Here is a 286,621-nt window from a genome sequence, read left to right as displayed (position 1 = left end):
GCCCCAAGAATTCATACAGATATTTTCACGGTGGGACTACAAACAAGCTATTACATCCATGGTTATCTACTCCCTCCATCCCCAAGAGAAACAACTACCTGACATTCAGAAAACATCTGAAGGCAGCCCTGTTCAGGGAAGTTTTTAATATGTGACATTTTAGTGTATTTTACATCTCTGTTGGAAGCCGCCCAGAGTGGCTGGGGAAACCCAGCCAGATGGGCGGGGTACAAATAATAAATTATTATTATTATTATTATTATTATTATTATTATTATATGGTTCATATGCAAATCCTGATACCACTGTTATTTCTTCTTCTTCAGGGGTTGTCTGCTTACTTCTGAAGGTCAAGTTATAACTCTGCCTGAGGAGAAGAAAGGTTACCATTCTTGATATATCGTAGTAACTCAGCAGTTGTACCAGTTTGTGGGCACATTCCCTTGCAGGAGTTACTATCAGCAATGTGATGACCTCACTGCTATCACACAGTTTATCATCAATGCCCAAGATGATTCCTCAATTTTCTCCTTCAGAGTAAGTGGGAAAATATTTTTTAAAAGTCAGATAGTCAGGAAGAGGATTAAGGAGACTGATGAGCTTATCATGAACAAGTTTAAAATACAACTTGACAAGGCATAAGAAGCCCTTTGAACAAGCTCTTCAGTGGAACAGAGGAAGGCATTTTAAGGACCAAGAGCCCAAAGATAAAGCTGGAAAGGTACAAATTAGAAACCAAGGCATCGTTTCTTGCAAATGAGAGGACAGGAAGTAAAGGGCAGGAATGGATTCCGAATCATTTCTGCTCTTAGATCAAGATTCGCTATTCTGAAAAACAACAGCTCTCTTTTAGCTGATTAATATTCTAGAGCCTTTTAAATGTTTCTGTGGGAAGTGGGGATTATTGTTTTGCTGCTTTGTTTTACTTATTTACTTGTTTTTATCCTGTATTTTATTCTGTGAGCCATCCTCAGATCTTATGATGAAGGGTGGCTTAAACACATAAATCTTAATAATTAAATAAAATAAACAACCACCTGACTTTTAGAAGATATCTGACAGCAACCCTGTATCGGGGAAATTTTTAATGTCTAATGTTTTACAATTTTTTTATGTGTTGTAAGCCACCCAGAGTGGCTGGGGAAACCCAGCCAGATGGGCAGGGTATAAATAATAAAATTAGTATCATCATCATTATCATCATCACTATTACAGTGGTGCCCCGCAAGACGAATGCCTCGCAAGACGGAAAACCCACTAGACGAAAGGGTTTTCCGTTTTGGAGGCACTTCGCAAAACGAATTTCCCTATGGGCTTGCTTCGCAAGACGAAATGTCCTGCGAGTTCCTGCGGGTTTTTCCCCCTTTTTCCCTTTTCCTAAGCCGCTAAGCCGCTTATCAGCTGTTCCGCTGATAAGCCGCTTAACAGCTGATCGTTAAAAGCCGCTAAACCGCTAATAGCACTAATCCGCTAAGCTGTCAATGGGCTTGCTTCGCAAGACGAAAAAACCGCTATACGAAGAGCCTAACGGAACGGATTAATTTCGTCTTGCGAGGCACCACTGTATTTTAACAACAACAACAGTTTTTTAAAACTTTGGCACCATCTGCACTATACCTTTAAAGCTGCATCTTGCCACTTTAAACAATCATAGCTTCCTCAAGGATTTCTGGGGACTGTTGCTTGCTAAGGGTAATGAAAGATACTAATTTAAATATATAATGCAGATGGGGCCTTACTGTAATAATGCAAGTAATTACCTTCTTTTTGTCTTCCAGGAACAGGATGTCAACCAGCATGGTTGCAGTGAACATGTAACAGAGATCAATGGAAGGGCCACAGCCAGCGTTAGAAACTGAGATATGAAAGCAAGGAGCTAAATGGCACCTTAAACCTAGGTTATGGGCTCTGCAATGGAGTATCTAGGTGTGCTTTTTTTATAACAAGAATACAAAGCTGAAAATGAATGAACTGCAGCTAAAATCTTATGTTCATTTTTCACATGGTCTAGTCCTCATCTGAAGACTGCAAAAAACAAAGCCACACTTCACCTATCCCGCCCCCCTAATATTCTTATGAGGGTCCCTTCTCCAGTCTTCAGAGAGTGGCTGGAAGTGGGGTGGCAGGAAAAGGTCCTCCTTCCTGCTGGAAGCAGCAGTGGCAATTTTAATCTGAAATCTTAGACTCAGTAGTGCGCCCAGAGCTCAGAAACTTCTTGCGTTAATGAAATTCCCTGTTGCAAAACGTGCCCAGAACAATGGGAGTTTCAATCGCTGGCCACAGCTCACTGACAGACCACATGCTTTACATGAAAAAGGCCCCAGTCTCAATCCATGGGATCTTCAGGTATGGCTGGGAAATAGAAAGCCCTGGAGAGCCACTGCTAGTCACTTGACCTTGCTGAGCTAGACAGCGGCCTGACTTGCGATAAGAGTTAAACATTAGCAAGTGTCAAAGAAGAGTGAGCCAACGTTCCAAGTTAACTCTTTGTCAGCAAACACACAAGTTTCAGAGACTTGGCAGAGTGTCGGGCCTAATAAGCACAGCAACTCAACCCCCCTTAGGTCTTTCCCCATGAAACAGTTGCTGAGAGTGAAAGTCCCCACCTTCCCACAGGTATATAAGCCCCCTCTTCTCCAGGGCTTTTCCCAACCAATCGGGGACTGCGCCTGCATCTCCCTCTTGGTATCTCTTCTGGTCCTGGGAAACCATGGGGAAGGGAGCTTGTCTGAGCAGAAGGGAGAGACATCCCGGCTTCTTCACCAGCCTAACTCGTCTCTGCCTTTTGGCACCCCCCCCCCCCCCCCCCCGCTTGCTTCAGTTTCTGATTCCAGACCTCTTTCTGCCACTGACTCTCTCAGCTCACTAAGCCCTTTTACCTCTTCATCTTCAGACACCTCATTCTAGTCTTCTCCCTCTTCTCCCTGTGACCACTCATCATTGTCCCACCACCACTCCCCAGGCACTGAGTCTTCTTCCCTTGGTAGTTCCTCAGCTGGTTCCTCCCATCATTCCTCTGCGTCCAAACAATCCATGACAGCAAGTGCACGTACAACAAAATAAGCAACACCCTCCTTTAAGCCACCTAGCAGAATGGAAGTTAACACTTGTTTAACATTCTTCATGCTGGTATCCTGTAAATCAAGCTGTTGGCCTTGTGACATTTAATCCTGTTGTTGAACATGAACCATTCCTCAATATAAACCCCCACCCCTACAAGGCTGCAACAGGATCTAGTTCTGTACTGTGTGCTGTAGCAAGGCAGGAAAACTGCAACATACCAAGTCAGACTATTGATCCATCTAAGTACTGATGCCCTAGACTGGCTGGGGTTTCAGAGATACAAAAATTGAAGCTGGGACCTTCTGCTTGCAAAGCAAATGCTCTACCCCTTTCATACATATATATGTGTGAAAACTGCAAAGACGATGTCCTGTCTTGACACGCTGGACTGGTGGGAAGAAGAAGAAGAGGAGGAGGAGGAGGAGGAGGAGTTTGGATTTGATATCCCGCTTTATCACTACCCGAAGAAGTCTCAAAGTGGCTAACATTTTCCTTTCCCTTCCTCCCCCACAACAAACACTCTGTGAGGTGAGCGAGGCCGAGAGACTTCAGAGAAGTGTGACTGGCCCAAGGTCACCCAGCAGCTGCAGGTGGAGGAGCAGAGACGCAAACCCGGTTCACCAGATTAGGAGTCTACCGCTCTTAACCACCCCACTGGTGGGGCGGATGTTAGCAAGATTAAGGCATATAAACAAAACACAACTTATCTTCATTGTACAGAATTGAAGCCGGGGGGAGGGGTGAAAAAAATTGATATGCCGTCAACCAAGCAGAATCTCTGCAGAATCCTAAAGATGTGACCATCAGTGTCTTATATTTTCTTTTAAAAATTACCAAAATGTTAGGCCCTGATTTTCATCTTCTCTGGGATGGGACTGGTAGCGTCCCTCTATGGACAAGTTTTTGCTTTATATTAATTATAGTGCAGCAGAGAGACTTCATTAGCTTCATAATTCAAAGTGAAATAAAAGGTTTCAGAGGCAAAGAAAATATAGCTCAGTTAGTAGAACATGAGACTCTTAATCTCTGGGTCACAGGCTCAAGCCCAAAGTTGGGCAAAAGATTCCTGCAATGCAGGGGGTTGGACTAGATGACCCTCATAGTCCCTTTCAACTCTACAATTCTGTGATTCTCTAAATACTTCCTGAACCTTCCATTCATGAAATTGATTTGCCTCTATTATCCTCATTTTGGGACTTAACTGAGTTTCAGGACTGGCTCCAAACTACAGTTCTCATCAATTTATGACGCACACAAGGTAGCAAAGGCTAAAACAAACTGCAAGAAGAAACAAGTCATATGGTATTGTAAATATACTGAAGGATCCATCTTCCAAAATATGTTATTTTCTTCCCTCTACCCATGCAGAGGACAAGAAGGAGAACAAGGGAAGGGAATGTCTCCTACACCAAATGCCACCGTGGGATCACCTCCCAAAGTCCAGCTGGGAAGTGACCTGTAATTTACAAAGTGTTTGTACAACCCCCATGACATCCTAGCCAAGGTCTTTAGGCAACTAATGCAATACAGACACACTTAAAGAAATAATAATAATAAATCCTGCCAAACAATCATAACAGTGTTGTGGGTGGGGAGGGCACTGCTGGGCTGGGAAGTGAGGTATACTGGATTCAGTTGAGGCCTGGACCCCAAGACAAATCAGGCCTATTTGGGGGGATTCAGACCTTGGTTGAGTCAGGTTGAGACATACCCAGATTGCTACAGATCAGGCTGAGCAGGCCAGATCTACCCAGGGTGGAAGGAAGGAAGGAAGGAAGGAAGGAAGGAAGGAAGGAGAGGCAGGGATGAGTGAGAACAAGGAAAAAATGCAAAAATGGGGCAAACTAATGGGCAGCTTCCTCTTTGCAAGAGAAAGGGGGGATTTCCTTTCCCTCTAGGCCACACTTACTTATCACCCTCAGAAGTGAGAAGCAGGATAAGATCCTGTCAAGCAGGAGGATCTGATCCTGCGCAGCGCTGCACCTTCACAAGCAACTTCCCTTGCACAGAGGGAAGCTGCTACCATAGGAGAACCACCACACAGGATCATATCCTCCTGTTTAACCTGTTAAGTAAAAAGATCCAATCCTGCACAGTGCCAGTTGCTGCACCTTTGCAAATGGCTTCCATTGCATTCCCTTAATTGGGAGAATTCTGATTTTATTTTTAAACCCTTTGTTACAGATATGTTAAAATAGGGTTGTTAAAAACCCTTAGCCCTGCCCTTGAATTGCTTCAGGAACAGATCAGGGACAGCACATGGTAAATTAGCACGATTCAAGGGTCACAGTTCAGGACCACAGGAAAGACTGGGTGGAGAAGGGATCCATATACAAGCCTAATGGGAAACTAGTCCCCGCATGATAAAGTCTTGAGTGAAGGGAGCTGGTGTAAAAGGAACCATGGGCATAGCCAAGGTGGGCAGCTGCCCCCCCCCCCCCGTCATCAAAATCAATAAACATAAATACAAATCTGAGGTTTTACTTCTCCTAACAAAAGCCTGCCCCCACCCCAACAAAAATGTTGCCAGTTTGATGCCCATGACAGGGACCCATCCTTAAAGTCCCTTCCCCCCAAATCTTCACCGCACAGCAGGGAGAAGAAGAGAGAACTGGTAGAGAATTGTTGTGTCCAAATAGTCATATTTCCTCAATATAAAAGGATGTGAAGTCTTAACTATGAATCTGTCCTACTAGTCTGATTGGATGTCAAAAACATCTAAGAGAGCAAAAGCCCTATGCAAAAAGCTCCCAGAGGCCTCTCATACTCTCCTACATTTCACATTTTGTGGCAGCCCATCCCTTTACCCAGGCGCAGCCAACGAGAGGATCATTCTTATGCAGCAGCTGAAGCAAGAATGAGGCATTTCAGATGCAAGGACTGGTGCCTGGGATAAAACCAAGGAGCCAAAAGACTCAGTAAACAGACCCACAGTGTATAAAAGCCAAGAGTCACCCAAACTGAAAAAGTCCTGCAATAGAGAGGAAGGAGAAATTATTGTGTGTCCCAGGAGTTGCTACACAAAGCCAAGGTTTGTTGTTGCTGCTGGCGCAGATCATGTCCCATCAGCTACACAAATTGCATAATAAAACTAAGCAGGTCCATCCAGACCAGTTCCACTTGTGCTGAGGAGGAACAGCTAACAGAATGACATTGCAAGGCAACAGCACTCAGCAGGTATGATTTCTTTTTTAATCTTAAAACTCCCTAAAAGGTAAAGGTAAAAGGACCCCTGACCATTAGGTCCAGTTGCAAATGACTCTGGGGTTGCGGCGCTCATTTCACTTTATTGGCCAAGGGAGCCAGCGTACAGCTTCCAGGTCATGTGGCCAGCATGACTAAGCCACTTCTGGCGAATCAGAGCAGCGCACGGAAACACCGTTTACCTTCCCGCTGGAGGGGTACCTATTTATCTACTTACACTTTGACGTGCTTTCGAACTGTTGGTTGGCAGGAGCAACGACCGAGCAACGGGAGCTCACCCTGTCGCGGGGATTCAAACCGCCGACCTTCTGGTCGGCAAGCCCTTAGGCTCTGTGGTTTAGACCACAGCGCCACCCGTGTCCCTAAAACTACCTACCTTGACTATAATGGATTGACACAAATCAATTTACTATGAAGAATTGTACTACTTCTAGGCATTGGCCAAACATTGCTGGCCACGTACTCTGGAGCAAATTGCCACTTGGGCTGAACACTTTGCACAGCTTTGTTCAAGGCAAACAGATGTCTGCTCCTGCTTTGTACCAAACACCGCAGAACCAACCTTGAAGGCAGGCCATGCTTATGTGCCTCGGTCTGAAGCAAGGGCATGTTGTTCTGGAAGACTAAGAGGTACATGTACTCCCTTGCACAAGGGCCTTTTGGAAAATTTCCACCACTACCCACATTTGCTTCCTAAGCAGTGGTGGGACTGTTCATTTGCACTCCTGTCATATATGCCATGATGCCCAAAGAGCGCCCTCACTTTACATCTTCTATTATCAAGAACAGCAACTATTTTGCTCCTTTGTGGAAACACAAGCAGGTAATTCAAGTAGAAGATACTCCATCTACAGCCACCTAAATCAAATCAAATCAAATACCTTTATTGGCATCACAGTATAAAACAGATTTAAAATCACTGGGATAATTAAAAGGACAAGGGTGAAGCTGTTGAAAGTCATAAGGTCACACTGTGATCGTGTGCACTTATATATTCTGCTTCGCCCTGTCTGTTCCCCGTAGGGATGGTTCGTTAAGAACCCTTTTGGGTAAAATTGTGCAGCCACCTATATCTAATGTTGCCAGTTTGATGTTATCAGGATGGATACTATCATTTCCTTTCTCCCTCTAACCTTATTACCAACCTGTGGGCCATGGCTATTCCTCTCCTACAAGCAAGAAATCCAAGTCAAGAGAGACAACCTGTGTATGATGACTCAGAGAAACCATGACCAAGGAATAGAGCCAACCACAAGTCGCCATTCAATTCTCCATCCACTGGAGCATAAAAGGCAGGACTTGTAAGCTAAAGCAGTTTCCCAGTTTTCTAAATCCACTAGTCACTTGGGCACATGTAAGCTATGCCAAAGCAACAACCACAAAGCAACTTCATGGTTCTTTAAAGTGCTTGTGACAGCACACGCACGTCCTTCAAAGCAAGGTGGAAAACTGCCTTTGGTTTCACATGGGTCATGGAGAATCATACCAAAGCCGCACAAAGGCAGAGTTAGCTGCCACAGTGAGGAACAGAAACCAGCAAAATCCCCTTAATAGCTCTGCCACTGCAACCTCAACCTTGCCTCCTTTATCAGATAAGTGTGAAGTTATTCTTCAGGAATTTATTTAAAATGAACCAGCAGTATCTCTTGTAACTCAAATGAGCTCTGGAAGCAAAGCTGGAAGAAGCATTGAACATATTTAAACAACAGCAGCAACAGTGACCAATAAACCCCTAGCCAAGACATCTTGTGTGGTTTTCCTCTAAATAAACGCAACCTGCAAAAATTAAATAAATAAAACATGCTGGAATTTTTGCAAATTCTGGCCTTGCTAAATCTTCTACTCTGCCACACAGGCGGGGGGAGAAGGGACTCTAGGACTCAGAACAACTCTCCCATTTACAAACTAAATAAACCCAGACACAGCCTTTTCAAAAACTCAGCTACTGTGCTCCAGCACCACTGGCTTTTGGCAGCAGCAAAGCAGGAAAGCAAGGAAGCAGTAGGCATTTCTGATGAATAAAGCTCTCACACAGCGGTGTCTTGCATCCAGAGCAGGAGGATGAAGGCGACCAACAAAGCACTCTCTCGCTTGCTGGGGAAAAAACAAACCAGGAAATGCCTCTAAGGCCTGTCACTTGCAGCTTCATTTCTGAGCACAGGGACAGCCAAACTCAATGGGACAGTCAAACTACCCCTGTTAACCAACTGCAGGGCAAGGAACCTCCTTCCTTTCCGGACACCCTTCCAAGGGCCAGATGTTGGTGGCAGGTGAGGGCAGGGACAAATGTGAGGAGAGCCACAAATGTGACCTTCACCTTTGTATAGCAGGCTAGTTTCTACACAACTCCTACCCATCCTCTATCCAGGCAAGCAAGAAGCACTGCCAGAGTTCTAGGACACATTGCAGCCATGGGGAAACACCCAAGGAGGCTGCAAAGCAGGCCTAGTGAGATGTGTCACCTGAGGAAACGGTATACTCCTGGGGATAGTCTCAAGGTAGAGAGGCCCAGACATCCTATTTTTTGCCCACAGGCCTGAGTTTCCCCATCCCTAAGCTGGTTGTTGCACCTGCTATATAAGAGTTTGCAGTTCAAAGCATCCCTTATAGCAGGAACATTTTAACTCACAATATCTAGGAAGTTCAACTCCAAGGATAAACCTGGAAATGCAGATAGGAAGGCAGGAAGGGCTCTCCCATTCCAAGGCAGTTGTGCAAATAGAAGAAGCTACGCAAAACTGGATCTGTTGATGTCAGTACCACAACTCCTCAACATCAGTAAATGACAAACAGTAAAGTCAATAGCCCCGACTCTTCCCCCCACCCACCCACATGTCCCCAAAGAGCACACAGAACATCAGGCTTATACAGAGAACATCAGGCTTGCGGGTAATCTGTGATGGAAGTGGGAGACAGGAAAAACAGAGACGAGAGAGAGAGACAGAAAGAGAACACAATGTGGCAGTCATTCTGCTCTGCTGACCGTGACTGGCCATCCGTGCAAAATGTTTTTTTCCTACCAAAAGACTGGTCCTTGAGTCGGTTCCAAGCGTTCAGGTCTCTCCCTTTGGGCGGTGTAGGTCTAGGCTGCAGCACCCACTCCGCACGCGGGGAATTGGGAGGTTTTGCTTTGAAGGAGTCTTCTACTAAAGAAATAATAGGGTCACTTTTTCTTGTTGTGTTTTTCTTTCCTCCCCAACTCCCTTTACAAGCACCCCCCCTTCATTTAGAAAGCTTAGACTGGAATGTATATATATTCACAAATCTGCAATCTGTCAGGCATTCTGAGTGTGTTAAATATTGAAGTTATACAGAGAGTGCTATGAAAATCAGGCAGAAAGTGCACCAGGGTCAAATGATCTCTTAACAGGACAAAACTTCCTGTTTCCCATATTCCCTGCAAGCACTGGCTTGCACACAGTTTTGCCTCCACAGCCATTTCCCGTTTGCTAAAGTGGTCCATTGATCTCAGCACCCTTCAGTTTTTATTTTACTGGGGATATGAAGGCGTATTACAGGGGGTGGGGAGGAAGCAGCAGCTGTACTCTCATAACTTTCAAGCTTCACTAAGGTCAAGCAATTGTTTCCAGCTATCAGAGATCAAAACCATCAGGGATAAATAGACATTTCACTTATTTTGGAGATACAATATGTTTATGTGCCACATCAAATAGTATCTAGGGTAAACATATGCAAAGGAGAATAAGATTCCTGTACATTTCCCAGATGTATAGTAGAAGAGCAAATTGCAGAAGGCACAGCTTTTCTCATCCCTGGAGAACAAGCTGCACTTATTAAAAAAAACCTATTCTGTAAAACTATCAGAAATGCAGGAACCCTGTCCTTCAAGCTTCTGATAATCGTACACATGAAAGGGCTTCAAGCTTGGCCTACCACCTCTCTTCAAATCTCACGGCCATCAGGGAAAGTTGTTTGCAGCCTACAATGTCTGCTGCTCACCATCACCCCAAAGACAGTTCAGCAGCCCACAGGACACTCTTGATTGCCAAGCCATACTCTGGTGATCAGAAATCTGAATCCACATCACATTCAGGACTAAAAGGCTATTCTAGCCCAGTGCTTTGAATAATTAAGAGTTCTAGTCAAATTTAAAAACTATTTTTGAATGGATTGGGGTGGAGAGGCAGTCAACTAAATGACCTCATACTGAAAATGCCTGGTCCTCAAATGTGTCAAGAGCTTCTCTAAAAAGGCACGCAGGCATACTGACATAGCTCTCCTCAGCCTAGATTGTATCTGTCTTGACTAGGCCATCAGGAAACAAAGCAGTCCATTTTATTAGACAATTGTCAAGGAGGCCACTTAGATTTTCCACCCTCATGAGCCCATGTGGCTGTTACCTCTCAGGCTTGCTCTACACATGCAGGGGGTATATTCTGGCTTTACTCAGAATCAGTGCTTTATTTCTTGGGGAAAGGGTCTGGTAGGCACTGCGCCTGCTGCTGCTTGCCTGCTTACACCCCCACCCATCCCGCCCACTCGCTTGCTCCCACCTCGCAGCTTTGCCTGGCGCTGCCTCCTCACCGCTTCCCAGGACGGCAGGCACAGCCTCCCAGAGGTGCTTTGGCACAACCCTTTGACTACTGGCAAAGAGCCCTCCAGGATCTTGCCTGGCGATCATAAACAATCTCTCCTAGAAAAGGAGGGGATTGAGCATGTAATCACTGTCCCTTACACCCCACAACATTCAGCAGCAATCTGAAGGCAGGCTTTAGTTGCAGTTACAGGTACATTTGAAGATTAAATTGAACCTGGGCCTACATCCTTTGTTAAGGATGAACCATATGCAGGTGAAAAGCAGGCGAAGAGCCAAGAGAGTGAGAGAGACAGATGGCTGAGCGCCCAGCCCTTTTATTTGGGTCATGCCCATCTACCTGGTCGCACTCAGAGGGAGGTGGCTCCCACAGGTTTGACTGTTTGAAGCCACATCCTCTGTGTGCACATTCTAGCAAACAGGCAATGTTGGACTCGACTGCTCTATCTTTATATCCCACACTTTGGTGCAACCCTTTGACTACTGGCAAAGAACCCTCCAAGAACTTGCCTGACTATCATAAAAGGGTCATGCCAAAGTGCCTCTGCTCTGGCACAACCTTTTTATAATCAACAGGCACCTTCCTGGAAGGCACTCTGGTGATCGTAAAAGGGTCGTGTGAATTTGTGATGCGGGAGGGGAGGTGGCAGTATGGCATACTGGTTCAGAATAGAGCTACTGAAATTAATAGGGCTAGCTTACAGACTGAATGTGAGGGGATAACATTTTTTAATATCTCAACAAAAAAGCTCAATGGAAGAAGAAAACTAGAATGTTAGGGAGAGGTGTCAGGTGCAACCTCTCTTATTCCTGCTCCCTCAAAAAAACCTGCTTGTATACAGTATGTCTTAAGGAATATATCTTAAGGAAAGATTGAGAACAGCTCCTACTCTCTCTTTGATGTGCTAATTTATCACAAGCAGGGAGATTTACACATACTCAGAATATTCACAACCTCTGTGACCAGAAATGGTACAGTCCACAATTCTACCACGGCCCTGGTTTACCAGGACACAGATCACAGAAGCATTGAATTGTAGAGCTGGAATGAACCTGAGGACCATCTAACCCGACCCCCTGCAATGCAGAAATCTCAGCTAGATCATACATGACAGATGGCCACTCAACCTTTCTGCCACTAGCTGATCCATGTACTGTATTCACTTTGTCTCCAGTAACACTGGAAAGGATCAAAACTTGGCTCACTAGGGCAAAGTTTGAAAACCTCTGATCTAGTTGCTGGCTCCTGCTGCACTGAAGCTAGATTAGCCATAACTTAATCATCCCAAGCAGGTATTTCTCCAGCTTCTCTTTAAACTCTTCAATTGTTAAAGCTTTTAAAACCAACCTTGAGAACATGCTCCCCAGCATAATCTCATAGTCAGAAAGACTTTCCCTAATACTTAGCTTCAATCTTCCTTCCTGTAGCTTAAGCCCATTTGAAAACTACTATTTCTCCTCCTCAGGTCTGAACATGCCCATTCGCCCCCCCCCCCCGGCTTTCCTCTTCATTCAAGGCTCTCACATTTCAACCTTTTTATTACCTTTGTTGCTTTCCAGTCACACCTCCTCTCCAACAATCTATCTCTACAGTCTTTAAATGGACAAGGCCCAAAACTGAACAGAGGGAGGTATTCAGCTAAGATTTACTCAGACTAGACACACTGAAATGAATGAACTTGACTAAGTCAGGTCCACTAATTTCAATAGGTCTGCTGTGAGTAAAACTTCCATTGAATACCACACCAGAGTTCTCCAGATGAAGCCTAACCAGGACCAAGCAGAATGACCAATTTACCTATCTATCCTGGGGAACTTCCTTCCCAAGATCAAGAAAAATAACTTTGACAATCACAGCCACCAAGCCTCTCTCGCAAAGCAAAACCCAATGAGCCCCTTTTCAAATGTCGGTGAGCCTCTGGTTTGATTTAAACAGTAAAGAGTCGTAGAGGTGAGGTGTGCAGAGCCGCCTGCCGCCTAGCAGTTTACCTCCCAAAATATATTTTTTTCCTATCCACTTCTAGTACAATATTGGAGCCAACCTGGGTTTCTGGTCTGCTCTCCTGTCCTTAAACCGTTAAGCCTTAGCCCTGCATCCATAAGAAAATATGCATTGTATGAAAATGTTCACTAAATTCAACTACTGAGGTGATCAGCTGATCCAAAAATGAACAGAAGAATCAGACCTGAAACACTAAGTTTAAAAACAGGAGCAAATCAACCACATTTCCCCTACACAAGAATTTCATACCTGTGAGAAGGGAAATAAACTTCTGTTTTGTTCAACAACAACAACAACAACACTTTAGCAACCATTTGAAAAAGAGAAATAATTATTTGGCACCATGAAATGTCCCATCTGTTTATAACTAGTAAAAATGATTAAAGAGAGATCTGGTACAGTTATGTCTGGTCTGGAACACAGAAGTCAGACATTACCCTATAGTTCTTGGCATTCACACCAGCACTGTTCGGCTATGAGACCAATTACCTGCTTGTCTAAAAACAGAATCGCCTGGCTGGAGAAAACTAGGCCTAGTTTAGGGTTTAAGGCAGCATTTGTTTTTTTTTAGTAAGTATTTATCTTCCATCTCAAACATGATGATGATGATGATGATGATGATACATGCACACAGAGACAAAATACATCAATCACAAAGTTTAATGTGTGAGGAAGGAATCATAATGATCTGATGAAATCACTTCCATTGAATATAAAAATCTTAAAAATGTCTTTAGTGTAACAGATGACAACTTAAGGAAAAAGAGAGACTACTCTGCTAATTTATGCACTGCAGCACAAATGTGCCTGAATACAGAGAATTTCCCGAAGCAATGCACATAATGTGTCCCTTATAGAGGGTGAACTACAATTAAGATGGGTATGTAATGTAGCAGAGCCATAATGGATGGCCACTGCGTAGCACAGATACCACAAGTAGCATTAGAAACAGTTATTAATGACATGCCTGGACTGGAGCAGGACAGCTTGCACACTATGTTTTCAGGAACAGGCCATGGCTCAGTGACAAGGCCCCAGGTTCAATCCCTCCCATCTCCAGGTAAGACTGCAAAGTCTTCTCTCCCAAATCCTGGAAAGCTGCTGCCAGCCTATACAGAATATAACACTAAGCTAGGTGGACCAATGATCTGAGTTGGCACAAGGCAGCTTAATGTGTTCAAGAAATACACTGACCCAGAGATGAAAAATTCATCCCACAAGCAGAAAAATACATAGGGTTGGCCAAAACCAAGTAGTCTACCAAGGTTAGACTAGACATGACACACACACAAATAAAAAATAGGATATTTACAGGATATTTACAATTTAAAACAGCCATGGAGTTGGTTGGGGGTGGGGAGCAGGCAAGAAAGACAAAGAGAGGCTTAAAAACAACAACTTGTCCCTGCCATTTGAACCCCATACACCCCAAGTGTATTCATTTATATGTCATTGTGGTTTTGAGATGATTAGATTGATAGAAAAGTTTGCTACTTTTAAAAGCTGCTATACTAGGGAAGTTTTTAATGTTTAATGCTGTATGGTGTTTTTAACATTCGGTTGTGAGCTGCCCAGAGTAGCTGGGGAAACCCTGCCAAATGGGCGGGGTAAAATAAATAAATAAATAAACAAATAAATAAATAAATAAATAAATAATATTTGAGCTCAACACAGTTCAGAAAGCAGAATACAAATATTGAATCAAAAGTTAGTATTTGCCCTATGGGCAACATATCAAGTTTGAGTTTGGATCATTTAGATACTAAAAAAAAAGTCAACGACATTTATTTCAACTCTACAATTCTACAATTATAGAAGACCCACTCACATGTATATACACTTCTAAGGCACAATGTATAAGAAATGCAAAAAGGCGTCTTACTCAAGTCCATGTAGTATGGAAGCACTGGCTACCATGGAATTAGTTGATCAAAGTAATAAAGTACTGGAGGGATATTCAACTAAGGTTTACCCAGAGTAGACCATTAAAATTAATGGACCTAAGTCATGCTAATTCATTTCAGCGAGCGTACTCTGAGTAAAACTTAGTTAAATATCACCCATAGTTATTATACTCTGATGCTTGAGGAAGTTTGGGAGCTAGAACAAAGTAAGGGGCTTGCCTCCAAAGGCAAAGATATTCACCCTTTTCACATCCTGTAGCAGGAGCACAGAGCCTTTGGGACAGGAAGCAATTTAAAATGGAGTGCTTCCTTTTCTAAACAATAAAAAAGTAAAGTGAAAACAAAAGTAAAGTGAAACAAAAGAAAATGAGTTTGGAGGATACTAGGAACCTCTGGACATGAGTCCTGAGACAGGATTTATGCCCCAAAAGGATAAGGAAAATTAAAGTAGGCGGGAGAAGGATGGTACTTCAAACGGACAAGAGCTCAAAATCAACCTGCCTTTAGCTCTTCCCGGGAGCCCTAAGTTACACTCGTTTTTTCCAGGAGTCCAAAGTTACACCCACATACTTTTTGTGGGCAGAGCACAAAAAGTAGAAATAAGCTGCTATTTCTACTGCAAGGTGGAAGAGTAAGCATCTTGTTTTCATATTTGTCACTCCACAACAGGGTTTCAAGTCTCCTTTCCTCCCCACCCATCACCCACTAGCAAAATTTATTCTTAAAGATTTATTTATTCTTAAACATTTTTGAAAAATCCACCATTCGATTGCAAGTCCCCACTCCCCTCAAAAGAAAAATTGAGAGAAATTAACTGGCTGTGCTGGAACTGAGGAGATTCCTCTATCGCAGGTGTGGGGATCCTGCGGCAACTCCCATAATTCCTGGTCCTGCCGCCAGGGCTGCTGGGAGTGGTAGTTCAGCAACATCTGGAGGGCCAAAGGTTCCTCACGCCGATTGTTTTTTGCTACTTAGCATGGCCACCCTTGTCCCGTTGAGGGGAGACAAAGATACATTCCCTTGTTATTGCAAGAACTTTTGATCACTGAGACTAAACAGACTGCCAGGAAAGCAGTAGGAAAACCTTGGGAAATGCACTTCTATTTTCAGGGCTTTAAACATTCCTGTTGCTTCAAGTAATTCAATCCAAAAACCTAAAGCCTGCCTGCAGATGTCAGGTGGCATAGCAGAGGCTTCTGCATTGAGCAAACAATCCTGATAAGGGCCTTAAAAGGGGGGTCCCAATTCACTCCACTTATCTTTTCATTGTGCCCTTCAACTTTTTTAGGCAGTTCAAAAAAGCTGCCTCTTAAGCCTTACAATATAGGCCCAATATGGCTTCTCAAAAGGCCTAGACCAGCCCTTTCCTCAAGGAGCCCATGACTGTATTCAGATGTGGAATTTATTGTGTTAGGTTGTTGTTGTTGTTGTTGTTGTTGTTGTTGTTGTTGTTGTTGTTGTTGTTATAATGCTAGCACTTCTGTCCTGATTTCTAACATGTGTTATGGAACTGTGGCTTTCTGATCGATAGACTGCCATATCATGCTAAATTTCAAAAGGCAGGAAAGAACTGTACACTGGGATGCCGCCCTAAATTTCATTACATGAAAAATTACAGTGCAAAATTCCCATGTTTTCCCAAGTAAACTGGGTTGCAAATGAATTTTTTTTCCTGGAAGCAATTAGCATGGAAATGAGCACAAATTTCCACTAGGTTTCCAGCAGTAAAATTATATTGTGTGAAAGATCACATAAAAGGCAGGAATTATTAGTCAGGAAAACGGAAAAAGCCTTTGCATGTCATCCAAGCTTGGATAGCTGAAGCTTCTCAACTGGGCAAAAAGCTCTCTCACACTTCCATTTCATCCCTTCCTCACAGTAACCCTGAATCTGTGGGGTGTCTGTCTGTCTGTTTGTTTGTTGGACAATCACAGAACCAGGCACTTTCCCCCCAAAGCACTAAGAAACTGCCTTCTCTGGAAGTCTAATACATTTTACAGCCTCAATGCTGTAAAATGCCTGAGAACCTAAACTAAAACAAAATGGGCCATGGGGTGTGGTAAGGGAAGATAAATCCTGGCTTTGATTTATTCATCATTATAATCAGCACAGCTTCATTAGGCACCAGTAACCCTAAGAGGGATTTGTTAACAGGTAGAACGCTACAACTGTTCTTGGCACAAGCCCACTTGCCACCAAATGAAAAGAGGCAAAAAGATACACTTGTTTGACTGTTCCACCAGACACAATAAGCTGCTGTTCAAATCCATTATCCAAACTCGTTATTCACTAAGCCAATCTCAGATGTCTAAAACAGCGCTCAGGGAACAAAGCCCTGCATGGAATTAAGTAAATGGACTAGATTGATGGGCTTCAAAGAGCTATTCGACACGTTAAAACAACAATTTTCCTAGCAGGCCATAATAAAACAAGGGAGCTGGAGTCAAGCACAGAGCAGCAAAACTGGGCTGCTACTATCCAGCATTTTCTACAGAAGCTTCCATCTACAGCTTCCGAAAAGGAAACTGTGACTTCTCAAGTCAGTCCTTTTGACTGAAGTTGACTTCTCCACTTGCTGGAATTGCCAGACTTGTTTTGATCTGGGGTTGTATACAAAAAAAGGGGGGTATTGCTAATTGTGCTCATCTGCTTGGCACACCGAAGAATGGGTCTGGCTCAATCTGCAAAATATGCACAGCTCCTCAGGGAGGGCCAGAGGTTCCCCACACCTGCTCTAGAGAACATTCAAGCCAGTTCTCCCCCTTCCCCCCCCCCCCAAAGAAGCAAAAACACCAGCTTTGCATGACAAGAACCATTTTGAACACTGCAGCATCAACCTACATAATTCTCAGGAATATTAAAGAATAGCTTATCACAGCCTCAGTACTTTCACAGTGAGCAATCCCACATACATACTTAATAGTCAACACTGAGCTGAGTGTTTCAATGTCTTTTACTGGTTACTGTTATAATTAGGACCCGTCAATGGCTGTGGATCAGCAGTAGAGCATCCACTTTGCATGCAGATGGTCTCAGGTTCTTTCCATGGCATCTCCACGTAGAGCCAGGAATATCTCCTGTCTGAAACCCTGGAGAACTACTGACAGTCAGTACAGACCAGCCTTTCTCAACAATTCCCAACCCAGATTTTGTTGAACTACAAGTCCCATCATTCCTAGACAGCAAGGGTAGAGGTCAGGGATGGTGGGAATTGTAGTTCAAAAGTACCTGGGAACCCAAGGATGATAAAGGCTGGCACAGTGGTACCTCTGGTTACTAATGCCTTGGGTTAAATTTTTTTGGGTTATCAACAGTTTTAACCCGGAAGTGAGTGTTCCAAGCTCTTGGAGGCGTCGCTGCTGGCCAGAGCCAAGCCCGGACATCCATGGGGCCTGTGGAGGCTCTGCAACTGGGCTCCAACCGCAAGAGCTCTCCAAGGCTTCACAACTGCCTGGAGCCAGGCCCCGACATCCGCAGGATGCCCAGCAGGTCGCATCCCAGCCCCAAAGCTATGTAAGGAACACTTCCTTAACAAAGACCAAGAGCAGTGAAGCTGTTAAGAAAACAAAGGTGAGCCTGGGCTGACAAGCCCTTGACCAACCCTTGCCCTATCCCCAGCTGTAGCAAGATGGGTGGCACCTAGCCAGGTAAGCCCACCTACCCTGTGGGAGGGGGGGAGTGTAAAATTTTGGGATTCTGCAAGGGATTTGGGGATTTGTTTATGTGTGTCTGCCCTGTGCCTTTGCCTCTGCTTTGCTCCTTCATTTGGGGGACTTCTGGGGGACTCTGCCTTCTGACATTGTTTTAGGGATTGTGTGGGGTTTGGGGTTCAGCTATTGGTTGACTGTGTGACTGCAAAAATGGGTAAAAGCCCCCCATCCAAACAATCATCAGTGCATGTAAGAAAAAAATAAAAGTTATTTTTTTCATCTACAGTACTGTCTTATTTATTTTATAGTACAGTATATTGATTATTGCCTTCATTTTATGGATCAATGTTCTTATTAGACAGTTAAATTCATGTTGAATTGCTGTTTTAGGGGGTGTTTTTCATCGTCTGGAACAGATCAATCCACTTTTCCATTACTTTCAATGGGAAAGTGCGCTTCTGGTTAAGAACGCTTCAGGTTAAGAACGGACTTCCTGAACCAATTAAGTACTTAACCTGAGGTACCACTGTATAGACAATACAGTTAGACCAATGGTCTGACTCAGTATAAGACAGCTTCCTATGGTCCTAATTATTCTGTCATTTATCAGTGAATGTGCTTTCTGATTTTAAATTGGCTCCATCTTAAATATTGTTCTAGATTGTTGAAAGTTACCTTGGAAGGGCTCTGTCCTAAGAGGTGATCTATAAACAATAAAAAATAAACAATACAATGGTTCTGTTGTTTCACTATGGCATTCAAGAAAAATGTATGGTCAACGTGGTCAGTCCTTTAGCATTCATAGAACAGTTGATCACTGACCAGATTGGCTGAGGCTGATGGGAGTTGAAATCCAATAACAAATGGAAGGCCATGGATTCCCCATCTCAGATCCAGGGGACACCTACACCTAGGGATAGTTGTTATCTGACACCTATTTACACAAGAAAGTTGTATTTTAAGTTAATAGTCACCATACCATAATATGTATGTGAGAACTGTAACAATTCTCATCCGATAGCATCAACAATAATTAGGTTTAGAACTTGTCACTTTTGTTTAATTTTGGCATAGTGACATCATTTAGCTGCATTAATTGATTTGTCTGGAAAAGTCAAGTTTAAACTCAATTAACTTCCCCTTTCGATGTGAAGTGATGCACACATCCCTGAACCAAATTAAAGCTCTGCTTTCTGCTTTCTATGTTAGAAAGTCTTAGCCCTGCAACCTATAGACACTTATCTAGGGGCAAGCCCCATTGTACTCAGTGAGACTTGTTTCTAAGTAGAAAGCCACAGGATTGTACTCTTAAGCAGTTTTTAAGGTTGTGAGTAACACTACTGATTTGAAGTTAGGAAAGGATTCAAGAGTTTGCAAGACTGCAACTTGTCTGTTACTATTGTTAACTTCTTTGGCAAAAAAAATAAGTAAAATTCTATTCTATTCAATTCTATATTGAGCATTTATGGCAGCCAGGAACACTGGAAAATAGTTCCTTATGCACTGAAGCAAGACTCAGCAGAACAGCTCTAGAAAGCAGTTTCATCCTGCCCCACTTTTCTTTAAAGGCAAACAGGACAAAAACAAGAATTTTTAGCTTAGCTGTAATGCAGAAAGTATTTGCTGTTGCACAGTGTGCTCTGCCAAAGTGGTATTAGGTGTAAGTAGCTGAAAAAGGCAAATCAACAGGAAAAACAAGAACCATAAACTTGGTCTGTAAATAATTATGTATTCAGCTTTTACCAAATTGTAGGGGGTGGGAATTAAACTCCTCTCCCAACAAAGCAGCCAAATTATGGCAAGCAGAATTTTTAGAGGAGGATGGAGGGTTGCTGCTGGTGTTAAAAATAATAAACGGCAGAATGCACAAAGTTAAATGCCTTGCAAAGGTACAACTCTGATGCAAGCAGTAGGAGATTGCAAGGGGGAGGGGAACTATTTAGCAACAGAACTCTCAAAACAGATGCCCACTCAAAAAATGAGATTGCTGTGAGATTTGATACATAAAGTCAAGAGGGAGCAAAACTCCACCATAGGACCAGTTAAGAATGACTGTTTGGAACTGAAGAGGAGACACGGTACAAGAAAAGAAAGAATGAGGACTGTGATCATCTAGCTGAGGATGCAAAAAAATCCCACCTCTTAAAAATCCCACCTAGCTAAAACAGAATCAAACTAAGAATTTGACCAGGCAATTGTAAGAGCCAGGAATCTTTCAGACTCCAGTCTGCTGACAATGCCCCTGCCAAATCCAAACATCCCCAGCTTGGAAAGGGAGGCAGAACCCACAGAAACAGTGCGGCCTGGGAAGTGATCCTCCATTCACCACGTTTCCTCCAGCTGCAGGAATATGGAGGCCTGATAAAGTGCCGGTAACCACTGGAACTGACCTACAGACTGCCTGACAATCATCCCCAGACTAAAGAAATCTTAATTTCCTTCTTCCCTGGATTTCTTTCCCCCTATTTCCCATCAGGGCTTGGACAGCCGTTTTAGACGGCAGGAATGGAAAAAGCCTAAGTAGAAGAGGGCAAATAAACAGCTTCATCCTGGCATGCCTTTCATGTTTAGCAGCATATGTGCAATTTATGCTGTCTCTGCAGACTGAAGGGTATGTCAAGCACCCTACAGCAGCTCACACATATTGCAGAGGACAGAGATTTAAATACACCCATGTTTTCTGTGAAACAGCAAATGAAAGAAATATGGTTTTACTGCTGCTGTCTCTCTGGAACCTTTGAGATCAGACAGAAATACTACTCCCCCCAAAATATATATATGTCTGTTGAAATAAATGCTTCTTTCACCCAAGAGAAAGGAGTGTATTCTCAGAGCAGCAAGAAAGCAGATTCCAGGTCCAGGCTCCACATCACAAGGAGCAGTATGCTACAAGAAAGTGGAATGACAGGATTCCACTATGATACTAGAGTGTGGCTATAAAACAAGGGCCATATGCATAGGCGCCGACTCCATGGGGCCTGAGGGGGCCCGAGCCCCCTCAAAAATTCATTTGGGGGGGGCTCCGCCCCCCCCAATAATTTAAGAAAAACAAAGCCACTCCCGATCTAGAGAGGGGGTGGGGTTGTGGGCTCTCGACCCATCAACAATCTCGCGGGGCTGGCGTCAGCCCCGCGAGAAGCGGGGATTCCCCCTAGCTCATTAATATTCACCGCCCATGGCTGCAGCCAATCTGCTGCCGCAAAGGGCGGGCCCTCACAGGTTCACTTAAGGTCGGGGCAGCCCGGGGCTCGCCCCTTTCGTTCCCCCAGCAGCAGCGGTTTGGAGGTCTTGGGCCCCCCCAATATTTTTTATAAGTCGGCGCCCCTGGCCATATGACACCAGAGAAGAACAGCACGGCTGAAACAAAAAACCCTAGAAGGCACAAGAGGACTTGGCCAGGTGCAGAGGTTGCTCATTTGGCTTGTTAATTCAAATCATTTTAAAAATTGAAAATTTATATACTCAGCATTATATCCCTTTTTTAAAAAGTGGTGAGACACAAGACACTGGGTTGTATCCAAAGTAGACTCACAAGTCTCAAAGTAGTCTCATTTAAATTAATGTAATGATTAATGGAAATCACTAATTTGAAAAGCTCTGCTCTGAGTAAGACATAAGTTGTATGCAGCCCAAAGCAAGGCAGATGTTGGGCTATTGCCAGGAGACATAGGACTCTGCTATACAGCTGAAAATAAAACGTTTTAAGTGTGTTTTAAGTGCAATATACAATGTGACACTAGATAGCGATGATGAGCCCATGGAAGATTCAATGTATTTTTAAAAACGCTTTTTAAAAAAGCATTTTCAGAACGTTTTTTGTATGTGTGTAGAATGCTCAACTCTCTTCTGGCCCACATCGCGTAGGAGAGAGTCTTCTTCCAAGAGCCAGCCCCTTTCCTTCTCTCAGCCAATGAGAAGCGAGTGGAATAAAGCACACTCCTCCTTCCCGATCACAGCAGATACTCTTGCTTATTATGTGGACGTGTCATGGGGTGGGAGAGAATCTCCTCTCGCCTGAGTGATGGTGACACCGCTTTCCCTTGCTGCCCTGTGTTTTGATACTGACTATAGCACTGGACCCACAAGTACAGAAGGGTTAAATCAAAAACAGAATGCTACCATTTAACAAAAGACATGCAAGTGATTTAAAATAATAGTCACTACTGAACATGAGATCTTGTTAGTAATTCCAACTCTAGAAGCATAGCTCTTACTTTTCCAGAGTTGTTGAAGATGATCTGCCTTCTTCTATGTCTCTTCATATTATCATTATCATGTTGCCACCCTCCAGACTTCTCAGGGAGGAGGCACATCCACCCCACAATGTTGTCCCACTGCTTTGGGTTGTTTGATGAACATAACAACAGAATACCCAGATGCCTTTGGAAAACCCTTGAGCAGGACCCAAGCATGAGAGCACTCTCCCCACCTGTGACTGCAGGGCCTAGAATAGGTGTTATAAGCCTTTGGCCCTTCAGGTGTCACTGAACTACAATTCACGTCATCTTTGGCCCATGCTTGCTGGGGCTGATGGAAGTTAGAGTTCAGCAAAAAAAGGAGGACCAAAGGTTCCCCATGCCCAGCCTAGGAGGAGACCAAGCACAGAAAAGATGTTAGACAAGACAGAAACAGCATAATTCATACCAGTCAAAAACAAAAAAGTATCTCTCTCTCTCTCATGCTCTACAAGGACACCAAAGTGCTTTCTTCTGGTGCAAGCAAAGCAGGCTGAACCACACAGAGCCTGCATGGCAGGAACATGATATTGCAGAAAGTCTCAGAATGGACCGAGAAAACCTTTTCTCAGCACCATCCAAGGCATGATGACTTCTGCAGCCACTGAATGTTGAGAATCCAGCAGAATTAGGGCCCAGCCTGGAGCTTGTCCAAAACATGACAGCTGTGAAATCACCCCTTAGGGTGTACGCCCATACTGAAGAAGGAAGTCAGCATAACCATCATGACTACCCAGACAGGGATTTCAGTGATTAAAATACTTTTCTTTAAAAAACTCTATGGTTCCTGGAATTCTTTGGAAATTAAAAATGATGCTTTAAAATTGAAACTGCTTTAAATTTGCATGAATATGTCACTACTACCACCACATTATCAGTACTTTGGTTATAGCAATAACGGAGGTGGAACTGATTATCTGAACCTACTGTTTGAAGGATAAGTTTTGAAGCTGGACTGTTTGGTGGTAGCCTCCATAGCATGGAAGCGGGGGGGGGGGGACTAATTGAGGGGAAAATTGCACACCACAGGTTAGCCATCCCTGTTAAAAAATACAGAGATGGCCATTCCAAGCCCAGAATGCCTACTAGGTATTGTCGGCACAGTTCCTATGTTGTTTCAACAGTCTTTGGGTTACAGTAGCCAAGTGTTCTTATGTCTTCTAAACGAAGACACAATAGGGCATTCAGCAGTGAAAACTGTAAAATAATTATTTATTTCCATCATTCAGGCATACAATCCAACCCAGGAAGGGGCTACTATGAACAACCAGATGGTTCTTCCACAGGGCACGTGACTGAGAATGGCAACCATTCACCCATGTCCCAAGACAAGAGTGCCTGGTTGGGTGGTCTGAGGAAAGAGTGTGACAATTGACAAGATAAACCCTGGGAGAGTAAACAACAGGCATCCATCACATTTTAGACTGATAGACTGTAAAGGATCAAAGCCAGCCTTTCTCAAACTTGCATCCCTAGATGTGGATAGACTACAACTCACATCATTCCTAGCCAACCTGGCTAGTGGTCAAGGATAATGGGAGTTGTAGTGCAAGAACACATAGGGACCCAAGGTTGAGGGATGGCCAATAGGCACCCCACACACCAGATTTGGCTCCAGGAGCAATTTTAGCTGTGGTAGGGGTATCTGCTCCCCACCTGCCTGAGAAAGGGTAGGATGTGCCAGGGACTGGTTGGATGCAGAGGAATGATGGGAAGAACCAGCTGGGGAGGATGGCTCACAGCCCTGAGAGTGGTTGTGGAACAACAATAAGTGATCAGAGGGAGAGGAAAAGGAAGAGGAGGTGTCAGAAGCTGAAGAGGTAACCGGGCTTAGTGAGCTGGGAGAGTGTGTGGCAGAGAGAAGTCCAGAATCAGAGGCAGAAGCTGAGGCAGGCGAGTGGAGGAGGGAGAGGGAGAGTCACAGGCATCTCCCCCTCCAGCTGCGACAAGCTCTCCTCCCCATCTCCCGGAACCAGAAGAGGCATGAAAAGGGTAAAGAAGAGGTTGGCTTCATGCAGGCTCCGCTTGCTTGGGGAAAACCCAGGAGCTTAGCTAGGGGGGGGGGGGTGGCTTTCAGTTTTGGCAATGATGCATGGGGCAAAACCTACCAGGGATGAGCTGCTGTGCTCATTAGGCCTGACACTCTGCAGATCATGTTCTTGCTAATAAAAAGTTAACTCCTGCTTGCACGGTGTGATTTACTGCTAGCTCACTCATATCAGGATGATTTCAAATTTTAATAGGCCAAGATACTCTACACCAGGCATGCTAAACCCTTGACTCTCCAGATGTTGCTGGATGCCAACTCCCATCTGCCCCAGCCAGTCTAGCCAGTGGTTAGGGATGATGGGAATATGAGCCAACAACATCTGGAAGGCCACAGATTCCCCATCCAATGTTAGTGTAATCTAAAAATCAATTTGAAATGATCATTGCATGGTTTTGCCCTTAGCAACATGTTTTCTCCCAGCAACAAGGTCTCCTTAGCAACCGACTTCTTTATTAGACGTGCTCTGAAGGAGAGAAGAGCGGCTGAAGAACAGAGAGGATGAATAACTATCAGTACATAGTTTTACTTTATTTTCCTTAAGACAGTAGTTGTATAATCTGTAATGTTAATTCTTCAATAAATATTTTAAGCAGAACTGGAATGGTGAGGTATTTACTCCTACATGGAAATTCACCAACAGATGAGCCAAACCAAGAAAGAAGATTCTGGAAGACTTTCTAGGTGACTCTGTTGACTGAAAAAGAAACTTCAAATGGTTAATAGAATGCCCTGACAATCCCTGATCTATATTTTGTTGCCATCTCCCTTTGGCTGCACTGTGTGTTGGTGAAGGTTTTCCATTTCAGCGGAGGATCCAGCTCCAAGTCTACTCTCCAGAGAATGGAGTGGCTCCACATTCTATAGCAGTTGGCCATTCCTGCTTTAAACCACAGATGCTACTCACAGGGAATTGTCAACTAAAGCTTAAGGCAAAAATGTGCATGTTGGGGAGGCATCAGTAATTTGAATCTGTTTTAATCATCACCCTGGGCAATGCTTATCTGATGTATGGCCTGATCCCTAAAGCAGAAAACCCCCTCAAAAAACTGTTAAGATACTGCTTGGTCACTCGTGTATGATGTAAACCTCCTGGAAGGAATGAGTGTACAGTGATACGCACACAGGGATAAGCACACACATAGGGAAACTTCAGACTGCCCAGTCCAGTGACCAGATGACATCTACAGCAGGTCCACGTGACAAGCTGAGGGGGAATGGGAAAGTAGGGTGACCGTGCGTAGCTGTTTTTTACTTTGGCACAGACTAGGTAACAATGACCACGAACTCTAGCAACCAAAATGCTACTACAGTGGTACCTCGGGTTAAGTACTTAATTCGTTCCGGAGGTCCGTTCTTAACCTGAAACTGTTCTTAACCTGAAGCACCACTTTAGCTAATGGGGCCTCCCACTGCCGCCGCGCCACCGGAGCACAATTTCTGTTCTCATCCTGAAGCAAAGTTCTTAACCCAAGGTCCTATTTCTGGGTTAGCAGAGTCTGTAACCTAAAGTGTATGTAACCTGAAGCGTATGTAACCCGAGGTACCACTGTACTGTCCTTGCAAATCAGGGCAGGCTGTGAGACAAGCAAAAAGGTCAGGATAGCTAAATGAGAGAAGAAGAAGAAAGAGATATCCCTCATCACAGGAAAACACTTCATAAAAAAGAGAGAGCTGGGAAGGGAAGAACATGTGGAGAGACAAGCCAAAATCGCATTCCTGTTAGGGTGGAGCTCTGTTTTTGCACAGCTGGTAACATGTATTGGCTTATGACAGGGCACCAAGGCTCAAGCTTTGAAGGCTGGAAAATAGTGCTCGATTTTATTTTTTTAGAAAAATGATGGGGCGGGGTGGAGAATGTTTCACCCAACTCTGACTCCAGTGGAAGTGCTTCTGGAGAAAACTGAAGCAAAATGAGGCTAAGAAGACATGCCTCTCTCTGGTTACTCGAAGGGAACGCAATGAAGATCACATTAATGTTAACCAGGATTTGGGGAGTAGGTAGAAATGAAAAAAGTTTGTCCATTCTCAATTCCTTCCTTCCTTCCTGAAAAGAGTTTTATATTCAGGGTGAGGGGTATGAATTGTCAATTATTCTCTTCACTCTGTATGCGTGTCCTGGTAGAACTGGTTAGAAAAGTTTCCACATCAAGAATTTGGAAAGAGACATATCTCAGGCAGGCAGAAGGTCTTGCGTTCAATCACCAATATCTCTAGGTAGCCCTGGGAAAGACTTCTGTCTGAAGTCCTAGAGTCAGTGTAGACAATGCTGCACACACTGCTTCCTATGTTCCTAAAACAAATGCTTTAATTCCTCATTTTAGCACCCACATGAGCAGACGCATGCCACACACTCTGGCTGCAAATGCAATTTGTGGATTTGCTTCCAGATGCAATTCCCAATTAGCCAAAAAAGATTCCTCACTTCCCCATCCCTGTTATTTTGGTGTGTTGTCTTTCCACTCCATACGTCTTATTTTTCACCAAAACTGTAAGGTTACCATTTTTGCAAAACATTTTTAAAAAGAGAAATAGAGACAGCTTGCTCATTTCATATGTAAGGTTATTCACATACATAAGCCAGCCATGATTTAACGCCAATGCTAAATCCAATTGAGGAGAAGAGTGGAGTTGATTTAAAAGTCTTCAAGGCTCTTAAGGTCCATTAAAGCAGGGATAGGCAGACTTACAGCTTGCTGGACCTACTATGGGTTTCTGCTAGAAGCCCAAGATCCATTACTGATAGAGTAAAGAATTAAAGAATTCTGTGCACAGGACTTTGTTCTGGCTACCAGAACTGAAAGGAGCTCACAAGCATTCCACACACAAGAAAATGCATTCCTGATCAGCATAAGCTTTCTAAATTTTAGCAGTATATTTCGTAGGGTGGGGGGTTACTTTTGTCGCTACTATAGCTGATCAACTGGGAATATGACATTCTTGCTGATCTACTGCAAAACAACCAGAGTTCTGCTGGATATCCAGATCTACATTCTGCCCACTTCTGCTTTAAAGAAAGTCAGTTAAATTGGGCTTGTAATTAGTTACTTGCCTGCAGCAAGTTAAGAACTGCCTCTAAGCAACCAGAAAGGGAAATCTTGTTACTAAAACTTAATTTATATTCATACTTTTTATATTGTTGGCAAGCCATTCAACAAACGATTAATATAAATATTTATAAGTACACAGGCTAGGTTCTTATAGGCATATATTAATTTGTGAAAAAGCAACTGACAGGGGAAGAATCACATTTTCCCAAAAACCAAATATTGCATTTTGAGCACGGGGGAAATACAGTATCTCTGCCACAGCAGTCATTTCTTGACTCATTCAGTTCAGATTCTTCACACCTACTGGGAAAAAGTGGGAAAAGCCCTGACACACATCTCACTCAAGTTGCTCCTGTGATGTGTGATACACCCTGTAATTTAGAAGCTAATCGTTTAGCAATGGCCTGGAACAGAAAAGTAACATCAAAATCCAGTGTCATGTGGTATAGAAATGAAAATAAATAAATAAATAAATAAATAAATAAATAAATAAATAAATAAATAAAAAAGAAAGAAAGAAAGAAAGGTGGCCCTTTAGCATTTTATTTTGCAACTAAAAGTAAAAAGGGGAAGACTTGCAAAGGAAAACCAATTTTTTAAATTTCCATGCACTCTTCAAATTCCTTGTTTCATTTCCCACTCCCCTTCTTACCCCCAAAGCGCTGAACTCTTTTGAGACTCCAGGATCCCACAGGAAATATTAAGATAAACAGGATGTCATTTGAACCAGTGAGCAGCAGAAGGATAGTGGACAGATTGATCTCTCATATTGTTGTAAGAAAGTGACTTTTCAGAGACTCTCCTTCCCACATGGGAGATACAGAAGGAAGCTATTTATTAGCATAGCTACTTCCCTTGTGCTCATCAATACAGGACTGTTTTCCTGTCAGCAGCATCTTGTCTCCCCTAATTTTAGTGCATTTATTTTTGCCCAGAAACATTTATCTCCACCAAAGGCTATTTGTGGGTTATCAAAACTTTAGGACAGAGGTTTGTGGTTCCTCCTTCCCCCAAAAAACTATAAAAATCTACTGAACTACAGTAATTCCATATCTGCTTAAAACCTAGCCACAAAACACAAGCTCAGATGGAAAGGTCTTAAGACTACTTCTGTTGCTTAAATTTAAGGACACTTGCCATGTTACTAGCGAAAGAACACCCATCCAAAGATCCAAGGAAATTTGTATCTAACAATGCACGGCTGTTTCAAAGAAATCCTGCTTCCAGATTCTTTCATGACACTAACCCACCAACAACCAGCCTACCAACTCACTTGCCTGCATGCCTGCCTGGATCAATGTGTAATAAGATAGTTTACATGGCACCCTTGGGGCCTTGCCATGGTGCCCACAAAGCCTCCCACTTCCACAATCCCTGCCCACTTGAGGTGGTGATGATGGCTGCCTTTCGTTCCTTGAAAGGTACACAGAACTGAAGAAGGAAATTTGAAAAGTGATGCTGCTGCTCACTCCCTCTTTCATCTCTATGTACTAATCAAACCTCAAATTATTTTACTCAGAATCCTTAGAAAAGCAAAGTGTGTGTGCTTGCTCACACACCCTTAGATGGAGGGCCTCATCTAAGGGAGAAGGGACACAGCAGCAGCAGCCATAGCACTCACTCAAAAATCTCAATCTCAATCCAAGGGCCTTCTGGCAGTTCCCTCACGGTGAGAAGTGAGGTTACAGGGAACCAGGCAAAGGGCCTTCTCGGTAGGGGCACCCGTCCTGTGGAACACCCTGCCTCCAGATGTCAAGGAAACAAACAACTATCTAACTTTTAGAAGACATCTGAAGGCAGCCCTGTTTGGGGAAGTTTTTAATGTTTGGTGTTTTATCGTGTTTTTAATATTCTGTTGGAAACCATCCAGAGTAGTTGGGGGAACCCAGCCAGATGGGTGGGGTATAAATAATATTTTTATTATTATTATTATTAATGTGCCTAGGGTTGCCATACTTCAAATGGTAAATTTCCTGACACCCATAAAGTTGTTGAGCCCACAAAGTTGTTCTTAGGAAGACCCCAAATTTGTTGAGCCCAAAAATAGTGATTTAAAGCTCTTTGGAGCTGTTTCTGCTGCTTTTTCCATTGCGTTGCCATACATCCGGGTTTTTCCTGACATTTTGCCAATTTGACAAAATTCCTCCGACACCATTTTTACACCCAAAAATCAGGACATGTCAGGAATTTTCCTGACATATGGGAAGCCTAAATGTGCCTTAAAAGTTTGGCTCCCCTGACTTGCACACTTCTATTCAGCATTAGTAGTTCATCAACCAGGTGGAAGGAAACAAACTTTGGTAACAATCATAATTTTCTGGTGAGTGAGTGGGATGCTGTGGTCTGCCTTTCTGTTGTTGTTAACTGTATATTACTTGCTTCAGGGTATGTGAAGGTGTGTTGCTGTGAAGGGTGGTAATCACCAATTTTTCTTTCTGTGAAATGGTCTCTTAAACCAGCCTCTTAAATTTCACCAGTCTCTTAAACTTCCATATGTGCTCTCTGATTAGGAAAAGTTGGGGACCGCCTGCCATAATCAATCTCTTAGCCTCCTTTGATTTCACTACTCTACTGGGGCCCAACTGAGATTAGGGGACCATGTTTCTGCGCAAGAGGGAAACCCTGCTCCAAGTATTCTGGTGATAAAAAGTTGGAATGGATGATACCATTGCAAAGGGCTTCTACTGGACCTCCAAAAAGACAATGGGGCAGGAGGTCTGATTGTGTGAGGACTGAGTCACACAAGATCACCTCAGTATACAGCCAGCATTTCACCAAAAAATGTCCTTCCCCCTTGCAATATAACAATTGAAATACTTTCCTAATGTTTAGGAATCTTTATCTCCATCTGGTAAACACGCAAATGGCAAGCAATTCAGACGATTTTGCAAACCCCTCCTGTGATGAAAATGCTATTACTCAAATGTCAGGGGGGAAATGGTGAAATTTCAAGTGTGCAAAAGAGGACAGGGATGAGGAAGAACTCAGTTTTTACAACCATTTGCTCATGAGAGTCTTTTTCTTTTTTTCTTGGACAAGTTGTTCTGTTCCTTTGACAGTGCACAATGCAATTAGGTTGGGACAGGCATCTCAATTGGCAGGATGAACGTAGTGATTGTTGAGGCAATGGATGGCTGATTCAGGAGATGATGGGTTCAAGTCCAGGATGGACTTCTACCAACATAGTTCTCCAGAGCTCCTGAACAAAGTAGACACCACAATAAGCCTGTCTGGGCTGTAACAAGCTAGACTGCAAAAGTGTGTGCAGCATATGATGGAATTTTTACTCCAGACACACACAAACCGAGAGCAAGAGAGTGAGAGAGAGAACAGCCATCTTAGGGAGAAAGCAGGGCTCTTCTTGTGTTCTCAAGGCAATTTGATTTTTGTTATATGAGAAAAGAGGCCTTTGTTCCATGAGAGAGAAATCTCTCTGCTTGCCTACTGGATCTACCCCAGCTCACCCTACTTCAAGAGAATCTAAGGCAGCACAGGAATCCAGCAGCCTTTTGCAATGAGGGAAAAGAAGGCCAGCTTTCAATTAGTGAAAGATTTCATTGGGGGGGGGGGTGCACTGAAGCAAGCAAGAGCAGAGCAATAACATGCATCAGGAGCTCTTACAGACTGAACTACAAACTTAAAACTGGTTCTTCCCAGGGAACCCCATAAATTGATGGTGCTACAGAGGGCATCAAAAATGAAACCAGGACTTCTCAAGAGTGGCTTCCCAAATGTGGAATGCTCTCCCCAGAGAGATGAGCCTATTGACATCACTATAAACTTTCAGGGACAGGGTGAAGACATTCCTATTCATCCAGGCACTTTGCTCCCAATTTGTGTTTATCTTTTAGTTGGAAGGGGTAGGATGTGCCCTTTTTATGTTCTTGCAGGATGAGCACTTTAAGTTATTAATGCTTTTTTAAATTTGATACTTGTATGCAGTTTTTTAAAAAATGTAAGTCGTTTTGAGATGTTTTTTGTAGTAAGCAGCATACACAATATTATTGTTACTGTTATTATTTAGGGAGGAAGGTCGATTATATAGAATATTCAGCATCTTCACCCAACCAGCAATCTTCTGGATTACCTGGAGGAAGCAGTGGGGATTAGAATGACATAAGGTTGATATATATGTTTACAGTGCAAATATTCCCCAAGGCTAGGGAAGCATTAGAGTTCAGCAGATTACACCAAAGCCTAGGAGCCTTCCAGGATTTCCAAGAGCAGAGCGAAGCAGGGCATGTTACTACCACCCTTTTTAATTATTTGCCTGGTTTCTTTCCTGTGTCAACATTCTGCAGTTATATACAGTCACACTAACTTTCACTCTTGCGGGATTGTCACACAATGAACATATCGTTGCATTCAAACTGTATTCCACAACATGCGAAAAAAATGTAGAGTGTTGTTTCTGCAGAGAATTACAGAGGACTTATGTTTGCACTATCAAAAGACATTTTACCTTGCCAAAGCATCACAGAGAAAATAGATGGCATATTGGTGCCCTGGACATATTCAGATGTACATTTCCCCATGCAACTATGCAAGGCCACATCCCCATGGATATTCCAGGGTCTTCTTTGATTCCCCCCCCCTATCTTTATTATTACGATTTAAAGAGATCATGTACAGGTACACCCTACAACTAGGCAGTGTGAGGTAATCAGCCTGGAGAGGCAGACTTGGGGGTACCACTAGAAGGCAGGTGGGTATATTGTAGCCTGGAGAAGATTAAAAAGAATGATAGCAGGCTTCAAATATCTGAAGACTTGTTCCTCTGTTGCTCCAGAAGACAAAACTAGAATAATGGGTAGAAAATCCAAGTGGGAGGTTTTGGCTAGATATTAGAACAGTATTGGCCAACCTGGTGCTGTCTAGCTGTTTTGGACTAAAATACATGTAGTCCAAAACAGTTGGAAGTCACCAAATTGGCGAATGCTGGATTAGGAGACACCTCCAAGTGGTAATAGCAGTTTTCACAGAGGAACAGACTGCGGGGGGGGGGGGGGGGAGCTGGGGGGGGGGGGAGAACTCCCTTTTGCTGGAGGTACTTAAGCAAAGGTATCTGTCAGGGAAGCTGCAGTTGAAAGATTCCTGTCATTGAGCAAGGGATTGAATCAGATGATTTCCAAGGTTCCTTCCAACTCTATGATTCTATGAAGTGATCAGTTGTTTGGTTTCTTATTAAATATTTCCCTCCGAAGGGTACAACATTTGCAGTCTGGGTCTCTCTCACGAAAATATCTTTTTCAGATATAGGATAGGAAAAGGACAATAGGCAGGCACTTCTCCAGAAAGAATACGACTGTTTCTGATCTCTAGTATTCTTCCTGTCTCTCTTCCTACCTTCTGTACAGGTATAAACATCTACTATAGTTCGACTATAGTTGTCAAAATCTTGGAATTGGTAGCTCACATGGATAAACACTAAATATTTTTCCCCAGTGGGTGTATTCTGTCAACAACTCTTATTAATTAATGATACACTTCAGAAATAACAATATAAAACACAGGGTGGGTGGGTGTTTTAAGGCATTCAGTCCATAATAGCATTCTACAAGCTAGACAAGTTATCCTTTAAAGAGGTGTTGTGAATTTGCATCAACATTTATACCTCTTCCCATCCAAGTAAAGCTTGCTGAAGTCTGAATGCTAAAATTATGGGAGTCACACAACAACTAATCTAGCCTGGCAGATATATTTCACATGGCAACTGTATTTAGCTGGATCAGGCCAATGGCCCATCTAGTTCAACATCCTGTTCTCACAGTGGCTGACCAAATGATGGCAGGATATCCACAAGCAGGGCATGAGCACAACATCACTCTGCCCCCCCCCCCCCAGATTACCATCTCTGGTATTCAGAGGTATAATGGATGCATCACAAGAGTCTGCCCATCTAACATTGTTTTATTTGCAAGCCTGTTACAGTTATTCCCAAAACAGGATTGGGAGAAAATGTCAAGTTTCAAGGTTTCATGACCTGGACCATGGGAAGCAGACTGAGAGTATATGGGTAAAAAATGTAGGAAAGAGAAAAACAGAGACCTTACTGTGGGGGTCTGCTAAAGACTGCCAAGCCAGGCTGAAGACTTGGGTGATGCTTTCCTAGAGCAGATTGCCAAACATTCAAAAAGGAGAGCTATAGTAGTCATGGGAGACTTCAATTTCTCCAATATCTGTTGGAACTCAAACTCTGCCAAGAATGTAAGGTCCGACAAATTCCTCTGTTGCCTCACTGACACTTTCTTCTCCCAGAAGGTGGAAGAAGCTGCAAGGGGATCGTCATTGCTCAATGACCCACCCTTGCATCGTGGTGTTCCCCTTCTGTTGTTAGATGTATTGTTTTTTTATGCTTCTGTGCTTTTATGTTTGTACATATTTTATGGGCTAATAGCTGTAATAATAATAAATTATATACAAGGGGATCGTCTATCTTGGATCTGGTCCTCACCATCAGGGAAGAACTGATCAACAAGTACTCAGAAAATTGGGAGGGGATTATCATGTCCTCCTGGGTTAAGAAGGGCATGTATAAGAAATGGGAGAAAGGGAAAATTTGACCTGAGCTAGGCCTAGGAAGCTTGGCTCCACTCACAGACTCACTCTTGCAGGAGCTGTGACACAGGCAAATGGCCCTTTACTCTTTTCCCCACCACCACAACCTGCAACTGAAGCTCTATCTCCCACAGCCACCAACCGTTTATCTTATTTATATCATGCTTGAAAGTAGAAAAACGAAAAACTTCAAACGCGTCATGCATGTGAGTGAGTAAATACTGGGCAGCAAGAGAGTATTTGTGTTGGACAATAACTAGGGAGATCAGAATTCAGATCCTCACTCAGCCATGAAGCTCACTGTGACAGACACCTCCCTCTCTGCCTCTCAGCCTGGATAACCTCACAGGGTTGTTGAGAGTACCAATGGAGGAAACAATGTAAGTTGCCCTGAATTCCTTGGTGGAAGGGTGAGATACAATTTTATTAAATAAATTCTGACAGTCTAGTCCAGGGGTTGTCAACCTGGTCCCTCCCGCCCACCAGTGGGCGTTTCAGGATTCTGGGTGGGTGGGAGGGGGTTCTATGGCACAAGCTGAATCCTCCTTCCATCAAGCACTGGGGGGCGGTAAGGAAATTTTACCATCAAGAAAGAGGCATTAGTGGGTGGTAGGTATAAAAAGGCTGACTACCCCTGGACTAGAGCATATCTTGTAGATACAACAATGAAGAGTGAGATACCCAGATTACATTACTGTTCCCAGATTACATTACTGATTGTGGTGGAAACAGCATGTTTGAACACAAAAGAAAGAAAGAAAGAAAGAACACCTACCACACACGTTAAAAGTGAGGCAAGAGGCCTCTGGTCTGAAATCTGATTTCTATGTGCAAGAAGTGTGTTTGTTTGAATATGTGGAATATTAAGTCATTGAACTCCCCCACTTGTGGTCTCAAGTGGTACAGGACAGGAACAAATGTATCACCGCATCTGCTATCTGTGTAAACCAGACTACTGTGGTGCCTAAAAAGCACACGAGAGTGGCAGGGGGAGAGGGGTGTCCTGGGGAACAAGACCTCTGCTAGGGCCCAGATAGAAAGACTTTGGGGCCTAGCTTGAATCTCCAGGCTGCTAGTTGCCTGCCACTATATATGTTAAAATGCCCCTGCATACAACCAACCAGGGTGAGAGCTTTGGTTCACTAGGCCCACCTCCCAGTGTCCCTTCAGCCAAGGCTACAGCATCATACAACATAGAGACAGGGCCACAGAAGACTTACAAGTACTAACATGCAGCACTCCATAACATCACTCAGCTCACATATATAATAATCCACCACACACACACACACACACACACACCTACCCACCCATGTTATATAAGAGTTTGGGCGGCAGCCGTTGCAGTCAGCAGCCAGACTAGTTTACAATGCTTCAGCTGAAGAACAAGAGAGCAGGAGAAAGTAAAGCAGACCAGAATGCTCTCAGAAGGCCCGTTCCCTACTGGCGTCCACTCAAGGGCAATTCCATTCTTGAGCCTGTAGCGATAAAGACCACAGAGCAGAAAACAAGGTCTTGCAATCCATAGTTCAACAAATAAATCAGCCTGCAAACAAAGACTCAAGGGTTCAATGCAAAATAAAACCCATGTGAGGATAATTACCCCAGAAAAAGACTCAAGATCAGATACTCTTGTAAGGCCACTTCACATAATAATTGCACAGAGGCGAATGAGGGTTCAACACTAATTGTACACTCAGGAGCCAACCACAGCCCCATCACAGGTCCCTGACAAGTGTACCAAGTCAAACCATTGGTCCATCCGACTGACAGCAGCTTTCCAGAGCCCTCACATCACCTGGCACCTAACTGGAGATGGTAGGGATCAACCCTAGGACCACCTGAGCATGTCAAGCAGATGCTCTACCACTGAGCTATGGTCACTCCCATGTTGGGATTGTAACTCACATGCAACTGATACACTTAGGGTTATACCTAAACAATAATGTGCCAAAATTCTAAGAGCACCGACTCAGAAGTAAATCCCACTGAACTAAATGGGCTAAGGATTAGTCTTACAGATTTCGAAGGCTTGGTGAAAAGGCAGAATTGTGAAATTCTGACATTCACAACTGAATTGTGACTATCTCAAACTGCATTTTTAAAAAAAGGTTTCTACAACAAACGTCTGAAGAAATGGTGGAGGCATGAAACCGCTTTTGCTAATTGCTCCAGTGGTGCCAGCATAATGCCTGAGTGACAATAGCACAATGTTGTGTCTTGTGACACAGTGCTTGCACAACTGGTGGTAGATCTATCCTAAGCATTTGTATGCTGGCAGAGCATAACTTAGGAATGGGCTACAAGGCAATTATAAAAGCTGAGCCAGAAAGGGAGAAATGAAAGCTATTAGCTGCTCGCTTTCAAGATTCTACAAGCCAATGGAAAGCACCAACCTATTTTCAAAGGGGATAACATGTGGGGAGGAGGGCAAGAGCTCAGAAGTAGAGCACGTGCTTTGCATACATGAAATCCCCGGTTCAGTCCCTGTTAAAGGGTCTCAAGTATCAGAATGGGGAAAGACCTCAGACTGAGAGCTGGACAGCTGCTGTCTACTAGGGTAGGCAACATCAGACAGGATGAACAGCTGATCTGAGAAAGTGCAAGGTATCTCCTTACAACGTGCCACATTTTTTAAAAAATCCACAAACAAAAAAAGCAGTAATGGTTTTTCGAATCAGCTGAAGGGAAAGCAAATTAGCTGCCCCTACAAAGGTATTCCTCTCTCGCACGTTGTCTAATCTTTTTCCTCCTATATAAACTACACAGAAACAAAAGGGCTTGGAGCATTCCCACACTGGTTTCAACACATGAGGAGTTCCTCGTGAACTATACTCCTTATCCGTAGCACCACATGGGTGGAGCTTTCCAACGGCGCAGCCACTGAAACTTCAGCCTGAACTTTTGTTGTGAGGTTGGTTGCCATACTTTGCAAAGTAGGTTCTAGTTCCACCAAACGTCTCCTAGCCAAACCTCTCTGAAAAGTTTTGGTTGCCCACCCATATTTTGTTTTTCATATATACTACCACCGACTAAAACTCTGCACCAATAAAAGCTGATCTTTATAGAGAGTGTGCGCCACAGGTTGAATCCAAAGAATGAAATGGTGCTACTCTGGTGTACCCTACAGAACATATGCAGCTGGCCAATCTGTGCCTTGGGGTGGTGCTACATTTAGTATTGTTGCTGTTGTTGGCATCTGTCTGTCTTGGGAGACAATGGAGGCGTGTGCCTTTGGGGATCTGGAAAGAAGGCAGCAGCTGCACAGAATGAGAAAGGTAAGTCAGGGTACAGGGTACAACTTTTATGCTGTAACCAGGTCTATAGGCCAGGGCAAGACAGGTTATTGGTCCACCTTACCCAGTAGTGTCATCTGCTTTGGCTGCCAATGACTCCACTGGGTTGCCTGTGGTGACGGGTCTTTAGCAATGCCTGCTACCCGACTCCTTTTAACTGGAGACACCAGCAACTAAACTTGAGAGCTTCTGAATGTTAAGCATGTTCTCTGCAACTGAGGGCTCAGTTTCGCACACTGCTTTCCAGGTACTGGTCTGCACTTTAAAGCTCCGTGTCTGAGTTTTCATTTTTGTCCTGGCACTTTCCCTGGGAAAAACCATGTTTTACCACTGAATCGGAGCAAATGGCAATCCGTGGAAAACCAGATTGCCAGGGGCTCCAATTGAGTGGTAAAATGAAGGTTTCCCCGGGGTAAGTGCCAGGATAAAAACAAAATCCACTCAGACATGGAGCTTTAAAGCCCAGGTCTGTGGCTAGAAATGCAGCACAAAAGGATGAGCCCTCAGTCAGTTTGACCCTGAATACTTCGTGTATATCACATCTGCAGGCTCTTCTGCTCCTATCCAGGCATGTTCTAACACTGCTCCCCACCCCCAGCTTCCTATCGCACCTGTGACACACAGTGGCTGCCCATTATACTCCAGACCATCTCAATTAAGGTTCACCCTCTATAATTGGACATATTTTGTGTCTGGCTACAGGAAGCTCTGCTTTATTCTGATACAGATGTTCCATGTGCATTAAGAGAACCAGCAATTCTATATCCAGCATTGCACAGCCACAGAAATAAACTGCACCGAAGGTGATACCCAATGTTGGTCTGAGTAGATCCACCAAAATACATTGTTAGAAACTCAGATATACAAGCTAATCACCAAAAGGCACCTTGAACCTGGGTTACGTTCACCACAACAGAATGTCTAGACGCCTTTTTATTTTATTTTTTTGCGAGGAGCTTTATTCATCATCATCATCATCATCATCATTTCAATACCGCTTTATATTTTGAAGAAAAAATCTCAAAGCAGTTTACAACACATTAAAACATCAAAAAAAATAATCCAGGATAAAACAAATTCAAGCTTCAAAGAAAATATTTCAAAGCCTTCTCTAAGTGACATTTTGCTTTCCCCTTATTTATTTGCCTACTAAATTTATATAGCTGTTCCATAGCAGACGTACTCTAGGAAGTCAGGGTGGTGTAGTGGTTAAGAGTGTTGGACTATGACCTGGAAGGCCAGGGTTCAAATCCCCACTCAGTCATGAAGCTCACTTGGTGACCTTGGGCCAGTCACAGACTCTTAAAGTACCTCACATGGTCGTTGTAAGGATTAACTGAGGAGGGAGGTGAACCATGTACTCCTTGGAGGAAAAGGTGGGATATAAATGCAATAAATATGCTCTTCTCCTTACCTGCTGAAGAAAGCTGGAGGGGCCAGCCAGATGGAGATGTCATTCGCCAACCTGGCATCCAGAGATCTCCACATGGTTGCACCTGGACCAGCACCAGTTGCAAAACACGCCTGGGGTATTTTGTGCACTGTCAAAATCCACAGACTTGAGTAACTTAAACCCACTGATCTCAATGGGACCACTGAGAGTATGACTTAGCCTACTTATCCCAGCTTCTAAACAGCCAAGCAAACAGACAACTGAAAAATGGTACACCAGTAAAGTACTGGACCCCCCAGTGACTAAAGGGAGACACAAAGTCTGGAAAACTAAAGAGAGTCATGATGGGTCAGATATGTAAGTGACTGCAACGCAAATGTCTACACTGGAGGTGAGTTAGGACTGGACTAAAAAGGCCTGAAGGCATGTAGAATCAGAAGTACAAAAGAGATGCTAGCTGACCAAACAAATAAAGAGGCATGCTCAGGATTGGGGAAGGCAGGTTCTAATGTGGAAGTTACATTATTTGAAAAGCCGTCCTGCAAAAGGGGAGGGGGGTGTTAGGTTAATGCAGTGCTTACTCAAAAAAACTCAAGCATGTACAGAATCCTACTCCTAGCAGGTATTTCTCAGAATCCCTCTGTATCAGGGATACATAACTCAGAGGGAACTAGCACACTCTGCACATGCTCAAAGGAGCACTTATTACTTTGCATGTTGCAGGCCTGCACCAGAGTGGCGAGGGAGGGGAGGCTAGTTCCAGGGCTAAGCTGCTTTTCATTAGCCCTGGTTCAAAATCAAGCCCAGAAAGTGGATGCCATCCAGAGAGACTTGTCAAAATGGAGAACTGCAAAGGAGAAACTGCTTAGTTCTGAATCTACGCAGTAATGACAGATTGCTCAATTATGGCTCAGTCACAAGATGCACTGAAGTTTGTCATTAGTTGTGCCAACGGTTGTGTCTAACCACTGGTCCACAGTGCCTACACATTACAGAAGTCACTAATTCCTCTTCAGTGAAGAGATAGCCATGAATAACATCTAGGGAGCCTAAACCACAAAATGACTTCAAAATGTTACATGTAAACAGTACAGAGAAGACCACCAGCATGGCACACACATTTTAAATGTAGCAGCCGAAGGGCCCCAAAATGGAACTCTCAACCCCCCCCCAAAAAAAAACCCAGAGCCCCAAAGACCCAAAGTTATGACTTGCACAACAGAACTTAGTGAGAAATCCCAGAAAACAAGTCTATTTTGAAGGAAGGCTTAAAAAAAAGAAACTAATGTCATGCCAAGCCCTTCAAGAATGACAATCTCTCTCTCTCTCTCTCTCTCTCTCTCACACACACACACACACACATGCATGAATAATATGTGAAAAATGTGATGCAGAGGGTTTGGGGTTGGCAAAGCTAAGTTAATTCGTTATCTGTCATCATTTTTTGCTGGGGGGGGGGGGAGATGAAGCCACAGAAACCTCCAGTTTGCAGCTACCACTTCAGCTAAAAGCATGGCAGGCAGCCTCTTTGCCTCTTCTCTGTCCCATCATGCTTAAATTCCCCATGTCAGCAGAGTAAATAAGCACATTCCTAAGCCACATTGGTGATCCACAGCTTTTTCTTTTTTTGCAACTGACTAGCCACTCCCCAAGCACCACCTTTCTGTGTTCCTGCCCTGATCCCCCAGGGGAAAGCACCCCGTCCTTGTATTTTTGTTCTTCCAAACTGGCTTGAGAACATGGTACCGCTCTCAACTCTACCTTGCTGTCTTCAGTATCTGCTATGTCATGCACTCAGGGCGCAGTGCAGCCTCTCCTCCTTTTGGCTTTGGAGGGGAATCGAGGGGAGTGGGGGTGGCAGGGAAGACTGATTTAGCAGATGCTTTTTACAGCCAAGATTCCATCACATTTAAATTGCCTGGATGTCTCCAGTTTAACCGACTGTATCAGAGGGCATTCAGCTACATCTTCAGGACAGTCAATTAAATATGAATACTTGACCGATTTGTCATTTACACACACAGCACAGTGTCATCTCACAGATGGATTTTCAACTCCCCATTTTATAGCTCTCTTGCCAGCAGAGGTAGGATCTTTAAGCGAAAATATCCTAAGATGACAATGGAGCAGAAGAGGCTGAAGGAAATGCAGAGGCACTGCAAACCTCAGAACAAATGATTTATTTACTGAAACAGGAAAGGAAATGGAAGAAGACTTCAATATGAAGCAACTACTTCCACTACTTGGCATTCCCTGGTCTGGATGTGCCAGTAAAACTAGGAGGTGCAGTTTTTGAAAAAGACAACTAGTGAATGTGAGGATCTGGAGAAAACATGACTCTATTCAGCACAGCTTTGCTCCAGTTGTGTTTTAAAGCTGCACACTGGCTGTGTGTGTGTGTGTGTGTGTGGTGACATTCCTGTGTTACCTCCATTCAACACTGTGAAGTGAATTCATTAAGAAATATATCTCACAGAAGCGGGTCTTAATTTTATAGCCTTGTCTCACCACAACCCCCTTAAAAATAATACAAAACTCCAATCCCTGTATATTCATGCACAGACATCCATTGTCTCCTGAAAAGTAATACATACAACAGGCAGAATTTTGCAGGCACTGAGGGTGGGGGGCAGGCTAGGCTAGTGATGAATGCCAAATATGCAACACCCCCTTCCACACAGCCCCTGCTTTTTAAAAGATGTAGCTTTGTTCTAAACTGCAAACAATATGCTGATTTCTTACGAGCAACGATCTCCCCCACCCAGCCACCCACCCCTTGCCGTTTTGGGAAGAGCTACCCTTACTGCAAAAAGGGGGGAGGGTGTTATTGTTTATACTGAGGAAGATAACTGCAAGCAGACAACGTAATAAGGACTGGCATTCATTCATTTAAACAGAACTCAAGAGAAGACAGAAGGCATGGGAGAGAGGAAAAGGAGGGAGAAAAGGTTTTAAACTCACCTTCAAGGGCAAAAATAGGGGCGAAACCTACGAGTATGTGCAAAAATCCTAGCAAAAGCAGCAAGGGCCCCATCATCACTTCTAGCCTGTGGGCCAGCATGCTTGTGCAAAAATATATTAAAAAATAAGATCAGCGCTCTAGACAGTCCACAGAAGACTCGCAGCTATAACCGCTTTCTTTTCTTCTTGGGTCTCCTTCTTCACCCTGTCTTTCCAGGGGTCTTCAATTCTTTCCACATCCACCGAAGGAAGAGCGGGGGGGGGGGGGTCGCAAGGAAAAGCCCCTCTCCCTCCTCCTCTCTCCCTCCCAGCCCAGGAGATGAGAGAGCTCAGCAGCGGCAAAGGCTGGGGAGGGGAGAGAGGAGGGGGTTCAGCCCTCCTTGGCGAGAAAGGGAGGTTGCATGCAGGAAAAAGGAGGAGGAGGAGGAGGAGGGGGCAATCGGCAACCCACCGCCCCCGGTGCACTAGATGCGAGGCAAGGTAATGGCAACGACCATCGGAGGCGCCCAGGAATGATGCATGGAGGGAAAGAAGCAGGAATGAGCGGGGCGGGCGAGAAGAAAGGAGGGGAAAAGAGGGGTCCTTCTGGATCCAGAGGCAAACGGAGAGCGGCAGCTCCTTCCCCGCTTGCGGTGCGGGAGGGAGGATGCACACACTGAAGCCCGGGCCGCCCCGCTTGCGCTTTATGCACGAGCTGCTCCAGCGCCTACTGCCGCCGCCGCCGCCTGCCCGCTGCCCGCTGCCCGCCGCCCGCCCGCCTGGCGCACCAGGAGCCTCCGCCGCCTGATGGAGCTCGCGCCGCCTTCGGCCCGCCTGACGTCATGGGCTCCCATGGAAAGGCGGGCGGGCGGGGGGGGCGGCAAGCGGGGACGACGCGGCAGCGGCCCGGAGGCGCATGCGCTTCCCAGTGCTTGCTCCTGGAACGGGAGAAACGGGGGTTGCCGACTCTCCGGCTTCCTTTCCTAATCCTCCGAGCAGCCATCGTCCTATGGCGAGGGGCAGCGGAAGCAGAAGGGCTTGGAGGATGCACGTGGGGACGAAGCCTTCGCCCTCCGCGTAGCGGCAGTTTCTGGCAGAGGATGCCCCAAGGGCGGCCTCGGATTTACGGGAAGGAGCAAAGGTGCTCCGGGCGGCAGGAGCACAAAGGGGGGCATGCATCGCAGTCCGCCAGGGTCTTTTTGCAATGACTGGCTGCCCGCTGGCGGCCTTGCGCGGGGATGCAGCCCCTCCTCCCGCCCCCTCGCACGTTTCAAAGCAGGATACCTGCCTGCGGGTCTCGGGGTGAGGAAGATACGCTTTCTAGCCCAATCCCGCCCCATCGCAGCCTCCCTGACAAAAAGGGACGGACGAATGCAAAAGTCCTCGTGGCAGGAGGCCACTTCTGGCAACGAAGGCACGTGCATGCAATTTCAATTCTCAGCCAAACCCTTGAAGCAAATGTGGCCAAAGGACTGCAGAGGAAGAGACCACCTGTGAGGCATCCGAGGTGCCCATTTCTGAGACGGTGGGAGGTTGCTTCGGTAAATAAACAGTGCCGGTACTCTGTTGTCTCTGTCTCTCAAAAGGCGTTCCTTTGTAAGAGCGCCCTCCTCATGGGTAGCTCCTTTTGAAAGTGCCAGAGCTCCATTCTAAACAGCTACACACCATGCACCTGGAAGCTGTAATTTGTTACGGTGCTGGGAATTGTAGCTTTATGAGAGGTAAACTACACTTCCCAGGATTTGTTTTACTGTGCTGTGAAGGAATGACTAAATTACAGTGCAGCCAATTTATCTTCCTCCAGTGAAAGAATGTGACACATTTTAACCACTTCCAAATAATGTATGTTTTGTTCGTTTGTTTCTTAAAAGGTCTGTAATCATACATCAAAGACCAATCATGTCCAGAATAGCCTACCTACCTAATTTCATAGAATCTTAGAGTTGGAAGGGACCCAGGGGTCATCTAGTCCACCCCCTGCAATGCAGGAATCTCAGCTCAAGCATCCATGACAGGTGGCCATCCAACCTCTGCTTAAAAATCTCCAAGGAAGGAGAGTCCACCACCTCTCATGGGAGACTGTTCCACTGTTGGAACAGCTCTTACTGCCAGAAAGTTCTTCCGTATGTTTAGTCAGAATCTCCTTTCTTGTAACTTGAAGCCATTGGTTCGAGTCCTACTCTTCAGAGCAGGAGAAAACAAGCTTGTTCCCTCTTCCATGTGACAATCCATGATATATTTGAAGATGGCTCCCATATCTCCTCTCAGTCTCCTCTTTTCCAGGCTAAACGTACCCAGTTCCTTCAACCACTCTTCATAAGGCTTGGTTTCCAGACCTTTGAATATCTTGTTTGCCCTCCTCTGCACACATTCCAGCTTGTCAACATCCTTCTTAAATTGTGGTGCCCAGAATTGAACACAGTATTCCAGGTGTGGTCTGACCAAGGCAGAATAGATCTGGATACTATACTTCTGTTGACGAAGCCTAGAATAGCATTAGCTTTCTCTCTCTCTCTCTCTCTCTCTCTCTCTTTTGCTGCTGCAGCACTCTGTTGACTCATGTTTAACTTGTCTATTAAGAACCCTAGATCCTTTTCTAGCTCCTGTGCCTTCAGACCAGACACTAGGTTCAGTATGCCCCTCTTCACATGACCCCTAGATCCTTTTCACATGTATTGCTAGTAAGCCTGGTGTCCCCCATCTTATATATGTGCTTCTGGTTCTTCATTTGTCTTAACTGAAATTCATTTTGTTAGCTGGGACCCAGGTCTCCATTCTGTTAAGGTCATTTTTAATTCTGATTTTGTCTTCTGCAGCATTAGCTACTCCCCATTCCCTGTTTGGTGTCATCTGCAAATTGGATGAGCATCCCCTCAATTCCTTCATCCAAGACGTTGAACAACAATGGGCCAAGGCAGAATCCTGCAGCACCCCACTTGTCACTTTTTTCCAGGATGATGAGGAACCATTAAGGAGTACTCTTTGGGTTTGGTCAGTCAACCAGCTGGAAATCCACCTAATAGTTACCCCCTTCAACCCACTTTTTACCAGCTTCCTCACAAGAATATAATGGGGGGCTTTGTCAAAAGCAGGGGTTGGCAAGGTTTACCTCGCCTGGGCCAGTCTACTTCAGCGAAGATTCCTCTGTGGGCTGGACAGTGTGCGCACATGAGCGCGTGCGCCCATGATTTCCGGCTTCTTCGTCTGCACAGACCCAATTTCTGGCGCATGTGTCTGCACAGGCATGATTTCCAGCACAGCAGAAGTGAGTCCCCACGCCATGCTGTTCCAGTTTAGCGCAGCGCACGGGGACTCACCAAGTGGATGGCTCAGTTCGGGGGTGGCTCGCGGGCCGCATAAATGACCCCTGTGGGCCGCTTGTGGCCCATGGGCCTACCTCTGGTCAAAAGCCTTACTGAAATCAAGGTACACTATGTCTACAGCATTCCCCTGATCCACCAAGCTGGTAACTCCATCAAAATTCATCTGATATTACTTGTTTTTTGAGAAACCCATGCTGGGTCTTAGTAATCACAACATCCTTTTCCAAGTGCTCACTGACTGACTGTTGAATTATCTGTTCCAGGACCTTTCCTGGTATCAACGTCAAGCTCCCCGATTGGTAGTTACCTGTGTCTTCTTTTTTCCTCCTTTTGAAGATGAGGACAACATTTGCCCACCTCCAGTCTGCGGGGACCTCACTCATTCTCCAATCATTCTCAAAGATCATAGACAAAGGCTCTGAGATTACATCTACAAGCTCCTTTTGTACCCTTTCCAAACCGAGCCACAGCTCCTCCTCAGGGTGCAGCCTCAGTTTTTTTGGCCCTCATCCGGCCTATTACTGTGCAGACAATGGTCGTCAGGCACCTGCACAGCCTCACTTGATACAGATGACAAGGATGACTTGTGACAGATGTCAACCACAATTGGTGACACCCTAATATAGACTTCTCAGGCCTTCTCATTTGCAATTAACACACATTTTTTGTATTTTTAAACTCTTGCACCAGTTTTGTTTCCCTGGTTGATTTCATGTAGATTTTAAACTAAACATATCTGGTTATTGCTGGTTGTGTATGTTATAGGGACCCTCATTGGATATTGTACTCTGCATTATATAAAATGAGACCATTTGTTCATCTAGCTCAGTATTGGCTTTTTCTTTTTGAATGATCAGGAAATGGAGAAGAGGGGTGTCAAGCCTCAGAGACACAACCATGGCTAAATACAATTCTGTGCTGTTTCTCCCCACAGAAACATGCATCAGATGACAGGAACATCCAGTTAAGTATGGGAAGTGAGGACTGAGGCTGAAGGCAAAGACCTGCCATCTTCCTTTTGACCAGTATGGTCAATTCTTTGCTGTCTCTGCTCATTCACCTGACTGCTCTGAGCGTCCACAAGAGAGAGAAGAGGAAGCAGTATCTCGCTCTCCCTGGATGGAGAGGGCAAATGGGAATTGGTGGTTGTGGTGAGGCCACGGTGGAGCAACTCAGAGGCAGGGGTCTACAGGTCTCATCTTGTCAAGTGCGTACCCCCACATCTGCCAACCTGGAACAAGCAATGGAATCAGCACCAAATGTCTCTAGGCCAGCCTTGGCCAACAAGGTGTTTTCAAATGCAATTCCCATCAGACTCAGCCAGCACTCTAAGGCTGGTGGGAATTGTAGTTCGAAACAACTGGAGGGCACCCGGTTGGTCAAGGCTGGCCTAAGGGATGAGCTATAGGCATCTGGATTTCCTTATGTAAATGGAGTCAGTTTTTTGTTTCTTTGCCAAGCTACACAGCTCAGCCTCTGAAGGAGTCGATATGCCAAGAACAGAGAGATCCATGTATTGTCAAAATCTCCCCAAGTCAAGCTAAATTTGAACCTTTTATAGAGTTGGTCACGACTGGACCTAATGGTCAGGGGTCCCTTTACCTTTACAGCAAGATGAAAACAGATCCCTTGCTGAAAAACAACAGTGGGAAAACAGCGCCTAGCAATCCCATGAGCCCTTATAATGACTGTTGATGCCTGCGGAGAATTGGAGTTTGAGAAAGGTTTGGAGGGAGCACTTGTGGTAGAGTTCGCCACCTTTCCTGCTGGCCTGGTAAGTGCTGCTGGCTTTTTCAAGGTTTTCCAAAGGTTTAGAGGGTGTTTGCTGGGCTTTTCAATGGTGTTTCAAATATACACAGTTTCACTGACACATGCGGTGCCTCAGAATGTAATCCCCACATAGGTTGGGAGTTGCCTGTAATCATCAGTATGTAAATAAATAACGGGGGGTTTTAAGACTAGATAAATGAGATGATTTGGACATGTACAGGTTCACATTTGTTGGTTTCCTCACATGTTTCCAGTTTATTTTCCTTAATTATGCCTCTCAAATCTAATACCCTGTCCCTATGAACTGATGGCAGCTTTCATGTTTAAAGCAGAATGGTTTAAACATTAAGTTCTTGGTTCCTCAAGAACTGCCCATGAACTCCATAGCAGCTTTCTAGAAGCTTTCCACGATACCCTTTGAAAATTTCCTCCAGTGAATTATAAATATAATAAATGTAATAAATAAAAAACCAACAAACTCCCTGACCCTACTAGAAGTTATAAATGCAATGCGAAGGAGGAGGAAAGCCGAGGTTTCTGTGTCTTTCTTAAGAGAGTGCCTCACTTCGTTCCAGACTATTAGAACCCCATTTAATTCAATGGATGCTTTCGCCGCCACCCCTACAATAACTGTTACTTCATTTTTGCTTTAATTCAGACATTTGTAAGAGATGGAGAGAGATGTGTGTCTGGTGTTAGATAACAAGGGAGGGAGAGATGTTTCTATTAACCCAGTGATATGGATTCTGCTATGAGGTAAGAATGCAATATTTTTCTGTCCAAAATCTTAGAACACTTCACCCCCTCCATTGCCTTTGGGGGGGGGGTAACTAGATAGATCTATTTGCTCCACCCACATGTCACCTCTTCTGATTACAGGCATTTTGTTTCATAAAGAAGGACCAGGCCTGCAAACTGATCTGAGAATCCAATTCACAGCCATTGCCAGAGGCAAGTATGTAGGCAAATGCAGGCTCCAACCTCCCTATACTCATCAGTAGGTGGACTGTTGCGTTCTGCTTCTGAAACAGTTTGAGAAAAAGCAGTCCTATAGAGAGTGAAGTCTTGCCCTCTTTTCAGCTGCTCTGAAGACCTCAGCACTTGTGTACTCTGGAAAGATTGATCAACCAGGCAGGAAAGGATGACAGACCCTCCAAGTGTCCCTTTTCCCAGGGACATCCCTGATTTAGAGAAGCCATCCCAGTTTCTGATTTGATCCTGGAAAGTCCCACTTTTCCTTAGGATGTCCCTTTTTCATTGGAGAAATGTTGGAGGATATGGAGTTATCTGACTCTCGAGCTGTCTGAAGGCATAGGGAAGTTTTTTTAAATGTTTAATGCTCTTGGAAGCTGCCCAGTGTGGCTGGGTCAACCCAGTAGGATGTGTGGGGTATAAATAGTCAAACTATCACTATGAAACGGGATGTCCCTATTTTCATCAGCGAAATCTTGGAGGGTATGGGATGACAACCAAGTCAGCCGTAGTCCTCAGCCTTGCTGAATGTGTGATGCCTTCCAGACATCGCTAGACTCCAACTCCCACTGCCAACATGGCTGATGGTCAGGGATGGTGGCAGTTTCAGTCCAACAACATCTTGAGGACACCACATTGACTTCCTCTGTTCCAGGCCAAAACTAGTATGAATGGGTAAATTCTCCAGAAAATTCTGGACACACTTTGAGTCCATATATTAAAAACAGACCATCGTAACTGCCCTGACACCCCTGCATAGGCATTGAGTCACATCAGTCTGTGCTGTGCTCCTAGAAAACTATGCAGAATATCCCTTGCCACCCTGCAGATGTGAATCTGACTCGTAGGATCAGCAGATATATAAGTAGTAACTCTTTTCCTTTCAGCAGTTACTGTGTTGAACATCAAAAGAACTGAAAGCCTAATATGGCAGTTTAAAGCAAGCTTTAAAAAGCTTGTTGGCTCTTCTTTAAAATGCCAGATTGGCTACCAATTAATTGTCAAACTAAATTCAAGGTGCTGTTTTTGGTGTTATAAAGCCCTGTGCAGGTAAGGTCCAGGATACTTGAAAGATAATCTCACCCCTTATATACGCAGTAACAGCACTCTGCAGGTGAGGGCCTCCTGCAGATACCATTTCATCAGGAGCTCCATTCTGCACAATACAGGAATCAGGCTTTTAGTGTTGTGGCGCCTGCCCTATGAGATGCCCTCCCCTTGAATATGAGACAGGCGCCATCTCTACTGTCTTTTTGGCACCTGATAAATACCTTCCTCTTCCAACCAGCCTTTTAAGCTGAGATCTTTTTCTGTCTGCATTAGTACTGGAATAGTTTTTATTGAATTATCACTGGTTCTTCGCCATCCTGGGCACCTTTGGGAGGAAGGGAGGGATAGGAATATAATAAAATAAATAATAAAGAGTAGGAGATGCAAGCATCACAATGAGACAGGAAATTAAGTGCATCAGGACAATTCTGTTCTAATTAAGCATTCAATTTAAGAATTGAATTTAAAAGCAGCTAAAGTGTTCTCCTTTAGCCCAAGATTGTCTTATAGAGAGACATTCCAATTGCTATTAGTTGTTTGAGATATGTTTTGGATCAGGCAACTATTTTAAATGTGCACAAATGCATAGGAAACTGAATAAATAAGAGCTGGGGATTATTTACAGGCATACATACATTTGAAACATTCAGGCACACGAAGCCACTGTGTTCACTGCAGATATTGAAAGAATGGCATGTCATTTTCTACAGCACCAACTTGTGATGGTGGTTATGGGCTCGATGACATCACAGCTTCTCCTAGGCAAAAAGGAAATCCCGGAGCAGAAGGGAGGCTGCGGAAGAAGGCAAATTGTGAATAAGAGGCTGATTAACTCTGAGATGCAAACAGCATCAAGGGGTGATTACTTCTCTGGGGATTATAATATGCCAGATGTTTGAAATCGAGGCCAGATGTTCATTCTAGGTATGCGCTAGCATCAACAAGAGGAAAGAGAGCCACATGCTCAGAAATACCACAGAGAGCACAAATAGCTAACGGCTTGGAAGGGCTCTCGTTGTCTAGAAGCATATTGCACAGGATGACTCACAAGCCAGAGCTGCCTCCCTACGCTGAGAGGAGAGTGGGATGTAGGTAACCATAGTACAATGCCAGGCAATGCTTCTCGGCATGAGAGAGAGCCTAACTAGAACACAATAGAATCTGGATTTATTAAGATACCTTCCCTACTGTGAACAGTGGGGGCTGCAGAGCTGTACAGTTGGCAAAGCTGCAGGTTGTTGCTGTTGTTTTAAAAAGCATCTTTTACTTTCCATTACCCCCTGCTCATCTGCCTACACAGCTTGAGGCCAACCAGGAACTTATACACCTTGAGCATAATAGCCAAGATCTTTAGCTACATAAGCCACAAAAGTTTGAATGGGGGGTGGGAGGGGTGGGAGGGAAATGCTGAAAGGGATTGATCCTCTTTGGACTTTGACTAGTTGTTTTTGCTGTATTTTTTTTTTAATGGCAAAGACCAAAGAAGACGAAGAAGGGGCAGAAGAAGGAGACAGGTCCTCAGGTGAAGCCTGACCTCAGGCACTTGGTGGCCTCAACTGCCACCTGCAGTATGGGGAGAATATTGACCTGCATTATAGAGTTGTCCTAAGATTTACTGCACAACTGTATGCAAAGCTCTTTGAGCACTCGCAGACATGATTTAACTAACATTATTATTCATATTTCCAGCACTGGCATCATCCATACTGAAAACAATTTTCCCCCCCCGGAGGGGTAGCAATCTTTGTCTCTTGCAGCAAAGGCAACCAAGACTCTTAAAGACTAACACACTTTATTACGCCAAAGCCTTTGTGAACTACAGTCCGTGCCATGAGATGCACAAAGTGCTGCATGTGTGTGAGAAGGCTCTAAAATGCAGAGAAGTACAAACACTATTAGTGCTGCCATACATCCGGATTTTCCCAGACATTGTCATGATTTCGAAGGTGGAACTGACATCTGGAGGGAATTTCTCTAAGGCGGGGCTTTGTCCTGGATCTTAAGCAAGTCAATCAAAAAATCTTGTTTTTCTGGCATTTTTCTAAAAAAAAAAATCTCAACAACTTTTAGGGTGTCCTGGTTTTTATTTTTTGAGAGTAAAAAATAGGCAACCCTATTTAACAGTGGCCATTCACAAAAACAAAAACTAGTTCCATTGATAACACAGGCATCCTGGAACTGCTAAGCCAATTACGACATATGGTATGATTTTTTAAAAAAATGGTGCCGATTCAATCCACAAGTGATAGCACCAAATCTCTTGATGAATTGTTAGTTATGTGGAGCGGCTGAGCTATCTCCCTTTGAACTTCCTTTATCCCAGTATGAAGGTCGGTTACAGAGTGTCCTAGGAAGCTGTAATGTTTGTCCACAGACTTTGGCATATTGCCATATCTGATGTTAGATTTACATTCTCTTGCGCAGAGGCTGCCTGTTTGCCCCATGTAGAACTGCAGAAGGGCACTGCTCACAGACATCACGTTGGTAGGTGAATGAACCCCTACGGTTGTCTTTGGCATCATTAGGTCCTGTAATAGGGCTGCCAGAGTAGACATGGAGACAGAGTTGACAAATCCCCACTTCCCAAAGGAGAAAACTTCATAGAATCCTAGAATCCTAGAGTTGGAAGAGACCCCAAGGGCCATCGAGTCCAACCCCCTGCCAAGCAGGAAACGCCATCAGAGCACTCCTGACATATGGTTGTCAAGCCTCTGCTTAAAGATCTCCAAAGAAGGAGACTCCACCACACTCCTTGGCAGCAAATGCCACTGTCAAACAGCTCTTACTTCTCTGCAAGCCAAATATAGTCCATGATGTTAATATTCACCACACGTCCCCTCAGGCACCTTGGCTGTAGAAGAGCTGTCCCCTCTAGCTGAAGAATTCTCTCAGCACTCAAGCAATAGCAGGCCAGAAGCCTCTGTGATAGTGCAGTAGCCTCTGGGACATACTCACCTTTAGCAGTGAAAGGAATGCTAGGTGGCCATTCCTATTACAGAGGAGGATCCTTCTTTAGGCCAGGCAGTCTGATTTGAAAGAGATGCCAGTTCATTTCTGACTGATCCTTTTTGGTAACCATCTTACCCTGTCCTCTTTACTCATGATTCACTTGGAAACTTATCTCAATTTTTACATTTCCAGCTTCTATAATGTGAGCATAAAATCAGCAATGACTAGAATGCACCTTGGCTTTTATTTAGATAGTTGTAAATTGCAGTTTCATAAAGAAACACACACTCAAAACAAGGCAGTGTTAGCCATACAAAAGCTACAATTATAATAAAAACATCAGTAAAAACATCATTCAAGACATCCATAATTACTGGCCTGTTAAAATAAAATTCACATTTCAAAAGCCAGTTTCTCTTCTGCTTTTTATCCCAAGGTTACAAAATTCTGACATGACACCAAAAGTACAAAAAGCGTCCCCTACAAATCTCCATAAGGCTGGCGTTTAGAAGAAGCTGATATAGAGGGGGTGTAGCTGTTCTGATATTTGCAAATGAGAGAGATCCCTGGCAAGGGAGTCCCCTTTAATAGGACAATTTCTGATGGTGAAAATGTCGGCAGGAGAGAGAGAGGCAGCTCTGCCCCGCCCTACATTTTAACTCTGCTATGATAGAAGATCAGGTTACTTCCAAATGGAAGCAAACAATAATAAATTGTGCTCATTCACTCACAGTGTTTAATGGGACATTGCTCCCAGGTAAATGTGCAGAAAATTGCAGTTGTGATGTAGGCAGCCCAGTCACAAGCCATTCAAAATGCAAAGGACATACACATACCAATCATATGGGATGTGTTATTATGCCTGACACAATGCAGCAAATGTACCCATGGTAACAAAAAGGATTTAAACCAAGGAGCCCTTTAGATCTCAAAATTAACTAGCACAAATTTTTATCAGGGTCAAGAGCTGTTTGCCACCTGAGGATAAGCTTTCCCCTTCAACTAGAGCCATTCAGTTTCAGGGTTCCTGTCAGTACCAAAATCCAGACAAACATATTTAAAAATTCTGCTAGTATAAGGCATCAAACCATAGTTACAGAACATGCTATCAGAATCTTACATCTCCCTCTTCCTTCAAGGAGCTCAGTGAACCCTGGATTATGGAGAGAATGGCAAGGAAACCTTAATAAATCCCCAAATCCTCACCTCCCATAATTTTAGTGCCCCCTACAAAACACCTTTTGTACTAGTCCCACTTGTTAAGGGGACCCACCCTTGGCGCCAGTCCCAGCATAGATCAGAGTGAAGTGGCTGCCTCAAGCAGTAGCTGTTTGGATGGGGGGGGGGGGCTCTCAGGTATAGTGGAGGGCACTGCCTGGTCGCCTCTTTGAATCAAGATTCAACTGCTACTCTCAAAAGGGTGAGGGATGCCAACTTGTCTTTTGCCTCAGGCAGCAAAATATTTGGGGTCACAGCCCTGCACAGCCCCCTAGGATCTACCCTGTATTTTGAGCTCACAGAGGGTAACATTTCAGCCCCACAGCAACTTTGCAAGTTATGTTGAGAGAGACAGAGTGATTTCCCAATTTTGCAAATTTAGTTTGCACAATTAAAGCTGATTGCTCCATGATATTTGCTTCCCCAGCCCCAGCCCCCAAATCAGACTTTTTCTGATAAGAGAAGTGATGAGGAAATGCTCAGGAAATGAGTAAACTAACATTTGCCTCATGCAGCATTGTCTAACTCCCCACATACCAATCAGAATGAAAGCTCAATGAACAGGTCAGCTGGAAGTGACCTCAGAGGAATTAAAGGCATTCCCAGGGGGTTCCAAAATGCATTTCCAGGTAGTGTTGGGATTATGTTCAGTTCTATGATGAATGTTCACTGTATGGTTTATTTTTTATGTAAACTGCTTAGAAATGTTAATGATTAAGCAGCATATAAATGCCTTAAATCAGAGGTGGGGAAGGTTTTGCCCTTTGCCCTTTGCCCATACTCCCCTTTTAAGCTACACACACACACACACACTGTGCCTGATCTCAGAGGCTTAGAGTGGAGTGGGAGGAGACACACAAAGCTCTTTTAAAGTTTCCCCATGCTTTTTAAGCCACCAACATTGTGGACTTAAAAGGGAGGAAACATGCAAAAGGCTTTAAGACAGCCTCCACACTCCCTTGGGCAGCTCAAGTGGAAGTACAGGAGTTGTCTTAAAGCCTTTGCAAAAGACTCTTTAAAGTAGCTTGCATGCACACCCTGCTTCAAAGGGCACTTTTGGGCAGGGCTTCGATCCCCACTCAGCTGAGGAGCAGAGATTAAATCCTGCTACCTTGGCTGGCCGATCCTGTTCAGACAAGCAGGCTATTGCAATGCAGGGATGGGCAGCAGGTACATCAGGATTTGTAGCTAGAAGATCTCTGTTTTGCAGTAGATCAGCAAGAGTTTTTGACGACAAACAGCATCAAAACAATTTGGCCCACTTGAATTAGGCTCCCAAAATTAAGACAGCTAAGCAGGATTTATACAGAAGGCTAGGGTGTAAAAAGTTGTGTTTCATCCCAATATACACGAGGGGTGCTGTGGTCTAAACCACTGAGCCTCTTGGATTTGCTGGTCAGAAGGTTGGCAGTTCGAATCCCCGCAACGGAGTGAGCTCTTGTTGCTCTGTCCCAGCTTCTGCCAACCTAGCAGTTCGAAAGCACGCCAAAGCGCAAGTAGATAAATAGGTACCGCTGCGATGGGAAGGTAAACAGCGTTTCCGTATGCTCTGGCACTCGTCACGGTGTCCCGTTGCACCAGCAGTGGTTTAGTAATGCTGGCCACATGACCCGGAAAGCTATCTGTGGACAAACCCCAGCTCCCTTGGCCTGAAAAGCAAGATGAGTGCCAACATCCTGTAGTCGCCTTTGACTGGACTTAACCATCCAGGGGTCCTTTACCTTTTTTATATATTCATTACTCTTGGATATTGCATTTGGTATTTATAAACCGCTTTGAGTTTTGTTTTTTACAATCCAGCGGTATATGGGTTTTATTAAATAAATAAAATAACAAAGCACAAATGGATCCATGCTTTTTCCTTTGGTAGGTCTTTACATAAATAAAGTCATCCTGCTTTCCTTTCACATTGGCTCCTGAGGCAGATGCAACTCATCCCCCCAGGGGCACTATAGGGGTGGGACGAAGCCTCCCTTTGTTTGAACCCTATCCATGTCTACTCAGGGATATCCCACTGAATTCAATGGAGCTTACTCCTAGATATGCCTTTGCACATATAGTCTCACAGTTTGGCACAGTGAATAACTACTGTCTGATCAATGTATGTAGAACAAGTAGCCTTACAGCACAATCTTAACAATGCCTACTCAGAGGCAGGTCCTACTGAATAAATGGGGCTTACTCCCAAGTAAGTAAGTTTAGAAATACAGCCTTAGCACGTGCATGTTTATTAAAAATAAACGTGATTTGGGCAGCACAACATCCTTGAAGTCCTACACACAATATAGAAAGCAGCAGGTATCGGCTCTAATGTTTTTAAGATGTTTATTGTTTCATCTAATAAATAAATAAGTAAACAATGTGATATAACTGCCGGTATGTTACTCTGAGGTGTTTTGAGAAGGGTGGAATACAATGGTGATAGTTTTCTCAGAGGACATCAGAGGCACGTTGGCTGAGTAAGTGTGCCAGTTTGCTTCAGGGAGAAAGACCTTGTGGGCTTTCTCCTTGTCTTATGCTTTCTCAGTTCCAGTGTTTATCTTTCATTCCAGTTTATTCTCCCACTAAATGTCCTTTGTTCCCTTGAAGTAATTGTGAATATTTATTTCATCTTTCTGCTAAATATTATTTGCTATCTTGTTGTCCTTCCTTTAGGTTTGCAGAATTCCTAGTATATGGTTACCAGACGTCCCCATTTCCTGGGGACAGTCCCCGGATTTACAAATCTGTCCCTGGACAAAATCTGTCTCCAGAATGTCCCCGGATTTCATTTAATGTCCCCAGATTTATATTTTAAGTGTTGTAGATTTATAAGTAGGGAATGATTGTTGCGTTATTGGTTCAACGGCACAACACACATCATACGGGGACTTCTGGCAAGGCAAAATGGCGGGTGCCACGGCAGCGAGCAGCTCCTGAAGCCAGCCAGAGCCAATTGCACTACCAGGCTGGCTCCAGGCTGCTAGACTGCCGTTGCCGCCACCACTGCCGAGGGGGAACCAGGGACGCCCGGCGCATCAACTGGGGAAACCACACACACACACACCCTGCGACCCAAATTGAGCCAAGCGTGAGAGTGCCCAGCCAATTGCCTAGCAGCACTCCAGGGCCAGGAAAACCCTGGAGCTGAGGCAGAGAGAAGGAGGAGAGGAGGAGAAGGAAGGAAGAGAAAGAGGAAGGAGAAAAAAGAGGGGAGCCCCGACCTTGCCGCGCTGCTGCCGCCACTCAGGAAAAGAGGTAGGAGAGCACCAGGTGGGCAAGGATGTGTGGCTGGCTAGTGCTCCAAGAGAGCAGGCCGATGCCCAGAAGAAGGCCACGTGACAGAGGAGACCACAGAAGAGAAGATATTACTTCTTAATTTTTTAAATAACTTTTAAAAAATATATTCCCCCCCTTTTTTCAATTTAAAAAATATCCCTGGATTCTTTGAAAAAAAAATCTGGTAACCTTATCCTAGTAGTCTTCTTCTTCATAGAGGAGGGATACGAGTGTTTATTTTGGCAAGATAGTCCCAACATGAGAGACATTGCACACTTTTGTAAATCAACAAAATCTTTAATAAATAAATAAAGAAATAAATACTAGTCATAAAAAAAGAGATCCATGCGTGTATGGGTTTGAATTAGTTGTGTCCTTTAGTTTTTGCTTTTTATCTGGATAATACCTAATTAGGGGTAAGGATTGGTTTGGTTTCTTTCTGTTCTGGTTTTTATTAAGTATGTTGTGTTGTTGTTGTTGTTGTTGTTGTTGTTGTTCCACAAATTGCACATCAGGATTCGTTACATAGTAAGTTTCCCCCACCCTTTTCTATTATCAGCTTCCCATCCCATTTCCTAGGATGTTTTTTTTTTCTTTTCCACCCTTAGCTGCAACTTATTTCCCCTCTTTTGTATCAGAACTCTAATGCTCTATTAGAATTAAAAGAGGGGGAAACCCAGCCAGATGGGCGGGGTTTAACTAAATTATTATTGTTGTCTTATTTATTTATTTGTGTTTTTATCTTGTATAAAAAATTAAACCCCCCAAAACCCACAGTTGAAGCAAGAAGGCATCTTCAAATATTAAATAAACGCAAGCAGTGAATTGCCAGGACTTGGAAGCCCCCTGGTGATGAATTCACTCTTTCCACCCACCCCCCTTTCAAAAATGTGCATGGAATGAATGAGCTGGCATTCAAATCTATTATTTTAAAAGCATATTTTCTATTATTATTGGGTCCATTCTGACAAATATTGGGCCCATTCTCTCACTTTTGACCCTTCCTGATTCCCTCATTTCTGGGGGGTGGACTAGATGACCCATGGGGTCCCTTCCAACTCTACGATTCTCTCACCTGCAATTCCGTCACCCGCTTCAGGTTGTACCAATCATACCAGCAGATAAACCGCATTTTCTCCAGTTGATGGTATTTTTTTAGGGGGTAGAAAGAGTGTGGCTTTGTTTTGGAGGTTTTTGTTAGGAAATCCTGACATCCAGTGGATGGGGAACGCTTGACAGCTGACGTTACACGCCCAACATCCACTTAAAAGCCATATGGTACCTTGAAACGCTTCCCCCAAAAGGATTCTGGCACCTGTAGTACTGAGAGCCATTTGGAGACCCCCTATTCCCCTCCCAGAACTACCATTCCCAGAGTTCCCTGGGAAGTTGTGGGCATCTCTTTCGAGAGGCAATGGAGTGCGCCTCTGGGGGTGAAATCAAAGCTTTTCAGCAGCTGCTAGAAGGAAAAATGAAGGAGACGCCTGCGAGAAGCCAAGTTACAGGGAACCAGGCAGAGACCTTCTCGGTGGTGGCACTTTCTTCATGGTGATCCACTACTGTTTTAAGGGACGTCTTGGAATAAGTAGATTTGTTGCTGATCCAAAACACCCACCCACCACACTCACACATGAAAACAAAGACCACAAAGGAATAAGCACACCCTAGGCCAACCCCAACCTCTCTCACCACCAAAGGAACACAAGCAAACAGAAAAGAACCTGCACAAACAACGCTGACACCAAACCCTACATATAGGAAGTAAAATAGAAAAATCGCCACCCAACCCCACCCCCACTCATCTTCCCCCCCTCCACCTCTTTCCCCTTTTCTTCCTAATGTCTCGTCAAATGAAAATGATTTGTAAAAATGTAACATGGGGGGGGGGGACATGAGAGAGAGACATTGCACACTTTTGTAAACCAACAAAATCATAAATAAATAAATAAATAAATAAATAAATAAATAAATAAATAAATACTAGTCATAAAAAAGAGGCCTCCTCACCTGAAGGACATCAAAGCTCACCTGAAGTCCCAAAACAAAACTATCAGATCCTGATCCACACAGATCCATGCATGTATGGAGCGATCTGCGTGGATCTGGATCTGATAGTTTAGTCTTTACGGTTGAAGAGAATCACATGTATAATCGTATGTTTGGGGACATCAGGTGGGCTTTGATGTCCTTCAGGTGAGCTTTGGGGCGTATGGCTGTGGCGTTTGCCTTCCAGGATGGATCATAAGGAAAGGGTTAAAATGGGTGTGATGTGATTGGCCAGTGAGAATGCCAGAGGGGAGTAAAAGTTAGAGTGGGAGGTTTTGAAAGTCAGTTGAGGTTTGGGAGTTGGAGAAGGAAGAGGGGGGAATAGGCAGTGGGTTGGTCAAGTTGTATTGTGAGAGAGTGAGAGGAATTGTTAGGTGGAGTCAGATAGATAGTTGGAATAATCAGTTTAGAGTTGTTAGGAACTAAGATTAAGAAACTGACAAGAGAAAAATAAACTGAAACCATACACTTGTTTCTGCATTTAATAATAAACTTGATTATTTGTTAATGTTAACAACTGTCTGGACTCCTGCTTGGCAGGGGGTTGGACTCGATGGCCCTTGTGGTCTCTTCCAACTCTAGGATTCTATGACTCCGTGTGTCCCCGTGAGAAGCGGGGTGGTGGCAGCAAAGAAAGCAATCACAGTGGTGGCCACATGTGGTGGGAGTGAAAAGATGAAAACATTTTGGGACTTAATATATAATGAACTGAAGAAACTTTTTAAGTATACATTCCCGAAAAAACCGGAGGCTTTTTTATTAGGGATAATAGGGGAGGAAGTAAAAAAGGAGGATCATAAATTATTCCAATATGCTACAGTAGCAGCTAGGATCCTTGTAGCTCAAAAGTAGAAGTCACAGGAGACCCCAACGGTTATGGAATGGCAGGCTAATTTTTTTGAATACACAGAATTAGCTAAAAAGACATATAAAATCCTGGACCAAAAAGGGACAAAGTTTGAAAAAGAATGGGGTAAATTTGTGGCATACATAAGAATTAACTGTAGAAGTTTAAAAGCTACAGCAGGGTAAACATAAATCCTGTGATGTGTATAGAAGTGAATAAGAATCTGTAAGAGAAGATATATATTAAGAAAACCAAGATGAGCTGCAAAGCCAAGATCACAAAGAGAAAGAGAGCTCAAAGTCTGCTCTGGTAGAGGGTTTCGGCTCGTGGTCAGAGGAAGTAGAGCTTGAAGGCTTAGAGAGAACCCATAGCAGAACTTTGGGGCCAGAGTCTTGAGAGAAGCCTAGCCAGAAGGAAGAGTACCGAGAGGAAATTTATTTATTTTGTTAATTTATTGATAATTCTCACTCACACAATATGCCACCCAAAAAGATAAGAAACCCTGTGAGGGAAACAACTTATGAAAGCTCTGAAGGAGAGGAGAATGGAAATCCTCAGAGGGAAGAGCAGAGTTTAGAAAATATAACTAGTATTCAACCTGAGGCAGGAGGTCCAAAATTCTCTGAAGAATTTGAAAAAGTGGAAGCTAGAACAAGAATATAGATTGGAATTGGAAAAGATTAAATCTGCACAGGAGTTAGAAAGAATGCAATTTCAGTTGGAGATGAGGAAACTGGAATTAGCAGCTATGGAGAATCAAAATAATAGTAATAACACCAGTAGTCCAACTCAAGTGAAGGTAGATTTATACACCAGCATTGGGATTACCTCAGAACAACTGAGAAAGAAATTCAGAAGTGTGACTAAAGTGAGGGAGGAGACATCCGCTCAGCTTGGGGCAAAAATCTCAAACTACCTCACAAAATGGTTACAACAGGAGAGGGCAGACTCCAAAAATCAAGAAGTGTTTGCTCTGGAACAATTTTATGAAACAATAAACGGCCAATTAAAATATCTTATAAAGGAAAGACACCCTCAATCACTTCAAGAAGCCGCTAACTTAGCTGACCAAATAAATGAAATAAGGGACCATAGGTTTGATGAACCAAGTTTTGGCGGGAAAGTGTGGGGGACTAACAGAAATAAATTCCAACAAGCAAAGGGAAGCCCCTCTTCAGGGAAACAGGCCATTGTCAAAAGGGCAAAATGACAAGGCCCAAGCCAACACCAGTCTCACTGAGGAGAAAGGGTGGAAAACAAATTATACAAATCCCAAAGAACTGAAATGCTAGGGATGTGGAAAATTTGGTCACAAAAGTTTTAATTGTAGAGCTGGAGGAGAAAAGTCTGGTAATATGAGCCCTCAGAAAAAAAACGTACAGTGGTGCCCCGCAAGACGAATGCCTCGCAAGACGGAAAACTCGCTAGACGAAAGAGTTTTCCGTTTTGGAGGTGCTTCGCAAAACGAATTTCCTATGGGCTTGCTTCGCAAGATGAAAATGTCTTGCGAGTTCCTGCGGTTTTTTTTTCCTTCCCCCCCCCCCTTTTTCTAAGCCGCTAAAAGCCGCTAATAGCGCTAATCCGCTAATCCGTCAATGGGCTTGCTTCGCAAGACGAAAAAACTGCTAGACGAAGAAAATCGCGGAATGGATTCTTTTCGTCTTGTGAGGCACCACTGTATTGCATCAAAGCTGAGGAGAGTCAAGCTAGTCAGGATAGGCCGAAGCCTGCTGAAGTAGTGGAGGCGAAAGTGGCACATTGCTATGCTAGAAAACAAGACAATCTTCTTGTGAAAAATGCTGGGGAAGATATTTGGATTGAAGGGAGAAGATTTCTAGGGTTAAAAGACACCGGTTCATAAGTCACTATTGCCCACCCAGAGATCATCTGTCCCACCAAAATAATTCCAGGGAAAGTTAAGAAATTAAAAGGAATTTCAAAACACCCTGAGGTATTACCAGTTGCAGAAATCCATGTTAAGTTTCAAGATTGGTCAGGAACGTGGCAGGTTGCTATTTCTGAGGGGATTCCCGACTGCTGTGCTGATCGGATGGGATCTCTTAGAGCATGTACAGAGTTCTTTTGTTGTTACTCGCTCCAAGGGGGATCAACAGTTTGTACAGGGCAAATGATATTAATCCTAGGGCCGCTGAATTCATAATGGAAGCTAAGGCCATTAAGTCCTGAGCAATAAAAATGTCCCTCGGGAGGGTTGGATATTGCTCATTGAGATCTTCACAATGCCAAAGAAGGGTCTTTCCAAAAGCAGACATGCCAGATTCCAATCCAGATGTTTCCAGAGCCGATTGATTTCCACACGCCACACTCTCCAGTTGACACTGACTGTTGAGGCAATGCACATCAGCAAGGCCAAAATATCCATCAGGAATGCAGATAACTGGAGGCAGGAAACTAAGCCATCTGACCACCAGGGAGCCTTCTTTCACCCGCAGGGGGGTTTGGAGAGGAGGGGAGCAGGGGAGACATTGGCAGACATCCTGGAAACAAGAGAAGACAAGATGCAGTGAGATAGGGAATAACAAGCATGTCTAGTCATTGAAGGACCTCTTCCCTCCTGCATTCTTCCTTCCATGCCATATGGTGTGATATGACATAAAATTGCTTGGCTTCTAGTGTGAAGGCCGCTCCCAACAAGGCCCTTTCCACATGGCCTAGGGGGCGAGGCCCACACTTACCAGCCCTACTGAAGAAGCTCTTCATGAGGCTGGAGGAACATGGCCTGGTTGTGGGGCATGAAGGCAGCTTCCCGCAAGGCCTTTTTCACCTGGCCTAGGCCCAGATTCACCAGACCCACTGAAGGGGCTCCTCCTGAGACTGGAGGAACATTGCCCGGCTGTGGGGCATGATTCGAAACTTGTGTGGTACTGTATTAGGCTTGTGGTATTAAACGGGAAGCAGCAAATGCAGTATTCCGAAAGGCAGTGAGGTTTTGCGGCACATGCTCTATACTGCTACATGAATTGTGCAAATAGGCAGCAGAGCAGGGTGCCAGGTCCCCCCCTCTGCCACAGGCCCTTCATCTGCTGTATTTTTCTTTGGGTAATATTCCAAATCTCCTGGCTCCTCCTTCTCTGCAGAACCTAAGGGAGCAGCACCAAGTTCACCCTCCAAGATCTCCACCCTTTTAGTTCTTGGGAATCCTGGCTTTGTGATTAGAAAATTTCCCTAAGAACAAAAACAGTTACAGTGGCCTCAGATGCTCCCTGGAAGCAGTAATTTGGAAGATCCTAACATCTCTGCATGTCAGTCTAGGCAGCTGTAGGCATGAAGGTGGTTTCTGCACCAGAATTGTCCACAGAGTGTACAATTGGAGAAGTGCCTTTGTAACTCTGAGTTTTCAGGATGCCAGGAACGATTTGCATAGTTAACCAAAAAGATGAGCTAGAGATGCATTTGCAATATCAAAACAAAGGTTTGCCCTGGAATATCAGTTCTGGGAGGGGGGAAGAGCTAAGTGTCTTCATGCCCTGCCTGGAAGCTTCCTTGAATCATCCGTCTGGTTTTTGTGGACATCAGTGCATTGGACTAGAATGGCCTATCGGTCTGTTTGCATGGCCCTAAGTAATTGTGAGGTTGGGTAACTTGCGATCTGAACAGCAGTGCCATATCCTAGAAAGGCAAACATCTTTTCTGTTTCTGTGGAATTAAGCTTTACTTAGAATAAGATACATTCTCCCCAAATCGCAGTCTCCCTCTGTCCTCATCTGCCACCGTCCACAAAAGTCTGGGCGTCTTTTTCTGTCGACCTTTTGCTTTCCAAACAACTGGCCTCCTCCCAAACTGTAGTGCTTATATACTGGGATGGATCTCGTACATGGAAACCACAAGAAGAATTCATTTCCGCAGCAACTATTAACAGCCCCCCCAAAAAAAATCTCTGAGAATTCCAAAGAGCTCAATATGGTTTCCAGAACCCTGAGAAAGCTGCAGTTCCCAGCACCTTTAACAAACTACAGTTCCCAGGATTCTTGGTGGGGGCGCCTTAAATGTACGATGCGGCTACCAGGCTTGCAAAGCCAAGTTCACAGTCCTAAAAAGAAAGCTGGTTTAAGCAGGAATATAGGTCCCCAATTAAGGGCTGCTTCAACACTCAAGTCCCTTCCAAGCAAACCTACACTTTCAATATTTAAAAAAATATAAAAACCAAGGGTTTTGTAATTTCATTTCTGTGCACAAGAGTGTAGTCCTCATGATAAACCTTCTTTTGGGTTGCGGAATTGCGTTTAAAGCAAACGCGTGCATATGCACATCCCGGGAGCTACAGTTCCCAGCTCCCTTGGCACACTGCGCTTTCCAGAGCCCCGAAGAAACTACAGTTCCCGACACCCTTAACAAACTGTAGAGATCTGTGTGGATCTGGATTTGATAGTTTACTCTTTACGGTTGGAGGGAATCACATGGAGGCCTCTTTTATGTGTTCTCTAGCATTTGTGTCCTTGTTCCCTTTAGCTTGTTCCTCTTCTGGATTTCTTTCCTATGTGTACAAAGACCACCACAGCCAACCACAAATGAACAGCCACACCCTGGGCCAACCCCAACCTCTCTCACCACCAAAGGAACACAAGCAAACAGCAAAGAACCCGCTGACACCAAACCCTATATATAGGAAGTAAAATAGAAAAATCGCCACCCGACCCCAACCCCACCCATTCTGAGTTTCTATTTATTTCTAAATTTGCCTTCAGACACATAGAATATCTTCCACACTGTATTTTGTTTGCACTTGTGTCAGGGACTCAGCGGGAGCGCAGGGAGGAGAGGAGATGGAGAGCAAGGGGGAGCAATCCGAGGGCAGCGTAGGAGAAGATGACAGCAGCCCGATAGATTCCATGAGCCTCTCCAGCGAATCGGAAGATTCACAGAAGGGGGCGCCGATGGGCAGGGCAAGGGGGGACCCAAGGGGGACACCCCAGAAGCAAGGGGCCAGCGGGGACTCCCAGAGCAGCAGTTGGAAATCACGACCAGCTTCCCCACCAGAGCGTAGTGGGGGGGAGGAGTCCCAGGTATCAGAGCCCACATATGTACCACCAGCGAGAGAAGATGAGTCAGGGTTGGCCACGCCTCCATCGGAGAGCGAGGGAACGGTCAAGAGGAAAGTTGCAGGCTGGGCGCGCGCGCCAAGTTCAAATGTACAGGCGAGCGGCACAGAAGGTAGCCCGGATAGGGAACCAGGTCCTAAAGCCCGCCGGAAGGAGGGGGAAGAATCATCAGGGTCAGCGTCAGAGGAGTCCAGAAAGGATGAAACCCTAGCGGGCAGGAGGGCCCAGAGGAGAAAGGAACTTAGGAAGAGGTGGAGCAAGGCAAGAGTCTTAAACTGGTGTGGAAGGGGCGGAGACTCAGACGGGACTTCGCCGGTCTAAGGTCGAGACGTAGAGCTGCGCGCTGCGGCTTTAAAATGGAAACTGAACCTCAATAAAGACTTTTGTACATAACTACAGCCTAGCGTTGGTCCTCTGTGAGCTGGGACCTGGAGGCAGCTCTGACAGTAAGTCCCGTCTCTTTCAAAGAACCTCGCAACGTGAGAGGACGCAGCGAGGGGCGAAGATTGGGGCTTCGCGAGCTCACAAAAGCAGCACAAGATGACTACCGAAGAAAGACTGGCAGCTTTGCAAGACGCCGTGGCACAACTTAACGCAGAAATACTAGCGGCAAGGAGGAGAGAAGAGGAATCAGATGCTGTCTGCAAGGATCTGCAAACCAGGTTGGAAATGTTGACTAAACAGGGGCCACCGGGAGCCAAATCAGAGGGGATTGGGCTCGGGAAGAGAGGGGGGAGCCTTGTGTCGCATTTCGATGGGAGTCTGCAGCAATATCCTAACTTCAGAGCAGACGTAGTTTTTGCGCTAAAGTTGCTGGAGAAGGACTTTAGAGATGAGCAGGAGAAAGTAGGCTTCATACTAACGCATCTCCATGGAGAAGCTAAAGCGTGGTTGCGCAATCTGTGGAGAGATAATGATCCAGCCCTCCAAAACGCAAAAGCCTTCATTAAGGCAATGGACGATTGTTTTTTATCGGAGATAGATGTGGATGTCGCTAGGAAAGAGATTCACGGTTTGAAACAAGGCAGAGCCACTGTAAGACAATATCACTCCTGCTTTTTTGCATTGGTCAACGCGCTGGGATGGGAAAAAGACTCAGCGTCCGTCAGGGACCTGTTCTGGGAGAGGCTGAACGGGGCTGTGAAAGACGAAATCGCAAGGGGGGAGAGACCACGGAGCACTCAAGAAGTGGTCCAGAAGGCACTGACGATTGGTGTGCGGCTAGAAGAACGTCCCTGGAGCAAAGATGAAGGGCGTTGGGGACACACGCCAGCAAGGGCACCTCCTTTCTTTCCCAGAGACTCAGCGCGCGCTCAATCCACACCTCCACTGGGAGGGGGAGAGGAGCCGATGGAGATAGGTGATGCCAAGGCTCAGTCAGCAACCAGAGCCCCAACACCGGGAGCAGCCAAAGTGAAGCCTCCTAGAGGGAACAGGAAGTGTTACATCTGTGACAGTGCTCAGCATATGGCAAAAGAGTGCCCCCAGAGGCTCCACAAGCACAATGCAGCCTCAGCAAAAGTAACAGAAGCAGTTCAGCAGAGAGAACCACAGCAGGGAAACGACGAAGTCTGGCTGGAAGCAGAGCCACTGGGGCCCAGCCAGACGAGTCAGTGAAGCAGTCCCCAGGAATCTTACAGCCCACAGACCCCTTCCCGCCCAAACCAGTGGTGCAGCTCACCGCAACACTCCAGCTTCCCAATGGGCTCACCATGGAAGTCCCTATTACCATTGACTCTGGTAGCAATGCAGACTTTATAGGAGTGGATTTCATCAAGCAACATAGCATAGCGCTTCTGCCTGCCACGATGCCCCTGAAAGTAGTGACAGTCGATGGAAGAGAATTGCTGGGGGGACAGGTGGTACAGCAAACGCCGCCAATGGTGATGCGAATTGGAAATCACCGCGAAGTCATCAGCTTCAATGTCACCCAACTGTCAGACACGCCCATAGTGTTGGGCATGAGCTGGTTGGACAGGCACAGCCCGGCATTGGCATGGTACCAGCGTAAATTGACCTTCTGCTCCTCCTACTGCGCAGAACATTGCATCATGACTAACCAGGAGGACGAGGGGCAAGAGGATGACCCACAGCTACAACTGGGCATGCTGCAAGCGGTACCCGACAAGTACAAGGCGTTTTTGGAGGTCTTCTGCGAGAAGGAAGCGGACAAGCTGCCTCCCCACAGACCCTACGACTGCAAGATTGACCTCCTGCCGGGGGCAACGCTGCCGACCGGAAAACTGTACTCCATGTCTGAAGACGAACTGCAAGAGCTCAGGGAGTTCATAGATCACAATTTGAAGCGGGGATTCATCCGAGAATCCAAAGCAGTGGGGGGCAGTCCTGTGTTCTTTGTGAAGAAAAAAGACACGCCCCAAAAGAGGCTGGTAGTTGATTCCAGAATCTTAAACTCGAAAACCAAGCCCACGGCTTTCCCGATGCCCAAGATCGACGACTTGCTCGCGACGGTGAGGAAGGGACGCATCTTCACCAAGTTGGATCTACGAGGGGCGTACAATCTTATACGCATGCGGGAGGGCGACGAGTGGAAGACGGCCATGTTCACGCCCTTGGGCACCTATGAGTATAGGGTTATGCCCTTCGGTTTACAAAATGGCTCCCACTGCTTCCAAGCCTTCATGCATCACGTGTTAGCGGGGCTCCTCTACAAGAAGTGCGTCTGCTTCCTGGACGACATTCTGATCTTCTCGGAATCGCAGGAGGCTCACGAGAGAGATGTCAAGGAAGTCCTGCAAAGACTACGGGAGCACAGGCTTTACGCCAAACTGGAGAAGTGCCAGTTCGACATGAAGGAGGTGGATTTCCTGGGCTACAAGCTGTCCGACAAGGGAATCGCCATGGACAGCGCCAAGGTACGATCAGTACTGGACTGGAAAAGCCCGCGCAATCGGAAGGAGGTCCAGAGGTTTGTCGGCTTTGCTAACTTTTATCGCAAGTTCATCAAGGGTTTCGCTATGCAGACGGCGGCCATCACGGACACCCTCAGCTCCAAGAAGAAGAAGTTCATCTGGACGGAGCAGGCGGAGCAGTCCTTTCAGAAACTCAAGCGTCTTTTCGCTTCCGAGGAACAACTGCTGCATGTGAACCCCAGCAGACCCATGAGGGTGGAGACGGATGCCTCCGACAGAGCCGTGGGGGCAATCCTATTGCAGCAAGACCCGCAAGGGGATTGGAGGCCGTGTGCTTTCTACTCCAGGAAACTCAGCAAGTCGGAGCAGAACTACACCATCTGGGACAGAGAGTTGCTGGCCATTCATGCAGCCTTCAAGGCGTGGCGGCACTTCCTCATCGGAGCCAAACACACGGTGCAAGTTCGCACGGACCATAAGAACCTGGAGTACTGGCGCATGGCGCGGTTCCTGAACCAGAGACACATCTGCTGGGCGGAGTTCTTTGCGGATTTCGACTTCAGGATAGAATATATCCCCGGAGACAACAACATCATGGCTGATGCGCTATCCAGGAAGCCGCAGTATCTGGAGGAAGCAGCACCGGTAGCGGCCAAACACATTTTTGCACCCAAGGCGTGGGCATGCGCTTCGGCCACCGTAGACCTGGAAGCAATACGGCGCGAGCTGCGAACAGATTCCTTCGCACGATCCAAGATGGAGGAGGTGCGCAGCGGCACGGCGAAGAACGACGAGTTCCAGATACGCGACGGACTGCTCCTCCGCAAGGGGGCCATCTACGTGCCGGGAGATGAACTCCGCGCGACAGTACTGCAACAGCTACACGACGCACCCAGCGCCGGACATTTCGGCAAGGACAAGACGGTGGAATTAGTAGCCAGAGACTTTTGGTGGCCTAAGATGCGGGGAGAAGTCGCGGATTACGTCACGAGGTGCGACACATGCCAAAGGGCCAAGCCAGTACACAGACCGCCGGCGGGACTGTTAGAACCGCTACAGACCCCGTCCGAACCGTGGGAGAGGGTGGCCTTGGACTTTGTCACTGACCTGCCCAGCTCGAGGGGCAAAACAGCAGTACTCGTGGTAGTCGACATGTTCACCAAGATGGCGCACTTCATTCCTTGCGCGAAGGTGGCCACAGCGGAACAGACAGCCAGGCTGTTCATAGACCACGTGTTCAAGGTGCATGGCCTGCCACGGTCTATCCTGTCCGACCGGGGGCGCCAGTTCATCTCGAGTTTCTGGCAGAAGCTGATGGGGATCCTGAACGTCAAGGTCAACCTAGCGTCGGCAAGACACCCGCAGACCAACGGACAAGCGGAGAGGGTCACCGCCATCATGCAGCAGTACCTGAGATGCTACGCCAACCAGCAGCCCTCGACCTGGGTGGACTACCTGCCCCTGGCCGAGTTTGCCTACAACAACACACAACACGTGTCCACGGGGGTGACACCGTTTTTCGCCAACCACGGGCGACATCCCAGAACCTTTCCGAGCTTAGAGAAAGAGGGGGAGGGGGAGCCGCAGGGAGCAGAGGCATTGGCAGAGGAGTTACAGGAGGTCCATGAACAGCTCCGTAGGCAGTTAGACCTAGCAAAACACGTATACAAGATGCAAGCAGACAAACACAGAAGAGTGGGGGAGGACATACGGGTAGGGGACTGGGTCTGGTTAGCGGCCCAGGCAGTGCCGGCCAGATCCTTAGCTAAGAAGAAGCTAGGACACAAGCAGCTAGGCCCTTACCTAGTCGAGGCACAGATCAACCCAGTGGCCTTCCGTTTGACACTATCGGAGGGTTCCAGAATGCACCCGGTCTTTCATAGATCGGTGCTAACGCCCTACAAGGCACCTCACAGGTTTCAGGAGCCAGGGACAGCTCCCAGTCCGCTTAGAGACGCACCCATGACAGGGGGGTCGCCGAGGGCGGAGCCACTCAATGAGGTAACGGAGATTTTGGACTCAAGATGGGGGGAAGAGGGGGTCGAATATCTCATCGCAAGGGAAGGTGCCCCGGCCAGCGCCAACAGCTGGGTGCCGTACTATGCGGTGGAGGAGCACTACCTCAAAGACGAGTTCCACGCACTCTTCCCACACAGGCCCATGCCGGAGGATTATTTTGACGAATATCTTTTCACCCCCACACTCTCAGCCAGTACGTTTCAGGGGTTCTCCTCGGCTGAGGAGACGGCTCCAGAGACTACCTCGCCGGAGGGGTCGATCTCAGACTTGGGTGCGGAACGCTCTTATTGGTGGGACACTCAACCCGAGGAGGAGTGGCGCAGGAGACTGCTCAGAGGGCCCTGGCACGCAGACTCCCCAGAGGAAATGGGGAAATTTATAGACACGATTCCAATGGTATTATAAGCAAAAACTACCCCACGAAATATGTGTTACCTTTTGCCAGAGGCTGACATTTTGTGACATAGAGGGTCTCTTTGCATAGACTGCTGCAACAATTTGTGTAAAACAGCTTTCAGATATAGCTATAAAGTGTTTTGGTGATTCCCCTGACTCCCCGATGGTTTCATTATCATTTATTTTATTTCTTACATTGCCATGGTGATGCCCTGGCTTGATCTGATTATTATTTATTTATTAGCTTTTCTTATCCTTTGTTTTGTTTCTTGTTTTTAACCTTAATTCTGGCTTTCATTTACTGTGTTTTATATACATAACATTTTCTGTATTTGTATTTGGCAGCATACCTTTTTGTGTATAATACATATTTTTTAGCTTGTTTGGCTTTTTGCAATGACCTTTGGTGATAAGTACAATGAAGGTATAACTTACATTTACATTAGCATGTGCAAATTTGATGCAGATCTGTGTCCTTTTGTGGGGAGAAATTCCTCCCATTTGGTGGCACAAGTGGCCACTCCAGAGTAGCAACCAAGAACAAGTATATTACCTTTTTGCTTTTTAAATAATTTGTGTGGTGAAAGGACTGGACAGCAAGACAAAGAAGCTCTAAAACAGAGGTGGCTTCTTTATGGTCCTCCAGGGCAGGGCTTTTTTCAGCCACAGAAACGGCTGCCATTGCCCTTCTAAGAGAATAAGGGAGGTGCGCACGATGGTTTCTGGCACCTCTTTTCCTAGAAAAATAGCACTGCTCCAGGGGTTGGTGGTCCAGCTCCCATCAGCCTCAAGCAGCAGAGCCAATGATCAGGGATAATGAGAGCTGAAGAGCCTCTGCCACAGGTCCCCCCCCCCCCCAGCTGCAGAGCAGGATGGTTCAGCTGCAGTCATGAAAGGGTTTCTGTGCAGAACTTAGTGGCTGGTGAAATGTTATCCTTTCCAAATGACATGCCAGCCGTTCACGTGAAAGCAAATCTCTCCTAGAACATCTACTTCATCAGTTTAAGTTAATATGTTATGAGACTCGTCCTCCTATTCAAAATAAAATAAAACTAACAGAGAGATTAATCCTGGCATACCCTTTCACCTGACACCAAGGTTCCCGTTAACCCTGCTTTTTTCTGTGGCCAATATTTACTCATGCATGCATCTGTTCCTGGTTAAGACAAATTTGACTTCCACATAGCAGCAGTTTTGTAAGAAGAATAGGCCCCTAAGAAGAACTTGCTCATTTTACCTAGAATACAACTGGGCTTCTGTTACACCCTCTATAGCGGGTATATTCAGGTCAGCTATGGATAGGGGAGGAAAAGGAGCAGGAAGAGCAACATTTCATTCCTGGAGGAATAAAGGCTAGAAATAGTGTAGAACTGGCACCCTCTGGTGGTCATCATATATAGTGAAGCAGGGGCTGAAGTTAATTTTACAGTCTGGTACAGCCATTAATTGTATTTAAGACAATTTACCACACAAATGATTATCACTGCCTTTTTGGACTCTGTTGAAGTGTTGCTGCATTTTCATGTCACTGAATATGCATTTTGCAGTTTGGAAAATGGACTTTTAACTCCTTCCTGTTACCACTCCTCCACTGCTATGATTTCAGTTTCAGGTGGGTTTTTTGTTTTCATTAGATTGCTGTCCTGTGCCTTTAACAGTATTTTTTCTTCACCTGTAAGAGTGAACTGTTATAAACTGAAGGCATGATGATCCATCACCCTCCGTTCATTATGGCCGAGTGGGGGTGGAATGCTGCAACACAACGCTGCAGTGTAGAGTAGTCCTATTCAGGGCCCCCCAGCTAATTAATCATCTCCGGCTCAGCTAAAAAAGTGTCAAAGTGAGTTAAACTGCCAAGCAAGTTCAGCAGCAGGGCCACCATGCCTCTCCTCTGCTGGATGTAAGCAAAAGCCTAGCAGTTAAAAAAGAAATCTGTTATGCAGGTAGAAACTCGGCAGCACTGCCTCTCACATGTATGACTATTTGCTTGTTGGCCAGAAGTTGTGGGTGTGTCTTTGGTGCAGTGAGCTCCTACTCTAAAGGAGCAAGTTCGTTTCCTTGAGGCCAAAGTGGCAGAGCTGAGAAAGCTGAGACACGCAGAGAGGTTTGTGGAGGAGGCCTTCGAGGATGCTGTGCCTCACTCCCAGGAAGAGAACTCCCCTCATGTCAAGAACAGTAAGGGATCTGGGGAAGGAAGGTATCACTCTGAGGAGGAGGAGGAAAGCAATGCCATGGAAAGGACCTGTGCTGGTCCCGGGGGAAAGGTACCGTGATCGTAGTCAGAAATCATGAGATGAGAGGCGAGGTCCGAAACAGGGAGCTGGGCGGGGAACAGGAACGCTGGGAGGTCAGAAGCAGAAGGCTGGGCAGGGAACAGGAACGCTGGAAGGTCAGGAACAGGAGGCCGAGCAGGGAACAGGAACACTGGAAGGTCTGAAGCCAACAACGACGTTGCTCCCGCAACCTGGGACCGGGCTGACTGACCTTTATCTTCTTCTAAGGCCAGGGGCGGTCCCGGCCCCCAGGAGCCCCGCCTCCTCTGGCCTTAAGGCGAGCACTCCTCCTGGGAGCAACCAGTTCCCTTCGCCTCTCTGCCCTAAGCCTCTGTAGTTCAGGAGAGGCCGAAGGGTTACTGGGCCCCGGAGGAGGCTCACCTGTAGCCATTGAGTCCTCAAGCACCTCTGGGGCCAGAAGGGTTTCACCTGGTGCCTGCTCCTGAGGATCTGACACAGGTGCAGGCTCCTCAGAATCTAGGCCTTGCCCCAGTTCAGCCGGCCCTGGAGGCGGGGACTCCTGTGCAGGCTGGGATTCCTCTGGTTCAGCCTCTGAATCGGAATCCCAGGCCATCACAGGACCTGTTCAATGGAGGATGAACTTGTGGGATGAGAAACACAGAGCAGTCAAGTACAACATCCCTAGAGTGGACATAAAAAGGGGGTGTCTGGACCAGCCAGTTGGAATTTCCTGTTTCCTCCTAGGCTGGGACAGACTTCCTCTACATGTGACCAGAGGTGTGCGTGGCCTCACCTGTGCAGGTAACAAAAACATAGGACTGGCTGCCATCTCTCGCTCTCTCTCTCTCTGACTACATTCGTTGAAGAAACAACATCTGCTTAGCCTAAGGTGCTCTCTGTCTCCTTATGGGATAATTTCCAGGTATATTACTTTTGTAACTTAAGTCTGCCTTCTGGGATCCATCTGTGAACAGAATGTGAGTGAGTAAACTGTTTTTATACTTTTATAGAAGACTGTGTCATGTCTATCTTTTTATGAGGGACTATAGGGGAAATTAGAGGGACTTGGGTGGTGCTGTGGGTTAAACCACAGAGCCTAGGACTTGCCGATCAGAAGGTTGGCGGTTCAATTCCCTGCGACGGGGTGAGCTCCTGTTGCTCGGTCCCTGCTCCTGCCAACCTAGCAGTTCGAAAGCACGTCAAAGTGCAAGTAGATAAATAGGTACTGCTCCGGTGGGAAGGCAAACGGCGTTTCTGTGCGCTGCTCTGGTTCGCCAGAAGCAGCTTAATAATGCTGGCCACATGATCCGGAAGCTGTACGCCAGCTCCCTTGGCCAATAAAGCGAGATGAGTGCTGCAACCCCAGAGTCAGTCATGATTGGACCTAATGGTCAGGGGCCCCTTTACCTTTTATAGTGGAAATTACCAAGGAAACTTATTTAAGAGGCTTTAGCGAGCCTGAGCAAATGCATCCACTGTGCAAGTTTAAAAGGGGGAATGTTACTCTTCTAAATTGTAGAACTTGTTAACACAAGTTGGAAAGGATATAATCAAACAATATATCCTCTCTGCATCCCTGAAAGTTCCCACAGAAGTGCTATTCTTGTGTGCTGCATATACTTCTCAGGTGGGGTGGAGAGATCCTTGCAGACAGACACTGTATATAAGTGCTTATACTCTAATGCTAGAAGCCTCCAAAGCAAGATGTGCAGACTGGAGTTCTTGGTCTTAGAGGACAGCATAGATATAGTAGCCATAAAATAATTTAATTAAAATAATTTAATTTGGTTAAAAAAAATTATTTAATAATTAAATAAAATAATTTAGTACTGGGGACATGCTATCCTCCTGCAAGGATAAATCCTGTTTCACCAACCCCTTAAAGAAGTATCAACAAGTATATAAATAAAAGTGATCCAGCTGGCTTTCAAAAAGCTTTAAACAAAATACCTCATTAAGTAAGCTTAGCAGTCATGGAATAAAAAGTGAGGTCCTCATGTGGATCAGGAACTAATTAAGCAACAGGAAGGAAGAGAAGGCATAAATGGTCAGTTCTTCTGATGGAGGGATGCAGAAAGTGGAGTCCCCCAAGGACTGGGGGACCTGGGCTTTTTGTCTTGTTCATAAATGATCTAGAGTTAAGAGTGAGCAGTGATGTGGCCATGTTTGCTGATGTTGCTATACTTTCCAAGGTTGTTAAAACAAAAATGGATTGTGAGCAGCTCCAAAAGGACCATTCCAAACTAAGCGGATAAGTGGTCAGATGAGAAATGCAATTCAATGTAAAGTGATGGATATCAGGCAGCACCCCCCCCCCCCTAATTTCACACAAACATTTATGGGGTCTGAACTGGCAGTGACTGACCAAGATCAATACATTGGAGTCATTGGCTCAGTGTGCAGCAGCTGTGAGAGCGGCAAATTTCATGCTAGGGATCATTAGGAAGGGAATTGAAAATAAAACATCATAATGCAGTTATACAAGTCTATGCTGTGACCACGTTTGGAGTACTGCGCTCAGTTCTTACTTCATACAATATATTGCAGAGCTGGAAGAGGTTCAGAAAAGGGGAACCAAAATGACTGAGCAGATGAAGAAGTTCCCCTTTGAGGAAATGTTTGGTATAAGTTGTTTATTTTAAAGTTATTGTGACTTTTTATATTGGATCAGGTTGTTACTATTAATGTTTGATGTTTATTAAGTTTTTATTTATTTTTAAAATAATTTTTATTAAATTTTCAAATTTTACATTGTAAATTAAGCATCTTTTATTATACCATACATTGATTGACTTCCCTCCCTAGGTTCTTTCCCACCATTCATGCATACAGTCATACCTTGGTTTTCAAACAGCTTTGTTCATGAACAACTCGGAACTTGAACATCGCAAACCCAGAAGTAGGTGTTCCGGTTTGCGAACTTTGCCTTGGAAGCCAAATGGCCGTTGCTGCTTCTGATTGTCTGCAGGACGCTCCTGCAGCCAATCGGCAGCCGTGCCTTGGTTTCCAAATGTTTCAGAAGTCAAACGGACTTCTGGAACGCATTCTGATTGAAAACCACGGTACGGTTGTATTTTGATACATCCATCTATTTCTGTTTTCCTATCTTACATCACTTCAGTATTTATTATACTGTTGAATTTTCTTTAATACTGCCAGCGTTTTCAAATGTACACAATTATTTTCAATATACTTGACAAAAAAATTCCACTCCTCCTTAAATACTCGTTCTTCTTGTTCTCTACTTGTTAGACCCGCTAACTCTGCATATTCTGACATCTTAAGTTACCAATCCTCCTTGCTGGGGAAACACCTCACTTTCCATTTCTGGGCTAGCAAGATCCAAGCTGCTGTTCTTGCATACATAAATATTTTTTTCTGACTCCTTGGTACCTCTGCCTGACTAATTCCTAACAAAAAACTATCTTTTTTGGGGGGGTGTTGTTTTGAACATTTTCATCTCATTATATATCATTTCCCAATATTCTTTTACATTTTTGCATGTCCACCACATATAAAAAAAGTTCCTTCTACTTCTTTACATTTCCAACACAAATCCGATTCCACACTTTACTTTTTAGCCAATCTACTTGGAGTTAAATACCATCTATGAATCCTTTTAATATAGTTCTCTTTCAGTGTGTTTTTATATTTGTTGGAAGGTTTTTATATTTGTTGGAAGCTGCCCAGAGTGGCTAGGGCAACCCAGTTAGATGGGCAGGAGATGATAGATAGATAGATAGAAAGATAGATAGATAGATAGATAGATAGATAGATATACAGTCATACCTCTGGTTGCGAACATGATCCATGCAGGAGGCACATTTGCGATTCGGCGCTTCTGCGCATGCACGTAATGTCATTTTGTGTTTCTGCGCATGCGCAAGTGCCAAAACCCAGAAGTAACCTGTTCCAGTACTTCCGGGTTTGGCACAGTCCACAACCCAAAAACGTGCAACCCAAGGTATGACTGTATATACTATAAATGTTACATATTTTGAGGTTTTTTAGTTTAGAGAAGGCAAGTAAGCGGCAACATAATAGAATTGTAAAAAAACAGTGCCTGGCATGGAGAAAGCAGATAGAGAAAAGTTTTTCTCCCTAACATTAGAACTTGTTGAAGCTGGATTTTGGAATATTCTGGAAAGACAAAAAGAAAGTACTTATTCACACAGCAGATAGTTACTGTGCAACGTGCTCTGCAGGAGACACTGGGGACCAGCAACTTGGATGGCTTTAAGAGGGGGTTAGAAAAATCCATGGAGGTGAAGGTTATCATTAGCTACTAGCTAGGATGGTTATGTTCTGCCTCCAAAGGCATCCGGTGAAACTGGAAGATTGAGGACAGACAAAAGAAAGGACTCCACAGAGTGTGTAGTTAAAATTCAATACTGATATTCATTACATCACCACAAGGTGGTGGTATAGACTTATCCTGTGATATTGCTTGCATTTCCAGGCGAAATGAAAATCTGCATTTTGCATTCTCCCCAAACACAAGCAGATCATGAGTGTCAGAAGATTGCACCAGTACCTAGAAACTGAGTGATAACACATGGTGAGATACATTTGAATTGGTGTGGAACAGTTGAAATTTAACTACAGGTATTTTAATTTTATTTAAAAAAGAAATGTCCCTGTTGTGCGCCAATTATCCCAGTGCCTTTGCAGATGTCAGACACAACACTGGAAGGAAAGATCAGTGAACACTTGGGTGGATGAGTCCGGCCTGCACAGCTTTCCTTATGTCTCCATAAGTGAATGGGACTCAATTATTTAAAAATCGAAAACTGAAAATTCAAGGAAGGGGTTTGGAATCTCTCTGCGGGGGGTGAGCCCACCCAGGCTCCCCACGTGACTCCAGCCCTGACTGCAGAACTCTTTGCTTGAGGAGGATTGAGTACCCACCAAATTCTCTATCTTTTGTAGAGGCCGGTAGTTTAAATATACAAGACCTGACACAATTCTGGAAAGGAAAACACAGCTTCAAAAGGACCACAGCCGCAAAATCCAGGCATACTGCCAGAAATACTGAAGTAATTTTTCTGGGTGGTTGCATACAAATATAGGAAACCGGCCTATTCTGTGACATTGAATTTGTTTTCCCAAATGATGACCAGATCTTTCTCACATGACATTCTTGCATAAAGTTGCTAAAGTTGATATTTGTATCCTCATATGAATTGATTGATACAATACGTTTTGCACACTTATTTGTCTATCCCGCTTCAGTGCTCCATCTTCTTACTCTTTGAATGTTTGTTTTAAGCTGCTTTTGGCCCAGTCCCTGTGGAAAGGCAGCATATATATATAAACTCAATCACAGTCTAGCTTGGTCCTCTCTGTTAAAGGCTGCAAGACTCTTGGTTATTTTTGCTTACAACAAACTAACTTGGACATCCTTCTTCAGTTTACAAGCTTTTACTGTGTCTGTACTCTGTGTGTGTGTGTGTGTGTGTGTGTGTGTGTGTGTGTGTGTGTGTGCGTGCACGCATGTGCGCACCCTCCAACATTCCTTAAGTGAATGTTCTCACTCCCTGCAAACTGACCTTCCTCGACCTCCACAATGTTTGTCATTACCCCACAGAGCATTTCCTATCAGAAGAAGGGCAAGTGCCACCACCATCACACCTATGGAACATAGCACACACGTCCAGGCCCATCTTGCCCATAGAGGCTAGTGGCGCAGGGCACCACGGTGCCAAGTTCTGGAGGGCCCCAGGTGAGAGTCCGAGGAACACTGAACGAGCGCGCTGAGTGAGCGAGGGTGCGTGTGCTGCGCCCGCCAAGTGTTGGCTCGGTTTTTTCCCTTTTACCCTGCAGGAGCCGAATTCTGCGGGGCGCCAGAAAGCTAAAAGGCAAAAACCTGAGCCGACGCTCAGCAGGAGCGGTGCACACGCCCTCACTCGCTTGGCGCAGGCCCGCTCACTCAGGGTGTGCCTGCCGTGCCACCGTGGCCACCGCAGCACAAAGCGGCCAGCTGAGCCGGGAGGCGCTGCGTCCAGCCTCCGCCTCTTCCCCGCCTCCTCCAGCCCTAAAAAAGGTCAAAAACTATGGGAAGGGGGGGGCGCCGGAGGGATATTTGCACCACGGAGCTGGATATGCTTAAGACGGCCCTGCACATCCTCCACCATCCTGAGAAAACCCCTTAATCCCAATTTTATTTTATTTTATTTTATTCTTTGTTACACTTACAAAAGGTAAGGGGTAAGATTAGACATGGATGCACAAAGCATATTTTTAAAAAATCAAGGCTCCTTTCACTCCACTCCGCTCCCCCTGCCTTCCCACCCAGGGCAGCCCTGCCCTTTGTCTCCACTCGGAGCCAGCGCATCACTCAGGGCCTCAGCAGCCGCAGCCCCACCAACCCCGCTCTCCAGCAGCCACTATGAGCTGCCCAAGGGAGGAGGATGGCAGCCGCAATCATAGGGCAACAATGGCATGCTCCCTTGGAGCTTCCGCAGCCACAGCCTCCATCGCTCAGGACAAGCGCCAGCTCTTGTTCCTCCTCAAGCTTGGCAGCAGCAGGTGAGATAGGGATATTCTGGGATCATATCAGAAGCAGGGATGACTGTCCCTGGAAAATCAGGGCACATGGAGGTGTTATATTCCAAGTGTCCAAGGTAAGGTGAGAGACAGACGGCATCAGTTTGGCATCACACAGGGTGCCACTGAAATTTGAAATGCCAAGGTCTGCCACTGGAGGGGGAAGGAAGCACATTGTGGATTGTTTGTGGTAGTCTACCAATTGCAGGACCATGCCCACCAAGCCACTGCTGGAGGCAATATGCCTCTGAATATGAGTTCCTGAAGGGGAAGAGCCCTGATGAGCTCCAGTCCTGCTTGCGGTCTTCCGATAGACGTCTGGTTGGCTACGGCAAGAGCTGGATGGTGGACTGGACAGGTCTTCCATTCAGATCCAGAGGGCGGATCATGCCCCTGTGGCTCAGCTGCAGCAGCTAATCTCTTTTGCAAAGGAAGGAAGTAAACAAATCCAAGTTGTCTGGCAGCTGCAGGATATGCTCCATGTCACACCTAGGCAAGTCCAAATATGAGATCGTGAAGACTGGTCTAAGTAACTCCTGCAATTGTCAGGCAACTGCAAATTGTTTATTTCCTGCCTTCTGTAAGAGCAGGCCACGTGCTAAAGCAGTACAGAAAAGGGAAAGAAAGCATTTGTAATGGAAATGAGCATTCTGACCCCAGGAAGTTTGCTTTAGCAGCAATGGGCTACATCCAATGTTGTCTGTCCACAAGCACAAGGTGGGTTTTAATATTATGCAACAGAGGAATCCATTGCAACCGTTGCCGTAGCGCAAACTTGTTTGCAATAATAATAATAATAATAATAATAATAATAATAATAATAATAAATTTTATTTATATCCTGCCCTCCCCAGCCAAAGCCGGGCTCAGGGCGGCTAACAACAATAAAACAGTACAACATTCTAAAATCATTCATTATAAAATTAATTCAAATCAAATTGATGGCAACCATTGGGCTAGAGATTCTGTGAAGATTGCCAAAGGAGGGAGTCAGGCCGTTCCCTGACCAAAGGCCTGGTGGAACAGCTCTGTCTTGCAGGCCCTGCGGAAAGATGTCAAGTCCCGCAGGGCCCTAGTCTCTTGTGACAGAGTGTTCCACCAGATCGGAGCCACAGCCGAAAAAGCCCTGGCTCTAGTTGAGGCCAGCCTAACCTCTCTGAGGCCTGGGACCTTCAAGATGTTTTTATTTGAAGACCGTAAGTTCCTCTGTGGGACATACCAGGAGAGGCGGTCCCTGCAAGAGATTGTGCAGTGTATAGTATAGCAAAGTTACCAGCAATATGACAAAACACTTTTGCCAGTGAACAAATTTAGCGCTAAGTTACCGGTATTTTAACTTAATGCTACCCATGGGAAGCAACCTTATGTCTGGCCATTGATCCATCTAGCTCCATATTGTCTACACTGGCTGGCAGTGGCTCTCCAGGGTTCTAGGCAGAGACCACTGGTGGGCCCTGGGGTCTAAAATTTCAGCGGCTTGCTGTGCGATACTGTAGCACCCTGCTTGTGTTTAACGCTTAGCTGGAATGAAATATTCAACGCAGCAATAGAGAAATTAAAATAATAATTTATTTGTCAGACAAATAAATATGAGGCACAGTGGTATATGGTTACCAAGCTCTGGCCTGGCCTCCTGCCATTCTGGCCAGCACTTATATTTCCTTAATCCAGCCCCCTTGCTCCTCCTATGGCTGCCTCTGTCCAATCAGCCTGGTTGAAATTCCTATTGGCTGTTTGCTAGAACCAATCACAAAAGATACACCCATTTCCTTTTGCCCTTTTATGGGAAATAAAAGCCATATTTATAATTGGCAAACAAGTAGCCATTAACCTCTACAAGGCACCTTAATTACCAAATCACCTTTGCCCCCTTAATTCTAAAATAGAGCAGATGGCTAAAACAGATGGTGGCTAATTCTATTTTAAACAGGTATCAAAGATCTTTTGTACGCATCATCAATGAAAGATCTCCTTCATTGGAGGTTCCTTTAAACAAAAACCTGACAACCATCTGTCTAGAGTGCTCTGATGGTGTTTTCCTGGTTGGCAAAGGGGGGGCTAGGCTAGTGGCTGATAGCCCCTGTGATCTCTTCCAACTATATGAAATAGGAATCTAGCATAAGGATTTAACATTTCTTAGCTTCTAATTCCTTTGCATAATTACATTTAAGCCAATATATTTTTAATACATAATATATAATTTTTTTATAAGCAAAGACGTTTTCAAAGTAAGAAAAAACTTAAAAACACTTTCTTTCCCTATTTCCATTAGCTCTTGCCCTTAGGAAAATGTGGCTCAAGTCTCTAATGGGAGGCACAATAATTCTTACTATTTACCAACTTAATTGTAGCTTAATTGTACTCTGCAACATGCAAGGTCAGTGACCTCTGCTCAGCCTTTTATGACCGCAATAAACCAGAGGGCCTCTCTGGCGGAAGAGGATGAACATCTGCCAATATCTTAGCCAGCCTAGTTTCTGCCTGGCATGAATCATTTGTGAATTTGAACTCATTTTTAAGATACAACCTTGATCAAAAAATATAAGCTTGATAAAAATGCAGGCTTATGATTAGATGCCTCAATACCAAAATTCGGTGCCCCTTCCTTTCGCCCTCCATTCTAAGTAAATTCTAAATAAAAGTTATGGCATCCCTGCAACTGAACCGGTGACCCTCCCCTAAACCCACCTCTGCAGGGAGTCTCTCTCTCAGGCCGACCCGGAGGTGTCTGGGATTGTACACTGGAAGCTCTTGCTCTACCATTACAAAGCAAGTGAAGTGACATAATCACCATTCTTGACTAAGTTAGTTTTATGCTGTTTTTATTGAGTTTGTTTTTCTCTTGCTGACCTCTTTTTATTGATTGTATTTTGTGTGTGTTTGGAAAGCTGTTTTCAAACGGGAGGTATTCTTTTGAAGGATATAATTTTTTCTTCTGTTCTGGGCATATGTCCGGTTGGGGGGTGGGTGGGGAATCCCTGGAAGATGTCAAGTGCAAATGTCACCGCAGGCAACTTGAGCAGGTGGCCCCATGCACAACCTAAGACTACAAAGGTAAAGGTAAAGAAACCCCGGACAGTTAAGTCCAGTCACGGACGACTCTGGGGTTGCGGCACTCATCTTGCTTTATTGGCCAAGAGAACCGACATTTGTCCGGGTCTCTATTTTTAAGGAAATGACTGGATTTTTCATAATAGAGCAAGGTTACCATCCATGCACTCCTTATATATTTGCATTCATCTTTTTAGAAATCCACTGAAACAGTACAACATTTTGACATCAGAACTTTCTGGAAAGCACTCCCATCACATATCAAGACAAACATCTAGGTTTCTGCATTGGGTCATATCAGGTTTTCTGCGTGTTGAGCAATAGATGACTTGCCCATGGAGAAGGAATCTTGGATTGCTAGAAACAGCATTCAAGCCTGGAGCTGTAGCCATGATTGATTAGAACAGCAGATGCTAATTTGCAAGATTGAAAAGATATATGATGCGTGGGATTTAGCATTATTAACACATGTACTATAAAAGAGATATTGAAGGATGTGCAGCAGCCAAATTCATTGATTTTTTTTGTTAATAATTGGAACGTGAATGAATGAATGAATGAATGAATTTACTTTATTACGGTCACAGATCAGCATAAGCAAAACATCTAAATAAATTACATAACAGTATCTCTAAGCAGATAATTATTAAATTAATTGGGAGCAAGAACCAAATGTAGATTAAAACACATACATATGCTTGATTAAGCAGAGATAATGGATGAATAAAAACCGATAAGGAAAATTTAAAGGAGATCAGTTAAAAAAGAACAGCTGTATGGGGTGGGGCTTCAGAAGTGTGGATCTAACAATTTGGGCCTTCTATTTAGGACTGATTTGTAGCATAGACCATCCTTCAACAAATATCTATCATGGCAGCACAAAATCTGGCGACTAAATATGTGACTTCTGGGCTTTTGTCCTGTAGTAATAGGGAGATGTGGGACGCAGGTGGCGCTGTGGGTTAAAGCCTCAGCGCCTAGGACTTGCCGATCGAAAGGTCGGCGGTTCGAATCCCTGCGGCGGGGTGCGCTCCCGCTGCTCGGTCCCAGCGCCTGCCAACCTAGCAGTTCGAAAGCACCTCCGGGTGCAAGTAGATAAATAGGGACCGCTTACCAGCGGGAAGGTAAACGGCGTTTCCGTGTGCGGCTCTGGCTCGCCAGAGCAGCGATGTCACGCTGGCCACGTGACCCGGAAGTGTCTCCGGACAGCGCTGGCCCCTGGCCTCTTAAGTGAGATGGGCGCACAACCCCAGAGTCTGTCAAGACTGGCCCGTATGGGCAGGGGTACCTTTACCTTTTTAATAGGGAGATGTAGTGTTGTTCTGAACTCCCAGGGAACTTATATAGGATGGGCTGGATAAACCAGCTCGAATGTCTATGTAATAGTGGCAGTGAAGAAGGGCACGCTCTGTTGTTTCCTGCTGCCCAGAGCCACACGGGCATTTCCTCTCCTTGTATGGTATCTTCCTATAGCGGTCTTCCTGAATCGCTGAAGGGAGGGCCTGACAACATGAAAGCCCTTCGTTGTTTTGGTATTTCAAAATTAGCTATGTATGGCATTTGGAAAGTCGAGTATCTTCTAGTTTCGCTAATTAAATTTTTGGGGTACCTGGCTAGGTCTGCCTGTCATTCTATGTCTACCACACACTGTTTAATAATGTTTTCTTTGCTTGTTCATTCCCCATGCTAAGTAAGAACTGTGGATTGAATCCTAGTTGTTATTATATTATCCACTGCTCGTATCCATATCAATTGGAAATCGTCTTTGATAGTCAAGGAAGCAAGGCTGCTCGGAAGGGAGGCTAGTCTCAGCCAATAATTAAGAGTGACGAGTCGCACTCTGGCCTTGATTCTTATGAATCCAGTTTCGAGGTGTATTGTAGCATTGGAGACATATTTAGGTACTTGAAGAACAGATCTTATAAGGGACGCAGGTGGCACTGTGGTCTAAACCACAGAGCCTAGGGCTTGCCGATCAGAAGGTCGGTGGTTCGAATCCCCGTGACAAGGTGAGCTCCCGTTGCTTGGTCCCTGCTCCTGCCAACCTAGCAGTTCGAAAGCACGTCAAAGTGCAAGTAGATAAATAGGTAAACGGTGTTTCCATGCGCTGCTCTGGTTTGCCAGAAGTGGCTTAGTCATGCTGGCCACATGACCTGGAAGCTGTACGCTGGCTCCCTTAGCCAGTAAAGCGAGATGAGCGCCGCAACCCCAAAGTCATCCGCGACTGGACTTAACAGTCAGGGGTCCTTTTACCTTTAGGACAGATCATAATAGTTTGAATTGCACCAATTCTAATGGAGCGCAGTTGGCGAAGGTGCCTAATTGGGCACCATATAACAGTTGTGCAATCGATTTGGCCTCAAGCAATTTGAGGCCGCTGGTATGTAGTGTCCACCTCTGAGGTACCTAAGGATAGTGTTAGCGCTTCTCTGAGCATTCCCTGCAATGTAGTCATCATGGGTTTTTCTACTTCCCGAAGAGCGAAGGGCTATACCCAAGTATTTAAAGCAGGTAACCTGCTCGATCTTATGACTGTCAATGTACCATACCCGTAATTTAGGTCTCTTGGCAAAGACCATGATTTTGGTTTTCTGATAGTTGAGGTTCAGTTGGCTCTCTTCACAGTATGCAGCTAGCGTTTTCATGGCTCTTTTAAGGCCTATCAGTGTTCTAGACAGGATTGCAGCAGCATCTGTATATAGCAGCACCGAATTATGAAATTTATATTGCGAAGATAAGGAATCATATCATTTATATAACAATTGAACAAGGATGGAGTCAGTATGCATCCTTGTTTGACTCCTTTCTCGGTTTCTCTTACATTGGTTAAGTGGCCCTGAGAAGTACAACACACTTTTAATGAGGTCCCTTCATATAACCTGCGTATTAGGTATAGCAAGCATCTATCTATTGTGGAGGTCTCCAATTTTTCCCATAACTTTGTTCTGGAGATAGAGTCAAAGGCTGCTCTGAAGTCAATGAAGGCCACATAGAGAGAAGCAATATTGCTAGATGAGTACTTCTCTATTAGATGTTGAAGAACTAAACATTGGTTGATGGCCGAACAGCCTTCTCGAAATCCCGCTTGCTCATCTGCAAGGAGGAACATAAATTTTCAAGTCAGAGCCCAACCCTATATATTAGCATACATGATTTTATATAATCTCACATTTAGCTCATAAACGTAAAAGTAATGGAAGTATACATAAATATACCTAATAACTGATAATGCTGTTTGTTATATGTTTGTTATATGTGTATGAAATTAGGTTTTATACATACCATTTTTAAAAATATCTTATTTCCTGCAAGTAAAAAACATGCAGATTTGAAAATAAGGCAAATTCAACATTTGCCTTCAAAAAATGTAGAGGGAATGGATCAATAACTTTTGCCAGAGGACAGGAGTCAGGAGACACAGGAGGGGAGGCAGAAACAGAAGCAGAACAGAACAGACACATAGCTCTAAGGTGTGTCATTGTAGGGGGTGAAATTTAATTTTTGAAATTTTCTTCAGTCAGGGTCTTAGAAATATGTTTTTGGGTGTGAGAAATTCAAATCTACTATTTTTATTACAGGACAACGTTTAGCTTGGTAAATCTATGGAAAACCACATAATTTTAATTTTACCTTCTGAAAATGTCAGATAATCATAATACTATTTTTTTAAAATAGTTTCTCTATGTAAAACATATCCTACTAAGAATACATTGCCTTGTAATCATAAAACAACATTAGACAATCATTACATCAGTTAATAAGAAATTGAAACAAGAAGTTTCATCAAGTATTGTTTTGATTCGTTATTGGACAGCAGCCAGTGATTTGCTTCTTGTACTCTGAAGTAGCCCTCACATTTCTCGTGTGTCTACTCCCAGCCTTCTGCCTATGTGACTTTTCGCACATCTCGCTATAGACTGAGCAGGGCAGGGCAGCTGTGGAACTTGCATGGGCTCATCAGTGAACTTCTTTACTTCCATTGTAGTATGCTTACATGTCAAAGGAACTGGGTGCCAACTTCAATAAAATATTGCTGGGGGGGGGGAGGTAAGCCCACTCTGCATAACTGATCACATGACAAAGCACACACACACCATTTGAATGGCAATGCCCATTAACGGGGAGGGGGGGAGGCCCCTCAAATATTTTATTGGGGGAGGGCGAAGATCCTCGGCCCCAGGAGCTGACTCCTATACAAAGGAGGTTCACATCAGACCAGACCACATCAGCTAAAACAAGATATGGCATAGGCCTTCCACCCAAGAGTGTTTTATTTTGATGTTAAATCAACAGGGTAGTAGACACAAATGCTGAATTACACTCTCAGTCTTAAATGGTTGAGGGTTTTGCCTTTGCCATGCTTTGAAATCAGTGAACAGATCCTCTATGACACAGTCACTCAGTGAACTAAGAAGTTCTCCAATTGAGAATCTGGTGAATGAAAGTTCAATTTCAAGTTCTGTAGCAGTGTCTTGCATCTTGCCAATGCTACCTGTCCACTTGCTGTTAGACATATATTTTTTTTTTAAATGCTGTGAAGATCCTTTTTTAAAAAAAGGTTTTGAAAAATATATTGAATTTACCATAGCTCACCATCGCCATCTAGTGTCACATTTGCATATTGCACTTTACAACACATTTGAAACATTTATTTGCAGCAGGTCATGCCCTTCTTCATGAAAGCTACAGTATTACAATATTAGCAATAACTGGTTTTTCAGTGTTTTTTGGAATAAAGTGGTAGAGATATCTTCCACCTATTTTACTTCACAGGAATGATGCTATTCTGTGATGATACTGGGAAACTGGTGATCTGAATTGTCAACTTTCAGCATAACTTTAGTTGGATCTTCAAGGCCATCAAAGTAGACACTGACTACATCACCCTTCTGACAGAGATCATCAAATGTTCTACAGGTGGTATTTAACACCAGTCAAATTAGCAAAAATCTATAAACTGAAACCCAACCTTTGTTGGAAATGCAACAAGGAAGCAGGAACAACAATGCATATGTGGTGGAGCTGCACTCTGATTAAGTACTTCTGGGGAGAAATACATGAGGAGTTGAAAAAAATGCTTAAAATCCCATTAATGAAAAAACCAGAGGCTTACCTACTGGGCTTATTAGGAAAATAAATACTGAAATAAAAAAAAAAGAATTTTCTTATATGCGACCACCACAGCTAGGATAGTAATAGCATCTAAATAGAAACCTAAAGAACTACCTACCAAGGAGGAATGGATTCTCAAATTAAACAAATATTTAAAATTGGCTAAATTAACAGCATCCATTACTGCTCTAAAAAAGACACACTAATATGCATAGACTAAGAATGTAAATGCATCAAAACAAATAATTTATCAATGACATATATATGTATATAGAGAAAGTAAAAACAATCAGAATGCAATGATAAGGGTAAAATTGATTCTCGCGAAGACGAGTAGCAGTGGAGGAAAGTTAAATAGGGTGGTGGGTTTATCTTATTTTGTTTATGGTGGGGTTTTTTGGATATTGTATAATGACTTAATGTATAACGATTTAATGCTTCTTTTCTGTTATGTATTATTTCTCTTTTTCTTTTAAACTGTATGACGGAAAATCTAAATTAATTTTTAAAAAAATCATCAAATTTCTGATCCAGGGATTTTATGGCTTTTTCTTCAACCCTCTTGACTTCATTGTGAGCATGTCTCTTGTCTTCTTCAGTGATGAAGCCAGCATCCCTGAAGGCAGCAGTGGTGCTGGGCAACACTATGTCTTTCTAATTTGTTGTAGTTGTCTTTTTATTAGAAGTGGAATGCATACTTTGTTCTTCTAATACCAGTTCATAACTTCCATCAGGTCCATCTTAGGCATCAGCTATTTGTTATTCATTTTCACCAGCAGAGAAATTATTTCATTGAAGCATTCTGCTCACTTCTCTACTTATATTCAGCAAGCCTTGTCTGCTTGCTGTTTCTGCTTCTTGATTTATCTGTTATACTCATATATAATATAATTGCAAGTACTTGGCAATCATTTGTCATGATTTTTATGCAACTTAACACACATTTTCAAAATTTTTAAAAATAAGTTTAAAATTAATGAAATTTCCACAAAATGTAAAATGTCAATATTTTTATGCATTTATTTAACAAGCAAAACTAAATTATACTAGTAAACCAAAATATCTTTTGAATTCCTGTCATGCTACATTTTTTAACACCCTTTATTTTTGGAATTCAAAAGTTTAAAAATTCAGCATACTGTAACACAGCAGTATATTCTCCAGGATCCTAGTGAATGGAATACATCTAATTCATAACTCAAATGGACCTTTGGTTTGGATGCCCAAGAAGCATTGGATCATTTACAGTAGGAATTTCTATGCCAGATATTGGAAAAAATAGAGGTTATATAATGGTGTGGTGACCAGCAGTAGAAAAAAGGCAGAGGAGGAGAATGCGGTTAGCAAATCATGCAGCTTCAGTGAATTAGACTGAAGTAATCACTTGCAAATACTGGCTAGATTCCCTTGTGTGGTTTAAACTAGCACATGCATTAACTAGAAGTTCGGGAAAAGGAAATGTACTTGCTTATCACCAACAAATATGTCTCTGGTGAAGCGTAACAAATCTTCTTAACTGCCGCTTATCCAGAGCAATTGTGAAAGGGGCACCCCAGTAGGTACATCAAGCAAAAACGTTATTCTGCACACAAAGGAAGTAGCATTCCCAATTTAGGTTAAAGGAAAGGTTAACTCATACCAATTCTTGCTGTCCCAGACAGCTGCTGCATGCAGTTAGGGGAACTTTTGGTCTACTCCAGGGGCCCCAGAAACTCCGGTGCCATTTGTAAACTGGTGCCACACAGGCAATAGCAGCCTTAAGTGGGGTGTGGCTGGCTGTGTGCAAATTGTGTTCTGCTAAATTGCACTTCAACATTATTTTTTGTTAGCTTCCTGCAAGTTTGTACATGCAGATGTTGCTCAGGGGATGGGTTTTGTGGCCAAACATTCTTCTTATGCTCTTATGCAAGGAAGGTCTACTCTTTCTCCCAGATTAAAAGGTAAAAGCTCAGGAACCAGCTGCACATTGATGTAAGCAGTAAAGGTAAAGGAACCCCTGATCATTAGGTCCAGTCGTGGACGACTCTGAGGTTGCGGCGCTCATTTCGCTTTGTTGGCCGAGGGAGCCGGCATACAGCTTCCGGGTCATGTGGCCAGCAGGACTAAGCCACTTCTGATGAACCAGAGCAGCGCACGGAAATGCTGTTTACCTTCCCGCCGGAGCGGTACCTATTTATCTACTTGCACTCTGACGTGCTTTCAAACTGTAAGCAGTAGTGTGTACATTAGTATGTGGCCGATCCTTTTAAAAAAAAATTAAAATTTATCTGAACATTAACTTATGGAATACATTTTTAAATGCACACCCACCACAAAGTACAAAGTACACACACACACACACAGAGAGAGAGAGAGAGAGAGAGAGAGAGCTTTAAAATAAATATTGGCTTTCTAGGAGGCAAATCCAAAATCATTGCCAGACAAAAAACAAAACAAACAATGTTTTAATAATAATATTAGAATAATAATTTTTATTTATACCCCGCCCTCCCCAGCCAAGGCCAGGCTCAGGGCGGCTAACAACCAATAATAAAAATGAGTTGAATTAATACAACTTAAAAACAAGAATAAAATACATTAAAACATTAAAACAATTAAAATGCAGCCTCATCACAGGGGGAGAAAGGAAAAAGAAAGAGGGGGAGGGAATCAAATTGACTCCAAGCCAAAGGCCTTGTGAAGATTAGTCCGGCCCACTTTTAAAATCTATATAATCCCCACACCCAGGTTTACCTTTCTTAAAATGGCACATTTCATTTAGGGTAACAAGAAGTAGTACATGCTCAGGGAGTTGTCATGAGATAATTTCAGGTATCCGCATAATCCCTATGCCATGCTGTTCATGGTGCATACAACTAAATATATCACTTATTTACATAAATGCCATTGTAAGAAACAACTAGGGCTGCAGGCATCTCCAGGTGACTACAACATGACATCTGCAACTCTTTTCTTTGGTTAGGCAATGTTGTAGTAGTAGTAGTAGTAATAATAATAATAATAATTAATAATAATTTATTATTTATACCTGGGTTTTCCCCAGCCACTCTGGGCGGCTCCCAACAAAGATAAAAAATACAATAAAACATCAGACATTAAAAACTTCCCTAAACAGGGCTGCCTTCAGATGTCTTCTAAATGTCAGGTAGTTGTTTATTTCCTTGACATTTGATGGGAGGGCGTTCCACAGGGCGGGTGCCACCACCGAGAAGGCCCTCTTCCTGGTTCCCTGTAACTTGGCTTCTTGCGGTGAGGGAACCGCCAGAAGGCCCTTGGCGCAGGATCTCAGTGCTGTACATGGTGGTGTGTTACTAAGGGCTCAACCAGACTTCCTTTTGCATCACATTTCAATGTACATGCCCAAGCCCTGCTTTTTTATTTGTCCCAGTGCTTTCACCATGGAATCCCACCCTTTAATGTTGAATCGGTGCAAACGGCATATGGCGAGAAAGCTGAATTGGCCTTTTTCCCAATTCAGCTTTAAAGAGCAGGTTTTCCTGGAAATGGCAACAAGACCCAAAAAAAACAACAACACTCGGAGACAGAGCTTTAAAGCACAGAACTGTGCCTAAAAAGTGTGGGGCAAAATATAAGCATGGGTGAGCCCTATGTGGTGCTGCGAATATACAGCTTTGACAGCACTTACTGTACTGGAAGGCTTATGATGCCCCTCCTCGCCAAAAAGGCATCAACCCTCGATACCTGGGTGCCTCTATTAAATATGCCATCTGTGAAGTGCATGTCTTGCGCATCACCATCTTCTTTTCCTCTACCTACTTGGGCCGGAAAAGGGATATGTTGGACTTGGAAAAGAAAGTCACTCAAAAAAGTGATATCGGTACAGAAAGTGGTATGTGCAGCACTCTTACTGCTGCAGCAGACCTTGCTTCAAAAGTCTACACAAATGCATTTGAGAACACAGTCAGAATTGTGGTGATTAGGTTTGTTAAATGAATTTGTGCTGCAGCCAGTTATTTGTGTACATTCACCGTGACACATCAGTTCTGTGCATCAGCAGATGAGGCATTTCATGGTGCAATTAATGACGTAGGCCTTTAGATGAGAAAGAAACTAGCATTCACTCACCTGCCCCCTCCGCTTCTGCTTACTGATGTGGCTGAGTTTCTTCCGCCTCCTCAAATGTGTCTCCAAGCACTTCCCACCCAATGCCAGCTCCTCAGTTGATGCGTCAGATGAGGTTCTATGTGGGAGAAATATTTAAATTTAGTATGACCACATTTACAGAGAATTAAGAAAGCATACTACGTCACTGATGACGAGTGGGAAGTTGTATCCCTAAGATGACAGATTGCATGAATGAGTCCACACGTTCATGCTCATAAATAATAGCAGAACAATAAAAATCCAGCTTTGTACTACATTCATGATGTGATTTCTCAGATATATTGAAAAAACAGAGAAGCTGTTAACTTTTTTTCCTCTAGTGCCATGCTGCTAAATATTGGAGCATATATTGATAGTGAGGTTCAGAAACAAGCTTTCATATAGAAGCCATGTCAAATATATTGATGGGCATCTATGAAAGTTGCAGTCTCCACAGTAACTCGGAGCTGCTCATCCGTCAGAAATATGAAACATATTCATCCTTAAGAGTTCAGTTTTCTGTGCTTTAAGGAAGGTTAATGGGAGGGCTTCAGCAGTGACTGTTTCCTGATGTTCTTCAGTTGATTGTGGCGTGAGAATATTCACTTTTGTGCTGGCCGCTGATCAGGTCAGCAGGGACTCCTCCCTCCCTCCCTCCCTCCCTCCCTCCCTTCCTTCCAGCATAGGCGGCAGAGCCTGTTGAAGTACCACAGACAGTTCCTCCACATAACACGCTCTTTATTCCCCTTCATGACCCCAAAGCAGGGCCAGTGCTATCAACTAGGCAGCCATCTAGGGCACAGACCTCGGAGGGACACAGGGCTGACCTTTGAGGGGCACAGTTGTATATAGATTGTTTTTGTTATATCTTATAAATTTCTGATAATATTGCACTTTTGAAGTATTTTGAAGTATTTTATAATTATTGAAGTAAGTTATACATAAGATATATAACAAATCTTATGTATGAATTCAATAATATAATATATTCTATATTCTATATTCTATTCTATTATATATTACTTCAATAATTTAATATTTATTATATCATATCATATCATATCATATCATATTATATTATATATTCGGGGTCACGAAGAGTCGGACACGACTAAACGACAACAACACACACACACACATATATATAATAGACTGACTGTAGAGTGGAGGTTATATTACACACACACACACACACAATGCATTTAATTTTAAATTTTACAGTCACAATCTTATTTAAAAAATGCATTCATTTTCTACTGAGTTATGGTTGTGGTACCGGAGCTCAGTGCCATAAGCAGAACACAGGAAAAGCTAAGGAGCACATAAAGCAAGAGGGGTTCTTCCTGAAATACCTTTGTACACCCAACACATTGAAGAACAAGAAGAGAGTTGAAACTGGCACCAAGGGAGCTGGATGTGGTGCTCCTACTGCAAAGGACATAGTAAGCTCCAAGATAGAAGTTTCACAAACACAGAGAGGGAAAAAGAGGTGGTCAGGGAAAGTGAGAGAAGATGGTATTGTGTCTGACTTAAATTACAGTAACCCTTCTAACTGGACTATTGCAGTGATAATTTGCAACAACATGGATCACAGCAGGATGTATCACATGATTTCTCCAAAGACTCAAGTAACTGAGTGTTTTCTCCTCTACATTATAAGAGAAGACCAGTAAGTGGTGGAAAATGTGCCATCCGTGGTTAATATATTCAACCTCAAAAGAGGTGAGTTTTTATTTTTGCTGTTGGAAGGTTACAGCACCTGCTGTGGCTGTAAACACCAATACCAGACCCTTCAAATATCCCTATTTTCCAGGGACATTCCCAGATTTAAAGAAGCCATCCTAGTTTCTGATTTGATCCCTTAGGAAGTCCCTGTTTTCATCAGAGAAATGTTGGAGGGTATGGCAATCCTGCCTAGGGAAGTTTTTTAATGTTTAATGCTCTGTTATGTTTTTTTTAATGTTGGAAGCAGCCCAGGTTCGCTGGGTCAACCCAGTAAGATGTGTGGGGTATAAATGGTAAAACTATCACTATGGAATGGGACGTCCCTATTTTCATCAGCGAAATCTTGGAGGGTATGGGATGACTGTTATTCTAAAGCAGCAATGCTGCAGCAAGCAAAGGCTCTAGCAGCTCAGTCAGCTGCTTGTGGCTGCAAAGCCAGACAGGATGTATGTGACTGTTGCCATGGAAACAAAGGGGCAGTCCATTCTCTTTATTGAGCACAGGATGTGAGCTCAGTGTGTGTCATATGACCTGTACAGGATGTACATGGGTGGAGTTTGGAGTTTCTCTCTGTTTGTTGAAGAGAGCAGACATCTTTTACTGTATGACTGCTGAAGACAGGAATAAAGACATGTAGATACATTTCTGTCTGAGTCTGATTCCCCTCCCTGGGGATATGCAGGGAGCAGGGAGGAGCAGAAGCAGTTGGTGTGTTTTTCTCACAGCCTGAGGAAAATCGCCGGAACGGACCTCGTGTGTTTTTCCTGCCGGGAGTCGCCGGAGGGAGGTCAAAAGAATTCAGCCGGTGCCTCGACAGATAGGCACATACCTCTGACCGAGCCTGAATTCCAACAGTGGTAGCAGAGGATGGTTGCTACGATCCATGGAAGTCTGCGGCAATAGGAGCAGAGCTGCTATTTTCATCCCTCTCCATGGAAGCCTGAGATGGAGGCTGATTCTCTGCAGCCAGGAGCTCGCCAGAAGAAGCTGAAAGCCAAGCTACGGAGCCCAGGTATGAGATTTTCGGGCTTAGAAGTGTGAATGCAGATGGATTAATTCTCTGCTTCATGGGAGCAACGTTTGGGAAGAACAGCTCCGAGAGAGAAGAGTCTGCATTCCAGACATTCTTGTGGTTTTTCCTGTCCAAGGAAAGGAATGTGGTTGCTTAGCAACGCAGGCCAGTTTCAAGATAAGGGCTGGAAGTCAGGCTGTGCCCAGAGAGGCAAAAACAGCTCGTGTTTAGACTAGGTCCTTACAGAGGAACTGTTGAAAGGGGACTTTCCAAGCGGCCAGTGTTAGAGCTGCCAGGTGCACAGAGTGTAAACAAGCCAGCTATTGGATTTTAGAGGCTTGTGTTTGAGAGTCAATGCAAGGACTCAAAATGGATGCCAAGAAAGGGGGAGGCCTGCCTTCTCCACCCCTCTTGACCAGTGACAATTATGCATCTTGGTCTATTAAGATGAAGGCCTTGCTGCAGAATCAGAGACTGTTTGGGGTGATTGAGAACCCCATCCCTGCAGCACCAACGCGTGCTTGGGAGTCACAGGATGTGAAGGCCAGAACTGCTATAATTCTGTGCGTGTCAGACTCTCAGCTTATTCATATACAAGGTTTAGAGCACGCGAAAGATGTTTGGGACACGCTGAGAAGGACACATCAGAGAGATGCAGGTTCTTCAGCGTTGCTGTATTTTGAAAAGCTGACTAACCTGAGGCTTGCGCCTGATGGAGATGTTCAAGCGCACCTGACGGAAATGAAATTTCTGCGTCAGCAGATGGTGGAACGCAATTTCCGTCTGCAGGAGGAAGTGTTTTGCTTCATGGTGATCAACAGCCTGAATCGGACTTACAAAACGGTTGCCAGTCAGCTGGGGTCTCTCCCAGCAGCTGATCTAAAGTCGGACAGGGTCTTTGCCGTCGTGCTGAACGAACATGACAGACTTGCCGCCCTGGAAGTGAAGGACAGGGGGAGACAAGAATGGAGTTCAGACACCCCCACTGCTGTAGCTACTGGAGAAGACGCTGTAGCTTTAAACGTTGTCCGATGTTTCAATTGTGGGCAGACTGGGCATCTTCAGCGGTACTGCAAGAAGCCACGTCAGAACAAAGGAGCCAAGGGAAGCTCCACGAAGTCTGAGGCGTCAGGCAGAAGTCATGCCAAGTCACAGGCGAAGCCTGCAAAGGCTTTGATGTCGAAAGGAACCAAGCCAGATGTGGAGAACGCTTTTGTCATTGACACTGGCTGCACATTTCACATGACCCATCGTAGGGATTTGTTTTTGTCGTTTGAGAAGCAAAGCTTCGTTGTACAACAAGCCAACGGTCGAGAGCTGGAAGCCACCGGAATTGGGACTGTGTATCTTAAAAGTCTGAACTTGACTATAAACGATGTTTATTTGGTTCCAGAGTTGAAGTACAATCTGCTCAGCGTTTCGCAGATTGCCAAGAAGGGACTAAAACTGTCCTATGATGATCAACACTGCGAGATCTACAAAGATGGAGAGTTGTATCTTTCTGCCAAAGAGAAAGATGGACTGTATTTGTTGACTTTTGATCAAAGTGATTACATGGAATGTAATTCTTGTGATTCTAACATGATTTCTTTTGCAGGTGTAGCCAAGAAGAACACCAAGCAGGTCACCTCGAGGGTTGACAAGGCATTTCAGCGGGTGTATGCTGATGTGATTGGTCCTTTAGCACCATCTAGAGGCAATGCAAAGTATTACCTAATATGTGTTGATTCTTTCACAGGTTTTGTCTGGATTTATCTTTTGGAGAGACCGAAAGAAGCCTTAGAAAGGTTTGAAGAGTTTTGTGACAAGGTTAAAAATATGCATGATGCTGACATAGATTGTCTTTGCACAGATAAGAAGCCAATTTTTCTCTTACAGGATTTCCAGAGGTTCCTGAAGAAGAAAGGGATAAGACACAAAATTGCAGCTTCCGAAGAAGCTTGGAAGAGATGTGTCTGTGTTAGGGTGAACAAAGAATTGCAAAAGGGAATGCATGCGCAATTGCTTAGTTCACATCTGCCACATGAGTACTGGGCTGAGTCGCTAATGTCATATTGTTACACGTGGTTGAGAAAGGTTTCAAATGAATTGGGAAGTTCTCCTTTTGAGAAACTGTTCCACAGAAAACCTTCTGTTGCCCATTTCAAGGTTTTTGGGTCTCATGTGAGGACAGAAGCTCCAGGTGGAGTAAAGAATGCCAGAGGCATTTTTGTGGGTTATGAAAAGGGTCTCTACAGAGTAATTTTGTCTGAATCTGGTAAGGTGATTCTCACAAAGTTTCTAGAGAGTGCTCCTGAACAGGAGAGAGTGATTGTTCACACATTTCCCACAGGTGATGATGATGATTCTGATGATGATGATGTTGATTTTATTGAGTTCAGTAGTACTGATGATGACAGCGATAGCTCAGACAGCTCAGTTGTCACAGTCATTGAGAGGAAATCTCACGTAATGACTAGACCCTCAGAAGAGGAGGATGAACCACTGATTAAGCTTAGTACTGGTTCTCCAGAGAGTTCAGAGGCTGAACCAGAAAGCAGAGAAGAGCAGCACCTCTTACGTAGGTCTGAGAGAGCAACGAAGGGTGTACCACCCAAGAGGTATTCAAAAGAGTTTGCCAACCAAGCTATTGCATGTGTTGCCAAGGTCAAATTGAAGCTGTGTCTGAGTCAGAGACAAAGGCACAACAGAGAGTTGCTAACCAAGGTAATACAGATGCACTCATTCCTTGGAAGTCACACAACCAGAGAGGTACATTGGTAAAACCAGTGGCGTGTAGTTCCAAGGGTGGAACTGAAACAACAGGGGAGTGTTATAAGTATAACAACTGTTTGTTTTCTTCTCTGGATGACGCTTTGCTCGCAGCACGCATTGATGCTTTAGGGGGAGTATGTTATTCTAAAGCAGCAATGCTGCAGCAAGCAAAGGCTCTAGCAGCTCAGTCAGCTGCTTGTGGCTGCAAAGCCAGACAGGATGTATGTGACTGTTGCCATGGAAACAAAGGGGCAGTCCATTCTCTTTATTGAGCACAGGATGTGAGCTCAGTGTGTGTCATATGACCTGTACAGGATGTACATGGGTGGAGTTTGGAGTTTCTCTCTGTTTGTTGAAGAGAGCAGACATCTTTTACTGTATGACTGCTGAAGACAGGAATAAAGACATGTAGATACATTTCTGTCTGAGTCTGATTCCCCTCCCTGGGGATATGCAGGGAGCAGGGAGGAGCAGAAGCAGTTGGTGTGTTTTTCTCACAGCCTGAGGAAAATCGCCGGAACGGACCTTGTGTGTTTTTCCTGCCGGGAGTCGCCGGAGGGAGGTCAAAAGAATTCAGCCGGTGCCTCGACAGATAGGCACATACCTCTGACTGAGCCTGAATTCCAACAATGACAACCAAGTTGCCCCTGAGCCAAGGAGATATGTAACTATACAACCTTTAGAAGTCATTGTGTATAGCAAATTTTTTTAATGTTTAATGTTTTGTTAGGTTTTTATACATGTTGGAAGCAGCCCAGAGTGACTGGGGCAACCCAGTCAGATAGGCAGGGTATAAATAACGTTGTTGTTGTTGAATAGGATGTCCCTATTTTCATTTAAGAAATGTTGGAGGGTATGCAGTTGGGGACATACATGTTTTGTTGCATCAGAAGAACAATACTGATGACAAATCTTGGAACACTTGATTGTTTTGGCCAGAGTTTTTGGCGTGCAAAACTTGGCATTCCATAGTACAATGGAAGATGTTGTACAGTGCTAGCAATGAACTTTTTCTGAAGTTTGTAGAATATCTAGCCAGCGAGCTGCTACAAAATGGTTCAGATTTAAATTCAGCTACAAGCCAATTGCAAGTCACCTAGAATTGCCATATGGGCTGCAGGTGAGATGAACACACTCAAGTTTTGATCCATTCTTCTGAGAAATAATACTAGGATTGGAATACTGCAGCCGCAAACAGTGTCCAGGCGGAAATTGGCTAAATGTCCAGACATATGGCAGCCCATGTCGGCAGTGCCATTTTTGCCAATTTTCCTCAGAAAAAGCTCAAAAATGTCCTAATTCCTTGTGATTTTGCCAAAAAAGCTCAACAAGTTTGCAAAAAGTTTCACTTTCACTTTTCGAAATATGGCAACCCAAAATAATACCAAACTCTGAGATAGGACAAGTTAGAAAAAGGAGAAAGAAACAGCAATTTGAGTATGAGGTTGAAGAGGCACCACAAGATCCAAAGTAAGATTCAAAGATCTTGATTGATTGTTGCATGCACTCTTAACTCCTTGAGGTAATTTGGGTCAAAACTCACCCCAGGTCGCCAATCCCATGCCTTCTGAAATCTTCACATCTCAAGAAAGAGAGTATCTGTGATTGGGAGAGAGTGCTGAAATGAACGCATGGAGTAAGCATTCCTGTCTCCTAAGCATTTGCGTGAGTTCTGGCTGAAGCATTCAGCATTCAAACAGGGCTTCTTTTGATATGGTTTGATCACCTGACTTTCTGTTACTTTTGGCTTTGTCATAGTTCCCAGAAAGTCTTATCAGTGATTTGTTTACTTCAGTCAGCGCTCAGGGAAGACAAATTTATTTTTTGTTCATAACTATGGGAAACTGGGTTAGAATTACACTCCAGAAAGGTGTGGAAATAAATTTTTGGTAACAAACACACTTAAAACAGGACCTCTCCTGAATTTTACTGGCTATTGCTCATTAAACTTCACCTATTGTTCAGTCCCTTGTTGAAGTAAGAGTAGTGAAAATGCAGAAAAGCAGCTTAAATCATATATATGTGTGACACCCTTCTTTGGAAATTAAACCAATGTCCAGACTTTAACATTCAAAAATTTTACTCGCAGAAACTTATAAATTAAAATATAATATTTTCAGTCAGCTTTGTCCCTTGAATCTCATCTTTGTTTCAATTTTTTTTTAACTGCATATTTAGACCTGTTTTATAAAACTTTGTAAGCTGCCTTGGAGGCCAGCATTGGTATGTGGGAGTGGCTCTGCGGCTATGTACACACCAGATTGCTAATGCACCTGTGGGTCACACAGACCTAGTTTTTCCATGTGTGCTGTTGTGTATTTTCATACACACATGAAAAGAGTGCCTTCAATTAAATACTGTTCCTCATCCACATTAGTGGGCGGGGCTTGATGGGATGTAATGTGTGTTGTTGTCCCCTCACCTAAGTCAAGAATTCCACACTCTCCCCAACTCCCAGAAACATGAGATCCATTGTGGGCTGGGCATGCACACAGGTATCTGTTTACTGTGAGTGCAGACAAATTATGCCCCTCAGAAGGACTTTCATGCACCCAAGCCCTGTCTTTTTTGCTAACTCCTCCCCATCACTTTTTTCCTTGTCTACTCTTGAACATACAGCTTTTGGATTTTTGAGACCTATGTTTCTTCTTCTTCTTCTTCTTCTTCTTCTTCTTCTTCTTCTTCTTCTTCTTTTGTAAAGAAAAACCTGTCTGATTTATATTTTAGATAGGGGAAAAGACCTTTCAGAAATAAATAGAATGCTGTAATTAAAAAATAAATGGTTTGGGCAGAAGATCTGGTGCATTCCTTTGCTACTCCTTTATCTCATCCTCACCCAAACTTCATACAGTTTCAGCTCTGTCACTGCAGCTTAACAGCAGATGGAGATCTCTGACTACAGAACTTGATGATCAGCAATACCCACTTCACACCATCACTCATTGTGCAGCGGTATGTGTGGATGCCGGTGTTCCCAAGCTTAGCAACAAAACACTGAATGAGGAATTCAGAAAGGTGGCCTTAGTGGATGTGCCCTTGAGTCGTTCCTTCTCCTGACCAGAATTCATTGCCTGGGACCGGCAGCCCTGCATGTTATGAACTATGAATCTTATGCAAAATTATTACCTGTACCAGCTGCCCTTCCAGTTTCAGTGGGGATGGTAAACAAATATGTGAAAAGAATGGCATGTGCAGCTAAATGAAGAGGTGGTATCTGCAGCAGAGTCAGGTGTAAAATGTGCATCAGACCCACGTTATTGAAAACCCACAGTGACAGGCACAGTGAGGGCTTGTTTTTCTTTCTCTAGATTTTGCAATGAGAATGTGAGTTTGCAGTTTTCGCATTGCAGGGCTCTTCTCGCTCCCCTGCCCTGCCCCTGCTACTTTCTCTTACTCCACACTCACACTTCATCCCCCTCCATTCCTGCACATCCCCACACAAAGCCACAATGAGCTTGAGCAATCACCTCGAGTGCTATTTTTCCATTTTTCCTTTAACATAAGGGGTTTCCTGGAAACTGTGCTGAAGGGAGAGGATTACTGGAAACCGGAAACCTCGCCTAGGCAATGTTAGTGACTTCCAAGCAGGACACATGCCAACTGAATAGTGTTAACACAAAGCTAAAATCAGCACAGAAGAATATACTGTACATTTGATCTACAGATGCAGAAAACATCAAAAGAATGAAAGTGGTTAAAAAACAATAGTTGGTGACTGCTAACATCTGTCATCTCAGAACTATAATAGGAAGGATAGCCAGATACAACACAATTCTCAGCTCCACTTCTACAGCCATGGGAGTGCAGTGAAGTCTATCTGCAACTCACCCTCTAGCTGATGGAAATAATAATAATAATAATAATAATAATAATAATAATAATGCCTTGAAAGAAAATATTATGAAAATGATTTATAGGTGGTACATGACACCAGTCAAGCTTGCAAAGATATACCATTTGCCCGATAATAAATGTTGGAAATGTAAGGAAACTGAGGGAACATTCTTTCACCTCTGGTGGACATGCCCAAGGGTAAAGGCATTCTGGGAAATGATATATAATGAGTTGAAAAAGGTATTTAGGTATACCTTCTTGAAGAAACCAGAGGCCTTCCTTCTGGGCACTGTCGATCAGAAGTTGTTAAAGAAGGATAGAACCTTTTTTATGTACGCAACAACAGCAGCAAGAATACTCATCGCAAAGTATTGGAAGACACAAGATTTGCCCACTCTGGAAGAATGGCAGATGCAATTGATGGACTATATGGACCTAGCAGAAATGACTGGCAGAATCCGAGATACAGAAGAACAAATAGAAGAAGAATGGAAGAAATTCAAAGATTATCTGCAAAAACATTGTAAACTATATGAATGTTAATATGATGCAGGATATTGAGACAATGTGGCATTAGTGACAAAGCTGAAGGAATGTGCAAAGATGTTTCATTAGTAACAAATAAGAGAATCACAGTTTAGTTAACCTAAGGATGGAAGATAAAAAGATGGGATAGCAGCAGGAATGGTTAACTTTAAAAGAAATTAAGACATATTAATTTGGTTAAAATAGGGAAAAAATCTGCTGAAACTAAATTGGAAATGTGAAAACAGAAAAGGGAGATGTGTGGAAGTCCGGAAAGAAAGCTACATGAAACCAAGAATTGAATCTTTTAATTTTGTTTGATTTTTGTTTTGTATTGTTTGTTTGTATTGTTGTTGTGATGTTTTGCTTTTTGTGTTATAAAATTTGTTGAAACTTTAATAAAAATTTATATAATAATAATAATAATAATAATAATAATAATAATAATAATAATAATAAATAATAATAATGTCATAAAACAGTATAATTTCCATTTTCTTTAGAGTCTATGACCTACCTAAACCAAAAAGGCCTGTGTCTGCCCACCTTTTACAGTACAGAACTAGCTGTTTTTAGGTAGTGAATGATCGTTCTGGAACTCTGAAAAGGATAATCTCTTAGAATCTTTGGTGGCCATTGTATGCATGAAATGAGAATTGGCTAAGCATGGCAATTGTGATTGATCTTGAATTGTTTTGTAGACAGATAAAAGAGGATATTGGAAAACATGTAATGAATAGGAAAATTAGCAGGGGCGTAGCAAGGGGTGGTGAATAGAAATCACGTGTCATCTGGAAGTGTATAAAACACATCGCTTTCGATGTGGTTCTTTGCAGCCTCCTCCTTATGTTTGAGACTGATTTATATGTATCATGCAGGTTGAGCCTGCGTGCCTTATGCCTCTGGGATCATCTGCTTTCCCCAGGGAAAATCACTTTTTAGCACTCAGTCGGAGCACAGCAATTCCCCCCCCCCCCGAGTAACATTTGCTCCCATTTAGCACCAAAGTTCGGGTTTCCCCTGGGAAAGGAGCAGGACAGGGGAAACTGCATAGACTCAGACCTATGCTTTCTAGGCACAGGACAAGGGGAAGTGTGGACGAGTTCTATGGCCATTGGCGGACCATGATGGGATCTCACATTTCATCAGCGCTCTGTGTGATGCCAAAATTTGGTGCCCCTCTGTCTCTTGCCTTCCAGTCTACCTCACAGCTGTGGGGCCTCTGTGGCGCCTCCGAGGCTCTGCACCCAGGGCAACCAAACCGGCTGCGCCTCCCTAAATCTGCCTCTGCTCCAGCTCTGTGATGCTCTGAAGTGTAGGAGGTCTGAGTTGTGTCTTCCCTCTTCCAGATCTGTTTGTTTGGCTCAAACCTAATTTTCCCAGTGTGCACTTGAATCACTCCCACAAAATACTGACAGTCCTATGATGCCCGAAGATAAACTGCTCTAAATCATAAGTTATCGGGACTTCCGGTTGGCGCCGGCGCTAATGGCGGCTCGCTCTCCGTTCTCCGGAGAGAGAGCTGCTCCGCGAGTTCGGGTCTGACCGCTACGGCGAAGCGGGGACCCCTAAAATCACAGGCGCGGAAGCCTGTGAGCAAGGAGACTCGGTGGGCATCGTTTGCGCCCCCTTTTACTGCGAAAGAGCCTTTTTAAAGGCTCCGGAGGAGCATCGGGGGAGCGCAGAGCTGAGAGTCGCTACCCAGCTCGTGGAGTGAAGCCGCATCGCCATTAGCGGAGAGCGCCGACTTCTTCCTGTTATTTGGACTGAAAGAGATTCCCGTGAGTAGGATTGGCAACCCTTTCGGGACTTTAAATTTAACTTCTTCAAAATTTGGCCGAAAGTGGGGATGGTAAACAAAGGAAGTCTGCCTTCCCCAGATTGCATGACTGCTAAAGCAACGGACTTGGTAAGCTGCAATTGACATCTTTTAAGGGAAATTTTTAAAAAAGGATTAACCCCAGCATTGACTTAAGTCCTCCCCCCTAGGGAGCAGGAACGGGGGGGGGGTGAAAAAGAAAGGAAACCTGCAGGGAAACTTTTTAAGGGACAATCTACCGCAGACTCTGTCTCTGGGAACGGACTGCCTGAGTGATACACTTTGACAGGGAGCTGTCAAAGACATTGCAAAGAGGAGACTTTATTTGATACAATTTATTGAGACTTTGTAAAAATTATACGGTTGCAACTAAAAAGACTGAGAGAAGTTTTTAGTAACTTTTCCCTCTGAGGGCTTTTGGATTCATTGTTTCTTTGCTATACTGAAGATCTCAGCTCCCTCTAGAGGGCTGGAAGTAACAGTTGCAACACGATTGTTAGTCACTGGTTTTTTCCATTCAAACCTGTTCCTGTGAGAACGACCTTGGGACATGAGCGGCCCTGGAGATGAGATAGCAACAAGATCCAAGTCCAAGGCAGCACATAAGAAAAGGGGCTCCTTATCAGGACTATTGCCAACAGGCCCAGGTGGACAGGAAAAGGGAATAAGTGCATTCATGGAGTCAGTGACGCAGGCATTATTGAAGATAAATGAATCTTTAGAAAGATTGAACAAACAGAGTACAGAAAATACTAAGCAACTGGCAGATCTAACGGCAAAATTGGATTTAAACACGAAGAGCGTAACGTCTAATACACAGATTATACAACAGTTGGTAGAGGAGAACGCCACAATAAGGAAAATTGCAGAAGAGGCTAAATCTACTGCGGAATCCACACAGGAAAATTTAGTTCCTGTTTGTAGGAGGCTTGACCAGCATGAGGCGACCCTTTCTTTATGGGACATGCAGCGTAAGGAGAAGAATTTAAGACTTAGGTTGGTTCCTGAGAGTGAGGGGGACAACCTAGTGGACTTTCTCACAAAAGAAATTTCAGACTTCTGGCAGGAAAACCTAGAGGGAACAGAATTTGAGATTACAACCGCCTTCAGATTGGGTAGAAGGCAAGGCAGGAAGATTCCAAGGGACTGCCTGATTACATTGAGGTCGAAAGAGGAGAGAGACAAGATACTTAGTTTGCATTACCAGAAAACGCTCCAGATTCAAAACGTCTCTGTGCAAATCTACAGGGATATCCCAAAATATATTTTGGAGGTGAGAACTCAGTTTAAGACTTTGGTGGACCTGCTGAAGAAGAACAACATACCTTTCAGGTGGGAGTTTCCACAGGGTTTGTCTTTCAACTTCAGAGGAAAGAAAGTCAAGATAAAAACTGCACAAGATAAAGAACAGTTCCTACATAAACACGGAGAAGACCTGGTGAAAGGGGTCCTCAACTCAACTGCAGACACAGACTTGGGGAATTTGACATTTGGACTCAAATCACCAACGGACGAAGAACAGCTGCAGGGTGCAGTTGGAGGTAACTAACTAACAATGTCTCTGAGAATTTTAACTTGGAACTGTAATGGACTGAACCTTCCCAGAAAAAGGCGTGAGGTTTTTCACATTTTGAAGAAAGAACAATTGGATCTGATTTGTCTACAAGAAACCCACGTGACAAGAGCACACAGAAGATTACTTATAAATAAAAGATTGGGACAAGAATTTATCTCATCAGATAAAGTTAAGAAAAGAGGAGTGGTGATATACGCAAAAGAAAAATTGGCTCCAAGACAGATTTTCAAAGATGAACAGGGCAGAATCTTGGCAATTGAGATACAGATTCAAGGAGAAAAAATTTTGATATTTGGAATTTATGCACCAAATGAAGGGAAGGCAGAATTTTATAAGAAATTACATGAGACATTAACAAATTATCTGGATTACAAGGTGATTTTATTAGGCGATATGAACGGGGTTGTCTCTACAAATATGGACAAAGCACAAAGACAGGTGATCTCCAAGGACGGGAGACTACCTAAGACTTTTTTTGAAATGACTGACAACTTGGACCTGATCGACATTTGGAGAATAAGAAACCCCCTCGAGAGGGAGGGAACATTCTTTTCAGAATCACAGATGACCTGGACAAGAATAGATCAAATATGGATTACTAGTGGGATGGCTCCTAAGATAAAGAAAGTGGAAATCTGCCCAAAGACATGCTCCGACCACAATGCAGTAAAGATGGAAATGAAAATAACAACAGCTGGCTCTTTTAGATGGAGAATGAATGACACCCTATTTAAAGATCCAGAGGTGTACCAAAAGGCCCAAAAGACTTTGAAGGACTATTTTGAGATAAATCTAAGGACAGAAGTGGAGAAACGAGTGATCTGGGACGCAAGCAAGGCCGTGATGAGGGGTTTCTTGATACAGCAGAATTCCTTGAAAAGGAGGAAACAACAGGAGAAGAAAGATAAAATATTGGAAAAGATAAAAGACAGTGAAAAGAAACTGAGATCCAACCCAAAGTCACATGAGATCTTGAGACAAATCAAATTGTATCAGAAGCAATATATGGAATTGATGAACCAGGAGATTGAATGGAAAATTAAACGAATGAGACAAAAGACATTTGAATCGGCAGACAAATGTGGGAAACTCCTGTCATGGCAATTGAAGAAGAGACTGAAATTGAACACAGTTACAAGTTTGGAGGTAGATGGAAAGAATATTTCGAAACCAAATGAGATCAGCAACTGCTTTCAGAGCTATTTCAGAAGATTGTATGCACAAGGGCCGGAAAACGAAAGAGACATTGAAGAATTTCTTAAGAAATATGGATTACAAAAAATTTCGCAACAAAGTATAGCGTTTTTAAATGAGAAAATAACTGAACAAGAAATTGAGGGTGCCATTCAAAACATGCAACTGGGGAAATCTCCAGGGCCAGATGGACTAACCTCCAGATATTACAAAGCCTTGAAAGACTGGATAATTCAGCCACTTAAGGAGGTTTGCAACGAGATATTAGAGGGGAAAAGGGCACCTGAGACGTGGAAAGAAGCCTTCATCACACTTATACCAAAGACTGAGGTTGATAAAAAACAGATCAAGAACTACCGCCCTATATCACTACTTAATGTGGATTACAAAATTTTTGCAGACATTTTGGCAAAAAGACTAAAGAAGGTGCTGGTGGAGGAGATTCATAAAGACCAGGCAGGCTTTCTCCTGGGTAGGCATATATCTACTAATGTAAGGAATATAATTGACATTATAGAAATGCTGACAGTGAACATTAATACGAAGGCAGTTCTAATTTTTGTGGACGCGGAGAAAGCCTTTGACAATATATCTTGGAAATTTATGAAAAAGAATCTCCATGGGATGGGGGTAGGCCAAAGGTTTGAAAATGGTATAAGTGCAATTTATTCTGAGCAAAAGGCGAAGTTAATTGTAAATAACGTGGTTATGGATGAACTACCTATAGAAAAAGGGACACGTCAGGGGTGCCCAATATCCCCATTACTTTTTATATCGGTCCTGGAGGTCCTGTTAAATATGATTAGGGGAGATCAGCTGGTAAAAGGGATTCAGGTCGGAGCCAGACATTACAAATTAAAGGCTTTTGCAGATGACTTAGTACTGACCTTGCAAGAGCCAGACACTAGTACCAAAAGAGCTTTGGAATTAATTCAAGTATTTGGCCAGGTCGCAGGATTTAAGCTGAATAAACAAAAAACTAAGGTATTGGAAAAGAACTTAACAAATGTTGAAAGGGAAAGATTCCAAGAGGAAACTGGGTTAGTGGTGGCAAAGAGTGTAAAATACCTGGGGATTAACATGACATCTAAGAATGTGAACTTATTTAAGGACAATTATGACAAGTGCTGGACTGAGATAAAGAAAGATTTAGAAATATGGTCAAACCTGAAGCTTTCCTTGTTAGGTCGAATTGCTGTGATCAAAATGAATGTATTGCCTAGAATGTTATTTTTGTTTCAGACGTTACAAATTGTTGATAAACTGGACTGTTTCAAGAAGTGGCAGAAAGACATATCTAAATTTGTCTGGCAGGGCAAAAAGCCCAGAATTAAGTTTAAGATACTTACCGACTCTAAAGAAAGAGGGGGGTTTGCCCTGCCGGACTTAAGACTTTACTATGAATCGGCAGCTTTCTGCTGGTTAAAAGATTGGCTACTTCTTGAAAATGCAGACATTCTAGATTTGGAAGGATTTGACAATAATTTTGGTTGGCATGCATATATCTGGTATGACAAGGTTAAAGTGTATAAGGGTTTCAAAAATCATATTGTCAGGAAAGCACTATATAATGTATGGATACGGTATAAAGATTTACTGGAAAACAGAACTCCCAGGTGGCTTTCACCTATGGAGGCTAAGGAAGTAAAGAAACTTAATATGACAACCAATTGGCCGAAATACTCTGAGATTTTAGAACAAGAAGGTGGTGAATTTAAATTACAAAGTTATGAGAAAATAAAGTCCAAGGTACGAGATTGGCTCCATTATTTTCAAATAATGGAGGCTTTCAAACAAGACAGGAAAATTGGCTTCCAGGTGGAGAAATCGAAATTGGAAACAGAATTGTTAGAACCCAATACTAAGAATTTATCAAGAATGTACAACTTGCTGTTGAAGTGGAATACAATAGATGAGACAGTGAAGTCTGCTATGGTTAAATGGGCACAGGACATAGGTCATGACATTATGTTTGCTGACTGGGAGCAGTTATGGACCACAGGTATTAAATTTACGGCATGCAATGCCTTACGAGAAAACATTATGAAAATGATTTATAGGTGGTACATGACCCCAGTCAAGCTTGCGAAGATTTATCATTTGCCCAATAATAAATGCTGGAAATGTAAAGAGACTGAGGGTACCTTTTTCCACCTCTGGTGGACCTGCCCAAAGATTAAGGCCTTCTGGGAAATGATTTATAATGAAATTAAGAAAGTGCTTAAGTGCACCTTTAACAAGAAACCAGAGGCATTTCTCTTGGGTATGGTCGGCCAGTTGGTGCCGAAGAAGGATAAGAATTTCTTTTTGTACGCTACTACGGCAGCAAGGATCCTTCTAGCAAAGTATTGGAAGACACAAGAGCTACCCACGCTGGAGGAATGGCAGGCGAAAGTGATTGACTTTATGGGACTGGCAGAAATGACCGGCAGAATCCGCGATCAAGAGAAAGAGACTGTGGAAGAAGATTGGAAGAAATTTAAAATGTATCTTAAGAATTATTATAAAACTGAGGAGTGTTAAAATGCTGAGGGAAAAGAAGACGTAGAATTGCAGCGATAATTGGGTTTAAAATTAAGGGTGGAATAGAGAAAGAGGATAAATTTATATTTAATTGGGCAAGATAGGTTGCTGAATAATGGTACTAAACCAAGGATGCAAAAAGGGAAAGGTATGGGGAAGTCCGGGAAAAGAGGGTTATGAAAATAAGGTTATGAAAATATGAGTTTTTTGTTTGTCTGTTTCTTTTGTTGTTTTTTGTTTCTGTTAAAAAATTGGAAATTAATAAAAATCTTTATAAAAAAAAATAAATAAATCATAAGTTATCTATGTGAATGTGACTCCAGTGCAACAGTGCCAAATAAAATCAGCACTCCATTTCGTGCAAAGAAATCCTGCCTTTGCTGAGATGCAAAGGTGAACCTAGAAACCTTACAGGCAGTGTATTTACCCCAATTCATCAACAAATAACCAATTTTCTCCTCACTGCTTAAAAGGAAACTATCTGGGGAATTCCTAAGAGAAATCTACCCCAGGAGAATTATACAAGAAAATAATGAAGTGGACAATATATTCCACCTCTCCCTGGCCACAGATACACAAACAATGACTCACAGGCATTCTGACAGCTCTCCTGTCCAGATAGGTGTAGTACCATAGCCCATCATCCCAGCCTGTGTAGCCAATGGCCAGTAAAGATGGGATGGGAGTTGTAGTCTAGCCTTATGAGAAGACCCACCCCTGATCGTTAGCATCCTAAGACGCAGTCCTTGCATTGAACATCCTGAGGGTATAGGCGTGAGGCACTGAGGATTACAGAGATGTCTATAGGCTGAATTCTACTGCTTGCCAGCAAGTGTGCAACTGTTCAAAAAGCAGATTGAACAAAAAGTGATGAACTCAGGGACCTTAATTGTCCTTAACTGAACTTAATTGTCAGCTCCAGCAATCCCAGACAGCAGTTGTTGAGCAAGAAGAAAAGCTTTTATAGCCCATGTTGCATCACACAGGGATCATGATCATCCATCCTTTGCATTAATTAATTAATTTGCTGGTTACATGTAAACACATATATAGAATCCTGACAGGCATTCTGAATACGTTTTGAGGGGGAGTGATTTGGAGAAGGATGGTGGCATACTCTCCAACATTTCTCTGATGAAAATAGGGACGTCCCATTCCATAATGGTAATTTTACTATTTATACCCCACACATCTCACTGGGTTGCCCCAACCACTCTGGGCAGCTTCCAACATATATAAAAACATAATAAAACATTAAAAAACTGACAGATTAATGTTTTTACTTGTTTTTTTTACATTGTACTTTAGACTCCCCTTATCTTCTCTATGAGATGAGGAGGGGATTGTTTTGTTCTATTAAAATTGTATTGATAATGCCTGCCGGGAATGATGCCTCAATTTCTTGTACAGTGCCTGCCGGGAATGATTCCTCAATTTCTTGTACAGTGTTGTGGGTTTAAGGAATGTTTGGCAGTTACACAAGTGTTCTCTGGTCCATGATCTGAAGAAAAACAGGAAATATATATATATATATTTCTTTCATTTGTTTGAGTGCAGTTGCAGTATTTGATCTTGTTGACTTTGGAGGTGGTTATTTTTCAACATGTATATTGTGCTTCTGTTTTTTTCTTGATTCTGATCATTTACATTAATAAATTATATTTTAAAAGGCAACTTTGAGTCTGCCTTGGTGAGCAGCTTCAGCCCCACGACATGCCCAGTAAAAAGGCTCAGGGAGCAAACAAGAGAAAGTACTTCTGTCTTGGATCTGGAGAGTCACTGTCACTCGGACTGGATCAGGGATAGGGATGGGGTAGAAATTTGATTCAGTCTGCATTTAAAGGCAAGCTTACCTAATTAACAGTTTGCAAAACCATTTGCAAATCAAATCCAACCATTTGTACTTCTCGAATTTTGCAATTTTGTAACTTTCAGCTTCTTTTACATATAGTATCGAGAATAGCACAGAAGGGTCTCTATTTAACTTTTGGCTGTTTTGCATCAAGTTTTCACCACCCATCCCTGCCTCACTCCTTCCCAATGTACACATAAGCCTCCTTAAATACAAAATTGGGGCCCCAAATGATAGCATGGAAGCGAGTAAATATGTTATGAATTTGAAACCGGATGAGTAGTTGTGAAATACGACAAGAAATTTCCCTCTGCTTAGTGCAACTTCAAGGCAACATTGTGGTGTAGGTTATTGGGCGATGTTGCAGTTTTTGCAGGTTTGCTTGGGGTTTTTTGGTTTATATAACAATGTTTTTTCTTTACAAATGGAGGCCTCAACTCCCCCCACCCCGCAAAAGAGTTTTAACAATGTTTTCAGGGAAGTTCTGTGCTTCATTAATTACTGGGGTTTTGTGCTTTTTTAAAATACACAAAGTTTATAACAGTCAAAATTTGCAATAATAAGAAACAATTACACTTCATTGTACACAATTACAGTGGTACCTCTGGTTACGAACTTAATTCGTTCCGGAGGTCCGTTCTTAACCTGAGGTACCACTTTAGCTAATGGGGCCTCCCGCTGCTGCCACGGCGCAATTTCTGTTCTCATCCTGAGGTAAAGTTCTTAACCCGAGGTACTACTTCCGGGTTAGCGGAGTCTGTAACCCAAAGTGTTTGTATTCCGAGGTGTTTGTAACCCAAGGTACCACTGTAATTAGCAGCAACAAAAAAGAAAAGAAAAAAGGAGGCAATTTAAACAACAGTAACAGTAACAGTGACACCATCCATTAAAGGGCTGTTAGAATAATGGTTAAATGGACCCTCATTGCCACATTGATCTCCCTTGGAACGCCCTCCCATCAGATGTCAAGGCAATAAGCAACTATCTTATTTTTAAAAGAGATCTGAAGGCAGCCCTGTTTAGGGAAGTTTTGGATGTTTAATGCTGTATTATGTTTTTATATTCGTTTGGGAGCCGCCCAGAGTGGCTGGGAAGCCCAGCCAGATGGGTGGGGTACAAATAAATCATAATAATTCGGAGCAGGAATTCCTCCGTTGTGGTGCTACCATTAAAAAGTTCAGTCCCTGCTACCTGCGCGTCTAGGGCAGGGGGCTCCAGCTCCGGTCCGTGTGCCAGACCAGGCCCGCCTGGCAAGTGCAGAACCCACCGCATTCCCCCCCTTTTCCTTGGAGCGCACAAAAAGGGAAGTGGCAACAAGGAGCAACAATTCTGTCCCCAGCATTCCAGAAGGTTCCTCGCCATTCCGAAAGGCTTTTAAAATGTTTCAATGATATTGTTCTCCGTGTGTTGGCCTCCTGGGCTCCTTTGGCAGGAAGGGGCTAGCAGGGCTGGCCTCTCCTGAGGCAGGCAAGGTGAGGTGACCTCATGAGAGGACAAGTCATCTAAAGGACAAGTCATCTAATAATAATAATAATAATAATAATAATAATAATAATAATAATATTCCCCAGCCACTCTGGGCGGCTCCCAATCAAGTGTTAAAAACAGTACAGTGTTAAATGTACAATACAGTGTTAAATATTAAAAACTTCCCTGAACAGGGAAGAAATATTTTTAAGAGAAATATTTTCCATCTGTTAACAGTAATTCCCAAGTTTAGCCACCATCTTTTGCCACGAGGGTCTGGAGGCGACTTTAAGTAGCGCAGCAGAAATATGCCAAAGCCCCACGCCCCGTCAACTTCAGCCCGACCCCGGCGCGCGAGCCAAAGGGATTTGGGAAGCGCTCGTCCGGCGGGCTTCCCGGCGTTTGCCAGGAAAGGGGGCCCCGCCGCCGCCGCCGCCGCCGCCGCCCCGGCCCGCCCTTCTTCCTGGATCGCGGGGCGCTGCTCTCCCTTCTCCCTCGCTCGCTCTCCTTTCGCTTTGCGATTCCGGGCTCTGACGCCCGCCAGATCGCGCCCCGCCCCAAAGCGCCGCGTCCGAAGTAGGAAATCCACCCGCAGCTTCTGGGATCGGCGGCGTCGCCTCCCTTCGAAGATCGAAAGTTGGGATTAAAAGCAGGTGGATTTAAAAAACTCGAGGGCTCGAGGGAGGCGACTCTTTGGAGGCGGGCGAGGAGCGCAGCGAGCGAGCGAGCGAGCGAAGGGACCCCGGTGGCTTCAAGCAGGTTGGCACGACTTGGAGGCGCCGCGGGGCGGGGGGCGGGCGGGCGGCTTGGCGCGGCCGGGTCCGGGGCGAGGCGAGGGGCCGAGGAGACGCGCGCAGGTGCGCCCAGGTGGCTTCCGAGCGGGCGGGAGGCCGGCCAAGAGGCTGCGGGGAGTCCGTCCGCGTCAAAAGGCGCCTTGGAAACGAGGGGCGATCCTGCGCACGCTTCCGAGCACATGCTGGGTTCAGCGGGTCTTAGTCCAAGTAAATAAGTTTGGGAGCTGCCAGTGCCAGGCTCGCTTGGGTCTCCTTCCAGATTTGTAATTCGCCGCCCTGCCTTTTTGACAAAGGGCCACTGCTATTAACAAATAAACTACAGTTGACACGTGGACAGATCAAGAAGGGTGACTTTGCTCCGGTGTTGTTTAATTTCGTAACATATTGCCAGTATTCCAGAAAACGAGCAGCCCATCCCCACCAGCATTTGGCTCAATCTGGTTGGTCTAAATTTAAATTCAAGCAGAAAATATTTTCTTCTCTTTGTACGCTCCCCCTCCCGTTTATCAATATGCCAATACTTTATATTATTTCATTGGTAAAGTAAAAGAAAAACGACATTATTCACACATAATCTAAGCACAACCACAAGAGCTCCTGATTAGGCATTTAGCTATGTGATGTTGAATGTTATCTGTTAACTGTTCTATCCTGTTCCCCCCATTGTTTTTGTTTAAACCATTTCAGAAACCAAGAACTTAGACATTGACCACTAATGATGTTGTAGATATTGCTGCACATTTATTATGCTATTTTTGTGATTTACAAATCACACGAGAAGACTTGGTCTATTTATTTATTTGTATCATTTATTATTCCTATGATCTTTGTTTATAAAACCCAATAAAACATTATTCCTAAAAAGGTCACTGCTAATAGATTCAAATCCCCGCTCACAAACGTGCTTTGACAGTGTGTCCTGGTGCATGTGCTCGCAGGGTATGTGCAAATTTATGTTGGGGAATTCCAGAAAACTTGTTAGCAGGATGTTGCACCGAGAAGCCACACACACACAGCGAGAGAGAGCGTGGTGTTGCCTCACAGACTTAAAATATATCTCTGTGGCCTGTGCCTCTGGCCTAGGGAGCGTTCCATTTTCTTTCATTTTACAAGAATTATATACTATTGGTTTGTAACGTACAAAACATCTCAGAGGTTTACACAAAATAAAACAAACTTTAGAATTGCCCATAAAAGACTGTTAAAAGCAGGAATTTTAAAAATGCAAAGTGTAATTCATCAGATGTATTCATGAAGCAGGGGCCACCTAAATGGAGTATACATACAAAATCTATCTCATTTCTCCCCCTGAGTTCAGTTTTGATTTGTTTTTGTAGAAGGCAAGTCAACACAAGAGATACAGATACCACAGTGATAAGCTGAGCACAGAATTCAACCCGATGAATACAGGACCCAGTCTGTGTGGTGTGACGCCTCCTGGTTAGGAACCACTACATTCACAGTAGTCTTGCTCCTGACAATGTTTCATAGCAATAAGGTTTATTACAGGAACAAATAATTGACCAAACTCCTAGAATAGTCAAGTTTAGTAATTAATACAATAATGCTCAATTCTAACAACAGTTCATTTTGGTGCAGCATAATGGCAGCATAAAGCTCTCAATTCATGTATCCAAACTAGCAAGAAATATTTTAGCATAAAATGCCCATCTGGCATATTGCCTAATTACAGGTTTATCTCCTGTAAAACGGCTTTGTAAAGTTGCAGAAAGCACCAAAGAAAGGGTTAATCCCCACCACCTCGCTTCCAAAGCATCAGGGCCCTAACCTGAATCTGAGATTAGGGTCTGTGTGCATGCCCACTGTGACTGCTTTTCCCAAACATTTAAAGCAGGGGTTGGGAACCTTAGGCCCAGGAACCAAATGCAACCCTGCAGACCTCTCCTATCTGACCATTGCAACTCTCCCTAAGCCACATTCCTGCACTGGCCCTGCTTTACACCCCAAAGATTTTTACATGACCGGAACATGTCCTTGAAATCAGATTTTGCCTCTTGCTTGTCTGGATGAAGAACAGAGAAAGGGGTGCAGATATGTGTAGAAACTGGACAGCTGTACAAAGATACTATTTATATTTGTTTCTCCACCCACTTTTGCCATTGTCCCACCCACTACCTCTGAGAAGGGAAGGCAATGTGACCCTTTCCCACTCCTGATTCCGGAGATCTGATTATGAATCTTTATTGTTGTCTCATCGCTTTTATCTCAGGCTCCACTCCTCCGCATGCAATACCAGAATCATGGCAAGATAATGCACATGTGTTAAGTATTATTATTACTTAACATCTTGGGCTGGAGGGTGGTTGAAGGACAGCCAGCCTATTTATGTCCTTCTCCATGTGCTAAGGATAGATCTTAACACCTTTCTCCCTAGAGAGGTCTGCCTGTACCTACTTTAATGTCCTTTTGGGGCCAAGCAAAGGCTTTGTTGTATCTTCTCAAACTTTTCAGACACAGTTTTAATCCTGCTGTTTTTATACAGCTTATGATTTTGAGACTTTTGGTAAATTTAGGCGTTTGTACTTGCATAATAATAGTATTATCCTTGTAGTGAAGCACTATGGGAATCTGGTTGAAGGGTGGTATAAAAACCAGAAATCATGATCATAATCTTGCCCAACGAGGCCTCCTGTCAAACTGTACTAAGGTCTAAGGGGCAGTGGGGACTCTAATAAAGGGGAAGTGTTTTAAATACGTTATTCACTTGGTTTCCTTGGGGAGGATTGCCTAACCAGCAAAATGTGTACAGCCTGCAGCTTTGGGGACAGTGGGTGGTGGTTGCTCAGAAGATGAGTAAGACCTGTGTCAAGTCGTGTGGTGTAATACAGTGGAAGCAGAATATCGGTGGGTATATTGTGCAAATGGTAAGATACAGCATATTGTGTTTGCCCAAATCATAAGGAAGTCCAGGAAAAGTCTGAGAAAATGCTGCCAGGATTGTGGTTTACTTCTTTCAAAGAAGCTTGGATTTTTAGGACAATAAATCCCACAGTTTAAGGCTGTACCTTACAACTCACAGGGCTACTGTTCCCAGCACCCTTCATAAACAACAGTTCCCAGGATTCTTTGGGGGAGGGAGCCATATGCTTCAAATGTGTGTTGAATGTGCTTCAAATGTACAGTGTGGATAGCACCTAAGTGTTGGAAGATTGAGGGTAGACAAAATGAAGTAGCTCTTCACACTGTGCAGAGTTAAACTATGGAATGTGCTTGCACAGTAAGTAGTAATAGCTTTACTGCCTATGAATGGGCCGTCGATGGCTACTAGCCGTGGTGGCTGCCTTCTATTTCCACGGTTGGAGGCGGTATATCTCTGAATGCCAATTTCTGGGAATTGCAAGTGGGCAAAGCGCTGTTGCAGCGCTGGATCTGGCAGGGGGAATTAAAGAGGCACATGGCCCAGGTGGCAAGTTCAGAGTGCTGCAGAATTACTGGTTTCAACATTCCCCCTTCCCCAAATGTGGAAAGAAGGGAGGAGGCAAAAGGTCTGGCCTTGGTCTGCACAGACCCTCCCCTGCTCACTGGAAATGCCCAGGGCAGTGTCCGCAGCTGCACCAGGATCAGGCACCTCCTTTGTCCTCCTACTCCCACCCAGGTCTTCAACCTTCTTCAAATTCTGGTCTACCACAAGAGAAGGGTCCAGAGAAGTCTTTGCCTCATTCTCTTGCTGGCTACCTCCTTCCTAGGACCCACTGTGCCAGACAGGGCAGGCACAGTGTTAGGAATTCTGTCAGCTGTGTACATCCAAGGAGCAAGGAGAGAGTGAGTTGGTCTTACGTAATCTGCCTTGATTTCCTTCCTTTCCTGGTCTTGGGTTATCATTGCCAAAATCCTGCAATACAATTTCCTGACTACTAAACTATAAAGTGATTTTATTTTTTTGCCTTTAATTGAAGTTTTAATCTGACGAGTCAGTATAAAGAAAATGGACAATTCCTTAATTCATTTTCAAAGCCACCTTTTCTTACTTTCACACACTATCCTATTTGAAGCCTTTTTTTCCTTTTAATGTTAGTTTAAGGAAATGCCTAAGAAATAGTTAAGCAGGAAGAATGTTATAATGTTATTTGGCAGAATGTGTTTTAGTTTCTGTAAAGAAAGAAAAAGTCAATGTTGGAAGGAATGTAGGGTACCATTTGTTTAAAAGTTGCTTGGGATGTCACAATCATGGAGAAAAAGTTTTATTAAACTGAACTGAGAGAACGTAGAATTCAAACAGATGTTTTTCAGATGAAGTGGAGCCTATTTAACATTTCCTTTCAAAGTTCTGAATTCAGTGCAGAAAGAACGCTTGGGCTACTTGGTGGTTGGGTTCTTGGTTTATATATCATGCACTTTGCATGGTGTAATTTGTATTTTAATTGATTTAACTGTTTCTTTTAAAATAATAATATAGGAATTGTTTAATAAAATTATAAAATTAATTAAACAGTTAAATACAATCAAACCTCAGTTGTCGAACATAATCTGTTCTGGAAGCCTGTTCAGCTTCCAAAACGTTTGACAACTGAGGTGCGGCTTCCGATTGGTTGCAAGAGCTTCCTGCAGTTGAGCAGAAGCTGTGTCGGATGTTCAGTTTTCAATAAACATTCAAAAACTGGAGCATTTACTTCCGGGTTTTCGGTGTTTGGGAGCTGAAACGTTTCAAAATGGAGGCATTTGGGAACTGAGGTTTGACTGTAGTCAATTCAACAATTTTTAAAAATATCCAAACATCCTGGGCTTAGCTTCTGTGTATAGGAGCACTGCAATGAAGCTACCATGAAACAGGAGGATCATGGCGTGGTGTGGATGTGATCCACCTGCTTCATGGTTGATTTATTGCATGGCTGTACACACAGGAGACAGTTGCAGTTGCCTGTGAAGTGGTACCGGTGGGGCACCTTTGCTCTCCCAGCTGCCCAACGCAGTGCTTGCTGGCTCTGACTGGAAGGGGCGAGAGGCAGGGGTCTTGGCCCAGTGTGGCCTGTGATGGCAGGGCCAAACTGCTCTTTCTGCTGCTACACACCACACCAGGTCAAACATGTCTCTTCCCGCCCCACCTCCACTTGGTAAATGCCCGCAGCTCACAGTGTTGGGAGACATGGGAGCAACGGTGCGCCACCCATGCTGCCTGCATCACTGGTAGGAGCTGCTGGTAGGAGCCAAGCCTAGCATTTCTAGGTTGAAACTGAAAATCAGTTATGATTAGCAATTATGGTCAAAGGAAATGCAAAATCAAAACATGTTGGGATTTGTGACTAGAGGATGTGGAGAATGTGGCATCTGATAGCAGCAGGAGGGTGTTCTAAAACCAAGGTGATCAGAGAGCCTGTGGTCCTTTAATAGAGGCTCAGTGCCTGCAGTAGGTTGCATTTGGTCAGAAGGTGTTTGGGGATCTCTGGCAGGGCAGCAACATACAGTGGAAATGGAGTAAATCTACTGGAGAGAAAGAGAGAGAGGAAGCATGTGCTGCTGTTCTTGGGTCAAAGTCGGTTCATATTTATGTGTCAGTTTACAGTGGTACCTCGGGTTAAGTACTTAATTCGTTCGGAGGTTTGTTCTTAACTTGAAACTGTTCTTAACCTGAAGCACCACTTTAGCTAATGGGGCCTCCCGCTGCCGCCGTGCCGCTGCTGCGCAATTTCTGTTCTCATCCTGAAGCAAAGTTCTTAACCCGAGGTACTATTTCTGGGTTAGCGGAGTCTGTAACCTGAAGCGTATGTAACCTGAAGCGTATGTAATAGTTTTTCAGAGAGCTGAAAGTGGTTTGAAAGAACAACATTACAGATGGACTACCTCCCCGCCCCCCATTCAGTGAACATGGGAGGGGAAAGTTGGAATATCCCTGCTAGCCACACCCCCTGACAACCAATCCGGTTTCCTGCTTGTGTAGAAGGAGTCTAGTGTGTGTATTTCTACATGATTTGGCCCCCTTCGACGTAAATGCCACTATACAGTGCCAAGGGGGTGTAGCCAGGTGAGCTCCCTTTGCTCAGTCCCAGTTTCTGCCAACCTAACAGTTCAAAAGCACACCAGTGCGAGTAGATAAATAGGTACTGCTGTGGCGGGAAGGTAAATGGTGTTTCCATGCGCTCTGGTTTCCGTCATGGTGTTCCATGTGCCAGAAGCGGTTTAGTCCTGCTGGCCACATGACCCGGAAAGCTGTCTGTGGACAAACGCTGGCTTTCTTGGCCAGAAAGCGAGATGAGCGCGGCAACCCCAGAGTCACCTTTGACTGGACTTAAGCGTCCAGGGGTCTTTTGCCTTTATCTTCACATTGATGCTGAGGGTTTGGCTATCCAGCACTGTCCTTCTCTAGCTTTGTGTGTTCACTGAACAGATATTTCATAGATCCCACGTTTGCTTTTGAGCATACAGGCTTCTGTGGCCTTTTTAAACAATAACAAAACCTGCAAAATCTGTTTACCTGAAGCGGGATGAATTTACAGATCCTGAGCAGGGATCCTTTCTCAAACCACTGAATGAATTCTGAAGAATAACAGAAGCAGTGACACAACCATCTTGCACTTCAAATAAATTGAAAGAAGGATGTTTGAGTCAGGATGAACTCGCTGTGACATACTCAGTGAAATACCACTACTCAGACCTAGTGGTGGGAGGAAAAAATCCTTAAATAAGAGACACGGGGGAATGATTAATGGACTTCAATGTCTGTACACTAATGCGCAAAGCATGGGTAATAAACAAGATGAGCTTGAGCTCTTGGTACAGCAAACTAAATATGACATAATAGGCATCACTGAAACCTGGTGGGATAAGTCCCACGACTGGAATGTAATAATGGAGGGTTACAATCTATTTCAGAGAAACAGACCAGACAAGAAAGGAGGAGGAGTGGCGTTATATGTCAGGGATGTGTATACCTGTGAAGAGATCCAAGATTTAGAACCTCAAAGCCAAAGTGAGAGCATTTGGGTCAAAATTAAGGGAGAGATGAATAACAGGGACCTCATTGTGGGAGTTTACTATAGATCCCCAAGCCAAACGGAGGACATAGATGATGCCTTCCTGGAACAGATGGCCAAGCATGCAAAAGGAAGGGAGATAGTAGTAATGGGGGACTTCAATTACCCGGATATTTGCTGGATGTCAAACTCAGCCAAGAGCATAAGGTCAAACAGATTCCTCACTGGCCTTGCAGACAACTTCATTGTCCAGAAAGTGGGAGAAGCAACAAGAGGAACAGCCATTTTAGATCTGGTCCTAACCAATGTTGATGACCTGGTTAGTGGGGTAGAAGTGGAAGGATCATTAGGCGCGAGTGATCATGCTCTTCTGAAGTTTACTATACAGCGGAAAGGAGCAGCCAAGCATACTAGGACTCAATTTCTTGACTTTAAGAAAGCCGACTTCATAAAACTTAGGGAAGTGCTCGGTGAGATCCAATGGACAGTAATACTAAAAGGAAAGGGAGTTCATGATGGCTGGGAGTTTGTTAAGAGGGAGATAGTAAAAGCACAACTTCAGGCAATACCAATGAGACGGAAACATGGAAGGTGCCTAAAGAAGCCAGGGTGGCTATCTAAAGAACTTTTAACTGAGTTAAGATTAAAAAAGGATGTGTACAAAAAATGGAAAAGGGGGGAAACCACCAAAGAGGAATTCAAACAAATAGCCAGCACGTGTAGACACAAAGTCAGAAAAGCTAAAGCACAGAATGAACTCAGGCTTGCTAGAGAGGTTAAAAGCAACAAAAAAGGCTTTTATGGGTATGTTCGTAGCAAAAGGAAGAACAAAGAAACAGTGGGGTCACTCAGAGGAGAAGATGGTGAAATGCAAACAGGGGATACAGAAAGGGCTGAACTCCTCAATGCCTTCTTTGCCTCAGTCTTCTCCGATAAAGAAAACAATGCCCGACCTGAAGAATTTGGAGCAAATGATTCAGCAGAGGAAACACAGCCCAGAATAACTAAGGAGATAGTACAAGAATACTTGGCTAGTCTAGATGTATTCAAGTCTCCAGGGCCAGATGAACTGCATCCAAGAGTATTAAAAGAACTGGCAGATGTGATCTCAGAACCACTGGCAGTCATCTTTGAGAATTCCTGGAGAACAGGCGAAGTCCCGGCAGACTGGAGGAGGGCAAATGTTGTCCCTATTTTCAAAAAGGGGAAAAGAGAGGACCCAAATAATTACTGCCCAGTTAGTCTGACATCAATACCAGGGAAGATTCTGGAGCAGATCATTAAGCAGTTTGTGAGCACCTAGAAAGGAATACTGTGATCACCAATAGTCAGCATGGATTTCTGAAAAATAAGTCGTGTCAGACTAACCTGATCTCGTTTTTTGACAGAATTACAAGCCTGGTAGATGAAGGGAACGCAGTGGATGTAGCCTACCTTGATTTCAGCAAGGCATTTGACAAGGTGCCCCATGATATTCTTGTAAAGAAGCTGGTAAAATGCGGTCTTGACTATGCTACCACTCAGTGGATTTGTAACTGGCTGACTGACCAAACCCAAAGGGTGCTTATCAATGGTTCCTCTTCATCCTGGAGAAGAGTGACTAGTGGGGTGCCACAGGGTTCTGTCTTGGGCCCGGTCTTATTCAACATCTTTATCAACGACTTGGATGATGGACTCAAGGGCATCCTGATCAAATTTGCAGATGACACCAAACTGGGAGGGGTGGCTAACACCCCAGAGGACAGGATCACACTTCAAAACGACCTTGACAGATTAGAGAACTGGGCCAAAACAAACAAGATGAATTTTAATAGGGAGAAATGTAAAGTATTGCACTTGGGCAAAAAAAATGAGAGGCACAAATACAAGATGGGTGACACCCGGCTTGAGAGCAGTACATGTGAAAAGGATCTAGAAGTCTTGGTTGACCACAAACTTGACATGAGCCAACAGTGTGACGCGGCAGCTAAAAAAGCCAGTGCAATTCTGGGCTGCATCAATAGGAGTATTGCATCTAGATCAAGGGAAGTAATAGTGCCACTGTATTCTGCTCTGGTCAGACCTCACCTGGAGTACTGTGTCCAGTTCTGGGCACCACAGTTCAAGAAGGACACTGACAAACTGGAACGTGTCCAGAGGAGGGCAACCAAAATGGTCAAAGGCCTGGAAATGATGCCTTATGAGGAATGGCTAAGGGAGCTGGGCATGTTTAGCCTGGAGAAGAGGAGGTTAAGGGGTGATATGATAGCCATGTTCAAATATATAAAAGGATGTCACATAGAGGAGGGAGAAAGGTTGTTTTCTGCTGCTCCAGAGAAGCGGACACAGAGCAATGGCTCCAAACTACAAGAAAGAAGATTCCACCTAAACATGAGGAAGAACTTCCTGACAGTAAGAGCTGTTCGACAGTCGAATTTGCTGCCAAGGAGTGTGGTGGAGTCTCCTTCTTTGGAGGTCTTTAAGCAGAGGCTTGACAACCATATGTCAGGAGTGCTCTGATGGTGTTTCCTGCTTGGCAGGGGGTTGGACTCGATGGCCCTTGTGGTCTCTTCTAACTCTATGATTCTATGATTCTATGATATGCTCCTGAATAGACAGTGCTGTCAGGTTTCCTTGCAATATGTCTTGCCTGTTTCCTTGATGCCAAATGCATCATTGTGCATTTAGAGCAGAGGTGGAAAATCTCAGGGCCTGGGAGTTGCCCTCTAGACCTCTCTGCCTCACCCTTTGAACTTTCTCAAGGTCACACTCCCTTTTCCAGGCCACAGCCCAGACTGGTCCTGCTCTGTTCCTTTCTTAAGAGCTTTTGCCTGGCTGGAACATTTTCTTGAGCTCTGGTAACACTTCTTGCTTAGCTGGATGGGGGACAGAGAGATGCGGGCGGAAAACGTTGCCTTTTGTATGGCTGGGCTGTACCCTCCTGTACAAAGGTAAGAGTCACACACTTGCTGCTGCACACCTTATATTGCCGATAGGATGAAAGGTTGCAGGTGGTATAAACTTTCTTCCTCCCCAAGAAGGAAACTTTGGCAGGAAGTTGTAACAGCTTTCCGTGGGTGTGATTGCAGAGATTTTAAATCTTACTCCTACCACATAGTATGTAACATGCATCGGATTGTAAATTCCAGAACTTTAGATGTGAGCCACTTGTACTGCATGACCTTTGTGTGAATACTGAAAAATTCTATTAGTGTACCCAGATAGGCACAGCTGGCCTACACAATTTTGCTGCCTGAGGTCCCATCTGGACTATATATTTAAAGCAGTATCACACAACCTTATACAGTCATGGCTTTCCCCAAAGAATTCTGGGAAGTGTAGTTTGTTAAGGGTGCTGAGAATTGTGAGGAGACCCCTGTTCCCCTCACAGCTACAATTCCCAGAGTTCCCCGGGAACTGACTGTTAAACTAAGAATTGTAACTCTGAGGAGTAAGAGGTCTCCTAACAAGGTGAAACAGCAAATGTTGCCTCTCCTCATTCTCCCATTCCCCAAGCTGAGATGCATGGCCATAGTACCAAGGGCAACCATGTCATTTTTGAACCCGTGGCAGAAAATCTCCAAAAAATTCTCTCCCCCTCTAAGAATCTCATTAATAGATTCCCAAATCAGCTGCCTGGGGATTTTATGGCACCATTGAAGTTTTACCATCAAATGTTTGTTTGTTTTAAACCCATTTGATAGATAGCTCTGGAAGTCTCATAAATTCAGCAGCCAATGGAGTTTGGCTTTGTCTCATCACTTTTTGATCAATTAATAATAATAATAAAAATATATTTTATTTATATCCCGCCCTCCCCAGCCGAAGCTGGGCTCAGGGCGGCTAACAACAATCAAAATAATCCAACGATTCTAAAAACATTTCATTGTAAAAATTAATTAAAATCAAATTTATGGCAACCAATAAGCAAAGTTCTGTGCCAGAGGAGGGGGGTCAGGCTGCGCCCTGACCAAAGGCCTGGTGGAACAGCTCTGTTTTGCAGGCCCTGCGGAAAGATGTCAAGTCCCGCAGGGCCCTGGTCTCTTGTGGCAGAGCGTTCCACCAGATTGGAGCCGCGGCCAAAAAGGCCCTGGCTCTAGTTGAGGCCAGCCTAACCTCTCTGTGGCCTGGGACCTTCAAGGTGTTTTTATTTGAAGACCGTAAGTTCCTCTGTGGGACATACCAGGAGAGGCAGTCCTGCAGGTTTCGCTTTGCCATGGCAGGTATTGTAATTACATTTTCAAGGGAAAAGGAAGGGCTGGTTTGCTTCATAACTATATTTTCATCAGAAACATTGCAGATGCAAAACATTTCACCAACATAGTTCCCTCCAGACATTTTGAACTACAGCTCCCATATTTTCTGACCGTTGTCCATGCTGGCTGAGGATGATGGGAGTTGCAGTCCTGAATATCTGGAGCAACCACGTTGACATGCCTTGCAGGTCATGGCAGACGCTTCTCAGGCATGGTAATAGGGAGGTAAGTCTGCTTTCTTTCCTGTTTTACTTCTTCAGTTACTTTAGTACTATAACCTGCCATCCAGAATTAGTAAAAGGCGAAAGATTTATACGATCTGAAGAGAAACCAGAGTAGGCCTAGTCAGATGAGGTAGTAGAGTTGTTGCTATTGCTAATGTTGTTCTCATTCCATAATTTTAAAAATTATATGCTGCCCCAATATTGTAATATTCTCAGGTTATGTGGTGCTAGAATGGACTGCATCTGTGGGATGAGATTTTTTAGTGTTCCCCTCAATAGTGAACAAGGCTCCTGTTTTTGTCCCTGTCGTGCAATCTTACAATGGGTTGCTTTTATGTGAAGGATCATCCAAAATGGGTGCCCCTTCCTGTAGTTTGAAATAGTCCAGTCCAGGGGCAAAACTAGGCTTTACTGTATTTACACGAATCTAATGTGCCAGTGAATATAATTGGCACCCTAATTTTCACGACATATTTGACCAAAAAAGTGCACATTACATTTGAGTAAATACGGTATTTCACCCACGTCAAAGACCCAATTTGGCACCCCCCCACACACAGGCCAGGAGCCTCAATGGTACCCCTCTGCAGGCTTCACCCAGGTCAAAAAACCCAGCTAGCGCCCCCCCCCCCCCCAGCTATGGCTTTGGTCCAGTTCACTTTACCCCTTCAGGATTCTTACCACCTGATTCTGCTGCATGTGTAGACTTCGGTTAGAAAGCCTTCTGAGGCTGACAATATTTTCCTCAAGTTAAGCAGGCGGGTAAATATTCAGGTGTGTGGTTACTTGCAGTTGAGCTAAATTTGCCTCTTTTATGTCGTAGAGAATCATTAATAAACTGGAACAGATTGGTTGCTCTCCAGTCCTTCCCCAGCTATCAGTCTTGTGCCATAAATCATTAATGTAGCTTTGTGTGCTTAGCAAAGCTGGTCAATATTTGTGTGTGTTCGTACCATTCATTTTCGTGAATAAAGCAATATTATTTCTGTCTTGTGGGGTACTCAGTTTGCACATTGAATAGGAGCAGTATCACCTGTTTTCCCCTACACAGAAGATACATCACTCCCTATAATAGCAGACTCAGAGGGTGAGTGCCAACCTGAATGGAGCCAAGATGTGGCCACTGAGAAACAAGAGGGAGGTAGCTGTTTCTTAGGGGAATCCCGAGGTTTATAGATGTACCCTCCAGAAAAAAGCCTTTACAAAAATCTAAGGAGGCAACCCACCCCAAAAAGCGACTCACTGAGGATTGAGCATTCTGAGTAACTATGGAGAGCTGATGTCAGATAGGAAATCCCGAAAAGGAGGTGGAGGGAAGTGCTCTTTACAGTTTATAGCAGGGGTTGCTGGAGTGCAGCTTCCATCATCATATCTGGCCACCAATCACGTTGGCTGGGGCTGATGGAAGTCCAATGACACATGGAGGGCCACATTCTCCCCACCATGGCTTAAAGTATCCTGGACACTTCTATTGGGAGGTGAAGAAACGCTGCAACCTTTCACTTGTGTGTCCCAATCATTTTGCCACATTAATAAATATTGAGAGCTAGCCCTTCCTTTTAAATAGCTTGGTCTGCATACTACCTCCTTTGCAGGCAGCCCCGATTATGGTTTTGAAGCTAAACAGATCTAGCCTTGCAAACTGCTTGGATGAGAAACGTCTTATATGCAATCCACTCAGAACAGTATAAAGAAAGGCTGGAGATGTACACCTTAACCTTGCTCTAATGCAATATATGTGATTCATATGATGCTGGTAAATCCTGGTTTGGGGAAGTATGCTCCATTCTCTGGATGACCTTGGATAAAGCAGTCCCGAGTCTGTAGGGTGCAAAGAAGCTTGCTGTCATTGTTTACCAAAATGTCCTTTTTTGAATAAGATTATAACTTTCAGCTGCTGTCTTCCCCATTTGCTCAGTTAGTTAACGTACAATGTTAACTGGACAATGTGCTTTTCTCCCTCCCTTTGTGGAGGATAAGGCTGTTGGTAGGTACTGGGAGGCAGTCTGCCTTTGACAATACCAGTTTGCTGGGAATCCCAAATGGGGAGAGTTCTGTTGTGCTCAGGTTTTGCTTGGGGGCTTCCCATAGACATCTGGTAGGACAGGATGCTGGACTAGATGGGCCATTGGCCTGATCCAGCAGGACTATTCTTACACTTGCCTTGTTCTAAGAGCTTATCAGCTGATAGAATCACAAGGATGCTTCAGACGATCTGCACTATTTATATAGAGTGGCAGCTTCGGAGAAGTTCTAGGACAGCAGGTGTTTTTGTGGCTGTCTGGCATTGAATAGCTGCATGTATTTCTGGCCTGCATCACTGCTTGAATGCAAAAAGTATCAGCTTCAATCTCCAGCATCTCCGGGTAGCACTGAAACCCTGGAGAGCACTGGTGTGCAGAAGAGAGTGAAACTTGCAGTTCTGAGAGAGAGAAATAGAGCGGTTTTTGGGTGTTGTGTCAGAGGAAGTGCTAGACAGAGGAAGTGTGAGTGACATCCTAGTTGGTGATTTGTGCACTTCCTTTGTCAGGGAGATTCTTTCCTGGCTCCCTCCCAACGCTTGCAGACAGAGGCTCTTGGAAGTGTGAAAGAGATAGATGCAGCACTTTGCAGTTGCAGATCAGGATTAGGGCAAGAAGTTCAGAACTGGACAGAAGCAACAAAGGTGTCCCAACAAGCTTCCCAACTCCTCCTGCTAAGCTTTAACATACAAGGTTTGGGGCTTGCAAGACTCCCTCACCTTATGACAATGTTGGGATTGCAAGCATGCCCTCCTTTGGGGCGGGTGGGTCTACTCCCATCCACAAAAGCAACACCTGGTTCTAGGCATCATAGCTCCACCCTCCTGCTCATCCTGTTCAGTTGCTTTTTTGCACCGCCACATGCAGCAGAGCTGGCACCTCCAACTTCCAAAGCAACTGAAGTCCGAGTGGAAAGGGGCGATTCTCCCTCCTACAATCCAGGTGCCCACAATTCTGCACCATATGCTTCTTCTTCCTCCTCCTCCTCCTCCTCCTCCTCCTCCTCCTCCTCCTCCTCCTCCTCTTCCTCTTCCTCTTCCTCCTCCTCCTCCATTAGAGCCTGCCAACCCTAGCCTGATCCTGACAGCACTGCAGGGCTCATGACAGATGCATGAGGCAGGTCCGCATTTACTGTACTGGACTTTACATTAGAAGCATGAAAAGTGGGAGGGTGTGTGTCCTTTTTGCATCTGAAGTTCAACATATCTATTGCTGAGTGAAAACTTTAAAAAATAGGAAGTCCCAGTGTGAAGAAAAACCTTGTGTTGATATAGGAATCTCATATTCAACAACCCAAATAAAAATAATAAAAAAGAAAAAAAATTGCCCGGTAGCACCTTATAGATCAACTAAGTTTGTTCTGGTATAAGCTTTGGTGTGCATGCAGATGCCAGAACAAACTTAGTTGGTCTATAAGGTGCTACCTGACAATTTTTTTTCTTTTTTATTATTTTTATTTCGACTGCATCAGACCAACACGGCTACCTACCTGAATTCAACAACCCAGTTTAGAACCATAAAATCATAGAGTTTCAAGGGATGCCGATGGGTATATTTTCCAACCTCCAACCATGTAGGAATCTCAACAAGATCATACATGACACATGGCCATTCAACTGTATTGTGTGACACACCTACACACTGCAGCTGACACACTAATGTGTTGCAACACACAGTTTGGAAAGCTCTGTTATAAACCCTTTTGCAGCACAGAAAGATGTTGACTTTACAGATGTTCCCATGTGACAAGATATGCAAGCACGTTTTAAGTAAAGTTTAGGACTCTACAGTTCCAGGTCCCCGGGCCCCGTTCCTTTTGAACCTCTCTGTTTTGAATTCTTTCTCTATCCCCTTTAGGGATAGAGGAGAAATTCAGTGTGGTTCATATTGTTACATGCCACCCCAGTCTCCAAGGGGTGTTTCCTCCGGAAATGAGTCCCAGCGGAGACTGGTGTCTTTAGGACGTATGCTTTATTTACACATATATAAAACCTGAGCCTACGATGGAAGAGTTCAAAGCATTACACTCCCTAAGGGTTCTGTTTCTCCTGTTGCTGCTGCCTTGGATTTGCATTGTCAGCCCACATTGTCCTCTGACCTCCTCCCCACCTGCTCTCCAGCTTGTGGTGTTTCACAGACTGACACCTTCTCCCCTCAATCACACCACATCCAACTCAAATCCAAAAAATGTCCTCCTAAAAAACCTCTGGCATTGTCTTCTGATTAACAATCTCAGAGCTCAGGGAGGGGCTCTCCCCATTTGCTGGCTGGCGCAGAATCTTTGCTTTGCTGATGTCCCACCTCCCTGTTCTCTGCTGATGGTCTGTCTCTAGTGATTTCCTTAGCACAGAAAAACTGGTTTGGCTTGTGTCTTGACACTGCTAAATTCAACATCTTAATACTCCCAAACATCGATTAAACTCCAACACTTACTAAATCCCAGAATTATGGGTGACTGGTACCCACAAACTCATAACAATATTTTAATTTGAAAGTGGGTCTGTTTCTGTGGTCCTACACCATGTAATATTCCCCATAACAATTCCACAGTCTGTGTCCCTAGGGCCAGGGCAAAATTTAAGCAAGTATTACCATGCCAGCAATATCAATGCATTGCAGAAAAAAATGAGCATTTGCTGATTGATTTATTTTATTTTATTATTAGCAATTTGGTTGGGGGGCGGGCAGGAAGTAAGTAAGAAAAAGGCAATGCCAGTGTTTCAAGTCAGAGATGGAATCATGTTACAGGATCTGTTGTGCAAGCAACCAAGGCAAGTTAAAACTCTCTTTCCTGCTTGGCAAGGAAAGTAAAAGGAGGGTGTTAATGGTAGTCTGTCTCCCAATGCTAATCCACTGAATAGTAACCTTGAAAGGGCTCTGGGTGACGTATCCTGAAAGGAAAGCTGATGAAAATCAGGTTATTCATATTTGCATTAATTTTTATTTATGTATTTATTTAAAGCATTCCAATCCTACTCTTCAACCAAAAATGGTTGAACGTCAGTGATAAAGCAGTCCCATCCCTCAGATTTACAATCTAAAAGATTCAACACAAAAGGGAAAGGGATTGGGAGGGCAGAGGAAAAAAGAAAGCTCAGGTACGAAACTACAGAGTTCTTGAAATAATCAGCTGAGATGCAATGATTTCAAGGAGGATCCAAAAGTTGCCTGTCTTTCCGCAGAGCAGAGGGAGAGGTCGTTCTGCAATCCCGTTTCTCTTCCTCTCCAATTGCCTTCGGAATTACATTCTTATGTTAACAAACATTTGCTACAACCGCCTGCAAAAAAATGCATTCTTTTGTTTTTAGGGTTCAACTGAAATGAACAGAAATTGAAATCATGGCCACTCAAACTTTACTTGGCACTTCCTCAGGTCTTGGCTGGAAATCTTGTTGGCTTCAGTAGAATATATTTTACTTCCATAATTTATTGTGTTTAGGTTTTGGCTGCTAGTTGCTTTGCAAAGGAGATGTTTTTCCCCAGCTGCTCTGGTTCAGTGTTTGCAAAGTTTTAAAGTCTTTTTGTTGTTGTTACTGGTATTATCAGATGGGCAGCAAATTATGTGCAAGTACTTTATAATACAGTACAATCTACCTCCCAGAGGGAGTTGGTAACATTGGTGGCAGGGGGAGAGGCAGGAAGATAAAGAGATGCAAGTATGATTTTTTAATGACATCTGGCATTTGATAGTGTTCAGATTCTTAAAGGACATGACAGTTTAAATTAGCACTTTTCAGTGCAGTAGAAAGATCTGTTACAGAAGGGTCACAAATGACATTGTGATTGTTTTCCTTTTTTCGTGAAGGTGTTCTGTGATTTGCAGAACGGGACTCCCTAAACATAGCCTGGCACTTCCTGGTATACAATAGATTTTTGATTAATGTATTTTTATGGCCAAGATGCTAGAATTCATGTCTTCGTGCCTGAGTGGGGGCTGAAAAAGAAGCAGCTTTTGTGGTTTCAGTGTGGGCAAAAAAGGGGAACAATCTGTGTGTTTTGTGCTTGCTGGAAAAGATTGTTAAGAGGTTTAAGGTGGATAGAAGCATTCTGTGTGGATTTGGACATTTGGATATCTTATACGTTCAAATTACGATGGCTATATTGATGGTTACTATATTCTCTTAGTGTGAGCTGGTGGTGCGTTTTCTTTTCACTATTGTTTTGTTTTCTCTGTGTTGAATTTATAATACTCTTTTGAAAGAAAGGAAAGGCTTTGGGGAGCTTGACTGATGTTGCTTGGAACTGGGAAGCTTGTTCCCCATCTGCTTAACCTATATGTATTCTCAATGTGAGCTGGTGTGGGTTTTTTCCTTTTCTTTTTCTCTGTTAAATTTGTTAAAATTTTATTTTAAAAAAGAAAGGGTTTGGGGGAGCTTGATCAATGTTGCTTTGAGACGAGTCCTGCCACCCTGCTTGGAAGCTTGCTGCCCCTCTACTCAACCTATATGTTTGCCGAGGCATCATGCATTTTCCTATAAAGGAAAAAAAACCCTAATAAATGTCTGTTCTAAAATTCTGCACCTTGGATATGTGAGAGAGGTCTGAAACACTGTTTGGGTGCACTGGAGGGGAAATACATATTCTGCACTTATGCTAATTAACAGGAAGCCTGCAAGTGAGCATTTGTCATATCTTGGTTTCCCCCCTCTTTGAAGATAACATGTATGGCTTGAATTTGGGCTTTTATTATTATTTTTTAATGCAGTCTGTTGTTGGAGGGGTTGGTTGCTGGAAGAAGCAATAAAGACAGAGTTTGTGACACTGAGAGGTGTTGGACAGATGAAATGAATTTCAGCGAGTTAAAATCCATGCCCTGGATTCCTTAAACCAGCTACCAACTGCTTGGTCCCTGCCCCCCCCCAATGCCCAACACAAAACAGTATTAGGTGTAGTGTTGATTCTTTTCTAATAGGTCTTTTGTTCATGTGATTTTCTTGATAAATACTAGTAAGTTCAACTTGTGTCAAAATCCTCCATTTGGCCAGTGTTTCCAAGTTGTTAGTATTTATACTACATTTTTTTTAGATTTGCCTTGAGACAGTCTTTAAACCTCTTTTGTTGTCCACCAGCATTGTGCTTTCCGTTTTTAAGTTCGGAATAGAGGAGTTGCTTTGGAAGACGATAATCAGGCATCTGCACCACACGACCAGTCCAGTGAAGTTGATGTTGAAGAATCATTGCTTCGACACTGGCGATCTTTGCTTCTTCCAGTACACTGTCTGTATATAGTGAAACGTAGAAACAGCCAGGCCGCCTTATCTCTTTGAAATTACTTAGAAGGGTGTCTGCACTTTTGTTTCCAGAAATAACTGTATTGCAGAGATTCCAATGCTGAACTTCTAAATCTGTGGAAAGGTACTTTGTTTTAAATTACTTACTTCTCTTTTTGTGGGCCTGCCTGCACCTGGGAATGTGATTTAGAGTACAGTATTTGCAATCTGTTGGTCTGCTTGGGATGGTGGGAAGGGGCTTTGAGGTGGTGGTGAGGGGCTGCTAGTTGTTTCTTTGTTTGCTTGCTTACAATTGAATACATAAATATTTGTGTGTATGGAAAAAAGAAGGGTGCCTTCATATTTTCCTTTATAACTTTCTAGTAGGCTTTGATTCTTATTTCTGCTTCTTTTTAGTGACAGTTCAGAACCTCTGCCCCCTACAGGCAGGGGCCCTGGTGCAGTCACCCCATTTGCCCCATTATAAGTCTGGGCGTAAATGAGAGCTATGTCTACCTGTCTCAAGATTTCCTTGTTTATGTCAATAAACCTTTATTTTATTTCATTTCATTAAAAAAGATTTCCAGCCTTTTTGCTGGTGGATTTTGTTGCACATCTGATAATAGCTGTTGCAATAGTGTGCTATAAATGGCTCTTTATTAAGTACCTCTTAACTGGTTTCTGACCCTCTCCCTTGTAATAGTTAATGAGTAAATGCAGTGGCTTGACTTACTGTAAAATCTAGAAACCGCTACAGGCAGAATCACACATTGAAGTACATCCTGATTGTTTCAGATGCTTCATCGGGAGGCTGACATATTTTTTTAATAGTCATTCATTATTTCTAGTAGCTGGAGGACAGCTAGACCCAGCTGCCTCGTGTTACTCAGAGTTGAAGGAAGACAGCAAAGGGACCAGCCGTGCTTCAGGTGAAGAGGTCAGAATGCTGAGGATGAAATAAGAACTCTGAAACACAAGAGTGTAAAAACATTCCCTAGAATACAGTGCTAATATATACTGAAAAATCTGGACCAAATTATTCAGATGCAGTACTCTCCTTGGTCATTTCTGGATAGGGGAGCCCTGCATTTCTTCTTAGTGTGGTACAGCAGCTGGCTCCAGGGGCCCCTGGTGAACCAGTGTGGTGTAGTGGTTAAGAGCAGTGGACTCGTAATCTGGGGAACCGGGTTTGCGTCTCCGCTCCTCCACCTGCAGCTGCTGGGTGACCTTGGGCCAGTCACACTTCTCTGAAGTCTCTCAGCCCCACTCACTTCACAGAGTGTTTGTTGTGGGGGAGAAGGAAAAGGAGAATGTTAGCTGCTTTGAGACTCCTTCGGGTAGTGATAAAGCGGGATATCAAATCCAAACTCCTCTACCCTGCTTCTGATTTCTTGTTCCTGAATCTTCAGAGAAGCAGGTACCTGGTTTAGGAAGTCAAGAAGGAGCCAGACTGGAGGAAACTGGGCCTCTAAACTGCAGCAATAGAATAATAGAACACTTCAGTGGTTTTACTTAGAGAAGACTTGCTGAAATTAACAAGCCTAACTTAATCACTCCCATTAATTTCAGCTGGTCTGCTCAGACTAATGTTGGGTACACTGAGTGAGAATTTGAGGCCATCCAGATGTTGTTGGTCTCCAGCTCCGATCAGACCAGTCCATGACCATCTGGAGGTCCTCATGTCTTTTGGCCCTGCCATATATGATAGCAAAATAGTTATAGAATTAGTTGTCAAAGCAGTGAAGCTGACTTTCAACCAGCCAAACTAATGCAATTGGCAGATAAACTCCAGGGCAGTGTTGGGTTCACACATCAGAGAAAACTGGCACACATATAGAGGAAAAAGTGCAGAAAAGAATTTCTATTCTTTGTGGTGTGATCAGTTTTTTTGTCACAGTTCTTGGTTTCGTAGGGAAAGAGTGGGCTGAGGCCTAGCTCATTGGAGGCTTTTTTGGCAGTGAAGAGAGATTTTAGTGCTGTCAGGAAATTGCCAGGATCTGATGAGTAGCATGTGTTACCCATTCCCACAGCTGGGATGCTGACACTGATTCTCAGACGTATGCATAAACTAAAATAATGTGTGCTTCTGAGAGCAGAGCCATAGCTATGGAGGACGGGGCTAGCCAGGTTTATTGCCCCGGATGAAGCCTCCCAGCATGTGTGTTTGTTTGTTTGTTTGTTTGTTTGTGTGTGTGTGTGTGTATGCAAATGTGTGCGGGGGGGGGTGCCAAACTGGGTCTTTGACCCGGGTGAAATAAAGCCTACTTTCGCCCCTGTCTGAGGGTACTTCTAGCCAATATATTGCAAGGGGCATTAAAGTGCATAGCAGAACTTTATGTTTGCACAGTTAAAGTGGATTAAAACGCTCTGTTGCCCTAGCACAAGAGATCCACTTAAAAAAAACAAAAAAGACTTTGCATGGTTTGGAAAGTGACTGGGAAATGATTGAAAAGTGCGGAATGAACAAATGATTAATGGGAAGACATGTAAGCGTCCTGCAAGAAAATTGGGATGAATACAAGACAAATCCTAATGGTTGTTTAACCACCCCATAAGCAAATTAGATTGGATGCTCAGTAAGGACCATCCATAATCTAACCAATGTGTAAGCAAATTAGAATGCTGAATAAATGGAGGAGCTTAGTTGGAGAAACAAGAACTTCTGAATCTTCAGGTTAAAGACCTCAGCCACACACTTGTGCTGGTCAGAGATTGTACCTTTAAATCATCAAGTCATCTTGCCTTTTGCTGTGGCAAACCTGCCTAGTGTGAGATTTCTGCTCCTTTCAGGTGTTTGTGCTTCTTCCCCTTTTACCTTTAGTAAGTGCTTAAAATAACATAATTGCTCTACAGGATCTCTTACAGATCCATTCTTTTGACCCCTTTCATGTAAATTTTTCTTACCTCTACTTTTTTGAAAGACGTGTTTTTAAATAACAGGATCAAATGCAAATTTTATTCAAGTGGTAACTGTGTTAGGGTTCATCCACCTGTACCTTTGCTCCACATTTCTAGACACAGGTCCAGGCTTTCCAGGTCCCCCCATTTTATTTTATTTTTATTTTACCCCAGTGCTTTCCCTGTGAAAACCTGCTGTATACTGCTGCACTGGAGCAAACAGGAATCTGCAGAAAACCTGAATTGCTGTTTGCTCCGATTCAACGTTCCAGAGTGGGTTTTCTTGGGGGAAGCGGGGGGAGTGCTTGGACATGGACCAGGAAATCTCAGAGCTGTGCCTAAAAAGCACAGAGCAAACAGTAAGTGTGGCTGAGCCCTTAGTGCAGTGGTTCTCAACCCATGTGCTGTGGCATCCCCATTCCTATTTAATTTTGGCGTTCAGCCTTTTCTCACTTTCGACTAGCTGAGCAACTGCGGGGGGTGGGGGGAAGGTTTGTAGGGTGAGCCGTGAGAAAACCTTACAAAAAAACCAAAAAACCAACCTGGTCCAGCTCATAGTTATCAAGGCAGTTTTATCTGTTTCCGCCCTGTTCCCATCCTAGGGGTTGGTAAAAAGCATAGGGATTAAACACAACACAAATTGCATCGCATGGGGTTGGACTAGATGATGTGCAGTGTGCATAGGAATTTGTTCATATTTTTTTCAAAATATAGTCTGGCCCCACACAAGGTCTGAGGGACAGTGGATCGGCCCCCTGCTGAAGAAGTTTGCCGACCCCTGAATTACAGCTACAATCCCACCAAGAGATTCCTTTGTGCAATCCCCATGGCTTATGGGTGGGAGCTGAGCAACCAACTATGTTTCATAGCTGTGCGAAGATCTGAAGGGCAGGTCTCCACCATTCAAGCCCAATGCTTGGCTACTCTGCCACATTGACGTAATATAAATATATTATTGATATGCAGAATCGCTTCATCCTGAGCTGCTTTCTTGATTCATTAACACTTTTTTCGTTGTTGTGTGTGTGGTGGTTTTGTGCCATGGTAACCTCAAGTTTCACACTTGAAGCATAGACCTCGGAGGAGAAGGAGAATCATTAGCAAGTGGGTTTTAAGTAAGTTGAGTCTAAATAAATCAGAAAAGCTTTCTAAAAATAACTAAGAAGCACGGCAGATTCTTAAATCTACTTTGGCTTGTTTGAAGAGAACTCTGCTTAACTCTCATGGGATGGCTTGTTTTTGGAAAACATGAGAAAGGGCACGTCCGCAAGATAATTTTAACATAGAACAGCTATAACATCATGATGTACTCTCAAGTCAGGGGCTGTTTGTGGGTGAAGTGTATAGGGAGGTGTGTGTATGCAATTCGGATGCACAGCATTTACCAAGTGACAACTTTCCACAGTGTACATTTAACTGATCAGCAAATGGATTATCTCTGAGCCAAACTAGAAGTTAGGAGGAAATGCATGAGCATGGCTCCCAGTGGAAGTTCTAAAGCTGAAAAGGCATCTGTGGGAGGCTGTCAGGTTGAGCAGACGACATCAAGGGTGGTGCGCTTAGGGTGGCCACGAGTCCTCCTTTACAAAGGGCAGTTCTCTATTTTGAAGGGCTGCCAGAAAGCTCCCCTCCCCATTCCCAAACTGCCTACCAGGACTGGAAAAGGATTTTGCCATTCCTCTTCTGGATTTCTGATGTAATGCAGAAGGGTGGCAAGGAAGTACTTCACCACTTGGCAGGATGACTGCTTTGTTTATAGGAGTATAAACCACCAACTCATAGAAAAATATGGTGGTGTGCATCATCATCAAACTAAAACATCATTCAAATTTATAAAAGGCAGGAAATTTGTTCACTGGGTATGCCCAGTGGAGCAGAAGTACATCTTGGGTTTCAGTGCAGGGGTTGGTTTTTGGAAGTGGGGGAACCTACGTCAGCTGTGGAAGCTCTAGGCTCAACATAGTGAAATGCTGGGCTTGTTGTTATTTTTCTTGAGTCCTCTGAAAACCTTTTGACTTCCCTGCCATAAACCCATCAGTCCCTCCACCCACATCCCTAAGGCATACTTCATCAGCTCTCTTTTCCTGACTTGGGTGGAGCTTCGCCTTATCCTACCAGCACTTTGACCTTTTTCTTTAATCATGCAAACTCAGCCCCTTTAAAAGCAGGTGCACCTGCACCCAGTTGGCAATTGACAGTAGAGGAGGTCTGGTGGAGCTGGTCTGCCACATCGAAGCCAATGGAGTGAGCTCTGCTACCCAGCCATCCCACTGCATACTTCACAGTTGATGTATGTGTCCCTATCCAGCCACAGACCCACATAAGTCTGTGCAGGAAAAGTATCTCTCATGCAAAAAGCCTTGGGGAAGGAATGCTTAACCCTTCCACTTCTGAGACTTTCCTCCCAAATGGGTCCAGAACCCTAAAGCAGCTTGTGCAGGGAGTTTTAGGGGGAAATGGGTAGGGAGGGAAGTCGGAGATGGAGAGCCTTCCCCTGCTTGTTGCTGAACTTCAACTCCCATCATCCCTGACCGTTGGCTATACTTGCTGGCATTGGTAGTTCAGCAACAACTGGAGGGCCAAAGGTTCCCCAATTCTGGATTAAGTATTTCCTTCTTCCGCTCCTTGTGTTCCGCAGCCCATTGTGGCACAGGGTTGCAGTGTAACATGGAATTTGCAATCCTTGGTGTTTCCTTACAAGTCTTGTTTTCTTTTCTTACATATTTGTATCCCATCTTTTCCATCACGGGACCCAAGGTGGAATGTATGTGATGCTCAGGCCCAGGCGCTGGGTGACCAGACTCAGAACTGCTTAGTTTCAGCAAGGCGCTAGCTTCATAGAATCATAGAATCGTAGAGCTGGAAGGAATCTTAACTAAAGCATCCATGGCAGATGGCCACAACAACAACAACAACAACAACAATTTATTTATACCCCGCCCATCTGGCTGAGTTTCCCCAGCCACTCTGGGCGACTTCCAATCAAGTGTTAAAAACAATACAGCATCCAACTCTTGCTTAAAAACCTCCAGTGAAGGAAAGTCCACCATCTTCCGTGGGAGTCTGTCCACTGTGGAACAGCTCTTACCATTAAAAAGTTCTTTAAGATGTTTAGTCGCAATCTCCTTTCCATTGGTTCAGGTTCTAGCAGGAGAAAACAAGCGTGCTCCATCTTCCATGTGACAGCCCTCAAGATATTTGAAGATGACTATCATGTCTCCTCTCAGTCTCTTCTTTTCCAGGCTAAACATACCCAGCTCTTTCAACTGTTCCTCATAAGGCTTGGTTGCCAGACCCTGGATCATCTTGGTTGCCCTCCTCTGCACACTTTCCAGTTTATTAATATCCTTCTTCATCTGTGATGCCCACAACTGGACACCGTACTCCAGAAGATCACTATGCCCCTCTTTCCCTCTTTTCATGATTTTTGGAACAGCTTGGCTAGTTGCTGAGCCAATTGAAGCAATTGGCGGCGGAGGGAGGAGCTTCTCCAGGGTGGGAACTAGGTGGGGTTTCGGAGTGGCACAGGGTTTGCTGTGTGAGACAGTGTGCTGGATTAGATGGGCCTTTGGCCTGATCCAGCAGGGCTCTTCCTATGCTCAGAGCAAAGGAGGCAAGAGATGAGGCAAGGCAGTGCAATAAGCTATTCAGACTGGAGAGTTACAAAAGTTTATGTAGATAGGGTTGCCATGTAGCCTGCAAATGTTGTGGTTTCTTTGTCCACATCCCCCCCCCCCGCGCCCCATCTCCTTCCTGTTGTGTGACACTTGCTCACTGCAGCAGCTGAAGGAGGAGTAGGGTGGAAGTGGGTGGGGGAGAGGTGCAGATGACAAGACCGGAGGAGGAACAGACTTCGCTGCATTGCTTTCCTGATGCACTTGGGGGATTTAAATGTACAGGACAGATCTCTCTAGATTCTAGGCTTATAACCTTGTATGTATGAGTGAGTAGCATGGTGCAAGTCGCCTGACATCCTAACCCAGAAGAAAATAATCCTGGATTCTCCTTTTTCTGTCTTACTATATTGGGGTACTGATACCTGTTTTCCTCAGCCCTTTACCTCGTGTACAGAGTGTACACTTAACACTCCATTTGCATTAACTATTCATCCTCTAAAGTCTTGCTTCCTAGTTTGTTAGTCCTCCCCCCACCCCACCCCCCGCTTAGAGTTTCTAGTGGGATAAAGCTGGAGATCTAAGAGGTCTGCTACAGGACAATAACAAGAGCTCTTATTTTACAGTATTTTAATTGATTTTATTATTTGCTCCCCTAGGCAAGTGTGTGCAACAGGCTCAGAGGAGTATGGTGGGGCAGGAGAGACTATGCTGCATCCTATTTTGCTGGAACTGATCTGTTAAATCTCCAGATTACAACCTGGCAGCTCTACTCTAGTTTTTCTTCTTGTTTACACTGGGAAGCAGCTGCTCCCTGCTCCCTAGAGAGAAACAAAAAACTGCTTGAGTGCTAAATTTCTTTCCAGGAGTACTGAATTGTTTGGTTAGGTGTCTTTCAAGGAGTTATTCGTGCTCCTTTCTAAGAGCTGCAGTGTGAGCTTGAATGCTCTTCAGCTGAGGGATGGTGTGGAACTTTGCCTACTGATGTACATAATTTGAGAGGTGAATGTCCACTGTGGAATCCAGCTTGCCATGTTTTGTTTAGATGTGCAGTCTTCTCTCTTAGATCCAGCTACAGGGAAACCAGCTTTTTCTAGCTGTGCATATAGGGACGCTGGGGTTTCAGTTCAGTTCACATTTTAATACAAAATTCCCTCATCTGCACTTTCTGGAACTTTGTGCAAAGTGAAACTCAGTTATCCTTAAAATGTTGCACTTGTCTGAATTTGTGATGCAGTTCTCCAGCCAAGGAATGTGTCCAAAAATGCATATGCTAGGGTGCATATGCCTAGGACCCACATCCCTGCGGGACCACCTCTCCTGGTCTGCCCCACGGAGGACCTTAACGTCCACAAATGACAACTTTTTGGAGGTCCCAAGTCGCAAGGTGGTTGGATTGGTCTCAACTAGGGCCAGGGCCTTTTCAGTACTGGCCCCGACTTGGTGGAATGCTCTGTCACAAGAGACTAGGACCCTGCGGGACTTGACAGCTTTCCACAGGGCCTGCAAGACAGAGCTGTTCCACCTGGCCTTTGGTTTGGACTCAGTCTGACCCTTATGTTTCCCTCCCCTTACAGTTTTTATCTATGGGCTACTTTTAAAATGAGGCTGCATTTTAAATTGGTTTTTCCCCCCTATTATGTTTATTGTAATTTTACTGGTGTTATCTGCCCTGAGCCCGGCTCTGGCCAGGGAGGGCGGGGTATAAATAAAATTTATTATTATTATTATTATTATTATTATTATTATTATTATTAATGGGTGCATAAAAATGCATATGTTAGTGAAAATAATATACAAAACTGCATTGCATATGGGGAATTACTTGCAAAAATGTGTATATTGGAGAAAATTGTATACAGAAGTATGTGTATCAGAGAAATAAACAATATAATGCTGATGAGTTCTCATGAGCTTTTTTAAAAAAATGCAAACTGATGTGGAAATGCGGAGAACTCCGTTTAAGATTAGAACAATTAAAAAATCTGAAATTGACAGATTTGTCCACACCCTGTTGCAGAAAACCAGCTGATTGTAAACTTCATGATATCACTAACTCACCCCAGGGACCACAAACAGCAGCAGTTTTTCATCATTTTAAAAATGAATTCCCAGTCATTCGGACTCTGCTGGGCAACAGCACGGCACAAAGGGCCTCAGCAGCAGATCTCAGTGCAGGATAGATAACTGGATCCTAAGTTATTTAGGGTTTCACACATTGGCACCTTGCATTGGGCTCAGTGGTGAACCTGGTGCAGTTGTGTGGATTTGCTGTGCTTTGTTCATTAGCTTTCTGCAGGGCATCCAACCCCGCCCGCCCCCCCCCCCGTCCATATCATCCTGAATTTTTCCTGTGGTTCCTCCTCCTTTTTTGGATCACAGACAAATGGAAGAATAGCATCATCTGTGCAAGTATAAATGCCTTTAGCACTACTCATGCCTTTTTTAAAAGGTGAGGTTTTGACGTGGGCAGTGGCCTGTTCAGAAAGTGAACTCATCATAGCTCAACACAAATTCAGTATGACATTTTGGGGGTGGGGTGGGGGGTTTCCATTTGATAACTGTTGTTTGGTTTCTTTAACCTGTCTTTTAACTATTTCTAGAATGCTTTTCTGGCAAATATACATACATACATACATACATACATACATACACACACAGTATTATAACACCATCACACTATAGCACTATTGTGCATTATATAGCATTATCAAACTATAGCAACATAATAACTTAACATTAACATTAACCCAGTATGGTGTTATAGTGTTATACTATACGTGGGAAAGTAATAATTGTCTTTAATTATCTTTTAAGATAATTAAAAGATTGATAAAACTCTTCATGGGTTGTTGTTTTTTTTTAAATCAAACTAGTTTTACTCAGAGTTGACCCACAAAAATGAATGGATCTAAGTTAGTCATGCTCATTCAATTCAGTGGGTCTCCTCTGCGTTAGAGCAGCATTGTGTACAGCCTTCAAGGAGGTTATAAAATGGCTCTTAGAAGGGAAAAGGGTTAGAGTGAAGTTAACTGGATAAAAAATAGTTGAAAACCTACTAATGCATGTATGCAGCATTATTATTATTATTATTATTATTATTATTTTCAGTCTGAACTGTTGAAAAACTTCTAAGGAGAGGGAATGGATGACATTCCACTTCTGTTACTGCCAAGTGTTATAAACTGGACAGATTTGTTTTTCCAACTAGGAAATTTACAGACTTTGGTGAAATTGTTAGTGATTCCATAAAACATCCCTTGGAAAGACTTTGCACTGGATTTGTAAACTGATCCATTTTTAAACACAGGGTCAGAACCTTATTATAATAAGTGTCCTTTTCCCAAAGTAGTTCAGATTACAGTTTACATAAATGCATTGATACCGTGAGACTGAAATAAACTAAAGGGACTCGTATACTGTATTTAAAAACAGCTTAGGGATTTTCCGCATCTCTGTTTGTCCCTTTGCTTTCTGCTGGGAAAACCCGCGGTTTAGCAACTGGGTTTTCAACAGATTGCCTTTAGCTCCGATTTAGCACTTGAGTGGCTTTCCTGGAGGAAAGGGGCAAGGCAAAAGCAAAACTGTGGCTAGAAAGCGAGCAAGTGGAAAACTTGGCCCCGTGCTTTCCAGGCATGAGACAAGCAGAAATGTGGACCAGCTCTCAGTTACAATAGGACAGAATGCTAGCATCAGTTTTCTGTTCCCACTGGGCAGGGGCTTACCAAGGGGTTGGCCAGGTTGGCCCCCACCAACAGTGCAGGTCCAGGGGTGCACAAAAACCACACCCCTCCACTTTGGCTTGGAGTGCTAGAAGGGCGCAAGGGATGGGGGGTGGCACCATCCAGCTCCTTACTAAGGGCACAAGGGAGCCTAGGTGTACCTCTGCTGCTGGGTAAACTCATGCAAGAAGGTTTTCACCAGCTGCATAAGGACATGCAATGAAGGACTTAGGCAGGCCTTAGTGGGGAAGGAATTCCACAGGATGGGTGCTGTCAACAGCAATGGTTGTACCCTGTGTCCTTCCTAGCAGTCAACAGATAGGTTACCTTTGCTGCTATTCTGAGAAACTTGCTTTCAAGAGAAATTTACCAGACTGCCTTCCTTTTTTATTCATCAGAACTGGTATTATCATCATCATCATCATCATCATTATTCCAGAAAGCTTTGCAGTGAGCTGGCAATCTTGGAATATTTTACAAGCATCTTATTAAAAGATGATCTCAGCTCACTTCTAAAACAGATGCTTTGCAGACAGGAAGCCTGATGTCCAGTCTGTCCATTTCCAGTTAAAGAGAATTAGGCAGCAAGAAACCTTCTCTTCCTGAGACCTTAGAGAACTGCTGCTAGTTAAAAGTAGAAAGTGCTGAGCCAGATGGACTGACGTCTCAGGTATAAGTCAGCCTCCCGTGTTCCTGTTGTGGATATAAACACTGTCATAGATGGTCTATGGGGGGGCGCGTGATGTTGGGGAAAGAGGCCCTTTTTCAGCAGTAAATAAGACATTCTCAGATTGGCCAATGTGCCGTAGCTTCTCTTGAGTGTGGTGACAGCCAACTTCTACTTTTCCCACTGCAGATGACGAATTCCAAGATGTCCCTGTGGAGCCTTGTCTCTGACATGCCTCCAGAGCTATTCAGTGGCCTCTTTGAAGAATTTCCTCGAAGCCTGCGATGCCTACTGGGGGACTGGTTAGAAAACCAGCCTTGGTAAGTCTACAGAGGAGCATTGTTCAAAAACAGCTTTGTTTTCTCCAGACAAACTCCCAGCACTGCTATTCATTCCCTCATCGCATCCCGCACAACTGTTCTTCATATACAGATTAAAGTGAAGACGTGTCCTTGTAGGGCTTTCCCTCTTTGCAGAAATATTTGTATACTGCTGTGTCATAAAAATATATCATAGTGTTTTACAACAATATAAAAACATAAAACCAGTAGTTTTGCCACCAGTGAATTAACTCAGGGTAAGATGTTGCAATGTGATGTCTTCCCTGTACCATCATCACATTTCAGCTCATTTTTCTTAAAGAAGCTTTCCCCAACCTGGTAGCCTCCTGATCTTGTTGGACTCCCGACTCCCATTGGCTGCAGTCAGCATGGACAGTAGTCAGGGATGATGGGAGTTGTAGTCCCCATCTGGAAGTCTGGGGAAGTCTACCGAAATGGCTCTTCAGCTGCACAAGAACATTATGCAGGTCCAGCTTCTCCAGACCTGCTCCTTTGGCCAGCAGACAAAGGCTGTAATGCTATACAGGTTTACCTAAGAGCAAGTCCCATAGAACTGAAGGGGGAGGGCTTCTTTCTTCTTTCTTTTAAAATATTTTAAATTGATTTTCAGAACAAATAAGAGTTATAAAACAACTGCAAACAGAACAACAAAGTGCAGTACTCCAGTTCCAAAAAACATACATTGTAAAACTTTTTATAAAAGAATGGTAATGGTTTATTGAATTTTTACAGATAAATTGTAAACAGATAAGAACCTTGGCAGGATTATTGTAATAACCTGCAGTTTCATAAGAGTATATATTTAAAGAAGATGAATAAATGAGTAAATTAAACTACCGTAATTTGAATATGCAGAAGATATTAAGAGTAAATTTAAGGAACCACAGAAAGAGGGGGAAGGAAGTTAAGTTTTGAAATGTCATAATGCTTGTAAAATTAGTGAAATGTATAAACCTAAAAAGTATAATTTTTTTTTTAAAAAACCCCAAAGCATGCATTATCAAAATTACATTCCTGTAAACAAAAAAAGCAGTCATTTTAGCTCCCCGTTGTACATCATCCTCCCTCAGAGGTGGGCTGTTAGGTCCAGAACCTCTCCCCACAGATACATGGAGGAAGGCCCAAATAACTTGTTCATTTTTACATAACTGAAAATGGAAACCACATTTTTTTCATACTGGTCCTTTTTTGAGTGGGATTTACTTCAGAGTAGACAGGTATAGGCATACTGTTAGTGTTGTGTAGCCTTAGGCTGTGTACACATCATACATTTCCCTTGGAAATGAGGACCTGACAGGAATAATACTACTTGAGCCTAGAGAGGGCAATAGTTGGGGGGGGTGTTATTTTTTTGTTTTGTTTTTCTCATTGATTTTATTATTTACTTTGTGGTGTTCTGTATTTTTATGTTGTGAACCGCCCTGAGATCTTTGGATGAAGGATGGTATACAAATTTAGATAATTGATTAATAATTTTGAGGACATTTAAAGAATCCTAGCACCCTCACAAAGCCACAATTCCCAGCACCCTAAACAAACTACAGTTCCCAGGATTCTTTGGGGGAAGCCATGTGGCTTATTATGGTGTGTACAGAGCCTCAGAGAGTTGTCCTTTCTCCAGTGGCTGGCTGTGTAGTAATGCCTTTGCCAAAAAACAAAAACTCTTCATGTTTTGTTGCTTGAGAGAAGTGGGGCCTATGAGGTGATGTGGTGGCTTGGACAAAATTTTGAAAAGGAAGGAGTGGGTGGATTTGGCTGTGGAATAATGACCGACAAGTCTCCAATTCTCCTCCTCTCTTTCTCAACCTGTCCCCACTCCTGCTTGCCCCAACTATCCTGGTCTCCTCAGGGAATTCATCAACAGCTCAGACACCTTCTGTGCTGTTCTTGCTGACAGGCTCCTGTCTGCCATGGTGGAGAGACTGCAAGACCTAGCCAACAAAAACTGCCAGACTGGCCCAATGCTTCAGGTCATTGCCAATATCGAGGTATGTAGGAGACTGATGTCTGTTGAAAAAGGCCTGCGCTGGAGAGGGGCAGATCAAAACAGGGCCTTCTGCTGTACCAATTTTATCCTGTTACGTTACCTTCTTGTCCCTTTTTGTGGACAACGCAGCAGTTTGTTATACTGGAACACCTAATGAAGGTGTGTTTTTCAAAACTTTAGGAAAGAGGCAGTAAGGATTGGGTTTCATTTGCTAGCCTTAGGAACAGGGTGGATTTGATGACTGAAAAGGAGTGCTGTCTTAGGATTGCTGAACACCTCCCCAAGCAACCTCAGGGAGGGCTTTCACAGGAGAAGGAAAGGTAAACCCACTGAAATAAATGAGCCTAACTTAGCCATTTTAGTGGGTCTGCTCTGAGCATGACTAGCATTGGATACAACCCTTCACCAATTATGTGCTAAATTTCCAGGCTTTTTGAGAGCCAGTTTCTTAGGCAAGGTATGACATAATAAACAATGGTGGGCTTACAGCTTGCAGTATGGGTTCACTTTTGGGGAACATGACCCACCCCAGCTTGTCGCGTCCGAGTGCCCTTCCTTCCCAGGGTCACTAAGGGAGTGCTGGAGAACCTGTGGCCTTCCATCCAGATGTTGCTATACTCCAGCTCCCTTTAGCCTCTGTCAGCTTGCCCAGCAGCCAGGAATGATGGGAGCTGTAGTCCAACAACATCTATAAGGCTGCAGGTTCCCCATTCTTGTCTATACAGCAATTTCAGTCCATTCTTGTGATTGGGATAAACCATGGGACAACCTCACAGGTGGCTTGAGGCACAAGCATTAACAACATTTGTCTTCTTCCCAATAATTCTAGAATAGATACCGGAGAGAGCCGCTGCAGTTGGTGGGGGCTATAAAAAGAATCTTGGAGGGAGAGCAAGCAGCAGCCCAACAGGTAAGAGGAATAGCCAACGTGTGGCGGCTGGTCCTTTCTTTCTTTTACATCTGGGCCCTCAGGCTGAGCCTCTTCTGATTGCTTGTCACCACTGTTTTGTAGGATCACTGCAGCTTCACTGCCCAGTTTAGCCCAGTTCTGCAGCGTTTCACAAAGCAATAGCTATTTAGCTATTAAATATGTAGAAAATGGAAGCAGGAAGTGCCACGTCTCACTTTTGCTTCTTATAGTTTCAGAATGTGGCCCTCTTCATCCAGCGCCAACGGGAAGAACTGAGGTTTATATTCAGTCTGCAGAAGCTGCAGTACAGAGTGCAGGAGATCCAGGCACTCCGGGAGAGCTTGAATCAGATGAACGGCAATGCAAGAGGTGAGGAGGCAGAGATGAACGCTGCCAGGTTTGAGGATACACAGGGATAGGTGCCTTCTTCCACCATCACCTCACTTTGGCCACCCTGTTCTTCTCTCCCTCTGATGCCACCCCCTCACTGCTCCAGTGCCCTCATAGGCACTGGAGAAGCTTGTGACAAACTGATTTCTATGAATTCAGAGAAAGAGAATTCATAGAATTGTAGAGTTGGAAGGGACCACAAGGATCCCCTAGTCCAGTGCCTCCAGTGCAGAAATCTTTTGCCCAAAGTGGGTCTTGAACCCACGACCCTAGGCAGTAAGTCCTTGCCTTGTCCTTCTGTGATAACTTAACTTAGGCCTGAAGTTCTTCTGCAGATGCTAATCATGATTTTACGGTCTTCAGTTCCTTTGCAGCTGAACCTGCAATTTTCACCCCAGGAGAACCTGCAAGAAAGTGTGAGTAACCCATTCATGATGGTGGTCCATTCATTCTGCAGACACCATTCTTGTTTGATGAATGGATTTTGTTTAAAAGATTTATATCTTTCCATCACCTAGATTGGGGAGAAGGAACCTGTGGCCCTTCATTAGAAGTGAGCCACAGGAGTACTTTGCCATGGAAGTCATGGGCTGCACACTGCCTTGTCACATGGCGCGGGGAGGAGCGAGGCCAAAATTTGATGCCCCCTCCATCGTTCACACAGCCTTCCCAAAGCTGGCTAAGCGAGGTGCCAGGCTTTGGGAAGAAGGCATGAGGCTCTGGCAGGGTCCTAGAGTCCTCCCATCTCCTTCCCCAAGCTGGGAAAATGCTAAGTAGGCTTTGGGAAGAACTGGGAGGCCTCTGGGACCCTGTCAGAGCTCTCACACTTCTTTCCCAAAGCCCAGCACCTGGCTTTGGGAAGGAGGCACAAGAGCTGGGGCAGGGGAGTCAAATGTTGCTGAGAGCCTCCAAAAAAGGTTTCAATGGCCACATGCAGCCCTTTGGGCCACGCCCTAAACCACCTTGATTTAACCCCTGGACACACAACATGCATACAGATTGGTGCAGAATCATTTACTTATTTATATCCCTCCTTTTAGTATACAGGTCCTGTGAAGGTGACAAGTAACTTTCAGATACATTCTTTAAAGCCACAATAAAGGATACCATCATACCATAAGTCACCAAGACTCTCCCCACAGGGCAGTTGGCTCTGTGGTTGGGGGAAGTAGTCTACTGGGAACACACTCCAAGATCTTTTTTGCCTCACCCTGTTCTTTGGCACATCTGATTTATGCCTCAACAGCATTTGTTGTCTTCTTCATGCCTACCAACCTATTTGTCTCTTGTTTAAGTCTCTCCAAAATCTTCAGAATCTGTTCCTGAAAGCAGCTAATGAATTAGAAGGTGCAAAGAAAATGGTGCTGATGAGACTTATGATCTGGAAGAGGCAGCAACAGCTGGCTGGGAATGGAACTCCCTTTGATGAGGACTTGGCTCCACTCCAGAAAAGGTGATTAGTGCAGGGAGAGCTTAGTTAGTGCATAGTTTCATTTGGGGAACTACTATTTTGGCACTGTTGGGAGTTTCTTCCAATTCAGGTTGTAAAGCCAGTCGTATTGTTAGTGCTGATGGTGAGGAAACTTGAGGTCTAAATGTGCCTATGGCCCTTTCGTGCTGCTTAAACAAACCCCTAAGATATAAAAGGGGCAAAGCAATCTCCCTTGTTGGACCAGTCTGTGTCCAGACGAGCCTGGTATGTAGTTGCTGTGTTCTAAATTATTTTTACACCATATGCAGGACTGTGTATGCCCTGTGGCTAGAGCAAAGCAGTCACAAGTGCTAGAAATTTATGTGTGTGAGCCTTAAAAGAAAAGTTCTGACACTCCAGAGGATGAATTCCTCACCTAGTACCACGCTGCACACTCCCACAAAATTGCAGCATCCTGCAAACATGCAGCTCTGCCTAAACACTGCAACTATACATATAGCCAGAAAAGCCCTTGTCTGGACCCTTGCTGATCAACTTGGATGTTTCTCTAACCCTCGGGTCCCAAGAACTAAATGCAGCCCTCCAGGCCTCTCTGGCCTCTGGAATTTGCCTTAGGTCACTCCCAAATCTCCTCCAGCCACACTCCTCACTGGGCCTCCTTTGCCCCTAAAATATCTTTGCCTGGCTGGAATGTGCCCTTGAACTCCAATCATGCTTCTTACTTGTCTGACGAAACTAGCCCACTGTACAAAGTTAAAATTCATTGCCCCACCCACTTTTGTCTCTGGTCCTTCCCATGACCGGCATGTGGCCCCCAGAAGGGAATGTGGCCCTCAACCTGTGGCTACCCCTGCTTTAACCTTTTGATAGACTTAAAGGCAGGGACACTGTTGCCGGTTGGTGTGAGGGTGACTGCAGCACCTTTTTGTCCAGTCTGTTCGGTTCTTAAAGCTTGTGTAATCTTGGAGTTGTTGTGGGGTTTTGGTTGGTGGCAGGGGAAATTAAGCCTCACCTGGTGTGTTTCCTGGCAGATTTGAAAGCCTGGTGGACATTTGCTTCCAGCTCCGCCTGCAGTTGGTAGCCTCTGAAACTGAGCTGAGCTCTGAGCTTCAGGAACGTCTGGATAATGTATTTAGTTCCCTCGTCAAAAAGTAAGGAGAATCTCTGCCAGAAGCACCAAGGTCATAGATCTGAAGAGAATCAGAAGGCCACTGAGAGCAATTGCTTGCCCCCTACCCACATAACCACATCTCAAAGACTGGCTTTCCCCTTACCAGTTCCCAACAGGTTAAACAATGCAGTGTATGGTCAGATCCACACAATACATTTAAAGCACAAGGCGTCCCTCAAAGAATCCTGGGAATTCTGGTTTGTTAAGGTGCTGGGAATTGTAGCTCGGGGAGAGAGTTAAACTACAGTCCCCAAGATTCATGGAAGTATGATTTCCAGAGTGGTTTAACAACCAGTCCCTCTTTACAGGGAGCTCTAGGAATTGTAACTTTACAACACCTCACAGCATCCTTAACAAACTACAGCTCCCAGAATTCTTTGGGGGAAGCCCTGACCATCTAAAATGCTGTCATAGTGCTTTAGGTATATGATGTGGGTGTGGCCTCAATGTAAATGTGGAATAACTGTTGCTGCCTCCTGGAAACTGGGACAGGACTCTTCAGATGAGTCCTTTCAGCCTTGAGATCTGTGCTTCCACCATTTTCTCCTCATTCCTCTTCCCCATCACTGCCATTTAAACGCTACCCTTGGGGTCTCCATACATTTGCCAGCAGAATTTAGTTTTAAAGAAGGGCTGCTTTGCGGGGCGGGGGGTGGAGAGTTGCAGGCCACTCACACTAGGGTAGGCTACTGGCAAGTCCATTGCCACAGCCATGACATTCCTCCATAAATTACTCTTGTCTCTGTGCTGACAACTGGGGAAAGACAGATTGGTCCTACTCTAGGGGCCAGTTTTGTCCCTGGAGCCTTCAGTTGCTGATTCTTCCTTTAGATCCATGTTTTTTGTCCATCATACTGACTGGGGAGCAGCGAGAATGATGAGGCTGACTGCAGCAGGGCTAATAGCCAATCCTTCTCACTGCTCCCTGGCTCTCTGACCACTGCTTATGTCTCCCCTTCAGCTCATTCCTGGTGGACAAACAACCCCTACAAGTTCTGAAGACTCAAACCAAATTTCAAGCCACCACACGATTCCTGCTGGGCCCACAGCTGCTGAAGTCTCCACACTCCTTCACGGTCACCGCTGACATTGTGACAGAGAAACAGGCACGGGAGCTAGCTACTAGCCACCTGGAGACTGTCCTCAGGTGAGCAGAACCCTTGCAACTGAACATGCCACTCTCCCTGTTGCTTTATTTCTCAGTTTTAGCAATGTTTTGAGGTTTTGAATACTAGGCGCAGCAAAGAGGTCTGATTGCCTCTCCCCCTTTTGAACAAATGTCTTTCCCAAGATGAATCTGACATATTCTAGAGCGGAGATAGAAGACAAGAGACATGGTGAACCATTCTAGGGGAGGCATTTCAGTTAAAACAATCCTGCCAGACTTTCTGCCCCTGACTCCCCCCCCCCCAACTTATTCCGTTCTGTGTCTGACATATTCCAAAGTCCTATTTCTGAGCATCAGTGGGGAGAACCCTCTGCATCAGCGTCAGGAAATATTTGCAAAACCTCCCCCATAGCTCCTAAAGGAGTTCTAGGGCGAGAGTTCACTGAGCAGGCTTATTTCTTGTGGTGCTTCCACATTGCAGGGGCCCTTCACTACAAAGAGTTCCTGAAGGGTTGCAAGCAGAGCCATCTTTCCCATTGGTCTTAGTGGTTTGTTGCGCCAGGGCGACGGCCTCTCAGGGGCGCCCCAGCGAGTGGGGGAGCTGCGCGGCTTTGCCGGCGGCCTCACCTTTCCCTGCACACCCGCCTGGCTGGCGGGCGTGTAGCTTCCTTCCCAAGCCTCCGCGGGAGGAGACCTATCCCCTCAGAGGCTTAGGGTGGAAGCTGCATACAGCTCCCCTTCCCAGCCTCTGCATCTGCTAAAAACAGCTCTGCTCCCAGTCGTTGTCCTCCTCCTGCTTCCTGGCAAAAGGCGGCGCACAGCCTTCCTGGGCTGCCTTCTCAGGTGCCCCGACGCTGGAGAGCATGTCCGCCAGCATGTTTTCCTGTTTGATCGCCACCATGCCAGGGATCAGGGCGGTGGGGGAGGCAGAGGACATTTTCCACAGCCCCCTCCCTTGTTTTGGAGTTGGGTGGTGTGGGTTTGTGGGATAGCCATTCCACAGAAAGCAAAGCTCTCGGTCACCTTTATTATATTTGTTGGTCTGATTCCAAGATCAGATTGTGGTTTCATGGAAGTCACTCTGAAAATGTTTTTTCACCTGATACACCCACAGTTATTAACCCCTGGCTCAGAATGGAAGTACATAACTCATGTGCACTTTCTCTTTTTTGGTTTCAGTGAAAACACTGGAGAAATTCAGAACAACACAGCACCTCTGGAGACAAATGCAACAAGCAATGCCTGCTGTGCTCTCTTTAAGAATATGGTAACTACAGCAGTGGAGTGTGTGTGTGTGTGTGTGTGCGTGTGCGTATGCATACATTTGAATGCTTGCGATGGGAGGAGGAGAAACCACTGGTAACGTTTGGCCTCCCAAGCCATTTAGGATCATCCTGCTCACGTGTAGGACCCTGGCAGAGACACATGCCCGACTGGCATGTTCTCTCCTTCTTGGTTGTTTGTTCGGGAGCTTCAAAAGCTTTCTTCAGCCCGAACATCACAGCCACTGATACCAAGAAGTATCAGCACACTTAGGGATCCTGTAGAGTGTTAGCGGTTCACATAACAAACTCAGTAGCACAGCATTTTGGCTAATCTACTTTATTTACATATAATACACTCGGAGCATTCTGACTTAGCTCTTTCCTCTTTCTCATCAGACAGCAAAGAGAAAGAACAAAGGACAGTAGTCCCACATCACGGAACACAGTAATACAAAACATCCTGTCTTCGTCACTTCCCACTATGTGGGATGAAAACATACACCATCATGTGATAGAAAACAATCCCATGACTGCAAGCACGGAGCAAGAATCCTAACAGAGCCTCCCTCACAAGTTGGTGCTTCTCCCCTAGGTTGTATGTTTGGGAGAAAGCTGCTTTGAGGCTTTATACCTGACTCTGGTTAATTTTGTTTGTACAGTCTTACCTTGGAAGTCAGAACAGAATCTGTTCCAGAAGTCCATTCGACTTCCAAAACGTTCGAAAACCAAATCGTGACTTCTGATTGGCTGCAGGAAGTTCCTGCAGCCAATCAGAAGTCGCAGAAGCCCTGTTGGATGTTCAGGTTCCAAAAGAACGTTCACAAACCGGAACAATCACTTCTGGGTTTGCCACGTTCGGGAGTCAAAACGTCCGAGTTCCAGGGCGCTCGACAACCAAAGTATGACTGTATGTTATACGTACCCTGGTTTCATTCAGAAACCATAAATTGTCTTATGAAGATATCTCTAAAGCAATCTTCCGTCCAGGCCTTGAGCAGACTGCATCATACACACAGTTTTAGAACTGTCACAGTAACAATATTTTATTATTTATGCCCCTCCCATCTGGCTGGGTTTCCCTAGCCACTCTGGGTGGCTTCCAACACACATAAAAATAATAAAACACCAAATATTAATACAATCTGATCCAATATAAAAAGTCACAGCATTGTGTGCCTTCAAACCATTAACTGGGATGCCACTGTTCCAGTTACAGAAGTGGCAGAGAGATATTTCTAGATTTGTCTGGCAGGGCAAGAAGCCAAGAATAAAATTTAAAATACTAACTGATGCAAAGGAAAGAGGTGGATTTGCCCTACCAGACCTTAAACTTTATTATGAATCAGCCACATTTTGCTGGCTGAAAGAATGGCTGCTTCTTGAGAACACAGACATTTTGGATTTAGAAGGCTTTAATAATGTATTTCGGTGGCATGCATATTTGTGATATGATAAGGTCAGGGAAATAAGTAAATGAAAGACAAGACATGGAAAGATTGAAATGTTTTTAATTGCTTTTTTACTTTTTCTGTATTTTGTATTTTTTGTTTTCTTTTTCTTTTTTCATTTTTGTAATTTTTTTTTTGAAACTTTAATAAATATTATTATAAAAAAACAAAAAACAAACCATTAACTGGGATGGCATAGCTTTGGGTGGGGGTGAGGAACCTGCGGCTCTCCAGCTCCCATCAGCCCCCAGCCAGAATGGCCAACAGTCAGGGATGGGGGGAGTGTAATCTGACAACATCTGGAGGACCACAGGTCCATTGCCAATACTCTAAGGCTGAGAACCTGGCATATGCAGCAGACACCTGCAGCAGGATGGGATGACGAAATTATGAGATGATAGGAATAGGCTGCTCCATTTCAGATTGCAGGGGAAGAATATTTTTCCACTAAAATTTTTTTAAAATACTTGCTTCAAGAAGAAATTTGGCACAGCAGGGAGAAAAGTTCTAGCTAAATCCTTGCTAGTTTCTTTTTCTTTTTATTGATTGTATTGCACATATCCATAAATCAAAATGCAAAACTTAAACGAAAAAAAGAAAATACAAAAACTCTGTGCTAGTTTTCCACTTATAGGGAGTATTTAAAAAGAAGAAGGGCAGCTTCCTATATTCTGAAGTAAGGCCCTCTGATCTTCCATGTCAGAACGGTACTTCCCCATTTTGTCCTTGTTCTTCTGTGTGTTTAGATGTAGCTGTAGACTCTAGTCTCTGAATTTGGACTCTGTGAACAACTGGACCACTGTAGCTTCACGATTCAAGGTGGCTGTTGGATCAGAAACAGATAAAAAGGAGGCTGAAGTATGGAGTAGAACTTTCCCAAGCAGTAGCTGAAGTTGTTACTTTGACCCCACAACTTTTGTGACATTTTCTAGGTTAGCCAGGTGTGATTTTGCCTTTCTCTTCCTTCAGCTCCTAAAGAAGATCAAGCGCTGTGACCGCAAGAGCACCGAGTCTGTGACTGAAGAGAAATGCGCTATCCTCTTCAGTGCCAGTGTCAGCCTTGGTCCCAACAAAACCATCTTCCGCCTGCAGGTAACAGCCCTACTGCTTAGGTTTATCTCATTATTTGGCTTGCAGATTGTGGCCTGTTGGTGATTTTGTTGCTGGAAGGGCACAAATGGATTCCAGAGAGGCTCCAGGGATGACCCAATTCCTAAGTCTCAACAGGCTGCTCTGCACGGTAGACATGAAGCCCCAATCCTGCCCAACCAAGGTGGCCTTGGTGGAAATGTTGAAATCCCCCACAACTACAGCCTGGGCCTTTTTAAATACCACCTCCAAGCCTGCCCAGTTGCCTCAGGCAGATATGGAAAGAAAGGTTAGGGGTGTCCTTGCACATCTTTGCTGCTCCCCCTCCAGCTGTGGATAGGAGCTGTCCCCATCTCAGCCATCCCCTGAGGGGAAAGATCTCTCCACCACCTCAGAACCAGATCATGGAATGAGCTGTGAAGGCCCCCATGAAGCGCACCACTTGTCGCATCCTGAGCTTGTCACCCACAGCCACTGCCTGGAATGAGTGGGGCACTATGGCCCCCCCCATGCCATCTTCAGTGAGCCAGGGCTTCCCCAGGCTGCCTCCAGTCTGGTGGTGCGGGGAGGGCCACCATTTTCTGTTTTGCCTCAAGTGGCAAAATGTCTTGGGCCAGCCCTGTATGGGAGGCAATTTCAGATGAGCTGAGGGAGCTGTGGGCAGCAGTAGTTTTCTTGAAAATCTTGTAAATAAATCTGTAATGAGCTCCACATCTGAATTATACTACTAGATAGCCCAGTTTCAGGTATCTGGGAAAGGAAAAGTGTTACTCCTTTTCCTCCTCCCTCCTGAAGCCAACTCTATATTACACACACATCCCATTTTCCACTTAAACAGGAGCACTCCTGTTAGGGCCTTGGGGATACAGTGCAACATTCTGTTGCAGGTCACCGCTTTTGGTTTCTAGAATTGGAAATTCTTCGTTTTTGGCAGTGAATTTGGAGAGGGCTGTAACTCAAAGGAAGGGCTGTGGCTCAGTGGTAGAGCATTGCTTGACATGCAGAAGTTTCCAGGCTCCATCCCCATCATCTCCAGGTAGGGCTGGGGGAGCTCCCTGCCTGAGACCCTAGAGAGCCAGTCAGTCCACTGGGCAAGATGGACCAATGGTCTGAGTCTAAGGCAGCTTCTTGTGCTCCTGTGAGAGATATGAGGGGCGGGGAGAGGGCGCTGGCTGTAAAGAAAGCAACCCCCCTGCTAAAGTGTGCTTCCTCTTTCCACTTCTTGTGTTCCAGGCACTGTCACTTCCCATTGTGGTGATCGTCCATGGCAACCAGGAGAACAATGCCAAAGCCACCATCTTATGGGACAATGCCTTTGCCGCTGCTGTAAGTGATTGACATAAGCTGACATATAAAGCTGTCCATGTCCCCAAGGTGTAGAAGCACTTGTTGTTGGGGGCAGAATTAAAGAGTATGGTGTGACACCAAGTGAAATGGACAGTTCAGCTGGTAGAGCGTGAGACTCTTAATCTCAGGATTGTGGGTTTGAGCCCTGGTTTGGACAGAGAGATTCCTGCATTTCAGGGGGTTGGACTAGATTAGGGTTTCCCAAACCTGGGTCTCCAGCTATTTTTTTTTACTACAACTCCCATCATCCCTAGGTAACAGGACCAGTGGTCAGGGATGGTGGGAATTGTAGTCCAAAAGCAGCTAGAGACGCAAGTTTGGGAAACTTTGCACTAGATGAACCTCGTGGTGCTTTCCAACTCTACAATTATGTGATTCCATTATTAGTTGCACCTGAACAAGGAGATGCCCAACACCTGGCTTTTGCAAAGTGAAGAGGTTTGGTAACAGCACAATGTGTTTGTGTTTTCAGATGGGAGGGGGCACTAGGATGAAACCAAAACCAAAGCAAAATGCTTCTCATGTTATGGCAGTGATTTGGGACCCACTTCTGTCCATGCTACTGAAGCAGCATGAAACGCTCTGCATCACAGGCTGTGACTCCTCGCCAGCATTATCCCAGGTTCTGGGAGGGTGATCTGTAGCGTGCATGGACTTCTTCCACATGACCCATAGCTTCTGACATTAAGGACAAAAGAAGAACCCGGCTGGTTCAGACCAAAGACCCATCTTGTTCAGCACTCTGTTGTGCCTATGAGAAGATCATGAGCAGGACGTCACTGCACAAAAACTCTTCTCACTTGTGATTCCCATCAACTGGTATTCACAGGCAGAGGCATACCTAGGCTCCCTTGCACCCTTGGCAAGGAGATGTATTGTGGGAATATTGTGGGTAACAGGAGAGGATATATTGATTAATATAATCCTTCCTAACTCTCACTAACAAGTTTCTTTACACAGCAGAGTGCATTCCCCCTTTACACAGCAAGAAGCTGGTTGCAGACTCGTGTGAGTCGTAAGCAATTCAGTCTGGCTTGCCCAGATTGGATATGTTCCTGGTATGATCCCTTGAATCCCTCCTAGAAGACTAAAGACACAACAGTCTTATTCATAAGTAACAAAAAGTAGTTTTACCCTCGATCAGGCAGAGCACAGTGTGATCCCTGAAGGCAGACTTTAGGCTTAAAGTTACAAATATGTACAAACAGGTTTACCCCATATGGGAGATAACCTAGGGACTGCTGGCTGACAGCCAGCAATGCAGTCAAAGTGAAGCAGGAAGCAGGCGGGACACAAAAAAAGGGAGGTGGCTACATGACTTGACCTTTCACCAGGACTGGAAAGGTCACGCCCACCTACTAGTCACATGCAAAAGGAAGGATGCTCCAGCCAGGTGTAACAGGAAGTTCAGCTGGCTGGATCAACATTCCCCATTCATGTTCACTCTAGGCAAACAGGAAATGTTGTACTTGACTGCTCCAGAGGATTATATCCCACATGTATTGGAGTGGAAGTGTGATATTTGGTGGGGGGGGGGCTGGGGCCTGTGTCCTTGGTGTAGGCTAACCTAGCCACACACCCCTAGGTGCACTTCTGTTCAGAGGCCCACCGCCTCTGATCCTAGAGGGAACATGTAGCCATCATGACTAGTAGCCATCGATAGCCCTGTCTTCCTCCATGAATTTGTCTAATCCTCTTCTAAAGACATCCAAGTGAGAGAGAATTCCATAGTTCAGTTATGTGAAGACTTTCTTCTACCTGCCCCAGATCTTCCTGCATTCAGCTTCATTAGATGTCTCCACCTCTCAACATGATGAGAGAGGGAGGAAAACTTTATTCCAGGCCAGTAATGCAACATGGAAGCCTAGTCCTGCCCCCATGGGTGCAAAGTGAGTGAGAATATTGGCTATGCAGGGGAAGCTTGTAGGTAGGACATAATAGAGTCTGTTCTTAGTTTGGGCTACTTCTTTGCTGTTATTTTGTGTGCCATTGCCATTGTGAGGTATGCGGGGAAGACCAAAGAGTGGGAGAGATTATGAATGTGCATTCTCCTCCTGCTGCTGCTTCCGGTGGTTTGTTCTCTCTGTGTGTGTTTCTACATAGCTATGAGGTTCTGTCTCTCTGGCCTATTCCAGAATCGCATCCCTTTCATGGTAGCCGAGCGTGTCAGCTGGGAGTCCATGTGTGAGACTCTCAACCAGAAGTTCATGGCTGAGGTGGAGACAACTAAAGGGCTGCTCAAGGAGCACTACTACTTCTTGGCTCAGAAGATCTTTGGTGACAGCAACGCCAGTCCTGAGGAATTCCAGAAGCGCCAAGTGTCGTGGTCCCAGTTCAATAAGGTCCCTCAGTGGGTTTTGTAAGGAGGGTGGGATGGCGGTGAGTGGGGCATCCCTGGTTCCCTTCCTTCCTTTACTCACTCACCTTTTCCATTTACAGGAGATTCTTCCTGGCCGAGGATTCACGTTCTGGCAGTGGTTTGATGGGATTCTCTACCTCACCAAGAAGCACTTGAAGGATTACTGGTCTGACCGGTAAGAAAGCAACTGGATTGAGCCACTGTGTGGTGTAATTAGCCAGTAAAAGTGTTGGACTAGGCCTGAGGAGAACATCATGGGGTAACCTTGGGCCGGTCACTATCTCTCAGCTTAGCTTACCTCACAGGGCTGTTAAGAAGATGAGGGGGAGGGTCCTCCAGGGTGTTAGGAGAAGGGTTTGTGGCACCACTTCTTAACAGTCAGTCACAGTCAGTCACAGCTGGTGTTTCCTTCCCTTTCCCAGAGCTGAGGAAACTCACAGGCCTCGAGGTCAGCAGGGGTCTTCTGACTGGGGTGTTTCCGGGTGATCTGTTTGTTCAGCATTCACCCTGATTCATTTGCAGGGAGATTAGACAACACTGACTTTGTACTGAGCAGTCATTCTGATTCGCTTGTGGGGAGATTAGATGACATTTCATCAAAGCAAGTGATATTCCACACTTTCCAGTGCTTCCTCCCTCCCATCATTTTTTCTTATTACAAAAAGGCTGATCTTTTAAATCCCTATTCCCCCGCCCTTCTTTCTCTCTTTGTGTCCGTCTGTCCCACACAGACTCATCATGGGCTTTATCAGCAAGCAGTATGTTTTCAGTTGCCTGAGCAATGCTCCACCCGGCACTTTCCTGCTGCGCTTCAGTGACTCCGAGATTGGTGGCATTAGCATTGCCTACGTCACATACGCTCCGGACGGTACGGCTTCGCGTAGGGCAGCAGGGCTGGCTTGCTCTTGCCTCAGCTAGAGCAGTAGGGGATTGTTGGGGGGGGGGCGTTGATTCACTTTGCATTTATAAACGGGCCTATCTAATTTGCACTTTCTGAAACAAAAACAGCAACAAACTGAAGCACAACCGTCTTTCGCAAATCACACTTCTCTGAATTTTGCAATATAGTTCTCCAACCACAAAATGTGCCCACCATGGCAACATGTGTATAAATGCATATATGAGTGAAAACAGCATACAACAAAGCATTACATAAAGGAATATTGTTTTGAAAAAAAAATGTGCATTCAACAAAATAGCATACAAATATTATATTGCAAGAAATGAGCACTAACATGCTGCTAAATTTTCATGAGGACTTAAAAAATACACACAAGCTGATGTGGAAATACAAAGAGCTGAACTTAATGAACTGGAAAAATGAAGAAGTGAAAGAAACCCAAACTGACAGATTTGTTCCTCCCTAAGGGTCCCCTGTCTAAGCCCCCACCCCAGAGTCAAAGGGGTTTGTTTTGTTTTTAAAATCACCTTGGCTGCAAGCCTGTTCATCTTTACTTAGGAGTGAGACCCACTGAGCCAATTAGGTCTTCCATATGAGTCAATATGATGGGCTCACGCTGTTTGTCTGCCAGTGCTTTAGAAACTAGCATTCTCCCTTGCTGTTCTGGTTTGGAAATGGATTGGTAGGCAAGAACTCATGCCTTCAGCCCTGCTTCTGATTTGGGCAGGGGTCCGAAGGCATTCTAGCTTTCTGCCAGTCAGCTTTTAGTTGTGGGCTTTCTCCTGTGCTGCTGATTTCTGACCTGTCCTCACAGTGTTAAGACAGGACTGGTGTCAGAACCAGGCTGGGGGATTTGACGCCCTTCGGACGTAATAGAACTCCAGTTCCCATCAGCCCTGGGCAGCATGGCCAATGGTCAGGCATGGTGGGAGCTGGAGCCCAGCAACATGTGGAGAGCCACAGGTCTGTGTTACAAGTGCTGCATTAACTGAGAGCAGGTTGCTTACAGGAGCACAAGGTGTCAGCATGAATATAGCATGTTGCTCTGTTTAGAATCAGCCCATTCAGCCTTGTATGGTTTGATTCCCAGCTCTGCTATCTGAAATCTTTTAAAGATGCCAGAAATTAAACTTGAGACCTTAAGCATGCAAAGCGAATACTCGTCCCTTACAGCAGTCCCTGTCCCCCAACACCCAGCAGAGGCTGGCCAGTTATCTGTGGCTGGAAATGAAATGGTGTGAGGAATAGAGGTTATGTGTGCTTTCTCTAGCTTTGTTTTTATAAGAAAATAATAACAATAGCAATAATAATTTTATTTATTGTACTTTTATTTATTGTAAAATAATAATTTTATTTATTGGCTACTACTGGTGCTTCACTTCCTGGTTTGTGGTGTGTCCTTTATTAAAGAGGAAGCTGCTTCCCTCTGAACTCTGCAGCATTTGAACAAACATCTCAAGGAGTACTAGGTTTCCTCTTGCTGAAGGGCTGGGGAAGAGTGGCTCCATCTTTAAGGGGTAGGTTGCAGTATAGTGCAGTGGTTAAGAGCAGTAGACTCGTAATCTGGTGAACTGGGTTCGCTTCCCTGCTCCTCCACATGCAGCTGCTGGGTGACCTTGGGCCAGTCACAATTCTCTGAAGTCTCTCAGCCCCACTTACCTCACAGAGTGTTTGTTGTGGGGGAGGAAGGGAAAGGAGAATGTTAGCCGCTTTGAGACTCCTTCGGGTAGTGATAAAGCAGGATATAAAATCCAAACTCTTCTACTACTTCTTCTTCCCTCCTTCCAGCCCTCCTCATGAGGAGCTTACAGTGTGACACCACAGAAAAAAACATGGAGGGCTTGTGGAAGCTGCTCTTACCCAGCCTAGATTCAGCCAGGGGTCCTCTTTCTGTGGCGTAGGTGAAGGAACTCAGGCCTGGGGGCTAAATGTTCCTCTCTATCAGGCCCTTGGGACTCTTTGTAGGCCACCCCCCTTGCCAACCCTACTCCTTGCCCTCCTTGAGTGCTTTTGCCTGGCTGGAATGTGTCCTTGACCTGATATACTTTTGCTTGCTAGGATGGATAAATTTGGGTGTGGAAACCTCTGTGTGGCTGGAGAAAATATTTGCAGCCTCATGTGCAGAGATAATATTTGCATTCATAGCTCCACCTGCTTTCCCTCTGGCCCCTGAGTTTAACCCCACTCAGTGGACCAGAATGTGGTCTAAACCCCACTTTAAATCCATATCAAAAAGAAAAGAACTCACTCTGAAAATCACCTACAGGTGGTACCTAATACCAAGAAAACTAGCACTAATATGCCCAGGAACCTCACCAAAATGGTGGAGAGGGTGCACCTCCACAGGCACATACCTCCACATGTGGTGGGGTGTCCCAAAATCCAGCTATTCTGAACAACAGCCATACGAGAAGTATGTAAAATAACCAAGCAAGTATTAGAAATCACCCCAAAATTGACCCTACTAAACATCTTCCAAGACAACTTACACCCACTTACACCACAAAGAACTCATAACCCACCCACCTCATAACCTCAGCAGCCAGAAACATAACCATACACTGGAAAGACCTGTCAGGAATAAGCATGGACCAATGGTACCAAATAGTATGGGAAACAGCCTTACTAGGAAAAATTAACCAATAAACTGAAACTGACACGGGGACAAATAGAAGAAGATGCCTTCACCCCAGTATGGCTCCCCTTTATCACATACACAGTCCAACAAGACAATGACAAAAATCCACCAACAGCATACAACTCGATATGGCTAACCTGATCCAAAACACCCACCCACCCCACTCACACACGAAAAGAAAGACCACCACAGCCAACCACAAACGAACAGCCACACCTTGGCCAACCCCAACCTCTCTCACCACCAAAGGAACATAAGTGAACAGCAGAGAACCTGCACAAGCAATGCTGACACAAAACCCTACATATAGTAAATAAAATAGAAACATCACCACCCGACCCCACCCCCACTCATCTTTTCCCCCTCCACCTCTTTCCCCCTATTCTTCCTAATGTCTCAACAACTGAATCCGATTTGTAAAAAAAAAAAAAGTTACATGGCGAAAAAATATGAGAGAGAGACATTGCACATACCTTTGTAAATTAAGAAAATATTTAATAAAGATACATTAAAAAAATAAAAGCAAGAGGAGGGGAAAAGAAAAATAATAATTAAAATATGTGCTGTATACTAAATAAATAAATAAACAAACAAACTAAAGAGATAAAATGCCCCTGCTGCTATAAGAAATGACAGGTATCAGAAATTACCTCGCCAAGGCCCAAGGGGTGAGGAGCAGTGGAATACAGCTGTATTTTTGTAGGAGCTCTGACCAAGAAGCAGGAATGGAGCTTCTGTGCTTCCAAGCTTGCACCAAGGCATAAAAAAACCCTTTAGGCCTGTGGTCCGAATCCAACAGCTGTTAATATGTTTTGCTCTCACCAAATTCATGTAAAAGGGAGGGTTTTGGAGTAAAAGGAGATTCTGTGCTGAATTGGAGACACTTTGGGAAAGAGACTAGTTCTGCTGTCTGAAACTGTAGAACTTTCTGCTACGTGTGAGGGACATTTGCCAAGGAAGTAAGGTAACAATTCTTGTCCTGGGAAGCTGCTAAATGCATTCATTTGTTTAATGCAAAGTACATGGTCAAAAATGCATGTCACATTAAGTGAGTGAAACACAGAACGGGTCAGAAAGTGGAGGAGATGCAGTCCAGTCAGAGGTGGGTTTAGGGCAGCGCGGCTTGTTCCCCTGCCCTGGGTGCTGATCTCAGTGGGTGCTGCAGGGCGTTGCAACTGTGATGTAGTGAATTGAGCAGAATGGAAGGCGAGAGGTTGGGAGGGGGCACCAAATGTTGGCCTTAGCTCTGGGAGGGCGGGGACCTGCAGTCTCCACAACTGCCTTATAGAGGCAAAACCTACCGAGAAGAGTTGCTGTGCCCACTAGGTATGGCTCCCCTGTGCAGGCCTTGTTTCTTCTAATAAAAAGTTAACTTCACTTACTGCATGTGATTTATTGCTGGCTGGCCCCCTGACAGAAGGGATGAATGACAGTGCTCAAGATAGCAGGCAACTGCTTTCTGCGGTGGACTGATAGACTGGTTTCTTCCTGTGCCGCTTTCCCCCCACCTGGCTCAGGTTCCACTCAGGTGGAGAACATCCAGCCATTCACAACGAAGCAGCTGATCATCTGTAACCTTGCTGACTGTGTTCTGGATCTGCCACAGCTTGAGATCCTGTATCCTGACAGGCCTAAACACGAGGCTTTCAGGAGAGGTGAGTGAGGGCAGGGGGACCTTATTTGGTTGCAGCCAGAGGGACCTGGCCTCAGCTTTTTAAGGCCAGTAGAAGGCCCATTATTTCATTTATTTCTTTATTTTACTCATTCATTCATTCATTCATTCATTGCTGCAAAGTATTTGCATCCCAAATTCTATTTTTCTTTCTTTTTCAAATATTTATTAAAGTTTTCAAGATTAATACATTGTAACAGAAAAAAGAAAAAAAAACAGAAATACAAAAATACAAAAATTAAAAACAATTTAAAAATAAGGAAAAACGAAAAAAAAACCACACATATAAATTCCATTTACATATTTTCTTTTACCTTACTTTCCAGACCTCCTCATACCACCCTTTCTTATATTCCAATTCAAATTGTTTGTTCAGCAAATCCTCACCATTAAACCGGGGCTCATCCCGAATTCTAAAACAATTGGAAAACTGTATTCCCTTGTATTTATTAACTTAATGGCCACATTCAAAAGTCACAGCTGAAACTAGCCTTTCTCCTGCATTCCAGACTTCCTAGTTAATCCTTCCTCCTCAGAATATCCACTCCAGGGGGCGTAGCTGTTGTGGTTGCACTAGCTGAGCTCATCCACTTTTTTGAGTCAGGCACTTTTTTAATCTTGATTTCTGTATGTGTGTTTTTGAAGGGCCCCGTGGTTACCTCTCTTCTCCCTGGCCAACATATCTTCATCAGGGCTGAGGTGGGGTGGGCAGGGGATTGGCTGAGGTTTTTTGTTTCTGTTTTGCTGAACAACTTTCTTCCACGGTCGGTGCACACTCAGGTGTTGGACCACATGTCCCTGGGGCACAGGAACAGTGGGTGGGCTCTCCTCTCCTCCTGGGGCAGGTGAGCCACCCATTGGGGCAGTTTCCACTTTTTGGCCTTGCTCTCTCTGCCCTTCCTGCCTGGGTCTGACCACTTGAGCACCCGATTTTTAATCCTTCTGTACTTGAGGTAGTGGGATTGTGTGCAGTTTCTCCTCACCTTCTCCTCACCTCATCATGTGGCAATGATCCAGCAGCAGCCTTGTCCTTTTCCCTCTTCCCACCCAGGATGTGCAAGGGGTGAAGGGCTGCGTGCCAAATGCACTCCTCTTTCCTTTGCCCCAACCTGGAGGGTAGCAAGCAGCCCTTTTGTTATATCTAAAACAACAGAGACCTCCTTCCGCCGAGGAGAGCAGGCCTTTCATTGGTGGTTATCTTTATTCTGCTAGTAGCAGTTGATTGTTTTATCGTTATTACTTTGTGAAAGTGCCTCAAATGGGCATTTTTTAATGTTTCCCCAAAACACACAAACAATTAAACCAAGAATTAGAACAAGAATAAAACAAGAGCCCAAAACGTTCATTGGTAATATATAAAAAAGGGCAGAACTCAGCCCACCCCACTAAAAAAAGACAAGCAGAAGAAAAGTCCATTGACCCTGGTTAAGACAGGTTAGGATGTTTTATTCCCCCCCCCCCCAATTTTATGTAATTTTACTCAATATGGTTATTTCCTGTTTTCATGTCTCTTCATTCTTCCTGTTTGTACATGTAAATTTAAATAACATATTTATTTATTTATTGCTAAAAAAGGAAGTGGCTAAGAACATACCCATGTACCATTCAAGTTATGGGTCAAAAGCCTGAGTTATCTTGGGATGTTGGGCAGAAGTCCAGCGGCATTTGGAGAGTCACAGGTTCCCCATCCCTCCTGTAGAGGGATGTAAAAATCGCTGCAAATCTCATCTTATAGAAAAACGGGGGCTGGGGGAATGATACCTATTTGTGTGTTGAGAGGAATGAACACTGAGTGTGTTTCCTCCCACAGTGGACCCACCAAAGAAGAATAAAGAGTACCAGCCAGCGAAGATGAAGATGACCGTGGATGTGTAAGTGGGTGGATTTTTACACTTCTGGTGAAAACTGCCCTGCTTCTTCTCATGAGGCCTTCTTGTCTTGGATTGCAGTGTATATGTGTTGGAGATATTCCTAAATAGGTGAAAGGGCCCAGGGCACAAATTTGCAAAAAAAGTATTAATTTGTTGATTTATATGTATAGATGCAGCTGGGAAACTAAAGATAGTAGGTGGCAAGCAATATGCTCAGTACGGATGGGGAGAATTTTGATTCAGTTTATGTTGCAAAACAAAATGGCCTAATTTGGACTTTTTGAAACAGAGAGAACCAGAGCACAGCCATCCTTCAAAATTTGCATTTTTCTGAATGTTGCAATGCAATTGTAATGTTTACAAAAGTGCATATACTGAGATAAAGTGTTCATGAAAATGCATATACAGTGGTACCTCGGGTTACATACGCTTCAGGTTACATACGCTTCAGGTTACAGACTCCGCTAACCCATAAATAGTGCTTCAGTTTAAGAACTTTGCTTCAGGTTGAGAACAGAAATCATGTGGTGACAGCGGGAGGCCCCATTAGCTAAAGTGGTGCTTCAGGTTAAGAACAGTTTCAGGTTAAGAACAGACCTCCAGAACGAATTAAATACTTAACCCGAGGTACCACTGTATTATAGGGACGCAGGTGGCGCTGTGGGTTAAAGCCTCAGCGCCTAGGGCTTGCCGATCGAAAGGTCGGCGGTTCGAATCCCTGCGGCGGGGTGCGCTTCCGCTGCTCAGTCCCAGCGCCTGCCAACCTAGCAGTTCGAAAGCACCTCCGGGTGCAAGTAGATAAATAGGGACCGCTTACCAGCGGGAAGGTAAACGGCGTTTCCGTGTGCGGCTCTGGCTCGCCAGAGCAGCGATGTCACGCTGGCCACGTGACCCGGAAGTGTCTCCGGACAGCGCTGGCCCCTGGCCTCTTTAGTGAGATGGGCGCACAACCCCAGAGTCTGTCAAGACTGGCCCGTACGGGCAGGGGTACCTTTACCTTTACCTTACCACTGTATTAGTGAAAATAACATTCACAAATGAATTATATTGTTGGAAATTGCGCTGCAAAAATGTTTGTATTAGACAGAATTGCATACAAACGTGTAAGAGAAATCAACACTAAAAGGCTGCTGAATTTCCATGAAGACTAAAGAAAAGCAGACTGATGGTGGAAATCTGGAGAAGTGTATTTAATACTGGAAAAATAAGAAACAGAACCAAGAAAGTACGCATTCTCCCCTCCCTTGTGCTCAGCCCCTCTGCTTACAGGGGGAAAGTGGGAACAGGAGGTCTAGGCCTCGCTGCAAGAGACTTGGGACTCCATCCCCTGGGCCACCACCTAAGAGCGCCTTAATGAGAGCAACAGCTACTGTATTGACTAGACGTTTATTGTTCTTGGTGGTTCATCACTGTTGTATATTGCACTTTACAGCATAAGCTGTAGTCATGGAGCTGTAGTCATTCATGGAGAAGAGAAATGAGGGAGCCCAGAGCAACCTCCACAGTTGGTCTCTGGCTTCTCTTGTATTTCTTTTGAGCATTTTGGTACTATATTTAGATGTTAAAAACAAGGGCAATGGGCAGATAACTGTGGTCAGATAGTAAAACCCTGATTTTGTCTCCAAACTGCCATCCTAATATGCAGCTTTGATTTGTATCCTAAAGGGCCGGAAATAAATAAATGTTATTTAAATAACATTAAATAAATAAGCAAGCGAATAAATGTATGTTGATACCAAAACTATGTTGAATTCCAGACCTTGCTCATTCGCTGGTTCATTGAGTCACACCCCAGGCGGCTCCACAAGCAACCTTAGCATGAATCCTGGAATCCCATCTGGCCCTGCTTATGAGTAAGTCCTCTGCTATGAATCCTGCCATTTTTGTGCAGTAGCTGTGCATGTGAAACAGCACTAATCTCTCAATAACTTTCCATCGTCCTTTAGGAGTGGGGAGGACCTGTGTGCACCTCACTCCAACCATACGCTTGATGCACATTTAAAGCATATGACTCCCACCCACACACACAAAAAATCATTGGAACTGTAGTTTGTTCAGGGCACTGGGAATTGTAGCTCTGGGGGGGACTATAGTTGCCAGGATTTTAAGCCGTTGGCTAAGTTGGCTGGGGACGGTGGGAGTTGGAGACCAACAACATCTGGGGATCTGAGGTTGTAGAGCAACTGTCCTGGGTGACCTTGGGTCAGTCAGCCTCTCTCTGCCTAATCTACCTGACAGGGTGGTGAGAGCAAAAGCAGCACCACTGATACTGTCCCAGATTTCTGGAGGAAGGGACAGATAAACATGCAATGAATAAATAAATAAATAAGGGTGGGATTTCTTTTTTTAATTACCCTCACAGTCCCTTACAGCTCTGTTTGGGATAGGATAGGATCTCCAATTTGCTGTTCCTTTGGGATATGTTTAACATATCCTTGCTCTGTCTTTCCACAGTCCTCATCTGATGATTGCGCAACCTATGGGCATGTCTTCCTCTATCAGTACAACATATGGAAGTCCGAACTTGCTGCCGTAAGAATCATGCCCTGATTGCAGACGTCTTTGCCTTGTGTGTGTGAATGTGTGTCAGATTGAATGTTACAAATGGGCCCCACTAGGGGGCAAACACACCAAAACCCTGTTCTCTTCCCACCTGGCAAAACCTAGAGATCCAGGGTAGTGTGTCTGTACTGTATTTGCACTGGTCCTTTGTCATGTTGCAGCTCATGTGGCCACTCAAACTGCAGCATGATGACAGGACAGCAGGCTCACAGCCCAGGCAAGCAGATGAGCCCAGGAAGCTGCAGAGGAGCAGGACAGGCTGAGGCAGCTGTTGGAATTGCTGCTCTGCTGCTGCTACACACTTCACACCATTGTTGGTGTTTGGCCTCAGCAGTGTCAAGAGGTTGAGGAGGAGGAGAGCAGCAGCAGAGCAGGATGGTTGCTAAAGGAGCTGACCTGTCTTGTCCTTCCTGTTCATCTTTGGCTGAGCTTTATAAGGGGAGGGGTGTTGTTTGACCAAGCAGGCAGGTGTCTGAGGCCAGCAAGGGAGCAAGGAGGGGGTAACTGGAGGCAAATGGAAGCAGGTGGGCACAATACAACATAGGAGGCCAGATCACTGCAGGGTGAGCTTGGCAAGCCTTCCCACAGTGCCATGGCTAGAGAGGAGGGCAATGAAGAGGAGAGTTTGGGTGAGCAGAAACGAATGGGAGGAGGTTTGGGGATGAGCTGAAAAGGATGTGGGGTTGGGGGCCAAATAAGGGGTGACGTTTTGGGGAGAGCAATCTGCAAGGGGAGGGAGACGCAGGGTTGGTGAGGTCTAAGGTTTAGGTTTTGTGTATGTATATGAAAGCTGCTTGGTAACAGTGCATTCGGACACCTCTGAAGGTATTGTAACCAAATTTTGAATGATGGTCCCTGAGATTAAGTTTTCATCTACAATTGGATGCCATTTTGAATCACAATGGGCTGGACCTTTCAAGCTTACACTGATTTTAACCACTGATTTCAAAACCATGCTGTGTTTCTTTGTTTTTTAGAATTCCCAAGCAATGCTGACTGCAAGGCTGCTAGTTAATGCATACAATATTAAAGCAAACGAAACAGCACCATGCACAATATTAGCATATGTGGAACCCAGTTTAAATACCTCATCTATTCATCAAGAGACAATTCACTGCATTCAGTGAATGCATTTTGGCTCCTCAGCATAATATAGTGATGTTGGGAACATTCTATATATTAAATAAATATATTTCTGTGTGCATTTTCCTAGCACTAAGGCTACTTAGAGTTTTGCCCAGTTAAGCTAGTGCTTCTTTTGGTTTTCCAGCAAGAAACACATCAGATCCAATACTGCTTAGAAGGCAAAAGCCCTGAACATCATTATCAGCCCCACTAGCCAGCCAGCTTTAGCTTTAGCTTAAGCTATTGCTTTGTGGGAGAGTTAGAACAGGACTTCTAACCCACTAGATGCCTCTCCCAGATGTTGTTGTACTATAGCTTCCGTGATCCCTGACTATTAGCCATGCTGGCTAAGGCTTACAGGGGTTGGAATCTAATTGTGCGTGCACACACACACACACACACACACACGTTCTGTTCCTTTCTCCATGACTCTTTTAAGTTGGACATGTTTCCACTCAGTTCTTCTTTTGCTTCCTATAGTGAATTAATGGGCTGCCCTTACTCCCTGGGGAGTTCTTCACCCCTTGGCTCAATGGATGCCTACCCCATGCCTCATGATGTGGAAATGCCACTGGACTGCTCGCACAGTGAGAACTCCACATCCTACGTTAGGGATCTTTCATTCCCAGTGCTGCCAAATCTGATAAGGTAAGTGTAGCGAGTCATGGGCAAGGATAAAGGTTGAGGAGGGCAAGGCTCCTTCTCTCCACTGCCTGCAGTTGATAAGCTTTTCCTGTTGTGCTGCCTCCTCCTGTGACCAAGTCTGAGGGCCAAAGAATCCTAGGAATTAGTAGCTTGCAGCACTATCAGTTACTTGCCTTTTCATTGTCCTACAGTTTGCAGTATTTCTTAGCTGGGAGCTTCTGAAAGGTTAAGGAGGTGGAAAAGTAGTGTGTGTGTGTGTGTGTGTGTGTATATATATATATATATATATATTGTAGGCATTCTCCAATTTTAGGAGGGTTGTGGGAGGGGGATGGTTGCAAGTGTGTGAGTTGGAAATTCAAGTGTATGGGATAATTCAGCAGAATGTGGGTGGAAAGGAGAGGTGGGAATAGGTCCAAGAGGAGCAGGAGTAGCTTTGATGGGCCTAACTTGGCTGCTCCTGAGGTTCAGAGTAGATGCCATGCTTAGTCCTGGAACCTAGCGAAGCCAAGTGTCTCTGCAGACAGTGGGGCCTGGAGACAGAGCGCGAAGGAGATGCTTTGCCACTGCATCTCTTTGTGGACATGTTTCAAGAGGGCTGCATCCTCCTATTGCCCACCTTTTCTTTTCGCTCCCTAGGGTGCCTGAGAACATTTCCCCACCTTCCGACGAAGAGCTGGCCCATCTGCTACATCCCGAGTCAGAAATGAATCGCTATCATCAGAATCTGGGGTGATCAGCATCTGCTCATAGCCTTTACATCTAATGCTTTGTGGGGACTTTATGGACCGCACAGCAATCAAAGACTGGACATGCTCCCTGAGCAGTGATGGTTGATGCCCCCTAAATCCTTATGGGGCACAGGAAGCTCCTCCCCTGGCTCCAGACATGCCCTCCCTCTCCCAGGACCCTTCTATCCTTGCTTTAATCAAGGGCAGCTTTGATTCTGTGCTGGGCCAGATCCGCGAAATGATATGTGCTGTCAAGGGATTCTTGCCAATTATGCCTGTCCAGGGAAGTCACATAGGAAGCTGCCTTTCTCCAGGTTAGACCATTAGTTCGTCTAGCTCAGCATTTTCTTCACCGACTGGCAGCAGCTCAGACAAAGGGCTTTCCCAGTCCTATATGGAGATGCCAGTGACTGAACCTGGGACTTTTTGTATCCAAAGCTGGTGCTGTACTGCTGAGCTGGGACTGCACTGGTGCCACTGCTTTGGAGCAGGGCTGAGGCTCACATTTGCTTGCTGCTTGGCACTGTCCTATGGGGAGGGGCCAATATAGCCCTGGATGCTTTCCTGCTTGCCATGGAAGTGGTTCCCTTCTGCAAAACACGGGGTGGATTTCTTTCCCCACCAGCAGCCCAGACAGGAGAGAGAGGGTATTTTTCTCAGGAACTAGAGACGTGGATCCTTCATTGGGCTGCTGGAGCTTTCCTCTATCTACTTTGGGCAGGTGGGATTACTCCAACTGGCTCTTCTATCCTGGGTTCTGTTTTTCTGCTGCAGAAAACGCCCAGAATTAAAAACCCACAAATGCCACTTCTCCCCATCAGACCTTCTACTTTCGCCTGGTTGGGTGGGACCCAGATCCACTACCAAGTGCATATTCCAGAACTATCCCATTCCCAAGCAGTGATGACTTTTGGGCTGTGAGAGACCCAGATGGGGTGAAAATTCCCTGTCCTTTCTCATTCCTGGGGAAGTGTGGGGAAGGGTCTTCTGCTACTCCATGTGATAACAAGATCTCTTCCCCCCCACACACCTTTCCCGTTCTGTTCTCTGTTGTTCGGGCTCCACCCACCAGTTTGCCAATGCCCCTTAATCTCCCAGCCTGTGAAGAGGTGCAAATAGATGGTAAAATAAGCCGTAAAATAAGACTTTATTCCAAAATAACAAAATAAATAATCTACTGTACACATTACAAAGGAAAGGGTGCTAATTTTCTCTAAAAAGACACCAAGGCTCTATGGGACAAGATGAGGAACCGGAAGCGAGAGCCTGTGGCTGCTAATGTTTGCCTCAACAGGATTTCATGGCCTTCCTTGGACAATCCATGTTTTGCACCTGTATGTCCAAACAAAACCTCACTACAGTACAATTAGCTTAAATCGTCAGCAAAATACAGAGCAGTCACTGTTCTTTATTCTCCATCCTGACAAGCAGTGGTTATGCCACGGATCCTCCAGATGTGGTTGGATTACAACTCCCATCAGCCCCAGCCAGTATGAACAATGGCCAGGGGTGACAGGAATTACAGCTCAGCAACATGTAGAGATCCAGAGGATCCATTTCCCTTGGCAACACCATATTCCCTTGCACTGCAGAAATGGACTGTGTTGCCTTTTCTTCAAGCCACCCCAGACTACAGACTCACTGAAATCCATGAACATGTGTAAGTTAGGCCCATTAATTTCAGTAGGTCTACTTAAGCAGAATGCCACATGTGATAGATTCCCCCACGCCCACCCCAGAACCTTAGGGAGGTGTCCCCCTTCCCTCCTCCTTTCCTGTTGCAGCCCTTCCCCTCTGCTCCATTCATATGGAGAAGGGAGATGGGGCTGCATTCAAGAAAGCCCAAAGGAGGGATTAGCTCTGGCTTATCTGACCCACAACACAATGCAGGATTGAGGCTGAACAATTGCTATCTTTCCTTATGGCAGCAGTACAGTTCATGCACTCCTGGCCTCCTTACAGGTCACTATAATCAATCCTCTGCCCTGGAAGTGATTGAGCTCTACTAGAAATGTGTCCTATCTCCCATTCAAAGATTCCAAGCGGTACAGTGGTAAAGTACTACAGAACTTCCAGAACTAACTGAAAATTAAACCACTTGTCAAAGTGGGAACCTCAAATAAATAGGTGGCATTTTCAGTGTATGCACTTGGGGCCTCCTGCCTTTACCTGTTTCTCTATGGCTGCCTTTTGCTAGAATATTATAATTTATTCAATTTCTTACTCGGCCTTTGCCATAAGGTCCCAGGGCGGGTTATACCAATTTAAAAATGCAATTGTGCTCCAGTTTCTTGCCTACATGCAGCTGCTCCAAGATGGAAGATCCACACAGCAACCCAGGGGCATTCAAATCATCACGCTCCCCTTGAAGTACCAGAGGCAACACTGGTTCTGAGTCGTCCTGTATCGTACAACACCACCTCTTGGTCTTGAGGCTACTGGCTTCTCTTCCTTGCAAGGAGCCCCAAGAGTATGAACTGGTTGCCTCAGGAAAGGAAAACGGCGGCTGGGAGAAACAAGCTGCTCACAGTGGAGGAGTGAGCCTGATGCTCCTTCTGGATCCAACAGAGAGAAGGCTCACTTGTAATTTCCCTCCCTTTAGGGGGCTACTGCAGATCGCGGTAAGCCTTTTTCAAAAGTCAATTCTAATTCCTGCAACTACACAATTTTAGTAAAATAAGAAATTAAAAAACAAATCTGCTGCTGGAACAGGATGGAACTGTAAATTTCACCAGCATGCCCCAAAAACTAATGGCAGTCACTAAATAGATCCATGTTGTTTAATTGGTCAAATTCTCAGACAGATTCCCTCAGGCAGGCATGGAAGCAGATACCTCTCGGGATTCCAGAACACGACTGAGCAGTGAATCAGTACCATTGGTGACTATAAACACCGGAATAAGACCAAGGGAAGTAATGATGCTGGAGCTATTTTGAGCATTGTATACACAACCTACAATTGAAAGTGTGACAACCGATACACAATAATGTAAGGAATATCATGTCTGCCACTTGTCCATATGCAAGGCAGAGTGTGTGTGTGTGTGAGAGAGAGAGAGAGAGAGAGAGAGAAGGGCAATGGAGAGAATGTGTTGTATGTACACGTATGGGATGCAAGTGTAAGTCAGTGCGTTGTCATAAGAAATTTGGATGCAGAAAGATAACACTGGTCAACAACAAATTTGTTGTCTGCGTTTTTTCAGCTGATTTAGGGTGAATCTAATGCGCTGAATCCAAAAATCACATTGGTTTTGCTCAATCAGGTCAAGTTTTTGAGCTATGGCCACATGTCTTTTTTTACGTTTTTGTTCACATGTACGCTTGTGTGGAGCATTTTAGAAGAAGTTGGTGGGGGTAAAATGCCTTGTCAAATAATTGTTTTGATTGGAAATGATTATTTTAATGACAAGAAGTATTCAGGTCCGATAGTTCTGGGTGATTATGTCGAAAAGGGATCAGTTTGAAGTCATAAAACCTTGAAATCTTCCATAAATTGGTCCAGCAAAGCATAAAGTTGGGGGATCAAAACTAAGTTAATGGGGCAGCCGCCCCATGAAGTATCCTGATCTTCAATCAGCACGTCGTCCTGTACCTCATTGTGATGAAATTCCAGGGCCTATCTTCGGAGAACTTCTTGACATTAGTGACGAAGATGCCTCCAGTGTTGAAGGACATGAAGAAGAAATGATTCTTGAAGGTGATGCTCCACATCCATTTTCCCAAAAGGAGTTGAATGATCTAGTTCGCGACCTCAGCTTGTCAAAGGACTCTGCCGAACTGTTGGCATCCAGATTGAAGGGAAAAAACCTCCTCTCTGACAGTGCTCGCATCAGCTTCTTCCGCAACAGGCATCAAGAGTACTTCCGTTTTTTCTCGGAAGAGAAGGACTTGGTGTACTGTGCAGATACTGCGCAGCTTCTGCTCAAGCTTGGAATGCCACAGTACGAACCCAAAGATTGGAGACTGTTCATTGACAGCAGCAAGTGATCACTGAAATGTGTTCTGCTACACAATGGCAACCAGTTTGCCTCTATACCCCTGGCTCACTCGAGTACACTGAAGGAGAACTATGAAGCGGTGAAGTATGTGCTGGAGAAAATTGGTTATGATCAGCAGACGTGGTTTATTTGTGTTGACCTGAAGATGGTGAACTTTTTGTTGGGACAACAGTCTGGCTTCACCAAGTACCCATGTTTTCTGTGCATGTGGGATAGTAGGGACCGTGCTCAGCATTACACGAAGAAGGACTGGCCTGTGCGGGAGGAATTGGTGCCTTGCAAAGAAAGGAACGTCATCAACGACCCTCTGGTGGACAGAGACAGAATACTCTTCCCATGGCTGCACATCAAACTCGGCTTAATCAAGCAGTTCACCAAGGCTCTGGACAAGGATGGTGACTGCTTCATTTACTTGTGCCAGGCTTTTCCAGGATTGACCATAGAGAAGTTGAAAGCTGGCATCTTTGACGGTCCTCAGATCCATCAGCTCATCAGAGATCCAGAGTTTGGAAACTCAATGAACAAAGTGGAACAGGAAGTGTGGAAGGCATTTGTTCTGGTAGTGAAGAACTTTCTTGGCAACAATAAGGCCAGAAACTACGCAGAACTTGTCAACAACATGCTGACTGCTTTCAGAAACCTGAGCTGCAACATGAGCATCAAGATGCACTACCTATTTTCACATATGGACCGGTTTCCTGAGAACCAGGGTTCAATGAGTGACGAGCAGGGGGAGAGATTCCATCAGGACATGAAAGAGATGGAGACCAGGTATCAGGGTCACTGGGACGCAGTCATGATGGCTGACTACTGTTGGACTCTGAAGAGAGACCTCCGTGCTGCTGAGCATTCCAGGAGTTCCAAGAAACAGAAGTTCCAAGCCCTGAAGTTTGAAAAATGGTGAAGCAACATGCAATTTACGTGTACTTACCTTTATCAATGCCCACCATTCAGTTTACAGAAAACCTGACCTGATGGAGAGAAACGGATGCCATTTCCTGATTCAGCAGTGCAAAAATACCCTAAATCAGTTGTAGAAATCTAGACAACATTCAAAAAGTAAAAAATTGTTGCCCAGTGTAATCAATGCTTGTGTCTGAGAAATCGAATCAGCTTTCTGTTCAGGGCTCAAAGTGTATTGGTGTGGGGTTTTGTGTTTTTATGGCTATGTACCCCAGAGTTCCAGGCTTCATGAGGGACGAAAGGCTGTGGGTGAGGCTGACCTTCCAGTTGCCTTTCACAGGGCAAAGCCAGCCACAGATTGGGTCTCCCTGAGCTCATGGCTATCGCCTGTAGTGAGGATGGCCCCCAACATCTTACATAGTTAATAGGGAGGGGGAGAGGCAGGTTCTCCATTTTGTGACGAGAACCAGGAGTAATAAAATGTGTTGTGCTAATATGGTAGCCTTGCTCTGTTGAGGAAACCAAGCACGCCTCCTTGTGGTGATGGGGAGAATTGCGCCCCTCTCCCTTGCCAGAGTCTGATGTTCAGAGCTGGTTGGCATGTTATTGCTTGGCGACTGAGCCACAAGTCACCTGCTGCTCATTGCCGGTTGGTATCCGGTTCCACCTTGATGCTGTTTCTTCTAGCTTCGGCCTGTGCTGCTGGGGGCTGGCACCGCTCAGAAAGATTTTCCCCGAACTCTAAAATGAGAAATTGAAAGTCAGGCAGAAATATGCAATTTCCTGTCCTTGGCCTTTTTTTCTGTTGTTATTAACTTCAAGTAGCAAGGAGCTCCCGCCACAACTGTGGGCTTCCCCACAGTTGCAGATCCCCACAGGCACAATGTATTTTTTTGGGTGGTTCCAAAGGTTATACCCTTAGCATCTGAGCTCTGAAGCACCATCCCCTCAGTTTTCCCTGCCATTCTCCAGTGACCACAAGGAAAGATCACCACACGGTGGTCTTTGCCGTCAAAAATTATTTTGCTCATGTAAGCTTACTCTTAGGGTGCTTCCAGACATCCCTGTTCTTAAGCATTCATTGTGATTGTTTGTGGGAATTATACAACATCGCATCACGCAATCATTATCCTACACTTGGCAGTGCATTTTCTTGTCGCATTCCTTGTCGCAAAACATCCAACCTTTTGTGCAAGAGGTCCAAATCGGCTTTAGTTGCACAACCTGAATTTGCCAGTATGTGACTGAATCCCACCCTAAAACAGCGTCAGCCTGGAAGCCCCCTTGATTAATGAAACAAAAAGAATTTGGCAGGCACAAAATCTATGACACGCTGCTTTTATTCCTGCATCTCCTTGCGACATAGTAATAACCAATATAAGGTAGCATGATGATCTTGAGCTTAATGTGGTTATTGAGATTTTGCTGGGCCCAAAACTGCGTTTTGGAAGCCATCAAAGTTAGTCTTGTCAGACATTCATGTATTTTGCATTTTCTTGATTTAATGATGTCTTTCCTGACTAAGCCCAGCTAGGCAGTGTTTGTGAAGGCTCCTTGTCCTTTCTGACGAAGCATTAGGAAAAACTTTCTGGCTGCAAGATCTGTTTGCCTATAGAACAGTCTCCCTCAGGAGGTGGTGGGCTCTCCTTCCAAGCAGGTTTTTCAGCAGAGGCTGAATGGCCACCTGTCATGGATGCTTTAGCTGAGATTCCTGCATTGCAGGGGTTGGACCAGATGACCCTCAGGGTCCCTTCCATCTCTACAATTCTGATTCTATATGCCCGTTGCTATCCTAGCTGTGGTGCCCACTTATTAGTTTAGCGAAGCTGATGGGCAAGGCTTTTCTTGCTGTCCCAGGCCTGGGAGAGGAAGCCTCTTACCTTGGCTTGGGGGCTTCGCTGGCAGGCAGGGACTGACCCGTCCAACCCGCTCGTGCGACACCAGCCGGGCCAGACGCAGCCCTTCATCCATCAAAGTCTGCTGCAGGATATGACGACTCCATAGTCCATGGGGCGGGAGGCTCAGAAGTGTGTCAGGGGCAGCGTTGGGGGGTGGTGTAAGCCGAGGACAGGATCCTGTTGCTGCAGAAAAGGGGGAGGGGGAAATCAATGGGGAGGACGGTGCGAACTTGTGCGAAAATGGATTGAGTCAACAGAATGACCCGCTCTACTCCAGAACTTAGACTCTCTTCCAAACAAAAGCTACGATAAGAACTAGGAGTAACCTAGACACAGAAAAGCCAAGTCCCCATTGTCTATCCAGCTCTAACATGGTCAAGAAACGGAGCTTAGAATAGGTTCCTAAAGACTGGAATCACTGAGGGAGGCAGATTGAGTAGGGATTCTGTTCTTGCAGGACGCACATTCTGCAAGTGAGATACAGAGCAGAACACTGTTCTTCAACTGGTGGGAGCAGCCTGATCCAAGGTAGGTTGCAACAGGAACGCTAACCACCATGCAAACATACGGAATGGGTCCCCAAATGCATGTTTGGGTTAAAAGAGGGTCCTAAGTCTAAAAAGGTTGAAGATACCTAGAGTAGAAATGGGCAGCACTGTTTCCTGGATCAGTTTATGTTTGGTGGGACCAAAAATACAAGGGGAACACACCTTCCAGCTTTTTTCAATCCTGTCAGATAAAGAATTCCCTATATAGGGAAGCTTTTAATGTGTAATGTTTTATTATGTTTTTATATATGTTGAAAGCTGTCCAGAGCGGCTGGGGCAACCCAAGTCAGATGGATGGGGTACAAATAATAAATATTATAGTACTATTATTATGAAACTCTTGCATACAATTCAACCAGGGCACATCAATTAAAATCACAGGGGGAGGGAGTGGACCCAGATGATTTGAATAATTTAAATCATGTTTTCCACTGGCACTTCATGTATTTCCTAAATTATGCATAGTAATTAGTTGATCTACTCACATAAATCCTATTAATCTACAACTAAACAGCATCTGCATTATCTAGGAGAAACAACGAAAGGGCACTGTGGTAACATTTGGAAGGGCACAGGTCAACCACCATGGTCCAGAGAACACATTATCCTCTACTCAGAAAACAGAAACCCATTCACATAAGCTGGGGATGCGACCAGGCAGGTTCCTTATTATGGTGGGAGCTGCTGAGGAGAACAGGAGCAGCACCCCGAGACTTGAGCGAGGCAGGGGTCAGGAGCACATCGCATGCCTTTAAGACCTCTGTGTTCATGGGAACTCGGCTGCCGTTCAGCTCCCTGCCAACGTGAGGCCTTGCCCCAGCGAACCTGATCCCGTCAATGACGTCAGTTTGGCACCTCAGAACGATGGCACCCGGGGGCACCTCCCTGCTGAGACTTGCAAAGCTTTGCTGTGCTCTTATCAGAATTACAGGAGGAGTTGCTGGAATGCCAAATCAGAAGTGGCGATTGAAAAGTGCAAAACAGGAAGGGGGAACTTGTGGTATTGAAAGATGCTGTCGGAGCCCATCTCCCATCAGATGCAGCCAGCCGGGTCTGGAGGTATAATCCAGCACTATGTGGAGGACCAAAGGTTAGAAAGCCTTTGGTCTTAATGTGTCCATCTTTATTTTCTCTGGCTGTGTCTCTGAACAGCTGAAGCTGCCCTGAGTCAGATCTGCAAAGCCCAGCACTGTCCATTCTAGCGTTACCCATCTGCTGGCTCTCCAGATGTTTAGGGCTACAACTCCCATCAGCCTTAGACAATACGACATTGGTTCACGGTGAAGGAGTCGCAGTCAAATCTGCCAGGTGGGGGGCAAGTACGGGAAGGCTGATGTGCTCTGACAGGCAGTGACTTTTCAGGATCTCAGGCCTGTGTCCTGCTACACAAGGTTATTCTAACTCAGCCTTCTCCAGATGCTGCTGGACTCTGACTCCCATCAGCCCCAGTCAGCATTGCCAGACGCCAGAGATGATGGCAGCTGTGAGTCCAACAACATCTGGAGCAGCAGATTTCAGAAGGCTGTCCTGCAAGACAGCTGCCCCTGGGACCTTCTGTAAGGAGAGCGGGCGCTCTATCTCTGAGCTATGGGATCCCTTTCTAATCTCTTGGAATCTTCTGAGAGTTGCCAAGCAAGTCTTGGCTGCTCTATGCTGAAAGATGGAATATAAAGTGAGTGAATAAAGTCTTAGGGATGTACATGACATGGTTTGCATTTCAGAGAGAAAGTTGTCATAGTTCTGAGAAGGAAACACAGGAGGTTTCTTCAACAGAAATGAAAAGCTGGTTTTAAAGCCAACCTACTGCTGCATATCCCTCTAATAAACGCCCTGGGGCTGCTGGTTTTGTCAGGGTACTGAGAATTTTCTGCCCAAAATCCACAGCCCCTCTGGAAAACGGCAGTTAGGACACTGAGATGGCTTTTAGGAAACACAAATATGCCTAAAAGAGTAGGTTTTGATACTCAAGGGTTTCAAAAAAAAATATCAAAGCTCAAAATATCTGTATTGTTTGGCGAGGGAAAGGTCTGTGCACATGAAGAATCTGAGGTGGCAAAATGCAGAAAGCATTCAGGATGAAGTCAAAATCAGACAGAACTTAGTGCTGTTGTGCAAAGTCTGTGAGCCACAGAATATGATTCCAAATTATGTACAAGTCAACACATGTTCCAAGTTTAGAAAGAGCAAACAAACAAAGGGCAAAAGAATCAGAGCTCCAACACAAAGGAAGGGTATTTGAGCCTCCCTGTAAGTCTAGGAGACTTCTTCTGGCCCCATGGCCAAAAGGCATGAGATCCAGGGGGCCTGTTTATTCAGCATTCATCCCAATTTGCTCACCCAAAGCTTACATGGAGGTTAGATTCTAGATCCAGTTTCTATTGAGCATTTGTTCGGATTTGTTTGTGGGGTTATTATATGGCAATGAACATTTGTCCTGCATTCTTCCTGATTTGCTGGCATGGTGTTTTATATGTCCTCCTGTTACGTCATTTGTTCATCCCACATTTTTCAATACATTTACCAGTCACTTTCCAAGACTCAAAAAGTCATACTTTTTAAAAAAGTGGATTTGTTGCACTAGGAAAACAGACTATTTTTTCTGGATTTCAGCCATTTCTGGACTCTAATCCATCAGACCTCCTGCCCCTGAGCTGTTTCCCTGACAGCTGATCATTATATGAACTACTATTTAGGAATTGGTGCCCGAATTTGCTTTTTTCCTCTTCCCTCTTTGCCCGTTTCTTTACTTGTGGTTTTTAGATAGTAAGTCTGCAGGCAGGTACTACTTTGTTTGAATTAACTGCATGTAATCCACTCTTGGAGCCTTTTTGGCTAAAAAGCAAGGTACGGATGCTCTAAATAAAAATAATAAAAAACAACAGTGCAAACCTAAACTTACTTGCACCCGCCCCACAAAACAGTGACAGTCTTGAGGCACCCTAATTTACTTCTCCATGCAGTTGGAACATTTAATTGGAGCTCAGTCCACTCACCCTGTGGGTGTCCATCTAAGCTTTCCCCTGACAAGCTGGCTGTGTCTTCCTCCACGCTGGACCGGTACTGAGGAAGGAAGGGTTCGCAGACCAAGGGAAGTTCAGGACGGCTGTGCTCAGCAACCTGCTGGAAGGACAAGGGAGGCAGGCATTAAAGCTGAGCGTATAGTCCTTTGGAAAAAGACTTTGCCTCCACCGTAAACACATCCCCCACTAGGTTTGTCAGATTCAATGCTGGAGACCATTCACTTAAAAGTGACTTGAAATGCATGCAACTGTTCAATGTGCACTTTATTTTATCTGCAAATGTCAGCTATACCCCATGCTCAAGCAGAAATGGGACTGGTGTCTGGGGAAGGGAATTAATGCTCAACCAACAGTTGACACAATGGAATCGTCCCGCGTGAGACTAATGGCTTCACGGGAAGAGATGGATGCATGGAAAGGGTTAACCGCCCCCCGCGCCCCCCCACACTGCAGCTGCTATTGAAAGATAAAAATGCACATTAGACCCCTGTACATATTTAATGACCCGTTTAGTTTGGCCCCTAATCTCCTGATGTTGCAAGAGATATGGCAGTCACAGCGTCTCCACTGTCTCCTGTGTGTGCCCCAGAGCCCTGAATCAGATTGGGGAAGGGGTGTTGGAAGGCAGGCCCAGAATGGGAATGGGAAGGCGGGTGGATGCTCTCTAGCTTCGAACCTTGCTAGGGAAAAGTCAGTTAGAGCCAGGAAGCTTATTTCGGCAGAGGCTCCAGCTTTAATTGAATTGTCACTATGACCAGTACTTTTTGCATTTAATTATCCTCTAATCCCACTGCTTATGATTCCACCCCCACATGTATACCTGCAGCTGCAGCTTATGTTACAACTGGGGATAATATTTCAGAGATCTGATGAAATGAACTCTAAACTACTACTACTACTACTACTACTACTACTACTACTAATTTACTTACTTACTTACTTACATGTCTCCCATCTGACTGGGTTGCCCCAACTACTCTGGGCAGCTCCCAAGAAAAAATTGTAAAAGTACAATACAACATCACACACTAAAAACTAAAAACTTCCCTAAAGTTTCCTTCCCTAAAAAATCACATAACTGTTTATCCGTTTGACATCTGGTGGGAGGGCGTTCCACAGGGAGGGTGCCACTACTGAGATGGCCCTCTGCCTGGTTCTCTGTAACTTGGCTTCTTGCAGTGAGCAGAAGACCCTCAGAGGAGGACCTCAGTGTCCAGGCTGAGCAATGGGGGTGGAGACGCTCCTTCAGGTATTCATGGCCGAGGCTGTTTAGGGCTTTAAAGGTCAGCACCAACATTTTGAATTGTGCTCGGAAACATACTGGGAGTCAGTGAAGATCCTTTAGGGCTGGTTTTATATGTTCTCGGCAGCCACTCCCAGTTACCAGTCCAGCTGCCATATTCTGTATTAGTTATAGTTTCTGAGTCACCTTCAAAGGTAGCCCCACACAGAGCACATTGCAGTAGTCCATGCGGGAGATAACTAGAGCATGCACCACTGGCGAGACAGTCTGCGGGCAGGTAGGGTCTCAACCTGCGTACCAGATGGAGCTGGTAGAGAGCTGCCCTGGGCACAGAATTAACCTGTGCCTCTATGGACAGCTGTGAGCCCAAAATGACTCACATTTTTGTAGTGCAGGAAGGGGGCTGGGCTGAGCTGGCTGAGCGCCATTTTGGGCAGCGCCTCTCCGGAGCCAGCCAGCCCTTTCGGGCCGCTCGTCCCTCCACCGCTCACAAGGGCAGGCACAGGAGCCGCGGTTGGGAGAGCGCAGTGCCGATGGCAGCAGCATAGGTAAGCAGGGGGAGGGGAGGGGCTGGGGGAGAGAAGCTCCCTTTGACGCGTGTGCGCCTGCACGCGAGGTCCAACCCGCCACAAGGTCTGGGGGACGATGAACCGGCCTCCTCCAAAAAAAGTTTGCTGACCCCTGATCTAGCTGAGCACTGTCTCTGCTCTGACTGGCAAGAGACCTCCATGCTGGCGATTCAGCTGGGGATCTCCTGCATGCAAAGTGTGTGCTTTCCCCTGCTCCATCGTACCATAGACTTGCCAGTTTCTATGTGTGTGAACACGTGAATCACCACCACCATTTATGTAGCAGTTTCTCTGGGGATCCACAGGGCTTCCCATTCATTATCTTTGCAATCTCATGCAGGCGCAACTGGGCTGGCTCTGCAGCTTACCTCCTGCTTGAAGCGCTTGGCTTGGCCAGAACCGCTCTCATCCGGATGCAGCCTGAGGACAAAAGACACAATGGAGTCAGAACACTCTGCTAGGTAACGGGCCAGGATTTCGTCCCTGGGCACTGAAGAAGTCAAAAAGGTATCAAGAATGATTTAAACATACTGCCAGGTAGTGAGGAACTCAGCCATATAACGTTGCATGCCTTCCTACATTTAAACTGAGCCCCTCACCTGAACATGCCAGTTTAGCGCATATAGGATTCTGCAGCATGGGACGCTGCAGGCATATTAATGTTGCAGGCACAGCAGCTGAGGGCCTGTTTAAGTGAGACGCTGGGCACCTACAATATCACACAGATAAACTCTTTTTGCCCATTAACTGCCACATTCATTCCACTGTAATGGGAAACCACGAGAACGTGTTGCGGTGGGTGTTGGATTTGTGCCCCCCCTCCCCTTTTGAACTAATCACAGTTCTCTGTTACATTGGGAATCTGTGATCTGTAGTTTGATGCTCTGGTTTGATAACTTGCCGCAATTAGAACAAGCCATGGGTCCTCAAGTTTGGACATAACTGCAAACTGTGGTTAGTTCAAAAGTGAACGCTGAAGCTTTTGATCTCTTTGCACATGCACAGAAGGAGGAGAGGGGTGTGGAGGGAGTGCTTGCAAACCAGAGGCTCATGCAAGGCCCTGACCTTCAGTGCCAAACAATGGATTCCTCTTACATTTGAACCAGGCCATTCCATGAGTGAGAGCAGCAGCAAGGGCCATAAGCAGAAAGGGTGGCAGAATGTGCATGTACTGCACAGTCACAGCTGGGTCAGCTCCAGTTGCCAAAGAGTGCCAAGCCCATTTACTGGGTGCCCAAACTACTATTTGGAGCAGTGGGGAAGCAGCTCTTCATTTTTAAAGTTTCTGCCCTTCATCCAAACAGGTCCCCAGGCAGTATATAATACTAACAACAACAACAAAATACAACTGAAGCAAAGCATAATCTATCATAAAACAAACTAACAGGCAAAAAGCAGATAAAATACAAATATAGACCTTGTAAAATATCTGGGCAGTAGCAGCCAGTGTGGAGGCACGGGTGGGGCTCTGTTGCTCTCCTGGCTTCCCAATACTCAGTCACTACCATCTGCCAAAAGGGGGACAGGTTAAAGTTTTGGGAAGCTGGGAGAGCATTGGAGCCCCACCTGCGCCACCCACTAGGCACTGCTCTATCTGGGCAAACAAGGAAGTCTTAACCTGGCACTGAAAATATTCTAATGTTGACATCACTAGTCAGGGTATTTCAAAACTGGGGTGTCACTGCAGAAAAGGCCCTGCCAGGGGGTGAGATAAACAGGCCAGGTGGACATCCCTCGGCAGAACTCACTTTGTCCCAGGACCCAGCAAAGCTCAGTCCAGGTCTCTGTGATGTTGGGGCACAAAAATATCAGGAAAAATAATAATTAGAAACATTCTTCTGTCACTGAGCAATGGCAAAGCATCCTCACCTATCAGGAATTAGGGGTCAGGGCTTCTAGATCAGAAATCTGTGTTTCCAGATAAATAAGAGTTTTGGTTGTATTTACTTTTAGCTAAAGTAGGCACTGACACCTCCCTTCTTGCCAATCTGGAAGGACAGCTGGGGAGGGTTCAAATAGAAGAAAAGGCTCTCCACCCTACCAGGCAGAGAATCTTTAGGCTGCTTGCTGAACCATCTCCCCACCCCGCCTCACAGCAGAGGCGCCAGCTTGCGAGGGCAATGGGGGGGCGCAACGTCACTTCAGTGGCTGGTGGCTCCTGATCCGCCTCCTCTTGGCGCTGCCACCAGCAGAAGGCTGCTTCACAGCAGGAGGATGAGGAGGAAGAGCTGCCACTGGATCTGCGGTTCGCCTCTGCCTTCTGGGATGGGGGGAGGAAAAGGGCTCAGTCCCCAGGAGCTGGCGCCCCTGACCCACAGTAGCATTACAGCCGGAGGCCGCAGCCTCACTTTCAGGTAAACCCCCCCTCCCAAGGCTCTACCACTAGCAAGAAGGAGAGGGTTTGGTTCTCACCTGGATCCCTTAAGTGAGGACAGGTAGCTGCTCTCCCGGGCCACCTGGCGTGACAGTGAGAAGAGTTCCACCCTTCGCAGCAGCAGGGAATTGTCCCGCAGGCAGAACTGGGCGGCAGCCTCGTTGATGGTGAGCTGGGAGGATGGAGAGGGCAGAGTGAGTCTCTGGGGAAGCGATGAGGATACTGAGTCCACAGGGCTCTTGCGGTACAGCAAGGGGAGGCAACGTTGGACGATGCTGGACTCCAGCTCCCATAGACCCTACCCCGCCTGGCCCATGAGCACAGAGGGTGGGACCTGGAGTACAAAAACACCTACAGAGCACCATGTTGTCTACCCCTGTGGTTCTTGGGGAACTCATGAGCAAAGAGCAGCCGATCACTGCCATCGGGAGAGCAGTGCATGGCTTACCACCGGGCAACGTTGGTGAGGAGTGCCAGGCACACACCCCACACAATCGCTTGCCAGTTTGAGGTCTCTTTTAAAGGAAAGCTCCCCATTGTAACAATGCTGTGGGGAAGACTGGAGGGGCGCTTGAGGGGTGAAGGGGGCAGACAAAGAACAACAGCAAGTCTAACTCCCCTCTTCTGTAACAATCCAGAATCAATATTTTATTACCAGTTTCTTGGATAAAAAATGCCGGTGATATACAGATCACCAGGCAGATCTCTGTTCATGCAATACTCCCAGTGGGTGGAAAGGTGAAGGAAGCAATTTCAGCCCCCTGAAAGCTGCAGGGGACTGGGAGAAATTCCTTCCCACAACCCTTCTACCACTGGCAGTGTCTGCCGGATCAAAGCTCCTTTCGTTCAGGGAAAAGGAAGCCTGTCTCTAAGCTAATTTAGCTCCCTTTAGACTCCCTTTAGAGTCGTGGGACGCAGGTGGCGCTGTGGGTTAAAGCCTCAGCGCCTAGGGCTTGCCGATCGAAAGGTCGGCGGTTCGAATCCCTGCGGCGGGGTGCGCTCCCGCTGCTCGGTCCCAGCGCCTGCCAACCTAGCAGTTCGAAAGCACCTCCGGGTGCAAGTAGATAAATAGGGACCGCTTACCAGCGGGAAGGTAAACGGCGTTTCCGTGTGCGGCTCTGGCTCGCCAGAGCAGCGATGTCACGCTGGCCACGTGACCCGGAAGTGTCTCCGGACAGCGCTGGCCCCTGGCCTCTTAAGTGAGATGGGCGCACAACCCCAGAGTCTGTCAAGACTGGCCCGTACGGGCAGGGGTACCTTTACCTTTACCTTTAGAGTTGGAGCGCCCAAGCCCCATTTTAAAAACGAAACAATACGAACTAGCAGACATGCACTCCCCTTGCCATAAAGTGTTACCCCCGCGTGCACCGCATGGGGCTGCTCCACTGCAAACTCTGGGTCTGAGCCAGCTCTGCTTGGGCCTGGAGGAGTCCCCGGATGGTGAGCAATCCTGCCTCCCCAGCCAGCCAGCCTCCTTGGCTCACCTCATGAAGCGTGAGCTGCTTGCCCTCGCATCGCCGGGTCTCGCCTCGTCCGTAGATGGCGCTGTGGCGCCGGATTTCTTCCTCCTTGCGAGGGTCCGCGCTGTCCATCCGGAAGATGTGCCCCACTGCTTTGGCCAGTTTCTTGTTCAGCTTCATGAGGGTCCTCAGCTCGGTCTCGCCGCCACGGGGGCAGCTGCGCAGCAGTCGGTCCACACCCTCCGAGACCGCCTGTGCCAGCTCTGGATCCAGGTGCTCTGCGGATGAGGGGTGCTCGCTGGGCGAGGAGGCTCCTCCTTCCTCTTCCGATTCTGGATTGCCCCACTGAATTGCCGGCAAGGGGGACAGCTTCTCTCTTGGATCCGAGGGGCTCTTGGCGGGGGAGGTAGCGCTGGCTTTGCTGAGGGTCTCTCCGGGGCTGGTGTGCCCGTTGGTCAGGGACTTGCGGCCCCCAGACTCAGAGATCTTGAACAGAGGGATGCTGCTCACAGGTATGGAAGGCACTGGCTGGTTGAAGAGCCCTGGGTTGGTGGCCCACTCCCGCAAGGCCTTCTGCAGGCGCCGGACATGGAGCGGTTTGGTTGCCATGCCAACCAGGGCCATGATCTCCAGGAACTCCTCCTCGCCTGCCTCACACAGCTGCTGCACATCGTCGCCGCCCTGCTGGATGAAGGTCTCATAGTAGGAGAGGAGGTTGGCTCTCTGCAGAACACGATACAGCTGGAGTTCGCCCAGGGTACGAGGCAGGGACAGGGCCATAGCCAGAGGCCTGCAGCAGGGACAGAGTGCGAGGTGAGCCGGCAGAAAGGGTAGGTGAAACGGAGAGATGAAGTCGCACCCTCTTGTCTCGCCCCCATGGTTAATCAAAGCAGGGGGAGAGAAGGCAGGCATGGGACTGGTGGACAAATGGAGAGCACGTGCTGGGGCTTATTAGCCACAACCAGGTTTGGAATGATAGAATCATAAAACTGTAGAATTGGAAGGGACCCAGAGGGTCACCTAGTCCAACCCCTTTGGATTGCAGAAATCTTTTGCCCAACCTGGGGCTCAAACCTACGACCCTGAGATTAAGGGTCTCATGCTCTACCGACATGGGTAATTTAACCTGTGGTTTGAGGCCTGATTCGCCCCTAAAAGGGGGCTGCTTGTTTTCTGCAAGTGAATGGTTATGTACTCTGCTAACACAGAGGCCCTTGATTAGACTGTCCCCATGTAAGCTATTAATTCACACTGAAGTCTCTCCATGTGGTTACCCTACCACAGAAGACGATTGTGCAGAAGAAACAAGTACCACTTATCTGTGTGAACTGGTCCTAAGCAAGGAACTTGCACAGAGGAGGGGGACTGAGATAATCAAAGGCCTGGAAACCAAGCCTTATGAGGAACGGTTGAGGGAGTTGGGTATGCTTAGCCCGGATAAGAGGAGACTGAGAGGAGATAGGAAAGCCATCTTCAAAGAACTTAAGGGTTGTCACATGGAAGAGGGAGCGAGCTTGTTTTCTCTTTCTCTGGAGGGTAGGACCCGAACCAATGGATTCAAGTTTCAAGAAAGGAGATTCCGACTAAACATCAGGAAGAACTTTGTGATGCTAAGTGCTGTTAGCAGAGTCCCTCAGGAGATGGTGACTCTCCATCCATGGAGGTTTTAAAGAAGAGGTTGCTGGGCGTCTGTCAGGGATACTTTAGCTGAGATTCCTGCATCGCAGAGGACTGGACTGGATGACCCTCGGGGTCCCTTCGAACTCTACAATTCTGTGATTCTATAAAGGGGGTGGAAGAGACCCCCCTCCCACCCACTCCAGAGGTTTACCTCCCACCTCTTTGCCACCCTGTAAAACATTGTGACTGTGATTCGGATCATCATTAGTGATTGTGAGCCCGAGGCCAGAGGGTGGCATTTTCTCTGGATGAATTTGCCTGGAATAAGTGAGTGTCGTCTTGCGTACCCACATCCTACACAACAACCTCCAACCGTAACACACAGCCATCTTCCCATCAAAGCAAAGAGCTCGCCCCCCATGTCACTTTTTCCTCTGCACTGTCACTGAGCCTATTCAGCGAGATCTACACAAAATGCATGCTGAAACTGGGGAAGCGTCGCAGCTCACTGGTAGAGCAACTGCTGGGTGTGCAGAATGTCCCAGGTTCAATTCCTGGCATCTCCAGGGGGGGGGGGCTGGACATACCCCCTGCCTAAAACTCCAGAGAACCACGACTAGTCCGCGTAGACAGTCCTAAGCTTGAGGGCCAGACAAGCTTGAGGGCACATGCCTCAGGGAGCAGGTGCTGGTGAGTGGGGAGTTGCAGCTGAAACACTGGGTGGCAGTGCTAGGTGTGCCATGCGGCCTGCCCTGTGCCTCTTACACTAGCCTGTTGCCCTCAGGAGTGGTGAAGGATGCTGTCCCATTGCACAGTGTGGAACACGTGCGCCATCTATGCGGGGCCATGGGAGCCAAGCCCCCCCCCCCTTTTCAATTAAGGGGCCACCCTCCAAGCTCATGCATGTACAGCATGGTGGTGTCACACAGCCGCGGCCCCCTCAATCGTGGGGCAAAGCCTGGTGTGGAAGGAAGACTCAGCTATGAGCCTGTTCAAAATTGGCATGGAATGGGAAATGGGAGGTGGGGGTGTTGTCTTGTCCTTCACCCCAGGCAGCAAAGTGCATCTACTTTAGCCCTTTACACACTTTGCACTCAGACCATGGCATGCAAGGAGCGTCCTCTGTCCCTGAATTACTCGAAATGAAGGTACAAAACGCACCTATAGCTCTCCCCACCCCCCACACCACTGATGCACTACAATAGCTGAATGGGACCTTCTGTCTGCACTAAAGCCAAGGACATTTCAAACAAACTCAAATTACTTGGATCTTCTCTGCAAACTAGGAAGAGGCCACACACAAACACATGCTCTTTGTCTCCCCTAAAACACACCCACCCACACTCCGCAGACACCCACTCCTTGTCCCCTCTTGGTCAAAATGAAAGGCACTGGGGCACTTAGGATAGTTCTGTAAACTACCATTCTCTCTCCCCCCCCCCAATATGTGTTTATGTGTGTCTTTTCCCCCGGAGCAATGCTACGGGGAAGTGCTGGAATGTGGAAATGTGAGTGATTGGGGGGGGGGGTGTAAGGGAGCTGGGTAATGAAGCTTGCAGGCAGGGTGGGGGAAGGCACTGCTAGCTCCAAACTTCCTTGCCCTCCTCCCACATCATGCTTCCTGCCAATACTCTTCTGGAAGGAGGATTTCGGACTGGGAGTTTATGGGGACGTTCTGCTGTCTCCAGCTGACCAGGAAAGCTTCCAAGTCCTTTTTGAAGCGCCTAGGAGACACTTTCCCCAATCTCCCAAAGACATTTAGCTCCACGATTCGCCCTGCCTGCCCCTCCCCAGATACTCACAGTCCAAACCCTGGTTAGGTGCATTCAGGATGCTACAACCCAACCTCAAAATACCCCTGGGCATCATTTGAGATAAGAGATTTGAGGGCGGGGGTGCTGGGGAAGATCCTTTCTGATGGACCCGACAGGGCAATACTTAGCCCGCGAGCAGGGACAGAAAAATGACAGGCCGAAGCGTCTCTGAGCGTGTGCAGAATCCACGGAAGAAGCCCCGGGCCGCGCATCTCCCCCTTGGGAGCCCGAGCGGCTCGTGTCCGGAGGTGCGCCTTCGCGAAAGCCTGGAGTCCCAGCAGCCCCTCTCCTCTCCCCGCCCGGCCTCCTAAGCGGGCAATTCCCTGACTAGCTGCGGGAGCGGAGTTGGGGCAGAGGCGAGAACGGAGGGAGACGACCCTCTCTCCCTCCCCCCCCCCCAGCGCGCCCCGCTTACTTTTGCGCGCGCGCGCTCCTGGCCGCGACCTCGAGGGGCTGCCGGCTTCCTTGGCAGGCGTGGCGGGGGGGTGGGGCGTGGACCCCGGGCCCTGCGAGCCTCGCTGGCGGCGGCGGCGGCGCCTTCCTCCTCTTCTGGGCGAGAGGCGAGTGCGCGCCGGGCGTCGGAGGGCGCCTGTCCGCCGGCTTGGCTCTCCGCGTCCGTCCCTGGCCGCGCCTCGGCCCCCTTCCTCCTTCCTCCTCCCTCCTCCTCCTCCTCCTCCTCCTCGCCTCGGCGCGGAGCCTCTGGCGCGGAATCGCCTCCCACGCCGCCGGATTTACAATGGAGCCGCGGCGGCGGCGGCGGCGGCTCGGAGCTGCTGCTGCTGCTGCTGCTGGTGGTGGTGCCGCGGCGCGTGGGAGGCGTCGGGGGCGGCGGGCGGCTCTTGCCTCGGACCAGAAAAGCGGCAGCGGCGAAGGAGAACGCCGCCTCCTGGCGCGCGCGCCCCTCCGCTCGGCCCACGCGCGGGCCGGGCAGGGGCCGAGCGCGCCGGGCTGCCGCCGCCGCCGCCGCTGCTTCGCCGCATGGCTGTCGCCGGCCTCCTCCGCGCGCCTCCCAGGCCAGGCTTAGGATCCGGCGCCGCCGCCGCCGCCGCGCTGGCTGGGGGCGGCGACGAGGCAGCTTTGCCCCGGCTCCCTTTGCTGGGCGTGGTGCGTTCCGCCCCGCCTGCGCAGGACTTTGGAGTCCCTGGCAAGAGAGAAAGCGAGAAGTGCCTGCTCGGGGTTTCGCGGGTGGGGCTGCGTGCTCGATATCCTGCTGCACCCGCCCGCCCTTCGTGCCAGGTGTGCACGGCTTTGCGTTTGCGTGAGTGCTTGGGTTTCACGTGTGCGATGTTGTGTTTGGAAGTGCAAGTGACGTGCATGGTCCCGCATGTAAGTGAGGTGGGCGTGCTGCCCGCTATTGTGTGAACTGGACGTCCGTGGGTGAAGTGTGCCTGTGACCGTGTAAACCATGGGGAACAAGCTTCCAAGGTTAATTGAAGGGTGCCGAGGCGGGGGGGGGGGGGGGTTAGAGGTGTATTATAAAATTATTCGTTGTCAAAATCCTGCTGGATGATTTTACAAACATTTTAGTGGCCAGAGCCAGGATTTGGTAACTGAAATGGGAATAGCGTTGAGATACATGCTCCTCTTGTTTAAAAATGCCTCCCCATAGTGGTGTCATTGTAGTTGAATACATGGGCAAGGGAGGACATTTGCCCTCCCCCATCAAGTAAAACAATAGAAATACTTAACTAACTGACCAATCACATTGTTTCTGCCCCTAACAAAGTCCTGCCCCCCCCCCGAAATATGCCCATAGTTGAATATATTCAAATTTCCACTCTACTGGAAACAAGCTTAATGGATTATTCTTTCATTCCAATTTTTTTTGGATAGCCTTTTTAAAAGCAAAATTGAATGCCTTAAAAGTTTTTATTATTTTTTAAATGACCTGATCGTGACCAAAGAATTACACTGGGAGAGTGGGGATAACTCCACTGAAAATTTGCAGTGGAGACTTTGATACCAGAATCTAATAGCTAATATCTAGTTATTATTAGACATTGGATAGCTAGCCCATTAGGAATAGGCTTTTTGTCCATCTAGCACAGTGTTATCTAATCTGACTGGCAACAGCTCTTTAAGAGTCTTTGACTGAAGCCTTTCATTTTACCTGGAGATTCCGTGGATTGACAGATAACTAGCCTCAGAGTCTTGTAAAGATGTACACTTCAAAATATCATATTTTGCCCCATAGAATAGCACATATGCATTCTCCACTTGCAAGGTGCAGAATTTCAGCAATCACTCGTGAGTTTTCTTTCTGAGCCATTCTGAAACTTGCTACTCAGCTTGTAGCAAATCCAATCCAATAGAAAAGGTACCTGAATCGTTTTTGATCCTGTACACTTGGACCTACTTAGGGCTTCATTTCACAGGGCAAAGTGGGTTTCAAATACTAAATGAAAATTAAATGAGCAAAGCAAGCATCTTCACTACAGGTAAGGAGAGTTTCTAATATTGCAGACTTGAAAACCCAAGGGGAACTGTGGTTTGTGGGCTAGGATGGAGGGGCTGTAGTAAAAGGGGCTATAATGTTGCAACACTTATGAGTAGTCATTGTATTGGGTTCAGTAAATGAGAGGAAATGTCCACAGAACATAGAGGGATGGGTCGTATATCCACATGCATTTAGTGCATAAATGCCACTTTAATAGGTCCCCATTCCTGCAGACTGCATCTTTACACTGCAGATGTACTCACACCAAAAAGAGGAACGCTGTACCTAAAGTGTAGCCATATGTGGGTGGGATTGGCCAGTTGCCAAATCCTGCCCTTTCACTTCAACATCTCAGCCTGTTCCACATGGCATGAAAATAATGTGCATTTGTGTAAATATAGCTCAGTTGAATTGGGTAAGCATGTACAGAGGTTCTGGGGAGAACTTGGCAATAGAGATGACCCCAAGAATCAGGAGGAGAGAAACAACTTGAAGACCCAAAAGTTGCATCTAAAGGATGATCAGAATAAAATACCCCACCAACAGTATTATAGGAACATAGGAAGCTGTCTTCTGCGCAATATGTTTGTTGGTCCATCTAACTCAGCAAGTTGACTAGCAGTGGCTCTCCAGGATTTTAGACAGGGGTCTCTCCCAGCCTTACCTGGAGCTTAACTGAGGACCTCCTGCATGCAAGGCCAATGCTGTGCCACCCCTCCCCTATCCTGCCACCCCAGCTATAAGCTCCCTCGTGCTTTGGCCTCTCAGCTCTGACTCCCACCTCCCTCCAAAGCTAAATTTATATCTTCCCCATGCAGCTGGGAATTGATTGTGGGTTTATTTTTGCATCTTCTTTGCAGCACAGGAAATGTCCATTGTGGGTTTTGTAGCAACGGAAGTTCAGCAACTTTTTGTGCCACCCTTTCACTGCATTTTGGGGGGCCCTCCCCTTCTGCCTTCCTTCAGCAGTGTCCAGGCCCAGAGAAACCTCCCAGCTTCTAAGCAACAGAGGCCCAGGGAAGTCAGAGCTATTCCCTGCATGCAAAGGAAGGCGTAGGCAGGGAGCTGCCTCTGTGGAGGCCGGATCCTCCTGACCAGCTTTAGCTGCTGAGAAAAGGTTTCTATTCAGAGAGGCCCGAGCAGTAACATATGGTTCCTACTGTGCAACCTCCCACAGGCATGGTGACAGCATCTACCCAGGGGGGGGGGGGCAGATTCAAAGTGCTGATGCTCCTCAAGCTGGCCCACAAGCTAGCCCATCCTTGAGTCCCACAAGGGGCTCTGCAGGGGCTCTGAATCCCCATCTGCCACCAGGGCTGAACTAACACCAGCTTCATTTCTTTAACCAGTTGTGAATAATGCTACAGAGCTAGGCTGCAGGTCAGAACTGCAAGCCGTATTCATACAAGCAGGTGTTTGGAAAAAAACAGGATTTGGGTTGCAATTCTATGCACACGTCCCAAGGACAGTGGAGGACCTGCATTTGAGTTAACATACCAATATGAGTTCAGGGGGTTCCAGACTCCCCTAAATTCCTGGGCCCAGTAAGATTTAGAATGTAATGCTTGTTATTAAACCGAGTGCTGGACAATGAATTCCTGGATTCAGTTTGCAGTAAAATATGAGCCACACCAGTTTCCTCATGAGGTAATCACCTGGGAGATGAGCCATTAACCAAGAACTAAGGGAAAGTAATGGACCTTTAAGTAAGCCAAGGAGAAGAGACGCTCCTCCAGCTCTGAGTTAGTTAGAAAGACCAAGGTCAGAGTTTGAAGTAGAGTAGTGTTTAGGATTGGGTTTTCAACATTGGCCATGATGGAAGATAGGAGTAGACGGTTGCAGTCTGGTAAAGGCAGCAGTCAGTAAAACGCAGCAAGCTAGAGAGAGGGTCAGAGCCGTGGCTGATGGCTGCCTGAATCCAGGGCGGCAGCTGTGGGAGAAGCAGGACCCTCTTGGCATGTGAATGCTGTGAGCCCCTCCATTGTAGGCTCAGGTTGTATAATATGTGTATTATATAAACCATATTTTGTAAAGACACCACAGTCTCTGTTGTGCCTCATTTCCAAAAGGAAACACAGGCCCTGGGTAAATGTACCTGAAACCCCTGGAATCTTACACTGCTCAGAGACTGGGGTGGTGTGCAACAGTGCCAGTTCAACAACCTAAGTGGCATCATTATGAATCAGTGACTCAGCCAAGTACCAAAGCTTTGCAGCTGGCCGTGTTCTGGGTGGAAACAAGACTCTGGAAGGTAGCTGCTTAATTTTTTATTTGTAGGTTTATACCCCCCCTTTCCTCCAAGGACCACAAGACGGCATACGTGGTTCTCCCATTCTCCATTTTATACTCACAACAACCCTGTGAAGTAAGTTAGGCTGAGAGTGTGGACTCCGCTAGATTGGTAAAGAAAAAGTGTTTTATATGTGCTGCATATGCAATATAACACTGTGACACCAGTTGGTGCTGTGGAGTCCCATGTTTCCATATCAGGTTCCCCTGCATGAGTTTACAAGGTGTTTAACCGAATTGCTTCTTTGACATGTCTAGATCCAGCCTGTGAGCTTGAGAGTGGAGTAGGGATTTGAACCCTGGTCTTCCAGGTCCATCACTCTGGCATCTGCCCCTTGCTGGGTGCATTTATTCCACGGGGTTTAACTTGCAACTACAGAAGCACCTAAAGGACAGGCCGCTGTTGCCACTGTTTCTGTTTGGAAAGCAGCAGCAGCAGCAGCAGCAGCAGCGAAAGCGCCCTTTAGCGGTGTGGGACGCACTTTGCTGTGGAAGACAGGTTGGGGTTGTAATGACTAGGGCCTCCCCACCCCCCAAGGCAGGTGTGTGCACGAGCACAGGCAGCAGGAGCGCAATATCCCTGGGCGGGCCTCTTTCTTTTTAATATCATTGAGTAAGTAACCCTTAGCAGTTGCTGCATTTCTAAAAGTACTGTCCTGAAATAATTTTAGCTCCCCGGTTAACCTTTTTCTTTCAACTTGTAGATGATCAGCCAACATGGAGGTTGGGAAATGTTGTGGTAAACTGAAGAGTCCCATAATTAAATGAGACTGCAGAAACTCAGCTTTAACTTAAGAGAACATTAAATCGAGGTTCAGTGTCTAATTGAGCAAGACAGTGATGGTAAAAAGCGTCCTCGTTTGGCTGACAGTACAGGGTGGTTGTAAGCTACACTCGGCCTTCCCTCGGCCCGACGTTTCTCAGTCTGCGCCTTCCCACCGCGACACAGGAGGGCAATCGTATCAGGGAGAGGAATTCTCCAATTCCAGTGCAATTAGAAAAACAAACTCACTCCAAACTCAACCATTCGCCATTGGGGGTGGCCTGGATTTCCCCTTCTCTCGCCTCCGATGGGCCGCTCTCGCCAGCGACAGGTAAGCTCAGGGCTTTTCAAAATCCTGTTTTTCGCCTCCCGCAAGGACAGGCTCCCGCCCCCGCCTCCCTCCCCACCAGCGCTGCGGTCGGACTCGCTTCCACGTGTTGGCCTCCCCCGCGCGGGACTGACGCACATCCTGCCTCCCACGCGGCCAGTGGCGCGCGGCGCGCTTTGCTCGCGGGGCTGGCAGAAAGGAGCGCGCCCACGCGCGGCCCCTCCCGGCGCGGCGGGGAAGTTGGCGCGGGGCCCCGAGGCGTGGACCGCTCCCCATACTCTCAAAGGGGGAGCAAGGAAGGAATGGCAGGCGGCCTGCAGATCCCCCTCCCCGATTTCTGGAGGTTTGGGGAGCGGCAGTAGCAGCAGAAAGGAGAGATTTTTAGCCCCCCCCCCCCCCGCTCCTGAAGGCTCACCATCTAGTTCTTCTAACAGGCAGGCAGGCAGGCAGGCAGGCGTTGAGGGCGGCCCGGGAATCCCTTCAGCGGCCGAGCTTAGCCTCCTGCTGCCCGGGCGGGGCGCGGATGGAGCCCCCGGCGCTCTCTGCTCACGCCTGACCCGGAGAAAGTTGCCTTGGCAGCATCCTCGCGTGGCGCCAACTTGCTGCCCACTCTCCTCTCTCCACCCCCGGGTCAAGCTGGACCTGGAGGTGGAGCTGCACGGTGCTGCCCCCCCCCCCCCGCAAAAGGGCCAGCAGAGCAGTCCGCCCCCCCCCCTAGTTACTAAGTGGCAGAGCGCCTGCTTTGCATGCAGAAGGTCCCGGGCTCCTTAGCTAGCAAATCTAGTTAGGAGCTAGTTAGCTCCTTCCTGAAATCCTGTGAACTGCCCTGAGACCTCCAGGTCTGTATATATATACAGTACAGCCCTCCAGGCTGTATATAAATTCAATAAATCATCATCGTCCTGGTCAGTATAGAGCAGAGATGGGAACTTCTGACCTGTGAGCCAGAGTTGGCCCTGGTACAGATCCCAATTTGGCATGTGAGGCCTGTATGTATGTATGTATGTATGTATGTATGTATTGATTGATTGATTTATTGATTGATTGATTGATTGCCAAACCATGCTCTTCCTCCCCATACCTGATGTCTTGTGGGACAGAAAGAGGCACAGCTGGATTGGCTGTGCAGCTGATCACTGCAAAAAACAACTTTACCAACCCTGTTTTTGGTGCTTGGGAAACACCAAGCTCATGGCCAGCAAAACCCCTTGTGCTGCGGTTCCCAGGCACCCAGCATCCATGTGGCTATTGGGCCCTTGGGAAGAGCTGCGCAACGAGCTTTGACAGGTGAGTGGGAGAACCCACCTGTCAATCATTTGGTGTCAGGTGATTGACAGGTAGTTTTCCCCACCCACTTGTTAGAGTTGGACCAGGGAGGTGAGGACAGAGAAGGATCTGGCCAAAAAAGGTTCCCAATCCTGTTATAAAGCCTGTTCAGCATAAAGCAGTTCCTATGCTCTTCAGAAGAAGCATCACCTACTACATTATAGCAGAGGGGTGTGTGGTGTAGGAACCCTTGGGTTCTTTCCCCAGTTCTAACCGAGGAAGAAATGCCTCATGTTTACAACTGGAATGCAGTGCTTCTGTGTTTTCTGCCCCACTCAAGATGACCAACCATGGATTACCGGTAGTTACCCACAATCAGAAGTGGCTAGTTCTTCCCCACCCCCGTGCACTCATATAGAATGTGGGGGAGGGGGAGGAAGTGGTAGAAGTGGATTGACATACTATTCTGGATGAATATGGAATAAATAGATGCAGTGTATATGTGGCACCAGAGAGTCATACGTGTCACATATTGTAGTAATGTACAGTATATGGGCAGCAATCCTACAATTACAGACAAAGAGTTTTGGACATTAATTTGTACAACTTGGCAATGTATTAGAGCTTGGTATGGGTCCTTCTTCCAGGTAAACGTGTAGGATTGCATGGATAGCCTACTTTAATGCTTTGCAGGTACTTTCTCCAACTACTTAATCAGTTAACTTTACTAAGGTAATGCCAACTGATCTGTTCCCATCTGAAGCTAAACTAATCTGAATGGCCAGCCGTCAGATGAAGACTTTCCTGAGAATATTGTATCATGAAAGCAGCTAATCTGATTACTAGTTTCCAGTTAGTTATCCCCAAAATTATTAACTCTTTAGAGTGATAATTTAGAGTGCCAGTCATAGATTTCTGCTACTGAGAAACTGTTCCTTTTGAGATGCACCCAAGATGTACCATATTTTTTGCTCTATAAGACCCACTTTTCCCCTCCTAAAAAGTAAGGGGAAGTGTGTGTGCGTCTTATGGAGCGAATGCAGGCTGTGCAGCTATCCCAGAAGCCAGAACAACAAGAGGGATTGCTGCTTTCACTGCGCAGCGATCCCTCTTGCTGTTCTGGCTTCTGAGATTCAGAATATTTTTTTCTTGTTTTCCTCCTCCAAAAACTAGGTGCGTCTTGTGGTCTGGTGTGTCTTATAGAGCGAAAAATACGGTAGGTAGACCAAAGTTTATTTTGAGGATGAAGGGGCATATAAACATCAGTTCTTCATTTGGGGTGTTCATGCACGTAGCTCCAGGTTGAATAAGGAGCTAGGAACCAACTTCAGCCACATTTCCACAAGCTTGAGTATATGGCAACTTGTCGGAATAACACAGAGAAGTAGATGAGCTCAGAGACTGAGGTCAGACTGAGGTTGGAGAAGCTCATGGTTTCTTGTGAGAGCTGGCCAATCGTGGGGTGTGCAATAGGACTGTCCTAGCACTTCACATCAGCTCAGTTTACAAGCTATCCCTCCTCTCCCACTATTGCCGTGAGTGTGAAATTCCCTACCCAGGTGCAGCAAGCCAAGTGCAGAGCAGTGGGCAGCACGTGGGAAGGGCCTTGACAATTATGCTATTAAGAAAATATTTGGCATTAAAGAGCCGGGTCACGTGGGTTGAAAGGATGGGATTGTGAAGCATTTGCATCCCACATAGGCTTGTTGAAAAGGCTGCCGTCCACCCCCTGAGCCTTTCCTTCCCACTAATATGAGCCTCCCGGAGAGAATCAAAAAGGAAAAGCAATTGAGATCCGTTCTGAAGTAGGGTTGTTGCTTTCTTTCCTTACAAAGGCTCTTAGGCACTTGCTTAATTTCTCACACTCTGAAGCCAAAGACAAAGAAGCCTTTTCTTGCTTTGATGAATTTACGCACACAGGCACGCTTTAGGCTATTCCTCTTGCTACAAAGGCCTACCTTTTTTGCAAAAGAACCAAGTCATATATCCATCTATGCATGGTACACTGTGATGCCTTGGTGGCACTACATCCCACCTTAGAGTACCTATGCCTCTCAGTTATGAGCATTGCATGAAAAGCTATCTCCAGCTGCCCAGAGGAAAACATTGGGACTTTGGCTCTGCCAGTGTTAAAAACATTATAAACAGCCTTATATGTACTGTGTCAGATCAATAGCCCTTCTACCTTAGTGTTGTCAACACTGACAGCAGCTCTCCTGTGTTTCAGACCTCTGCTGTATCAGGAGATGCATTCCAAGCGCTGACACTCAGCTACATTTTGCATTTAAAGCAGGAGCACTGATACTCAACTGCAGCCCTCCCTGAGCTGCACAACTGTCCTTGCTTAAGGTGTCTCAGCCAGCACTGGACACTTAACTCTAGGATGTTAATCTTGCCTGGTTCCTTTTTATTCCCCAAGCACCTGCACTTATATAGCAACCTTTGAAGGTTCTTCTTTGAAGAAGAGATTTGCTTTTACAGTACATACTGTGTGTTCTTGTTGGAAAAGGGATGCACCAGCAGAAAGTTCAGGTAACAGTAGCCACTGATCATTATCAGTGCAGGTATCTGTTTCATGACATGCCAGACTGAGCACCTCAAGCTCCTTTTACGTCAAGTCACTTTTTGCAGCAATAAACTCAACCAGCAAACCAGTTATAGAGAGGGATTTCTGAGAAAGCCATCTTGAATTACATCAGGCTGGACTATCAAAACAGGTTGAATGGCTCCTTTCTCAGCTAGAATGTGCTCCTTAATTCTTGTGAGGTCTGTTGTGCTCCAAGGCAAACAAAAAATGTGGAAGAATCCCTGTCTCTTACCCTAGCACTTTTTTTTGGTCGAGGTCTCTTTTCCTCTCTTAATCTGACTTCCATCCTGTTTTGTTCCTCTGAGGCCAGGGTCTCTCTCTTTCTGGACTGCTGGACTGGTAGGATAGCGATGTGACCTTGGCATGGGAACAAGGGTTATCCATAGACATATATTTTAGATAGTGTGGGTGTGAACATGCTGTTCTCACAGAGCCTTGACAGTCATTATCCCTGCTGGGGAGACTTACAGGGTATGAAAATAGGACAATGAACATAACAAAGCAAAAGAGAAGATTTCACCCTGAAGCGAATAAGTTAGTTATGCCTCTGAACAGTTCGTGCACTCTCTCTTGATAATTCCCTTTCAAATGAAAGAGACTGAGATTGCACTCCTAGAGCCAATTACCTAGGAGACGTAAGACCCATTGAAGTCACTGGGGTGTACTGAGTAGATAAACATAGGATTTCACTGAAAAGCTGCATAATTACTTGGCAATATGTTCCACTGAATCAAATGGGGTTTACTTCTGAGTAGGTTAGCTCAGATTAGATTTATTAAATTTATGACCCACATCCTACACCAAAAAGTCCTGAAACAAGGTCTGTATTCGTTAAAGCTATGGTTTTCCCAGTAGTGATGTATAGAAGTGAGAGCTGGACCATAAAGAAGGCTGATCGCTGAAGAATTGATGCTTTTGAATTCTGGTGCTGGAGGAGACTCTTGAGAGTCCCATGGACTGCAAGAAGATCAAACCTATCCATTCTGAAGGAAATCAGCCGAGTGCTCACTGGAAGGACAGATCCTGAAGCTGAGGCTCCAATACTTTGGCCACCTCATGAGAAGAGAAGACTCCCTGGAGAAGACCCTGATGTTGGGAAAGATGGAGGCCACAAGGAGAAGGGGACGACAGAGGACGAGATGGTTGGACAGTGTTCTCAAAGCTACTAACATGAGTTTGACCAAACTACGGGAGGCAGTGGAAGGCAGGAGTGCCTGGCGTGCTCTGGTCCATGGGGTCACAAAGAGTCGGACACGACTAAAGAAAAACAAGGATTGAACTCAGTCCCTTAAATAATGGCCTGCAAACTGATAAGCAGCATGAAAATGGGAGAACTGCTAAACAAACAAACAAACAAACAAACAAACAAATGTTGTATCCTATCATGTTCTTAAGTTGTGTAAGATAGAGCCTCAATCAATATCATGCAAAAATTCTGTGTGGTCAATACCATGTGCTGCTTGTCTTATGAAGCCCATTTGAGCTTACTTCTGAGTAGACTTGCATAAGAACAGAAATTCTAATCTGAGATAGCAATGGGGAAAATTGGAATAGGGCAATCTTTGTTCCGGATTAGTCAATCCAGAACACTTTTGTCTCTGATTCTACCCATCATTGGCATGCAGCCCCACAGAGATTACTCCCCCCTCCTGCCATTGCCACCACCAGGGGAATGTGGCCCCCCACAAAATAAAGATAGCCCACCTTTGCACTAGAGAAAGCAGCAAAGAATTGCTGGGCTTCTTGGAAGCTATTATTTCTACATTGCAACAGTTACTGTTTTGCTCCACTCCTAACCTTGTCTTTTTATTGCCCTAGCTTCTGACAATATGATAATGCATTACATCAGAAAATTATTAATTTCTTTCTACAATTGTAAATGATTACAAAAGCAATAGGAAACAAAGCCCATTAACGTTTAATGGTTTAATATAATGTCATTTTTACTCCCCACATTCAGGTTAAGTATTTCCAGAATTCGTCTTAGTGTTTTCCTTCCTCCTACTGCAGGAAACACTGGAATTTCCCCATTCAATCATGCATTCATATTTTTTACTTCACTGGAGGGAGTATACCACCACTCTTTATATTTTTGGAAAAACAATAAAGTGTACCATACTATAAAATGAACGATCCTGGATATAGCCTCTGGCTAGCAGAAGCATTTGTGTTAAATGACCCCGAACTTGGCCCTGGGCCAGTGGGTGCCTGGGGCTACACACGCCACATGCGCACATGCGTCTGACGTCAGTATACCCACTGATGTGCACGTGTGACATCAGCAGGGCATGCTGATATTGGACGCACTTGCTGCAAGTGTGCTGACGTCAGGTGCACAAGTCCTTGTGGTGTGTACAGCCCCAGCACAAAAATTTGCGGGTGCCCGGCCCTTCATGGGAAATGTGGTGGGAGCTGGAGAACTCAAGACCAGGTGCCTATGACCTCAAACCACACTTTTAGGTAACAATGTTCTGTTGTATTTTGAACTTTATTTTTTCTAAGCTTAGTGTGCTCGTTTTTATTTCTTCTGGCAATTACAGCTACAGGGAAGTGAGATATTGATTGAGTTTGGGGGGTTGAAATGGATAATGTCAGCCTTGGCTGACAAATGAGAACTGAAACCTAAGTGATGTGAGCTAACTTCCCCATCAAAACATGTATACTGTAGAGGTTTCTGTTATATTAAGAGCTACATTGGAGACATCCAGCCATTGGAAAAAATATGGACCCTCCCTGTTTGTCTATGGTATAAAGCAGAGCTTTCCAAACTGTGTGTCACAACACATTAGTGTGTCCGCTGCAGTGTGTAAGTGTGTCATGCAAATGCTTCCTGCACTCCTCCCGGGGCTGGAAAGGGGTTAGTTTAACCTCCAGTTTGCCAGTAAAACCTAATTACTGGGTCATGAAATGATGCATGTCTAAAAAGTCTGTCACCAATATGAAAAGTTTGAAAAGCTGTGGTATAAAGGGAAGTCATGCTCCTGCACAAACATATGCATCAGTTTCACCTACTTGTTGGTTGCATACACACTATACTGGACCTTTAAAGCACATTCAAAGCACATTTCCCCCCTCAAAGAATTCTGGGCATTGTAGTATCCCTCATGGAATTACAATCCCAGCAGCCCTTAACAAACACATTTGAAAATGTGTTTCAAATGTACTTTATACACTATGTACGGGTATATTGTTCTAGACCTAATTTCAGGGGGCATGGGGTAAGAAAAAGGGGCAAGTCTTCTTGCACCTGCATATATTCTTGAGCAGGGCTTCCACTGATGGGACTCCATATATTAATCCTGCCCATCATGTGTACATGTTAGGAGGGAGGTGACAGGCAACACACTTGGCATACAGCTGAGAGAAACCAGGCTCGCAGTGAGCTTCTTTATCTGTTCTTTGCACAGCTTTGCTCTCAAAAGATAGGGTGATGGTCACCAAGAAGAAGAAGAGTTTGGATTTGATATCCCGCCTTTCACTCCCCTTCAGGAGTCTCAAAGCGGCTAACATTCTCCTTTCCCTTCCTTCCCCACAACAAACACTCTGTGAGGTGAGTGGGACTGAGAGACTTCAGAGAAGTGTGACTGGCCCAAGGTCACCCAGCAGCTGCAGGTGGAGGAGCGGAGACGCGAACCCGGTTCACCAGATTACGAGACTACCCCTCTTAACCACTACACCACACTGGCTCTCTTTGAAAGAGGATTAGATAAATTATTGGAAGATAAGCATGATGCCATGTTCTCTGCAATTGAAAGCCATTGTGCCGTTGTTGGGAATCACAAGTTGGGTGAGTGTACCTCAGGCGGCAGGATCCACAGGGGCAGCAGATTCTGATGCAGATCTTTATTCCCTCTCTTGTTCCTGATCTAGATCTTGTGGTAATTATACTTTACAGAGTTTTATAAAACTTACTTTTTATTAAAGATTTTATTGGTTTACAAAGGGGCTGTCTCCTTATGGGATAGTTTCCAGGTGTATATTACTTTTGTAATTTAAAGTCTGCCTTCTGGGATCCATCTGTGAACAGAATGTGTGAGTAAACTCTTTTTATACTTTTATAGAAGACTGTGTCATGTCTATCTTTTTATGAAGGACTAAATGGGAAATTACCAAAAGGAAAACGTATTTTAGAGGCTTTAGCGAGCCTGAGCAAATGCATCAGCTGTGCAAGTTTAAAAAGGGGAATGTTACTCTGCTAAATTGTGGAACTTGTTAATACAAGTTGGAAAGGATATAATCAATATATCCTCTCCTGCATCCCTGAACATTCCCACAAGGTGGAGTCGTTTTCTTTCCCTCCACTTGGAGATATTGAATTCTAACAGTTGAAATCTAAAGCGAGAGCTGAAACTGCCACCTGTCACTCAGGCGGTTGCTCAGCAACGAGGTTCAACAGCTGCCTGCGCAGCGCGCGCGTGAAGCCAAAGTAGCTTCGATTTACGTCAGACATTCCCTCTTGGTTGCTATGTTGCCGCTTGAAAACGGCGGCGGGGGCTTAGCTTTAAAAACTGTTCCTCTGATTGGCTGACAAGGGACGTCCGCAGCCCAATACGTGTCTGGGGGCGGGCTCAAGGTCGGGCGATTTGACTTTGTCGTTGGCCAGAGAGCCAGCGAGTTAATGTGCCGTTTTGCCGAAAGGCGTTACCTCACAGAGGCCGCTGCGGCGATAGGCTTGCTGGCACGTCATTCAGCGCTACCGTCAGGCAAGGCGGCCTCGAGAGTTGGAACTCCCGACAGCGGCCGCGCTCGAGCAGCCTGCCATTGGCTCATATCCCTTTCGGTCATGCGCAAGGGAGGCCGCGCGGCAGCGAGTCCTGCTCTCCGATAGGTTGCGAGAGGAGCCGCGGCGAGAAAGCGGCCTTTCGGGATGGGCGGCGGGTGAAGGCCATGGCGGGAGGGACGAACGCGGCTTCGGGGCGGCCTAGGCTTGGCGGCCGCCGCTTCCTCCTCCTCCTCCTCCTCCTCCTCGGGGCCGCGGTCCTCGTGGTGCCGGCGGGCGGCTCAGGTAAGGGGGCGGGAGGGCGGCGGGCTGCAGGCGCGGAGCTGCGAGGAGGGATGATGCCGGAATCTCGGCTGAGCTCCCTTCCCTTCCCAAGGCAGGCTTTGCATTTCTGGCCTGAGCCGACCGTGACGTTACTACTAATAAAAATCATTCACACGAAATGTACAGTTTCGTTAAAATGCTGCCAGTGCCACCCAAAACAAGACGGCATAACTTATCCGTGGTCTTGTTTGGGAAGTGAAGGCAGAAAGGCGGCGCGATTTGTTCCTGGGCTTCGACATAAGAGGCTTTAGTTTGGTGTTTCCCAAAATGTTCATAATTAATTCACCAAGGAATTGGAACTGAGGGACTTAGCTCCATGTGAGACAACTTTATAACAATTGTTATGTATGGTAAGATACCACTACTACTACTACTACTAATTGTATCCTGCTCATCTGACTGGATTGCCCCGGCCACTCTGGGCGGCTTCCAACATACTGTATATAAAAACATAAATGTTGTCCGGCACTATGTTTCTGTTATTTACCAGCACGTCTCAAGAGAGCAAACTGGAAATGCCAGAAATGCTTGGCTATGAATCTGGGGTATATTAAGTTTCCTTTAGCTGTAAATGATGGCACTTGTTTACTGGCAAGTGTCAGATTTGAACAGCTCAGGTGAAAATTGTTGGTAAAAGGCAGGATTCACTAAACTTCTGACACTGACAGCGCAGTCCTGTGCCTGCTAACTTGGAAGCAGGTCCAGCTGAATTTGATAAGGCTTCCCCCCAGCAGTGCCATTTCCTGGAGGCACAGGAAATCAGCGCAGGGTATGATTTTAAACAATTGAAATCCAGTGGCTCTAAAACCTTAGTATATTTAACTGCATTGTGCTTGTTTGTCCCTTGCCACTTTCCTTCATGCATGCACACACTCCATAGTGAAATTTAGTTTCTAACTTCCTGAGACAGGAACCTTTTTAGTTATTCTGCAAAGCAGCCTTCTCTAACCTGGTGCCATCCACATGCTGTTGGACTACAACTCCATCAACCTCAACCTGCATGGCTGTTGGTGAGGGATGATGGGCACTGTAGCCAAAAATTTCTGGAGGACACCAGGTTGGGTGCTATAGTCATAAAAGTATTTCCCCCCCCCCCCAGGATTCAAGTTACTTTTTGCATGCTTGTGAATTATTTGAAATTTCCTCTTTGCCAAGCACACATAATTTTTATAGTGCTTTGCAGAATCTACACAATCAGGTGCTTGCCCTGAGGATCTTAAAATTTCAAATTCAATGTAGGAGAAAAAAACATGGTGGTATGTGTAGAAGGTGCGTGTGTACATGCATGTCCATGAATGTGCAGGCTCCCTCTCATTGTCCACTACGTGTAGATTTTGGGGCACCAACCCCTGTGTTAGTGGCTGCTTTTAAGTTGCCTATTGCAGTTCATTGGTGTGGTATAACTTGTGTGAAAATGAATAGTGATGTTTTGGAACTTTTTGGGTCCTCTTGCTTAATACCGCTCTCGGAAATAGTGCTTTCTTGGTGTAGGCTAGAGAGCATCATTCCAGCACCTTACTCAATACACTAATCCTGATCTACAGTGGTGCCCCGCAAGATGAATGCCTTGCAAGACGAAAAACTCGCTAGACGAAAGAGTTTTCCGTTTTTTGAGGTGCTTCGCAAGACGAATTTCCCTATGGGCTTGCTTTGCAAGATGAGACTTCTTGCGAGTTTGTTTCCTTTTTCTTTAAGCCGCTAATAGCCGCTAAGCCGTTAATAGCCGCTAAGCCGCTAATAGCCATGCTTCGCAAGACGAAAAAACCGCAAGACGAAGAGACTCGCAGAACGGATTAATTTCGTCTTGCGAGGCACCACTGTATATTTTGTATAAAACAACCCTGTTCTCTCAATTCTCAGGCAGCAACTCTGATTTCAGGCAAAGATCTTGCTAATGTCTTTAACGCAGTCCTTGGTTATTGTTTGAACTCAGTAGATAGAGTGCTGCCTCTTGAAGATCATCGCATGCAAAAAGAGAATTCCTCTAAGCAGTTTTGCTACACAAACAAGGTGACCCCAAAATGGCATGACATATGGACCAGAATTCAGGTAAGAAATGGAGTCCTTTAAGTTTCTGGCAGTTGACGAACCTCAGCCGAACATTCTGTCTGCATACTTGCTAAAAAAATTCAAGGGAACTAATCCTAGATTATGTAAATCTCTGTTAAGTAGCTACATGTAGCTTTCATAAAAACTTCCATTGTCTTTTGTTTCTCAGCATACTGGTTGGGAGTGTGTGGTGGATGAACGATATGGGGTGCTGAGTAATGCATTTCTCAAGGCTCAGAACTGGAGCCATGATTACTGTTGAAGTGCTCTACTGTGTTACTGTGAAGCTAGTTTTGTATACAGTCATACCTCATGTTACGTTTGCTTCAGGTTGAGTGTTTTCAGGTTATGTCCTGCGGCGACCTGGAAGTACTGTAACGGGTTACTTCCTGGTTTCGCTGCTCGCACATGTGCAGACGCGCAAAATGACGTCACTTGCATGCGCAGAAGTGGCGAATCGTGACCCACACATGCGCAGACGCTGGTTGCGTTGTTTTCAGGTTGCGAACGGGCCTGTGGAACGGTTCCCGTTCGCAACCAGAGGTACCACTGTACAGTATAGTCAAATGTTTTCTCTGTGCCTTCTCATTCTGTTTCAAGTTGTATTCTACAGTTGTTAAAAGAAACTTTTATTCAAAAGAGCATTCTGTGTTATAGAATGATGTTCATAGGTTCAGGCTTTGAGAAAAATAGATTGTTATCATGGTTGGAGATAAAAGTCAAAGACAAGGTCATCTCTTGGAGCCCCAGTTATGCTGCAGATTGATGTAGCTGACAAATAGGGAACCTGTAGCCCTCCATATACCGTTGGATGATATCTCCCATCATCCCTGACCATTGACTATGCTGGCTGTGGTTGATGGCATATGGAGTGCATCAACATCTAGAGGGCCACAGATTTCCTATCCTTTAGTTAGTTACTTATCTCTATGGGTAATGCAAACTCTCCATACACTATTTGTGATTTACCCAAGTACAGTAATGGTTGGCAGATGTCTGTGCTTTCCCTGTTGGAGCAGCTCTATTCTTTTCACAGTATTTACCAGCATTACATAAGCTGAGTAGTATTCTTATACCCAGGTAATGGAATGTTGCATACTTGAGCTCCAATCCTAATCCCACTTAGCTGGGAGTTAACTCTGTTGAATTCAGTAGAATTTACTTCTGAGTAGACAAGGTTAGGATTATGCTGTTAATCTTTCTTCCTTGCTGGGTGCCTTTTTTATTTGTGGGAGAGGGTTGACTATGCAGCTGCTGAAGAAGAGAAGTTGGAAAATACAGTGGTGCCTCGCAAGACGAAAAGAATCCGTTCCGCGATTCTCTTCGTCTAGCGGTTTTTTTTGTCTTGCGAAGCAAGCCCATTGACGGTTTAGCGGATTAGCGCTATTAGCGGCTTTTAGCGGCTTATCGTTTTAGCAGATAAGCGGCTTAGCGGCTTAGAAAAAGGGGGGGAAAGGGGGGAAAACCCCGCAGGAACTCGCAAGACATTTTCGTCTTGCGAAGCAAGCCCATAGGAAATTCGTTTTGTGAAGCACCTCCAAAACGGAAAACTCTTTCGTCTAGCGAGTTTTCCATCTTGCGAGGCATTCGTCTTGCGGGGCACCACTGTAGAAAAGATTGGTTGAAGATGGCACGATAGCCAGGGGAAAGGGACTTGTGATGTCATAGGCAAGGTCAAGTGCTTGCATCACTTTGAACAATGGAGATTCACACTTGTTGCAGCAATGATTGCAGTTACTATCACCGGTGCTTAACTGCTTGTGTCCTGGGAAACAGCAGTTTCTCCATAACAGGATCAATAATTTAGTGGTGACTGTTGCTCCTGCCCACCCACTTGAGCCACGGTGTCTGGAAAGGCCCTCAGCCTTGATTGAATGGAATACTCACACAGTCTCTTGTAAACTTGTTTTGCTGTTCAGTTGTTTGCATAATGAAGTTCAGTATTGGAACTTTGGCCATCTGTCTCCTCATTCTCTCTCCCTGCCCCCGCCCCCACCCCCATTCTGATCCTGATTTTTCCCTTTCTGATCCTGTTCCTTCAAGTGAATGCTTCTACTTTTCCTTTATAATAATTGTACATTATACCAATCTTACCAACTTCCTTTGTTGGCATGCTTTCCAAAAGCCCCTTTCTCTTCCTTGGTACTTTCCTCTGAACCAGCCTGTCATTCATCTTTGTAGCGTGCATTTCATAATGGCACATAAGTTTTGTGTTGTTTATTTAGATACCACTTGAGTGGTGATATTCTGATTTTTCTGTATTTTAATGTTGGAATCTCCCTTGTGGCTAACCCTTTCCCACCTCTGTCTTTTGCAGATACGAGTAAAAAGCAGCAAGATGATCCGAGTCATCCAGGTGGAAAATGAGGAAAAGCTTAAGGAACTGGAGGGATTCAATGCGTGGAACTACATTGGCTCCTTCTTCAAAGAGAAACTCAATGACACCTATGTTACTGTAGGTCTCTACAGTAATAAAACTTGTTTGAAAGTTGATGTGCTTGAAGAAGGCTCCAATTACACCATCATCGTTGCTCGTAGTATGTCCTCTTTTACCTTAGTTGCTGGCTTACTGGGGAAGCTGTTAGTTGTGCATCTAGTACTGCTAAATGAATTAGATTAAGCTGCTGACTTCCTGATACTGTGAACTGCAGGCCTTCTGGTTGCACAGAAATGTAGTAGTGATGCGAGGGCAGGAATATCAGGACACTAGCTGGGCAAGTGAGTTATGTAATCTAGATGCTTTGCACTACATGTGGTGCCATAAGTAGGATGAATACTAGGATTTCATGCTGATGTCAGAGGCTTCACTATGTCAGGTTAATGGAGAAGTTGATTCATTTTGTGAGGGCCAAATAAGTCGCAGTGACCCAAAGTTCTTTTTTTTAGCTTTTTAACGAGATGTAAGCTTGACTTATATGGTATTCTTCTGGCTTTAGTGATCTCTTACCATTCCTTGTGAAAACCTATGCGTCTAGAATATTTTCTATTGCAAAATGGACACATGACACTCGTATACCAAATGTTTTTTAAAAGTAGATCCTATTGCTTAGTGTGAAATTTCAATTAATGGTTCATTCTTCTATACTTGGGTGCAAATACCCATCACTTGTGAATGACACATATGCATTAATCCTGTATATATTGCACAGGAGCTTGGCCATTTCAGTATGCATGCACCTTTTGCAATTAGTGAACTGCTGTGTGTGTATTATCTCAGAGTACCAAAGTTTGAGTAAAGTCAAACTTTGTTCAGTTCATTTTTGTCTTTTACTTGGGAGGGATGTTGATGGTGAGAACTACTATTTTAAGGTAAAGTATTAACTGATTGAATGAGTTATGTGCTATGCTGTGTTGTTTCTTCTTTGTAAGTTAGTGAAGGGGCAGGTGACCCAAACCCAGGTAACCTGTCCCTTCATTAGGATGTAGTGTGCTTGTTCCTACAGTAGATCAGCATTCTTATGCTGCTGCACAGGAACTTTGTACTCTGCCCTTTGAATTAATTTAGATTTGCACTAAAGTATAGGGTGGTTTTGGATGATATCTATGAAAGACAGGAAGCGGTCATCACAAGTGTTGTGTGTCTGGCAGTATTGCTATATGAAGCCTCATCATAAATGGGCACTTGGTCTGACAGCTTTTGAGGTTACCTTACACCCTAATCCAAAAGATTTAGCAGCTCAAAGGTCAGTTCAACACAACGGATGAACTGTTTCATTTTCTTGCAGCATTTGATCCCAAGCTCTTCGTGGTTACATTTCTGGGCCTTCTGCTGTTTTTCTGTGCTGACTTGATGAGCAGGTGAGCACTGTAATGGGCGGCAGAAATGCCAGACATAATCGACTGCAGCCATCTGCTTGGCCTGTAACAGCTACCAGATTGATCTTTCCTGTCTAAAGCAATGGTAGTAGATTATATGGTTTTTGTTTTAATAATGAAAGGCTATTGCAGGGGTGGGTAACCTCAGACACAGGAGCAAAATATTCTCCCCCATCCCAGGGCTCTCTGTCTGGCCTTTGAGACCCGGGACTCAGGACTGCCTGTCTCCAGCTGTGCCATGGCTAGCAAAGGACATGCTGCTTCTTTGTTCCACAGAAAGTTGCCTTTTGCTCTGCTAAATCATGGCTATGCTGCCTCCAGTGTCTCTCTGGACTCATGGCTTTGTGGGCTTTGCCAGAAGCAACAGAGAGAACAATCTCCACCTCCACATGGCAACTGTAAACTCCGGCTTGTTACCCAAAGGCCAGCCAAAGGTTTTGGCTCTTGGTGTATTCCAGCCATTTTCCCTTGTTCTTGTGGCGTGTGTTGAATATTTGCTCCTCCTGACAACCTTTGTGGACGTATAGATGTTATTCCTGCACAGCAACTGAAATAACAATTGTCTTTGCAGAAGTCCACTTTTCTTCTATTCAGCTGGAATAAGCATCGGCGTGCTAAGTTCATTGCTAATTGTCATCTATGTAATGTCCAGAATGGTGCCCAAGGTGAGTGAAAGTACTGTTCTATTGACAATACTAGACTCTTTGGCAACAAGCATCCAGAAAGCCATGAGTTCAGAGTTCATCTTTCCAAATGTTTCAGCTTTAATTTCAAGTGCTTTATTCAGACTGTCCACGGCTTAAAGAACATGCATGACACATTGACCACTCAGTCTTGGCTAGAGGGATTGTCTTCCATACAGCTTTGTTGTCCATATTCCTCCTTTCACTGTTTTAAGTTAGCAAGAGGAATGAGTGAGATGGCAGCAGCAAGAGGAGAGGAAGCAGGATGTACAGCGGTGCTCTTTCCCTTGCAAATGAGGAACTGACAGACGTAATAATCATTGACCCTAGAGAGGGGAATAATTGAAAAGAGGGAAAAGAGAAACATTTGCTTGTTGTGGGCAGATGAACATGGCTCACATCATCACAGAGTGGGATTTTTATTGCACCCTTCTCAATATATGGCTCTTGCCTGATATATAGTAGCTCAGAAGCACTTCAGTGCATGTTTTTGTTGGAATCTGGACTAACTTAATATGATAAATACTTTACTACTGTGGTTGCCATATATACTAGAAAAAAGTTAAATGATTTTTGGCAGTGTGTGTATATGTGTCAGTGGGTATATTCCATTTTTGCTTGACTACATTCCACCAGCTTACCATATGCAAATTCAAATGTTAGTGGTTGTGCAACCACTTTTAAAAATCCCAATTGTAGTATTTTGCAATGTAGGAAAATCCATGCCATCAACCGCACAGTTCAAATGGTATATTTCCGTATGAGAAAAAAATGGGATTCAGCAAATGAAAATGCCTGTCTTGGGACAAGTCTATTCATCTGATAGTTAAATAGCTGCTTGAATTGAAATTGCCTGTTTCTTATTGTGCTTCATATTTCGTATTGTGGAGTTGTGAAAAGTGTTTGTGTGTCCTTTGTGAAAGCGTTTGGACCAAGTCAAATGCAGATACACAGTTCAGTGGGGTTTAAGTAGAGGGCCATGGCTGCCCCGCCCCTGCAATCCCTCATTCAGCTCTAAAATTGGCCACTGTAGTCTAGGACCTGGTTCTGTTTAGTGGGTAAAATGGGTAAACCTGTGTCTCAGTGGTATGCATCAAATGATTTAATCCTCTTCTGTTAAAAAAAAAAGACCCTCTCCCTGCATGTAGAGTGCTGGGAAGAAGGGTTCTAGTAGGGCATGTTGTGTTGTGTGAGCCCCCACTAGCAACCTGCATAGTACAGTCTACATACAGGTTTGCCACTCTACTTGCTGTTGTGAGAACTAGGCCAAATGCTTCTCATCAGTCCCTACCAAAGAATCTGGCCTAACTTTATCTTGCCAGTCTATGCCGAAATATGCCTGCCTGCCAGAACCCAGCCATAGAATTTAAATTGTGCAGTTTGCATATGGTAACAACCTAGTAGTGCTGTATGCCTAATTTAGGGCAAGCTGGATTGTCTGCTCTGTCGATAATGCGAAAATAGCTTGCTTGTTCTTTTTGTGCCCTAGAAAAGTCCCATCTACCTCATGCTAGTGGGAGGCTGGTCTTTTTCTGTTTACCTTATTCAGCTGGTCTTCAGAAACCTGCAGGAGATCTGTAAATTGTACTGGGAATATCTGCTGGGTGAGTATTTCTTGACTTTCTGTGCTTTCTTTTTCATCAAAGCCTGTGCCTTGGGCTATTCTTCATATTTTTGAGTGAATCTAGAATTATAGAATCATAGAATTTTAGAATTGGAAGTAGCACCAAGGGTCATCTAGTCCAACCCCCTGTGATGCAGGGAAATGCATCGCCTTCACACCTGGGAAATGCTTCGCCTCCACACTTCATCCTCCGCTCCCAATTAGCTTGAGTAAAGAGTACCTAGAGATCTAATTAAGGCAAATTTAGCTGCATTGATATTTGTTCACACCAAAATGACAGCTAAAAGGTGTTCAGCAAATTCTGCTCAAGTATAATTTGGAGTCACTTAAACAGAAATTTAAGTAAAACTGGTGTTTGGATGGTGACTCCTAGTGGGATGAGGCACTAGGGTGGGAGTTATGAAGGAAATAATGGCATCAGCTACACTACTGGATACAGTGGTACCTCGGGTTACATACGCTTCAGGTTACAGACTCCGCTAACCCAGAAATAGTACCTCGGGTTAAGAACTTTGCTTCAGGATGAGAACAGAAATCGCACAGCGGCAGCGGGAGGCCCCATGAGCTAAAGTGGTGCTTCAGGTTAAGAACAGTTTCAGGTTAAGAACGGACCTCCGGCACAAATTACTTAACCCGAGGTACCACTGTATTGCGTGTGTCTTGAAAGCAACCTGTTTCAGTCTTCTGGTTATGCAGTCCTTGTCAACCGTACCAACCCCTAACTTGGTTTTGATCTTGAGAGGTTTTTCCTTTTAATATCCCATGTGAGGAGAAGCATGCATTGTGAGCACAGGAGTCATTGATTTAATTACACTTGGTATGATACAACCTTTCTAGATCAGCATCCCATTCATTTTAAGGCTTTTTGGTCCAGTCTTCCTAGAGCAGACTGTGTAAAAGACCTGAGTTCTTGGCTTTTGTTACCTTCTGGAATCTGCTATTGGCAACATGTTTTAATCCTCTTGCTGTTAGGGAATAGTCATTGTTTTCTATCTATTTCTGGCTGATTTAGCACATCATTTTGCTTCCTGGGGTGGTGCTTCATTCATTAAGTCACTCACCATGAGGATAGTTTAGGCTCCAGATTAAAAATAATTCTTGGAGTATCTCTTTATGTTTCTTCCTTTATTTCCTTTCCTTTCTTTGCAGGTTACTTGCTCATTGTAGGGTGTATCAGCTTTGCAGTGTGCTACAAATATGGGCCCCTGGAGAACGAACGCAGCATCAATCTCCTCACTTGGGGTTTGCAGGTTCTTGGCTTGCTTTTCCTCTACGCAGGCATCCAGATACGGCAGATCGCCATCGCACTGATCGTAATTGCATTCTGCACTAAAAACCTGGAGTACCCAGTCATGTGGGCCTATGCTATCTACAGGTGACGGATGGGAAGCAGGGCATTACTCATCCTAGAAGGCACAATCCAATAATAGACATTAATAGACTAGTAAGATAAGGTGTGTGCTTGTGTTTGTGTGTATGTACTCAAAACACAGTGAAATTTCTAACATGTACGAGAGAACAAGGATTGCCTATTCAAAGATCATTTACTATATTTCATTCAGTGTTGGCCAAGTCTGTAGTTTATATCTGGATAATCAGAAGGAGAATGAATACTTTTGCATATATATACAGGGAGTGTTTGGATAGTTGCTCAGAATGAGATGATTGTTGTTAATCATTTAGACACTTAAAATTCTGGGGCACTGTGCAGCAATCTGCTGTGCAGCATATTAGATTGCAAAACTATATTGTTTATTTAATATACTAGTGTAAATGAATGGAAAGGAAAGAGGAAAGCAGGCAAATTCACGTACCAGTTGTTAAAAGTTATAGCAAGTTATGTAATTGGGTAAAGTTTCTTCTAATGACCAGTTGAAATAGGTGCTATGGGGACAGTGTCCAAAAAGGAGGACCCATTGACTGGATCCCAGCCAGCTCAGTCAGACCTCAATCGCAGCATTCACGTGCCACTGTAAACCATCATTTTACTCCTCCCTGATTCTCTCCTCCTTTGTAAGGTGGGGCAGAAACAAACCATGATCCTGGCTTACTGCTGTGCCCAAACAAGGATTATGGTTTGTTTTGCTCCAGAGTTTGCTTTCTCATCATGGTTTGTTTGAATAAAACAAAACATGATCTCCAGTTCAGATGTGATGCCAAGCCAGGGATTGTGGTTAAACATACTAGTGGGGAGGAATGAAGCAGACATATTTACAGTAAGCCATTACTTATGGTTTACAGTGATGTTTGAACACACCCATTATCTTTTTTCCTCCCTCAGGTGAAGCCAGGTGAAATGGTAGCTGATGGAAACAGTTTGTGGGAGGGGGAATAGCTAACCTAATGCTTTAACCCCCAGTTAATGGGTATGCTTTTGCTCCACGCAGCCTGTATGGTGGAAGCTGGGTTGAATTGTTGGTGAGCTTGCTCTGGATGTTGAGTGGCAAATATGGTCAAATGGATATTGTGTTGAAACCATTAAAATTGGGATTTCAGTTGCTGGATTGAAACATACCACTAGATGGTGCCTTCAGAGATTTTTGCAAGCTCTGTCTCCCTCTAAAGACCAGCAACATGTTTAGATGCCTGGGTCCTCCTGCTCTCTGTGTCTTTTCTTCTGTCAGGTGGGCCTATGACCATAGCATATGAGAACATATATATTTACAATACCTGGCAAACCTCTTTTCAATTGAACTTTACAGCAGTAAGACACAAGAGACGTAAGACTGCTCAAGGCATAAAATTTGAGGCTGGGAGCGAATCGCCCTAAAAAGACAGTCTGTAAAAGATCTCTCTTTGGGTCTGATGTAAGAAAATGACACACAGGTCTGAGGTCTGTTCAAATGTCTACCTAGTATTCACTAACTCAAACAATACCCTAACTCCGATTACTGCCAAATTGTGTTTAGTTGTTGTGTATCACAATACTGTCTTGGGAAGAACCATCAAGATAATGCGGTAAGACTAGTGGGATAGAATCTTTCTGAAGAAGATCAAGTCCTAGCCCAAAATCAGAGTCTTGTGTCCTTTTGGTACAGGCTCCCAGTTGCACCCTATTCTAGTGAAGCTCAAGAGTAAACACTGTTTCCTGAGCTGCTCAAGGGTTCTTGGAAGGCACCAGACTTTGATGTTCAGACTTGCAGCTGCCACTAATGTCATTGCTATCCTAGCAGGAAGGTCTCCACAGCCCCAGAAAAGCCCAGCCCACCACGTCTGCTGACTGAGGAGGAGTACCGGATACAGGGGGAGGTGGAGACACGCAGAGCCCTGGAGGAATTGCGGGAGTACTGCAGCAGCCCAGAATTCTCTGCCTGGAAAGCAGTCTCCCGCATCCAGTCTCCCAAGAGGTACTGTCCAAGATGATTAGAAGAAGGGAGGGGAAAGCTGCATGGTGCTATGGGATCCTTATACCCTTTGGGAGCCTTCAAAAGGACAGCCTGGTTACAAACTCAGCTATAGGAGGGAGGTGGAATCTGGGGTAGTTAAGGGAAGGGGCGGGAATGAGATGCAGGTTTGAAGCTGGCTTCTCTGCTAGTGACACACGCCAGGAAAAACTACCAAGTGTGCATTGCTTTATTGAGTGCATGCTACACATGGGGGCTATTCCCCTGGCCATGCCTGCAGTTTGGACTTTGTCTGACAAATGTTTAATTGGCCCATGTTACATGCATTTCATGGCAGGCCATTAAATAAAAGTCAGACATCTGCTGGTTGCTGCGGTACTCTCACTGCTCTCTGCTGGTTTTTCCCCAGATTTGCTGATTTTGTAGAAGGTGCTTCGCATGTGGTCCCCAATGAGGTCTCTGTCCATGAGCAGGAATATGGGCTGGGAGGTTCTTTTCTGGAGGATCAGCTCTTTGAAGAGGAAGATGGAGAGCGAGACTACAGCTTTGAAGAAGAGCAATGCGTGGACACCTTTTGGCCCCAGAACCATCTAAGTTTCTGAAACAAAGCCGGCTAGTATTCATGCAAATAGATTGGTTGGTAATGCCCCTTGTTGACATGGGGTAGGAGTTGCAGCATTGCTGCTCTCATGTTAGAGTGAGCACATGTATACCTAGTCTACTGTGGATGGCACATACAGAACAAGGTGTATATGCTTGGCAGACTGCGCAAATGGGCTGGGGTTCTATTAAAGCCCTGCTGCCTACACTAAACAATGAACCGAACGTGCAGTGAGCTACACATGGGGCAGAGTCCTGGACTCAGTATCTTGTGGGCTGTGAGTGAATGAGGCTAGGCAACCGGGGAGCAAGGTGGAGTTGTGACAATCTATTTAAAGCCTGTCGGTAATGAATTATTTTGCCTTGATTAGACAGGGGCTCCAGAGGAAAGGCTTACACCAATGTGTAATGTCCAGCTGAGTTAGGGTTTGCTGTAAGTACCTTAGTTGGTGTCCTACTTTGTTTCTTGGAAGCCCAGAATGCTGTCGTCCGAGGTCTGACTTTTCATGGTGTCTGTGGTGGTTAGTAGAGATACTGCCCCCTTGGTGGCTCCTGTGCTTATCGTCTGTTAGGCAACTCTTTCTTATGCTATCAAGCTTGATCCTGTGCTTGGCACAGTTCTTTAATGAACAGCAGGTGACCCACATGCATGTTTCAGCTCAAACAGGATTTTGTCTGCTTGCAAACAAGATGCAACCAATTTTTTTGGGTGGCCTTCTACTGCTTTCTGTGTTTTTGTTTGTTTTGAACTAGTTTCCTCCCAACGTAAGTTTGCCTGTATAGCTCTCTGAAGCTGCTATTTGGTGTCAGAAAGGACTAAGTAACTGATACAGGTACTATAACAGGATTTAACTTATGCCTTGCTACTTTCAAGCACCTGTTTGGCCCTTTCGTTACCACCTGGCTTTAAAAATTCTGACAGCTAAGTTAGATCCTCGGGGGTTTGTTCCTTTTAGCAGATGCAGCTTGGCACAATCTAATAAAGAGCTGTTAAATGTTATAGGCGACTAAGCCTATCAAATTCTACCACCTTTTTAACTTCAGGGATAGTTCCTAAAGAATTACAGACACAATGGCAACCTGATTCACTTAGGTGTAGGTCCTTATTATTTCTTGAGCCTTTTTCAAATTAGTTTCTACAGAGAAATGTAGCAAAGGCCTACATTTTCAAAATGGTTGTTTTTCCAGAGATCAGTTGAATTGTATCTTCCAAGAGTGGGTGGCATGAGGCTCCGTGAAGTTCTTTCAGGAATAACTCCCTCAAAATAGTTGACAGCATATGACAGAGAATTGGACTGGTTATATGTGCCTTATTTACCTAGTCTTGGAGCAACATGAGCAAACACAAAAAGGTGAAAATAGCTGTCATGTCCGGTGTTCTGGCTATTCTGTTTCTTCTCTGTAGCCTGATACTTGTGCAAATGCTGCCCAGTATATTTGGCAGAACCTGGTCAGCAGAATTTTTGGGATCGAAATTCTTCCTTTTCTCCATACTCAGAGATCATAAAAACAATATAGTTGATCAGAAAATGGGGAGAACTTCATGCTGTTGGTATACATTTTGAGTGAATTTAGTGTTACAAGACACATGTGACTACTGAAAATCACAACCCCCTGTCTGCATCCTGCTGCCTTTCTCCAAAATGGTACAAATTATCCCATGCCCTGATGTACTTTGCTGTACTTTCTCCAATAGCTGCAGCTAGTGATGTGGAACACAGAGAGGAAATGGGATATGAAACAGTATGTGTAAAATGTCTTCCTCCAAGTGTTACAGTCAATACAAAATGCTGAGTTCACTTTGTCACAAAAGCAAAATACTTGATCTATGCAAATTGGGGATATAAGCCATTACGTGTTTCTGGGGTAGAGGTGGAGGGGAATACCTCCTAACTGTGGTCAAACTGCCTACAGACAGGTTTAGATAAGTGTGTGTTTCTCTTTTATTTCTCCTACGAGGTGGTCAGTATTTTTAAAAAAGTTACTTTTGACTGTGAATGTACTGATATGCCATATCAATGCTTTCTCGGTTGTGTAGTGAAGGTTAAGATTTTTAATAAAGTCTTTTTTGGTAGAAAATGAAACTTGTGATGGTGTGAGGGGTAGATAAACCTTTCCACCTTCTTATGGAAGGTTTAATAGAAACCTCTGCTTTGTTTTTTGTCTAAAATTGCCTCTTGATTGTTCCAAGCAGCTTATTTGCTTGTTGGACTGCTCTCTAGCATTATGTACAATAAACCACTTGTGAGTTGGAAGCTTTATTGAAGAACAACAACCTGCCCCCAAACATGAGAATCTTCTTGCAGGTGGCTGTTATTGCTTGATCAGAAAGACCTGGTTGATGCTTCCTTATATAGCAAGCCTGCAATTTATGCGGATCTAACTTGTACACATTATTTTTTAGCCAAGGGCTAAAGGCACTGGTCAAGCTGTAATTTCTGGAGTTACGTTACGGTGGGAATAATGTGCCTTAGGCATGCAACAAGGCCATAGGGGTTTTGCAGAATAGTAATGGCACCCACACAACTAGTGTCCAAGGAAGGGTAGCAATAGCAACCCTCTAGTCAAATCTGCTCATGTTTAACCTTAGGGGCGAGAAACTTGCTTTTTAAAAAACACACACAAGCCCAAGACTGAACTTGGGTGACTGAACTCTGTGCCCCAGACTAGTTTCCCTGCTTTCAGAGCATGGTGAAGAGATTGACTACAAAGAACTTCTAAACAACTCAGCTTAGAGACAATATGCAGTTCTAACAGAAGGTCAGGCACAAGTGTTTACTTGTTGAATTTGATTCCTTTAAAAAACATACAAGTGAGGTAATATAGAGTAACCACATTCATCAGAAAGCACACAGGGGGAGAAAAAGAGTAGATAGCAGCCCAGCTGTATCCCACACCCTTCTGTCTTGTCACACGCAGAAGGGTGGTCGCTACTGAGAAGAGGAAAAGCATGTAACCGTAGAAGCTCTTGGGATAGCCCTACCTGACTTCAGCTTCCTTTTCAGGGAGTTCACTGGAGACTGATGCCACAAATGCATGAAGGAACAGAGCATGCTATTATGTAAAGTAGCATCCACAGGGCTCCTCCTTGTAGAACTTGGACCTCTCAGAACTGATGGTAGCCTCCAAACTTACTTTATTTGCTACTAATTGTTTAGCAGACAGGTTTCCTGAATAAACAATGTGGCAGGTTATGCTTAGGTGCAAACAATAATAACGGTTAAAATCCCCCACAAAAATGCTGGTGTAGTTCTAATTACCAGATGCAATTATGACCTTTTCATCTTTTCCAAGCATTTTTTAGGGACAAGGTTTATTTCTTTAGCTGAATCCTTTTCATTGTTGGTGCCAGGAGATTTTCAGAAGCCAAAGAAAAACCAGTCTTGAGGACTAATAGCAAGCATGTTATATAGTCCTCAGATTTATTGAATCCAGTGCCAGTGAAACATACAGAATCCACCCCCCGCCCAATTGAAGCACATGGCAGAGAATAGGGAAAACCCAGGCAACCACAGACCCCCTCCATGTACACAGACCCCCCACGATCTGCTTGAGAGGAAGCTGTCAGGCAACATGATACAGAGGGCAGGCTAAGGACCAAGCAGGTGATAGTGGGGAAAAAAACAACCGGGAGTGTCCCAGTGCCCCATACCATTTATCCCTTCCACACTATCTCATTGTAATTCTAGGTGTTGGTGATGGTGTGAGATTGCTGTTCTCATCCTTTCCCATTTCATAGTGCCCTTGCAGGCTCTCTATGGTCATCTGTTTTTACAAAGTTGTCTCCTTTCCCATTTTTCCTATTACTTCTAGCTTGGTAAAAAGCTTTAGATCATCAGCCCTGGTTCTCCTCCCCACACCCAGTATCTGGCTACTCATGTCTCCCTACCGGCTTAGAACATAGGATGCACGCAACATCTACTAAATGTAAAGCTGGCTTAGGTGCCAGCTTATCTTTGCAGTGCAACCACTGATAGCTTATCCAAGAAAACATCTTTAGTCGTGTAGTCAGAAGCCTCCTCTTGGCCCGTGTTGTGATGCAGCCAGTCCAGGTTCCTCCACCCTTCTGTAAATTATCAGATGCAACAGCTGCTCCAAGGTTATTCCAGGGAATGCAAGGTCCCAGCAAGGCAGCAACAGCACAATAAGTTAAAAGCAAATATTTGCAACAGTTCTAGTAGAGCGATTCTTCCTGGACAAGCATCTCTGCTGCTGGAGCACTCTACTCCCAACCGCTCAGTCGACATTGGGAAGCAGGCAAAGGGGTTTTTCTTCCATGCCCTCCAACCGGCGGCCTCTCTTATCCACACACCAGCACTGGCCTCTCTTCTGTCCCTTGGATGCCTGACACTGTAGGGGGCAATGATGTTAGTGGAAGATAAGACTACTGTGAAACAGCAGCTTCTCTAGCCCATGGATCCTGGCAATTCCCCATTTGTGCGTGATCGGCATGCGCAAGCCACTTCGGCTCTGCAATGGGGCTGGACAGGGTAGGGTGGGCTTACATGCATCCCACTGACACACAGTGCCTCAAAGCACAACCTCTGTGTATATGGGGAGTTGCCTGTATACACAGTGGGAGAGACTGGATATTTTTAACATAAGATTCTGGTAGGAAAGTTGAAGCCAAAAGAACCAGAACACTAAACCAACTGAGAAATTACTCAGCTTATTACTCAGAGTTATGGCTTGCTATAAAAGCCCAAGAGTAGCTCACTTTGCCTATAGGCAACTTTTCAGTATACCTGCTTACGCCTGTAGAAGCCTTTGGTGTCACAGTTGGGAATGAAGATGTCTTGGCCATTCTGGTAGAGCGGGGCCTTCAACTCCTGCAAGATGGCTGCCAGGTGCCTGCGGCAAGGAGCCTGCCAAACCGAAATAGGACAGTAGTTAAGTTGTGGTGGGAACCTGTGGCCTCTCAGATGTTATTAGATCACTCCATCGGCCACAGCCAGCATGGCCAATGGTGAGGGATGATGGAAGTTGTAGTCTAACATCATCTGGAGAGCCACAGGCTCCCTGCTATTGGATTGACAAAAGAGCTGTGATACCCAGAGGTGGACAGAAGCCAGAAGAGCAAGCAGTGTATTCAGCCTGGGTTTAACAGTACTTTAAATACAAGTGTTTGGGTCTGCTTTACAAGTCAAGGGTTTATACAGAAGGCACCGTATAAAAGTGCTAGCATGGCAGGGAGTGATACGCTGGCTTCCCATATAGGGAGGAAGGCTGTGAGTATGTGTTAAACCATGAGGAAGTATTCAATTACGAGATCCTTCTCCGGCTTAATGAAAATATGCAATCCCAGAAAGATTATACCTCATTCTTTTCTTTAAGTAGGAATTTGGTGGTGTGAGAAGGAGAGAGAGAAAAATAGAAGCAGACAGTTAAGAGCAACAATGTGCAGGTTCCTCAGTTCTTCTAGCAGCACTTTCCTGTGCAGGAAGGTCCATACAGAGCAGGAAGCCAGAATGCCAGCAAGGAAGCAGTCCCTTCTATTCTTTCTCTGGGTGGGAAAGTACAGGCTGCTTGCTCCACGTACCATATCACGCTCCTGTTTGGCATCACTGCCCAGGGAGAGCTGCTGTAGTTGGGTTTTGCCAACCGTGACCTCTTGCAGCGGATCCTGGCTCTGTAACAGGAGAGGCTCTGCTGTTGATGGACCAGCATGGTGATTCTCCTCCCAACCTTCACCTAGAGAGATGGAAACAGGCTTCAGCCTTTCAGTCACCTTCTTAAGGAAGACAAGGGGAGGGAGGGAGGGAGGACCAGCTGCAGGACAGCAGTTCCCAAACTCTACAGAGAACAAAGTTGAAGTATTGGGTGCATCCACATTCTCTTCCAAACAGAACATGAAAACAGAAGATGAATGGAACAGTCAGCCTCTGTTATTTCTATCAATATAACTGGTAGCATTTACCACCACTGACCCACCCACCCTGTGCAGGGGGTGTGATTAAGGATGCACTGCATGAGCTGCAGCTGACGGGGTCTGAGGGATCCCAGAAGTCCAGCCTCGAGTCCTGTAAATGGGCAAAAGGGAAGCAGGACACAGTAGGGATGTTAACTAAACTGCCCTGCAGTTGAAAGAAACATATATGCCCATTGTTCTGGAAGCTTATCAAGAAAATACATGTGTGAAACCCATCTAGCATTAACTGCAAAGTAAACGTGCCTCTATGCCAGGTATCAGAAGTTGTGATCAGTGAGCAATACCTCTCTAAAGATGGTGGGATTTGCAATACAGCCAAAGACTTTGGTTAGTTTCTCCTCCTTGACATTTCAGATAATCTTACCCTTGCCTGGTATTTTGCCGGATGCAGCAACCGGGACATACTCAAAGAGCTGGAAAGACATTAGAAGTAACTCATCCAGAAAAACCCTCAGCCATGAAGCTACACTGCCCTGAAAGGCATGTAGGACAAAAATGTAGGAAAGAAATGTAGACTGGAAAGCACTGCTTCGCCCAACAGCTATTTCAAATAACCATTTGTCCATCTCCAGCCAAGAACTGGCAGTGTCCAAAGGACAATTTTTAAAGCTAATATTCTCCAGAAGGTAGTTTTGGAGGAATCTTAACAGTCACATGCATTTCCCATTTTTTTAATATATAAAAAATCCTAATCTAGTTATCCCTATCTCCTCCAGCCCCATAATGTTGTCACTTGGGACAGTAAGTGTTGAACACTTCAGTTCTCCCTGTGTGACCTCAACCAGAATGAAGGCTAGCTGAATTCACGCCCATATATATTGTTGTCAAGTTATGCTTTTCCAGGTGTGTGGGTGTGGGTGTTCAGCCCAGTTGTGCTTTTTACTGTAGAATTTAGAGAAGAAATAGATGTATAATGCAGCCTTTCTGTCCCCAAATTCCAGCCACTTACCATTTAAGTGAGCATTTCTGTACACAAAAAGCACCTGAGACAAAAATCAACAACAAACCAACCCATCCAAGAAGTATATTTTTGCTGTTTTTGTTGGGGGACTTTTTCTCCCAGGCAGTTTTAATTTATTGGGAAAGAAGAAGGTTAAAAAAGTCCCATTGGGTTTTTCGAACAAAAGCTGCTCCAGGGACTGCAGAATTTTGCATGCTGATTTAATAACTGACTGGCATCAGCAAGTCTGGAATAATGGAGAAACTCACCAAGTCCAGGCGTGTCAAAGTAATCATGACAGATGATTTTAGTACCATTTGGGGCAGTTTTAATAATTATGCAGTCATGAAGGAACATGGATTTTTCCCACCAGCAACAAAGGGATACTTTCAGAAAGGAAAGCTCAGTGGGCAGGTTTAGCTGAGAAAACTGTTTCGCTCCACCATCCATGAGACCCAAGTGAAATAGACAGCTTCTTGTAGTCAATAATGAAGATGTAAAATTAGCTCTAAAAATTTCTGCACATGAATGATGTGGGTAAAACACAATCATATACACATTACCCCTTACAGCAGCACACAGAAGACCTGAAGATTATCACTGGTTACGTCTATAGACACATGTGGAGCACGTTACAGATTGTGATCACTGACAACCTGTGGATTTGCTCCACAGCTAACCACTGGCTCAGCTCTCGCGAGACTTCTGCATTTTCCACACAGCTCCTCAAGGGGGCAGCAGAGCTTCCTTGAATCAAGCCATTTCCTGTGAGATCCTGTACTACTTGTGCAGTGGTACCTCGGGTTAAGAACTTAATTCGTTCCGGAGGTCTGTTCTTAACCTGAAACTGTTCTTAACCTGAAGCACCACTTTAGCTAATGGGGCCTCCCGCTGCTGCTGCTGCTGCGCCGCCACGCAATTTATGTTCTCATCCTGAAGCAAAGTTCGTAACCTGAAGCACCATTTCTGGGTTAGCGGAGTCTGTAACCTGAAGCGTCTGTAACCCGAGGTACCACTGTAGCTCCAATTCAGTCTGGATTGTAGACACAGCACCCTGGCTCAGTGGAGACCATTTAAGGCTGTTGAAATGGTAGCAGCAGGAAGAACGATGGGCAAAACCTACTTAGTAGGCCATAATGACAAGTTCCATGCAGCACCGAAAGACAGAACAGGTTCCAGCCATAAAAGATTAGCATGTTTTTGGAGGCTACATACATATTTATTAGAGAGCATGATGAATCTAAAAACTCAGGGTGCTTGTAGGCTGCCCAATCACATACATGTTTAACTCAGAAGCAATTCACAGTGGGATCAGTGGGACTTGCCTTCTTATCTAAGGATGAGTAGAACTGCAGTCTTATCCTGGAAAACTCCAGGGGCTTCCTGGCTGTGAAATGCTAGACCATTTTCACCAGTGATTGATAAATCCAGGATGCTGCACCAGTGTCAGGCTTTGGGGGATCGGCTTCCTCCCCTGTGGCCGTAAATGAGCAGATCAAACGAAAGGGAATTCTTACCAGTTAGTTTCTTTAATAAACACAGCGAAGGTCAAAAGAAAGCGTCTAACCAGAATGGTGGGGCTCCCAATTAAGGTCACTCCTCCCTCTGTCCCTCTTAATCTAGTCACTCCTATGTTTTGTAATCTGAGATTGTAGCCTCTGTGCTTTCTGTTCTGCCACTTTCTGACTTTCTCCCGGACTTTGGGGAAGGGGGGTGGATAGTACCGAGAGACTGTGAATCTGTTAACTATCTCTTCTAGTGTTAGATCTGCTAGCTTCCCCCCATCCAGTATTTCCCAGCTTCTGCCTTCTGAACTATGCCCCTCTGCAAACCACTGTTCCACATCTATACTGTCCTCCTGCTCCTGGGAAGATTCAGGATCAGGAGGAGGGTGGCGGCTCCCACCATTCCTCCTCAGTGCAGCTCTCCTCAGCATGGTCCCTGACAATCTGAAAGTTATCCACATGATAAATTATCCCTTTACCCAGGTCATTTGATCAAATGGAATCAAGGTTCAATCGATTAGATACAAAGCCCCACTTAGCCTAGCATAAACAGCAGGCAGATGTTGGTTAAGTGTTTTCCTAACTGTAAAAACAAGGCATGGGTAAAATGGCAAAATAGGAAGAGAGATGTATGCATGAGTTACATCCAGATCACAACTGGCCTAGACTCTACACTGCTTTCATCTTTCAAAAACTACTTCTGCACTAATAGTGTCTAAAAGTTTGATATTAAAAAGCTGGATTTGTTTTAGTATTCCAAAGGATTTGTTGGATATTGCTCTCTCTAAGTCAGCTTCTGCAACTCTGGGGTTGCGGCGCTCATCTCACTTTATTGGCCGAGGGAGCCAGCATTTGTTCGCAGACAGCTTCTGGGTCATGTGGCAATCATGACTAAGCCACTTCTGGCGAAGCAGAGCAGCGCACGGAAATGCCGTTTACCTTCCTGCCAGAACCTATTTATCTACTTGTACTTTGACATGCTTTCAAACTGCTAGGTTGGCAGGAGCAGGGACCGAGCAACAGGAGCTCACCCTGTTGCAGGGATTCGAACCGCTGACCTTCTGATCGGCAAGCCCTAGGCTCAGTGGTTTAGACCACAGCGCCACCAGCATCCCCCAGTGTTCCTAGGTTTTGACCACTTGTGTAATCCTCTGCATGTTTACTTGGACATAAGCGTCCTTGAACACTTTATTCCCCAAATAAGCATGCATGGGATTGCAGCTTGAAATGCAGGTTTATTCTGATTTCCACACACTGTTTGGCTGTAGTAAATGCAGTGGCGTAGCGTGGGTTGTCAGCACCCGGGGCAAGGCAAGTAATTTGCGCCCCCTAACCCGTGGATTTGCGCCCCCTAACCCGTGGATTTGCGCCCCCTAATCCTAACCCCCAGATGTTGCGCCCAGTGCAGCCAGCACCCCCCACGCTACGCCACTGAGTAAATGTTTCTGAGCAAGGTTTGAAGCTGCTCCTCCTTACAATGTCAGGCTACAAAGCTGTCATAAATTCATGAAACAATGTTCAGTGCTACATTTGTAATGTAAAAAACTGATGTCTCATTTTTGGGTTTGTTGAACTGCATGCATGCACATACTTGATTTCACGCCAAGAGGCCTGACTAAGGTTGCCATTTAAAATATTTTAAAATAGGAGGTGGAGGAAGATGCACTCAGTGCTTCTTAGTCATCAGGAGCGGAGTGAATTTTACAAGTTCAACACAAGCAGTTCTCCAACCACAATCCCTCAGCAGAGGGAAGGACTTGGCATGATCTCCACACCTCCAATATCCCTTCTTACCTCTGGATTTTATTTTGAGAAGAGAATGACAATTTATTGCACAAGCCATTTGAGGGACATGCTGACCACAATTCCTTGCTGCCAACTGTGGTTTTCTTCTTCTCCATATTACCAAACTAAGAGATCTTTTTATTTTTATATCAGCCAGCGTAACTGGGGCACCTGTTTTGCATGTTCAGTGCCAAGCTAAGCTCAAATCTGCATACCTTCTACAAAATGATGACAAAGCAACTAGACATTACATTGGAAATCCATGGCACTGGAAGGGCTACCAAGATAGCTGTTTTCTCCAGAAGTGACATAACTTGCTCACTTGGGAATGTTGGAGAATCCAGATGATGTTGCTATGACATCATTATGTTCCAATGTTCTCTCTGTTGTCCTTTTGACTTTATAGGCCTAGTTCACTGCAAATTGCCTGACTTTTAGCCTCAACTCACCCAGCACAGAGGAGTGGTCCATGAGGCAGCTGTTGCTAAGGCTGGCAAACCCCAACCGTTCTGTATTTCTTGGTTGCTCTGCCACCATTATTGCCCCTGCATCTACGGAGCTCTATTGAAAAAGGTGAGAATTCTGCATATCACCTGTTCAGGAGAGCAAAATAGAATAGATTCAGACCTGCTATTTTTCCTGCCAAACAGCTGAATGGCAGGATTTTAATCTGCAATGCTTATTTTTTTTTAATGTTAAAGACCATGGCTTCCCATATTAACTTGTCTGTGCTTTAAAATCTTCTGCTGATGTTCATTCTCCAGGTGCCTCCTTCATCAGAGATTTGCTATTCAACAGTAAGGGAAAGGGCTTTCTCAGCAGTGGCACCCCAGTTATGGAATGCCCTCCCTATAGAGGCTTGGCTTCCACTAACACTGCAGTCTTTCCAGTGCCAACCAACATTTTTATTCACACAGGCATTTTAAAATTTTGTTTTATTATCATTTTATGCTATAAACCAATTGTATACCACTCTGAAATCCAAATGAATTGAATGGCAGGAAATACATGTTTTAATAAATAAGACCACAGGGTGGGGGGCGGAGGCAATGTCAGGGCCATATATGCCAGGAATCAGGGTGTATGGGATGTTAGGAGGGGGATAGCACCTCTGGTGGGGGACACATCATGCTCCTTCTGAGTTAGTTTGCCCACTTTTGGTCCCCACCCCGCACTCAGCTCTCGCCTGTGGCTCCTAGAAGCTGTCAGCACGTGACAGCAGCCACACCCCGGCAACAGCTTCGATTGGCCAGCTAAACCAAGTGAGGGGAGCTGATGGGTCTCAGACCCTTGGCGATTTAGGGACTTCCCCTGCATGGGAAAACAGGCTCTGGGGGATTGAATGGATGAGACCAATAGTTGGTCCAATGGTCAAGAAGGCAGTTTCTGCAAGTGCCGAACATGGAAGTGAGGGGCAGATGGGTTTGTCAAACCTGGAAGGGAGTCCATTAGGGGAAGGAAAACTCTGATCCCAAATCTCTGCTGCCTTGTGAGCAGAGGCATGGGGGTGTCTGTGGCTCTGGGCACAATTTTGTGAGGGGGCACCAACAGGCACCCTACAGCAGGCTCCTTCATCAGAGCCTGACTCTGATCAAGAAGCAGCTGTGCCTTGGCTGTGGCGCTCTTGCCTGTCTGCAGCTGAGCCCTGGGTCAGACCTGACCCAGAGAAGGAGAGCAGGAGAATGGGCAGCAATGCTGCTGGCCCTGCCTCCTTGGCCACGGTGCGACTTGTGCCTAGCCACAGCCGCTGTGCCACCGGGTCAGGTCTGACCCAGAGGAGGAGAGCAGAAGGAGAGTGGGCAGCAGCCCCCCCCCCTTCTCCCCTGGACTGTGGCACCCAGGAGAGCACCCTCCAGCCCCAGCCCCACTGGGAGCACACCCCATGCAGTGCAGGCATATGCTCTGCCGCTGCTTGCGAGATCTTCAGGAGAAGAAAAGGCCATGGAGTACCCCTACAGAAATCCACATTTGGATGGTGCCTTGTATGCCTTCTGGCAACTCCAGCAGCCCAGCTGGTGCCAAACATATTGCTCTGCTTTCCTTTGGACCACATCAGTGAGGCAGAGAGGGAGTTTGCCCAGGACCTCCAGACGCACTGCCCAGGCTTGCACCCTGAGAAGGTCACATCTGTGCTACTAATGCAGCAGTTGATTTCATCTCTCGAGACAGATGGATGCCAATAGAAGACAAGAATCTCAAGGCCTGATGTTAACACTTAGCCATGGCTGTTTCCATGGACTGGATGTGTTCAACTTCAGAGAGCATCAGGAACAGAAGGAACTAAGAATGCACAGTATCAGCCTCGTTACAGGCAGTATAAGCCTCTGGACTGGCCAGGCCAGGCTTATGTACTAGAACCAAGGTCAAATCCCTGGTAAAAAGCAACAGTCCCTGTTGCACTTTCAGGATCCAGATTAACTGCTTACTTGTTGTCCCAGGGAGCCTGGGAGTTCGATAGCAGACCAAAATCTGGATTCTGCTCTGGCTAGTTATAGACCCCAACTGGTCCTGGCAAAAAGAGAAAGGAGGTCTAGCCAAGCATAACCAAGGTTTTTGAAAAAGGAAAATGCAGGGCCAGCTTCTCTGTTTGTCCACTGCTCTGCGTCACAACAAAAAGGATAAGAGCCAAATTTTGCTGGTTAAAATAAGTACCCATGTGAGTTGCCCAGCATCTTTCCATCATCTGGCAGAATGGCTCCTTTTCAGCTTGCTAGAGAGGAAAAGCAAAACCAAGGACACTTGCAAGTAATCCAGTTTGCAGATTATGGCTCACTTCATGCAATCAAAGAAAACAGACTGTTGTCAGCAAGCGCCCAGAAAGCAAGCAAAAACGTGTTTTCAGGAGTTGTGCTTCTGTGCAGAGTTGGACATGCTGCCAGACATGCTCACATCCCCTCCTCTCCTGTTGCCACAGACCAATACTAGCATTTAAAGAGTTCTGAGGCACAGTGTCCTTAAATCACAAGTCTAATCATAAATCCAACTCATAAAGTAGGTTCATGACAAGGAACTGCCAGATCCAAACTTTACTTGCACAGTACAGTATATTAGTTTTATAGAGTTGAAGCCCAAGCTCTTCTTCCCAGGGTTCATCTCTCCACCACACAAACTAGTGGATTCTTGCAGTCTACAAAGGGAAGCTGTAAAGAACTGTTTGCGAACCCTCCCCAGAGAGAACAGGAGAAGGTGCAGCTCCAGGTAGGCAGAGATGATTTTGCAGTCTTCTCCCTGCAAGACAAGGTTTGGCACTGCACCCACTACTAGTCTGAGCAAAAGGTGACTCAGGCCTGGCATGAGAGATCAAGGGTGGCAGTGGCGTCTGTTCAGCTCACACACAAGTCTAGGGACAGAAGAAGATACTGCAGATTCTCCCCATCCCATCCCAAAACATTCCTGACAGCAAACACTTCTCTCCTCTCTGCTCTTAAGGTATTCATTCCCAAACCTGAGGAGCTGCGTTCACACCGTTTTGACCTAACTGATTTCAGGGGTCATCCCTGGTGTTTATACCTGGGTTGGAGGGGCTATGGAGGCTTCTGGTCCTCAGGATGCATATAGTTAGGTCCGAGTTACCAGAGAGGCATTAAATGTTTCCAAAGTTGGAACAAAACATGAACGGCTGAGCAAAGAACTCAAAGCACACGCATTTCAAAAGTACCTACTCCCCCTGCACAAACATGATTCCAAAACAAGTAACTAATTCAGATTCAAATGTTGTAGTTTAAGCACAGGAAAAAATCTATGAGCCCTTATGGCTTTTATGCTTCAAGGCTAGAAAAAGAAGCAGCCAACATTCACTACCCAGCACCCGAAAGACTTCTCTTCCCTTTCTGCCCTTGATTGTACATCTTCACAATCTTCAATTTTGTTTGGGACATAGGGACTGCATATATTAATATATAGGTTTAAATCAGACTGTGTGGATTATTTTCATTCTTAATGTGAGCTGGTGATGTTTCTTCTTTTGTCTTTACTGTATTTACAAAATTAAAGAAATGTAAAGAAAGAACACTTGAATCACACTGTGGGAGTGCAGGAAGAGGATAGCTGATCGTTTCACTCCATCACCTTCCCTGCCGGCAATCCTATAGCTCTTTACTTGGGAGTAAATCCCACAGTGTTCAATAGGGCTTTGCTCCCTTTGCTCCGAGGATCTTACATGTGAATCTCGATGACAGACTAACGAGGTTCAGTCATCTCCTGCATCCAATATGCTCCCAACCCCCCTTTGTACTTCCTCACCCTCCATACTTGCATGGCAATCTTGGCCCCGCGATATTTCAGGGAAGGATTGAATTGTAGAGTTGCAAGGGACCCCGCAGGGTCATCTAGTCCAACCCCCCATGCGGGAGACTTTACCGCCTTCCGCGCCCGCTCGCTTCCACGTTCCAGCTCCGGGCTCGCCCTCCACGGCACTCACCGGGCGCGGGCGCCGCCTCCGTCTGGTTCCGGCCGCCTCCGGCCACACAGACCCCCCGGCCGTGCAGCAAGGCGTGCAGCGGAGTGCGCTCGCCGGGCCGAGGGACGCAGCGCAAGCCGGGCGCGCAGCTCCGGGTGTAGACGCCGCACGGCTCGCCCAGCGCCCGCGCGTCGCAGCCCTGCTCGGCGCCAAGAGCCTGCGCGTCCCGGGCAAGGGACAAGGGGCAAGGGGCGCCGCCGCCGCCGCCTCCTGGCCGCCCTCCTCCACCCGCCGCCGCCGCCTCGGTCAGCAAGAGGAGCAGCAGCAGCAGCAGCGCCGTCTCCAAGCAGCAAGCCGGGAGCATGGTGGTCCGCAGGGCGCCCGGTGCCGGAGCCGCCGACAGAGTGGCTGGAGCGCCGCGCGGCAGCCCTTAAATGCGCGCAGCGCGCAGCGCCAACCCCCGAGCTGCCGGCCTCCTTCCGCGCCAGGTGCGCAGCCTGCCCGGCTGGAAGGGCGCCAGCCCGCGGGGTGGGGCTGCGGGCGACCGCGAGCTGGGGGGCAGCTGGGGCCCCGCGCCCCGCGGCGCCCGTCCAACGGCCGGCCCAGGAAGCGCGCCAAGCGCCCAGTTCCCGTCCTGGAAACTGCCGGACCAGCAAGCCGCGGAAAAGCTGCGCGGCGGAGTGCTCGGAATTCGGAACTGGAGGAAAGACCCCGGACCCGGTTCAGAATCCCGTAGACAGAGGCGTCCCACCCGGAGGCGCCTGCAGGCTCCGCGCGGCCCGAGAGGGCACCAGGGCGCTGGCGTCTGCCCGCCGCCTCTCCCTCCGGCTGCCGCCCTACAGCTGAGCGGGCTCCCGGCAGGCTCCTGGCCGCTCGAAAAAGCAACGCGGGCGGGCCTGCAGGGCGCCGCAGCGGAGCGCGGCTCGGGCCCCGGGATTGGGGCCCGTCCAGCCCCGAGGGCGCCCAAGCGGCTGGCTGCGCCCCTCGACCCAGCCCACCTGGCGGGGAGCGGGAAGAGGGGATGGAATGGTTAAATCAGAAGGAACCGTGTTTAGGATGGGCCTGCAAAGCAGCATCCCTCTGCACACTTGCTTCGGAGGAAGGTCGCCTGCCCCACTTTCAGGAACTTATTTCGAAGTAGTAAACATGGACACGAATCTTGCTGCACACTTCTCAACTTCTGAACCTAGGCAGCACGGAGACGCCACGTGCATGCACGTTCACACGCATGGGCGTAGCCAAAGGGATTCAAGGAGGGCAGCTGCCTCTCCTTAAATTAAGTAAATAATTAGAAATACTTAACTGACCGATTGCATTGCAGATGTCTGGGTTCTTCCCCCCCCCCAACACAAAGCCTTCTCCCCTTTAAATAAACACTGGCTACGCCCATGTTCACAGGAAAGTCCCATTCTGTTCAATTAATCATCGGTAAATGCAATAGAAGTATTGCTTTGGAATTCCAGGCAATCAGAATTCGGCTTGGTTTTTAGAAGAAAAGTAAAAAAATAAATCTCGTTCTTAAAGCAGAATATTTTATCAAACATTTCCACATGCACCCACACATATAACCTTTTTAAATTTGAAGAGTAAAGCAAAGATAACAGTCTCAAGTCGCAGTCAAAATAACTTGCTGCAGTAGAAGAAACCCTGAAGCCCAAATCTAGCCTGTTTTGAAATAAAAGCTAAGATGCAAATTCAGCAATTATGCTATTGGTGTTTGTCTCACCCACCTGAGCACCTGGATTAGAACACTGACAGTGCTATCTACTCAGAAGTAAATCCCACAAAATTGAATGGGACTTTCTTTCCAGATAAAGGAGGATAGCATTGCAGTGCAATATTCCCATTTTGTTTGTGGGAAAAACAGAATGAGGAAATTCTTGCCTGAAGCGGGAGTTTTGTTTTCTCATGCTAGAGAACACAATAATCAGCCATCGGGAAATACTGACTTTTATCTGATGACGGGACTGCCAAGTTCTCTCCCTGCCCCCCATGAGCCCCTGTACCTTAAAACATGCAAAATGATCAAAAATTAACAAGAGGCTCTGTTTTCCTCCATGAAAGTTTTGTGAAGTTGCAACTTTCGTGTCATGTGGCAGAGAAGTCGAGGTACTTCTGAGCCTTCAGCTGTGCTGAATAACTGGTGTGTTAAAGGAGGTGCAGCTTGCAAACTGTGATCAGGAACACTTTACCTATTGGATTTCTGCCTGTCACCAAGCTGTTAAATGCATGGGGTTGGGGAAGAGAGACAGGCGCTTCACCCTGAGTGCTTGTTTGTGGTTATAACCAACCGTCAGTTAGTGGGAATAAATTGCTGACACTTGTAACATCTGAGTGCTGAAGGATGATAATTAGGTAACAGGGTATTACAACCACAAAATCGAAGCATAAGGCTTGAACGAATTTACTTCTCCCCCTTTTATTTCATGCTCTTTCCTCTTTTCCTGCAATGCTCCAGTTCAGCTCCTTTCTCTGCAGTTGTGCAAACCACCTTTTAAAATCTGCTCCTGTGCCTTTAACATCAGGCTGAATCTTCTGGGTATGGAAATACCTGGCAGGAGCTTGGGCTGCAATCCTAAAGAATGTCTGTGGGTCTTACTCCCAAATTAGAGGGTTAGGATTGCAGAGCTTGTGTGCCTGCTCAAGGTAAGTCTTTACCAGAGCTCAGTTGAGCTTAAGGTAAAGGTAAAGGTACCCCTGCCCGTACGGGCCAGTCTTGACAGACTCTGGGGTTGTGCGCCCATCTCACTTAAGAGGCCAGGGGCCAGCGCTGTCCGGAGACACTTCCGGGTCACGTGGCCAGCGTGACATCGCTGCTCTGGCGAGCTAGAGCCGCACACGGAAACGCCGTTTACCTTCCCGCTAGTAAGCGGTCCCTATTTATCTACTTGCACCCGGAGGTGCTTTCGAACTGCTAGGTTGGCAGGCGCTGGGACCGAGCAGCGGGAGCGCACCCCGCCGCAGGGATTCGAACCGCCGACCTTTCGATCGGCAAGCCCTAGGCGCTGAGGCTTTAACCCACAGCGCCACCTGCGTCCCTTTGTTGAGCTTACTCCCGAGTAAATGTAATGTGATGTCTTTTACCTCCAGACATGTACTACTATGTTCATTGGGTCTTCCAGGAATGTGCATAAAACCGGTTAAGACACACTAGCGAAAGTTGTCCCTTTTTAACTTAGGACTTCTGGGTTAACTATTTAGGCATGGGCTGAACTTTAACTGACACCCACTCATTTGTCTAAGAAGCTCAAGGCAGAGTACATGGGGTTACCTTGCTTTTACCCTCACAACAACCCTGCAGAGTATGTTAGGCTGAGAGTTAGAGGAGTCTGCCTCTCAAACTCCTCCTGTTTGACTTCATGTAATTATTTGGGGATGGTGTTGAAACTGTTTCCAAACAAAAGCCGGCAATGAGCCAAAACTTCCCTGCTCAGGGCCCTTTTGTGTGACCCCTTTTGTGTGTGTGTGGGGGGGGGGGGAGATTGGCTCTTCCTTCCACCCTTAAAATTTTATTCTGTTTGGATCCAGGCAGAATGCTTGGAATACTTAAAGTTTCCAGTCCATCTCTGTTGTGTAATTCAATTGCCCAGCTATTTCCCTTCTTGGCTGGTTCTTTCCAAAAACATGACATCCATCACTTGGGTTGTTTTTGAAAAGTTGCTCTTAAGACTTAGTGTTCCTGCTTGGCAAGCGCTTACAATGTACAGGGGATGAGGAACCCTTACCTGTTCTGTGTGGGGCGTGAATGAAGCTAAGTGGTTAGAGCAGAAGAGAATATCCTTCTGCAGAATGTGTATAAGATCTGCAAGAATTTCTGACTCAATTAATTTTGGTTGCTGAAAAAAGAATGTTTGGGGGGAAACCAGGAGTGGAATTTTGTGTGAAAGGATTTGTGACCTTGGTTTCTTTTGGTACCCATCACAAATTCCTGGGGTGAGCTTGTGTTCAGCTGCACCCTGTTCCTGAATTCTCAGAACATGTTTGTCTGCCTGAGTCACTCCTTTGCTTCTGGCTTTGGTCGATGGATCTTGGGGTTCTGGTAAAATAGCCAAAGGAGAGCCTGGTGGTCTGCCCACTAAGGGCCATCTAGGTCCGCATCCTCCTTCCCAGTGGCCAGCCAGATGCTTCTGGGGGAAAGCCCACAAACAGGACATGAAAGAAACAACCCTCCTCCTGTCCTTTGTACCTGGCATTTGGTATTCAGTGGAGTGCTGCCTCCAGGGGAATCTTGCGGTCTTCACCACTGATTAAAGTTGCCAACTGATCAGGAAAATGCAGCTTTGGCTGCTTGTGCACCTTCAGACACCAGTTTGCATAACTTTTCGCAGTATGGAGATTAACTATTATCACCTGCTAATGTTTGCCTGAACATCTGGCTGCTGTTAAAGAAACTGGGACTAGCAAAATGGTAGCAATCCTTGGGAGCAGCACACAGCTGGATTCAGGGAGATAGAATGCAATAGAAGACATGGCTCTAAAATAGGGTTGCCAATTGGCCAGATAACAGCCCAGCCGGTTCCTGTGCCTTTTGAGGTTTGCTCTCAATAATTAGGTTAAGCTTTTCATGGCATGAAACATAAATCACTTGCTAATGGCTCCAGGTCAAGCTGCAGGCATAACCAACAAGGTGCCCTCCAAATGTTATTGAATTCCCAATTTCCATCAGCCCCAACCAAAATGGCCAACGATCAGGGATGATGGGAGTTAGAATCAAACAACACTGTCTACCTGAGTTAAAGGGACAGCTACAGGAGCCACTTTAAAAGTTGGCAACCTTGGGCTAGTACCTCTAGTCCTGGTGTCAGCAAACTTTCCCATCCGGGGGCTGGTCCACTGTCCCTCAGACCTTGTGGGGGGCCGGACTATATTTTGAAAAATATAAATACCCTCAAGCTGGTCCCGCAGCTGCCTCCAGACCTGAAGGAGGAACTCACTCTGCACGCACTCAGGAGTGCATCTCAGCAGCGCCCGCTCACCGGAGTCATTGACGAGCAGCAGCTGCTCCCTTGACCGGTCCCTGTGGAGCTCCCAGGCGGCCTGTCATCCGAGCAGCTCTGCCAGGCGCGGGGCCAGCAGGCGCGCCAAGCTCCAGGTGAAGCGCCACAATGCGCCTGTCACCATGCCCATGGTGTGACCAAGACCCGCTGCCCACCCACTGGCCTCTCTGTCCATGGCCGCGCCAGGTTGACCTCAGCCACAGGTGGCAAGGCTTTGGATTGGCTGCAGGAAGTTCCTGCAGCCAATCCAAAGCTGTGCCAGTGTTGTGGAAGTCAGTCCCTGTGCGACAAGGTGACCGCAGTGCGCGGGGACTGACCAAGCAGATGGCAGGATCCGTGGGCCGGATTTACGAGCCTGGAGGGCAGCATCCGACCCCGGGCCGTAGTATGCCAATCCCTGCTCTAGTCCTTGTGCAGAGGAGGGAATATTGACAGATACAGTTTGACATGTTGCAGTCTCTTGGCAGAAGCGGGAAAAGCTGCAGGTACCCAAATGTTCTCTTCTGCCCAAAGGTCCAGGTGCCTGCCCTTTACTGAATTCAGCCACCTTCTAGAGGCTCTGCAAGGTATATCTCAAATGGATGGCACCCTTTGAAGCTAAAGCTATCTTTCAAACTCATTTCACTCTGCATGTTGCTCTTGCACATTCAGAAAAGATAATCACAACCCTTTGAGTGCACATGCCCTTTTATAGCCTTAGAACAGACCTTTGCAGCAGCCTTTTTGCACTCCCATAGGCAAAATTCCAGAGGAATCTCTGCTCTTGACTTTTGGCACTTGATCGCCCATGTGCTGCGAAGGAGATGCAGCTCTCAGGAGTCTAATGGAATGCTCCCTGACCCACAGAAAGGGAGCAGGCAGACAAGATGTAATTTTAAGGAATGACCCTTGGAATGGCAGCCTCTGCCCTCCTCTGGTGGAGTGGCAGCCTTGTTGTTGGGCCCAGGAGAAAAAGTGCTGGGGAAAGTACATGAGGTGGGTGGTGCCAAGGCTCTGCTGGAAGCTCATCAGGAATTATAAAGCAGCATCTCCCAACCCGGTGCTTTCCAGATGTTTGTTCAACAACTTCCACCAGCCTCAGCCAGCATGCCCAGGAGGACAACAGGTTGGGGATGGCTGCTTTGTAGTGACCCTTCACACTTCTGGAACTTGGCCTGTTTCTTACCTGGTACCTTTCTTACAGAAGGAGGTATGCTCCCAAAAAAAGACACAGCCTTGTCCTGTTCTTTTAGCTTCTGGGCAATTTCCTCTCTCTCTTTGTGTGTGTATGAGGATGATGATGATTGTCCCCCTTTCCCCCTTTCCCCCAAACAGGGACTCAAGGCGACTTACAGATAAAAAAACAGCTAAAAACAGGGAATAGCCTCTCAATAAAAGCAATTAAACATTGATAGAATGAAAACTAATAAATGGAGAGAGAAAGTGAGAGGGAGAATTTTAATTCTATCAAGGTTTAGGACTTCCGGGTTGGCGCCCCTGGCAATGGCGGAGCTCCTCCGATCGGGAGGAACTTGCTCCGTGGAAAGTTGGGTCTGAACCGCCATGGCGGTTGAAATCACAGGCGGAAGAAGCTTGTGAACCTGGGATTCGGCTGGCACCTTTTGCGCCTCCCCTACTCGCGGGGAAACCCTGTTTTGGGGATCCAGAGCGACGTGGGTGAGCGGCGCAGTGCTCTGAATCGACTGCTTTTTTCACGGAGTGAAGCCGCATTGCTGTTGCCGGAGAGCGCTGACTTTTTCTTGTGGACAATTGGATTTTAAACAACAACCTGTGAGTAAAACGGAAAATTGGATCTTTAAATATCTTAATTTGGCATCGAACGGGGAAGGTTCAAAACAGGAAGTCCGCCTTCCCCTTTTGTAAATAGACTGAAACAAAGAGCTTACAAGTTAAGGTCTCGGAAAGCCTTATGTAAAGGATTAAACTTCCATCGATTGAAATTATTAGACCCCCCTTGGAAGCAGGAGAAGAGGGGGGAAATTTTGGACTGTATATCCTGCAGGAGAGAGTGATTAAAATTAAATTACCACTGCTCTGAACCTGGGAACGGGCTCCCAGTGATTGACGTTTCGGGAGAGTTCATTGACAGCAAAGAGAACGGATGTTGACAGTCAGTTAAATAAGAGAAATATATTGTTTCCATTGTCCGCTTCTGCGTTTAAAAGGGAGGAAAAGTATCTGAAAATTGAAACTATCTTTACTTTTTGAACTGTGTTGGAAAAGATTGATACAAGTGGAGACTGTTCCCCTCTAGAGGGAGCTTTTGAAACTGTTACAAGAGTGGAGCTGGGAAAGCTCCAGCTGCTTGATAAGAACTGTGAGAACTAGAGATTGACCTTGGATATTCAAGAATGTCGACAGGAGAAGCCTTATGGACTGCATTTTCTAAGATAAGCCACTTGTTGGAACAGCTTCATAAAAAGATGGATGCTATGATTACTAAAATTGACATTTTGGAACTAAAGGGGGGCACCAATACAGAAATTATTCAGGATTTGGCACAGGAATCTATTTCAACAGGACAAATTGCTGAAAAGGAGAAGGAGAAAGTTGCTGTTGTCGAACCTAAAGTAATACAAGGGGGAGCCTTAGCCTTACAGAGGCAAATTGAGGACTACAAGTTGAGGCCCTTTATGATTGAGACTAGAAAAAGTCAGATTTTGAAGATCGGAGCCTGGCCTGGACTAGAAAAGGAAAGTTGGAAAGATCCCTCTATGCAGGGATTAACTGACTTTTGGAATATGGACTTGGGTCAGGAGGAGATTGGAGTTTTGGGGGCCTTTGGATTTGGAGGAATTTTGAAACATGCCCGGAAATACTTTATGGATCCTAGTTTTAATTATGGAAATCTGGCTGACCTGTTGAGAAGGAATAAAAGTATCGTTGGATTGGAGTTTCCCCGAGATCTGCTCTTTAACATCAAAGAATATGAAGAAGACTGGCAGAAGGGACGTGGAAAAGAGTTAAGAGCCTCGGACATAAGATCTCAAGGTTGATGGACTGTATGGAGTTGACGGAAGTGGCTGGTAGAGTCCGAGACTGGGGAGAGGAGATGGTGGAAGAAGATTGGAAATTTAAAGTCCATATATAGAAATATTGTAAAATTAATGAGTGATAGAAAAATGTTGGAAGGAAATTTTATGGCTTTAGCTGAAATGCTATAAGGAGTTAAGCTTAAATAAGTATACTAATTTTAATGGAAATAAGATTAAAAATATGTTGACAAATATTGCTGAAACAATTAATGGAAGTGGAATACAAAGAGGGAGGTGAGAGGAGGTCAATGATACAAGGGAATGAAAGATAGAATATGGAAAAGGTATGATGTATGTTTTTAAATTGTTTTTGTTTGGTTTGGTTTAGTTTATTGTGTTAGTTTAATGTGTTAAGGTTGTGTTTTGTATTGTTTATGTATTGTATTGTTTTTTTCTCTTCTTTGTTCTTTTTTCCCCTTTTGTCTTCTTTCTTCCTTTTCTTTTTTGTAAGCTTTAAAAGTAATAAATACTATTTTTTAAAAAATTAATTCTATCAATGTTTAATTTTAGAACTATATGGATATAGATTATAGATATTGTTATGTGTGTATAAACACACAGGACCGGCCCAATACATTTGGGCACCTGAGGCAAACTACAAAATGGTGCCCCCTCCCTGGCAGGGAAGAGGGTGTGAAGATCTGCATCAGGAACAAGGGGGGAGGGAATAAAGATCTACATTGGGAACAAGGGTGGGAGGAGACCAGAAGCCCCTCCTATTTGCCAAGAGGCCACTGTAGCCACCTAATATGGCAGCTAGGCTCTGTTCAGCTTGGTAATTTAGGAACTACCACAGCTGACACCAGCCATCACTAGCAGCATTTGTGGGGGTGGGGGACTGCCAGCCGCACCTCTCATTGCCACTGCGGCACCAGTAGCAGGCAATGCATTCCTTGGAGGCTGAATATGTTGCCCCTGTGGATCCTGCCACCTGAGGTGGGTGCCTCACTTTGCCTCATGGATGAGCTGGCCATGTGTGTGTGTCTTATAAAGTGGTACCTCGGGTTACAGACGCTTCAGGTTACAGACACTTCAGGTTACAGACTCTGCTAACCCAGAAATAGTACCTCGGGTTAAGAACTTTGCTTCAGGATGAGAACAGAAATTGTGCAGCAGCGGTATCTCAGGTTAAGAACAGTTTCAGGTTAAGAATGGACCTCCAGAATGAATTAAGTTCTTAACCAGAGGTACCACTGTATAGTTTTGAGGTGCCCCCCCCCGCTAAACCCTAGAAATGAGTAAATGGTAGGATTTTGATTATTTGAAGCATTGAAGGGAAGATTGGAGGCCAGTAAAAAATACAGGCTAAACTTCCTTTCCAAGCCAGGGCCTCACCTGGGACAGAAGCATTAACATGACAAAGGTGTTGATTGCTCATCTAAGAGGAATCTTGGGCCTGGGCAGACAGAGGTTGCCAAGGAGACAGGAAAAGAGTGTCTTTAACATGGAGTGCTGGGAAGAAGGGTGAGGGCAGTGACAGAGATTAATCATGGACAGTCTGGCTGAGAGAGATGCCTTTGACTCCCAATGCTGCACTACTGTGAGGAACAAGCCACTCTTGAAATGACCATGCTGTAAGATCTGGGCTCCCTCCGTGCAGGCTGAAGCTGTAAGTATGTGAATAGCACACACCACCTCGTCTTCAATGCTCCACAGCAGCACAACCCCTGGATGAGCGCCTGCAACACTCCAGTGAATCTTGCTACCACTTGGCGGAGCGTGGGGGTGGTGCCCAACATATGTAGCAATATCTATACAGTGGTACCTCGGGTTACATACGCTTCAGGTTACATACGCTTCGGGTTACAGACTCCGCTAACCCAGAAATAGTACCTTGGGTTAAGAACTTTGCTTCAAGATGAGAAAAGAAATCGGGGGGGGGGGCAGCAGCGGCGGGATGCCCCATTAGCTAAAGTGGCGCTTCAGGTTAAGAACAGATTCAGGTTAAGAACAGACCTCCGGAACGAATTAAGTACTTAACCCGAGGTACCACCGTAATTGGCGGCCATCTGCCTGTGTCTCAGCAATGGAAGAGCGCAATATCAGAGATAGTCAAACTGTGGCAGCCCCTGCTGTGGCTCTAGAGACCAATACAGGAGAGGCATGTTTTATTGCAGCTGGGGCAGAGAAAGGTGTCTGGATTTGTTGCGACAGATGCCCCATACCGTGATTAGGGATTTGGCGCCTTTGAGCGGCCATTTAAAAGTAGCGCTTCAGGGTTCAAGCGCATGGCTAGATGTGTCAGCCGCTCATCTGGGTCGAGCGCGGTGCGATCAGGCCAAGGGCTCGATTCCCGCCCCCCCCCTCACGTCCAGCTGCACGAGTCTCCCGCGCCCGCGACAACTGCCTACGTCACAGTCGCGCTCGCTCAGCCTTCTTCAAAAACGGCGCCCACGTTGGCGGGAAACGACGTCACGCGGCCCCATTCAGACCTCCTCCTTTCCCTCGCCAGCTCCTCATTGGAGGAGCCGGGGCGAGGCGGGGCGAAGCTCTGCGACGCGGCGGGAGGGAGGGAAGGCGGCGCCAGGGAGCCCGGATGTTGGCGGGGCGGCCGGAGGCGCGAGGCGGAGAGGAGGCCGCGGCCGGAGGGAGAGGCGAGCGCGGGGCGGGGCGGGGCCCATGGAGGGAGACCCGGGGCCTCTCGGGGTAAGGGCGGCCGGGGGGGGGCGGGAGGCGGGGGGGGGCCCTTCCTCGCCGCCTCCCTGAGGAGGAACTCCGGGTGAGTTTCCGGGCGCCTGCCGCCCTGGCCCGGAAGGGGAGAAGGGCAGGCGCTCTGCATGTGTCTCAGAAGCACTGCTGCTGCTGCCGCCGCCGCTGCCGCCCTTCTCGGGGGCGGGGGGAGGAGCCTGCTTGAACCCTGGTCGCCTGGCTCCTCCCTCCAGGAAGGGCTTCTGAGGCGTTGGCGTGGTGGCCCCCCAAGCGCCCCGCCAGGTGGGAAGTGCGGCCTGGCTGCTGGGGAGGCTCCGGGGCTTCTGACTGCTCTCCCTTTGACTGGCCCCGAGGTCTGCCCGGGGTGGAGAGGATGGGCCTCGGGATGCCTCAGCAGGGCCTGCTGGGTGGTTCAACTTCCAAATTCCGAAAAGGAGGGGTGCGAAAAAGGACTTGGCGGCTCAAAAGATACTTTGGTTAAATTAATGTACTTTAGTTTTGTGTGTAGAATTACATAGAAATCCTTTTTGACTTGCAGTTACATTATATATTAATAGTTATTATTTAGCATTGTGTGACATTTTCAGAAGGTAAAATTATTATTTTGGGGTTTTCCAAAAGCAGTTAATGTACTTCTTCATCAAACATATCAAGCTAAAGGTTGCTCAACCACACAGAAAATAGCAAATTTGAATTCCTCACAGCTAAAAACATATTTTCAAAACTCCTCACTGAAGGAATTTGTAGACATTAAGTTTCATCCCCTAAATTGACATGTCCTAATACCGTGGATTGATGAAAATTGCAAGTGGAAAAGGTGCTGCCGCACTCTTTGTGGACTTCCTGTAGGCGTCTCATTGATTAGATGGGGCTCTGGTTTGATCCAGTGGGTCTCCTCTTCAGTGTTTGAAACTCCCATTGTTCTAGGTGCATTTTGCGACAGGAATATCATTAGCGTGAACAATTTTCTGAGCTCTGGGAAAGGAGGACTTTTTCCTGCCTCCCCACTCAAGAATATTAGGGGGGTGGGCAGGGGAAGGACTAGATCGTGTGAAAAATGAACATAATATTTTAGCTGCAGCTCATTCATTTTCAGCTTTGTATTCTTGATATTAAAAAATCGTGCCTAGACATTCTGTTGTTGCACCCATAATATAGTTTTAAGGTGCCATTTAGTTCCTAGCTTTCATATCTCAGTTTCCAACACAGCTCCTCTTAGATTGCATTCTAGCCACCACATGACTGACTGGAATCCTGAGGTTTCTGTAGACCGTAGATGGGTTGTGGCTGCTCCGAGAAAGTTGGATCATGTTCTAAGCAAGCACCACTAGCAGAACAGGTGTGAAGGCATACCTATTTAGCCAAGCATTTCCCCATAACCTGTACTTTGGATTTTATTGTTTTAAATGTCATGCTTTTTAACTGACTTGGTTTACTGCATACAGGCAACTCCACATTTGCATAGGGGTTGGTTCTGAGACATTGTTCTGCCCCTGTTATGGGTCCGAAAATGGCGCATGCGTTAGCTGTCACATGTGCCTCTTTCTGTGGGAAATTGAGTAGTTGTCAACTTGACAACTTAATAACTGAGTTGTGCAATTGTATACTTGCCATTTGATTGTGTAATGCTGAGTTAACACTGCTTGGTGCAGGATTAAGGAATGGTAATCAGTTTGCTGCAGTGGCTGGAGCAACTTGGTTGAAATGGATGCTGTTGAGATAACATCACTAACTGTTGGAAACTGGTTATCCCAAGTATCCCACTCCTGGTTTTCTAGTACATTGTTCATATCTGTCTTGGAAGCTTCATGACCAGCTGAGGGTTTGAACCTAGTTTTATTTTGTCCAAACTTGTTCCACTAGGGGTTGGGGAGCAGAAATGTAAACCATTATTAGTAACAGTATTTCTGTTGTTGTGATGATGATGATGTGTGTAATGGCTGCTTGCTAAACACAATAAGCAGAACTGATGCCTATAGTATATTCCCCTTAACTTCTGGGTTCTTGGCAATGCAGCAGTTGCTGAGTTCAACACAGACTTCTTTTTCAACATGATCTTCTCCCATAGGTAGATCCTTACAGCCATAATGGATGATTTAAACCTGCACTACAGATTTCTGAACTGGAGGAGAAGGATCCGGGAGATCCGAGAGGTGCGAGCTGTTCGCTACCAAGAAAGGTTCAAACATATCCTTGTTGATGGAGACACATTAAGGTAATTTTTGGTGCCAAGAAAGCTGAGGAATCTATTTTGGACTTTTGAAGAAGCACATTTATTAGATAATCTTACAAGAATATGATGATAAATTTAATATTTATCCCCCGCCAATCTGGCTGGGTTTCCCCAGCCACTCTGGGCAGCTCCCAATAGAATATTAAAAACACGATAAAACACCGAACATTAAAAACTTTCCTAAACAGGGCTGCCTTCAGATGTCTTCTAAAAGTCAGGTAGTTGTTTATTTCCTTGACATCGGATGGGAGGACGTTCCATAGGTCGGGTGCCACTACCGAGAAGGCCCTCTGCCTGGTTCCCTGTAACCTCAATTCTCATAGTGAGGGAACTGCCAGAAGGCCCTCGGTGCTAAACCTCTGTGTCCGGGCTGAACAATGGGGGCAGAGATGCACCTTCGGGTATACTGGGCTGAGGCCATTTAGGGCTTCAAAGGTCAGCACCAGCATGGAAATGTACTGGGAGCCAATGAAGGTCTTTCAGGACCAGTTTTATATGGTCTTGGCGGCCACTCCCAGTTACCAGTCTAGCTGCTGCATTCTGGATTAGTTGTAGTTTCTGGGTCACCTTCAAAGGTAGCCCCACGTAGAGCACATTGCAGTAGTCCAAGTAGGAGATAACTAGAGCGTGCACCACTCTGGCAAGACAGTCTGCGGGCAGGTAGGATCTAAGCCTGCGTACCAGATGGAGCTGGTAGACAGCTAACCTGGACACTGAATTGACCTGCGCCTCCATGGACAGCTGTGAATCCAAAATGACTTCCAGGCTGCGCACTTGGTCCTTCAGGGGCACAGTTACCCCATTCAGGACCAGGGAGTCTCCCGCCCCCCCCCCAAACAGTACTTCTGTCTTGTCAGGATTCAACCTTAATCTATTAGCCGCCATCCATCCTCCAACCGCCTCTTCAACATTTTGGACATTTTACAGATGAGGATTTAATCCCTTTAAATGCATGTTGATGGGAAATAGCAAATATGTGGAATAAACTCAGATCTCCAAGACAGATGGCCTAGTTGTTGAAACAATCAGAGCACCAAAAGTTTTAAACTCCAGAATTTAATGGCATTTAAGCCCCACCTCACTGCTGACTTTCCTTTTTATAAAAAAGGAAAGAAAAAAGTTCATAGGTCACTCTTCACTCTCCTCCTTTAGTGACCCACTTGGTGCATCAACTTTGCTGTCATTTAGAACAGGTTGGTCAGCTGACTGAGTGGGTCAGACCTAATAATAAAACAATTTTACCTCTTTGGTGGCTCTCCAGACAACATATTAAAAAGAAAATATTTCTAAGTTGTAAAATAAAACCGAGGTTCCTTAGTCCTGAATTATAGGGAAAGAAAGAAGTTTTTTAAAATTGGAGAACTGAGGTTTGGGTCATTTAATTCCATTCGCCTGTCCTGTAAACCAAATGTTGGAGGTCTCTATAAAGCATTGAATTCTACACCTTTGCCTATGTCAGCTGTGGCCAAATCCCTTTTGATGTTGTTAGACTACTTCCCATCAGCCTCAGCTAGCATGTACCTGTGTTTAGATGTGATAGGAACTATAGTCCAGCAACAGCTGGAGGGCACCATGTTGGCTACCTCTGGCTCAGTTATTCTGTCTCCAAGTGGCTTCTGGCCTAGTCAGTGTCATGAAGAAATACTGTATCAGCAGTATGGAGATCTTGCTCCAGGAAGGAGTCCCTTGCTTCTTTTGTTGTGGCCTGATGTCTAGGCCTGAGTTTTCTTATTTGCTGCTGCTTCTAAAGCGGTTGCATTTTGTACTTTGATTGGAGCTTGGAGAAGCTGACCTCATATCTTTTCTGCAGTTACCATGGAAATTCTGGTGAAGTCGGCTGCTACGTTGCTCCTCGCCCACTGACCAAAGACAACAATTATTTTGAGGTAACTTGCTCAGCTCTCTTGACAATTGGGAGGCATCTTTTTTTCTTTTTGCAACAGGTTTGGAGCAGTAGTTATCAAAATGCTGTTAACACCAAGGATCCTCCATGGTTTTCACTTTTTGTGTCTTAACAGTTTTGTTTTCCAAACGACCAGAATTTTAGCAAAAGATTAGGCGGCGTTTCCTAGTGGTGAGAGCTGGTTGGCAGTGGGGCAGGCTGGCTTAGGAGGTTCTCCTTCCTTTGGATGTATTTAAGGAGAGCCTAGGCAGCCATTTGTTGGAGATGTTGTAGTTTCGTGATTTCTGCATCGAAGGGGAAAAGTCAGGCATGACAAACATAATAGTGGGGGTTGGGTCAAGGGAAGAGCTGCTAATGATGGCAAACATCAGCGATGGTACTTCCTAGAACCACCAAGCTGAGTAGATCCCAGCAGCAATGTGGTCTACTGTGGTCTTTAAACCATTTCTCAATGCTGCTTGTCTAAGACTGTAAACACAGAGTTGTCCTGGACCTGGCAGACCATAATATATGGCTGACAGGACTGCATTTGTCTTGATGGGTCATAGAATGTGTAAAAACTCAGTCTAGGTAGGTTGACAGAGTGTTCTTCGTTGGCGCCTGGGGTGGGTGGAGTGCGCTGCCAGATCGATGCCTGCCCACTGGAGCTAGCGGTGCTGCACCACGCCACTTGCCTGGCCATGCATTGGGGAGCCTGGCTGGCCGACACTGCTGACGCCACCCTACTTTGAGGGGTGCATTCACAGCACCCTGCGAGTGCAGTGCCATTTTGTGAGACTTGTAAAATGGCACAGGGATGGCAGGGCGTATGCCTATTGCGTCCTTCCGAAGCCACCCTCCATACATAGTGGGGAGAACTGTTTTTAAGAGCGTTTGACGCCCCTTTGGCAGTCTGTGCAGGGTAGAGCAGTTGGCAGTTGATGCTAAGGCCATGTCATGTCCTTATGCCATTGGCTCAGCGGGATTCATTGCTAGTGGGGTCATTGTGCTAGCAAGTTAGTGGGAAGGGGAGAGTAGATTCCATTCTGCAGATATGGATCTTTATGTAGCCAAAATGGAGGTAGCAACTGATCAATGGGCTTGGGCAAACCTAAGGTTTCCAGAAATACTAAATAATCCTTAGGAGTGCCCTCCCCCCGCCCGCAAACACCACAGCCGAATGATGACTGAACATTCTTCATGAAGATGAAATGCTGACAGACTTGTGAGGTGGAGTGGGAGCAGAAACCTGGAGCAGGTATGCCATGGAGTTTCCTGGAAAAGGGGCGTTGGTAGAATCTTGCACTCTTAACTGTCACATTTTGTTGCAGATCCCACTTGTAATATTTAATAGCTACTTGACCCATTCTCCACATTCTCGTGAGCAGAGAGGTGTGTGGTCCTGGAAGGTAGATAATTTAGAAGGGGAACCCCGGAACTCCTTTCACAATAGTGGGCAGAATCAAGTGTGCTGTGAACAGACTTCAACTTTCTCTACTTCCCCTGCACTCCCTAGATCTGCTCTGGAGAGTCCCCTAACCCCCTAAGCAGATTTTGAAGATGGGCAGGAGAGAGGAGAGGAAGATGAAGTCACGTTGCTCAAGAGGATGTCCATTCTGCTTACACACAGTTGGATACAATCCAGTCATTCTTAGCCAGGGGTTGGCAACCTAAGGCCCGTGGGCCACAAGCAGCCACCAGGGGTCGTTTAACCGGCCCACAAGCTGCCCGCTCGGTGAGGCCCCGCTGCTGCGCTAAGCCGGCATAGTGCTTCTGCAGTGCCAGAAATCGCATCTGCACAGATGCAGAAATTCGGGAGGGAAAACGTGCGATCTGGCCCACGGAGGGATCTCCACTGGAGTGAACCGGCCCAGGCGAGGTAAACCTTGCTGACCCCTGCTCTTAGCCATTATAGAGTGTGTTAAGGAGTTTAAAATGCTCTTGTGTCTTATGTCTGTAATCTTCATAACAAACCCTATAGCATGTCAGTAGTATGTCCATGTTGCTGATGGCAAATTTGAAGTCAAGAGATTAGTACCTTCCCTAAAGTCACCTACATAATTTTTTTGTATGAGAGATTTGTGCCGGGAACTTGTTCCTCTTAGTTCATATGCTACAGTGACTCTGCTAACTTGTCATGTCAAATAACATTTCTCACCTCCAGTCCCCAATGTTATTTATTGTTACATTCTGCACAAAGTCAGCTTGTTTTAAAATCTACTCAGCAACCCACTCATGTTTCCTTTATATACCAGGCAGGAAACCGGCCCTCTTCCTTGGAGGAAAGTACTACTATCTTGGTGCATTCTTTCTTCTGTCTTGTTCCTAGGTGTCAATTGTGGACAGCGGTGTGCGAGGGACCATTGCAGTGGGGCTGGTGCCTCAGTATTATAGCCTGGACCATCAACCCGGATGGCTACCGGATTCAGTTGCCTACCATGCCGATGATGGCAAGTGAGTTAACTGCTTATATTTCAGGAGCTTAAGAGCCATTCTACATGTTTTTTCCCCTCCATGGGTGTAAGAAATAAGTATGGCCATTGCTTTGTTTCTAGGGGGACGCATATCCCAAAACATTTTGTGAATCTAAGTTTGGCCTCATTGAGGGGCAGTCTTTCAATATGAGTAGGAAAATGAGAGTGCCCCAAACATTTTTTAAAGAAAAAACCACTGACTATGGCTATCAATTGATTCAGCAGAATTTGGTTGCTTCAATTTGCCATTCATAAAAACCATACTTTTACTTGTTTTTAGGTGATGCACATGTGCCATGGCTGGCTCTCTCCTGCATGTGATGGAATAGCGTGTTCTAAGATGAAGCAAACTCTTAGATTTTCATTTTAAAATGTTACTTTGAAATGTATCATCTCATTCAGTGGCCGCCCACCTTGTAGATCAAATGGCTTACGCAAGTTATCTTATCCTTAAGTTGGCTAAACATTGCAGCCACTGAAATAATTCAGTGTGAACTCTTATGTGTAACAGTTGCATGTATATCTGACACACACATGCACACATGCTCTTATGTGAGGGAAACTGAAATTAGAAGCAGTTTTCCAGTGCATTTACAGTAGGTAAAATACCCACATTTTGCAATGTTCACACATGGTGGTGTGCATTCTTTATTTCCCCCTCTGCTTCTCCTGGTGACAGTGTGCATTTCTTAAGTGTGTAGTTGCATCTGAAGGTCTTCTGCTGCACCTACCACCATAAGAAGGATAGTTGGTGGCCCCTGGAGAGTGATGCCCTGCCTGTGAAATTCCCTCCAGGTCTGGTGTCTGCTTTGCTTTCATTTTGTTGCTAGGTGAAGACCTTTCCTTTCCCAGGTTGTTAACATTGCTAACTTATAAAGCTTCTAATTCTTTTTGAGTTGCTGTGAGTTCCATTGCTTGGAATTGTATACTGTACTTTGCTTTCTTTTTCTTTTAGATGACTTGTGGTTTGTTGGTTTTTACTGTTTTGAAAGCTGCCTTAGGAATGCTGATTGGCCATTGAAGGCTGAGGGTATATGTTTCAGAAATAATAAACAATTTTTAAAAAGAGCTGCCAGGGCTGAAGTTCCATGGGAAATAATTCTCCTCTCCTTACATCATATGCTTTGAAGAGTTGTGGCTCCTCAGTATTGAGGACTGTGTGTCCATGCTTGCATGCACACGGGACTCTTCTCAGAGAATCTGGGTTGCTTGCTACAGCAGCCATTCTTGCTTGCTTGCAGATCTTACTCTTGTGCTTGAAAGCTCATGGGGTTGCCATTCTGTGTTTTGCAACACAGAGGGGAGAGGAGGGAGAGTGACCAGAGGTAGTTGTGTATGAGGAGAAACCCTGAGGAAGGCATCCTGGAGGCTTTGCAGGGCCTGACACTCCCCCATCTTCAGCAACCATTATTTTAGATTTGGAGTTGCTATCCTCTGGCCCTCCAGGTGTTGTTTAGCCAGCATAGACAGTGGCCAGTGGTTTCTGAATCAGTCTTCTCCCACTCTAGCAGTGGTCTGCTGTAGGATGTTGGTGCCTTTCTGATACCAATGTGTAAGTAGCCAATTCTAGAATACAGATAAGATAATGGGGCTGGGATTCTGGCTATGCCCTCTTTTCAAGGGAACTTAGAAGGATCACTTGTGACGTTTCTGGGTGCTTCTGTTTGGTGAGGAAATGGATAGAACTTAGTGTGAAACCTTAAACTGTGGGCTTCCCAAACTCAAAGAGTATTTTTTAAGATTATAGACCTGTTTACTGTTACCCTATTAGTCTTGTGCATCATAATATTGTCCATTTTTCCTTGGATAATGACACATCTTGTCCATTAAAACTTATTTCAAGATCTTTTTGTGTGTTTACCCATCCAGACTTTACAATGGCCGAGCCAAGGGCCGTCAGTTTGGGACAAAATGTAGCTCTGGGGACCGAATCGGCTGTGGGATTGAGCCAGTATCTTTTGAAGTCCAGACAGCTCAGATATTCTTCACCAAAAATGGAAAGAGGGTAAGTTTGGTAGCTTCTTTGTTGGGGGTTAAAGGAGGCATTGCCCCAGGGCACATCCTGAAGGCACATAATGCAGCAGCCTTGCTGAAACTAAGCAGGTCTGGGCCTGGTCAGTTCCTGAATGGGTGGCTTCCTGGTAACCCCATGGAACCCCAAGGAAGAAACATGGATATATAAATGAAACAGAAAATATAGTTTTTTCCCCTCCCAGAGAAACATTAGCTTCCCCGAGGCCACCTTTTGAGTTGATGAATGAAATGAAATTTGACCCAGGGAACTCCTGGCTTACATACTTGGAGTCATCTGTCACATATTAAAAGAGAATGAGGCGATGGAATCCTGGACTGTACCAACCTTGATTTGCGAGTGGAATTTCATTTTTTAACTCTTCCCCATGTAAAATAACCCCCTCCTTGCATGTAGAGAACTTAGCACATCAAGGGGAGACCCACGCTGTACCTTTTGCTCCACCTTGCTAGTTATCAAAATACAAAGGATTTTTTTTAAAAAAAAAATATCTCCCCCATCCCAACAGTCTGAAGTGGTACAGTCCAAGAACTCTGCCAACTCACTCTTCCACTTCATTCTGTGCAATCTGTGGAGTGGTTCTTGGCCAGTTTGCTACACTGATGTGTTCTGGAAAACAGAAGCAGCACTATGTATAACAGAGAGATTGGCTTCCTCCCACAGGTGGGCTCCACTATAATGCCACTTTCCCCAGAGGGGCTCTTCCCAGCTGTGGGAATGCACTCACTTGGGGAAGAGGTCAGACTCCATCTTCATGCGGAGCTGGGCAATGAAGAAGAGGACGACAGCATCATGATGGTGGACAGCTATGAGGATGAATGGGGCCGACTGCACGATGTGAAAGTGTGTGGCACAGTGAGTGAGCATCTCTTGGAGGGGTGTGATGGATCTCCTGGGTAAGGCAGCTGTTCTTTGGGGGAAAGCCTCAAAAACCCACCCAGAGAACAGCTACTTGCTCTCTGGAGTGTGTATCTGGGTGGGAGGGAGGGATATCCTATCCTCTATAGACTTGTCCAGCCGCATGAATAGTTGTCATTCATCCCAGCTGCAAATTTGGGTGATCAAGCACCTCTCAGTTCTTAAACAAAGTGACGCCAACCAAAAATAGGGTGGTTGTTTCTTTATACTTGGGGGACACTCTAGATCAGGGTCTCCAGCTGTTGTTAGACTACAACTCCCATCATCCCTAGCTAGCAGGACCAGTGGCAAGGATGATGGGAACTGTAGTCCAAAAAATAGCTGGAGACCCAAGTTTGGGAAACCCTGCTCTAGATATACAGTAAATGTTTAACTGTCTATGTTTAAAGCTGCTTAAACAATCTGGTAAAGAATGCTGAGTCTTGGGGAATCATGGAATGTTGAGTTTCCAGTTTAAGGGTGTGGGAAAGGAGGAAAGGAGAAAGGAAGGAATAACAGGGAATTGGCCTCCCTAAGTCCCTAATAGCTTTTTGTAAGTATATTGAAGAGGGAATTAAGGTTGGGGGAGATGGTTCAAAAAAGTATATTTCCTTGCACCGTACAGGGAATGTCAGGAGTCAGGAAAGGAAAAATGACTCCTTTCGCCTCTCCAGACCCACCCTCCCCCAAACACAGACAAACACAGACACATAACCACCCCAAGTTCAGTGCTGTCAGACAGCTCTAAATCAGATCCCTCTACCTCTTCATAGCACAGCAGGGGAAGTACGCAGGACAGGACAATCAAGGTGTCTTATCTCCCTGCTTCCACTTACTTCCCTGAATAGTACAAGTTCCAAGCTGGCCAGAACCCTCAATAGCTTGTTAGGATCAGGATGCGTTGCAAAGTTCTGTTGCAGGCTCCACTTTTTATTCTCTGCATGTACCTTTGATTATTGGTTGCTGAGGACAAATTGGCAGGGGGAGGGGTGTGATTACTGTCCTTTTCCTGCTTTATGAGGTTCCCAGTTTTGGCAATAGAATGCCAGAAGCGTTTAGATGCACTGTTGGCCTTAATCTGGCAGGCTCACTTACATGAAAAAGACATGTGCCTTTTTTCACTTGGTGATGAAGATCTGCAATCATGATGGGGAGGTAACCATGTGGACTGCATAACTCTTGCTGGTACCTCTCAGTTTCAGTGACTGGTGGGGGAGATTCAGTACAAGCTGAAATGCCATGTCTCTGTGTATTAGGAGAAGATGCACTTGGCCTAAAGCCAGTTTGCACTAACCATTCAGCAAAGCGTGCTCTAGGGCAGAGGTTTTCAGTCTTTTTGAGTCCATGGCTCCTTTGACCAAGTTCATTTTTCTGCAGCACCCCTGTGGGGCTCAGGAGTCCAGGAATGTCATCTCTTGCCTGCAGAGCTGGCAGCCTCTCGCCGTTTTTTGAACACCCTCCCCTGTGGAGTGTTCCTTCAACCTTCTCTTCTCTCCTTTCTCTTTGGGAGTCCTCTGGGCAGCCGCTGCTGCCCCCCCCCCGCCCCAAAGAGAGGTGTCTCCTCACACTGCCCCACAGGGGCCTAGGACTTGTTTGTCCATTCCCAACAGCAAGAGCTGGCGGACTGGCTGGCTGGGCTCCCTTGCCTGCTTGCTTGCATACTCCAAAGCTGCCTCAATTCTTGGCAACCAGCACTCCCTGGCCAGGCCCATAGGCATCATTTGCCTGTGGAGCTTGTAGCCAGGGCTGCTGCAACAAACAGCCACGCAAGCCTTTGGGAAGCAGAGTCTTGAGAGGGCATCGGAGGAGGGAGGGAAGGAAGGAAGGAAGGAGGGACAGAGGCCAGTGTTGCCCATGTCACCCTGATGATAATTCAAGGCACCCCAGGGTGCCACGACACACTGGTTGAAAACCGCTGCTCTAAAGCCTGGAGTGTGTGGCTTTGCTCCTCTGAACTCTCTGTTATTCCAAAAGTGGCCTCATTTCCTCATGAGATAGCATATACCGTCAGTATATACTGATTGCTGTGCAGGATGTAGAAGAGCAGAATAACTAGGATGCTGAAGTGTGGCATTGCCAGGAGAAGGAAAGAGGGTCTGCTTGTGCATATGGGAGCGGGTGCGTTGGAGGCAGGTACAGGGCTTAAGGGTGCTGACAAAATAATGGACTTATATGGATTTAGTGATGGATCTTGAACCTGTCTTCCCTCCTTCCTGCTTAATTTTCAGACTGGCTTCTTAGTTTGTGACCAGTTCTCTAGAAATCCAAAATAGAGCCCTCTGGGCCTGAATCTGCTCTGCATCTCCCTCCAGTGCAGAGTGGGTGAGCAGCCCAGTAACCCAGCAGCACTCTTCTTGCTTGCTCTCCTCTCTAGGGGCCCTGACTAAGCACATGGTGTCCTGAGACTCCTTGTGTACTTGTTTTAGAAGCATTTTTTCTGTCTCCTGTGGGCTCAGATTGATGCTTGGCAGCATATGAAGAGAATCTGCCGAAATCCCAAGGGCTGGGCAGAGTACACCAGCCTTCCCTCCCTCGGGGCGGCAGGATAGGAAGAATACAGCCTTATGTCTAAAGTGAGATGTGTTTTTTAGTCCTAGTTTTTTGGGAAGTGGGGTCCAACTGTCTGCTCAACAATACTTTGAGCACATGCCTCATATGCTCAGTAGCACTCTCCCCTTCATATATTCTGACCCATTCTGGGAGCTCTGCTTTCAAAGCTCCTGTTCCTTGTGTTCACACCACATTCTTTCACTTGGCTTTTGGCTGGGCACCTCCCAGATGTAATGCTGCAGCCTGTTGTACTAAGTCAGGGTGAGGAGCCCGTGGTCCTCCCATATGTTGTTGGATTCCCAGCTTCATTAATCTCTACACAGCATAGTCCAGTGGTCAGGGAAGATGAGAGTTGTAGTCCAGCAACATCTGGAGGGCCAAAGATGCTCTGCCCCTGTGCTAGGTGGTGGTGACTCCTTGTGACACGGATATGCACATTGTCTGTTGTTGGTTCTACTGCTGCAAAAGGAGGCTTTGGTGAAGATGTTTTGGTTTAATCCCTTGCTAATGCTGATTGTGAGGGACGCAGGTGGCGCTGTGGGTTAAAGCCTCAGCGCCTAGGACTTGCCGATCGAAAGGTCGGCGGTTCGAATCCCTGCGGCGGGGTGCACTCCCGCTGCTCGGTCCCAGCGCCTGCCAACCTAGCAGTTCGAAAGCACCTCCAGGTGCAAGTAGATAAATAGGGACCGCTTACCAGCGGGAAGGTAAACGGCGTTTCCGTGTGCGGCTCTGGCTCGCCAGAGCAGCGATGTCACACTGGCCACGTGACCCGGAAGTGTCTCCGGACAGCGCTGGCCCCTGGCCTCTTAAGTGAGATGGGCGCACAACCCCAGAGTCTGTCAAGACTGGCCCGTACGGGCAGGGGTACCTTTACCTTTACCTTTACCTAATGCTGATTGTGCTATTATTTTCTTCCAGAATTTCTCATCTGGCTTTCTTGCTGTTCAACAAATGAAGGCCTAGCTCTCACTGTGGTGGCAAAACTGACTGTTGGTGTGATGTAGATCTGTATGGTCCAGTCTACAAAATACAAAATACAAAAAAAAGTTTTTAAAAACAAATATTTCCCTGTATATAGAAAACAGAATCTTGGGGGTGTGCAGAGGATTTTATTTATTGTATCTATTAAAATCACTTTGTGAGAATTAGGCTGAAATAATCTTGCAGTATGTGCCTTTGAGTTCACGGAATGTTCCTAGGATGAAGAGGTGGCCTTGGGTGCCAAACAGGCAAAGTTTTGTACTGGAGTCATTTTTAAATGGCTGTTTAAGAACCTGAAGCCTCGGATCAGTTACTAGTTGATTTGATGTTGTGCCACCTAGAATCTTGCTCTACGACACTAGTTTGAATCTCAACTCAGATAAAAAGTTCACTGGGTGACCTTGACCTAGTTCCCTTCACTCAGCCTAACATATCTCACAAGCTTGATGCCAGACTAAAATGGGACAGAGGCTTATGATCCTCACACTGAGTTCCTTAGAAGAAGGGTGGGATAAAAATGTAATATTACCAGCACACAAACATGACGCTCCCCAAGTCTTACATGGGATATTGGTAGGGCAATGTCTACTCTGGCCACAAAAAATAATGTGCATAAGCACCAGGGAAAGCTGACTTCTGCAACTGGTGCAGTTTTTGCAAACTGAGAACCTCTGCATGGATATTACTATTTTATATAATGCTACTGGTTTTGCGAGTAGTGAGGAATGGCAAGGAGTTACAGATTTCCATTGGTGGGAGAAAACATTAAGTCTTCCTCTCACATTCCAGCTGCTGTAAGCTCTAGTTGTGAGTTGAACCCTGTGTCCAACAATATGCATTTCTTTTCCATTACTTAAAGAATTGTAGCACACACCTAGACCTGGATATTGACGTTCATGTGAGTTGGGTTTATCAGCATATTTCAGTCACTGTTCTTGCATTCAAATCTCTTTCCTAACAACACGAGGGCTAGAATCATACAGACTTGTTTTCTGCTGGATGCCAGAAACTGGAGTCCTCAGGAGTTAACTAGAGCAAGCTTCTGTGTTTTTGCAGTGGTGCAGAAAACGATTGTCTCACACTGGAATGTTTCTTGCATGGCTGTCAGTGTTGACCATTGTCACTCTTGGCCTTGAACCATCTGGGCCAGATGTTCACTCAGCTTCATTTGTGAAAGCTTCCAGTGATAGATTTGCTTATCTTGCCTGCTAAAGTTGCCCTGTTGCCTAATGTTGTCGTTGTTAACAGAATATAACTTGGGGTGGGTGGGGGTAGGGCCATCTATAATTTTAAAATTGCTCTCATTCTGTCCTTCCCATAGCAGCCGTAAGGGAGCCATTTGGCACCCACACACCCTTCAGCAGCCCAGTGTGTATTACTGAATCCTGCAGTCTTCTATGCATTCAGAACACCAAGTTCTTCTGACCTTGATAGTATTCTTATCCTTGGAAATAAGTCATGGTTGGGGAGCTGGTGGATAACATGCATTATGTGCATAAAGTATATTTCCTTCCCCCCTTTAAAATTATATTCTATTGAACAATTTCAGAAAGTGATGTATTTGATATATATCAAGCATGTGTTGGAGAAACAGGAATACTACAATTGCAAAATGCATAATATATGATAAACCATAACTCTGGGACTCACTAGGAAATCATCACTTAAAATTCTCAAGGTAATAAGAGAAACACCAAAAAAGCCTTTTCATCTCGAACATGGAATGCTTTAATGCAATATTAATATAATGCAGAGTCCATAAATTAAGCAATATAAGAAACCTTTTCCATTTCTATCTTAGGCATCAATATCTGCTTACGCAAATGATTGATGGACATTAATTTCTCAAGTTTTCATGCTTCTTGAACTTGTTTGATAAGTTTATGCATATTGGCAAAATTCCAAAATTTATAAAGCCTTTCCTCCCACCATTGTGCAATGCAGGTTTTTTTTTTTTTTTTGCAGATATAGCATCTGCATTACTTCTAATGAGACAGGGAATGCATTATGGAAATAACACACACTGAGGATTCTTGTCTTGTGGGCTGATCTTAAGGAAACCAGAGTTCTATAAATCTGCAAGTTTCTATACTACTTTTTGTTTGTGTGACACTTTCAAAAGGTTCTGTTGAAGGCTCTGTGTTGCCCACTTCCTGTATCCCTGCCCTCTTTAGGCCCCTTCTGCAGGATCTCTTAAAAAGCTTTTCTTTTCTGTTGAATCAGAGATGATAAACTAGTGGCAGGCAGGCTGCATCTGGCCCCCAGCACCACCATTAAATCTTAATCCAAGGTGTGGTTAACAGAAGAACATTGTTCAGACAGTTTCATCTGTAATGAAAGTTTTTTAAAAAAATCTAATGGGGTGTAGATTTATTGTATTGCTAACTCTTTTGCAAAGGACTGTTGGCAGTTTGCCTCTTAAAGTGGTCTTTCCGGAAGCTCATTTGTTTCCATGTGTAGCCTTGCACCCAAAAAATTGATCACATATGTCCCCAGACATTGGATGCAGGTGATAAGATTGACTTCTGCAAGACGCAGGGAAATTCTTTTTAAAAATACTCATAGCAAGAAGCTTGGTGCCAACCTGCATTTAATAACTCTCTCAGGGTACAAAGATTTATGTGCATGCAAGTGAATGTCCTGGGGTGTGTGCTAGTCATGGAGGAAGGGTCTTCCAGACCTCTGCAAAGCAAAGGACATGAGTGGCCATACAAGTTTGTGAGGAGAGCGAAGGAGTCATCTCAAGGTGATGCCCACAGTACACTCAATATTTCAAATGTGCTCACGAATCCAAAAGGTTGGCCACCGCTACCCTAGCATAAGAACCTAGGAGCCTTGTAGATCAGACCAAAAGTTCATCTCATCTAGCACCCTGTTCTCACAGTGGCCAACCAAATGCCCCTTGCAATCTTGTAAACAGGACATGCCACTGGTATTTAGAGGCATGTTACCTCTGATATGGAGGTATTACACAAACATCATTACTAAGAGCCACAAATTCATGTAAGATAGCCTGCTGTTAAAGCCCTCCAAACATGTAGGATTAAAACTTACCTGACAGGCATGACATGTTCTGTGGTGGTTGAGTGATGCCACCAAAAAGGGCCTTCCTGTGGCAAGTTACTCCCCTTTCCAGCTGTAGCACATGCAGGTCACTGCCACATGAATGGATGCCATTGCATTTTGGATCTTAACACACTCTTCCCCCCCATGTCAGCCTGGAACACGGAGGGGTGGAGACTCACACCCTGAGGGCAAAGTTTGCACAGTGAATAATGATGAATGTTACAGCCAGGTTGGGCTGTGTACCTCCAGGAGGCTTCATGGTGACAAAAGCATGTGCTCTGCCCCGAGGCTTAAATTATAGAGGCCCCCAAAGCTGTTATCTGGAAATGAAGAAGCTTCACAGTGGGGTGAAGGCACTGCAGCTTTTTCCTTTGTAACAAGATGCTGTCCCAGGCTCTCATCTGATGTTCTTCAGTAGAGAACATCTGAGGACATGCCAAAGAGACATTCCAGACCTTTTCGTGAAAGAGAGCCAACTGTTCCACCAGCAGATTAAAACGGTGACTGGAGGTCAGCCCCTTAAAGCCAATATTGCTTTGGTTGATGTATTTGCCCCAACCAAGACTCTGGGTTGTCTGCTGTTTCCAACTCTATCCTGTATACTGTCTGGCTGCTGCATTATACCACAAATATCTGAACATTGTACTCTTCTGTTAGACAGAGCTGGAAGGGGAACGGTAGGGTGTGGCCATGTTAATGGGATCTGTCGCCCTTCGTATTTTAAAATGCCTTGATGCTTTTGGCTTGCGTTCTTCCTCCTTGTCTCCCTCCCCCCAATCTCTTGAACAGTACAGAAACAGCGATAAAATAGATAGCAACACATGAAAAATGTTTGTTGAGTCGTGATCACCACACTGAGTGCCTTTATTCTATAAGCTTGGTCCTTCTATCCAAGAGAAATTGGAGTGCATTTTAATGTTCACATAAACTGGCTTGGATCCTTAAATATGTTAAGGAAGTTCATGGAAAGAAAGTTTCTCATGTCCCCCCCCCCCCAAGCATCCCTGAATGGTCGGGATGGACCTCCTGCACAACAGGTAATGCTTTTTTGATGAACTTCCATAAGTTAGGCTACAATCCTAACACCACTTAATAAGCCCTATGTAATTCAGTAAGACTTAATTCTGAGTAGACATACCGTATTGGCCCAAATATAAGCCATACTCCCCCCCCCCCCAATTCCAACTGTGAAAAGTTAAAGTGCAGCTTATACTCGTGACCTTACGCTGCTGGCAAAGCGGCGTGGCTCCCCTCCCCCAAGGAAGCAGCCCGAGAGCGCAGAGCAATGGCGCCCAGCTCGCCCGCCGCTCCCAAGCCTCCCCCGAGACGTCGGTAGCAGCCCAGGAGCACGGGGGAATGGTACCTGTAGGATTTTCTTCTATATTTGCCATTTATGGGTGTGAGTGCCTGCAGAATTTTAAGGGAGCGGCTTATATTCAGGTATTCTCTTTTTTTCTTTCCCCCTCTGAATTTTGAAGGTGCAGCTTATTTGCAGGTGCAGCTTATATTTGGGCCAATACAGTAGTTAAAATTGTGTTGTTAACTTAATATTTTCAAACTATACACTAGGGAACTGGTAGAAAATACAGCAGCTAGACAACTGGCACCAAATACAGGGAACTGTGATTATCTCCCACTTTGTTTCCCCAGCAGAAATTAAAGCACATATTGCAAACCTTCCTCGGGACAGAATTCCAAAGTGCACGTGTGTGTGTTGGAGGGGTTACCACCAAGAACCTCTTTGTTTCTGTTGGCTGCCTATCTTGCTTCTACTGTGGTAGGACAAGAAGAGGGACCTCTGAGGGATATTTTAATGTGGAGGCAGGCTTATGTAAGCTGTCCTTAAGTTACCAAGTGGTCCTAAGTGGTTTAGGGCTAGAGAGATGTAACTAAGCAACCACCTGTGGTCAGTGCAGAGGCAGTTCAGATACTCAGTTGTGTAGCATCTTCTGATAAGGGTTGGGGGATATATCTAACCACATGTGGGAATTGGGCCAGAGACACTGAACTGGTCGCTGGGGATGGGGTTGTTAACTGTGTTGATGAATTGATGAATTGGAAGAGCCGTAAAAAGATTCCATTGAGCACATGGATTGATAATATGGGCAGACTAGCTGAATATGAACAAATTGCATGTCGACACAAATTAAGAATAGATAAATATGAAGAAATCTGGAGGGAATATTTAAGCGATAAGGCAGACAGTGGTGGGAAATAGGGGGAGGAGAGGTGGGGGAAAATTGTTAAAAAGGTGTAGTCATAGGTATGTTGTTGTTGTTTAGTCATGTCCGACTCTTCGTGACCCCATGGACCAGAGCACGCCAGGCACTCTTGTCTTCCACTGTCTCCCGCAGTTTGGTCAAACTCATGCTGGTAGCTTCGAGCACACTATCCAACCATCTCGTCCTCTGCCGTCCCCTTCTCCTTGTGCCCTCCATCTTTCCCAACATCAGGGTCTTTTCCAGGGAGTCTTCTCTTCTCATGAGGTGGACAAAGTATTGGAATCTCAGCTTCAGGATCTGTCCTTCCACTGAGCACTCAGGGCTGATTTCCTTCAGAATGGATAGGTTTGATCTTCTTGCAGTCCATGGGATTCTCAAGAGTCTCCTCCAGCACCATAATTCAAAAGCATCAATTCTTCGGCAATCAGCCTTCTTTATGGTCCAGCTCTCACTTCCATACATCACTACTGGGAAAACCATAGCTTTAACTATACGGACCTTTGTTGGCAAGGTGATGTCTCTGCTTTTTAAGATGCTGTCTAGGTATATCAGTATTCAAATCTGAATTGTCAAATTGTGTTATTAGTGTTATTATGGTTTTTGTAGTATGTGTCTTTTGCAGTTGTTGCAAAAATGATTAAATAAATTTTTAAAAAACTGTGTTAGCATTGCCTGATACTCTGAAGTTCAGCTGATTCCTGGGGTTCTAATAGCTGAGGGTATTCTGGTTTTCTATTTAAAGTAGTTTTGTTATTTTATGTTGCAACAGAAAACTAACAGCTTTGGTGAATATAGGTGTTCTGATGTTCTTGCCATACTACAAATTTTCATTTTTCAGAATAGCAGTTACCATTTTGATAACTACTATTCATCCCAAGCAAGTGAGCTATGGTTGCCTCCAGTTCTGAGCTCTGCTTTCAGTGCTCTCAGAACAGGGTTGTAGTTTCAAGTCTTTGGGAATAATGGTCCCTGAGAGTCAAAGAGAATCAAGGAATTGTAGAGTTAGAAGGGAACATGAGGATCATCTAGTCCAACCCCCTGCAGTACAGGAATCTTTTTGCCCAATTTGGGGATCAACCCCCAACCCTGAGATTAAGGTCTCATGCTCTGCTGACTGAGCTATCCTAGCTATCTAATGCTGTTGGGTGTAGCTTCAAACCAGCAATATGCTGCAGTACTTGCCCTAATGAGACGTTGATACATAGCTGTCCTAAATCAGTGTTCTTAGTTTATTTGGAAGTTCTTTGGAATTCTTCCTGTCACTTGAGTTGCAAGATTGCTGAGACGGGTGCCTAGATATAGCAAAATACCAACTGTGGTGTGCTCCTACCCAATTGTTGTCCCCCCCCCTTTATCTCTTGAGCTGTCCTGATTGTCATTCAGGTCCCACTATCGTCAGTCAGGCTCCACTATTATCTATCTGTTACTTTGTTCAGATTGCCTCCCAGCACCACCACAGTTGGAATTGGCATCAGTTTGGCTAAGACTCCCTCCAGGATTTTTGTTGTTATTACTGCTGTTTGGACTGTATATTGACCCAAGAAGTAATGGTCCGTCCTTCAACTCCTTCATATCAGCCCCTGGGGTCTTTGAGTGCACATCAGGAAGACTAATCCTTCTACTTTTGAGGAGCTTGGTACTACAAAATAATTCAGTGATCCATTTGCCTTTAAAGTTATTACTCAATTGCTTTTTTAAAAAATAAAATGTGTCTCCAGAAGAAAGACTAGTGTCAGGACAATTTTTGGTCCGATGTGCACTGGGCCTTTTGACAGGGTTCTCCAGGCCCTTTGACCTTCAGTGTAACAACTCTAATATCACCAGCATTCTGGTTTCTCCACCTTTGTTGGCTAAACCGACTCAAGGAAGTAAAAAACAAAAACAAAATCCTGTGATTGAAAATGTCAAATGTTCACACACAGAGAATAAAAGATAAGCAATATAATATTTAAAGCAAACATGTGATTGCGGATGTGCACTGCATTAGACGGTTGTAGTTTATTTGGCAGAGCACCACCTGTGCCAGGAATTGCAGTGGGGAAAGTTGTTGCCATTCATGACAGCAGGCACAGAAAGAGTTGTGCTCTTCTCCTCTGTCATTGGTGCTTTAGCATACCCATACCTCTAAAAATTCTAATCTGGAATAATAAGAACTAGAAACTTCTTTATTTTTCTTTTAACAATACCTCTGATTCTCAGAAGTCTGGTGGAAGTACAATATTTTTGTGTTTGGTGTGTTTTTTGAAACATTTTGCACGGGATTGAGGTTTGACGTTTGTCATTTATGAGGTGATGGCAGCCACAGAGAAGAATAGCTTCCTTCTAACAAAGGTGAATAGAAATAACTGGATTCACCTAGGTGACTCAGCAGAATAAGTCTCACAAGCTTACAATTGTTGCACAGATGGCCCAGATCAATGGTCTTGATATGGAGGGTCAGGACTATGGGGATGGTAAGTTGGCTTTAAACAGTTAAGTGCAACTCCAAACTCTGCAAATTTGATTATGAAAGACTCTCCAGTCAGCAACACCATAATATATGGTGCATTGGCTTGGAGCTGGGCCTGTCTTATTCAGGATTCCTTGCTTCCATCTACCCCACCACAAAATGGCCTTTGCTGGAATTAACTTGGGGTTTATTAAGGACGAATTTTTCTCAGCCTGCCCTGTAGACTCTGCTCTGCCTAAATCTGGAATGTGCTACCAGTTTTAAGTTCCTTCAGCTGTTGTTGGCTGAGCATACGGCTCATGTGACCAGCAGAAAGAGCGGGTCCTACATCTGCTTATCTAAGAGGTTCACCTGTTTGTCTTGGATGCTCTCGTTGCTTGGCCAACATGTTGTTGCCTTCATCTGCTGGAAGCTTCCCCTTATAAACTATGGTCTGAAGTAAAATGCCATCAGGAAGGGCTCTGGGTGGAATTTCTTTTTCATAATTGTGAGTCTGGTGGAGGTGCAACTTTGGGCTAAGTGTTAAAGGAGAGACAGGCCTCTGATGGCTCAACAAATCCTTTTTGTGTGTAGCTTCACAAGTGGTTGGGGTGGTTAATAACGGATCCTCCCATGTTCAGAACTAGTATATCCTCAACTTACCGGATACTAGGAACAGACAGAGTGCCACTATATTTCCATTATGCCCCAGTCTGAGCTTCTCAAAGATATTTGGCTGGGAGAAAGAATGTTGGACTTAGGTGGACCTGTGGTATGATCCAGCAGAGTTGTTTGCACATTCTTAACCCTATGCCTGAAATGGAAGCCATTGCCCACAGAGGCCTTACATAAGCCCTTGTTTTCTACATGCCTATCCCCTGTCCCAGTCTGAGATGTGGACCTTCCCTGACCCAGACAACTCCCCCCCGCTCCCTGCAAGAACAGGGAAGCCAACCATTTACATTTCCTCTCTTATTTCAAAATTATCCCTTGCCTTTCCCCACTTTATGCAGCTGTTTTCACTCCTAGGGTCTTCTGCCATTCAAGATTTAGGTTCCTTTTTCATGGTTAAAATGGATGATTGCCTTTTCTTCTGAGTAAGCTTAATTTTTTGTGACTGCAGAACCCTCCCCCAAAATGCTGTATTCTGGTACTTACATAGCCTTTGCACTGTTGATTTAAGGGGAAGGTATCTCATGTGCCCTCAGATAATTGTACTTTATTTTTAGCTGAGAAATGTATGGGTGGGGGGGGGAGAGAATGGAGCATAGGTGGAAGAATTGTTAGCCATTCTAGGCTGTGGGAGAATTCTCCACTCTGATCCTGGATAGACAAAAACCATCCATGGAAGCTTCCCACAATGCAGCTTTAGCAATGTATAAACCCACACCATCCTGATTGCGGAGCAACACCAAAAGCATGTATTGCTTATGGTGATTTGGAATTAAGGGTTAAGGGTGTTTAGATGAGACATTTTCAGACCACAGAAGGGATTTGCAGAAGCGCTCCTTTCCTATTGTTCTAGTGTGTGAAGCAGTCCTCTGAGATAAGGCCCTGAACTTTCAAAAGATGCACAGAACTGCTTATCCTGAGTTTGGACCCAGCCAAACAGGTTGAGGACTGCTGGATCCTTCCAGGACAACCTCTTTCCTCTTTCTGTCCTTTGAATTGCAGTGCCAAATTCACCCACATAAACTCCCTCTCTTTCCTGGCTCTTTCCCTGGCCTGATGGAAAAATAAAATGCATAACTTGCATTCTTCCTTTGGACAATTTAATATTTTGTTTATTAAAAGCCCACTCTTCAAAGGCTGGGCGTGGGTTTTCGGCACGCTGGCAGAGTGGGAGGTAGGCCTGGATTTGCTGTGCGTCTCTTGAAAGTGTGTGTCTGTTTTTTCAAAACTGGTTGTCTTGGAATTTTGGATGTCTGAGTTGCAGTAGCCTGAAGCCATCTATTTTCCTATGGTCACCCTCCTGTAGTATTAGAAGTCTGTCTCTTTTTTCTTTCCTTTTTCTCTTTTTTTTTTGGTTAACTAGCTTTTGAATTTGTACTTGGTGGGGTCATTGAACAACACTATTCTCAGCTAGGGATTTCCTCTGGATTTTTTAAAAAAGCATTTTCTCCTGTATATTGCATTACGTCCCACTTCAGTGTGTTTCTGACTGAAGAAATCCAGCAGCATTAGTTCTTTTCATGAGCCTGAGTTTTCTGTCCCCAGCAAGTAAGCCCTGAGGTAAAAGTCAACAACACCAGATCTTGAGGGCAGAAGTCAGCAGCCTCAGGCATTCAGTTAGTCTTTTCAGGAAAGCCAGCATGGAAACTGTTTCCTAAAGGGCCAGTCACCATCCAGGCTTTGTGCTGGCCTGTTGCACCAAGGTGGCAGCTGGCCGTTTTTGGTGGAACTGCCACCCTTTTTTTCTAGGGAGCTTATATCTGTGCCTTTAACAGCTGCATGACAAATAATTTACAGGTGCAGCTTTTCATGAGGAAAAGAAGACTGGAAAACATTGCCTAGTGAACTTCTGCTTATTGTGCTGCTATGAAAGGCATGACAGTGTTGCTTAACAGTCTGTTCTTCTTCAGGCCACTGGGAACTTGCTGGCTCTTTCATATGTTTTCTTGAAATATTAATGAAATCCTTCACCCCGGATGCCTTTTTAGAATCCTGTTTTTCAGGAAAAAATCCTTAAACCTGCCAGGAAAGTGAAGTTCTGTGACCTGAACAGACTATGCAAATTCTCAGTTTTCTGGCTGATTTGGTACAATTTCCATTCTGGTTATAATGAGAGAAGGGAAACTATACAGAGGCTGAATTACTTCACCTCTTCAAAACACACCTCATGACAACAGACATTGCCTTTATATGGTCTAAAGTTTTATTTTCAACATGATAGGGGCTAGAAACTTTTTTTAAAAATAAAATAAGATAAAAACTCAGACTCCCAGGATGTTTAGTCTTGTGTCAGGTTCAAAAGTCTATACTTGCATGCCATTCATCTTCATAGGTTTTTCTGTGAGAAGTGCACCTTATCAGCCCATGTCTCTGTCCAGGTCCGCTTCATATAGTGTGCGTTGACACCAGGTCACTTTTCCTTCTCGCTTCCAGAAACATATGCACAGTGACTGTATCAACAGTACCAGTAGGATTGTTGTTATTTGTATCCTGCCCTTCCTTCTGAAAGGAGCCCAGGATGGCATACAATAAAATACAAATACAATCATTATAATAAATCAGAACAACTTTAAACAATAACAGTAATATAGCACTAAAAAATCTTGGATACCTACAGCAGGTAAGGGATATCAGATTGATAACAATCCCCTGCTACAAAGGTGTGTCTCAAAAATATGTTTGATTAGTGACAGGTTGAGTGGGAGATGGACTTTTATGGGAGGGAGTTCCACCACAAAGAAGACTCTGTCCTGTGCCTACTAGCTGTACCATGAACAGGGCCTCCATCACAGATCTGAAGGTACAGGATTGCTAGTACTGGAAGAGACTCCTCTTTAAGTACTTGGGCCACATGCAGTTTAGAACTTTAAACATGAAGGCCAACACCTTGAAAGGGCTCAGTAGTTTGCAGCATTTTAAGCTTCTCCACTCAGCAGCTGCTAAGCCACATTCTGCTGTAGCTGCAGCTTCCAGAGTATAAGGTGTCTTCAAGGGACACCTCATGTAGAGAGCATTGCGGTACTCCATTTGTTATCTAAACCCAGAAACAGCCAAACATGAGGTGTACAACAGGTTTTCATCTGTGCCATTTATTTCATTCTACAAATCATCTCTACCGTATTCTGCACCTGGCAAGCTTCTCGAATGCCTGTGCTTCAGTTAAGGCCCAGGGAAAGCCCTCATCAGGTAACTCCTGCCTGCCCCAGGGCTTTTTCAGACGAGAGAAAGCACAGCCAGTCAGGGGGGCTGCAGAGTGCTGGATAATTGTTTACTGGGAAGAAATACCCCCACCCCACCCCAGTCTTGGCCACCTCACAACAATAAGCTTAAGATTGCATTCCCACCAAAAGCCTAAAGAAATTCTGAAGTGTCCTGAGAATGAAGCAGAAAAAAGCTGAAGCCTCTTTTGCAAGGGAAGAAAACCTTTGAGAAACTGGATGACATATTTCAGCACAGCGCTAGGGTGGCAGGGCAGCACAAAATAGAAGCTTGGGGCCATGAAGATCAGGTGGGGTGGGGCTGCCTGGCCCAAGCCTGTTCCTGTTTCAGGCCTTCTGTACTTTTGATGACTGAATGGAGTTCTTAAAAGGCCTGCCATTAAAAGGGGATTAAGGTGCTTTCTAAAGGCAGCCCTGGCAAGTGATTCATCAGGGCTAGGTGTAAACACACCTTGCATATTTACCCTGTTTGTCTGCTCTTTTGCCTATAGCCAAAGGGGCTCCTGGATATATGCCTGTTCCTGCCCTAGTTGGTCATCTTACTTATTTTCTTAAATTTATATCCCGCCTTTTCATCTTGCCAAGGAACTTAAAGTGACATACATATGGTTCTTGAGACCAGACCTACTTAGTTTCAGCAGACCGATGGTCCCATGTACTTTCTCATTGATTGATTTGGGGCTGGCCCATTATGGAATGGTAGATGGCCTGCCACTGGGGCAGATTTTGAAGTATAATTTAAAGGGCAGAAAATAAGTTCACCTTTATTTGCATTACATACCTAGATCCAGAACTGAAACATGGTTTTTAGGATGACCCTGAAGACTTAGCCGATAGTCAGGGATGTTTGGAGTTGTAGTCTAACAACATCTTGAGGATACCACATTGGCTACCTCTGTTCTATAGGGTAAAGGTAAAGGGACCCCTGACCATTAGGTCCAGTTGTGGCCGACTTTGGGGTTGCAGCACTCATCTCGTTTTATTGGCTGAGTGAGTCGGCGTACAGCTTCTGGGTCATGTGGCCAGCATGACTAAGCCGCTTCTGGCGAACCAGAGCAGTGCACGGAAATGCCGTTTACCTTCCTGCCGGAGCGGTACCTATTTATCTGCTTGCACTTTGACGTGCTTTCGAACTGCTAGGTTGGCAGGAGCAGGGACCAAGCAACGGGAGCTCACCCCATTGCGGGGATTCGAACCGCCGACCTTCTGATCTGCAAGTCCTAGGCTCTGTGGTTTAACCCACAGCACCACCCGCGTCCCCCCCTTCTATAGGGAGATGTATGCATAAGAATGACTATTGTACTAAAAACTTCACTACCAGTATACTAGCTGTATTATTGGGACATGAAGCTAAACTTGGTCCCTAAATGCAGTTCATATGTGCAGTGCTAGTCACTTGCCCAGAAAGCTGAATAGCACCCTAAAATTGTCCACTGGCTTGAAGAGAAGTCAGCACCAGCAGTTAAGACTAGTCATGTATAGATGAAGGAATAAGCTAGATGCTTGTATTTAATCCAGACAAGATGCATCCATAAGAGGCACTTTCCCAATCACTCAGTAATATGTACCATCTGGAAGGGAAATGTAGAACAAGAACATTAGTTCAGTATCAATAGCCAAGTCAGACCAAGGTTGAATTTCCTGTGCTTCCCATCCCTCTCATTTGAATTCTCACTCCCCCAGTCTGGTTTGGCATCTCTTTTTATTGTTAAATTGTTTTATTTAAATTGTACATAAAGCCACCTTCAATAAAACTACTAATAACAATAACATCATCTGAAACTTGCACAAGAACATCACATTTAAGAGTTGTTCTTCCTCCAGGATAGATCGTTGTCAGAGTAGGTCACTCCTTATGTCGAGCTGCTTCCTGTTCTAGCTGCTTGAAATGTTTGCTTTGTGCTTAGATGGATGAATGGTTCTTGGAATCCTATGGCAGCAGTGCAGAAAGCTAGTGGAAAGGGTCAATGGTCTGTTTTTCCACAGGGCTTTAGGAGCCAGGAAAGATTAGTTCAATATGTGGTTGTGCTTCATGAGGGGTGTCTGTGTGCATGCACACCCATGCCCTTGGGACTAAGATACTTCATGCAAGTTTGCAGTAGCTGTTGATCACATCATTGCTGCAACTACAGCTATAGAACTCCTAGTAGAACAGTGTTAGCTCGATGATGGAACATCTGGCAGTGTCAGTTATATCAGGGGGTGCATGATATCCTGGAATTCAGTGCAACCATATATTTTCTCAGTTCAACTCTTTGTTTCCTTCTCTGCTAAAAATTGAAGTGGTAGAGGAACACTGGAGGCAACTGAGCACGATCTTCACTGCTCATCTTGCCTCCTTGCCGCTCACTGCACATGCAGAATAAATTGTGCAAAATGAGAAGATATGTGAAAAAAGTTCTTCCCTTTTAGCACTTGTAGCACTTTTGAAACCTGTGCAGAAGACTCTGCTTTGAAAACTGGTGTACGAAAGTTTGAAATGTACCTGGCAGACAAGGTTTGGGTAGAAAAAGAGGGGAGAAGGTGGTCTTGTTTATTAAAATATGGTTTGCTTTTACTGTATCTGTATATCTTAAATAACAATCTTAGTTCTCTAGCTCAATATGCTAAAATAAGGAATGCATAATGTTTTATTTTCCTTATGTTATCTAATTTCACAATTTTGCTGCTCATGGCATTGCTTCCTTATGGTATATCCTTGTTTCAAAATGATTCCATTCATCCTTGATTTTTTTCCACCTGTAATGCCAGATTCAGGGTAGGGTATTGCTGGATTTCCAGATTTATGAACAGTGGAACATCTTTGTGGCTATAAACATAATTGTATGTTTTCTGTATTAAAAACATTTCAGTGTTTTTCTTTAATGTTGATCTCCTAAAGTACTGAAATACCTTGAATACTGGAGACTTGCAAAATAAGATGAGGATGTTTGCCAACTGCATGTCTTGGACTCTCACTTTATTTATTTATTTATTTATTTATTGTTTGTTTGTTTGTTTGTTTGTTTGTTTGTACTAATATCCCACTCTTCAGCAGGGCAGTTTATAAAAAGTACCACAATTAAAACAGCTACAATGTAGAATTAAAATCCATTTGTTGTTCATATGTCTAAAATTTGAGGAGGAAAAAAAGGCTGCCTCATCTGGATATATTTCAACTTGTTGAAGAAAAGTGGTCTTGCATGTTTAAGGTGCTTATGCACAGAAGTGGATATACAGTATATGCAGGGATAGGATTTTCCATATCATGGTTTCACACATTAGTTTGTCTTTAACTGCTTGTACATGTTTTAAAGGCACACCAACTAGCTAGCTATCATGCAGCCATTCAACCAGTAACTTGTGCTCCTCATAGTTCTCTCTCCATTGCCGACCAACTTGCATTCCTTTCTCCATTCTGTGGAATTAGCTTAGCTGAATGACACCCCTTTTGTTATTCTTTTCGTGTATCCATGATAATTGTTTGGAAACATGATGCTATATTCAGGATGATTATCATCAGCTGTGAAAATGTGGTTTCTGTTCCCAGAAATGAAAAGTGCAGATTTTCACTGCATTCCCCCACCCTTTTTAAGGCAACATCAGAATCTGCCAAATGATTGGAGTGGAGGGTGCTAACTAACAAGTGGATGGGTATTAACATGCCTTGCTTGTCATCCTCCTGGAAAACAACATTGGGCTTGATGGACTGTCAGGTCTGATCTGGACAGCCGATCATTGTGTCATCCTTTTCTCTGCAGCTCCTGGAGTACGTGGGGAAGGGAAAGAGCATAATTGACGTGGGCCTAGCCCAAGCTCGGCAGCCACTAAGTACCAGGAGTCACTACTTTGAAGTTGAGATCGTAGATCCAGGAGAGAAATGCTACATTGCACTGGGCTTGGCTCGAAAGGTAAAACTGTGGTGGGGGAAAGAGTGTGCTGTGTTGTGTGCTTAATAGAGCCCCTTCAAACGCACTGCGCAGGATGCCATCTCATTTGGCTGGGGACTGCTTAAGGATGGTGTAGCATGCATGATTACTTGCATGTTCAATGGAAAATTTCCACTTGCACATAGTCTTATGTGAATGAGGTTACAGTATGACACCAGGCTGGAACTAGAAAAATTATTAGTTCTAACATAGTCCCAGGAAAGAGCTCTGCAGTGCCTGGTGTCTTTTGCAAAACAAAGAATGGTTGGAAGTTAGAAAAAAATTGAAGCAGATACCTCACTGGGTGCACTTGAACGCTGGCTTTAACTTGGTCTGTTTGAGGCTTCTTTGTGAGGTGGAATGACACAGCGGCTGATAGAAATTATGCATGCAATACGGTGTGGTGAGGCACTCTACATGTTTCAGCTGCCACATAGAAGCCATTTCACACAGTCTTGGTGTCATGGTCATATTGCACAGGTATGGTGGCATTTTCCTGCCAACTCATCTTTGCATAAATGAGGGAAGAGTTAGATCTCTAAGCTAGCCTCCTCCTTTTAAGGACATTCCTCAGTGCAAAAAGCCACATGATATCAAACAAGTGCTTGTGGTGCGCCTGGCAGTTTTGTGTGTTGCCATGCGACAACCGCTTTGGAGAACCCCAAGGGTCTAGATCATTACTTGGTTCCTCCAAGCCTTGGGGTTCTCTGTCTTTCCATGCTTCTTTCTCCTGCACAACTTCTGCTACAAAGATTTTTCTGAGCCAAGCTCTCTTATTGCTGAATTCCAGATAACAAATTAGAAGCAGGCAGGATTGTTCTTTGGGGCTGGTTTGGCGTCTGTCCCTCTTCCTTTCCTGTCTGATGTGGCCATCTGGTTCTGTTGTTTGCCTCAACACATGGTCTGGATTCACGTGGCTGGGTTGGCCTTCAAGGCCACACCATTCCATTCCTTCCTCATCTTGCTACAGCGAGCAAGCAAATCCCAGCAGCCATACAAGATCCAAAAAGAAAGAGAAAAGAAAAAAAATAACTGGATCAACTTCCTTTCACCCTCCCTTGAGTTCCTGTCCCTACAGGAGGACAACTTATCCCCTAAACAATCTATTGATTCTACATCTGGTGTGGGTGTGTTTGTGTGACCACCAGAAGCTGTTTTGTAGGAGATTTGTTTCCAGATCAGCTGGAACCCAGGGACTACCATGCCAAGTCTGAGTCTTACCAATAGGGTGTGATGGCTAAAAAGTAATGTGCAGGACTCATTTTCTTATACAAGTGTTTCCAAACTTCTGTTAGCTAAAGCACTTTCTTTTTTCCTGAATTAAAATTGGAAGCACCTCAGATTTTCACCAGAAAGATTTTGCATTTAGCGCATGAAATAGTAAGAATTACCTGCCTTAGATGAGCCCAATGCATACATTTCTGCATGGCTCACTGATCGTAGGTAATTTTGCCACTTTGGGCATCAGGAGTACAGATGGGGGAGGATCTGCCTACAGTGGCGGTGGGAAGACCAGAGCAGTAAATCACACAAAGACACAATGGGCAGCAGCAGCAGCAGCAGCAGCAGCAGCAGCAGCAGCAGCAGCAGCTTTCCTGGATTTTATGAGCTCCAAGGATATGCTTATTTCTCTTGGCACACTGGCACACAGTGTGGCAGTTTCTATAAAAAATTAAGGTGTTTAAACATTTCACCAACACTGTTGTGCTTTAAAACACACATGTAATGATGTGTATTTGTGCTTCCCATCTTTTTAAGAGATGCTTTTTTGATTGGAGCTGCCAGCACAGCTATTGCAGACGTGGCATAACTCTTACCTTAGCTGCCTTAATTCCTGTAGAGCTGGAGCTGCTTAAGCCATGCTAGGTCTAAGATTAGCATTTGAAATTGCAGAGCACACAAGAAAGTATAAATTTCTTACGAAAGGCATAAAATTAAGGCATGCTGGTCTGCTGTCGTCTGCTTTTGGTAAAATTACTCAGGTGGGTCCCAGGTCAGTGAGGGCTTTGAAGGAAAATATCTGCAGTGCTCTTGTTTTGTACCAACTGAAGCTTTCCAGTGTGATAAGAAACCACGTTAAATGAATGCTAATACTTGTTAAATTGCAGGGACGCAGGTGGCGCTGTGGGTCAAAGCCTCAGCGCCTAGGGCTTGCCGATCGAAAGGTCGGTGGTTCGAATCCCTGCGGCGGGGTGCGCTCCCGCTGCTCGGTCCCAGCGCCTGCCAACCTAGCAGTTTGAAAGCACCTCCGGGTGCAAGTAGATAAATAGGGACCGCTTACCAGCGGGAAGGTAAACGGCGTTTCCGTGTGCGGCTCTGGCTCGCCAGAGCAGCGATGTCACGCTGGCCACGTGACCCGGAAGTGTCTCCGGACAGCGCTGGCCCCTGGCCTCTTGAGTGAGATGGGCGCACAACCCCAGAGTCTGTCAAGACTGGCCCGTACGGGCAGGGGTACCTTTACCTTTACCTTTACCTACTTGTTAAATTAAAGGGCATGGTGTGGTTAGATTCGAAGATCTTGCAGCATCTTTTCCTTAGACTCCTTGAACCCTTTCTTAGTCTTTTTCTTGTCCCTTCCAGCCTAGTGAGAGAGGCACTACCTGGTTGTTGAGCTCAGGGAACTCCATAAAGTGCTGCTGAGTCACCCTTATGAATGCCCTGCAGGCTGGAACACTGTGAGTCTTGGCTACTCCAGTAAGGGCTTTTCTTCCTCCTCAGTTTTGTGGCCGTAAAGCTTTGTGGGTCTAATCCCTGTCCATGCTGAGTCAAGGTTTCCCAAAGCATTGGGATGTGCCCCTCTGAGGTACTGAGGTAATGCTCTGGGGAATCTTGACTCAGCATGGAGCCCTGTCTCAGTGATCACGTCTTGGTGCTCTTAATCTCAATGTGGGTTCAAGCCCCACATTGGGCAAAAGGTTCCTGCACTGCAGGGGGTTGGACTAGATGACCCTCGCGGTCCCTTCCAATTCTAGGATTCTATGAACTGTGCAGCTGCGGTGGGTGGGAGGCAGGAATCAAGCACCTTTCAAGTGGAAACCCCTTTTAAAATACAGTATTAACAGCTTGTCATTTTTCTGCTGAAAGAACCTTCAGTGATAAAATTGTAACGCTGCATGATTTGTTCTGTTTCTCTCTTGTTCCAGGACTACCCGAAAAACCGGCATCCTGGCTGGAGCAGGGGATCTGTGGCCTACCATGCAGGTGAGTGAAGATCTGCAGCACCAACGGCCAAGCTTAGGGCACAGTGGGAAGAGCAGTTTGGTGGCTAAATGGTGTTTCTTGATATACTTTATTTGGTATATTTCCTTCCTCCATTTTCCTGAAAGTAGGAAACTGAACAACAGGTGTCTAAATCAGCAATAATAACAAGTTCAATAAAATTTTATGAATGCAGCATATTTAAAATAGCATCTTGTCTCCTCTCCACATGCCTTCCTCAAAAAGACTTCGCTAGCTATTGATTGATTGATTGATTGATTGAAGGGCAATTGAGGATTGAGGAAGGCAAAGCTCATGAGTGGGAGAGTTCCAGAGATGTGGTGTCACAACTTCAGAGGCCCTTGTTCTGCACAGCCAGCAAGTAAATCTATGAAAGCAAATATATGAAACTTGCAGATCAAGGTTCTCCCCAATGATCCAGGAGTGTAAAGAGGGTTGTTTTATGAAACTAGGCATAGCCACAAGGAGATAGGCCCTAAGCAGTTTGGGGATTTTAAAGTGCAACATTTGAGTTGCCACCAGGTTTTGGTGTAATACACATTCTGCATCACACAAGCATGAAAAATAGGAACTGAGCATCTTGGGGATTTTGGCAGCTGCTTTTGAAGGTATCCCTTCAGGATGTGAATATGCTTGAGAATATGTGGATAGTACACTGAGCAGGACAAATCCCAGCTCTGCTGTGACCCATGGGTTACCCATTTCTCTAGCAACTCACATCACTAGGTGGTTGGACGAATGAAGGAAATGTTATCGACCTGTGAGCTTTATGTTTTAGGCAGGATTGTGTACTCTCTGGCACTTAGAAAATAATAATAGAGATTATTCCCATTTTATTACAGCCAAAATTCTATGACTAGTATACATTTATCGCAGAGAGTAAAAAAGTATATGCATCTGTATAATATATTCTGCAAACCAGGGCTAGACATTGTATTACATCTGCACTGATCAAACTGTGATTAAGGTAGTTCCCCCAACTTTACAGCCTCTTGGTTGCAAGATGGCCTTAGTGGTCCCTCCATCTAAATGATCTCTTTGAGCAGGACTTAGCTTGGTAGGAGATCTCACTATCATCAGGAATCTTTGCCGGGGTTAACAGGCAATGAACTATGGTTAAGTGTTATGTTTGCACAGGGTGGTTTCAATGAGAAAATAATTATCTGAAAAAGAACCTATATGACTCAGAACAGTGGATTGGATAAACTGTTCATGGGAAGAGACAAAGAGCTATGTAAACTGCTAAGAGGTTTTTGCAATTAAGCTGTATAGAAATCCTGTTAAATAAATAAATGTGGGAGACTGAAGCTCCATCAATTGGAAAACCTTATCAGATTCCCATTCCCTTCTTTCGTTCCTGTGTGATCTCACCAGGCTGAAGGGCTAGGAACTTAAAAAAAGAAAAGCTGTGATTCCTGTGAATTTGAATTCTTCACTTAGAGTGATTCCTGCTCTTGCAACAGATGGTAGAATGTACATAATTTTGCTTACAATATTGCTAAAGCTCGTCATTTTAAAAAAAAATACAAGACAGATAAACAATTGGCGCCTCTGGCAACTGTCCACACTTCTTTGAGAAGCCTTTCTCACAATTTGAGATTTGTTGCTATAGGGGGCCACTAGGAGGCGCATCGGAAGATGGCTGACAATAACATCTCTCCGACCCACACGAGGTACCGTATTTTTCGCACCATAGGACGCACTTTTCCCCTCCTAAATAGCAAGGGGAAATGTGTGTGCGTCCTATGGAGTGAATGCAGGGGGGAGGCAGGCGGGAAAAGCCCCCAAGAGCCGCACACAAGCTTCGTGCGCTCTTGTGGGCTTTTCCCCAGGAGGGAGAAGGGACTGACTGGCCGCATCAGTCCCTTCTCCCTCCTCGGGGAAAAGCCCCCAAGAGCGGCGCCCCCTTTAAAGGCTGCGCAGCTCCTGCGGGCTTTTCTACGAGGTGGGGGAATCCCCTCACCTCCCAGAAAAGCCAGGAGAAGCTGCGCAGCCCCTTTAAAGAGCGTGTGGCTTCTGCGGGAGGTGGGGGAAGCTGCAGCAGATTCCCTCCTCCCGGGCTCCCTTTGAAGTGGCAATGTGGGAGGGGAGCAGCTTACACTCGTGTAAGCAGCTCCTCTCCCACTTTCCTGCTTCAAAGCAACTACGGAGGAGGGAAGGAAGGGGACCATGGATCCTCCGCTGCTGACGGCTGCAGCGGATTCCCTCCTCCGTGATTGCTTTGAAGCAGGAAAGTGGGAGGGGAGCAGCTTACACTCGTGTAAGCAGCTCCTCTCCCACTTTCCTGCTTCAAAGCAATCACGGAGGAGGGAGGGAAGGAAGGAAGGGGACCATGGATCCTCCACTGCTTGCGGCTGCAGCAGATTCCCTCCTCCTGGGCTCCCTTTGAAGCAGCAAAGTGGGAGGGGAGCAGCTTACACTCGTGTAAGCAGCTCCTCTCCCACTTTCCTGCTTCAAAGTGGAGGGAATCCACTGCAGTTGCGAGCAGAGGATCCATGGCTCCGCTTCCTTCCCTCGAAGCAGGGTGCGGGGGTGCAGGGGGGAAAGACGGCAGGAAATAGATGCCGGGCAGGAAGACACAACCACACTTTGACCACTGAAAGTCCACCCCAGCCTCCCAAGATTTCCACTGAGACAGCCAGGCTAATCTCGATGGCCATAAGTCTGGCTCAGCATTATTAACTGGACTTAGATAAGCCATGGTTCCCCTTCCTACCCTCCTCTGAGGCTCGATTTAAAGCAGCAAAGCGGACAGGAGCCGCCTGCTTTGCTGCTTTAAATAGTTTAGTGCAACATTTTATTCAGAATATTTTTTCCCGTATTTTCCTCCTCTAAAAACTAGGTGCGCCCTATGGTCAGGTGCGCCCTATGGAGCGAAAAATACGGTAATTTGGAGGCTATGATGGGAGTAATTAGCCTCCCTTGCCTGCTGTGCCCTATACCACCCCCGAATTTGTGGGGATGGGGGCACTAGGCACAAAGCCCTCCTGTGGGATTCCGGTGCTCCTGGATGCCGTCCCTGATCCGCGCCACTAGCTGCAAGAACTTCAAAAGAAACAATTTGGATGAAGGAAAGCACATATTTCAAGGAAGGAGGGGGAGTAAAGACTGCTAACAGAAGAGATCTCTGATAAAACAAGACAAGATTAAATCATGAGAAGATATGCCAAGACACGGTATGGCAAATGACTGATGGGGGAGGGGGAAAAAAACTTTCCTTTCTTTCCTTATGTGATTAAACAAGAATCCCCTCCCCTCACGAGTCAGAAATGGCGTTTTAAGGACTTAAGGTGTGGATTTAAGGCTGTGTGGAGATAAACTTTCGAACCAAAGCATGTTTTAAGAAGTGCGTGGAATGTATAAGAGCTTTGGAATGACGCAGTTAAAAATGCCGTCGCCATATTGGGAAGTTCTGTCGGAGGTCTTGAGTCTGGGAGGAGAAAGAGAGAAATAGAGCTGTTTTTATATTGTGGGTGAAACTCCTCAGAGGGACGTAAGAGCAACAGTTTTGCGAGATTAATGATGGAAAGAGCGATGTTATCTATGAAGGCGATGATATATGGAAATCATCTCTATTTGAGGATTGGAAGAACGGAAAAATTCACACAGGATTATTATTATGGGTGTTTATCGGCTTAAGGAGACTATCAGAAGAGATCATAAAGAAAAAAGAGAAAATATATGAACAAGATGTGATGTGGGAACAGCAAGATAAGACTGGATAGAATTATGAACTATGTTTGGACTGATTTGGATTGGTTTGGACAATAACGCAGTAGCAAGAAGATGATCAGAATCCCCCTTCGGATCTTGAAATATGGGTCCCCCCAATAAAAATTTAAAATTCGGCTTTGTAATTCGGAATTTATGTGATGTGATTTAATTTGATTTGATTTGATTGGCCGGTTAATAAAAATTTATTTTTTAAAAAAGAGATTTGTTGCTATAAACCAAAGTAAAAAGATTGCCTTTTCCTCAAATACAGACTCTATGGCCAGCTGGCTGAGGCAAATTTGCTTCCTATGAGAGCCAGAAGCATCTCAGCTTCTCTAGCCTTCATCATCTGCCGCAGATTTGGCCTGTGATCTCTTCTGTGTCTCCTTGAACCGAATGTTTTCTCCTTTTCATTGCACTCTTGATTTCACTCCTCAGTCTAAGTGGTTTGAAGTTGGTGGTGAGAGCTGTGAATTTGGGCACATTTGGGAGCTTCAACATTCGTGCTCAGGCTGCCTTGTGAGGAGTGGCCCATGACTTCATAAGAGTGGAGGAAGAGTTGGGAGGCAAGCATATGAGATAAAATAGCAGTTTGTGTCTTGAAGAGTGCTTAATGTGTTTGTACTAAGGTATCTCTAGGCTGGATTAATAAAATCCACTCATCCTTCTGTGTGGTAAAGGGTCTTCTTGGGTCTTCAGCCTCTGCAGGACTGGCCAACTTGTGACCCTCCAGATGCCATTGGACTACAGCTTCCATTATTCCTGACCATTGGCCATGCTGGCTGGGGCTGATGGGAGCTGGAGCCTATCAACATCTGTATCTAGTACAATAAAGGAGCCCACCAAGAGTATTCAAAGCATATTAGTGAGCATGCTCTCTCTATTTTTTCCAGAACAAGATAGGAAAATTATTTGCCTTGAGGATGATCCATGGTTGAAATGCATTGGACATTCATACTAAACAAACTGCTACTTTTTACTACCTGTATCGAGCTTGCCTCCTCCCTCTTCTGATTTTCAGTTTGGTGCTATCCTTAGTACTCTCTTGCCCTGTAACTTCATGGCCACCATGAGGCTGTATTGGTATGTATGTGAGCGAGCACACCATGCAGGCCACATGGTCAATGCAGTTCCCTCTTTTGTTGGGATAGGATGGCTTTGGTAAAGGAGCAGTTTGAAACTTTTCTGCTGCCCTGGACTGTTATCTCCAAAGAACAACAGCAATTCAGCTTCAATCCAGCAATTCTGCTTCACTGGATGCTCCTGGGTTCTGCTATTAGGAAAGAGGGAGAAAAACTCCCTATATACTTTCTCCACAGAAGGCATAATTTTACCAAGAGGGCCTTCTCGGTAGTGGTACCCACCCTGCGGAACACCCTCCCATCAGATGTCAAGGAGATATGTAACTATACAACTTTTAGAAGACATCTGAAGGCAGCCCTCTACAGGGATGTTTTTAATGTTTTATTATGTTTTTGTATCCTCTGGAAGCTGCCCAGAGTGGCTGGGGCAACCAGGTCAGATGGGTGGGGTACAAATAAAATAACATCATCATCAACAACAACAACAAAAACAACAACACACCTCCATCATTTCCCCCCTCCCCTTACTTGGCTCCGCTCCAAAAAAAAACTATAAAGAAGTGTGTTAGTTTACCAGAGCCCATGGACCAGCCCTATACCAAACTCTCTGCCATTTTCCTGATATCCTGTCAGTGGCGTAGCGTGGGTTGTCAGCACCCGGGGCAAGGCAAGTGATTTGCGCCCCCTAACCCGTGGATTTGCGCCCCCTAACCTGTGGATTTGTGCCCCCTAACCCTAACCCCCAGATGTTGTGCCCGGTGCGGCCGGCCCCCCCTGCACCCCCCACGCTACGCCACTGTATCCTGTATCCTCACTGGCTCGCAGCTTGAAGTTTTGAATGGCTAAGAAGCCATATACAATCAAACGCTTCTCGTCAGCAGACCAGGAGAGCCACCTACACACCCATTGCTGAACATGCCTTCCTTACCTCCAGTTGCCCTTTCCTTAATCACTTTGCTGGCTGCAGTGTCTTTGGGTTCTGATCTCAGCTGCCTTGTTACTTCACGCCTAATTCCTGGTCAGACTTTTGAGATGGATCCCACCGCTGCTACTGAATAACCAGAGCCCTGCTAGGGGAAATAGCTTGCCTAAAATAAACTGGGATCTTGGTATGCTGGGAAGCCCTTTGAACGCGGTTCGAAGAGCGGGAGGGGAAATAGAGATAGATGTGAGTGCAAGATACCTCTACAAGCTCCTGCTCAGTGTAATGATAACTGAGAATGGCTTAGCAAACACAAAGAGCTTTTGCTCCTCTCCAGTCCTTTTTGCTCTTGCACCGTGCTGCATTCACAGCGCTGAGTTAGTCTCAGAATATCCTATGAACTAATACTATCGGTTACGCTCTCTCTCCACTTTCTATGAGCTGTAGCCTAGAACAAAAATTGACTACATATTGAGCTTAGTAAGGAATGAGTGTAAGTCCGAGTCCCAGTTTGGATGGTGCACTTAAGCCATTGTGAACTGATCCATGCATGCGGCAGAATAGGGAGTTAGAATGGACAGTGCCCTACCAGATGGTACGTTGATGATCATGTTGTTTAAATTCCTCCCCATGTTAAAGCAAACAAAGACAGCTCCCCACAAATAGAAAAGCAGCACTGCACAGTGTGAGCTGGGTTACAGTCCTGATGTACAGTCAAACCTCGGCTCCCAAACGCCTCCGTTTTGGAACATTTTGGCTCCCGAACACCGAAAACCCCAAAGTAAATGCTCTGGTTTTCAAACGTTTTTTGGAAGCTGAAACATCTGACGTGGCTTCCGCTTGAGTGCAGGAAGCTCTTGCAACCAATCGGAAGCTGCACCTTGGTTTTCGAACATTTCAGAAGCCGAGTAGGCTTCCAGAACAGATTGCATTCAACAACTGAGCTTTGACTGTACTAGTTATTTGTGGGAGTTTGAGGGAGCATTCAAAATAATATTCCCACCTTCAGCCTGAAGTCCTCTGAACCAGTTGCATCTTATACTACTTTATTCTGCATAGAGAAGGCAGCCTGCATCTCCTTCCTGCTTAGACAGCAGCCTTAGCGAGAGAAGGTGCATTAAACCTCCGCCTCCTCCCCCGTAAGGCCATCCCTCATCCTTCTTTGCCCTGTAGGCATTTCCCTCTCCAGCCTGCTGTTTTGATTTCCTTGCCTGTGCCTGTTGAGCAGAGGGGGATTCCCTAAAAGGCACTCTTGCTGGCCGGCCTTCATTATTTTAGACACACTCTGGAATGTTTACACAACATTATTCCCAAAGTTTCCTTGGCAACATGGGAAAATATTTACTGCCCTTTTGCTGAACAAACCTCCCTCCTTCATGGAGACAAAGGACCTTGGCCACATGCCTTTTGCTCCGGGCGCCCGCATCCGCTGCATAGCTGAACTTGGAGAGACAAAGTGAGTGCCAAGGCCTTTCAAGTGGTCTGGGTCCCCCCTTCCCTTCTCCCTTTTGTTCTTGTCTGCCTGGAGGCAGGGAACTGTTTGGACCACCAGGTTCAGAACTTGCCTGTCTTTGATCATGGGTGTCAAATAGTGTGTTTGCCCTCTCTGGCCTGGCAGGGTAGTGTGCCTGATTGAATGAACCAGTTTGTTTGGCCCTGGAGGGACTGCATGGTGAACAGGCATTATGGGAAAGTTTCTTAGCACTTCAAGCCCTGGGGAGGCATACTCAGCCATCATGCCAAATGTGCTTTAGGAGTTGAAATCAGGCTCTTCACAAATCATGATTCATCGTTACCTACCTCAGGGCTGTTACCCTGAGATATACACTCCTGACTTCATGTACAAGGAATCCCAGATTGCTTCCTGGAACCATTTCTCAGTTATGAATGTCATGCTAGGGTTTTTTGATAGTGGAGTCAAGAAAATTCTGATCATGTTAAGAACCGTGTATACTTCTAGCTTGCATCTACCTCTGGTTCATCTTTTGAATGTGTAAAATTCATGAAACATGAAATGAAAAATTGAAAAAACATAAAGTGAGTTGTGGGGTTGTTGTCTCAAAGGTGACCATGGTTTAAATGAAGTTTCAGTCTTGCTGAAAGGATTTCCCATCTCTGATGACAAACAAGACCCCACATTGCATATCAGCACTGTTCAGTCACCATCCAGTTGCTTGCTTAATGTAGAAATGGTGAACTTTCACCCTAATTCTCTACATCTCACCTTTTGTACTTAGCATCTGACTGTCAGTATCCTTAATGGCATTGGAATAAAACGGCCTAGAAAATAGAGCTGAGCTGAACTTGTATGACTTTTGTGGTGGGAGAAGCTTTCTTAAAAGAGCTAATCTAATTGCATGAAAATCTTAAGTGTTTCTCTGATTTTTGGCCATGTTTTGGATACTAATCACAATAAAACCCTGAGGCTGATGTTTCAGGTTCCAGAAAACTGCACTCCCATAGCTATTAGTCCACAGCTCAGCAGAGCTCCCAAGACTTGGGAACAAGAGAGTTATGCAATCCTTGAGCTTGTCTGAGTAAACACTGGGAAGCCTCCAAGTGAATTGAAAGTTAGGCAGAGTCCCTTTATATCAACTCTCATTGTCCCTAACCATGGAACATAGTGGCTGGTGCTGATGGGAGTTGGGAGTCCCATAACTTCTGGAGGGCCACAGGTTGCTCACCCGTGTGTGTGTGTGTGTGTGTGTGTGTGTATATAGATATGCTCTCTTTCTCTTTCATTCATACATACATGCTCTCTTTGTAACACCCCCCTCCAAGCTCAAGCGATGAGGTATGGTTTGGCTGGACAGTGTGGCTTAGGGGATACCTGTGGCATCTCCACCTGAGCTTTTGAGACATCAACATTTTGCTTTGCTGGTATTGTGGGGGCAGGCAGGAATACCCAGAAGTCTCATGTGCTGGTTGAGGTCAGCATTTTCTTCCAGATTTGTTCCTAGACTTTATCAATGGTGCATCTTTTCTCTTTTGCAGATGATGGCAAGATCTTTCATGGGAGTGGAGTGGGCGACCCCTTTGGGCCTCGCTGCTACAAGGGAGACATTATGGGCTGTGGGATCATGTTCCCACGTGACTACATCCTTGACAGCGAAGGTGAGTGTCTAGAACTTGGTGAATCATGATACTAAGTAAAGCAAGCAATAAATACATCACAGTGGATGGCTCTGAGTCATAACATGCTTGTGTGAACAGAGCTTGATTTGCATTGGCAAGTTTCTGCAGACAACTTTTCGGAGACATCTGAAGGCAGCCCCGTATCAGGAAGTTTTAATGTTTGATGTTTTTGTAAGTGTTGGAAGCTGCCCAGAGGGGCTTGGACAACCCAGCCAGATGGGTGGGATATAGTAGTAGTAGTAGTAGTAATAATAGTAGTAGTAGTAGTAGTAGTAGTGTTAGGACAAATCTATTTTCTCTAGTACATTGTATAAATACCACTCTGACAAATAGGACATGTTAGCAAGCTGAAATCTTAGCATGTTTATATTGGTCATCTATGGTCTAAACTTTTGTGTGTGTGTGTGTTGGGGTGGTGGGTTTTTTAAAACCTAACTTCCGTAAGACTCACTTTTTGGCTACTTAGAGGCAATTTTTAGTTCCACTGGTGGCAAGGCAGCTGGCTCATTTACAAGCCTGGATTAAACCGGCATGGTGGCATTGTGATAACGTATCTTCCTACTTTCCTCACCTGGTCCTTCTACTGTGCAAGGTGACCAATGTTGCCATGTTCCTGAAGTTGGAACTCAGCTGTTGGCCTCACTTTGCCCTCTTCCCTGAGGATTCTGATGGCCTAGTGTTCCTGCCACCCTCTTCTCTAAAAGCAAGAGTTCTAAAGGTTCTTCATTGCCAGAGGAGTGCTAGACAGAGAACAGGGTAGGGAAGCTGTGCTTACCATTAAAGGGTTCGAGGGGAGGAAGCTTCCTTAGTGACTGTAGATCTGAGCCAGAGACAGTTTTGTGGCTGTCAAGCCTACCCTTGGAATGATTTTCCTGTAGTGGTTGACTGGCATGCATGAATTCATGGCAAGAATTATATAGGGGTGTGGGTGCCCTACAGGTGACAGTGATGACAGCTGTGACACGGTGGCTATCCGGGCCAAACCGCGAGGCGTGAGGAATGTCCTTTACTTGCACCAGGAAGCTGAAGAGGAGGAGGAGGAGGAGGAGGAGGATGGGGAAGACATGGAGCAAGAACATGAAGGCAAGAAAGTGGTGGTAAGTGCCAGCAAGAGTTACTGATAAGACTAACTTCTTTCTGTCGAGATCAAAGGGAATTAAAACACATCATTTAGAAGAGTGGAACTGTCCCTTTCCCAAATCAGGAAGTGCTTGAGAAAGTAGAATGGCTTCTATTTGGAAGCAAGAAACAGAGCAGACTAAGTTCCCTTAGGAAATGCATGCATCAGGTTTATTGGTTGAGCCCTACCCTTGCAACAGCCTTCTCCAACAGGGCACCCTCAAGATGTTTAAACTTTACCTCCCAGTAGCTCCAGCCAGCACAGTGAGTGTTCAGGAATGATGGGGCTTGTACTCCAGTAAGATTTGGAAAGCACTGCTTTGGGGAAGGCTACCTTGCAACTTGCACATTACCAATGTTCATTACCCTTCTGGTTGTACCCCTTCCCCCTGGTTGGTGACTTGAATAATTCTGGTTGCAGAATGTAGGTTCCCTTAGCATATAATTTCGACTTTTATTTTCCGCATATTAGTGGTTCCACAAGTAGCTTCCACTATTGAGCAGGTAATACAAGAGTATTAGAAGATACTTGATCACAAATAGGGCTGTGAGTATTGGTATCTCACTTTTAACATTTAACATCTGCAGCTCTTGGCTTCCATTTGTTTTCTTTTTCAAAATGGTTTCTAGTCCTTAATGGCTGCAAACATAAATATGTGGCAATAACTTTTGAAATTCTAAAATATAAAGCAGGGAGGGAAGAATAAGCACACTTTTCAATGATCTAGGCATTTGTTCTCATTACATGCTTCTCATAATGTGTAGCTAGAGAAAAACTACTTGCATTGAGCAAATTTCTTCAGGCCACAGAATCTCATTTTAGAGTTGGGAGCTTTTTCTTTTAGCTCCCCCCCTTCAGGTTTCTGAGGTACCAGAAGGTCTAGCTTTGCAGCCATAGGAGGCTAGAATCTTTTATTCCTTATAGTATAATAAAATGTCTCCCAGGATGCTAAATTTTGTGCTCCCTGACACAGTTCTGGAGGATCTAGTAGCTGCCTTTCCCTGGACAGTTCAGTGCAAAATGTGGGATCCTGCCCCCTGAACGTGGTGTTGAGAGGAATATTGTTGGCTGCACTTCATAGTTAACCACATGGTTATTGTCATCTTAGTCCACAGTCAGAAGGCAGGGTCCTACCAGGCAGGAGCTCAGCCTCTTAAGTTGGCAGCTGTTTCATACGTCTACCAGTGTTGTCAAGGGATAGGTTACAGGCCTCTGTAAAGCAGCTAGCTTGTTGTCAGCCCCTCAGGAGTTTCTGTGGTTCTGTTCCCAGTATATGCTAGGGAAGAGAAAAAGTCATGCTCCCGTTGCTCTATGATTATCATCTTGTCCGTCATCACTCGGTCTGGTTTATGCTAGTTTTCTCATTGTGTTTAAGGTTCCCCTGGTGGCTGCTATTAGCAATGCTCCAGGGTGGCTTTACTCCCAGATTTGAGGTCACAAAGAACTTGAGATCCCAGCGTTGTGCCAATATTTGAGTTCCCATTGCTGACATGCACTGCTGGTAATGTTGGTTTGTCACTGTCTAGATCAAGATGGGAACAGTGAATTAGGTAATAAGCAATGCCATGTGATAATATCTCTTTATAGATTGTATTACTTCAGACTGAGGGTGGGGAAGGGGTGTCAATTTCTGGATGTTCCTTGATTTTTTTTGGACAGGGGGAACAGAACTCTGTGCACATACAAATCTAGCAAATCAGCTAATGCTTGAGTTAGTAGCACCTTTCCTCTAGCTGTGTATGTGGAAGGAGACCTTTCTAAAACTGAACATTCAAATGCTTAATGTTCCCATCTGCAGCCTGAAGTGGTGCAGTCCAGCAAGATACATATCAGGTTAAGGTAGCTGTTCATGCATTTTGTCTCAGAGATTCCTTTATGCACAAGCTGGGCTTGTACTTGCTAAGAACTGGTTCCTTGCCTTATAGGAAACCCTGGATTACAAATAGCTATTCATAGATTTGGGCGGGACACTGGACTTTGCTTTTGCTCTGACCGCCTGGAAGCTTGAATAGAGCTGGATAAGAGACTTTAGTTGACTGTCTTAGGTTGTCACCGGTAGTCTTTAATTATTACTTTTTTAAAGCAGATTTTTATATTGACCTTTTTAGTCAACTGAGTTTGTAGAAGCTGATCTAATTTTGTGCATTGTTCTTAAGCACATAACAAATCAATCTGCCTTTTGGAAATTTCATCCAGAGCCTGGTTCTGCAGAAGGAGAATCAACTGCAGAGGTAAACTGCACTGATCTGATCTGAAGTCTTGTGTTTCTTTTCTCTCTCTTCCCACCCCTTTTCCCTCCCAGGTGTTCTTCACGCGCAATGGGAAGATTATTGGCAAGAAAGATGTGGTGGTGCCGTCTGGGGGCTTTTATCCCACTATTGGGATGCTGAGCAGTGGAGAGAAGGTCAAGGTAGATCTGCACCCACTCAGCGGCTGAGAATGAAGGGCCCGGTGTGGGGAGCCTCTCTCTTTCCTGCTGCCATTCCTTGGACTGGCCTCTTGTTCAGGTTGTTCTCTGTTGGACTTGCAGCCTCTGCCTCCAGGGGCAGCATTTCGTCTGTGGGGCCATATAGATCATATAGATATCTGTCTAGCTAACACCACCTGAGCCCCCACCTATCTTGGTCTCCCCCCGCCCCCCCAAAAAAAAATCCTATGTGATTGCAGATACTTTTGGGCTCCTTGTACGATTGCTGGATGCTGGATCAATCCTGAGACTCTTGTTCCCAAGCAGGTCTGGGATTAATTACTGGGACAGTGTCCCACTCTCTTCCCAATCACAATGTTCCGAGTCTGTGTGGCTCTCGCTTCTCAGCTTTTGAAAGGGAGGCTGGGATATGGCCTGGCCTCGTTGCACTCTGAATGCAACGGGCCCCGTTTTGTGATGTAACAGCACAGTGGCTCTCTACCACTCCTGTGCACCATATTGCATCAGGCATTTGTTGCCCCTCCCCAGCTGCAGGCCAGCCCCACAACATCTTGCCTTTCTGGTTCCCCTGCAAATAAATCCCTTTGCCACTTTTTAATGTACACTTGCTCCTCCAGTTGAAACGTAGCTTGAGAGGAGCCCGTACCAATTTTGAGGATTGCATGAGGGAATGTTATACAGATGGTGAAAACCTTTCTTTGACTGTATTTTCCTGTGTGTTGTGTGCACCTTCCTGTCACATCACTTGTTTAAAGGAGGCGGCCTTCCATCCATGCTGAACTCCCTTCCTGCTATTGTGCTAGCATGCCTTCTTCCTAGTGCCAGTCTGGAGGTGTGTTGTGAGGGCACCCTGCCTTCTTTCTTCCCAGCTCCCTTTCCTGAGCCATTCAGATCCCTCAAATGATTGATGCTGGACCCTGGAAGGGTGGTGCTTGTCCTGGGTGCAATGCTGCTGCAAACCTGTACTGCTGCTGCTGCCATTTTGCAAGTGGGAGTGGGAGCAAGCAGAGATAAGGGGCGTGAAATGTCCCCTGCAGTTTGATTGTAAAGCGTTTTCTCTTCCTCCTCCAAGTTAATGAGGGCTGGCCCTTGATGTGTAGGCCTGCCCTTGTCTTCCTTTGCACTCTAGGTCTCTTGTCCTCTGCGTTGTGCTTGCTGTCTTGTAACCTTACCTGTTTTGGCTCTGAGGTTATTCAAAGGCTCTTCAGAACTGTAAGAATCTGTCATGATGTCACTTGTGTAGGTGTGGCTAATCTATGGCAGGAGATCCTTGATCCTTGGGGGCGGTAGACGGGGGAAGGACAGGCCCCTACACTAGCCCCTCTGGCCCTATTGCTGCTATTAGTTTTCTCAGAAGCTGGTGGTCCTGCAAATAGTTGCACTGGCTCCCTCTTGTGGTCCAGTTACCTGGCTTTGTTGCAATTGTATTGTTTTTAATAGGTGGGTTGGGAACATAATCATCCCTTTGTGGTTCGTTCTTACTTGAATGTTGATGTTGTGCCAGCGACCACCCCAGACTCTTTGGAAATGTGACAGCACCTCCATCTTCAACCTTAATCCATGCTGCTGTTGCCACTGGTGGCTGCTGCTTCCTATCACCAAAATAACCTAATACTTGAGTGGGATGCCAGTGAGAGAGAGAGAGAGAGAGAGATCAGCAGGCTTTGCTGTTGCAATCCTTGGAGAGAGTCAAAATACTGTCACCCTGCACCTTGTTGTGCAGCCTGCTCTTGGGCTGTGTGAGCTGACGGTTGTCTGGTCTGAACAGAACCTCCTCCTCTCCAGCTCTGCATGGCACCAGTTCCTGCTGCATCACTGTAGAAAGAATCTTTATACATTCAATAAACTTGAAATGTCCATATTTATCCAGCACTGGAATAGGCTTCTGTGTTATTTTTATAATGCTTCACTACATCCTAACCCCATTCTCCATTGTTTGGACCTTATATCTTCACAGTGCCCTGCACTAGCTGGCCCTTGGGGCCCTTCAAAGTCTACGATATTGTGATTTTAAGTGTGCGCTGCATGTGGAAGTGGCCTTCTCCCCGCCCAACAGTGGCAAATGTGCATCATGATGATATTGAAGTGGCAAGCTGTATCTGTTTCTGTGTATGGAATTGGAACGTCTGAAGCTAGGGCTACCTGCTGTTGCATGTGACTAGTTCCTGTAACTGTAGCTAGAGCACATCCAGTGAGTGGCCATAACCTCTTTCTGGTGCTAAAAGCACAATAAAAAATTCAGATTGCAACAAAGGACTCCTGCTTGGAGAATCTCCAGGCCTTGCCTGCTGCAGCCTTTGTTTTCCCCTTCCCAAAGTGAGAAGCTAAACAAGACAATGATTGAAAGACAGACACAGGTGCCAAATAACAAAAGTAGAGCAAGCACCCGTTGGGTGTTAATTTTAAGAAGTAAACAGAAGGTGTGTTGCCGTTTATACACAGAGAAGAAAAATACAGATATAAAAAATAACCAGGCTTAGTGCTGCAGCCCCCCCCCCTTATATATAGATATATATTATCAAGACATCTCTGGCTAACATCCATATATAAATTCTTTAGTAGACAAAAATAGATCTCTGTACTAAAACCAACCCCCCCTCCCCCAAAGAT

The 286,621-nt window shown here is 45.3% G+C and overlaps 6 protein-coding genes and 2 long non-coding RNA genes across 22 annotated transcripts in view; 3 read left to right on the top strand and 5 right to left on the bottom strand.

Moving 5' to 3' along the window:
- Positions 1-42,632, bottom strand: part of LRP1 (LDL receptor related protein 1) — a 317,944-nt gene extending 275,312 nt beyond the window's left edge. For 2 of the 5 annotated variants that reach the window (XM_079967067.1, XM_079967069.1), the window contains exons 1-2: positions 41,919-42,631; positions 9,288-9,413 (exon numbers count right to left, since the gene is read on the bottom strand). In XM_079967067.1, coding sequence (XP_079823193.1) covers positions 9,288-9,413; positions 41,919-42,018 — 226 coding nt within the window. In that variant the 5' untranslated portion in view covers positions 42,019-42,631. Of the gene's footprint in view, positions 1-9,287; positions 9,414-41,918 lie in introns of all 5 variants that reach the window. The other 3 variants (XM_079967070.1, XM_079967071.1, XM_079967068.1) reach the window with 2 other exon arrangements.
- Positions 42,633-58,383: 15,751 nt separating this feature from the next.
- Positions 58,384-59,577, bottom strand: LOC307210573. Its single transcript, XR_013836071.1, has 2 exons — positions 59,077-59,577; positions 58,384-59,009 (listed from the first exon to the last, which is right to left on the bottom strand). It is a non-coding gene; the product is annotated as an uncharacterized lncRNA (long non-coding RNA).
- Positions 59,578-84,231: 24,654 nt separating this feature from the next.
- LOC307209344 lies at positions 84,232-98,279 on the bottom strand. Its single transcript, XR_013835553.1, has 3 exons — positions 97,760-98,279; positions 90,708-90,822; positions 84,232-84,602 (listed from the first exon to the last, which is right to left on the bottom strand). It is a non-coding gene; the product is annotated as an uncharacterized lncRNA (long non-coding RNA).
- Positions 98,280-111,545: 13,266 nt separating this feature from the next.
- STAT6 (signal transducer and activator of transcription 6) lies at positions 111,546-170,456 on the top strand. Of its 4 annotated transcripts, none has more exons than XM_079967090.1 (21): positions 111,546-111,765; positions 141,510-141,640; positions 143,511-143,649; positions 144,478-144,558; positions 144,789-144,927; positions 145,312-145,364; positions 146,244-146,401; positions 147,412-147,531; positions 148,513-148,698; positions 149,839-149,926; positions 152,342-152,464; positions 153,695-153,787; positions 155,944-156,150; positions 156,248-156,342; positions 156,899-157,035; positions 161,224-161,361; positions 163,189-163,249; positions 165,007-165,102; positions 165,704-165,781; positions 167,417-167,584; positions 168,221-170,456. In XM_079967090.1, exons 2-21 carry the CDS (start codon positions 141,510-141,512, stop codon positions 168,315-168,317), a joined length of 2,388 nt encoding a protein of 795 aa, XP_079823216.1. In that variant the 5' UTR covers positions 111,546-111,765; the 3' UTR covers positions 168,318-170,456. The 4 variants fall into 4 exon arrangements, with proteins under 4 accessions (XP_079823216.1, XP_079823214.1, XP_079823215.1 ...); XM_079967088.1 differs by lacking the exon at positions 111,546-111,765 and adding an exon at positions 123,127-123,189; XM_079967089.1 differs by lacking the exon at positions 111,546-111,765 and adding an exon at positions 128,845-128,865.
- Positions 170,457-173,393: 2,937 nt separating this feature from the next.
- NAB2 (NGFI-A binding protein 2) lies at positions 173,394-188,306 on the bottom strand. Its single transcript, XM_079967111.1, has 7 exons — positions 188,175-188,306; positions 184,350-185,115; positions 182,904-183,037; positions 180,860-180,911; positions 178,653-178,776; positions 175,094-175,294; positions 173,394-173,954 (listed from the first exon to the last, which is right to left on the bottom strand). Exons 2-7 carry the CDS (start codon positions 185,103-185,105, stop codon positions 173,854-173,856), a joined length of 1,368 nt encoding a protein of 455 aa, XP_079823237.1. The 5' UTR covers positions 185,106-185,115; positions 188,175-188,306; the 3' UTR covers positions 173,394-173,853.
- Positions 188,307-202,109: 13,803 nt separating this feature from the next.
- On the top strand, positions 202,110-216,844 carry NEMP1 (nuclear envelope integral membrane protein 1). 3 transcript variants are annotated; one of them, XM_079967101.1, is made up of 9 exons: positions 202,110-202,434; positions 204,410-204,522; positions 206,840-207,059; positions 208,248-208,320; positions 208,910-209,003; positions 210,511-210,625; positions 211,795-212,020; positions 213,816-213,992; positions 214,399-216,844. In XM_079967101.1, the coding sequence occupies exons 1-9, from the start codon at positions 202,317-202,319 to the stop codon at positions 214,589-214,591; spliced, it is 1,329 nt and encodes a 442-aa protein (XP_079823227.1). In that variant the 5' UTR covers positions 202,110-202,316; the 3' UTR covers positions 214,592-216,844. The 3 variants fall into 3 exon arrangements, with proteins under 3 accessions (XP_079823227.1, XP_079823226.1, XP_079823228.1); XM_079967100.1 differs by having other exon boundaries at positions 202,111-202,434; positions 204,407-204,522; positions 213,819-213,992; XM_079967102.1 differs by having other exon boundaries at positions 202,111-202,434; positions 204,407-204,522.
- A 1,146-nt stretch (positions 216,845-217,990) lies between these two features.
- Positions 217,991-229,602, bottom strand: IGFBP6 (insulin like growth factor binding protein 6). 2 transcript variants are annotated; one of them, XM_079967113.1, is made up of 4 exons: positions 229,169-229,602; positions 220,129-220,280; positions 219,335-219,454; positions 217,991-218,939 (listed from the first exon to the last, which is right to left on the bottom strand). In XM_079967113.1, exons 1-4 carry the CDS (start codon positions 229,509-229,511, stop codon positions 218,826-218,828), a joined length of 729 nt encoding a protein of 242 aa, XP_079823239.1. In that variant the 5' UTR covers positions 229,512-229,602; the 3' UTR covers positions 217,991-218,825. The 2 variants fall into 2 exon arrangements, with proteins under 2 accessions (XP_079823239.1, XP_079823240.1); XM_079967114.1 differs by lacking the exon at positions 229,169-229,602 and adding an exon at positions 220,883-221,835.
- Positions 229,603-239,662: 10,060 nt separating this feature from the next.
- SPRYD3 (SPRY domain containing 3) lies at positions 239,663-285,889 on the top strand. 5 transcript variants are annotated; one of them, XM_079967099.1, is made up of 11 exons: positions 239,663-239,773; positions 241,897-242,043; positions 243,872-243,947; positions 246,273-246,397; positions 248,287-248,422; positions 249,113-249,304; positions 268,224-268,373; positions 271,535-271,592; positions 280,323-280,442; positions 281,403-281,560; positions 283,886-285,889. In XM_079967099.1, exons 2-11 carry the CDS (start codon positions 241,916-241,918, stop codon positions 284,018-284,020), a joined length of 1,278 nt encoding a protein of 425 aa, XP_079823225.1. In that variant the 5' UTR covers positions 239,663-239,773; positions 241,897-241,915; the 3' UTR covers positions 284,021-285,889. The 5 variants fall into 5 exon arrangements, with proteins under 5 accessions (XP_079823225.1, XP_079823224.1, XP_079823223.1 ...); XM_079967098.1 differs by having other exon boundaries at positions 239,680-239,825; XM_079967097.1 differs by lacking the exon at positions 239,663-239,773 and adding an exon at positions 239,784-239,825 and having other exon boundaries at positions 241,901-242,043.
- Positions 285,890-286,621: the final 732 nt, after the last annotated feature.

Source organism: Podarcis cretensis (genome assembly GCF_951804945.1).
Source record: "Podarcis cretensis genome assembly, chromosome: 2".
Taxonomy (NCBI): Eukaryota; Metazoa; Chordata; class Lepidosauria; order Squamata; family Lacertidae; genus Podarcis; species Podarcis cretensis.
The sequence above is the reverse complement of the archived record's forward strand: the minus strand, read 5'-3'. Positions and strand labels throughout refer to the sequence as shown.

Excerpts from the sequence above, each read along its gene's own strand:
- SPRYD3 (XM_079967095.1), top strand. The coding sequence starts at position 241,105 with ATGGGTTGTGGCTGCTCCGAGAAAGTTGGATCATGTTCTAAGCAAGCA. Across the intron at positions 243,948-246,272 it reads AAGACAACAATTATTTTGAG|GTGTCAATTGTGGACAGCGG; the intron begins GTAACTTGCTCA and ends TCTTGTTCCTAG. Across the intron at positions 268,374-271,534 it reads CACTGGGCTTGGCTCGAAAG|GACTACCCGAAAAACCGGCA; the intron begins GTAAAACTGTGG and ends CTCTTGTTCCAG.
- NEMP1 (XM_079967102.1), top strand. The coding sequence starts at position 202,317 with ATGGCGGGAGGGACGAACGCGGCTTCGGGGCGGCCTAGGCTTGGCGGC. Across the intron at positions 207,060-208,247 it reads CACCATCATCGTTGCTCGTA|CATTTGATCCCAAGCTCTTC; the intron begins GTATGTCCTCTT and ends ATTTTCTTGCAG. Across the intron at positions 213,993-214,398 it reads CGCATCCAGTCTCCCAAGAG|ATTTGCTGATTTTGTAGAAG; the intron begins GTACTGTCCAAG and ends GTTTTTCCCCAG.
- IGFBP6 (XM_079967113.1), bottom strand. The coding sequence starts at position 229,511 with ATGCTCCCGGCTTGCTGCTTGGAGACGGCGCTGCTGCTGCTGCTGCTC. Across the intron at positions 220,281-229,168 it reads GGAGGCGGCGCCCGCGCCCG|GTGAAGGTTGGGAGGAGAAT; the intron begins GTGAGTGCCGTG and ends CCATCTCTCTAG. Across the intron at positions 218,940-219,334 it reads GCTTCTACAGGCGTAAGCAG|TGTCAGGCATCCAAGGGACA; the intron begins GTATACTGAAAA and ends TGCCCCCTACAG.
- NAB2 (XM_079967111.1), bottom strand. The coding sequence starts at position 185,105 with ATGGCCCTGTCCCTGCCTCGTACCCTGGGCGAACTCCAGCTGTATCGT. Across the intron at positions 180,912-182,903 it reads TCCTCACTTAAGGGATCCAG|GCTGCATCCGGATGAGAGCG; the intron begins GTGAGAACCAAA and ends TTTTGTCCTCAG. Across the intron at positions 173,955-175,093 it reads AGCGAAGCCCCCAAGCCAAG|AGTTCGGGGAAAATCTTTCT; the intron begins GTAAGAGGCTTC and ends TTCTCATTTTAG.
- STAT6 (XM_079967088.1), top strand. The coding sequence starts at position 123,142 with ATGCCTTGCAGGTCATGGCAGACGCTTCTCAGGCATGGTAATAGGGAG. Across the intron at positions 163,250-165,006 it reads ATGAAGATGACCGTGGATGT|ACCTTGCTCATTCGCTGGTT; the intron begins GTAAGTGGGTGG and ends GTTGAATTCCAG. Across the intron at positions 167,585-168,220 it reads GTGCTGCCAAATCTGATAAG|GGTGCCTGAGAACATTTCCC; the intron begins GTAAGTGTAGCG and ends TTCGCTCCCTAG.